Source organism: Phoenix dactylifera, chromosome 8 (genome assembly GCF_051530095.1).
Source record: "Phoenix dactylifera cultivar Ajwa chromosome 8, Ajwa_hap1_PhDact_Kaust_v1.1, whole genome shotgun sequence".
Lineage (NCBI taxonomy): Eukaryota > Viridiplantae > Streptophyta > Magnoliopsida > Arecales > Arecaceae > Phoenix > Phoenix dactylifera.
Window position 1 is genome coordinate 7,343,880 of NC_143197.1, and position 285,454 is coordinate 7,629,333.

General features: G+C 40.2%; 19 protein-coding genes, 1 non-coding gene and 3 pseudogenes across 38 annotated transcripts in view; 10 read left to right on the top strand and 13 right to left on the bottom strand.

Annotated features, from left to right (window-relative positions):
• Positions 1-4,548, bottom strand: part of LOC120107900 (ATP-citrate synthase beta chain protein 1-like) — a 13,723-nt gene extending 9,175 nt beyond the window's left edge. The window contains exons 1-3 of the mRNA XM_039121416.3: positions 3,805-4,548; positions 465-589; positions 242-344 (exon numbers count right to left, since the gene is read on the bottom strand). Coding sequence (XP_038977344.2) covers positions 242-344; positions 465-564 — 203 coding nt within the window. The 5' untranslated portion in view covers positions 565-589; positions 3,805-4,548. The remainder of the gene's footprint in view (positions 1-241; positions 345-464; positions 590-3,804) is intronic.
• Positions 4,549-9,533: 4,985 nt separating this feature from the next.
• On the bottom strand, positions 9,534-10,293 carry LOC120110337 (dirigent protein 11 pseudogene; annotated as a pseudogene).
• Positions 10,294-11,375: 1,082 nt separating this feature from the next.
• On the bottom strand, positions 11,376-41,859 carry LOC120107896 (Carbohydrate-binding-like fold). 4 transcript variants are annotated; one of them, XR_005509500.3, is made up of 28 exons: positions 41,529-41,859; positions 41,294-41,359; positions 39,651-39,737; positions 37,913-37,969; positions 37,733-37,797; positions 37,450-37,619; positions 36,599-36,660; positions 36,438-36,521; positions 35,787-35,946; positions 33,519-33,634; positions 30,001-30,129; positions 27,497-27,568; positions 27,277-27,372; positions 27,107-27,184; positions 24,811-24,939; positions 24,444-24,620; positions 24,000-24,203; positions 23,777-23,887; positions 23,401-23,651; positions 20,962-21,007; positions 20,626-20,874; positions 18,720-18,950; positions 16,871-16,962; positions 14,403-14,631; positions 13,008-13,364; positions 12,255-12,328; positions 11,976-12,176; positions 11,376-11,754 (listed from the first exon to the last, which is right to left on the bottom strand). XR_005509500.3 is itself a non-coding variant. In XM_088702636.2 (27 exons), the coding sequence occupies exons 1-27, from the start codon at positions 41,622-41,624 to the stop codon at positions 12,068-12,070; spliced, it is 3,597 nt and encodes a 1,198-aa protein (XP_088558762.2). In that variant the 5' UTR covers positions 41,625-41,859; the 3' UTR covers positions 11,894-12,067. The 4 variants fall into 4 exon arrangements, 2 of the variants coding, with proteins under 2 accessions (XP_088558762.2, XP_038977337.3); XR_005509499.3 differs by having other exon boundaries at positions 23,774-23,887; XM_088702636.2 differs by lacking the exon at positions 11,376-11,754 and having other exon boundaries at positions 11,894-12,176.
• A 9,014-nt stretch (positions 41,860-50,873) lies between these two features.
• LOC103700995 (uncharacterized) lies at positions 50,874-57,401 on the top strand. 5 transcript variants are annotated; one of them, XM_008782919.6, is made up of 10 exons: positions 51,427-52,067; positions 53,356-53,460; positions 53,617-54,144; positions 55,212-55,277; positions 55,370-55,536; positions 55,635-55,788; positions 55,883-55,970; positions 56,048-56,433; positions 56,590-56,694; positions 56,794-57,401. In XM_008782919.6, the coding sequence occupies exons 1-10, from the start codon at positions 51,933-51,935 to the stop codon at positions 57,070-57,072; spliced, it is 2,013 nt and encodes a 670-aa protein (XP_008781141.4). In that variant the 5' UTR covers positions 51,427-51,932; the 3' UTR covers positions 57,073-57,401. The 5 variants fall into 5 exon arrangements, with proteins under 5 accessions (XP_008781143.4, XP_088558763.2, XP_008781141.4 ...); XM_008782920.6 differs by having other exon boundaries at positions 51,523-52,067; positions 56,866-57,401; XM_088702638.2 differs by having other exon boundaries at positions 51,602-52,067; positions 53,351-53,460.
• A 1,530-nt stretch (positions 57,402-58,931) lies between these two features.
• Positions 58,932-59,005, top strand: TRNAV-UAC (transfer RNA valine (anticodon UAC)). The gene has a single exon. It is a non-coding gene; the product is annotated as a tRNA-Val (tRNA).
• Positions 59,006-62,548: 3,543 nt separating this feature from the next.
• On the bottom strand, positions 62,549-65,335 carry LOC120109813 (receptor-like protein kinase ANXUR2 pseudogene; annotated as a pseudogene).
• A 3,596-nt stretch (positions 65,336-68,931) lies between these two features.
• LOC103700994 (heme binding protein) lies at positions 68,932-89,957 on the top strand. Its single transcript, XM_088702639.2, has 8 exons — positions 68,932-69,479; positions 84,618-84,685; positions 85,560-85,626; positions 85,775-85,929; positions 86,023-86,090; positions 86,555-86,623; positions 88,967-89,067; positions 89,181-89,957. Exons 1-8 carry the CDS (start codon positions 69,213-69,215, stop codon positions 89,475-89,477), a joined length of 1,092 nt encoding a protein of 363 aa, XP_088558765.2. The 5' UTR covers positions 68,932-69,212; the 3' UTR covers positions 89,478-89,957.
• A 16,317-nt stretch (positions 89,958-106,274) lies between these two features.
• Positions 106,275-125,885, top strand: LOC103700993 (uncharacterized). The gene is made up of 9 exons (XM_008782917.6): positions 106,275-107,154; positions 110,403-110,572; positions 110,849-110,975; positions 111,059-111,127; positions 111,278-111,400; positions 111,526-111,627; positions 111,709-111,827; positions 113,947-115,834; positions 124,975-125,885. The coding sequence occupies exons 1-9, from the start codon at positions 106,597-106,599 to the stop codon at positions 125,611-125,613; spliced, it is 3,795 nt and encodes a 1,264-aa protein (XP_008781139.4). The 5' UTR covers positions 106,275-106,596; the 3' UTR covers positions 125,614-125,885.
• A 2,897-nt stretch (positions 125,886-128,782) lies between these two features.
• On the top strand, positions 128,783-139,395 carry HCF107 (high chlorophyll fluorescent 107). 3 transcript variants are annotated; one of them, XM_008782913.5, is made up of 8 exons: positions 128,798-129,400; positions 130,478-130,621; positions 131,645-131,950; positions 132,067-132,126; positions 133,627-133,872; positions 134,484-134,594; positions 137,173-137,349; positions 138,763-139,395. In XM_008782913.5, the coding sequence occupies exons 1-8, from the start codon at positions 128,810-128,812 to the stop codon at positions 139,144-139,146; spliced, it is 2,019 nt and encodes a 672-aa protein (XP_008781135.4). In that variant the 5' UTR covers positions 128,798-128,809; the 3' UTR covers positions 139,147-139,395. The 3 variants fall into 3 exon arrangements, with proteins under 3 accessions (XP_008781137.4, XP_038980463.2, XP_008781135.4); XM_039124535.3 differs by lacking the exon at positions 137,173-137,349 and having other exon boundaries at positions 128,797-129,400; XM_008782915.4 differs by lacking the exons at positions 131,645-131,950; positions 132,067-132,126 and having other exon boundaries at positions 128,783-129,400.
• A 766-nt stretch (positions 139,396-140,161) lies between these two features.
• Positions 140,162-141,420, bottom strand: LOC103700991 (uncharacterized). The gene is made up of 3 exons (XM_088702640.2): positions 141,299-141,420; positions 141,104-141,148; positions 140,162-141,005 (listed from the first exon to the last, which is right to left on the bottom strand). The coding sequence occupies exons 1-3, from the start codon at positions 141,389-141,391 to the stop codon at positions 140,517-140,519; spliced, it is 627 nt and encodes a 208-aa protein (XP_088558766.1). The 5' UTR covers positions 141,392-141,420; the 3' UTR covers positions 140,162-140,516.
• A 714-nt stretch (positions 141,421-142,134) lies between these two features.
• Positions 142,135-145,070, bottom strand: LOC148702638 (uncharacterized). Its single transcript, XM_088702641.2, has 3 exons — positions 142,652-145,070; positions 142,495-142,539; positions 142,135-142,389 (listed from the first exon to the last, which is right to left on the bottom strand). Exons 1-3 carry the CDS (start codon positions 142,745-142,747, stop codon positions 142,135-142,137), a joined length of 396 nt encoding a protein of 131 aa, XP_088558767.1. The 5' UTR covers positions 142,748-145,070.
• Positions 145,071-145,204: 134 nt separating this feature from the next.
• LOC103700989 (pentatricopeptide repeat-containing protein At4g01990, mitochondrial-like) lies at positions 145,205-150,736 on the bottom strand. Its single transcript, XM_008782909.5, has 2 exons — positions 150,301-150,736; positions 145,205-146,799 (listed from the first exon to the last, which is right to left on the bottom strand). The coding sequence occupies exons 1-2, from the start codon at positions 150,607-150,609 to the stop codon at positions 145,564-145,566; spliced, it is 1,545 nt and encodes a 514-aa protein (XP_008781131.1). The 5' UTR covers positions 150,610-150,736; the 3' UTR covers positions 145,205-145,563.
• Positions 150,737-153,673: 2,937 nt separating this feature from the next.
• On the bottom strand, positions 153,674-155,951 carry LOC103700988 (uncharacterized). Its single transcript, XM_008782908.6, has 3 exons — positions 155,794-155,951; positions 154,112-154,296; positions 153,674-153,964 (listed from the first exon to the last, which is right to left on the bottom strand). Exons 2-3 carry the CDS (start codon positions 154,280-154,282, stop codon positions 153,890-153,892), a joined length of 246 nt encoding a protein of 81 aa, XP_008781130.1. The 5' UTR covers positions 154,283-154,296; positions 155,794-155,951; the 3' UTR covers positions 153,674-153,889.
• Positions 155,952-157,648: 1,697 nt separating this feature from the next.
• Positions 157,649-161,814, bottom strand: LOC103700987 (uncharacterized). Of its 2 annotated transcripts, XM_039124533.3 has the most exons (3): positions 161,329-161,738; positions 161,139-161,210; positions 157,649-159,561 (listed from the first exon to the last, which is right to left on the bottom strand). In XM_039124533.3, exons 1-3 carry the CDS (start codon positions 161,617-161,619, stop codon positions 158,398-158,400), a joined length of 1,527 nt encoding a protein of 508 aa, XP_038980461.3. In that variant the 5' UTR covers positions 161,620-161,738; the 3' UTR covers positions 157,649-158,397. The 2 variants fall into 2 exon arrangements, with proteins under 2 accessions (XP_038980461.3, XP_008781129.4); XM_008782907.6 differs by lacking the exon at positions 161,139-161,210 and having other exon boundaries at positions 161,329-161,814.
• A 2,533-nt stretch (positions 161,815-164,347) lies between these two features.
• On the top strand, positions 164,348-174,458 carry LOC103700985 (beta-carotene isomerase D27). Its single transcript, XM_008782905.5, has 8 exons — positions 164,348-164,548; positions 164,633-164,713; positions 166,837-166,941; positions 169,892-169,991; positions 170,215-170,306; positions 170,416-170,496; positions 172,635-172,703; positions 174,130-174,458. The coding sequence occupies exons 1-8, from the start codon at positions 164,420-164,422 to the stop codon at positions 174,265-174,267; spliced, it is 795 nt and encodes a 264-aa protein (XP_008781127.1). The 5' UTR covers positions 164,348-164,419; the 3' UTR covers positions 174,268-174,458.
• Positions 174,459-175,871: 1,413 nt separating this feature from the next.
• LOC103700986 (DEAD-box ATP-dependent RNA helicase 24-like) lies at positions 175,872-183,929 on the bottom strand (annotated as a pseudogene). Its single transcript, XR_016396137.1, has 6 exons — positions 183,308-183,929; positions 179,284-180,512; positions 178,807-178,843; positions 178,285-178,672; positions 178,037-178,100; positions 175,872-176,911 (listed from the first exon to the last, which is right to left on the bottom strand). The product of XR_016396137.1 is annotated as a DEAD-box ATP-dependent RNA helicase 24-like (transcript).
• A 3,302-nt stretch (positions 183,930-187,231) lies between these two features.
• On the bottom strand, positions 187,232-198,773 carry LOC103700984 (aldehyde dehydrogenase 22A1-like). Of its 2 annotated transcripts, XM_008782900.6 has the most exons (14): positions 198,323-198,773; positions 198,170-198,213; positions 197,545-197,646; positions 196,001-196,128; positions 195,483-195,605; positions 193,576-193,729; positions 191,683-191,786; positions 191,515-191,593; positions 190,737-190,832; positions 190,440-190,577; positions 189,498-189,713; positions 189,223-189,414; positions 187,565-187,708; positions 187,232-187,489 (listed from the first exon to the last, which is right to left on the bottom strand). In XM_008782900.6, exons 1-14 carry the CDS (start codon positions 198,432-198,434, stop codon positions 187,346-187,348), a joined length of 1,776 nt encoding a protein of 591 aa, XP_008781122.4. In that variant the 5' UTR covers positions 198,435-198,773; the 3' UTR covers positions 187,232-187,345. The 2 variants fall into 2 exon arrangements, with proteins under 2 accessions (XP_008781122.4, XP_088558773.2); XM_088702647.2 differs by lacking the exons at positions 198,170-198,213; positions 198,323-198,773 and adding an exon at positions 197,814-198,050.
• A 682-nt stretch (positions 198,774-199,455) lies between these two features.
• LOC103700983 (Protein kinase superfamily protein) lies at positions 199,456-212,852 on the bottom strand. 2 transcript variants are annotated; one of them, XR_016396138.1, is made up of 9 exons: positions 212,425-212,852; positions 211,225-211,707; positions 210,061-210,435; positions 208,428-208,640; positions 203,008-203,379; positions 202,646-202,889; positions 202,389-202,536; positions 201,349-201,976; positions 199,456-199,524 (listed from the first exon to the last, which is right to left on the bottom strand). XR_016396138.1 is itself a non-coding variant. In XM_008782899.6 (8 exons), the coding sequence occupies exons 1-8, from the start codon at positions 212,465-212,467 to the stop codon at positions 201,602-201,604; spliced, it is 2,253 nt and encodes a 750-aa protein (XP_008781121.3). In that variant the 5' UTR covers positions 212,468-212,852; the 3' UTR covers positions 201,245-201,601. The 2 variants fall into 2 exon arrangements, 1 of the variants encoding a protein (XP_008781121.3); XM_008782899.6 differs by lacking the exon at positions 199,456-199,524 and having other exon boundaries at positions 201,245-201,976.
• An 8,380-nt stretch (positions 212,853-221,232) lies between these two features.
• Positions 221,233-221,802, top strand: LOC103701135 (uncharacterized). Its single transcript, XM_008783110.5, has one exon. It carries the CDS (start codon positions 221,233-221,235, stop codon positions 221,800-221,802), a length of 570 nt encoding a protein of 189 aa, XP_008781332.4.
• A 3,069-nt stretch (positions 221,803-224,871) lies between these two features.
• LOC103700982 (uncharacterized) lies at positions 224,872-231,334 on the top strand. Of its 2 annotated transcripts, none has more exons than XM_008782898.6 (8): positions 224,872-225,376; positions 226,040-226,800; positions 227,040-227,709; positions 227,803-227,903; positions 227,998-228,087; positions 228,172-228,299; positions 228,525-228,711; positions 230,836-231,334. In XM_008782898.6, exons 2-7 carry the CDS (start codon positions 226,099-226,101, stop codon positions 228,667-228,669), a joined length of 1,836 nt encoding a protein of 611 aa, XP_008781120.3. In that variant the 5' UTR covers positions 224,872-225,376; positions 226,040-226,098; the 3' UTR covers positions 228,670-228,711; positions 230,836-231,334. The 2 variants fall into 2 exon arrangements, with proteins under 2 accessions (XP_008781120.3, XP_088558777.1); XM_088702651.2 differs by having other exon boundaries at positions 224,880-225,376; positions 225,774-226,800.
• A 2,219-nt stretch (positions 231,335-233,553) lies between these two features.
• On the bottom strand, positions 233,554-237,992 carry LOC103701134 (cysteine-rich receptor-like protein kinase 2). Its single transcript, XM_008783109.6, has 7 exons — positions 237,072-237,992; positions 236,284-236,388; positions 236,049-236,188; positions 235,712-235,922; positions 235,374-235,608; positions 234,213-234,366; positions 233,554-234,114 (listed from the first exon to the last, which is right to left on the bottom strand). The coding sequence occupies exons 1-7, from the start codon at positions 237,841-237,843 to the stop codon at positions 233,782-233,784; spliced, it is 1,950 nt and encodes a 649-aa protein (XP_008781331.5). The 5' UTR covers positions 237,844-237,992; the 3' UTR covers positions 233,554-233,781.
• A 10,040-nt stretch (positions 237,993-248,032) lies between these two features.
• On the top strand, positions 248,033-271,115 carry TPR5 (Tetratricopeptide repeat (TPR)-like superfamily protein). 3 transcript variants are annotated; one of them, XR_603106.6, is made up of 11 exons: positions 248,033-248,253; positions 248,537-248,635; positions 250,542-250,763; positions 250,864-250,988; positions 251,585-251,706; positions 251,813-251,895; positions 253,002-253,160; positions 269,212-269,397; positions 269,493-269,587; positions 269,720-269,785; positions 270,734-271,115. XR_603106.6 is itself a non-coding variant. In XM_008782894.6 (11 exons), the coding sequence occupies exons 1-11, from the start codon at positions 248,212-248,214 to the stop codon at positions 270,835-270,837; spliced, it is 1,335 nt and encodes a 444-aa protein (XP_008781116.3). In that variant the 5' UTR covers positions 248,033-248,211; the 3' UTR covers positions 270,838-271,115. The 3 variants fall into 3 exon arrangements, 2 of the variants coding, with proteins under 2 accessions (XP_008781116.3, XP_088558778.2); XM_008782894.6 differs by having other exon boundaries at positions 269,688-269,785; XM_088702652.2 differs by having other exon boundaries at positions 269,260-269,397; positions 269,688-269,785.
• A 4,205-nt stretch (positions 271,116-275,320) lies between these two features.
• LOC103698675 (protein SEMI-ROLLED LEAF 2-like) overlaps positions 275,321-285,454 on the top strand; it is a 29,157-nt gene continuing 19,023 nt past the window's right edge. Inside the window, exons 1-9 of one of the 3 annotated variants that reach the window (XM_039122334.3) lie at positions 275,321-275,526; positions 275,698-275,905; positions 277,028-277,102; positions 277,171-277,286; positions 278,236-278,350; positions 279,139-279,264; positions 279,371-279,418; positions 280,117-280,319; positions 281,144-281,340. In XM_039122334.3, coding sequence (XP_038978262.1) covers positions 275,771-275,905; positions 277,028-277,102; positions 277,171-277,286; positions 278,236-278,350; positions 279,139-279,264; positions 279,371-279,418; positions 280,117-280,319; positions 281,144-281,340 — 1,015 coding nt within the window. In that variant the 5' untranslated portion in view covers positions 275,321-275,526; positions 275,698-275,770. Of the gene's footprint in view, positions 275,581-275,697; positions 275,906-277,027; positions 277,103-277,170; positions 277,287-278,235; positions 278,351-279,138; positions 279,265-279,370; positions 279,419-280,116; positions 280,320-281,143; positions 281,341-285,454 lie in introns of all 3 variants that reach the window. The other 2 variants (XM_088702654.2, XM_088702653.2) reach the window with 2 other exon arrangements.

Here is a 285,454-nt window from a genome sequence, read left to right on the forward strand (position 1 = left end):
GGTGATGCTAGACCTTAATCTGCATCAAATCTTATGATAAAGATGCAAAGTCTGTCATCAAGGTGGGGAATCGCACATAAATTAGAATAAGGTAATATACAAATTGGCATTTATAGGAATCAGATCAATTTTCCCAGCCAAAATTCACAACATTAAGCCTAAGGGGCTTGACTTCTAAGCTACTTGTAGCAATAGATTTTAAATTCAGTTTAGGATGATTAATGTAAAAAGTTGTTTTCACCTTGAATGAACTGGAATGGCAATTTCCTCCTGACCAAAAAATAGTTTCTGAAACCCTTCAGAACCAGGATTAATAATTCCAGCAACAGAAGGTGTCTCCCTCCCTGTGTAGATGAAAATCACAGCCAATTTTTAGTCTAATGAATCATACACCCATCAATATAGTAATTACATCCTACATTTACTCCATATAAGTTAAAAAATTAAAAAAAAACTGTACAAACCACAAAGGAAGTCAAAATCAAGCATCCTTTGGATGGGAAGTTGCTTATAATTGTAGAATAATGCTTGGGTTTGCCGCGAGAAAAGTTGTCCTGTGGCCATGATGTAACAAGGAAATCAAGGCAACCTGCACAAAAATGTGAATAGTCTCCATTAATGGAAGATATAAACCTTGATTTCATAGTGTAAGATAAAATTAGAAACAAGCAAAAGAATTAAGAGTGCAGAGTGGAGACTGTTATCCAACTACAAAAAATTAACATTAAAAGTTTTAGCAAAGAGATTGTTGCTTTGCTTTTAAAGGTAGAAACAAAATGAAGAAGATGGGTGTGATGATATATGAATTGTCGGATCAAAGGAAATGAACTTCTTCTGTAACTTTAGTTCTTTTCTTCAATACCACAAGGTTGATGTCCTGACGATACTAATAAATTGACGGAATAATGGCTTTATTGTGTGGTATGGCTCTATCTAACAAACCAAGAATGATGGGACAAGTACATGTAAACATACGTGGCACTTGCTTTCTCAAAAACCATTTAAGATGCAGAGAGAAAGTGTTTGCTGTTTTCAAATGCCACCAGAATTCGGGAAAATGTCACAAGCTGACATTATCAATGAAAGTAGCTCGATGTTAGGAAAGAACCTACTAATCAAAACTTTTGATCACTATCACACATATAAATAGTCATAGCAATCGAGAATCAGTTACATCGATGCTCCCTAAGATAGTGACATGCATCTCCTTTCGAAGAAGTTCTATTTAGCTGCAAGACAAAATGAGATATAACATTAAACTACTATTTTGGGCTTGATTTCGGTGCCATTACAAGAAGTAATGAACTCCAGAATTCGGATATTATTAGTGAAATTATTACGGTGTCAGTCTCAAGCAACTCATTGACTTAATTCTAGATAATTTGACTCTATAATCTATCTGCCCATCTTTCTTCCTCTGCTTAATTTCCAGATAGTTTTCTGTTCCCATCAGGATGCAGATCTAATCTCCAGCTACTTCATGGATTTTGGTGTCTTAACATTGGAGCACAATCTTACAAACAAAACACTGGAGTACACTATTACAAATAAAAAGTAGAAGGATAAACATCAATTTTAATGGCAGACAAAAAAGGTCTAAGTAAAATGCCCAAAATGGTGAGAGCAAAAAGAGGAAGCTCCACTAAAACTTGTCATCAAGAAATACAACAACAATATTTTTGCCATCTAGATCTATTATGTACAATATAAAGAGAGGAGAATAGTTATCAACAGGCAGAAAGTTATAGCATGCCCTGAATGTGATCGTCAGATTGACACATACAATTAATGCTTACGAGAAAAAGTTCGTAAGATAGAAGTAATGCCTGCAGATTTATATGGAACTCAGGTTTGGCAAAAAAAATTGGCTCAAGTTGAGTGGTGGCCTTGCCACCATTTTGCTCCAAAAGATAATAAATTAATAAATAAAAATGGCACAAGAAAATAAGGAGCAACATCAAAAGAATAATGTCAAGATGGATTTAGGGTGCATTAAAGACAAATTTAGAAATTGTACTAGGTGTGGATAAAATTTTGACCTGACTTTGATGGTAAAAGCATGTACTTTAAGCCTTAAGGGAAAATCGATACAAAATGGATGGCCAAAATGTCAAAGGGCAACCTCATATAAGTGGAGGTTAAGAAAAATAATTTGGAAAAAAAGATTATTGAGTCAGTACATAACTTTTAACGGGAATTAATAAATCAAAGATGTACATGAGGCCAACACCCAATGGTTGGGATAACAACTGTTGATATTAATAAAATATAGTTGAGAATTTTGCCTCTTGATAGGAATAAAGAGCAAATAACTCATAATGCACATGTCATTGACTTAGCTGACATGTAGTTGAAGCAATATATGTCAAAAACTGATCAAAGGAATAAAGGGATTCGACATTGGGTTCGGATCTAAGTCAGTTCTAAAAGGCTACTATAGATTAAGAAATAATCCTGGAGATCTAATTAAATAAGACTGGTATCAATAAAACCTAGACAAATTTAGAAGCATCTAATATCAAGATGAGTCAAATATTTTTTTTCTAACTAAACTACGTCAAGATGAATCAGAGAACTTATCTAATCAAGAGGTATATTATAGAGAACATTCTTTTTTCTCTTATATGTAAAACCTTTTACCTTTTCAACAAAAAACGAATATAGACATATTTGTGGGGGTAGGTTTAAGAGTCATACAGCTATAAATAGGAGTGTCCATACATTACAAAGAGCATCTTGAATTGAATAAAATTTCTAGTTCTATTCTCTATCATTCTTTATAGTTCTTTATTGCTGCTTTTTTCTCCTATCTTGCTCCTCCATTATTGGGCAAATCTTTTTCCTCCAGGAGGAAAATCACCATTTCAACTACTCATATGATTGAGACAAGACTAATCAATTATGGTAATGGAATAAGACTTCTCTTAGTAGGAATAAGGGCAAGTAAGCATTCATAGTGCCAATCCCGAATGGTAGGGGCTATTTTTATCATAATATAGATAGAATAGGTTCCACATGGAAGAAAATTCTTTAGTAGTTTGAAGGCAATCGGTTACCAGATTTACAATACAATAATGCCACTGAGAAGCCACCTAAAAAGACCTACGACATAACCACTGTAAGTGAGACCAGCAGATCTGTAACTTATCATAATCACCCTTGTAACTTAATATTCAGATAGAAATATCTGTCATCAGAACTGACGGGATCCTAACAACATAGACTGGAAGCAATGTTGCACACTTGCAACAATAACAAGCTACGCTCGATTATCAAAACAGAATAAAAATAGCTCACTGAAGATTCTTGGCGTCTAAAAATTCCAACAACTTGTGATAGCAGAACATTCAGCCACCGCATGACAACCTAGTCACTAAAAAATCGATTTTTCCCAAAAAAAAAAAAGGTTGAACAATGACAACCCAAGAAAACTTTAGGGAAAAAGCGTCAGATCTATCGATTGTCGCCAGAAAAGAGAATAAATTCTCAGACTTGGAAACCGAAAAACCTTCCCAGTGCCAAAAATGGGACTGAATCATAGATCCCACGAAGCACTGCAAGAGGGGAGAAACCACTATCAAGCACAAGACATCCAATCAGATCCACGCAATCCACGGAGCAAACATAGATCAAGACCCCTCGGTTTCCACTACAACCGCGTCGATCCAACAAAAAGAATCACAGATCTCACTACCAGATTCAAGCAGAGCCCAAAATTCAAACTCCAGAGCAAAATCCGACAACCATTCGACAAAATTCCAGCAAGAAAAGCACGAACCGACGGCCAAAGAGAACGAGACGTACCTAAAAAAAGAGATCAAGAGCTTCTCCCCCTTGGGGAGCTAGAAGGAACGGATCGAGAGAGCCGGCGAGGGTGGGGGAGATACGGCGATCTCGGGAGTAGCGGTGTCGGGCTATATATAGAGGAAGCACTCCATCTACCCCCAGCCAGAGAGAAGCGGGGGGTGCAGCTCCGAATCGCAAGCACGTGTGGAGTTAGTTAGCTCACGACTGTCAGATCATGGACGCGGCCTGAGGCGGGCGCACTTCCGAACAGGAGTCGGGGGGTTATGTTACCGGCGAGTGACCAGATGTCAAACGGGAGGTTCGGTCTCGGTGGCGAGTAGGTGGGGAGCGTCTCATGGCCGCAATGGAAGACTGCCTAAATCCAGGAAAAATAACCTACAAAAGTTTTATCTCATTGTTTGGGGCGCCACTCCATCCCCCACTCCAGCTATATTATCCTCTCTATTCTCTGTTACACACATGAAATTATCATATCCCCCAGCTCAAAGACGGAGAAAAAAAAAATTCAATACAGGCGTGCATGTTAATTTATCGCTGAGTTGATCGATTTGATAAAATCAAAAAAAATTTATTACATATAGAGGTCAAGATTTCATGAATCATATAACTAATCATCAATTTTCACATGAGACTAATGGTACATAGGGTGCAAGTTGTGATAGTTTTTATCAAAAGATTCACTTTTTTAAGAATTTCGTATAATTTTATCAACTACACAAGTCACTCCATATTCTCTTATTTATTATTAATGTTCTGCAAGTCAATATTTCAGATGCACCAAAAGAGCCCTCTAAGCATTACCATTTCACCTAACATATCTGTCCTCAAGCGCTTCCACTTAATAGCCTAGGGCCACAAGGAATTCCAGCTACGATGAGAAGCGCTTTGGTACCTGGGCTGGGCTCCGAAGCACTTCTGACTCTGCGTGGTAGGTTTGGCTGGAGTTGGACCCGACGGTATACCAACATTTCGTGGTACTTATTGCGATAAGGACAAGGGCGGGATGTTCTGGTAATTTCCGTGTCCGTTGGAACATGCAACATCCAGATGGGCGAGTCATCAACTGCCACGAATGAATGTAAGTGTGACCATCGGTTTATAATATTTCGTGGACCGGAAAATCTAGCAGCAGCGATCCTCACGTTGCACCACCGCTGCAGATGTCTCGAATCGGACAAACAATGCGACAACATTACGTGACTTGCATAACGGAATCTTTGGGTATCCGAGACGAGGGATGTAACGTTTCAAACGTGGAAGACAAAAGAGAAAAAGAAAAAATATTGAAATACAAATCTTGATGCGCTTCAAGAAAGATACGCTCGCCGTTTGAGATTCCTTTGGTTTTCCAATGGTTTGGCGAGCAAATTTGGTTGGGAGCTTATTGACGCTGCCGTCAACTTAAGATGATGGCATTCTCGTTGTTTAGTGGGGAAGGATTGGCTTTTTTTTTTTTTTTTTTTTTTTTTTTTTTTTTTTTTTTTTTTTTTTTTTTTTTTTTTTTTTTTTTTTTTTTTTTTTGGTACACTGGCTCCTCACATAGCAAATGTATGTGAGTACAGTAAAAAAAAATAAAATAAAAAAGCTAGCTAAGCGTTTAGTAAATATTCGCCTAATTTTTTCAAAAAAAAATTTTCAAGTGGTACGCCGCATAGAAGGCCACCCAGTCAGCAGTTGTGTTAGCCTTTCGATACATATGCAAGATCCTGAAAGAGCTATAGTCCTCTACTATCCGTCGTATGTCAAGGAGCAAGGACTGTCCATCCAACTCGGAGAGTCGTCTGTAGATCTTCTCGATCACAGAGACCGAATCGCCCTCCAGATGAATGTACTCTGCATCTAGAATGTGTCTCGCATGGAAGATGCTCTCCCATGCTGCTCATAGCTTTGCTCGAATAATAGGAGTGATGAAGAAGTGGCATTTGAAATCCTCTGAGCCTCCTTCCTTAAGGTCCATTACCCATCTTAGAGCCTGGCTGCGGTTGGTTGAAATTATAAGTTTATTTCCATTATTACCCCTACTATTTTGTGGTATTAACGGATAACCCTTCTTGCAGTAGGGGCTCTCTTACAGGGGACGAAGAGTACCCTAACTTGGACGGCCGTGATTTACTGCTGATTCGGGGTGGGACCTACAGTAGTTGGGCGGGACCACGGGTTGGCGCCCTTTATCCGTTAAAACGTACACTGTTCAGTGTTCGGTGAAGATTTTCCACTGAAAGCAAGGTTTGATTATGACTTATGCTAAGTCTAAAGCCACATGATGGGTCCATTTTACATTCCATTGGTTTTTAATTAAAATAGGAGAAGGCACCTTTTGGTTAGTTCAAGCTTTGTCAAAACCAAATAAGGCATAATTGGACATGAAAGTGTCTATAGGTAAACAAATGAAATTGTAAACTGGGTAGCCTCGCAGATTATACTGGTTGTACTTTATAGACGACCTATGCAAGTATTTCTATTCAGTTTAGAAAAATTTTATTTTCTGATTTTGTTAGATATATTCATACTAGATGGGTACGAGCCATTTATTAAAAAAATACATGCAAGTTGCTTTTTGCCAATGTTATCAAAGTTATGTGTTGCTTCCGAAGTGAATTATGTCCGCATGAATTTGACGAGGATGTAAAACATGTATTGTTTAGGTTTTGCTGATGAAGTTTAATTGTTCAAAGACTTTGATAGAAATATTAAATTGTTACTTTGATACTATGCCTACATAATGTGCATGCAACAAGTCATGGGCCAACTTGACTTGTGCCTAATTTAAGAAATTTTAGGAGCTTTGCATGAGTTGTTTATATGTCATGACAGGATCTAGAGCAAAAGCAACACAACACGATCGCTTTTCTTCTAAACAAACCCCGCCACGCCTAACTTGCCCTCCTACTCAATACTTCTGGCAAGAATGTTCGCTTTTATGCTTTGTCGCAATTGATTGACGTAGTCAAGAAGTTAAGATAGTGGTAGGGTCACTAGCTTTGTCCCAAGCCAAATGTCGTACCATTAAATTCTTTTTTTTTAGAACGATGAATTTTACCTTTTCATACTTCATCTTTCAAAAGTAAGCCCACATATGTTGGGATGAGAATGTGAAAAAAAAAAAAAAAAAAAAAAAAATCTGATGAAGCAAAAAGGTGAAATCCAAACTTAACAAGAGAGGGTCATATTTTTAGAGCAATTTTTCAAAAGGGTCTAAGCCCCTATATCAAGGCCTGATATCTATGACAGGCATTCTTTTCTGTCGGGTGAAAGGTATAAACATCCTTAGCTGGATGTGTAACTACACAAGCATGCTATCAATGTTAAAAATCCAAAAATGATAAAAGATGATAGCATGAGTTCAGATGCCTTAAGCTTCAACGACTTAAAGCAACCATTAAAGCTACCGTTTTTTATTTACCTTATAGATTGTCTTATAATTAACCAATGCAAAGAAAGTGGAGGCTAAAGAAAGTTCATTTTGATCTTAATATTTCCTGCAATCGGTCAAGATGGAGGGAGGAGAGATGGACAAAATAATAAAGCGGCAAAGAAGAGGATAGCATAATTAAGAGGGTGGTTGCCAATCTGCTGGAGACGGTTTGAGAGTTGGCCGTATGGTTGAGAATTAATTCCCACAAGTTTGGTTCCTTTATTGCTATCAAGCCAGATGCTGACAGTCGTGCTTTTAGAAAAATAAACTTTAGACTGGAGTTAAAAACCCAAGAGGATGAATTGAAAGATTAGATTTTAATTTTTTTTGTTTAACAAAGAGGGGGAGGAGGAGAATTAACTCCACCTGTATAGCAGTCTCCACTGAGCCTCCTTCCACCAGAGAATGTCCCACGCGAGTAGAAAGACTCATACCCTCTCTACCAGCACGGATGAACCCGCGTGTGAATAAGTCACCCCAGCACCATCTTAGTACCGGCAGACCTGATAGCGATTTCACCGGATAAATCAGGCGAGGGGCATTCGGTCCCCATATTTAATCGATTACACCATTCCAAGACCCTTTTCAAAATCTAATATGCAATCAACATGCTGTTTTTTTTTATTCCAATGGTAGAAGGATATGACTTCAATGAACACTAGAAGACAGCAATCTAGTAAAGTGAGGTGCCTTAAACCTCTGGCATTAGTGCTTGTTCAATTAATCGAGGCAAAAAAGCATTAACCGATTAGTCAGAACTTTGGGGAACTATTAAATGGACTTGCAGCCTGAAAGCTGCACCATTTGACCTAATGGAGAATACTTTTCTTAGATGTTTGCCGGTAGTTAGCTTCATTAGTAGTTGTAGAAACGCATCGCTATCCATCAAAATCGAATTAAAACACGAAATGACTACGTGCACGTAACCGGTTACATGTAGCATATCACTAGGAAAGCGTAGATCGAGATTTGGCCGCCATGCTTTCACAAATCCTCTACAAGAAGTCGTTGTCTATTCCTGGCAAAAGAAGGAAAGCCCCTTCCCCTAGAAATTTTGCAGGCTCTTGCAGGTAAAGAACTACATTCTGTTGCTGTAACTGAGAAAGAACTGTCTGTCCGCCTCTTAAATTTTAAGAAAACATTTGATGGAGGTTTGAAGCCAAAGTATGCAATTGTTTGTAGATCAACAGGATAGCAAGCTCTGTCTTCTTCTTTTTCTTTTTCTTTTTTTTTTTAAGAAGAAGGATAGCAGGCTCTATCACACCTTTAAAAAGAAGAAGAAAAAAGGAAAGTGTTGAACCTCACTTCGGACTGTGAAATATTTGCGCAAGGACCAATCTCCAATTGGGTATCCGTCTGCTGTCTTGTTTTTTCTACCAGTTCACTAAGGCCGGATATTCCGTTATTTGCACTTAGTATCCTTGCAGTTAGTTTCTAAGGGGTGGAACTGGACTCCCATCAGGAGTAATCTTCTTTACATTTTCTCCGGTGGTCCGATGCCGATAGGGACTCAGGTGCTTCCCTCCGGCTCTAATTAGAGGGATGAAGCTTTCCTCAACCTTCCATAGAAGATCAAGGCTTTGAGTTGGAGATTCGCCGGTTCTCGGTCTCCTCCTCGAACGTCGGCTGCCACCAGCACTGTGGCCATGGCTAAACATCGTTGGAAGCTAGGTAAGAACCCGGCATCCCTTAGTTGATCCTTCCCTTCTTTTAGAGTCTTTAGAGCCTTAATTCCAGCCGGTGACCGCCGGATTTTTGCCTAAGAAAGAGGTGCCCTGCTTTTTCTTGTTTTGGATTTATCAGCTTTATTCTACCTCTTCCGACCACTTCACTGCACTTGTAGCCGAAGCCGTCGGCGTGGCCATGGCCGGAGCTAGTTGTTGACAAAATAAATTGAATATATTGAAAGAAATGAAATTCGTAAAGAAAATTTAAAGAAAAATTTAATTCGTAAAAATATACTGCATATCTGAATTTAGTTTGAAGCTGATAGAATTTTCTCTGCCTACTTTCTGTAAAAATATTATTTATTTATATACTTGATTTATTTAATTAAAGAGTTTGTTGCTTATTGGGTTGTTTAACTTATTATATATATATATATAATAAGTTATATATATTACATATTCGAAAAACTAGCTTGCTCCGGAATTTCGTGATAGAAGAACCACTAGAAAATTTTAACAAATATTATTGTAGATTAGAGTTTATTAAAATTGATGCAATATCGTAAATATTGTTGAAATTGTGAGAATTTAAATTTTAAAATTTTGAAATGTCCCACATACTTATGGGAAAAGTTTCTTGTACAAGTATACGGTGGTTGACACGCGAGCTCACTAACTCGGATCGGAGGCATGGCATTATCGAGAATTATAATATAGAAACTAAAACAGCGTCAGAAACACTATTCATGCCTGATGGTCAAGTTGAGTTTGATTATTGCTCTCAAGGTAGCCACGTCCAAGTGCTGCGTCTCCATGATACCATATCCCTTGGCAAACCGAAAGAACCCAGTCCCAGATACAACTCCAAACTCGCGCTCCTTGAGCTTAAACGGGTCGGCTCCTTGGATCTCCAGCGTGCTTCCCTTGAACTGCCCCTCGGTGAACGTCACCGAGAAGACCATGTACAATGCCATCCCATCCAAAGCCGAGTTTATATACAAGCCCTGAGCTCGGCCTATTACCTTGGAGTCCACTTCAGGCCTCTCGGTGACCACATCGTCGACCACCGCAACGGTGCCGAACTGCAGGATGTTGGAGGCTGCACCGAGTTTGCCTGCGACCGTGACGGCGGAGGCGTCGTCGCCGCTGAAGTAGTCGTGGACGTAAAGGACGAGGTTGGTTTGCTTGGGCTTTCGCCTGTGAAAGGCATAGGCCACAAAGAGGAGCGTGGCAGTGGGTAGAAGGAAGAAGAGGATGGGCATGTTTGAGGAGTTGGGCATGGTTTCTGCTATTGTTTTGGGAGGAGAGGAAGATGGAGATGTTTTGTGTGTTCGCTTGTTGGGTTGTCGATGGTTGTGCACTGGAGTTTTATATCATGAATGGAGACTTATATCGCGGACTCTAGCGTGAAAGAATCGTGTTGGCCATTGGAGATCAGGTGGTTTATTGGGATGCCTTTTTGGCGTTTCCTTTGGATTCTTTTATACTATGAATGGACAGACTACCGCGAAAGAATCGTGTTGGCCATTCGAGATCAGGTGGTTTATTGGGATGCCTTTTTGGCGTTTCCTTTTGATTCCCTGGTGAGCCGTTTCTTTTACTCTTGGTGGCATTTCCATACAAACAAAGCTGGGTAGAACTACCAAAGTAGGCCTAAGTTCAAAATTCGCATGCGTCGATTAAATGCAAGGACATAATGCCCCCCATCTGATTTGTTCGGTGGAGTTGCCATCTAGTTTGCCGGTATTTAGGTGGTGCTGGTGTGACGTACTCACACGTAGAAGAGATTGCTGCATTAGTAGAGCTACCCCGCCGATGGAAAGGATATGAGTAAAATTTATCTACCCATATCAAACATTCTTCAGTGAAAAGAAGATCCAGTGTAAGTTGCTACGTGGGTGAGGTCCTCCTCACCCCCCTCTTTTCTTTTCCTAGGGAAAAAAAAAAAGCTGTGCAGCGGGCACATTCACTCAACAATTTTTATTTTATTTTTTTCTTCTTATTGCTTTGGCAGGCAACTCATAATTAATATATCCAAAAAAATTAGAAAACAAAAACTACCTCAAGACTCTGGGCACTGTGCCTCAACGATCTTTCATCAGCTACGATAAACTACAAAATGAAGTCCCGAACGAAGACGGTCTTAAGAGATTTAGAAAAAGACAAATAAAGAGCTTTTGGGTATTGCGTTTGAAGATCTTAGCATTTATGATTTCCGGCTAGGTTATGTTTTTTTGGGTTGATGAACAATGCTGTCAAGCCACGAAAAGTAATTTACTTTTTTGAGATACGTGAAAAGTAAAATCTGGCGCATTGTTAATCATAAATGCCAATGGAAAACGGCATAACTTGAGGATTGAATTACTGGTGAACTATTTTTCTTTAAGATGCAGAAAATGGTCCAAAATGGCTGACTTCAATCTATTTCACCGGACCAAACCCCCATAATTATTAACCATACTAGTTGGCATCCTCTACTCAAGTGAGAATCAAAGTAAATACCGGCTTATTTTGAACAAGTCAATTTAACTTACAAATGGAAAATGCTGCTAATCCATGAATTATTCCTAATGCACAGATGAAAAAGCAGATTGCAGTGATATCTGCTAAAACGAACCGTGTGAGTTGAATCCCACAAGTCAATCATGGGTTCCAAACTAAGAAATTATATACATATATAAGAAACTCCGAACAGATCAAATCTGCACGTTGAGTTCCACCTAAGGGACCAGCTACACGTCTGAAAGTGGTCCAACTTTCAAGCCTAATCCATGAATTGCAGATAGACTAGGCTCTGCATCATAGACCTGAGGCCAGATTCATGTTAGATTTGGCCAAGCCGGAGCCACACGTACCCGGTCCCACCTACGGGCAAAGAGAAACGGATGGTTAGAGCATCTTAAACCTATGATAATTCTCTTAACTGCAAACATTGTTGTGCAGATGATGGGTTGCATGGGAATTTTCTAAACCGTTGCCTTCATCAAAACCAGAAAACAATAAATGTTTAACTGAACTATATCATTAGATTGTATATTTTCCTGATTTTTTTTAAAGAAAAATTTACAAGTTGAATTCAGACCAACCTTGATCAACAATGAAACGTCAAAATAACTAATGATCAACTAAGTTTCTAATAGTCACTTGTAACTCAAAATTATCTGGCCGTTGCTTTCCACTAATACACTCTCTTTCTCAAAAGTGGCTTTCGGGCTTCCTTCTTACTGGATACCGTACCAGATCCTGTTGGAGTCGTTCCTACAGCCATCTGGTATAAATCCTTCAACCTGTGGAAAAATGATAAGAATTACGTCTTAATTTATTAATTTATAGAAAAATAAAAATTAACTTCAAAATTCAATCACCTTGGCATACTGATAAAGAGGGCAATGACAGATAATCCAACTATAAGTGGAAAGACCGGAGCTGGAGTTAGTTCCTGTGCAATATACGAAAGTTTCAGTTTCTCTAAGACAAAAAAAAAACATCCCTTTTTTTGGTTCCATCCAGATAGACACAAAAACATGTGCTATGGAAACATCAGTATGTTTGCATTTGTGATTGCAGAAATTCTAATTTTCATATTTTTATTTGTTAGTTTTGAACCATGACACGTGCATTATTGCATGGAAACTTCTTTTTCTTTGAAGTGAGAAGGTAAAAATCAAGTAGGCAAATGATCTGGTGTGCAACTCAGTAGATGACAGCTGCTACAATTGAATAATGAATATATACGACTAAGCTCAAAGTAAATCCGCACAAAAGCACATGCATGCAGGCATGCACCCATGGGAGAGATCTATCAAGAAAAAAGGAAGTAAAAAAGAAATCAATAATTTATTGTCCATCAAGGCTTTAAACATTGCCAAATGGGATGGTACAAACAGTACCGCACCATTCGACTAGAAAACAGGCACCAGTAGGCAATGTCAGCATGGGATACATTCTTGTACCGTGTCATTACCCGATACTGCATCGGTTTTTTCAAAAAAATGGGCATGCCCTCCAGTACCGGTTTTAAAACCTTGAAGGCAAACAAAATAGAAATAAAAATGAAAAATAAAATATTTCAGCAAGCAACTTTTGCAGGGAAATCATATAAATCAGATGGGAACTACCTGTTTGTGATGATATTCCTCAACTTTAAATCTGAGAGGACCCACATGAATTTGAGGTTGCTTTTCCAAATCAACTTCAAATACATCAGATTCAAATTTGTGAGTGCTTGATGGAAGCCCTGACCGAAGCTGCACAAGGTGCTTGCCCTTGGGCAAATCACGTATTTGGAAGAAGTATGAGAGTGGCAGAGGAAAGACCGTCTCAATTTTTGATGGATCAGCAGCCAATCTGACTTCCACAGAGAGATGGGGCTGTAATACTTCAAGGTCACTTCCTTCCACATGACCACTTAAAATGGTTATCTCCGGTTGTTCAAACACCACAAAATCCAAGCCTCTGATGTCCTCAGATGCCACCTGACAATGAGAAGGGCATTATAGCACAAAATTGTTATTTTCAAAAGCATAACACTTTATGTTAGTAGGTTCAATGAACCCCAGATGAATAAAATATAAATTACAATAATGCAAATAACTGTTTGTACAAAGCAGTAACTGACTTTTAGAGGCACAAAGCTTAACGATATGATAACTCAGCATTTGCCTACAAGAAAAAAAGAATCCATGAATTTCCCAAAACACCTAATTGACAGATACTTCTGTTCTATGGATAAACAAGGCTAACAAGGGATTGAAGATGCCAACTTACCAAGCTGGTAAAGCTATTGGCAGTTATACCTATGACCTGGGATCCAATCTCACCCTCAGCAGGATTTGGGAGTTAAAGATCTTTTGGTGTGTGTGTTGTTGTTGGGGGGGGGGGGACCCTACAGGCCCTTTCTATAAAGAAAAGGAAAAAGAAAAATAAATAAAATGACTAGAATAACTTATCTTAATCTCTTGCAAAGCAATACAGCATCCAGTAACATGAGACTGAGAAGCAAAGGTGAATATGTTGAGCATTACTTACTATGGCGCAAGCTCACAAAAAAATAAAAGTGAACACTTTGCATTGAAGTGGCCATCACCATGGTATAACTAACATCTAACATCCATAAATCTTTCATCTGGATTCCTTATTTCCGTATTAACTTCAACTTTAAACTGGCAATTATTTATTAACCACCGATATCAGAATATTCATTGTAAGTATTTTCTTTCTTTCATCTACCTCACTATGAGTATTCACTGATGGTCTTCTATTTTCCTCCAAACTACTGCCAAAAAATTAAGTATGCCCCTTACTGATCAATTACTCCTTTCTAGGATGGATCACTAGGACTAGTTTCACTTGTATATTCATTACCCACTGTGCATTCTTGAGTCACACATTTTCAATGAAACTGTTATTTGACCTTGATGATCAAGAAATTTACGCGCTCTCTTGAGCCTATCATCAGATGCAAAAAAATGCAAACAGCAAAAAAAGTGATCAGTCACTTCCACAAAGCTTACCTTTATAACAACAGAATCAGGAGAAGCTCGTTCAACTACCGTGACTCCAAGGTAATCCTTCGCCACTACTTTTACTAAATAAGTTGTATCAGGGAGGAGTCCCCTAAGGCGAAAATTTCCCAGACTATCAGTTGTTGCTTCCTCATAGTAGCCTTTGGATTCTGATCGTGCTTCAACATAAACACCTTCCTTCGGCTGACCAGAAAGTAATGATACACTGCCCATAGCACTATAAGGAAAAAGCTGGTTAAGATTAGAGAATTGCACATTCGCAATAAGCTTTTGACATTGCCTCAGAAAAATGATAAAGATATGGATTATTTCATGGCACATAAAAGAACAATCTAAAAATTTTTAAAGATATAGTTAAACTAGTTCTAATATCATATTGAAGAACAATCACAAAGAAGCACAACATACACAAGATTTGAAACAACATCAAAGTTACAAATCAAGGTAGTTATTAATTAAACTTAATATTCTAATCTACACATGATTATAAAAACTGGACTCGGTATAATGAAAAAGTTGACCAATGACTAGGAATTGGACCTGCAACCTTAGCATTGGAAACTGGAATATAGTTGAAAAGCATCCGCATAAATTCTATGTGCAAATTGGCTGTTGTCTAAAATACATGGTATATCAGTAAAAATACCGATCTTTCGATAGTATCACCTACACAGGAAGTGCTCGATCAAATAAATTTTCAGGTATTCCTAGTTTCACTACTTACTCTCAACATATCATTCATAGGAATAGTCCAAAACATATGCAAGTTTATATCCTTCCCAATATGAAACTTTTTCCTTCCAGTTCTTTTGTTCCTTTAAAAAAAAGGCTTGTCATTCACAGAGCAAAATGAGCAAATACAAAAAATCAAGAAGTCTTAAAATTTTGAGGACTACTTTGCACCAACAAATGCTATTAGGAAACAATCTAGTCATCTCTTTACATACTATAACTCATTTCACCAGCTGTTGTTATACACGCTATTGATATGTATCATAATGAAGAAGCAGCAGATTTCTGTGATAAATTGTAGCCTAGAATATATGGCAATATTTATCAGGGTTCGCAGTTGTATATTAGTTTCACTGTTTTAAGTGCGTAAAATGTATACGACATTTGCAGCATAAGACTGAAAAGAAGTGGATGTATAAATATCCAGGAAATCCTACATGTTAGAGATTCATTCTAGATCCTGTAATGTAGGAAAGAATGTGTGCATATCATTTTGGAAACAGCTAGAGTGGCCACTCAACATGCCTAACCAGAAAACCACATCAATGGTGATTGGCTTATTTATGGGAAATCATCATATCTACCTACTAAATATCCATTTTATCTCATTGTCAACTAAGGAGCTCCTGCAGCCCTAAATCTACATCAGAAGCCAAAGAAAGAGAGCAGAGCAACCTTAAACCACACAAAAGAAATGAAAGAGGCTAGGGATGTGGCAAACTCAAACGGCTGGAGGAACTTGTTGAAGCTTCTTCCCAAGAGATCTTGATCATGTTCTAGACGTCAAGGGCGAACAACACAGGCAAGAGCTCAAACTTGAAAATCAAAAAGTGGGACTGAAAGGGAGGCAACTTGTGAAAATACCACAAGATTTAAAGGATACACTAGGGAAGGCAACTTGCAAAAAGGTATCACCATTAAGAGGGACTTGCCCTATAACATGTCATTGGAAGCAAACAATCTAGAACCTTGCATGCGCATCATTTAGCATGACCTCCTAACATTTACTAAGAACAGCAAGAGAAAATTCTTAGTTGAAGCCAACAATAAGCTCTCTGCATGATGTACCTCATAATCAACAACTCATTCACAGCAAACTGAGAGACACATGTCAACCAGACTGTCTACATGAATCAGAATACTTAGATTTAATAATTAATTGAAAGACAAGCTGGCTTTCTCTTAAATTTTGAGCTAATACAAGTTGCTTTGGTCAACTAGGATTCTCTCCTTGTCCAAGCAAAAAAAATTCAGTAGTAAAGCTCCTTGACTCATCCTAAATAATTTTTAGCACGAAATCAGTCGACTATCTAGGAACAGATTTTTTTTGAGATTTTCCATATCTTACTTTCAACATGTCTGACAAGAATCAATGTTGTTATAGCTCTTATCCTCCAATATTTTACATCATAATGTCGATTAAACATTCACCAGAATTAATGTCTCATTAAATAAAACCCGAGGCATATGCTCTTAGAAGTAGCTGTTAGTGATCAATGATGAACACAAATAGGTTGAAGGTTTGTTCAAGGACAGACTAGTCTGGGCATAATTCTCGTCAGACCACCTATAATTTTTATCACATTTTCTTAATATTGTTACATCTATGACAAACTATTTTAGAATTCGGTATTCTAAATATATGTAACTGAAACAACAATATGAATAACATAGATTATGAGACTCTGAGAATGCAACTATAATACAAGATCAAATCCACAAACCTGTAAGCAACACGTGTTGCATAAAACTTGATCACTTTAGACTCTCCAGAATCCAATTCTATTGCCACTGCAGCAGGAGAAAAGGCATACTCCTACAAAAGCAGGGAAGGGAAATGGATACAACTGAGCAATCAAGAATTTAAGGCATACGCTAAACAATAATACTATTCAAAGAAGTAGTGTACCTTTAGTCAAATCAAAATTTGGAATTTAAAGAACTAAAGATCATAATTTGTCCTTGGCAAACATGTAATGTTGATAAATCATTCAGAAGTTATACATGATTATGTATGATATAAACTGGAGTGACCATGGAGGTATTATGCTTCAACTAGCAACTTTAGATGACCCTTATTGAGGTTGCAATCATGCCTAGGCAGTTAAAAATTTTCATCAACAATAACAACTTTTTTACATTGAGGTGGCATATAAATACTAAGCATTACACAAAAATGAATCCTTATTAAATGAACTGCCACAAATCTAACTACAAAGCAAGGGCGACACAGAGAAAAATGAATGAATTAATCAGCGACAAAACCTAAAAAATCTGCTTAGTAATATGCGTTAAAAAATTTAATGCCAAAGCATCTGCATTTTTTTCAGAATTCTGAATCCTGTCCCTCCAAATTGTTCACAAATGCTGAATAAGTGCCTATATCACACCATTTATAAAATATTTTAAAGACAAGAAACCAAGGAATAATTTAGCTGACTATAGAAATTTGGTCGCTCAACCAAGTCCTTCAAAGAAGATGTTTCAAGAATTCAAACCATGTAAGGATGCTTTAAAAATTAAATTATGGAAAGAAGATCAAAAGGAAGGACCTTTTGTATGGTTAAAAGAACCGATTTAAAGCATGGGTTTCAACAAACAGACTCATGTACTTGGGATTATTAAATATGGCACAAAAATCCTTCTTGCCACGAAATCCACGCAGTGCAAGTATGTTTGCTTGCTAGTCAAACACATCATGGGAGATTTCTTTTGTTTGTGATTTTTAGAGTAAACAGGGTCAAGTTAGGCAACCTCTTTTGGGCTCCCAAAGGCATCCCTTAATGGTCCAATGGTCTCATCACCCAGAGTGATAAGGGTCCCTCTAGAGTCCTTTTTAATCTTTTTTCTTCATGTTATTTCAGATAATTTATTCTTATGTTTTAATTGGCATTAAATTAAATTTAGGAGTTCCACAAGCTTCCTTTTAGTATTTGTGTGCAACAAAGAAATAATAAGCTGGCAACTAATACAAAGCACATCTTCACCTCGGCATCCAATGTGAGATGGCATGTGTAAAAAATCTAAAAAGGACCTTCATAGAATGGTAGAGATTCTAGGTGTGCCAATTCTCAGGTTGAGGGATGGCTAATGCAAAGGGGATGAGCCTCTAGCAGTGCCCTAATCAAACTTGCAGCTACGAAAGAAAGAGAGAATAAGATCCTGAAAAGGAGAAATCTCCAGAAGTGCCTGAGGATGGCTCACCTTTCTACAAAAGGAATGCGGATATTTATCATGGATAGCAGAAGCACGATAAATCTCAAACTTTTTTGAATCAAGATTTTTATGCAGAACACTTCTGAGAATCCCAATTTATGATGTTGTTCAGAAGACGTATATTAGGAAAATATTATATCGAATCAGCTAATGTCTTAATTTAAGTTCAACACATAAAAGGATTCTTGTGCAGGTCTATGAAAAAGAAAAAATGGTACCCAGCTAAAAGATATATAATATAAAAATCAACATGCCGCAAAGAATCTGTAAAATACAGAGGTCAAAAGCAATTGCAAAATCCTAAAACATAAGCAGACATATGATGGATAGTTGATGAATAAGAATTTGTTAAAGCACCTTCAGCAGTGGACGCAGATAGAAACTTCCAGGAAATAAGTTATCAAAGACAAAAGTTCCACCAGCACCGCTAACCGAGTTGTTCCTGTAACCATCCTCACCACTTAATGATAACAGAACTGAAGGAAGCAACTCTCCAGCTCCTGCTCCATCATAAATATTAACAACAATCTGACCAAGTTTCTGACAGGTAAAAGAATTGCTTCCCACTTTTCTAACATGATAACCAGGCTGTATCAAGGTCAAAGGAAACACATATCAGAAAGTAGACAATATAGACCATCTGAGACATGAACACATCTTGTGTAAACATATTTCAATTTTTTCTGCAACATCAGAACAAAGAATTTTTAAAGAAGTTAATCTATCACCTATAGAGAAGTCCAGAAATAAGGTAATTAACAGTTATTCACAGATGTAAGAAAAATACTCTTCCAACTAAGTCCAATATTCAACTAAATTCTTGTCAAGAGTTAAATGCAACAGTTCTGAAAAAGAAGGTGATGAGCTGCCTTATATGGCCATACCCTAATCTAGAATATGTAAGGATCCTGCTACTGAAGATATTACTTTTTCTGATGCACAAGTAGGCCTATGAATGAGTCAAGTTCAGATCAGCTCAGGTTAGGGCTCCCCCATCCAACAAATATTTAAATAGTAGACTAGAATCAATCCAAGTAACCACCAAGTCAGCAAAACCATGCCCTGAACCCATATCGGACAACATTTGGGTGCCTGATCTGGCCCAGCTTAGTTGGGTTAAGCATTTATTTTTCCTTTCTGGAGAAAGATATTCAGCTTTATTTCAGGGTTCGGTCAGTGGACAATGGTTGGTATTTTGTTTTGGTGTTTTTAATTTATCAACAAAAACAAATATTTCTTTCTGATTTGTTCTAGTTCAATGTTTTGACGGGGTCGTGCAGTGTAAATCAATTGATTTTTTTTATTTTGACCATATTTACATATATATCCTATTTATTTTATTTTCGGGTTGCCAACTCAACGGAGCCCGCAAAAGAGTTGTAGATACTGTTGTATGAACATCAAATGCCGGATAACTCATGTGTAGACTTATTGAAGTAGTTCAACACATTATTGTGCGTAGAACGGATTGTGGTACTATCCAAGGTATTTCCATGAGTCCTCGAAATGGGATGACGGAAAAAAATTTTGTCCAAACACTAATTGGTCGTGTATATAGGATGGAAAGTTAGAGGGTGAGCCACAGGGAGGAGGTGAGCTAGTGAAAGAGAGCAGTGGCAGCAGATGGGCTACAAAACTACGAGGAGGTGGGATGACAAGGGTAAGGGTTGGATTAAGGGGGGGAAGGGGTGGGTGGCAGCTTGGGGGCGGTGGACGTGAAGCAGTCGTGGAGGTAGGGAGCGACTACGATGTGGTGGTTCCAAGGGCATATGTGCAGCAACAGCGACCAGGGCAGGGTTACAAAGGGATACAGATGAAATGAAGAGAGTGATATGAAGGGAGTGAGTTAAAGAAAAGAAAAGGGAGAAGGAAAAGTTGGGGGGGGGGGGGGGGGGTGTTCAGCTGGGTTAATGGTCGCCATTGTCGACTGTTTCAGAGAGAGGATGGGGAATGGGATGGGACCATCACCGAAAGTAGAAGAAATAAGGAATTTGGGGATAACTTGCTTTAAAAGTAATCCCTACAATTTATACCATATTTCAAGAATATATGTTTATTATATTCACAAACCGAGTTAGGTTAGCTTATAATCGGATAAGGTTGACCAAAAACTGGCTTAACCCAAATACTTGGCCATATATTCAGGTCAAAAGTTCAATACAAACCTGGGTTAATTAGGACTCAAGAACCCACCCAGTTTTATAAACATTGATAACTGATCAATCAACGGCAGGTTAGAGATTTAAATGGATTTGTTGCTAACCTTCGAGGCTTCAATGTTGTAAGTTGTATCATTGTATAAGGGGCCAGCAGTAAAAGAACCATCCGGTCCTGTCTCTGTTTCAAAAGCCAAATCCCCTTTCTGTAAAGGAGCATAGCTGCTCTCACCTGCTGCTAGAATTCGTACATTAACACCAGATAGAGCTGGAGACACCGATCCTACAAGGTATAGCCCAACCTGACCAACAACTGGAGGAATAGGAGCTTGGCATCCATCAATGGCAACTGACACCTGTTAATTTTAACCGGTAAATATGACTAATATGCAAAATTTAATACCAGAATGTAGAGATGAATTAAGATATAGCAAACCACTTACCGGGCGCTGTCTTGGGTAGAAAAGGATCTTCTTGTCTATGCTAGTTCTGCATACAGTAGAGAAGATTCAGGTCAGAGCAACCAAAGGTCACCACAACTGAACGTTGTAGCCATCAAATGAAGTACAAGGATTATAATGTCAAGGTTTCATGTACCAGTTTTGGTACCCATACTGGTAACCGACCAACACACTGTAAGTACAGTACAATTTTTGATTCCAATGCTTAATATATTGTGGGGGGGGGAAGGGGGGGGGGGAGGGGGGGGGGGTGTACTGGGTGTTGGATCCCTACTGTTGCAGTACAGTGAGTCTGGTAGGGACCTATACAGTCTAATACTCAAAACCATGCTGCGTACAGCTGATCAGGACAAAGATCCAAAATAGAGAATTTCACGAGCATTGTGCTAATTAAACCCAATCCAGGAATGTTATTTTCAATATTGGTTTCAAGCTCTATCATCCAAATGTCATCTCATCAACCTTGAAGATTCATTTTAATGCCAAGAGTAACATAGCCTTTTGACCCAAATTTCAATGTGCATCTGCGCTCATGATTTTCAAAATGACAAGTTGCAGTTGCATCATTGTTGAAATATTCTTCACATTTCCAACATATGTCTAGCGATCATGAGTTGCATGGAAGAATCAACAAACAATAAAGCAGGAATAGCATAGAAAGTTTAAAAGACCAAGGAGGAAATGTAAAGGCAAAGAAATGGCTAAAAGAATCTGTGAAAGAAAAAATAGCTTGCAAAGCCAAGTTCATCGCTAATGAGAAGCTTTATGGAAAGTCAGGCTCAAAGGGGGAAAAGGAAATCAAGTACCAACTTGGAGCATTGGCGACAATAAAATAGAGATATAATCAGAAATTAATGCATTAAAAAGCTCGAAGTCAGGTGCCAGTCAACATATCATCATGCTGAGTAACTACTGTTATGATACAATAGGTGTAAACCATGCACAACCATATTGGCAAGAATTAGCCTAAATTGGCCTTATATCACATCAGATCCACGAAAACAGGTCAGCATGTCCACTCTCAGATCTATGTTAACATTGAAAAATCTCATTTATATAGCCACAGATTCCATGTTTTCTCCCATAAACTAGTCTCTCTCAATTCTGAAAGCCATCATACATCGTCGAAAATGTTACTTATTAAAGGATATGAGAACAGCATGGCCAGTAATTAATCCATGAATTGTGTACAATTAAGAAGGTGATGACCCAAAGAAGCCCTTTATTGGAACTTGTTATGGGATACTGAGAAATCTTACAAACCAAACTTCTATGAAGGAGGTCAAGTGTATACACTACATGAAACAAGATGACACATCATATGATAACTTTTCTTGGAAAGGTAGAATTACGTGCATGGAATTTAAAAGGAACATGGCAACTTTAAAGGAAACATCAAGGTGGAATGTTGAGGAAGCATATGTAACAATGGCAAATAAACATGCTTCAAGTGCTAGCAAGACAACTAATAGTGCGAAATCTCGGTGATAAACTGTAAAAACTGCTTTAAGATACACAAGAAATGAAAGGCTAAATTAGCAGTGAATCACAATTTATAAAGTTGATTATGAGCTGTGCTAAAAGAAAAAACCTACAAGGCGTGTTAAGAGTAACATAAACTTGATCTGGTTAATTATAATCACATAAAAAAAGGCATAAAGAATACTTTCTTGAATTTTCTAAATGAGAAAATGAGTGGTAGGTGGTTCTGGGAAACATAGGCAGGTAAATATTAGCAAAGTGAAAGTTGCAGAAATGATGCAACGTGTAAAGCAATAGGATTTTATAGCATTCAGTTAGAAATGTGAAATAATTTAGAGAAAAAATAGCACTAGATTTCCTAACAATTTTTCCAGAAAGATAATGGAAACAAGGAATGTTCCTAGTAAAGGCATTTCGATTGTAAGGATAAGGTTAATGAACAAGTTGCACAAAAATATCAGGAAACAAAACTGGAGGCCATACGATGTGATTACCATAGGTGGTGGTAGAGCAATAGGTAAAATAGGTGACAAGAATATCAATGAACCAACATGGTTTCATGCCTGGGGGATTCAGCTGTAAACAGTGTGTTATATCTTGTGCCAGAGATATGGCTAACAAAAAGCCCTAAGCCATCATATCTGACTATTGTGTATAAACTATATACCATGCATGGCACAAGTTTCATAATACCTAAGGATCATGATATCATCTTGCTATTTGATCTTATCAGGCCCACTCAAGCTCACTAAAATCAAATGCACATAGAGACCAGGCACTTCTTCCGAATGCTTTAATGTATTTGATTAAAGATGCAATTTTTCTATTAATTCAAATTGTCCCATATACCAGTGTTAAGAATTTTTTTAAAAAAAATAGACTTGTGTGGCAAGAAAAGATGTACTTGCAAAAATATTACGGTATAATTATACCATATACCTTGAGTCCCGAGGAACAAAGATGAATTCCTCTCCAAGATCTGACCAGATTGAGTATTCATATACAGCAACGGTCCTTTGGTCATTTATATCAGAAGCAAATTTAGTAGAGATGGTATCAAGAAAAACTCCATCTCTATTAAGTATGTCAACAACTATGTGCTCAGATAAGTCAACTGCATCTGGATTCAAGGCCAGGTCCATGTGAATATCACCTTTAAGGAGGTACTTCTTTCCAGTAAGATATATACGCTGACAGAGGGAGAGTTTGAGGCAGTAAATGAGTAAACAACTCACCAAAATAAAAGGGCATCTAAACACAAATTGGAAACACAAAAAAAAAAAGACTAGAAGCACTAAAAAGAGGACATCACCACAGGATTCAAGGTATCAAATGTCAATGATGAGCTCCCAAAGAATATGCACGAGTTAACAAAATGAAGTTCATGCTGCCCGGGAGACTCTACGCATATTTTTTGTGACCCTCTCTGCATATCACGAATGAAGACATTAAGCTGCCTAAATCGGTTCTATATATTTGAAAACTCGCAATAAATCATATATATTTCCATTATGGAACTTTTATAGCAAACAAGCTACCCTTATCGACAAATCAACACGAGAAGAATCAGATCGCTGGATGTACGCATCTGTATCATGAGTTGAAATTATGCTGATCCAGTAACCTTTCTGGACAAAGACAATTCCAGTTACATCCTCAGTACCCACATCCAAATCAATAGCACTTCGATCCCAGCACCAATTATCCTCTTCAGGCATTGATGATGATGAAATATGTTTGACCTAAACAAAGATTAGGTAACATGATCAATCATCAAGCATTACAAACAGCAGCCTAAGATGAATATATGAGGCTAAGCACAAGAGTCAATATTTACACCAATGAAAAATAATAGATAGTTCATCCAAAAAAATTAATAGATAAGCTGCATGATTTTATTATTCCAGATTTTTGGAGTGCTAACTCATGATTGCCTGACATCGAAAGATTTAAAAAATGAATTTAGATGATAAAAGTGGTACCTCAAGTTGATATCTTCCAGGAAAGACTTTTTGAAACATAAAATCACCACTCTCGTGAGTTAAGGCAATTGTCCTTCTTTCCTGCATGCCTGCATCCACTAATCTTACAAGAGAAATGGATACATTCTGGTTGCAGTTCTCCTTGCAGAGTACGGTACCATGAATATCAACTAGTGCCTGGATATTAAAAAACATAATAGTTTCAGAAAGGTAACTTACTTTATGAACTCCTACATTGCAAAGAGAGCCATGTAGCTACACGAGTAAAGGAAGCTAAATCGCTATATGAGTAAATGAAGCTAAATCATCATAGGTTCTAGCCTTGAATATAGCAAGGTTAAAAAATTCTATCTTCTAACTTATTTACCTGAACAAATTCTACATTAAGCAATGGGCTGTTAACCTTGACATCAACATATGGTGGTGAAAACATTAGGCCAGAAGAACTAGCAGAATCTACTCCAAAAGCAGATAACCGGTAATCACCAGCTGGAACCTATAAACAACATAATTAATAAAGATACCTAAACACAGAGAAAAGCAGAATGAATATAATATTGACATAAATGTTAATAATAAGGAAAATAGCACCAATGAATTGATCAACAGAGTGAACGCACATAGTAAAACCAAATAACACTAATAATCAAGAAAGTTTAAACAGAGAAAACAGGAGCTCAAATAAAAGAGAAGTCATACCCACCACTGTACAGATCTCAGAATAATGTATAAAAATAATGACATCAATGTATAAAAATAATGACAAGTGCAAAGAGAATGTGTGATAACTAATCCCAAAACTTGGTGCATGGTTCATAACCAATAGCATATAGAAAGAAGATTCAAACAGCTATACATAATTTCCGTTGTATTATTTTATCATAAGCTCCCTTAATAATTGCTTTATCGACATACAACATATATGCATATGATCTCATTATTTATGTCAGCATATAAGCAAAACTTTATACAGTAAAATGGAATTTTCAAAGAAAATGAGACCATCCCAGGGAGCAAGCTAATTTTCTAATTTACTTAAGTCAGGAGTGGTTAGAAAAGATCTGCAATCATGCAAGACATTAAGTTGCGAGATGCAAGGGACAAGGCAATACAGGGTTTTGTTGGGACCTATAGATGGTAAAGCCAGGAGGATGAGAGAAGGAAGAAGTTGGAAAAGGAGCAGTGGAGGAGAGGAACAGAGGATTTAGGATAAGGGAGAAGTTTTGATTAGCATGTACGCACGCATGCATGTGTGTGTGTGGTTTTTCTTTGCAAGGGGAGGTTGGGCCACAGAAAGTCATGATCATATCTAGCTCAATCTAGTTAAGGCCTACATCATAGAAATTTGAACCAAGTTTGAGTTGATGCTGAAAATAGATGCTTATAGAATAAAAGAAGCAAGCATTATGCTGCCTCATCATCTAGGATCCAAATCTACAACTATAACATGACTATGGATTGCCGAACAGATCCGAACAGGAGGGTTTTTGCTGAAGCTTTCTGTAAAAAAAGGGGCAATCCAGTAAGTCAATGCAGTCAAGCCAGTGAGTAGGGAGGTCAAGCTTTGCAGTCTAGCGAGTCAAGGAATGACCATACCGAAGCTGGCCCGAGACTATTCAGCCTCTCGGGTCAGTTCAGGCCCAGTTTAATTAAAAACCCTCCCTCATCCCTCTATTCATCTTCAAAATGCTCCCAACTTTTTCGCTCTTCACTCACCCATTCCTTCACTCGTCTCTCCCTCGCCAACCGCCCCATCACTTCCAAGAGGTAAGTTCCCCCATCTCCTCCCCTCACTCTCTCCCACTCCCTTCTCCTCCTTCCCTCCCTCCCTCTCTACCCCTCCCTCTCGAAGGGTTCAGCCATCCTGATTAGGGTTTCCCTCTCTCTCCTTCTCCCTCTCCCTCCATCTCTCTCTCTATATTCCTCTCTCCTTCCTCACCCCCTCCCTCTTCTCTTTTTTGGTTCGCCCCAGAATATTACGGTGGACCCCTACCATACCGAATCGGACGCCGGCCAGTATGGTCGTTGGTTCCGATTTAGCAGACCTTGATCATGACAAATAACCAAGTAATAAATAACCCAAACTCTGAGACCAATAAAAATTACCAAAAATGGATGAGCATAAGCTACATGCTATATATATTAATTCTAAGACAGCCCTAAATTTATAATTACATTCTCAAAAAGGATTTAGCATCCAAATAAGACGACTTGTTTTCATATTTTACAAAAAACTAATGATACCTCTCAAACAACATGACAATACACATAGTTGTGTACAATGCCTGGATATTTTAATTTGCTCAATGGATAATGAACAATGCAAGTCGGATACATCATGTTCATATTAAGTATAGACGCATCATGTTCATACTAAGGATAGACGCATCATGTTCATACTAAGTATAGACGCATCATGTTCATACTAAGTTTAGACGCATCATGTTCATACTAAGTTTAGCGCATCATGTTCACACCAAGTTTAGACGCATCATGATCATACTAAGTATAGATGCATCATGTTCTTACTAAGTATAGACACATCATGTTCTTATTAAGCATGTAGCAACAAGGAGAATCACCATGAAACCAAGCCATTTGAGAAACAGAGAAGCACCAAGGAAAGAAAAAGAAAATTAGTACCACTAAAAAGTCAAACATACCTCAAAACAGAAATTTCCATTCTCGTCTATGAGTTTCTTTTGAGGCTTGCCATTATCAGGCCCATGTGTCAGTGTCACCTAGTCATAGCAATCAATTATGTAGTGGTTAAGGAAACTAAAAATTGTACAATCATCTACATTGCCCAAAAATTTATCCAATAATAGAATACCATAGCCTTTGAATTTGCAGTGATCATTTGAACAGCACCACAGATATCATAGCGGACAGCTTTTATGTCATCAATGGAAACCATGTTTGGCATAACCTGATATCAATATTAACAATGTTAATTGCTTATTGTTATTAATAAAATAGTAGAAGAGTAAAGGTACATAAACCAAAGAAATTAAATGGTTTCGCATGAAAAATATATCAGAATACTAACTTACCAAGAAATTCTCCAGTGTGTTAAACTTGTAGTGGGCCTTCTCTGCCCCTATGGAGTAATGCTTTGATGTAACCTGGAAAAAAGGCTCTTGCTTCAACAAAAACATTAAAATAAATAAATAAAACCATACTTGCATCCTTTTCAACACCAATGTCCCATTTAGATTTAAATTTATAAAAAAAGAAAGGAATGGGAACAAATGTCCCTCCGATCATTTCATTAGGAATCAACACATTTCTTACTGAAAAACTAAAATGTGATACGTTAGAAGTCAACTAAAAAGAAAACCAGAAGGGGTTCTTTTGGTGGGCAAAACCCAGAAAGGCTAAAGTAAGAAGAGCTGTTCCATCCTGGATGAATATGATAAATCAATCAAATAAATCGTAATATTATATTCTTTAGTCTATACCAGCAGAAAAAGCCCATTTAGGGCTTGAAACAGATTCTACCAATTTAGTGAAGTACCAATACCTCTGTAAGACAAGCTAATATGAAGAGATAACTAGATATACTAATAATTAGACAAATAAAATAATCATTAATAGTAATAACTAAGGTTGGTTAAGGCAGTCTTACCAGAAGTTGTTCCCAGCCAGAACTTTTAAAGTAGAGCATTTCTTTAAAGAAAACTACACACGGCATCCATCTAAGCATCATAGTTCATCCCTATTTCCTCCCAACCCTTCAACCCCCATTTTTAGATCCTCTCCTCATCAGGGTTGTTAATGCTTTTAAATTTTACTTCATTGCTTTCTACTGGTACCACTCCTAACTTTCCTATGATTTGTACTCATTTCCAACTCTACCATTCCAATATTACAATACATTTTTTCCTTGGCATGAGCACCTTCGCTACACTCTATCCTTTAGCAATGTAGCATCCTCAATGCCCAACATTCTAGTCTACATGATGAAATTGCTACCAAAACATCATCACATAATAATTTGTCAAATCTATCCATAAGTCCAAATAGCATCCAGTTGCTGCATTACAGTCGAGATGCTTCAACTAGCCTACTTTGAACCTATTGTACAACCATTTCAAGGTAGAAAGTCATTCAGGAAAACTTCATCTGTAAATTTACACTGCCCAAACTCCCACTAAAGCTGAAATGCACAACAGTCTAAACAAATTTTAAATATTTAGTCCGTTAAAAATTTTATCATGATAAACAATCAGCATTAACATTGTTTGATCACGAAACACTGTATTTTATATAAATAATGTGTGGCAAGGAGCCTTTTCCTGGACAATATGAGTCAAGCATATGAACGGGAAGAAAATTGTAGTCACCTAAAGTTAGTTTAGAAGAACAAAAACTATCAAAATCACCGGCTCTCTCCAAAAATAATTCATACAGTTCAAAACATAAACCTTTTGGGGCCTCTTCCTCATTTCTTTGGGCCTTTTCCATCAGTTGCATAAGAAATTTACCACAGTGTGTGATCTTCTTGGGACAATAGAGATGTAACTTATAACAACTGTTATGCCATAAATAAAGGGTAAGCCTATAAGGCCGGCATAAATAGAATGAGACTTTCAAGGTAGGTGGATGGTAAAACTAAAAGGACAAGAAGGTTATTGGGTATAATAAATCAATTCTCGAGGCTGCAGGAATAAGGACAGAATCAAAGAGAACTTATACGGACGACGTAAATACGTACGTCAGATAACAAAAAAGGCCTTGGCACAAAAGTACCTCAAGTATAGGGCTCTAGAACAGAAGGGAAGAAATCTCGAAGATCCTATATCAAGTGAAGAAGAATTTAAAGGCATGAATTGATGAAGATTGCAGCCTCAAGGTAGAAACAAACAGCAAAACATGGTTCTAAAAATTACAAAAATGAATAGGAGAAGATTTGCTTAAAGGTGAATTCTTGTTTATTTGCAATATGTTGGAGCAGCAGGTTCAAAAGTGCTTGGGTTAACAAGAAACTTTTATATGCATTCCAGCAATTCAAAAAAAAGTCTGTTGCACCAAACATACCAACCGTACCGAGATTCAATTCACTATGTAAGCCAAAACCTATCCACACTGATATGAACCGAGTTGAACCACCTCGTACCGCCTAGTACCAAGGTTCGCCATACCGGCACATACCATCCTATACTAGGCATACCGTACTGGTACCGAACTGAGACTTGGTACGGGGGGCATACCGAGCCTTGTATACCAACCATACCCCATACCAGGCATACCGACATTGTGCCGGCATGATATGGTATAGTATCCGGTATTGAGATAGCGAACCTTACTTCGTACCAATCTCTATCGCTCGATTTTGGGCGGTACAATGGTCAAGAGTGAGAAAAAAGTGTTGGAAGCCTGCACCTATATGGGAATCATAACATATCGACCATATCATACCGAATCGGTAACATACTGGTACAGTTCCTAATACCGGATATGCAAACCTTGATTCAAAGTAGAGAAAAATAATATGGAATAATCATGTATAAACAAAGAGCACAAATGGATTGGAATAATTTGACTAGAAGCATACTTGATCAAGCATGTAGTATCCTTGACTATCTGTAATAGCCCTCAACTTCCCGTCCACTATGACTGTCGCATTATCCACTCCAGCACCATAACCATCAACAACACGGCCTCCAACAGAAAACCCAGTGACCTTATCAAAATTATGTGAAACAATGTTAACTGCTGTAAAGGAAACATAAAACAGTAGGGCATTTGTCAAGTAAGTCAAAAGAAAACAGAAATTTAAACATCATCAAAGATTTTACCAGCTACAAACTATTCAATAGTCTAAAAATAACTGTATAGTCCATATTGTGATATTTTAACTCGCATTGGTAGTAGCTCCAAGTTAAACAACATAGGCACAATCATATCCACAAAAGTATTTCAATAGCAAATGCATTTACTGTTTAACAAAATTGAAGCAAATGAAGAGTAGTGTCTGTATCTGGATAAACTCAATTCCACAAAGCTCTAGATGCACATCAAATTATCTATCTATGTTTTAGATATTCCTCAGAAGTTTAGAGCACAAATCAAACTATCAGAAGTATAACTCAATTTGCACATTTCTAACTGCTTCAACAACAATGCTAGACTTAAACCAACAAATGAATGCTTGCCATTCTTCTTGCTATACAGGTTCAGAACTCCTGAAGCTCAAAAACAGGACAATTTAACAAACCAGGACACCATATTTATGTTCATAGATTATTTGGTTTTTCCTTCGCAAAATTATACAGAGAAATAGATATATCTTCAGAGTGAATGTACGAAAAAAAATGATTTTATCTATTTCAGCCACATGCCAAACATCATCAATATAATAAATCAAAATGGTGCACCTTTAGTTTAACCTACATATTCATACAAACAGCACCTGCTGTTTTCAAACAAACTCAGTAAGGATGTCTTCAAGATTCATCAGAATTTTTGAGTTCAGACTGATGGAATGTAAATCGCCATAAGATCCTGACGCAGAAAATTTTACTTACTATCTCATAGGGTTTTTTCGTGTTCTAATTTTCATTAGAATGGTGGTAATGTCTGGGTAGCAAGTGTAACTGCATGTCAACCACAGTAGCAAGGCTATTTGGGCCATTAGCAAACTCTTTATGTGACCCTTTCGAGTCACTAGTAATTAGGTGAGAAATTTAAAATTATAAACTCATTATTTATTAGTATATTTATAAGTTTTTAAATACCCAACAGATGAATTACGAGATTGGACTATTGTAGTTATCATATTACAAGTTACGACCCACATGATTAGAACAGAAAAAAGTTTTCATTCTTTATTTGATATATGTGTTTTAACTTTTTAAGTAATAGTCACTTATACTATAAAGCACCCAAGGACCAAGCAATGGTTAATTGCAAGAAATTAATCTGATTTTAAGAGGAAGTGGTTGACACCTTCCTCCTCCTGGTCATGAAACCAAATCCTACCTAGGTGTTCAATTGCACCATAGCAAAGTGGAAAAATCAAGCAATTGATCACTAGTTCCTGAAAGATCACAAAATATCATGAAATACACCAGAACTTCTAGACTACTAGGCTCCTACTACCACTCTTGGAAAATATCCGCACAAATATGGCCACATGATGAAACCAAAGGATGCTTCCTAGTATGTTAAGCTCGAAAGTGATCAGCAAGCCCTTGAGAAAATGGCAGATTGTTAAGGATTGCCAAGATACTGCACTTTGACCAAGGAATTGGATTATTTTCTAGCCAGTTGAAGAGCTTGATACAGTAGGGCGACTCCCTATTGCACAGCAAGCAGACCTTGTACCTGCTCAAGGATACCTAGTAGCATGAAGATGGTCTGACTACATTTGTTTCTTCGAATTCTGATGGACTGTTGTTTCTAGGGTTCCACCCCTTCCTGTTTACCCATCAAAGGCTGGATGCAACTATACAGACTTTTTTCCAGGCTGTCTTGGATTTGACTTTTATTTGAATAAAATCCATGGTGAAACCAAGCACTTAAGAACATAAAAATGGTAACAGTTCATTTCTTGCAACACTAAAAGTATCTATCTCATGAAATTATATTTATCCAACAGCCATAATAGGCTATTATGACCAACTTCAACACCCTCTCCTTGCTCAAACTAGTTAATTCTGTGGCTAATAAAAAGCACTAGATAGAATACAAAACATTCATGTAAATGGCCTTTTTTTATGAGATCAGTCTTCGCCCATCATCAATTCTGATCTTGCATTATCAGAGGATGCAAGCTGAATCTGCATCATTGCTTGGTTCATGATATAATCAACCTAACAACTGCCAATATTCTGGCAACAACTTCTTCCACTTAAAGATTACATTAGCTTTCTTCTCCAAAAAACAAGAGGTTCTGACCAATTGGCTCTAGCAGTTATCAAGATGTTCATGGAGTAAGCAACATGAAGAGAAAGGGGACTATGATGGTCACTGGTGGAAGTATAAGAGAGTTATATTACCTCCATATCCAATTCCGCTTTAATCTATATGCAGATTTATGTGCCATTCAGTCACAATAAGATTGAGCCAATAATTTGCAATTAGCCCCAATGTTTTTACACACTTATGGATGACCATGCCACTAATATTTCGGAAGATACACCTAGATGTCTGTTATTGGCAGATAGTATGGTGCTAATTGATGAGGAGAAACAAAACAACATTAAATGCTAAATTGGATTTATGGACGTTCTAGAGGATAAGGGCCTACTGATTAGCAGACAAGAGAGTAATATGAAATGAAATTTAGTGCAAATAGAAATAAAGACGAGATTCCAATTAAGATTGATGGCCAAAAGATTCCACAGAGCGATCACTTTTGTTAACCAGGATCTATTATACAAATAATGGAGAAATAATGAAGATAAATGTAATAGAATTGGTTGGATGAAGTGGAGAGGTGTTTCTGAGATATGCAATTGATGCATATCTTAGCATCTTAATTTTTAAAGGAAAATTTATAGAACAACAATAATGCGTACAATGTTGCATAGCTTAAAATGTTGGGCAATAAGTAGCCCAAGAAATCAAGTTGAGTGTAAGTACATGTGTAATTTTCTAGTATTTGGTACGATGAAGGATGGTTATGGTTACAATTAGGTGAAAGATTTATGGGGACTTTGTCAATATGTTCGAGTATGTGCACCATTGATTGTAGCCACTCAAAAAGAAATGTTTGCCATAACTTTTGTTAGAAAAAAAAATCAAATCTCACTTTGTCAGAACTGAATTCCATAAAGATGCTTTCCTACAAAAAAACAAATCTGATAAACACAAAACTTCCGCACGTTATCTCTTGGACATGCATTCCTTCCAATTCTTGTTATTCAATAAAAGCTACGGGTACACCAGAAGAAAATAACAAATGGATCAAAGTGCCAAGTATTAAAATTTTCAAAAGCCTAACATAGACGGCAGAAAGCTATTCTTATCCTAACAACTATGTACTAGGAAGAATGAGTCTTAGCATGAATATAACATTTATCCAAAATTCTCTAAATAGATCTCACCTACACCGAGAACTAGCCATACCTGAAATTTTTGGGGGATTGTTACGTGATGATGCTCAATAGATACACTCATTGAAGGTGGTGAAACATCAAAAGTTGTGTTCTCCCCCTTGTAGTAAGGTAGAAGCTCGTATATCCCTATAGACAAATCAGAGAGAAAATAGAAAACGACAGCCACAGTGAATAGGCTTTCTCTGCTATAACAGAAAAGGCACCAATAGAAAAAACAATTACAAACTCTTGATCATGATCAAGTTTAGAAACATCTGAATTCAGGAACTCTGATTATTAAAAATAACTATAAAATTTAGTTTAAAATAAAATATAGGTCAGAAAAAACATTCACCAACTAGCAGATCATTAGACTCAACATCACAATCACAAAGTTATCTATAACTATTATTGAAGCATAGTAAGATTGTCTTGCCGATTAAGAGCTACAACCACTTCTCCCTATAAAGACAGTGTAGAATCAGTAGCAGTTTCAGGACAAGTTCATGTATAGCATGCTTTGTGTTTAATATGCTACTGTAGAAGGCCTTTCTGTAAAGCTGTTACAAGGAAGTGCTTCACGAAGAAGAGGAGGAAAAAAAAAAGAGCAACTTTTGACTTGCTCTGCATTTAGCAAAGACATTCCATTAGCAATTTTTGGTAAGACACATGGAAATAATAGCACAAGTGGATGCAGTCAAGTTTAGGTCAAGCTTGAGCTGGACCTTGCCTCCAATGAATTAGGCACACATCGTCAGCTCTAAATTCTCGGCCTACATGCTATCTTGATTTTAGTTAGATTTTGGTCAGCTTAAAATTTATTTGATTTACGAGAAACCCAAACAATTAAACAACTTCATGTTGGTTTTAGCTGGATTGGGTGGCTTTTGGTGCCAGGCTTGATATCGTGCTTTCAAAGGGGAACCCAACTTGCTGGTTTAGGTAAAACACAGTTCTCTCATTCTAAATTGAATGGGCCTGGTTTAAATCTCGATCTACCTAACCCACCTGCACCTGTAATGGAAGTTTGAACTGGATCAGCATTTGCTCTTAAATTGAGCAAGCAAATTGAACAGGTGTCAGATCTTAAGGAGGCAAATGAACTGAAGAGTTAGCTCTTAACCAGGCAAACTAGCCACTTTCAATGAACAAAAGTAGCAGTTTTTGCAATCTATCATAAACTCAATATTTTTCACATCATCATTATCATATATCTTACATTATCATCATCATTATCACCATTGCCCATTTATGCTTCCAGTAATCCGAGGTCCTTGGAGGGGCCAACTATGGATAGACCTAATGCTTGGCATTTTTTATACAAAGTGGTCGCCCTAGGACTCAAAACCCACATCGTTGTATGCATCACGATCTTCTAAAATATTTTAATTTTGATCATATTCTGTTTATACCCAATTAATTTAGTGGATAATGCCTCATCATCATTATCCACTAAAATAATTGGATAAACAGAATTTGATAAAAATTAAAATGTTTTAGAAGACCAAGTTGCATAAAATTTGATCATATAAATCTTAATAAGACATTTGGTCAGACAATATTAAATTTTAAGTTATCCCTATTTCTCAACTTAACAATATATTATGAAACATTGGCAGATAGTGAATTCTCAAAGTGCCCTAATCAAAACTTATTAAACAATAACATTTTAACTACAGCTTTCAAAAGACAAAGTGTAAAGCAGGCATCAGCAAACAAAAGCCTCTAAGATGATATTTATATAGATGTAATTATGGACTGTATGCATTCCTTAAATACATGAAACACGTATCCAATCTAACGTAACACAAGATACCTTCATGCATTATATGGAACGCAAGTTAGTGACTAGCAAAATAAGGCTATCTAAGAAATATGAAAATAAGATAACTTCTAATCTTACAACATGTAGCTAAAAAAAAATATTCCAAAAAAAAACTGAACCCTGAAAGCTAGCACAGAAGGTTAAACCAAAATGCACCTAAATTGGGCTCATGCAATAATTTTCACATAGACACAGATTAGTCGCACTGGTTTACTGAGTTGTGAAGCATGGCAGGGAATTCCAAGCATCAGAAAGGATATAATATTGATCATAGCATACCGCTAAGCATAGGCGTATAACAGTACTCAACTGATTAATAAAAAGAACAAATGGTGAAATTTTAGAACAGCCATTTGCAATGTAGAAAAAGATAAGAATATATATTCGAGCAAACCCTACAAATAACAACAACAACAATAATAACAATATAAAGAAACAAAATTATGACCACTTCGAAATGCAAAAAAAAGTTACCACAAGGTATCGATCTAAATGTAAACTTCCCATCCGCATCAGAAATGGCATGGCAAAGGGCATTTTTTTCCCTTGGGGCAGTACCAACTCCTTGGGGACAATGCACCGTTAACACATCATCTGAATATAAGTATAAATGAACTCCTAAAATTGGATTACCCTGCCACAACAGTGAAGTGATTCCAGCGTTTAAAAATACAGGTGAATCCATTAGGTATATAAACAAGCATCATATTGATTTGTTCTAGGAATAAGCAGAATTAGCATTTAAGTTATGATCATCATTCCTGACATCAAGCTGTTGTAAATTGCATTTAAACATTAATGAAAAAGAAAAGATTGCAACACTCCAAAAATACAATTGTTGTACCAAATTGCAGTAATTGTATTTAAAGATTAAGAATACTCTCCTTTGTAGTTTAAAGTAATTTTAAAGCAAATTCAAATAGCTTGACCATGGAAATGGGAGTCCAGATGCTTTTATAAAAATATTAATAAAACCTTTTGTTTATTATGTTCACCTTATGTGTTCATAATCTTAATAACCATGCATTAGCATCAACTACAAGTCTAATTATCAAAATCATCAATCAATCTCCATGAGAAGAAATTGTCAAATGCAACTTCATAAATGTGCAGTAGCTACAGTACCTGTGCAACTACAAATCCATCAAGATCGTATCCCAATACAAAGAAGATATCATCCACCACAATATTGCCGAAGCCCAAATTGACCTACCACAATAAATAACAAGAGCTAAAGTAACACTTCATGTTTTTCCAAGACTAAAAAGGCATAATAGATTTCAAACCTCTGGTGAACCTCTAACTTCAATTTCTAAATTTGGGTGCGAAGCATGTAACTTGTATTTTCCTGTATCAGAAAAAAAGGAACAAATAACTTGGAAGACTCGTAAACCATTCATTATAGCAGAGGGGAAAAACAATCTTTACAAGATTGAAACAAGAAGTTAGAGTAGGATATAAAAAGACACACCAGTAACATTAGCCTTTAATCCTCCAATGTACAAATAAATAAAATATTGCTAGTGCATTTGACATATTAAAACGTTTATTGAAATATCAAGTCTCAAAGCAAATAACTTCACACATACAGTATTGTAATCATCGCCCAAACTTTTTTCGATAGACATGGTCAGTGAAGGAGAAATCTAAATGAAGACTCCACAAACAGATTGCATAAGTTCTTATAACCGCGGCCACACCGACATCAAGTTATCAACCCTTTAAGTATGGTGCTAAATTCTTGGCCCAGGCAAGTTTAGTGCCTACCATGGAAGAGAGAGAGAGAGAGAGAGAGAGAGAGTATGTTTCCACAATTTAAGAAAGACTGAAACTGCACTTGACATTCAAAGGTTCAAGCTAAAGATCCAGCAAAATTTTAGGTCTCTGCAAATTACTGGAAGACTTAAAAATAAACTACAATAATCCGATGAGAAACCCGATATTATCAAAATTTCAGAATGGTTCGGAAGGTGAGGATAGAATATAAATTTAGCAATTTTTTTAAAAATAATAAATGACTTTTTAAAATATCTCAAATGATAATAAAAGAAGGCAAACTCGCATCTCAATCTAACCCTGGAATGCATAGATATTACTTTAAGGTAAACAAGGGGAAAGAAAAGAAAGCAAGTCAAACCTGGAATGATGTTTGTGAAAGAATAATCCCCTGTTGCCGATGTCAGAACAGATGCAATGACATCATCTGACAGTGACAATAGCTCAACTGCTACACCAGAAGGTCCTCCATCCTTTAAGGAACAGCTCTCACCACCAACAGCACCCTTAACCCTTCCTGATATCATGAATCTACAGAAATAAAATCCCCAGTAAGTAAGATACATCCAGAAGTTATAACTCCAACAAAAATCATCTGTTTAAACAAATAATGGATAACAAAAAAATGTCCAAAGGTCACAGACCCTGTAAACCGAAAATTGATATCTGCATTTGCATTACAGCCGTTTTGGTCAATAATAACAGGAACCTGAAAAGTTTGCCAAACCGCATAATTTTTTTAAAAAAGAAATCAAGTAGACAAGGCAATTTCCTGTATATGTTAATGAAAAGTGCTTGGGATACTGGTCCAGCCATCAACTCACAGTATCAGGTTCAAATGACCACCCATCAGGCCCCTTCACTCTGACAATAAATGAACCCTGTGATTTCAGATAGCAGTAACCAATATCAGAATCAGAGGCTTCAAATGATAGACCATAATCATGACACAGGTGAAAATACTTATTTATCTTATCAGCATGGGCACATACGGATGAGAAGGTGAGTGAAGAAACAGCAGATGACTAGATCTGCCAACCATGCTGTCCCTCATAGTATCTCATTCACTTCCCATCCAACACAAGGGTTGAGTTTATTTTGAAAAACTCAAGGAGCAAAGTCCTTTTCTATTTCTCCTTTACAATCAATTCTGAGTTCAAAAATATCATGTTTAAACATTCTGTTAGGATGATGGGCAACTATGTTATCCATTGCCTATCCCACAACACTTGAAATCGGTTTACTGGATAAGCAGCTTGTAGAGTTAGTTGGAGTCTCCAACCACACATCCATGTAAGGCATCACATCCATTAAGAAGATGAAGGACAAAAACAGATTACTTGAAAGTATGAGGTGTAAATCAAACTCTATTAAATTTGCAAGTTCAGAATAAAAAAGATGGAGACACCAACTAAATCACTTGAATGTCAGAAGTAATAAATGTATAGTTATAATGTATAAATCACCATTTCTCCATAATCAACAGAAAGTATAAACACTAGTCAGATATAATAATCTTTTTTTGAGGAAAAAAAAAAGACAAGAATATAAGGAACATATTTTACCACCCAACTACAGATTTTTCTTGAAAAGTGGGGAACACACGTTCCACCACCACAATCAATAGTCATGTTACTGAATACTGATTATGACATTATGGTCTGAAAATATCTAAAAGTCTAGTGATGCCATAAAGCATTCCCACTCAATCATTAAATACACTAATTAAACTTGGTCTTCCTACTACCAAGCCTAGACCAAGTCCATCAAAAGTCCTAAGCAAGGTGACCCCAGTCCAGATATCCTCCTTATATAACTTGGCTATGCTTGACATTACTCTTTGGAATCAGATTTAATGGTACAATACTTAGTCGGCACATCTCATCATGCTTGAGATGCTGTACACATTCCATCTCTTGAAAAACCCAACTTCCATTTCCATTATTCCATGCATATAACAGAATCAGCATATATATTAATATATGGCTCCTTCTCTTCGTTGTTACCAGAAACCTACAGTGACTCACTAAAATGAAGCCTTCCTTTTTTTTTTCATTTTCCTAACAACCATGGGTCCTTATCTTCTTCTTCATACATATCGCGACATGACATGATGAATTTTTTCCTCGCATCATCCCATTCCACACATCCTACCATTACAAAGAAACTTCTATCAGTTCTACAGTTCTACATGTGCTAGTTGGATGATAGTTCCAAAAAACCTGGTAATTTTTCCCTTTCAGTCGTATTGAGATGATCTTGTACATCTCCAACCTAGCCCCAAGTATCAATAAAAAACAAGTGCTAAGTTTCATTTCAGATCAGTGAATAAACTGAAAGAAGAGTGAAGTATTCTTCTTCCTCATATTCCAAAATGGCAGAAGCATGCAATTTAGACATCAAAACATCATTGACATATAGGCGGGCAGCAGTACCCCAGCAGTGCTAAATCTATATTAAACGTTTACAAATACATTTAGAAATTAATCAACCATATCTTTTGAAAATGTAAACAGTCATTAGTAAGAGGAGAGATTATTTTATCATAGAAGAAGACAGTACCTTGTCATAAACTGGGATAAAGTAGTAACCATTTGGAGCACACAGTGTCCTGTCCTTGACCAACCCATCAACTGTGCAAAGCTCAACCTGAATAAATATGTGCCACATCATTTAGAAACAAAAAGGAAGTAGGAAACTCATAAAATGGTTTAAGAAAGAATTATATGTACTGATAATAAGAATTTTCTTAACAGTAAGTCAGCTATAACAATAAGTTATACAAACACAAGCAGTAGATAGACAGGTTAATTGCGACAATAGTTGGGTGACAAGATTCTAATATTGATACCAGGTTTAGCTTTTGTACTTTAAGGCTCTAAGGGTCATCGCATCACAAGCACATGCATGCATGCTGCTTTGAAGTTGAAAATTTTCACATGGCCATAAGCATGCAGCTTTTGTACTCTGTTGCAATTGGCAAATACCCCTTAGACCATCATGTTTCCTATCCTACCACAACAATTTGTACATGGATCCAAAATGTCTAAGCATAGAAGCTTTCCAGCAGTCTCAAATAAACTAAGCACATGCCCGTTTTGCAAACAAACCCATATGCAAACGAAAAGAGACAACAAAGATATCAATATCTATGACAATGAGCAAATGAGTGTTCCACCCACTTAGGAAGATAAAGGGAGGAGACTTGAGGTAGCATGGATGGAAGTTGTAAGAAAGTAAGTTACAAAAAAAAAAAAAAAATCGTAATGTTAAAGGTAGCCCTATATAGGAATGTTTGGTGAATGAGGACAAAAAGGCTGGTCCCCAGTAGCTGGTACAAGACCTGAAGATTATGGTTGATAACAGCGCCACCATGCTCCACTTGTTGCACTACCATGACATTTGGCACCTTATATGTCAAGCATCCAAAATTTTACAGATATATGAGTTTTGATGCCTAGCGAGTGACCATTGAACTAACAAGTCTAATACATGAAGCTGCATCACGTCTATATGTATTCTGTGTTAGACCATCATGCTATGAAAGCTGCTGTCTATAGCTACTTGATCCCGTGCCGGACTTGACAAAGCATGGAATTCTAACCAGTATCAATGCTAACCAATATTGTGTGTGATCCAACCATCCATTACCAGTTACAGCTAATGGATACATCACCAGAATTCCTCTCTGCCTCTTCTCCTCAAAGGATTTACCTCCCTGACCTTGAAGAGAATTTCAATATCAGTTGTAAGCTAATCGGTGAAGTCATTGCAACCGTCCGAGAAATCTTAAACCCCTAAGTTTTATAAATTTCTAACTTTACAATACCAAAAAAATCTCTCCAAACTTTTAGCAAATTCTCCAACCTCTTTCTTATGCTCAATTTCTAACCTCCATCAGAATTTTCCAAAATGACAACTTGTAATCTGGTGTACAAGCCTTATCAAACTCTAACTCCTTGATTTGAAAGACGAACATTAGGGCAATTTTCTACTTAAAGTGATAATTCAATCAATAAATTGCTTCTTGTTTTCTGAATTCACTACCTTCCGGGGGAGAAAAGTTTCTGCTAAGTTGATTATTCTTTTCAATTCAACAACATTATACCGCCACGAGGTCAATCAAAATTTTCGCAGTTTTGCTATTCATCTACTCAACGGTCAGTTATTCAAACAAAACCTACACATGTGGAGGGGGAACTTACCGTGATATGTGAGTAATCCAATTTCGTATCAGAAGCCTTTCTTGATTTGATCAAAGACGAGCTCGCCTGACAAAACCACTCGGATTTCAGAAAAAACTAAAAGAAACAACAGCACACATCGAAACAAGAAAGCAATTCAACAGCTCAAGAACACGGAACCAAGTAAATAAATAGTGATAGCGGGTCTAATTCACAAAAACTAGGGTTCTTGGGCGATATAAGTGTGGAATCTCACCTCGACGAACCCACCACAGCCATGGATCCCATCCGCGGCTGTTGAGGAGGCGAAAAGCGCGATCAGAAGGAAGAAAAAGAGATCCGAGATCGCCATTGCTATCGATCTGGCTGTTGGCGATCAGATCTCCATGAGATTGAGAAGTCGAGGGAGTTAGGAAGGATCTGTTCTTCTCTCTCTCACGTGTACGAATTCCTCCCCTCGTAAAACCCTAACCCTCTCGCAGGCGTTTAGAACAAGGCTTTCCGACGGCGGGTCCCCGTGCGCTTATATAGAGCCCGAGATCCCGGCAAAAGACCAGACGAGGAGATTAAATATTTATATGAGAGCTAAAGCATCTGCGGCGATCTTGAGCTATGGTTACTCGAGTCATCGGACACGGGCGCATAAATATTTATATGAGAGCGCATCATCTGCCGTCCATGTTTAACAGACCGAGACCATCCGGTCCGCTTGCACGAACCGCCGGCTCGAGCAACACGTAAAGGCTACGAACGGCACGGATGAAGCGGGTTTGGCCCGATGGGTGGTGACACGGACCGTGGATCAGTTGTTCGCACGGAAATTTACCTCGTTGAGTCGGTGAAAATTTGAATGAAGAATCCGAAATGGTTCTTTTGACATGGCGATCGGGCCAGTCGAGAACGATCCAAGACAAATCCTAACCTAATCCAACTTTTAGATCTCCCAATCCTGGTTTACCCAAAAAAAAAATTCTCTCAATCCTGACCAACTCAACCGGGTAGGAATCTCTTCAATTCAATCCAACCTAACACACCTTGTACTAAATTTGAGTTGCATTAGATTGGTTGGGTCAGATAGGGTCAATTTGGTTGAGTTAGAATATGTCATGTCAATTAAATTAAATCCGGTTGAATAGAACTTTTAAGACAGGAAGAAGGTTTGAAACATTTTTACTGAATTAATATTATTGAATTGAAGCATCTTTGTACAATTTCGAATGGCATACGCAAATTGACAATATTAAAGATATAATTATATAAACATATAATCAATAATATATATATATATATATGCATGTATGTGTGTATATGTGTATGTGTGTATATGTGTATGTGTGTATGTGTTTATTGGTGTGTGTATGTATGCATGTGTGTATAATCAATTAGGTTAAATTAGGTTGGATTGGTCAAGTTTGGATTGGTTAAAAGGTCAACTTTACCCAACACTACTTGAGGTCATGTAGAAATTTTTGAATCCAATGCCAACTTAGATTTATAAAACCTTAATCCAACTCTACCTCATAAGTAGTTTTGGCAATTGAATTCAGGTTAAAAGCAGTATGTGTTGTAGTCCTGCATAAGAATGGTGATGTTGGTTTGGCTATCAAGGGTTAAAGTCTCTCTTTACACTTCTAAATATTTTGATTTTTTTTGCGCACATATGTGAGTAATGAAAAAGGGCCATTCTCCGTCAATTACTCGCACCATACCATGATACCATCCAAATTGAAGCCCAAGCCATGGGCAAACCTAGCCACTACTTGTATAACTATGGCTTGATATAACTAGGGATTTTAATGTGGCCAGAGGTTGTACCATTTGAACCATTACTGATGCTCTCGGCTAATATGGTCCGGCATATCTAATATAATGATATTAATATTGAAAACAACTTTGATATTTCTTGGTAAAAAGAGAATAGTATACTTTAAATAAATCGTCGATGAATAAAAATAGTTTCTAAAACTCCAAAATTTGTGCAAGTTTTATGTGAAGGATCAATAAATTACGTACGTATCAAGCATAGAAATAATGCATATTCCTTCTTTAGATTTTTTATCAAAACCTTTGACTTGCTCGAGACCCTCATAATTCTTTTTTTAAAAAAATAAAGAAAAAAAGTCAGTTAAATCCATGCTTAGATTAGGATTCGCTGTTAAGGGAATTTAAAAGTATTTTCATTTTCTTAATTAAATAATATCCTTATACTCCATCAATATGTTGTTTAAATGGACATGCCCCAATCTACTTTCTCAGGAGGAATTAAATTATAGATACACATCATGTATATATAAATAAATAAGAGAACAAATGACACAATCTCGGTGTAAATAATTCATAGTAGTTTATATGTAAACCATAGTTTCTCATACAACCATCATTTGAAGATCGAGTGCTAAATACCTCACTTTATTTTTGTTAATGGCGCAATTTGAGTTACGACCATCAAAATATCTAACTACTAGTGGTGGCTTAAAGACGAGTTTAAGTGAATGCAGATAAAAGCAATCTTCGATTTCACACAAACAAGTGTTGAAATTATTGTTTTCCCACTTGATTTTCTCATGAGAAGAAAATAATTTAAAATCGATTGGGATGGATCCCCAACCAAGTGCCATTTTTTAAATGATTCCTTGTGTACACCATGAACTAAATCCCAAGCTCAAAATGCACTACTCTTCTAACACGTGGAGAATCATGCTGTTCTTGCATGTTTTCTCCCCTCATTTTCCAAGTTCAAGACATGCTCCACTTATGGCGCGGGGGCGCAATGCTGGGCCGACCGTTGGCCCACTTAAAATACCTTATTTCCGGTGAGTTTCCCAATGGATACAATCGGTAAGGGTTCTCATGGGCATGGACCATGTGTTGGTTTCACCAACGTGGATCCGAACCCATAAATTATCGTCCACCTCCTAATTTGATCCTGGTCAAGTGTGGACCCCGGTTCGGCCGACCTTGGCATAAGTTCAAATGTCTGGCCATATGCATTGCCTTAAACCAAAGACATACCTCCATTCAAGCGAGATGCATAATGAAAGGTGTATTTGGATACCGAAAGATCATTTTAGTTCTATAAAATTCTTGCAGGTAATTTTTGTGGTAAGACATTTTTTTCAGATGAGGTGGGACTTCAACTCAAGCAAATCAAGAAAAAGAAAAAACAAGATACAATCGAGCTCTATATATATTATTATTTCTTTCTTAGTTTAAGTTTTTCTAATCCATTGATTGGTCATTATGAAATTAAAACCCAAGATTACTTTTATCCTTCAATACCTCAATGCCTCAAAGTTCCAAGATCCTCATAGTATTTAGGTATTTATAGATTCATCCTTCTATCATTTTAAGCCGAGCATTATTATACTATCCCTAAAAACTAAATATGTAATAGCCCTTGGCACCATATTCATTTGAAATCCATTAGTGATGCTGTAGACGATGAAAGAGGCAACCTAGGTTACCGCTTGACTGCTTTATGTTTCCAATAACTAATCATTCTTTTGAAGCAATTTATCTAATTTGCATAGGCTATTGATTAGTTGCTCTTCAAATCTTCATCACTATTCTCAGCCATTTCATTTTTTATCTAATGAGTTTTTTACATGAATACCCTCATAAATATCAGATTTTACATGAATACCCTTTCAAAATTGATATTTGCATATATACCCTCTTAAAACACTTGTTTTGCCATTTTATCCTTTTTTTATTTTTGTTTTTGCATATGAACCCATACTATCTAACGACGTTAAAAAATTAACGATTTCAAATTAAAATGACTAAAATATTTTTAATGGGTAGGCTTGCAAATAGATCGCGATCCCAATAGCAAAAAAAAAAAAAGACAGGGACAATAGCATAATTTTAAATTTTTATTTTATTTTTAATTAATATAAATATGATTTTTTTAACACTGTTAGAACTATCATTATATTACGGGCATTTGTACAGTAACAGAATTTTATGAGGATATATATGCAAATATCAATTTTAAAAGAATATTTATGTAAAATTTGATATTTAGAAAAGTATCCATGTAAAAAAATTTTATCAAATTTGTCCCACCACAACATCCTATTGGGATAAAATCAAGGTCTTCTTCATCCTACACTTGAATGGTGCGCTTCAACCAGGACTAGAATTACCTGTTTTAGGCTGTGCTTTTGCTTGGTCTGTCATATTTTTTCTTTGGTTTTAATTCTCTCCAGGTTATCCAATCAAGACTTTATGTAACCAAAATAGTTAAAAAACCCGAGATTCCGTGGTTACCAAACCCGTTCCATCGATGTCACCCCACGCTTCCAACTACTGTCCAATCCTACAACTGCTCAGCGTCCTTTCAATCACTCAACCATCACTTTCTCAGGGAAGTTCCACGTGACAACTCCTCCTCCCCAATCCCCTCTCGACAGCGAGCGTGCACCCTCGGAGTTACACCTACCAGGGGTAGCACCACACCACCTCCTTCCCCACCCTTTCTGGCTTTATATCAATCAATCCGTCGTCCGTCAACTCCGTCCGCCACCAAGTACTCCTCTGACCCCCCCGGCGCTGGCAACGACGTCCAGCGTCCGTCAAATCCAGGTGTCAATCCGTCAGGTCGCGGCCGCGTCCTTTATAGCAAAATCAAAGTACTAGATTCGGTTCAAAGGTTTCTAAAAGAAGTAAAGAGAACCAAGCCGAGTCGAGCAGAGATGAGCCGATGGCTCGGCTGATAGAATGGCGAAATGGAGATGGATAGAGGGGCGGTGATCTCGATTTGGGGCCGTTGGATTGGTGGGGCCAGTTGTGCCCAGTGGAAGTCGCCGGTCCTCGGTCTGGGGGTGGAGCGAACGGACGGGCAAAGGTGGAGGTCCCACGGCTTGGTGGGCGTACGACATGACAGGTCGATTTCTCTGCGGGTAGACCGTAGAGCCGTTGAGAATGGATCGGCTAGGATCAATTGAAGGAGCGAAAAAAGGAGCGAATGCTTCGGCGGCAGGCCATAGCAATCATACTTAAAAATAATTTAGCTAGAGTGACCGACTAGATTAAAAAAACATCAACAATATGTATAGATGCCATACTTTGCTTCGAGACATGCAGATCATAGTTAGTGGTTGTATGGTATTTTACGCCATGCATGCTTATGGAGAGGCTAATGGGATTGCAGGCTGATGGTCTTATATGTAGCCAATCACTCTAATAGTGCCTTATGGGTTTGAGAGAGGGAGCTGCTTAGAGCGCCCGTGATGTACTATTTTTTGACTTGTTGGATGTGTCCGTATTAGAACTGAATGAATTATCCGTTTTAGCGCAAAAAAAAAGTTAATGCTATATGGGGCCTATTTCGAATATTTAAAAAAGTTATAAAGTTGTGTTTTCTTTTGCAGGAATCTTCTATATCATTTGGGTAATAATCCATAAATAGTCAACCAAAACAAATTCAAAAAGCCTCGGAACTTAATAAATTTGGATGATTCCGGTGATCTAAAACTGGCACCCAAGTCTCCCCTTTCATCAAGGAAAAATAGAAAAAACTCTCGAAACTTAAATTATTCTAGAGATTAGTTACCCTAATCCATATATATATATATATGTCAATCAAATTTTTGTAAAATCAATGTTGCCAATATCGTTGTGAGAGGAAAATATTATTGCTACTTATTCAATTTAAAATGATTCAACATGCATGAGAGCCTTTTGTATTTTTACATATCTTGATAGATTATTCAGTGCTTTTAAATTCTTAAATTTTTCTCATATAAGAACTACTTATATAAGCAAGTTGTTTTAGTACCTTATAAATGGATCGGTTTCTATGTCATGTCTTGGCCCTTGTTTGAAACCATATCTTGGTCCTTGTAAATTTTTTTTGCCATGGTGGAATCCTTTCCTACTTCACGAAAGTTATATAGAAACTTCCCCTGCTAGAGAGAGTAAAAATATTCAACTGGCTCTCATTCCAACTCCTCCAGTTTGCATCCTATGCGGAGAAGATGAGCACACAGATTGCTTGTTTCCGAAATGCTCAAACATAAAAATCTTTTAGGAGGACGTCAATGGTGAGAAAAAATCCCAAAAAAACACCCAAAGAAGGCATGGGGCTGTCTATTATTCACTGCATGCTTGAGCATCTAGAAAGAGAGGAACAGGCGAATTTTCGAACGCGAAGCCAACTCCCCAACAAGACTGCTCCAAAAATGTTTAAGGATGCTTGAAAGTTGGACACAAAGTGGGGAAAAAAAAAACACATCCAACTCTGTGAAATGATTAGTGTTAGTTTTGAAATTCATTAGTCGATTGCAGATTTAATTTCGTTTTCAAGTTGTGGTGTCATCTATTGAATCTAGCACCTGGTTTTAGGATTCATCCAACAAAGGAGATAGCATGGCTTTACTAAAAGTCTGCCCTCTCCCTCTCATGCAGTTCTTTTTTTTCCACTCATTTTAGCATAGGAATATGGCACGGTATCATCCATGAAAAAACAAATGTTTCGGAATGACAAATATCCTGTCGAAAAACAAAAAGAAAAAAAAAATACATTAATGGGGAAGGTTAGAAAAAAAGTTTAATGAACTCCCGAGTATATTTCAAGAGAGCATAAGCTGGGTCATTCAATCGTAGCATCCTGTGTAAAAATTAATCTTTCTCCCATGACTTTTACTGCTATTTTTTTTTTTCACAATGCAGCAGCTCACACATGTCGAATATGGATACAGTCAATAGAATCAGTAACAAAAAGGTAATACAAATCGTGAGGCACCGCCACGTAATTGGTCCAAATAAAGTCTCCAGCATGGTAGGCTGCGAATGAAGCCACCTAGTCGGTCGCTATTAGACAGCACCAGCATTTTTTTAAAAACAATCTTCAATTTTTTAATAACTTAGTTTATATTGCTATTGGTCAACTGAAAGTGAATAGATTGACCATCAACATACAAAACAAAAAGGCGTGCACATGGTAAAATTCCAAGCACTCAAAGTAACTTGCTTGAGGGCTTTCTAAAATTTTGAACAATAAACTAGTTTCGACCTAGGTAAGCAAACCTCAAAAAAAAAAAAAAAAAATTCAAGGTGACTCGAAGTAATATTTACTTAAAAGCGCTCATCATTCGGGACGCGGCTGCTGACCTCCTAAGAGTCTCTGCGATCTTTCCGGATTAGAAGGAGGCTCTGCTTTCTCATTGTTTTCAATTTAATCGGACGGCCTTTATTTACGCGCTATCTTGGGCCATCAGGTTCCCATCGCCATCAGCAATATATATATATATATCACAGTAAATAAAAAAACACGGGACTCCGATCTTCAGCTGACGTGAGGAAGAGAATCCCGAGAGATGGTGCCAAGATTATCTATCGGATATCGTCATCTCTCTCCGCGTCGGGTGGGGAAAAAAACAAAGCAAAAGAAAGAGAGGAGTGACGCGGTGGTTGTATTATACTTTGCTCTGATTTGCTTTGAAAGCAATCAGATGTCTTTGAGCTTTCCAAGTTACGATGTAATCCCGGAAAGCGATGCGCTACCGCCTTTATCCAAAGTCCAAACATCCACTCGATCGTAGCGATTGCGAGATGGGATGCGTCTCCCCGTGAGTTACGCTGCCGCTGCCTCAAACGCCCCGCCCCTCGCTCTCGCTCGGCTCGGCAGCGTAGCCACGACGTACCGCCATTAGATTCCGTGCTCCTCACGAGACTGCCTTCTTTATCTCTCTTTCTCTCTCGCTGTGGGGAAAGCCGCAATGCTCGGGTCCGACTGTTTACCCAAGAGCAGTTACCAAGCACGTGAGACTCACGTGGGGGGATCGAATTGTCCTGCCGGCTCCCAACTTTATCCCGCTTGCATGCTAGGATTTTGGATCATGGCGTGTAAGGGTGATTAATAACATGAGCCGCGTACTGCTCATGCACGGTCGATCTCAATGGGCAAGAGGATCTGGTGGATGATTGTGATTTGACGGAAGGGCGGGGCGTATCCAAACTCTATGATGCTAGCCCTTGTCCTGCTCGAATAATCTTAGGTGTTGCACGTTGTCATTTTAGGCCTTAACCCATCCAAAAGGGGGGCAGGTGATTGAGGGGAGCAGGTTTTGATGTGTCAGGAGTTGGAATTGTCTCAACTAACCAGAGATAATAGGTGGGCTCCAGGTTTCACCTACTGTATTTATGATATATCCCCTTCAGTTTTCCCTCTGGACCTTGAAATAAGAGCCTAATTATTTCTTCCTCTTTTCTTTTTGTAAAAGGAATGATTCAAATAATTTTAACAAAATATAAAAAACAACAATTTAAGAAGTGCTATAAGCAACTCTCCCTTTCCAATCTATAGGACCTTTCTAGAGTGATTAATCACATACGGGACTACCTAGTATCCTCCCACGCCGCTAGTGCCACCCTAGATCCAGTCAAGTATAGCTACTCTGGCCTGCAACACACGCCAAACATGACCCAGATTGGCCCATCCTGCCTTCAACTCAGTCTCCAAAACTGAGGTGTTGAAGATTTTGCAACCACCAGTAACAACTATCTTGGAATCCAGATTTCTAATGACGAAGCCAGTATCTCTTCTTCTGCCACTATTTAGCATGCATCAATCGAAGTTGATCTCGAGAAAATTTAAAGGTGGGGGCTCCCAAATAAAAAAATACTATTCGAGGTACTACATGAGTAAAGATAGAGCTCTAGTTGTCCCGAGCTATCAAAGGCTTATACAATGGGTTTGCATGGATAATTTCTGCCGTCTATATCTGAGCGCGCTCCGCAACAAGCCTCGATGAAGAATTGCTATCGCCAACAAAAATCCAAGCATTTCTGGCAAAACAGATCTAAGAGACTAGTTTAGTAGCCTGATAAGAATGAACAAAATTAGAGGGCTTGTGTGATATCTCTCCGTGCGAAGCAAACTTCTCCGGATGGGTTTCATGCATCTTCATTTCTTATTTAACCTTCAGCTCAGATTAATTGACCTTCAACTTAAATGTGTTTTAGCATGTTCAACCTATCATATAATATACCCAATTTTTCCAAAAAGTCCCTCAAGCTTGTATTGTAAATAATCTGTCGCGAATCTGTTCAATTCCACATCGCTCGTACGTTCCAATGAAAGGGAAAACATTTTAAATGGAAAAAGCATTTGCAAAAGATAGAGAATGATGAAAGAGATAAAAATTCTAGTGCGACGCTAAGAAAATTGAAATATGATTGCAACCTGACAAGTGGTTTATAGGTGGTTAGCATTATCCATATCTTCAATGAATGAGTTTAAGGTCTGCAAGCTTTTCAAGATTTGAGGATGGATCTTAGTTGCTCCATTGCAATCAATGTTGTTTTAAATCAATGATTAAGATGATAAGGATCATAAAATGATGATCCTAGAAAGCGAACGAGCATGAAAAATTTGGCCACATTCTTAGTACAATTTCCCGCGCCATGACGTTGAGCCAATCGAAGCACGGAATTCACCTTGCAAATTGGCGCCATTTGCAGCCTCACTAGCGGTCCCACTATCTAACAGGCCACGTGTCGCTATTTTTTTCGCCTATTTCCTGGTTGGGCCCAAATCTCTGGTCCACTCTTCCCCAATGCATGAATAGCTCCAGAAATCCACTTGGTAAGATCGAAACCGTGAGTACGAGAATTTGCGCGACCCTGCTCGCTCTCCTCTATCGAGACAGAAGGCAAAAGCTTCTCAGTTTCCAAAGCCCCGAATCTAAACCCAAGTTGGGAAGCAAAGCTAAGCTCGCTAGGCCACCTCGAGAAGGGACATCTCTAGTTCCATATCAATAATGAAAGAAATACCCTCCCTATGACACCAAGGCTATTCCCCCTTTCTGATCCCCATCCAAGGGAAGGACCCTCTAAATACACTCTCCTTGGGTACAGCAAGTGCTCATTTTTCACTGATATAGAAACAAGTGCATCTAAACAAGCAGAAAAGTTTGTTATCAAGTTCCTAGAATAAATGGAAGCAAGGAAAGGAAGCACCAAAGACACCAATTTCGTCTCTGTGGCTCTCACTATTGAAAACCCACCCCACCAAACCCCAAGACACACTTCCCATCACTTCCCACACCCCAATGCTCCCACCTCCCATCATTTTCAGTTAGACAGGTTTGAAGGAAGGGAAAGGAGGGGAGATACATAAACCAAAGAGTGAGACATTGAAAGGTTCTGTGACACCTCACACATTCCCATGCACACACTACCCCACACTTCCCTTTCCATCTCCCCATACTCTCCCTCTGGCCACCATGCCTATGCTCTATGTTATGTGCGGTAATGGTCGCTCTCCGATGATATTATACCAGTCCGCAGCTATAAACATTCCTCAGAGGCCTACCCGAGCTTAGCCTTATTTCGTACCCTTCTAGGCTATCTGTTATCTTTCGAAAGGTGGTTTCTTGGGTCTTCTCTCTTTCTTACTTCCTCCGTGATGTTTTTCACACCACCATCTGTGTCTTGTTGGTTGACACAGTAGTTTGGAGATGATAGCGCCCATCTTTTCTTGTCCATCGGACGGTGATATCTTGTATCTCACTAGCCTTGCTCATGCCCTCTTGAACCTTCCTCCCTCTCTCTTTCTTTCCTGCCAATCTTATCAACAGCAAGGTGGTGTTGAGAACTGCTGTTAGGAGGGTTCGGAGTGCTTTCTTTTTCATTATTGGTATTGCTCGGGGTGATGGGATCGCTGTGTATGGACGTGATGAAGAGGAGGAAGGCGATGTGGCTCTACCCAAAGGTGGTGGGCTTCAACCCTCCCGAGAGATGGGGGCACTCAGCCTGCTTCTTTGAAGGGGTTGTTTATTTTTTTGGGGTAAGTATGAAGTGAACACCTTGGTTGCTGCCTGTTCGTCTTCTTTTTCTATTGATGTTTGATATGGTATTTCTTGCTAGATCGAGGTCCTTTCTATTAGCTTCCACATTTTATCCCTAGTATTTTAAGGAAAGAAAAATTCATGATCATCAAAAGTTTCAGGCTTTACTTTGCTTATACTCTGAACATTTAGAATAGTTATTGGCAACTTAATCAGGCTATGCTTCCCCTACCCCTGGTTTTGATTTAACTTTCTCTTGCTCCTTACCTTTATAATGTTATTTTTGAAGTTTTTACCTTTTTCTAGTTTTTATTTTGGTGCTTTTTGTGTCTGCGGATTGAGTTTAATGCACTTAATTTAGCAAGTTAAGCCAGGGATGCTTTACATCCCAGTCTATTGAACTTTGTCTTGCTACCTATTTTTATAGTGTTATTTCTTAGAGCTCGTACCGCTTTAGTCAGATATTCTGCACTGTATATAGGGAAGTTGAGTTTAATATACTTATTTTTTCAAGTTATTCGAGGTAGACACCTTTTCGGTTCTTAGCCTGATTCTTTTTATTTTTTTCTTGAAGGAAGAGATGGGATTTTTACATGTTTCGTAAATTTAAAAAAAACTTTTTTTCCCCAGTTCCATCCTTCATCTTATTATCATATAATTAATACAAGAACTTTCTGGTGAGAACAAAGCTTTTGACATATGTTAAAAACTCTGTTTTTTCTTTCTGCTAGATCTGTTTATATATATATATATATATATATATATATATATATATATATATATATATATATATATATATATATATATATATGTTTTTTTATGTTTTTTGGTGGAATGATGTCCTGTATTTGCTATCATAAAACAAAATTAATTTATGTTAGCAGAGAGCGTTATTTGTGCCATTACTTTTGTCTTCCCTCTTCTCGTCATCTGTTCAATATTCATACTGGCCATCGAGATCGATTGAGTTCACGTGCATTCTGATACATAAGCTCAGTAAAAATCAGTTTAGCCTCTCAAATTTGGATTATTTGCTATCTTGTAAAAAGTAGCTAAAGTCCAAGTTAATGCAAACCGGTTGGTGAATAGGTCTTGCTATATGTCTACTAAGTAGCTGGAAGCCCTGTTTCCTTATCTTTCTTTTCCTTCTTCTTCTTCTTCTTTTAAAAATCAGTGTTTTTTGTTACTAAATTAAATACTTCATTGAGCTAGGACAGTTGAAAGTTCTAGGTGGAGAAGAAATTTGTGTTTGATTGGTGACTTTTTTTCTTTTTCTCTTAAGTGTAGAAAAAGGTGAGGGAAGAGGAGGAATCAGAGGTCTTTCTAGGTGTTAGATCAGGGTTGGCACACAAAGTTAGAGAAAGAGAAAGAGAAAGAGAGATAAGAACCATGGTGAGAGGGAGTATGATACCTTTGTTCGTGCAACTTCTTTAAATAACATGGCTTCTCTATACATTTTCCTAAATCTGCTATCAGAGATACACAAGCAGATATAATTAAGTTTCTATTCTGTACAAGTATGAACACTTTTATCTCTTCTTCCTGCAGGGCTGTTGTGGTGGATTACATTTTAGTGATGTCGTCACTCTCGATCTAGATACCATGTCCTGGAGCTCCCTTGTTACAACAGGTCAAAAACCTGGAAACCGAGACAGCCACAGCACCGCGCTCGTAGGGCACAAGATGGTGGTATTAGGAGGTACAAATGGTTCGAGGAAGGTAAATGATCTTCATATATTAGATTTGCGGACAAAAGAATGGAGCAAACCCAATTGCAGAGGCACCCCACCTTCACCACGTGAAAGCCACACTGCCACAGTGGTAGGCGATGATAAACTGGTTATATTTGGGGGAAGCGGAGAAGGGGAAGCAAATTACTTGAATGATGTTCATATACTAGACTTGAAGAGCATGACATGGACTTCTCCGGAAGTGAAAGGTGATCCCCCTGCACCAAGAGATAGCCACACTGCAGTTGAGATCGGCAATAAGCTTCTTATCTATGGCGGTGATTGTGGCGATCGTTATCATGGGGAAGTTGATATATTTGATTTGGACACAATGACTTGGTCAAGGGTAAGGATTATTCATCTTTTTCTCATCTTAACATCCTTTGTACCATATTTATGTTTTTTTCCATTGGATCCATTGGATGGATAACCAAAACGATTACAAATAAAAACACCTCTCACTGGCACATCATGTGTATCATATGGGATTGTAATTATCTCTTTATTAACTCATGCCTTATTATGCGAGTTTCTTTGCCTAGCAGTATATAGTTTGATTAGTAATGTCAACAATTGCTAAGTTTAGCATGTATCTCAATACAAAGCGAGTGAGAGTGGGAAGGATGGATGGATGGAGGTAATATGTTGAAGTGATCATTAAAAGGATAACCAAAATCAACCTCTGAATATTGATTACCATTTATATAACTTCATAATATAAATTCTTTCACCAGTGTCCAAATTGATTTCAATACTAGCTTGACAGAAACTGAATCCTTCTATGGGAGTGCAATTGTTGAATTTTCATATTTCTAGCATGGTGCTGGATTTGGCATTCCAGTTATTTATATTGGCATTTTGAATAAGACATTTTGCTGTCATGCTCGTGTAAAGCAGCATAAACTTTGTTAGAAGATTTATAGTCAGCTGCCTGATTTGAACTTTATCATCAGCCATCACATATGGTTACTTGAGCTGCAGGGCAATCCCGTCTGAGGTTGTCGCACTACTCTTCAGAAAAAGGCACCTAAGATATCACTATATTTTCATTCTATCTGGTCAAGAAATTACTGAATCTTCATTCTGTTGGATGATCGTAGCGAGACTATGTTGCTCTAGAGATTCATGTGATGTCTTCGCTGATTCATATTATCATTCTAAGTGCCTTCTTATGCCTGCATTGCTGTCCTATCCTCCAACAGATAGCCTAATGAATCACATAGGAAAGCACTATAGTTGCATTGTAGAAGTATGCTTAAAAAGGAACATTTTTTCTAGCTGGCCAAGTGGCAAAGCTTGTTCACTTGGCTACGACGCTGGTCATGCTCTCTGTTTTAGGCTATTCTGCTAAAAATAGAGCCGGAACAAGTGAATTTTGCTCTAGAATCTCATGATAATTATATTTTGTTACAGTTGGCAGTTCAAGGATCTTCACCTGGAGTCCGAGCAGGTCATGCGGCAGTCAATATTGGGACTAAGGCTAGTATCCAGTGAATTATGAGAAGTCAGCAAGTTTTGTTTGGTGGTTTCTGAAAGAAAAAGCTCATCAATTTTTTCCCCTTGTAATGTAGGTTTACATTATCGGTGGAGTAGGTGATAAACAATATTATAATGATGTTTGGGTTTTCGACTTGGGCACCTTTTTATGGGCACAACTTGATATTCGTGGCCAACAACCACAAGGGCGGTTTTCTCATACTGCTGTAGTCATGGGCAACGATATTGCTATATATGGAGGGTAAGTCTCTTGATGCAATACCTATACATTATAGTTTGAAGAGGTCAATATGATTTTGGTGTCTCAATGCTTCATATAATTATGCTTTGCATTAACAGATGCGGAGAGGATGAACGCCCTCTCAATGAGTTGCTGATCTTGCAGTTAGGGTCTGAGCACCCTAATGGTCGTTACAACATTTCCATGTGCAAAATTTTTGGTAACCACTGGAATCAACAAAAACGGAATTTTTGTAGAGGAATGGAAGATTTGGTAAGATTTCAAGTGTCGAAACCTAATAACATGAAGTGACTCTGTTTCATCATTTTACTCGCAAACTTAGCTATTGTATTTAACTGTACTGCAGAAAAATGTGGTTCTGAAAAATGGAGAGCTTTGTCAGCGATCTCGCGAAGTGGAATCAGAACCAAGGAACTCTCTTTTACGTGGTTTGGGTAAGCCTTGTTCTACATTGAAATGAGTACATTGTTCAGGTGCAGAGTTTCATATGCAAGATTTGTTTTCACCTCAGATAATATGAAAGCAAAAAGGAGGAAAACTGGAGATGCTAGAGTGTGGGAGATTGAATCAGAACAAGAAGAACATTCTCTCTCGCTTTCTCAGCACTCATCTCCTTCACAATCTGATCAAGAGCAAAATACTGTCAGGAAATTGTCGACTTCTGCCAACGACTCGATTTTGGCCTCTCAACAATTTGTTCACTTCAAGCAACATCCTCAGAGGGAGCCATTAAATGGTGTTCAAAGGACTATTTTGGATGGACATATCTCGGGTGGAGAACCCCCGAGACAGCCAAAGACAACACAATTTCTTCGTGCTGCTCCCAAAGCAAAGCAAGAAGTTCCATTTCTAGCTGTAGATCAAAAGCCACAGCCAAGGCCTGCTGTTCCTCCATTGGTAGGCCACCGTTGCAACAATTCAACCTCTTCAACAAAATCTCTCTCTCTCTCTCTCTCTCTCTCTCTCTCTCTCTATATATATATATATATATATATATATATATATATATATGTATGTGTGTGCGTGCGGCAATTCTGATCTGTTTATTTACAGATTGGAGCCGAGGTTCATGGCATGGTGGATGGAGCATTTGACTCTGGGTACCTCATGACTGCTTATGTTAATGGCCAGATTCTCAGAGGCGTCTTGTTTTCTCCAGTAAGATATATTCTCCCTGTCTACCAAATATAAAATAAAACTAAGTCATGGTGCAGCCATTCCTAATATCTGTTGTTCTTGCGGAACTGCAATGATCAGGGAATAGGTGTTGCAGCTCCAAGGTCTGCACTACATTCTCAAGGTCTAACAGGCTCTGCTGCTGTTTCACAGCATTGTTCAGCTGCTGCTGCTCATGCCATTCCGATCCAAATCAGGCCACATCCACAACCGACGACCTTTGTGCTGCCTGAGTGTGGGCATCATGGGCGGCAGGCTCACCGAGACCAAGTTGCCAAAGCCCAACCAGCAAAGCTTAATAGTGATCTACAAGGTGTTGTCCTGACGTTGGGAGGACCTGGGGGAGGCAGTGCACCTTAGAGTTGAACTACAAAACTCTTAGAAGTCTTTCTGAATTGACTTGTATTGTAAATTCTAATATCAGGAATAAGAATAGAAGCTTTTGAGCTGTTTAGCTTCAGGATTTGTTGTTACAGTTGGTTTTGTTCCTTTGCCTTTGTTCCCATATGGTAGGGCATCCTTAGTGTTTTATTGTTAATCTTACCTATAAATATTGATTTTGATGTAGTTTGCTTGCAAGCAATCCGCTGGTGTTTGGTCAATTTGTTTGTACCCATTTTCTGATGGCCAACCTAATAAGTTGTACCTGACTGATGGTTATAAGCTTTCATATTTGAGTGCTACTGATAGCTGCAGTTGTTACTCTCCTTCCCACTCCAATACTGGTGGTTTTTTTTTTTTTTTTGAAGTAATGTTACAAGTGGCTGTTATTTTGTAAATTGACTCAGTTTATGTCAGTATTTTTAAGTTGGTGGTGCAGCCTGAACAGAAGATGGGGAGGGTGGGTTTCTATTTGGGTATGGGTGGCTTCTTTCAGCTTATTAAAGCAGCATCAGTGATCCCATTGCTTTTCTACAAGAACTTGGATGGAAGTAGGGCAGTTAATTCGGGTTTTTCTGTTGCTAGGTGCATTTTGTAACCTGACATCAGCTCTTTTCTCAACCAAGAGCTCAAAAAAGAAAGAAGCATCAATGGAGAAATTTGAAGATATCCATTTCCCTCTTGGCTTTGCCCTTTTTTTTTAAGTAGTCACTTCTTTCTCAGTTGTCATGTTTAAAACTAAACATTTGATGGTTCCTCTGCAATCTGTATGTTGTCTCTTTGAAAATTTTGTTCACCAATAACATATAGTAACTTGCCTGGAAAAGTTGGAAAAGGGAGGATTAAATTTTGATTGAGGGGAAAAATGACTCCTGAATTGTTATCTTAAATAAGCAGATTTGCCTTTTATTATTGTTTGATCAATTTTTTAGCATTTGAGACTCATCTTGCTTAGTATTATGAAGTAACAGTTACATTATCTGGAGCTATCATTGAAAATGTAAATCAAGGGATTGTAACCAAGTTATTCTCATTTTCTGTTGGTTTGTGGCTCATCAAGGTTTGCTTCTTGCTCTTAAATTCAAGTTGTGACTACTTTCTACCAATTGAGAAATCCCGCAGACACTGGGCTAAGCCCTGTTGGTGAATCAGATCTCGAGGTTAAAATGGAAATCAAGGGCGATCATTGCTGATATCAAGACCTAAGAGAAATAAACCTCAGTAAGATTAGGCTAAAAGGAAAGCCTCCATTAATGGATAACCATTACTCTAAGCCGGTTTTTATTGTGCAATTATATAAGATTACTTGATTAATCTCTTCAGACTTTTCATCAGAAATACGTTTCGTGGAGAAGTGAATTAAACACAAGCTGTGGTGGGAGTGAGGCATGAGCCAAAACTATGGAGTTGCAACTGCTCAAAGAAAGTGGAGATTGAATGGAAGTATAGCAAGACCTTTTTCATATATAGACTGAGAAAATAAGGTCCGAGGCAATCAATAGAGAGAAATTACATAGAAATATAAGAAACATTAATTATTTTAACCATAGATTTGAATATGATTAATTGAAAATGAAATGCTTCAGGTCCTAACACTTACCATGGACCCATCTTTGGGATGGTTAAAGGTCCCCTGTATACACCGTTACCATATATTTGAACATTGAACTTGTAAAAGCCAAGTAAATAAACTATGTTACTGCACAACCTCTGGATATTATGAACTTGGTAAAATCTTAAAATATCATTCTAACATATAGGTGATCGCAATTCTATTGCAATATGTTGACCAATAGATTAACATATTTTTTTAATAAACTAAATACAATAAAATATCTGGTGCTGTGGTGTAGTCGGTTATCACGTCAGTCTTACACACTGAAGGTCCCCAGTTCGAACCTGGGCAGCACCATTTGAACTTTTTTTTTTAATTTTATATTTTATTTTCATTCACCATTATTTACCTTCCTTTTCTGATCTTTATTTTTTTTTTAATTTTCACTCAATTTTAATTTTCTTTATTTTTTTTCATCTTTGTTCTTTTGGCCTGGATGTCCCTAATCTATCAATTATAGAATGCTATTGGAGATCGTTAACACAGTACTTTAATGATGATGAAGATATATTATGTTCTGAAGCAGAAGAATATCCAAAGTACTCAATTATTTAAGCACAACAAGACCACTTTCCTTTTTTCTTCATATAAAGTCCAGCACGTCAAAATCTACAAATTAAAATTAGATATGGATCCAATTGTAGCTGCTTATCCTTTGGAATTGATGATTAAAACATGTTATAAAAGAATGATGCAGATCACTTGTGTAAATAATTGTCAAGTCTAAATTCTTTATCTATCAGATCTTTTGGGTAAAAGGTACTCAATTATTATGATCTTATGTTTACTTTTATTTTTTATTTTCACTCAATTGTAATTTTCATCAGATTTATTTTTTTATTTCTTTACTTCTCAAATTCAAAAGGTAGCTTGGATGTCCTTAATCCATAGTTTATAAAATATTATTGGGGATCCTCAACCCAGTATTTTAATGACCGTTAAGATATACTATATTCTAAAGCAGAAGAATCCCCAGAGTAGTCATATATGTTCAAGCAAATAAGGCCTCTATTCTTTTTTCTGCAAATAACGTCCAACATGTCAAAATCCACAAATTTAAAATTAGATATGGATCCAACTACAGCTGCTTATCTGTTGAATTGATGATTAAAACTGCTTGTAAAAAAATGATGCACACTTAATTATATAGACTTAGTGCAAGTGGGCATAATCTCCATGGTTTATTAAATTGTATCGAATTATATGTCGCTTGTCTAATACTGGGATTAAGATTGATGGGGTGGATGAACCTTTAGTATCATCCTCTCTATCCATTTTAATCGAACATGCAATCACTATCTTATTTCATGGCATGGAGTTATTTGAGATGCAGGGTTAGCAGTACAATCTAGCTATTTTATGAAATGGAAGGGGAGAGCTGAACATTCAGGATCACAGGGCAAAATTTCAATGGCTAAGGGGAGGGTAAAGGGAGACAATTCTTAAAAAGAAAATAATCAACTCATTTAGTGAAAATTGATATTATAATGGAAGAAAGAAACAGACTAAGAGTCCATTTTATTTGCTTATTTAACTTATATTATATATGGAGGAATAGAAGGCAACAGATCCTCAACATAGAAGTGCAGGAGAGCCAAATCTCAGAATCAAATGAAACAAAAAACCAACTGACAACTTATTTGCCTATGGAGACATGGAAAAGCAAGAAGGACATCTTTTTTCCAGATTTAAACTTCTGGTACTTCATTTTGCACATTCTTAGTTCTTCATTACCATAATAAATCTTCTAGTTATCTCATTTTTGTTTTCTACATGCGGATATCCATCTTTCATTGTGTCAAACAAGGTTTGAAAAAGAAAAAAAAGACATCAATGCTGTTTCATATATCAAAAGTTGCCTTGCAGTGGTCCCACCAATCCCCCTTCTTCCTTCAGTACAAAGCCTTGAGAATGCCGAGGTGGTAAATTTGTGGATCATATTATGCAACAAGAGCTAAGTTATAGTTTTAGAGTATGAAAATTCGTGCAGGCGTGTGTTTAGTCCCACATTGATTATTCGCTTGGTAGGTTTTGAATATTCATATCAAATAGTATCAGAATGGATTCGATCTATAACTTATATGAACTAGGGGATACTATATAGCACGAATCTATTGGGGACGAGGATGTCAAAGCTTAAACGGGAGGGGAGAGAATATGAGGATCCATATGGGCATGTATTTAGTCTCATAGTGGTTATTCACTGGGTAGATCTTAGATATTTATACAAGACTAAGGAATCCAAAAAATAGCTTCCAGCTAGCCAACTCTCGCCAAGTATTCCTAAATAGGATTGCCAATTCACATTACTATTTAATGTTTATAGTGGATCTGGTAAATTACTTATAGATAAAAAAAATGAGAATCATGGTGCATGAGGTACTTATGGTGTTGGTTCAGATAAAGATAAAAAGGTAGCCACAAAATCGTGGATGCTTAAATGAAATCTGTTATTTATCTTAGAAACCATCATTTTTAGAAGAGGTAAAACTACTGATAATGTTAAACTAAGCCTGTCATTTTTCAAAATGAAGAAAACAAATGTAAAATATAAGCATTTAATTCTGCTCAATATAAAATTTCTTGCAGATAATAAATAAAAGAATGGCCGGCAGGGGGTGTTTTCCTTCATCCACAAGTAGAATAAGCAATTATTTCTCAGAAAAAAAAATATAATAAGAAGTACGGTATGATGTACATTGTGAATGTTTCAAACAACCTAAACCGGAAAGAGGAAACATAATTCCTTCTTTCAACATCATGATACCATCATTCTAACTTTGCCTTTTGCAAGTCTATCATCTTTCATATTAATAGCCCAAACTTGTATTTTCCTTTGGTTTCCCTTTAACAAAAAAAAAAAAATCATTACTACTTCAAAAGCCAATAAAAGCTGAAATGTTACACTGCTCGTAGGGGATGCTCTAATAGTTTGTCCTAGTCATCATGCTGAATGAGGATAATGAGTCTGAGAAGTGTTATTCTATATGATTACCATGAACATATTGCATAATTTAAGACTAAATGACATAAAACTATAAAGTTCCATCAAATATTTTCTCAGAAAGAGTTATGCTACACTGCTCGTAGGGGATGCTCTAATAGTTTGTCCTAGTCATCATGCTGAATGAGGATAATGAGTCTAAGAAGTGTTGTTAGATATGATTACCATGAACATATTGCATAATTTAAGACTAAATGACAAAAAACTAAAAGTTTCCATCAAATATTTTCTCAGAAAGAGTTATGTTACACTGCTCGTAGGGGATGCTCTAATAGTTTGTCCTAGTCATCATGCTGAATGAGGATAATGAGTCTAAAAAGTCTTGTTAGATATGATTACCATGAACATATTGCATAATTTAAGACTAAATGACAAAAAACTATAAGTTTCCATCAAATATTTTCTCAGAAAGAGTTATGCTACACTGCTCATAGGGGATGCTCTAATAGTTTGTCCTAGTCGTTATGCTGAATGAGGATAATAAGTCTAAGAAGTCTTGTTAGATATGATTACCACGAACATATTGCATAATTTAAGAATAAATGATATAAAACTATAAGTTTCCATCAAATATTTTCGCAAAAAGAGTTAGCAACAATTAGAAAAACATAAATGTCGCAGACCTATGATCAAGAGATGAGCATTTGCCAATTGCTATCGGTTTAAAGAGCCTGCCTTTATACATAAAATAGATCATTAGAAGGAAAATATAACGGTCAACAAACCAACCAAACCGAGGAAGACCCTTCAAAGAACCATAAGGCAGAAGTGGTTTTATTGTTAATCCCTTCGCAATCACCAACCTAAATGCCGGTCCCTCGCCAAGTAGTATTTTCTAGAGCTATTCATCCATGCGGCAGCTAGAGATTTTTCTTATCACCCCTTCGGATTGACGAGCTGGGAAAACACCACGCTATCACTTTGGCAATCCGAGTCCACACTCACCTCACTTCCACCACCAATGGCCGCTGGGCTGTGGCTCCCGAAGTCACCATCGCTAGTAGCTGACTCTGAGCTACTAGGAGCTTCAGCTGTCACTGGCTTCCCTGTTTCAAAATTCTCCTGCAACTGGAGAGCAAACTCGAGATTCCACAGCACGTCGCCCATAGAAGGATTGTCGACTCCCTGGTCAGACAGACACTTCTCCGCAGTCCCTGCAAACTTCTTCAAGCACTCAGGACCGATCTTCCCTTCGACATTCGGATCGACGATGTTGCCGAGAGCTCCCCTCCTCTGGCAATTCAAGGCCCAGTCTGCAAGACTGACTTGCTCCCTCGGGAGAGTTGGATTCAGTGCTGGCCTTGCGCACAGGACCTCAAAGAGAACCACTGAAGGAGTAGACATCAAACTTTTCAGTCAGTTGCTGCCTCCTGAAGTACTCAGGATCCAAATAACCGAAGCTTCCCTTCACCATTATGCTGACATGGGTCCGATTCATCATCGGGCCGGTCTTCGACAACCCGAAATCTGAAACCGTTGCAACCCATTTCTCATCCAGGAGAATGTTGGTGGTCTTCACATCTCTATGAATTATAGTGTACTTAGCACCAGTGTGAAGGTAATGAAGTCCCCTTGCTGCTCCGATGCAAATTTCCAGCCGCTGCTTCCACGGCAGAGGAGGCTTGCTGCTCTTATATAGATGCTCCCTTAGAGTGCCATGAGCCATGTAATTGTAAACCAAGATCATCTCACCGTTCTCTTCGCAGAAATCAATCAAGGAGACCAGATGCCGGTGCTGGAGCTTCGAAAGCATCTCGATCTCGGTCTGGAACTCGTGGATGCCCTGCTCTGAAGAAGGGTTCGATCTCTTGACAGCCACCTTGATCCCTGAATCCACGGTTCCTCGGTAGACCTTCCCGAAGCCGCGAACTCCAATCACAAGGGACTCATCAAAGTTCCTGGTTGCATGTTTGATCTCAGCAAATGAGAAGTGCCTGCAAAGGTTTGAAGCCAAGGCTGATCCATTACCACTTGCTGTGCTCTTTCCAGACCTGCTCGCCGACGTATGCGAATTCCCTCCATAGACTGGTAGCCATCTTGACCCGCCACTGGACTCTATCCCAACCTCCTCCTTCTTGCGCTGATACACCGCGATGCAGATGACGAAGACTAATCCCACCGCAGCGGCTCCGCCGGCTGCCCCGCCGATCATTTGTGCCTTATCGCTTGATCTGGAGGAAAATCCCTTCTGTTCCGGGTCCAATTCAGCTGCAGTGAGCATCGCAGTGGGGTCAGGATTTGGTTCTGCTAGGTTTCCATTGGTTTCATTCACTTTGAAGACCTCCAAGCCATTCAGGATGGAATCATAGTACTCAGGCTGCGCCGATGCCGAGGGGTGCAAAGCCACCCATAGCTGCTTGTCGCCGGGGTCGTCCGTCATGTACACCGCATAGTCCTTGTACACGGGCACGCGCTTCCCAGAGGTCCATGCAATGATGTCAGCAGAGGCCTCCGCCGTCTGATTGTCGACAAAGATGTCGAACACCCTCTAATTGACCTTGCTCATCCGGAGCTCGCAAAAATGGAGCCTCACCATGTAAGTGAAGTTGCCATCAACTTGGAGGATCCAAGTGAGGTTGTAGTTCATGTTAACTGAGTTGTCCGGGCCAATCGATCTCGCGGTCCGGTAGACATCTGCCGGAGCCATATACTCCGGCGTGCTATCCGAATATCGGATCTTGAGCTTGTCATCAGCCGAGAAGGGGACGCCAAACCCAAAGCCGTAGATGTAGGGGGAGTCATCGTACCAAGTTCGGCTGAGGCCCGAGTCATTGGTCGCCGGAATATACCCCCCCGCCGATTGAGACGATACACAGTCTGCAGTGCCGAGTTTCCAATGTCGGTGGTCTGATCAGAGTATCCGACCATTTTCGCTGGCTGCCTGAAGATTTCAGGCATGGAAATGATCTCGCCGCCATTGACGAAAGCATAGGAGCCATCATGCTTGCCCGACGGCGTGAAGGTGAGGCTTATCGAGCCATCGGAGGACGGCATGATGGAGAATTCCTTAACAAGGTAGGCCTGCGTCAATGCCTTGGTGGCGATGTAGGCGCTGAAGTTGCGGAGGAGGGTGACGCCGCCCGAAGCGGAGACCGCAAAGTAGGAATTCTCAAGGGCGAGGCCGTTGTAGGTGGAGGGATAGAAATGGAGGCGGATCCAATGGCAGGCTGTCTTAGTGACGGAGAATTTGTAGGTGGACTCCGACGTGAAGACCCTCGCCGTCATGTACGGGACCGCCGAGGGGACCGACGGGTCTTGCGAGGCGGCGGTCGCCGCGGCCGAATCCTTCATGGAGACGCCAAACTTGGAGGTGTCGTCTGCCGACCATTTCCGACCGTCTGCATCAGCGGCGTCGGACGACGAGCCGCAGTCTACGAGGAACGAATTGAAAGGGGTGTAGCCCCCTGAGTCGGCGACAGAGGCGATGGTGGCGAGGAGAAGACAGGGGGAGAGGAGGCTGGAATCAAGGTGAATCCTAATATACATGGCCTGGAGAGAAAGATTGGTAATTCTTTTGGCGAACAGGAAAACAGGAGAGAAAGAAGAGTAGAATTGGAAAGAGTCCTCCTGCACGTCTTGGAGAACAAGAGGAGTGGTTTTTTTGGGTATCAATCTGGTGTTATGTAGTTGGGTTAAGCCATGGCTGGAGGGATGGGGAAGAAGGATTGGTGAAGATTAGCAGAAGGAAGAAAGAGAAAAGAGGAAGTTATAGAACATTTTGGTTTTCTTTCCTTAGTTTTTTTGTTGATTTGCTTGATCTTTTTTTCTCTCCTTTTTGGTTGGGAGGAAGGAGGGCTGCATTGACTGAGGAGGCTGGCCGTTAGATGTGGAAGCATGGGAGCAGAAGACGGGCTAAATCGATTATTATTTTCCGGTGCGAAACGCTTCTGGTGGAGAATGAAGAGTTTCACATTTGAAACTCTGGCACAAATGAACAGTAACCGGCACGGTGAAATGCTGGTTACTGTACAAAGAAAACAGAGAGGAAAATAAAAGTGAAATGAGGAAGAAGAATGTATTGATTTCACTATTAACTATTGAGTTGTGATACAGTACTCATAGAGCAGAAATGAAGGTTCCAGAATTAGGTAAATGAGCTGGTAGATCTCAGCTGTATTTGTTACAAGGAACTAATTCAAAACTAATTCTGGTAAACAGTTCATAACAGTTCTGGGAGATAGTTTGAGAGAAGAATGATGTGGCATTCTAATAGAGAAGACGTTATCAGAATTGCTGGATTCGCGCCTTGGTGTGGCTTTAGAAGAGGGCGCGGTTCGTTCCTACGAAAGGTGGTGAGTGTGCCGTGCCTGAGCTGAGGTGTGTTGTGATTGTGAGAAGCCAGTTCGGAATCTAATATGTGACAACCGAACAGCCAAAGAAGGCTCCAAGGTGTTCTGCTGTTGAATGGGGAAAAAAAGATCAGCTCTGGAGTAACTGCCTATATGTATGAAGTGGAGATTATCGTATCAGTTTCAAGTAACTGTTGTAGTATAGGTGTCTGACCTTGTAAGGTAGCACAAGGGATTAATTACTTGAGGCTGTTTCTCAATTGCCTAGGTAATGTTAATGAAATGATTTCTGGATTGCTCACTTCTAACAAACATGTAAAATTTGCGAAAGAAAATTTTTTTAGTTTGTTGGCCAAATATAATACTCAGCTCAATAATATATTCTTCCTTGGTCCTTCTTAACCCAAAGCTTTTATATTATAATAGAGTCTTCCATAATTCCAACTTATGAGTAACTACGCCTATATTTTATATATAGCCGGTTCCAAACCTAGATAAAGAAGGGTCGGGATAGGTTGAATGCCAGTATAAACTTGTAGTTCCATCTTATGAACATAAATCTATTGGCTATGTTTAATCTTCAATCAATCTGGCTTTTCCATAAATGATGGGGATTAGGATTTGTGTTATTTTTTCCGAGAACATATGGCTTGCCGGTCCTATAGATGCTAAGACGATTTCAACTGCCCTGCTAACAATCCTTGAACTTATTTAATTATGATGTGTACTTGCAATAAGTTGAATGCTACAAGTTCAATTATGTTTCTAAGGCAATAATATGAGGGGCTCCTCAATCAGTAGCAAGCATAGAGTATCGAGACACGGCTTAAAATTCTGCGAGGCCTAGCTAGTCTCCTACCATCAATTCACCGGAATATTACCCAAAACTTAAATTTGAAAACATTAAACTTAAAATTCAATTACAATGTCGGTGTGTTTTTGAGGTAAAAGTAGCTTATGAGTCGCACATGTATAAAATATGATTGCATCATATAAAAAAAATAATTACAGACATCTGTAAATTAGCACAAGATGGCACAAACACCTGCCCTTTAGATATGTCGATCACCTTCTGAAATTCTTATATTTGTAAATTATTATTAGGTAGCACAATAGGGTCATATATTTATTTTTATTATGTCGATAACCTTATGCATTTCACCTTTAATTGGACGATCTGCACATTCTCTCCGCACCCAACAAGGCATGCTTGTTGATAAATCTACTAGCAATAGAGAGGATTCTGTTGGTGCATGGTGCACAATCCATGTCAGAGTACTGTGTAGGCTCTCAATTCCTGAACAAATACAAACTCAAAATCTTAGAAAGAATGGATTTTTTTGCCACCTGCTGCATATCAAATTTTGATGCTTCTGACAAAACACATAGGTCAGTCTTGTGGAGCTTTTAAAAAAAATTGTGGATAATGCAAAAAGTCAAATATATATTATTTGACTTCTCACAAAAAGCTTGTACCCCAAAAAAAGATTATTTAACTCATCAAACTCCAACAAGAAGTGTGAAATGAAGATCTCATAAGAAAATGAGCAATGCTACAGGTTAAATCACTCCATCACTCTAGTGCCTTGGCACAATCACTTTGCTTCATTTTCATGACACTAATTAATGCAAATTAAAGGAAGCAATGACAATACATCACACCAGCTAAGCGACTTTTTGAGTAACTCTTCTAAGCTATTGGAGCATTTTTTTTCTGAAAGAATAGTCATTACAGATTTACAGTATCCTTTTAAGAAAAATAAATATATTTTTATCTAATAAAAGAGCCATTACCAAATTGCACAAATAGATAAGGTACTATTGTCCAAATTTGGCGTTGCACTGTGTTCGTAGCTTTGTTAGCCAAAAGGCCATCTATTTGATCATCTTCTTGCTCGACATGTGTTGCTCTGAGATTTCTCGGAACTTTCTATGTACATGCTACTATGGCTAAAAGACAAGAGTATGACCTGGTTGCTGGTTTATCCACGAAATTGTGGTGGCGGAATTGCCTTTTAAACCCATATTGCTACTTCCCCATGCATGACCTGCCCATTCAAAGCCTTCCCAACAAAAATATAACAACAAGAATCTTATGCAAAAAATGTTATTTGAGTTTTTTAATTCTATATAAATATTCAAAAATTTTATTTCATCACCACGAGAAAAAACTTTATTTTCTCAGCAACCACTATTCATTTGGAGAAAATTACATCGGATTCATGAGGATCAAACCTCCTGCTGTAATGTTCACATGCTTATCAATAATGACCATAACAGCTATACAATTGAGTGGTTCTACCACAAGCAAACATCATTAGCACAGAAAAGATGGTGAATCTTAGACTTATTATTAACAAAAATTCTTTAGTAACTTAGATATGTAACCTAAAAAATTCACTCAACTAGTACATTGTACTTTGATTGCTCCTTTTGAATTGGCATTATGAGTCGTACTATGCGACGTAGCAAAGTTGGCAGGGCAAAATAGTCAAGTGACTTTTTAAAGTAATTTTGCTGAGTTACCGTGGCAGTGGCACTGCTCTATTATTAAGTATAAGATACCACGAATAGGGCCTAATCACATCTGCTGAGTCCACAATAAAAAATTATAATAGGAAATAAGGTTACTTTGCCTAATACCCCAACGGGTCTAAACCATCAAGCAGGATTACTGTTTCTAAGCAGAGAGAAACTAGTGGCAGTAATACAGCCCCGACCCAGTTAAATCATTTGGTTGGGAAATTTATATACACCAGAATTTTAAAATAGGCTTTATTATTTGTATACAAAAATAAGTTTATTATTATTATTATTTCTTTTTCACACTAAGCTTTAATTATATATGTAATATTTCAAATTAAAAAGGATATATTTTTTGGCTGAGATTTTTGGGTTACTAAATCATTATTGGGTGGGTGTTCGAATTTGCAAGCCATAATTTCGACCAATATCTTCAACGTCGGGTTTTAGATCTTCCACCGGTCAGAGAATCCTTATTACCATCCAAATATTGCAGGGCTAGAACCGTCCTTTTCCCTAGAGACAAAAAAAATTCCAACCCCTCCGGAGGCTTCCTTCGTGTCGCTGCAGCCCGTGAGGCGGTCCTCCATTCCGATGCACAGATTCCCCCAGCCCGCCCGCCGGCCTCCCCCCACACCAAAAACAAAATCCTGATCCTCCCTCTCTCGGCGACTCCTCGCCCGCCTCCATGCTCCGAATCGTGCTGTTCTCCGCGATCCTTGTCTCCTCGGCGATCCGGCTCGGGGACGCCCATGGGGACCACGGCGAGGAGGCGGGGGGGAGCTGCGAGATGAGCCCCAACGTGCGGGTCCTCGCCGAGTACCTCCCCGGAGTCGTCACCATCGACGGCCATGCCGACGACTGGGCCGACATCGACGGGTCCGAGTTCCCTCTGCTGCCCGCCCTCGATCCCGACAAGGATAAAGCCTATGCCGGCGGCCAGATGACCGTTAAGGTTTGAAATTTTCCTTTCTTCCGTCTATTATTTTTAACACGGTTTTTTCGGGGATAGTTTCATACGAGAATTTTTATTTTCCTTTGAAATCGTGTAGTGTTTGAATCCCAATCAAAAAAGGGTTTTTGATTGCTCTTACCAAGGGATTAGTTTATAAGATAGTTTTATAATTGTTGCTGGAAATTGGACCCGGGGGCGATCGTCGGTCGAGGAGGGGGAGCGGCAGGAGAGCGGCTGTCCGTCGGCAAGTGGCGTCCTCCGTTGGGGTGCCTGCAAAAAGCCGGTGGCCGGGTCTTCCGGCGCCGGCCCTCCGACGCTCAAGTCAGAAGGGGGGCAATCTATGTGAGAAGAAGAAAGTGTGTTTATTAGTTTTTTCGTCCCCCTCCTCTGAAAAGCGAAGGTTCCCTTTTATATGGGGGGTCGGTGTACCTGTGGTGTGATTGGACGAGGCCGCTTGTACGGCTCGATATGCCGCTCAGACTGGCGCACGATCAGGTGAATCATTGCATTGATGTTGGAGGCATGGCCGAGATCAGGGACTTATCATCGTTGATTGGACTCTGCTGGGCTGACTTGCCGTGGCGAGTTGCGGATCCGTAGATAACTGGAGCCATGCGCATTAATTGTTGAGTAAGCCGGCGGTATGCATTAATTGTTGAGTAGGCCGGAGACTTTCATCAATTGTTGAGTGATCCAGGGGTTTGCAGAGATCACGCGTAATAAATGCTGGGACAGCGGCAGGGTATGGCCTTTGGCCAGACCTCTGAGGGGTACGGCCGTAGTAGGTGGCTGACGTGGATAAACCTTTGAGGTCGGGAATTCTCCAGGTCGGAGGCTCTGAGGTCGGACGCCGACCTCAGTTGTCCGAGGTCGGCGATCATGCGGCCTTCTAGCGGCGGGGTTACTGTATTACCGGGGGAAAACCGTATTCCCCCAACACTACCCCCCGACTTCCGAGTCCGAGCAGCTTGCAGGCTCGGATGCGGGAAGTAGAAAATGTCCTTGCGGTTATCGAGGTCGGAGAGAATCGCGTCCGCGTCCTTACGTGTCCGGGAGCTTTTATGACGGAGTTTGCGTCCTTTGGTACCTCAAGGTCGCCTTTAGGTGGCGGACTTATGACGGGGTCTGTGCCCTTAGGCATCCCGAGGCGGCTACAACGAGGACAACGCCCCTTGGATCTCCGAAGTCGCTCCGTTCGGAGAACTCATGATGAGGATTCCTGAGCCCAATGAGGCGGCGCCTCGATCTCGTGGTCGAGGCTCCCCTCTTAAATAGGTACGTCGTTTCGTGCCTCAAAGTGAATACGTGGCACGATCCAAGGTCGGGTGTTTCTGTTCTCGTATTGGTGGGACAACGATCAGGGAAAGCGGGGGCTAGATCGACGCTCCACGTGTCCCTGAGGCCTATTAAACGGAGGAAGCGGGAGTGGCGTCCGCTCGTCTTTCAAGATGGTCCGGTTTTTCGGACCCATGATGAGGCCGCGAGATCCGACGGGACGACGCTTCGATTTCGTACTCGATTCATTGCTCTGGATTCAATACAGTGCTTCGACTTCTGAGGCCGACACATGGCGCAATCCGAGCGGGGGGCGGGAACCGAGCCCGCCGATCTGGGCCGTTAGGGGGGCCTATATAAACCCCACGAACCTGCCCTAAAGGTTCTATTTGGTTGCCTTTGTCTTTGCCGTCTCCTTCTTTGCTCCTCTCAACCCAATCTTGCCGACGGTGCCCGGAGCGATTTCCGGCGACTTCCCCGTAGGTCTCTACCCTGTACCAGTTAGGGTTCTTCCCCCTCCTCTTCATTTTCTTTTCCTCCGGCTTGTTCCACTTTCCTGTAGGATGGGTTCTGGTCCAGAGGATGTGGGGTCGAGTCTGTCGGGGGAGGAGTTGGAGTTGATCCGCTCCCGGTTCTTCTTCCAGCCCGGGTTTCGTCTCGAAACCGCAGGGCCGGAAGACAGGGTGACGCGGCCACCCCCAGGTCGGATCGCGATCTATCGCGAGACGCTCTGGGCCGGCTTGCGGTTCCCTGTTCACGAGTTCGTGAGCAACCTGCTGGTAGAGTACCAACTCGTTCCAGCACAGCTTGCTCCGAACTCGTGGAGGACCATAATCGGATTTCTGTCCTTGTGTCTTGGGCACGGGATCCCGATCTCGGTGAGCGATTTCCGCCGGTGTTTTTTATTGAAGAAAAACCCGGCGGATGCGGGGTGGCTATACTTTGCCTTTCGGGGCGGTATGTCACTCTTCCAGGGTGCCCCTTCCTCTATTCATGAGTGGAAGAGGAATTTTTTCTTTCTTGCGTCCGAGGCGCCGTGGGGGTTCGACCCGAGGTGGGGGCACCCGCGGCTGAAGGCCCTCAATAGGCTTTCCGATCCCTCGGGGAGGGAGTCGAGGGTTTTGGACTCTCTGCGGGCTCTCGGGAAGGGGTTCAACCTGACCGAGCTCCTACGAGAGGGCGCCTTGGCAAGCGTGGGCTTAAGTTCGGCGCGCTCCGAGGGTAAGAGTAGTCGCATCGCCTTGTTTTTACTTGTTCTCTCTTTTTCCCTAACGGTGGTCTGATACTTTGGAAAATTTTTGGTTTCAGACATCCCTCACATGCCGACCAGCAGCACGTCTCTTTTCTCCCGATTGAAGAGGCGGGAGGCCGAGGCCGGGGGGGGCAATTCCCCAGCCTCGGAAGAAGTCGAGGTCGGTCGGTGCTTCTACATCGGCCGGGGCGAGGGGCTCGGAGGCGGGGGCCTCTGTATCTGATCAGGGGCGGACGCAGGACGCTGGCGACGCAGGCACAACGGCCCCTCTCTGTCCCGCTCCTGTCGCCCAGCGGGGGAGGCCGACCCCTATTCACCTACGGCGCCCGGGACCGGCGCCGGCCAGAGGCTCTGAGGTCCCCAGCTCGGAGGAGCCGAGCTCTTCGAGGGCCCGGCGAGAGGAGTCGGGCGAGCCGGGATCCCCAATCCTCGAGGGGAGCTCGGCTATCCATGATGCCGACGTTGCACGAGCCGTGTTTCGGCGTGCAATGCTTCCAGCGGACCGGGCCGAGTTTGCCAACATTCCGTTGGAAGAGATCGTCGACGGTACTTACCGTAATACCGCTCGGGTAAGCTACTTTCCTGATTTCCCTTAGGCTGTCGGCGAGCATATTGTAGGTCTTTCAGCTCATAAGCGTTTTCCTCTTTTTCCCTTGCAGCACATTCATGAGGTTGACACCCTGGTATTCATCGCCCAAGGGTGTCAAGAAGAGACTCGGCGAGTTAGCCGGCAGCTGGAGCCGGCTAAGAAAAGAATCGCCGAGCTAGAGGCGGCACTATCCGAGGCCGAGGCGCAGAGGGAGGCCACTGAGGCCGGGCGCCTGGCTATGGTCGAGGTGCTCGAGGAGGAGAGGGCCGCCCATGCGCTGGCGAAGTCGGCCCTGCGCGCCTCTGAGGCGCGTCTGGGGGAGGCCCAGTCCGAGATCGCGGGCCTCAAGTACGAGGGCGGGGTCTTCCGCCTCAAGATCGAGCAGCTCGAGGCCCGTGAGAAGAAGGCGCTCGAGCGGGCCGAGAACGCCGTGGAGCTCTTCAAGGAGTCGGAAGAGTTCCGTGATATGTTGGAGGAGGAGACTGTGGACGGGTTCCTCCGGGTTTCGAAAACTTCCGGAGGCAGATGGCTCGGATCTGCCCCCAATTCGACCTCTCCACGATTCGTCCGAGGATGAGGTTGGGCTGCGGCTCCGACGACGACGTTCCCGATGCCCTCGCGGCCGAGGAGGAGTCCACCGAGGCTGAGGCGGACTCAGCCGCGCTGGCGGCGACGGAGGTTCCCCCTCGCGGAATTACCGAGGCGTCCGCCGAGGTTCCCGCTGCAGACCCCGGGCCCGTGCCTGCCGAAGGCCCCCAGGTCGTCACCATAGACGACCCTGAGGGTGACGCCGATGCTGCTGCCGCCTCTTAGGGCGTAGATTTTCTTTCTTCTTTTTTTTTTTGTAGATGAGGTCGGCCTTCAAGGCTATTGATTGGTCGACCTCTGATTTTGTACTTAGCTTTTTCGGCGTTTCATCATAAATGAAAAGATTTATTTTCACTTCTCCGCGTTTTTTTTTCTCCCTTTGTCTTTTTTGCTTGTAAACGAGGTCGGTACTTTTGCCGACTCTCGACTTTGTATCCGAGCCCTCGGGCTGCTTAATGAAGGCATGTTTTTTGGCCGTGCTTAGCCTTTCTTTCTTCTAACTTGTTTGAGTGTTCGAACTCCGATTACACTAACTAGGGGGGCTCCTAGCTCAAATTTTAGAAAATTTCACCAAGTCTTGTAGCTCGGACCCGAAGATCGCGAGGGTCGCGGAGCTTAGTTCTTAGATTCTAGAGGCGTTGGGTTTGGGCCTCTGACCGCCAAGTGGGGCCGTGCTAGGCCGCTTCTCGACCGTAGGTCTATAAAGAGGGGTTAGCGTCGTCCTCCGAAGGGGAGTATGAGCCACTAACCGAATCACCACTAGGGCTTTCACAGCTATCTCCCTCGGACCCTGCCGAGGTTTAAGTGCACGGGGTCGGAACCCACGGAGAACATTTCGGCCCTTTTGAGCCTGATCAATGCGCCCACGGTCGAGGTTATCTTCATAAATTTATGGGGGCCGAATTAGGCCCCCGTTCACCGACTCGCAAGAGCAATCCGACCTTGGCCAGATTTTAGTCGGAGTTCCGTCGATAATACGTAGATAAATATAACGAGGCAATCATAAAGCAGGATGTACCTCATGCAGCAGGAGTCAAGTGCTTCAGGTCGACTCAGTAGCCTTCTTTGGCTTGTGGTCGACTCAGCTACGTCGAGGCGACGCGACGGTTCTTCCGCGTCGCATTTCTCCCAGGCCGAAGTCGGTAGCTTTGCTTTTCGACTAATTTTTGTGAACGCTCTTTTGTTCAGGGTCCTCCTTCCGGGGACGCCGGTCACAATAGGAGAAATAGTTGCCATCGGAAATCTGTGTGAGCATTGTTTTGTTGTTTCCCACGAACATTTTGGAGATGCTTTGTTGTTAATCACGAGCGTTTCGGGGGGGGGGGGCTGCGAAGGTACTGCCTCGTCGTCCCAAGGTCGAGGGAGCTTGGGACCGGTTCTCGGGGCATTCTGTCTTCAGTCGGAGAGTCGAGCTCAACACCTGAAGCTCGAGCTTGCAGTTGATCCGGTGGTACATCCCGAGGTCGAGGGAGTTTGAGACTCTACGGTCGACTCACGGGGCATCCCGAGCTTTGTCGGGGTATTGTACGCGAGGTCGAGGGGTCTGGGAACGCACTATCGACCTGCGACGCTTTCCGAGGTCGAGGGAGTTTGAGACTCTACGGTCGAACCTCGGGGCATCCCGAACTTTGTCGAGGTGTCGTGCGCAAGGTCGAGGGGTCTGGGAACGCACTGTCGACCTGCGACGCTTCCCGAGGTCGAGGGAGTTTGGGACTCTACGGTCGAACCTCGGGGCATCCCGAACTTTGTCGAGGAATCGTGCGCAAGGTCGAGGGGTCTGGGAACGCACTGTCGACCTGCGACGCTTTCCGAGGTCGAGGGAGTTTGGGACTCTACGGTCGAACCTCGGGGCATCCCGAACTTTGTCGAGGTATTTTGCGTCAGGTCGATGCTCTGTCGTCCTGCGATACTTCCCGAGGTCGAGGGAGTTTGGGACTCTACGGCCGAACCTCGAGGCATCCCGAACTTTGTCGAGGAATCTGAGGATCACAAACGACCCAGCATCAGAGGAGTCATAATTATTGAAAAGAGACAAACCATTATAAGGAGGAGATTTGAATCCATGTTCCTGATTGCCCAGAACCCCTAGGGGTTTCATTGGTAATACATCCGTAGATTCTCGGAGTTCCAGCTTCGTGGAATTAGAGTCCCCTCTAGGGACTTCAATTTGTACGCTCCGGGTCATTGTACTCGGGCGATCTGGTACGGCCCTTCCCAATTTGGGGCGAGCTTTCCTTGCTCGGTCGGTTGAGAAGCCTCGGCTCTCCTGAGCACGAGGTCCCCTACTTTGAAGAGTTTGGGCTTGACTCTGGAGTTGTAGTATTGCGCCGTCTTCTGTTGATATCTTGCCATGCGGACCCGGGCGACCTCTCGGGTCTCTTCAACAAGGTCCAAGTTGTTCCCAAGCCGGGAAGAATTGGTGTCGGGGTCGTAATGCTCCACCCTTGAAGAAGGGAGGCCAATTTCCAGCGGGATGACAGCTTCAGTGCCGTATGCTAGGTTGAAGGGGGTCTCTCCCGTGGGCAGTCGGAACGTAGTCCGGTACGCCCAGAGGACGTTGTATAAGTCCTCGACCCACTGTCCTTTGGACCGATCAAGCCTAGCCTTGAGTCCCTGCAAAATAGTACGGTTAGTTACCTCAGTTTCTCCATTTGTCTGGGGATGGGCAACCGAGGTGAAGCGGTGGTCAATGCCGAGCTCAGAGCAAAATTTTCTGAAGTGGACATTGTCGAACTGCCGACCATTGTCGGATATAAGGATACGGGGTAGTCCGAATCTGCAAATTATGGACTTCCACACGAAGTCCCGCATCTTTTGCTCGGTGATCCGGGCTACAGGTTCGGCTTCGACCCATTTGGTGAAGTAATCGATGGAGACGACCAGGAACTTTCTTTGTCCGGTGGCCAGGGAAAAGGGCCCCAGAATGTCGATCCCCCATTGGGCAAACGGCCAGGGGGCGATGATGGAAGTCAGCAGGGCTGAAGGTCGGCGCTGGATATTAGCGTTCCGTTGACACCGGTCGTACTTCCGGACGAAATCCGTCGCATCTTTCTGGAGCGTGGGCCAGTAATATCCTTGCCGCAGGATCTTATGGGCTAATGCCCGACCCCCCAAGTGATTTCCGCAGATTCCTTCATGGACCTCTCGGAGGGCATAGTCCGCCTCAGAGGGGCGGAGGCATCTGAGAAGAGGAGAAGTAAATGATCGACGATAAAGTCTGTTTTCGTACAAGACATACCGGGGAGCTTGGCGCTTGATTCGACGAGCTTCTGTCTCGTCCTGGGGTAGGGTTCCGTCCTGAAGGTAGCAGACGAACCCGTCGATCCAGCTCGGTTCAAAGTCGATACACATGGTAGGTTCTGGTTCCTCCGTGCTAGGAGCCTGTAGGTACTCGAGCGTTGTCCCCTTGGGAAGCTCGCTCATGCGGGAGGTTGCCAGCTTGGACAGCTGGTCTGCCTTGAAATTCTCCGCTCTGGGAATGTGCTGAATATCAAAAGAGTTCAGAGTAGACGTAAATTCCCGCACCTTTTGGAGATATTTCTGCATGGATGGCTCTTTTGCTTCAAAGTCTCCCTGGATCTGGCTTACCACCAGCTGGGAATCGCTGAAGGCTCTCAGGTCTTCCACTTTCAGTTCTTTCGCCAGCTTGAGCCCGGCGATGAGAGCCTCATACTCAGCCTCGTTGTTCGAGGCCGGAAACTCGAGGCGCAAGGCTTGCTCGGCCACCACCCCGTCTGGACTAGTGAGGATGAGTCCGGCTCCGCTACCCCCCGAAGTTGAAGACCCGTCCGAGTGTAGGACCCATGGTGGCCTTGGTGCTTCCTCCATGGATACGGATGGCAGCTCGGGGTCGTCCGGCAGGGTACACTCTACGATGAAATCGGCGAGTATTTGAGCTTTGATAGCCGGCCTGGGCCGATATTCGAGGTCAAATTCCCCGAGCTCGACCGCCCATTTGGCGATCCTCCCCGCACGATCCGACCTTTGCAATATTTGCTTCATAGGCTGGTCGGTCAGTATAGCTATTGTGTGGGCTTGGAAGTAAGGCCTGAGTCTCCGAGCCGAAATGATGAGAGCGAAGATGGTCTTCTCAAGCTTGGAGTATCGGGTCTCAGCATCTCTGAGAACCCGACTGATGTAGTAGACTGGCTTTTGGAGCTTGTCCTCTTTCCGGACGAGGACTGAGCTCACTGCAACTGGAGAGACGGCCAGATACAAGTAAAGGACTTCATCCCTCTGCGGTTTGGTGAGCAGCGGGGGAGAGGCCAAAAGGCCTCTGAGCTTTTCGAAGGCCTGCTGGCATTCTTCTGACCATTGGAAATCCTTTGGCCGCTTGAGGATCTTGAAGAATGGGAGGCAGCGTTCGGCCGATCGGGAGACGAATCTTCCCAAGGCGGCAACCCGCCCGATAAGCCGCTGCACCTCCTTGACTGTCCTCGGGGGCGTCATTTCTTGCAGCGCTCGGATTTTCTCAGGGTTGGCTTCAATTCCGCGCTGGGTCACTATGAAACCCAGGAACTTGCCCGAGGTGACTCCGAACGCGCACTTCGCTGGGTTGAGCTTCATTCGGTATCTCCTGAGCTTGGAGAATGTTTCGTTGAGGTCAGCTACATGGTGCTCCGCCGCTCGGCTCTTTACCAGCATGTCGTCCACGTAAACTTCCATATTTCGGCCGATCTGGTCTTTAAAAATTTGGCTGACCAGCCTCTGATAGGTGGCTCCAGCGTTCTTTAGGCCGAAGGGCATCACCTTGTAGCAATAGGTGCCCTTGTCGGTGATGAAGGCCGTCTTCTCTTCGTCTTCTGGCGCCATTCGGATTTGATTGTACCCTGAAAAGGCATCCATAAAAGTCAGCAGTTGGTGTCCCGAGGTGGAATCGACGAGTTGGTCGATGCTCGGGAGGGGGAAGCTATCTTTTGGGCAGGCCTTGTTCAGGTCGGTGTAGTCCACGCACATGCGCCATTTTCCGTTGGCCTTCTTTACGAGGACTACGTTGGCGAGCCAGTCTGGGTAGGAGACCTCCCGGATAAAGTCGGCTCCGAGGAGCTTATCCACCTCCTCAGCCGCAGCTCGTTGTCGTTCCGGGGCGGAGCCTCTTTTCTTCTGCTTTACAGGTCTGCTGGTTGGCTTTACCTGGAGTCGGTGGACCATGACCTCAGGGTCAATTTCCGGTACGTCCGCAGGCGACCAGGCGAAGACATCAGCATTGTCCCGTAGGAAGCTAACGAGGTGATCCCTCTCGGAGGCGCCAAGGCCGGAGCCGACCTGCACAGTTAGCTCGGAAAAATTTTCTTGTAGCGGAACTTGAACAAGAAGCTCACCAGGCTCTATTTGCTTCTTCCAAAGGGTGTCCCTCGCATCCAGGGTTTCTATGGGTAGTGAGGGGCCTGTTGGCTGAATCGGCGCCTCGGTCGGTTGCCTTACTCTGTGGGCCGCCATGTAGCACTGCTTGGCAACCAACTGGTCCCCGCGAACCTCGCCTACTCCTCGGCCGGTGGGGAACCGCACGAGCAGATGGCGGGTTGAAACCACGGCCCGAAGGGTATTTAGCCCTGGCCGCCCAAGGATGGCGTTGTAGACTGAGGGCAGACGGACCACAAGGAAGTCCGTTCTCACAGTGCTCTCCTGGGGAGCGAGGCCAGCTGTAACAAGGAAGCTGGCCTCACCTTCGACCGGGACCGAATCTCCGGTGAACCCAACCAGTGGGGCATTAATCTTCCGGAGATGTCCTTCTGGCAACCCCATTTTTTGGTAGGCATGATAGTACAAAACGTTAGCTGAGCTTCCATTGTCAACTAGGACACGTTTTACATCAAACCTATTTACAACCATAGAGATGACCACAGCGTCATCGTGAGGGGTCTCGACCCCTTCCAAGTCCTCGTCCGAGAACGAGATGACTTCATCAGTACGCGGGCGCTTTAGGGGTGCTCCCTGGGCTGTTGCTCCTGCCGAGACCCCTCTGATCATATTGATGGTGCCGGCGATGGGCCCGTTGTCGTCCGGGTTTTCGGATGGCGTGGCGTTTTCCGCCGGCCTCTTTTCCTCGCGCCGGTTTCTCACGAACCGGTTGAGTATTCCCCGGCGAATGAGCGCCTCTATCTCGTCCCGGAGTTGGAAGCAATCCTCCGTGTCGTGCCCACGGTCTCGATGGAAGCGGCAATACTTCCTGGGATTGCAGGGAACTCCCGTATCCCTCATAGGAGGCGGGGGTCGGAAGAAATCCCGACCCTCGATTTCCATCAGGATCTCGGCCCGGGGGGCATTGACAGGTGTGTAGTTCTCGTACCTCCCTGGGTACGTCCGAGGCCGTGGTGGAGATCTTGGTCGAGGTGGGGTCCTCCGCCGAGCTCGCCCCTGCTGCCGAGGAGGGCTCCTCAGCCGAGGGAGGTTCTTCTCTCGACGGGGGGATCGGCTTCTTTGTCGGCCGCGCTCCTCGCGGCGTTTCTTCTGTTTCCTCGAGGCGGGCTCAATCGCGCCCCGCCTGGAGGCAACTGCCTCCTCGGCCTTGGCATACTTTCGGGCTCGGGCCAGCATTTCGGTGAAGTCGGCCGGAAAGCTCTTCTCAATGGAGAAGAGGAATCGGTAGGAGCGAACCCCGGTCTTCAGAGCCGACATGGCTATCGACTGGTCTAGCTCGCGAACTTCCCACGTGGCGGCGGTAAAGCGGTCCAGATACTCCTTGAGGGATTCCCCCTCCTTCTGTTTGATGTCCAGAAGGGAGTCTGACGTCCGTTGTTGGCGCCGGCTGGCGGCAAAATTGGTGGCGAACTGCCTGCCGAGTTGCTCAAAGGAGGATACCGTATTCGGCTTTAGTCCAGAAAACCAAAGCCGGGCGGTCCCTCGAAGAGTCGCTGGGAAGGCCTTGCAAAGTACAGCTTCCGAGGATCTTTGCAGAGCCATGAGGGCTCGGTAGCTCTCCAAATGGTCGAGAGGGTCGGTCATTCCGTTATAGGGCTCCACCTGAGGCATTTTGAACCTCGTTGGGACCGGCTCATCCTCGATCTGGCAGGAAAAGGGGGATTTGGTAGTGAACTCAAAGTCTCCCTCCTGCCTTGCCTTCCTACTGTGGAGCGCTGCGATCTGGCGCTCCAAATGCTCAACTTTTCTGTCGAGCTCCCCAACCCGTGGGATTGTCGTCGTGGTCTGCTCCGGCTCGCGGTGGTCTGGGGCTGACTCAGCCTCAGAGGGTTGGGGTCTTCTATTGAGATCTCCCCCCGGTAGCTCTCTCTGGGGGGAAGTCCGCTCCTCGTCGTTGGCTCTGGAAGAGCCGTGGAGATTCTGGCCTAGGGGAATTGGGCCGTTAGGAGGAAACTCCGGCAGGGCCTGGGCCTGCGGGGGGTGTGTTGGTAAAGCCTCCTCGCGCCGCAGGCCTTGAACGGCGGCGGCCAGGACCTGAACTTGCTGCATCAAAGCATTGAATTGCTCCGGCTGAACCTGGGGAACCGGGTCAGCCGGAGTAGGTGGATTCTGGACGGAATGTCCAGGACTCTGTGGGAGGCGCCGGGAGGTATTGGAGGCTTCCTTGCTTCTCAACTTCATGATCGCTACTCGGGCCCTTCCTCTAGCGCCAACTGTTGCTGGAAATTGGACCCGGGGGCGATCGTCGGTCGAGGAGGGGGAGCGGCAGGAGAGCGGCTGTCCGTCGGCGAGTGGCGTCCTCCGTTGGGGTGCCTGCAAAAAGCCGGTGGCCGGGTCTTCCGGCGCTGGCCCTCCGACGCTCAAGTCAGAAGGGGGGCAATCTATGTGAGAAGAAGAAAGTGTGTTTATTAGTTTTTTCGTCCCCCTCCTCTGAAAAGCGAAGGTTCCCTTTTATAGGGGGGGTCGGTGTACCTGTGGTGTGATTGGACGAGGCCGCTTGTACGGCTCGATATGCCGCTCAGACTGGCGCACGATCAGGTGAATCATTGCATTGATGTTGGAGGCATGGCCGAGATCAGGGACTTATCATCGTTGATTGGACTCTGCTGGGCTGATTTGCCGTGGCAAGTTGCGGGTCCGTAGATAACTGGAGCCATGCGCATTAATTGTTGAGTAAGCCGGCGGTATGCATTAATTGTTGTGTAGGCCGGAGACTTTCATCAATTGTTGAGTAATCCAGGGGTTTGCAGAGATCACGCGTAATAAATGCTGGGACAGCGGCAGGGTATGGCCTTTGGCCAGACCTCTGAGGGGTACGGCCGTAGTAGGTGGCTGACGTGGATAAACCTTTGAGGTCGGGAATTCTCCAGGTCGGAGGCTCTGAGGTTGGACGCCGACCTCAGTTGTCCGAGGTCGGCGATCATGCGGCCTTCTAGCGGCGGGGTTACTGTATTACCGGGGGAAAACCGTATTCCCCCAACAATAATATTTGTAGTTTTTCGAAATCACGGTTATCATCTGATCTATAAATAATAGGAAGTCCTTATGCACTGCCATTGTTTTCCCTAGATTAGGAGTGACTAAAATAATCTCATATATTTTTCCTTATTGTAGTTTGATAGTGAGATTTTCACAAATGGTTTCTTTAAGCATGCAGGCAGGTCTCATATGAAGCAAGTTAATCGACTTTTTCTCATAAAAATTCTAGTTATTTTTAGTAGTCAACTGTTTTGATATAAAATGGTAGAAAATAAATGTTTTGGAGGCATTTTTGGGTTTCTGTTATCTTTTCATTTGGATGCGTACAGGTTATGGGACTAAAGGAGTAGAAGAGACATACGTACTGACTATAAATATAATTGTGTGTAGCATGGTACTGACTATGTGGTTGTTAAACATAGAAAGGTTAAAAATTGGATGGAAGAAAAAGAATATGGCATTGATTAATCACAATGTAAAAATTACTTGACAATGAGATGTTGCTTCAGGAATATTATTGCAAGCATAAATAGTTGCAATTGTCAAAGTATGAATTTGTTAAGTTGTTGAATCCTTTGGATCCACTTGTAAAGTAGATCCACGAATTCCTTAATTGTTTATGTTGAGGACTTTGGGCTAGACTTGATTGTGAAAGAGAAAGAGCTATACAATACCAAATCTCTGGTGTCAACACGACCATTGCCCCCAATTTGAGAATTTTATGTCTTTTGCTTACACCGAGACGTGAGAAAGCTTTTGCTTACACCGAGACTTCTGAGAGTTTGCATTGATAGTACAGAAGGAGGGTAGGAGTGAGGGATAAGTATTAAAAAATCTAAACAAATTTTAAGTGATTTGACCATCTGGGACTAACCTAACTAATAATGATCCCTAACAAGGTTCACCAAACTGATATCGTGTCTTATACTAGTCGGCTACCGGTACGGTACTATACGGGTATGTGCCATGCCATGCTGGAGTGTATCGGACAAGGAGAAGGAGGGGGAGAGGGAGAAGGAGAGGTTGGGGGGAGAGAGAGCGGGGGAGGGAGAACCTTAATCCTAACCCTAGAAGGTTGGAGAGAAGAAGGGGAGAAAGAGGGATGGGGAGAGGGGGAAGATGGAGAGAGAGAGAGATAGAGAGTCGTATTTGGAAATCTCTGCCGGAAAAGTGCCAGCGACAACTAGAGATGGAAGCGGCGGATGAGGCCAACTGCGACTGTCAAGCCGTGGGAGATGGAATGAAGAAGGAGAGTCTTCCGATTGGAGACGAGGGTTTCAATGGGAATGAAGGAGGGCTAGCATGGGAGAGGAGTGGGCTTCTAATGCACGGGAGGAGGCATCCAAGAAGGAGGGAGAGCTAGAGGGAAATCAAGCGAGGTGTGATCGAGCGAGGGGACCGCTGGGGAGGGGAGGCTCAGGATTTTATTAAGCACTGAACCATTTGGATCGTTCGAACCTTTTGGACCGCTCGAACCTTTCTGGTTCTTGACCGGTTTGGTTCAGTATGGCCCGAAATGTTGATTCCTATTCTTTCACTTTGGAAAAGAAAAAAAAGCTGCTTTGCATAAAATCTAAAGGTAAAAAGACCCATCAATAACATGCAATGGAAATGCTATAGAAAATCCTGCCCTAGCTTTTGACAACCGAACTTCTGGTTTTTGACTCATAACCACATTAGATATGAGGGATTTCTCTTAAGCGTCCTTAGGTCTCATTAAATTTGGAGGACATGCTTCTACAACAAATAATTGGATTAACACTGAACTATTTATGGTGATCTTTTGTGGGATGACAATAGCAAAAAATATATATATATATTGTCGTCTTGTACAAGAAAACATGCTAAATCCTGGCGACCTGGCCCTTGTAATGATATATGGGGAAAATGATGGATTGTGGAACTCTTCCTCTCATGTCTGATTGTTTGATGTTTTTTTTTTTCTCAATCTATTTGGTGTAGAATAGGAGTTTCATGTGAAAATGAACTTTTCTTGTGTTATACCAAGTGGAATAGACTTGGATCATTTGATTAAATATTTTGACAAAGTATTTTTTAGGGAATATAAGGAGAATAATAGCATTGAATAGTTGACAATTAATGATTTTGATTGCTTAGTAACTAATGCAGTTGTTGAATTTCATCCTTTTTTAGGGTGTTACAATGTTTGAGTTTCCTTCTGATGTCCAACACCATGCTTTGACTTGTTGAATCCTAAGTAGTTGTTTCTAGATGCTTTTTGAGTTTCTAATTTCTAATCTAGCAGGTTACATTTTTTTTTTTTTGTGTTTTTGAATTGAGTTAGTATTTGTCTGATCAAGACTTTGCATGAATTATTTGTTAATTCTGTTAACCTTAAACTAGTAAACTAAGGTTCACAATCTCTGTGCCGGATCCTGTATTGGTACCGTGTTAGTACAATATCGGTATTTTCTATACAATCTCGCAGAGATCTCCATTCATATCCAGTCAGGTCTAGGTCGGATAATTGGGGTCCTACATCGATGATCTGAGTTGCTGAATATGATCTATTACATCTAAACTGCTCACATATATAAAATTATGTGATTTGAAGACTCCTGGTCTGTGCATCGAATTGTCAGAAAAATATGTTGTTATTTCATATTATTTAATCTATCCAATTTTTTGACCACTTGATGCTAAGGGTCTCCATTTCATTTGATTTTTAATGTATAAGCATAGTAGATTACATCCAATAACTCAGATCATTGGTATGAGACCCCATCATGTGATCTAGACCAGACTAGACCTGAGTGGAGATCCACTCAAGGTGCAGCCAAGTCTCTCTCTCTCTCTCTCTCTCTCTCTCTCTCTCTCTCTCTCTTATATATATATATATATATATATATATGGTTTATTTATGCGAAGTGTCCAAAACTTCAAATCACTAGTAATGCTTCTATGAGGACCCATTTAGTCTTTTAAGTTCATTGTAAAATGGCATTCATGTGCTTCCATATTGGTATGTATTTATATATTTGCATGTTTCCCCATGTTTTGGTGGTGGATATGAATTAATTATAGATGACTCTTCTTTTGGAATTGATGTTGTTGCTTATCAATGGATTTGCAGGCTGTGCATGATGGTAGTAATGTTTTTTTCATGCTACAAGTTGATGGGGAGTTTGCATACTCAAAGGGGTAAGCATTTGTTTTTTTTTTTGTATATCTATTTTTTAATTTCTAGCATATAAGTTCATTTTCCAATTTAGTTGAGATTTAGTGTAATTTATTTAAAATTCATAATGTAAGATTTGTTTGCTTCCCATTCTTCTTTTCTTCTGTGATTTTCTTGTCATTCCGTTCAGCAAAAAAGTTGTGTACTGTTTGTCTTTAATGTAATCAGGCTCAAATTTGTTATCTGTCAATATACTTCCCTTGTGTGCCTATTATGATCTTGGTTTTAATTCTTATTCTTTCTTTTTCAACATTATTCAATTCAGGTAGGCATGTTTTATTTTATTGCTATATTTTCAATTTATTGTGCTTTTTGGTCGACATTCATCCATAACCTAACCAATGAATTGTGTCCCTTCTATTGTACTCTGCTTTACAAATCCTGCCTCTCAGTTCATTTCAAATGAAGAGACATATCCTTATCCATGGTAATCTATCATAGTTACCTTTCCACTAAAGTCTTCTTGCTCTTCCTTCTTAACTTTGAATTGCTCAAGATCTCTTTTGCTAGGCCCCACTTATTGGTTTATTTATCTTATTTGATTTCCCTTCACTATATCCTGTATAAGTACTACTCTAAGCTTCATTTCTTTTATCCAGTTCTAGATTTGTTGTGTTACCTGTTATGTTATAGCCTGAATTTGTATTACATAATTGTGCATACTCTAATCCATGGAACAAAACTGGCCTTGTCGTTATCACGCGCAGTTACTTGCTAAGTCCAATGGGCATACAATGAAATCTGAGAAGTGCAGCTCCTTTTTGTCCATCCAATATATGGGAAGTTAGGCCTGCTTTATTGTGCTCATATCTTACTGTTTTTTCTGGTAAAATACAGTGAAAACACAAAATGTCCCTCCGTTGCTCTCATGTTTCAAGTTGGGGAGAACGCCTCATATCATAATGTAAGTGTTTCTGGTTCCCCTTGCTTATTTATTCATATGTGCTTACACATATTTTAGGTACTTGTGTTAGATATCTCTTGCTAAGTCTAATTCCTGTATGGTCCTACTTTAACTGTCACCCATTAATGAAAACATTCTTTTTTTCTAGATGGGAGGGTGTGTAGACATGCCTGGTACATGCACCAATAAAAGCTGCCGCGGCCATGAAGTGGACATTATGCATTTTTCAATTGGAAATGCCATTCCTGGACGGTTATATGGCGGCAATCTTATAGACAATAATGATGGAAATGGAAATGATAGGTATATCGCTGTTCTTTCTTGTTGTAGTTTAGCTGACTCCTTTGACTCTTCAATATCGGTTTAAAGTTTTGAGCCCCTAAATGTTTTTGACAGGTTTGGTCATCTGGTTGATGTATATGCATGGAACCCACATTGTCGATACCTTGATGGAAAGGGTCCAGGTAATCCTACATTTTAGAATGGGGATACATATTTAAGAAAGCTAGTCAGCACATGGTCACATATTGTCGATTCATTTGTTTAAAATTGTTGTACTTTCATGTTGATTCCCATGATATCATGTCTTTTATGCATTTTAAGATGATGAGCTGCCAAGATAACATTCTTTTCTTTTTGTATCCATCTAGAAAGGATATTTAAGTAGCTTGCCGTGTCTCTTTCTTGTGCTTGCTCTTTTTGTGTCTTCTCTTTATTTTGTCTATTATATGTTTCTGATTTGCTCTTATCTTTATCTTTAGTAGCTCTGTTTGTTGGAGTTACTTTCTTGGGACTGTAGTGTATTTCGCCTTGCTTGTTTTTTAAGAAATTTGTTTTTACTCACTTACCCATGCTTCCTTTCCAATCAATTTGAACATTCCATTGAAATATGCGGAAAAATTGGGTAATTTGTCCTCACAATTCTCAGGAAATGGCTCAAATGCTCAAAACGATTGGCACGGCGCTTGGTGGCACAGTAGCCTAACATTTCATTCAGGTGTGCTTCCTCTACTAATTAACGACTTTCTTTTATCTGGTAATGTTAGAATAAGATTACACATATAACACTTTCCATTGAAGTATCCTGGTGATATATCAGTTCCTGCAGTGATGCAACTTTCTATCTTGATTTATTGTTCTGTTATCTGGTGATAGCAATTAAATTTCATTTTTTGACGCAATTCATGAATAGTATAAAATTGAAAATGCAAACGTTGGATTATGAGAGGTTACTATTAAGGATCACCTAGGCTATACTTAAGATATCCATGTTCTTATGCAACTTTTGTGTTATTATCTTTTTTTCCAGAAGTTTTCACCTAGAAATAGCAAGGGATTTATTTCCTCTATTTATAGGCAGTAAAAGGGGTGTGTTTCTAAACCACAGAAGAACAAATGCAGTAAAAGATAAAAGGCGATGGAGAAGTCACATTGCTCTTTTTAATTATAAAAGAAACCTTGAAGGATCGTATGTTGGAGTCACATCATTAAGTTGGTTTGGGTTCGCATTAACCCATCTAGTGCAGTCTTCTTTATGTAGGATGAAGTAAAAGAAATCTTTTAGGAAGCATGCTATTTATTTGAAGTACAAAAAATAAATAAATAAATTCCTTTCAGAGCTGAGACCTTGGAATTTGTAGAGTCTCAAAGAGTTAAACCAAAAACTTTCTAATCATTCATTTGAACACATTTTTTTCCTAATCTAATCAACCGTCTAAATCTTATCCTTTAGAGGAAAGGACAATATCATACTAATTGTGATCACATATTTAAGGCCAACAGTCACTAACAAAATTGTCCAGTCTATATGGGTTAAGGCACTGGGCTTTATGGCTTAATGTAAGCCTTGAAACCAAAAGCTAACTACTGCACGTCTTTGATTGATTTATATTCTGAAAGTTGCATCCTTATAGAGTCAAGTTTTTTGCCGTGGAAATTTGGAACCATATTTTAAATTAATGAAGCCCTGGCAACTCATAGATATAAGGACTTTATTTCTTTTTAACTCAAACTAAAATGAGAGAAAACAACTAAAAAAAATGCACGCTATTGTTGCAAATATGTGAGCTTGATACCTGCAATAAAAAATTCTGAAAACCATTTAAGACTAGCGCATGTATCAGTCTCTTTATGATATATAAAGTAAACCAGATGGAAGGCCGTATATATTCTCTCCATTTTCTATTGAATCAGGTAATTTGAATAATAGGTTTTGAAAATGCTATTAAGAAAACATAAATATGAAGGGTGAAATTCTAAAGATCTGTGTGATAGAATATTGAATGCTTCCCAGAAAAGAAAGCGAAATCTAACTTACATATCAATAGATGATTTTCATTTGTGAAGATTCGCATGGAGTTACTATTTTTTCTGCCAAATGATTTCTAGTGCTTTTACACTGCAAACAAATAATCAAAATGCAAGTTTCGGAAACTTTAGGTTAGAGGGAAGGATGCCATAGTTTCAGTGAGGATTCTGGTGGATGGAGTGAGAAAGGATGCTGTAGTTTCAGTGAGGATCAAACTACATGTTTTCTGCCATAGAGTATCGCTATTGGATTTTTTTGAAAATCCCTTAGGTTTACTTTGCCCAAAGAGATAGGACTTAATCCATTATTAATAGTTCGTCAGTGGAAACCAATTGATGACATATGCATTTGTTAATGTCCAGTTTTGTTGTATATGAAAGCTGGGTTTGATTGCATACCATCCAAAATTGCTCATATCCTCCCAGCTAATTGTTCTGTGGGAGGTTACCCAAGGCACAGTTGCTTTGTCCTCTTGTTGCATCTAGAATATCTTTCTTTAGGATATTATTTTATAATTGTATTTCATCAGTTTATTGTGTAGAAATATGACAACCATTTACAAGTACAAATACCACCTTATCAAGATGAGAAAGCAGAATGGATGTCTTGAAAGTTTCTCTTTATGGAGCAAAATTGGCACCTGCGACTGACTATCAATTACTGTGTAATATTTTAAGATCTAACTCAGGTTTCATCTTATTGTTTCTCTATAACCAATGCTTAAATAGCGATTTCTTTCCCCTTGCTCTCAAATTCTTAGTTCATAGCTGCTAAAGCATAAATTTTGTCCATAGAAGTTTGGAGAAATCCTTCTCAACAACTCAGACATCTAACCCGTACAGCATTTTTCTAAGAGGGTGGACTTGATGCAATAGTCTTTGTCACTTTTGTAATTTGTATTACTATTCACATATTATCTTCTTGTACCTTTAAACTTGGTACTAATTTTTTTCCAGAATTACTGTTACACTAATTCTTATATTATATTGGCTGCTCTATCTTTATCCTTTCTTTATGACTTCCCCCTGACAGGCTATTTGGAAGAAGACAGCCCTTATGCAAGAAGTGATCAGAAGGGCACCTACATTTTTGAGTTCTCAAGACCGTTGAGGACAATGGATCGTTTCCAACAGGTATACCTCTATACTTTTGATTCACTTTCCTTTATTGCTTGATATTTTGGGCTGATACAAATTGCTGCCTATGAACAAAACATTATAATACGTCCACCGACCTTGAAATGCAGGATGTTCAGTTTACAATCAGTCAGGCCAGCAAGATGGCTGTTGCTTTCTGGTACCCAACACCTGGGAATCCATGGAGTGGGTCACAACACTATTCAGCTAGTTGCAACTGGCTGCCTGTAGATATTGCATCACCTAATGGACCATCTGTTTCCCGGGTAAGATCGAGCAGCTCATGGGATGCTGCCACTGCCTTCGCATTGCTCCTCTCTGTGGTCTCCTTCTGCATGTCTGTTTTCATTGGATACTGGGTTTCCAAAACCAAGGCTGTTCCTTTCACACCAATTGATCATCTTTAATGAGCATCATGCAATGGATTATTTGTTTCTGGGGTAAGATCAAGGAGCTCAACGAATGCTGCATATGCCTTCAACTTGCTCCTCACTGTGGTCTCCTGCCTCTGTTTTCATGGGATACTGGGTTTCTAAAAACAAGGCTGAGCGACAACAATCCATCATCTATACTGAGTGTGAAGAACCACATGCTTCTGCTGTATGCCTGTATCTTTTTATGTTCTAGTATTTAATGAGAGTTTCAATGCTGATCTGGAGGTGAATTAATTTACTGAGTCACACATTCTTTCATTTATTTTCTTGTTGACATTGCCATAAGAACTTTTTCCAGTGACGTTGTGTTGTGTGGTTTGCTTTCTCTTTTTAAATGATGTCTAGATTTGAAAAACTCGACCTTGGAGTATAGAGACTGATGGGGCAGTTGTCCTTGTGTGGTTAGTTGACTTATGATTAGAGATATGAATGGATAATGCTATTTTGAATTGATAGGGCAGATGAAAATAGAATGTGAATTTGTATGGTTTTTATAAATTGAAGTTCTGAGTCTGCAATATATATGTGCAGATGAATGGAATAAATCCACTGAAAAGTATAGATTTAGCATTTCTCGTCATAGTAAAATGATTCAAATTTTACAGGCTCTCTTCTGTGCACATAATATCTGTCTTGACTTTACTGATTAAAATATTGGTTTGGGATGGAGATTTGCTAGATACTTTCCTACCTTTTGGCCCCAGACTGACATGTCTAGTTAGAGCTGGATGTTGGGAGATTTCACATCTCCTTAGATTAAATTTGTGTATGCTTTACTATTGTTGATGCTTGGTTTGTTGTCGGCAGGTAGGAATTTCCATGTGGTTCTTGTAACTCAGTTTTGCAATTATGTCCAGGTTCTCTGGTTATATAAGGACGTACCGAACAAAGTTTTCAAAACTGAAAAGATGAAGTTAATGTAGACCAGGATTTGACTTTTCTATCTGATTTTTCGGCAAACGCTACAGGGGATCTGAAACTTTCAGTGTCATTAGTTATATTGTTGGAAATGTTAAAAATGGTCATAAGATGTGTTGCTGGGATACTTGCATCCAGCTCCTAGAATCCATAGCTAACATGTGTCCGAGCTGAATAGGGGGTGCTCATCAAAATTGATTAGTTTCGGTGTTTAAAAATTGTTAAAAGGGTTCACTTTTCCAATAATTAGTTTGATTTGTTATAATAGTATTCAAAATGATATTTTGTTTTTTTTTGGAGATTGGATAAGAATGCATATATTAAAATAAAATTTTATAAATTATTTTTTTAAAAAAATTTAAACTAATTTAGAAGTTTGGATGAAAAATGGGTATGTTGAAAGATAATAATTAATATTTTTAATAATTTGTTGTATATGTATACACGTAACTTGATTTTTTACGTCTCTGTATCTCTTTTTTCTTTGCTTGTCAGGTTAAATACTTGGACACATGTTTGAGTTTGATTTTCATGTCTGTGTATATACAACTTTGGTCATAATTTATTAGTATGTAAATTTAAATCTCGTCAATCTGAGAAGCAAGTTAGCAAATATATGAAAAAAATATCCGGCAAGAAATGACTCTTTAAAATTCTTACACTCTTTATGGCCATGGCTTGTAAATAATTTGTCCAGTTTATTACTTTGAGGGGTGGCAATTTACTCTGCATCATCGAGTATCCTACCCGACGGGTTGCAGCGGATTAGAGTTCAGTGTGAGTAATGGTAGAATCTACCCAAAATCTAACCTTGGTATATATCTCTTTTCAAATTTCTTCCTTGCCCTCTTTCCCGGTCGTTTCACTCATGAGAAAGATTGAACATGTAAAACCTTACATCCCATGGTGATTATTTTTTTTAATTAATTACTTTTTTTAATTTAAGAAATATTTGATTTTTAAAACATAATATTTTATTTGTTATATTTTTTGTTTTGTTGAAAATTTGGTTCGTTATATTCTACATCTTTCATTCTTATTTTGTTTAATATTATGTGAAGCATTAGTATTTATTTTTATATTCATTTTGATTTGTTTGATTTGTATATAAAAAAATAATTTTTATGGCTTTACTTGATCCGATCCATCCAACTTCTTCATCAAACTCTACTCATTTTGCTTTGCCTCGAGATAAGTATGAGATGGTACAGATAATGACCTATCTGATCTATATTCTATACTCTATTTGTTGCCCTTCCAATTTACTTCTACCATCAGCTAGGAAAAAAGTGAGCAGATACCAATCATATTTATATAGTTAAGAGTTTATGCGAGATGGTACGGGTAATGGCCTACATGGCTTATACTCGATTTGTTGCTATTTCCAATTACTTCTACCATCAACTGGGGGAAAAGTAAACAGATACCAATTATACTTATGTAGTTAAGAGTCTGTGCGTAAACTAACTATTCTTTAGGTTCCTAATGCATGCAAAGCATTGACCACTCAATTTGCGGGGCACAATGCTACTCTAAAAGGAGGAGAGAAAAAAAAGAGAAAGGTTTTGCTCCCCTAAGATTGTAAACATTATAATATTTCTTTTTCTTTTAGAATTTTGAAGGAAGAAATTGCATCACATCCCTAATTTCATAACTTGATGATGATTGCAAGAACTATTGGGTAATACGTTATTCAAGAATGTTCTTAGTAAAATGTACTGGCATTCCCTTATATTATCCTGTTGCTGGAAATTGGACCCGGGGGCAATCTTCGGTCGAGGAGAGGAAACGACTGTTTGTTCTCACGGCGGGGCGGCGGTCTGTCGGCGGGCGGTGTCCTCCGTCCGGGGCGGTCGGAGAGAAGGAACAGCAGGTCCTCGCAGCGGGGCGGCGATCCGTTGGCTGGCGGCGTCCTCCGTCCGGATGCCTGCACACGAACCGGTGGCCGGGTTCTCCGGCGCCGGCCCTCCGACGCTCAAGTCAGGGAGGGGGCAAATAGTGGGGAGAAGGAGATAAACAGTGATTTTTGGGTGTATGAATGTTCCGATCCCCTCTTGGGAGGCCAAGGCTCCCTTTTATATGCGGGGGTCGGTTTACCTGTGATGTAACAGGGCGAGGCCGTAGTACGGCTTGGCATGTTGTTCAGGTCGGCGCTCGGTTAGGCGAATCATTGCACTGATGTCGGCGGTATGGCCGAGATCAGAGACTTATCATAGTCGACTAGACCCTGCTGGGTCGATTTGCCGTGGAGAGCCGGGGATCCGTAGATGTCAGGAGCCATGCGCATTTATTATGGAGTAAGCCGGAAGATTACAGCGGCCATGCGCAATAAATGCCGGAGGGGTGTTAGAGTACGGTCCTCGGACATCGGGGTTTCTCTTAGGTCGGAGGTTTCGGGGTCGGTCGTCTTGTGGCCGAGCGTTCCGAGGTCGGACGCTGACTTCGGCTGTCCGGGGTCGGAGGTTGTACGGCTTCTTAGGGGTATTTATGTCATTTGGGGGGAAACTTTATTCCCCCCAACACTACCCCCCGACTTCCGAGTTCGAGCGGCTTGTGGAGCTCGGACGTGGGAAGTAAAGTCTGTCACTAAGGTTGGGGGGAAGGTCTCGCCCGCCCCCTTGTGCTTTTCGGAGCTTTTATGGTGAGATATGCGCCCTTTGGCGTCTCGAGGCTGCTTTATTCGGTGAGCTAACGATGGAGCTCGTATCATCATGCTTCTTGAATTGCCAGGATCATTTTACGACGGATTAATAATGGGGGACCTCGAGCTCGTCGAGGCGGTGTCTCGATTCCGTAATCGATGTTTCTGGCTCATTAATGAGTGTGTCGTTACGGGGTTTGAGACGGACACGCGGCGCGACCCGAGGTCGGACGCTTTCGATTTCATGTTACTGGATCATAATTCCGAAGAAGTGGAGGCCTCATCGGGGCTCCACGTGTCCCAGATCTTATTAAACGAGGGGAGCGGGGGTTACGTCCGCTCGTTCCTCAGGACGATTTGATTCTGTGGGCCCATGATGAGGCCCCGAGATCCGATGGGACAACGCTTCGATTTCGTATCCGATTTATTAAACCGGAGTGAATACGGTGCCTCGGCTTCCGAGGTCGACACGTGGCGCAACCCGGGGGGATGGGAACTGACCCCGTCGATCTGGGCCGTCAGGGGGGTCTATATAAACCCCACGAGTCTGCCCTAAAGGTCTTGTTTGGCTGCCTCTTATTTTCGTCGTCTTTCCCCCCTGCTTTCTCCCTCAGCTGAGCCTTGCTGGTGGTGCCCGGAGCGATTTCCGGCAATGTCCAGTAGGTTTTCTTCCCGTTTTCACTAGGGTTTCCTCTTTTCTCCTCCTCGTCAACCTCCATTTTCTACTCTTAACTTTTGCTCCACTCTTCCGTGAGAATGGGTTCCGGTCCCGAAGAGGTTGGGTCGAGTCTGTCGGAAGAGGAGCTGGAGTTAATCCGCTCCCGTTTCTTCTTCCAGCCCGGGTTTCGCCTTGAAACCGCAGGGCCGGAAGACAGGGTGACGCAGCCGCCCCCAGGTCGGATCGCGGTTTACCGCGAGACACTTTGGGCGGGCCTGCGTTTTCCCGCCCATGAGTTCGTGAGCAACTTGCTGGCCGAGTACCAACTCGTCCCGGCGCAGTTGGCTCCGAACTCATGGAGGACCATAATTGGGTTTTTATCCCTGTGCCTCGGGCACGGAATCCCGATTTCGGTAGGCCTTTTTCGCCGGTGTTTTCTGTTAAAGAAAAATCCGGCGGACGTAGGGTGGTTATATTTCGCCTTTCGGGGCGGTATGTCACTCTTCCGGGGCGCCCCTTCCTCGATTCACGAGTGGAAGAGGAAGTTTTTCTTTCTGACGTCTGCAGCGCCTTGGGGGTTCGAGCCAAGGTGGGGACACCCTCGGCTGAAGGCCCTCAACAAACTCTCCGAGCCCACGGGGAGGGAGCTGAGGACCCTGGACTCTTTGCGAGCCCTCGGGAGGGGCAACGACCTGACCGAGCTCCTGCGGGAGGACGCCCTGGCGAGCGTGGGTCTGAGCTCGGCGCGCCCCGAGGGTAAGGGCGGTTGCATTATTCTATTTATTTATTTCTTGTTCTCCGTCTTTACGGTCACTGGTCTGACTCTTAACAAAATTTTTGATTTCAGATATTCCACGCATGCCGACCAGCAACACATCACTTTTCTCTCGCCTGAGGAGGCGAGAGGCCGAGGTCGGGGGTGCAGTGCCCCAGCCCCGGAAGAGGGCGAGGACGGACGGCGCTTCTTCGTCGGCCGGGACGAGTGGCCCCGAGGCGGGGGCCCCTGCAGCCGACCCGAGGCGGGAGCGGGTTGTTGGTGATACGGGCCCGTCGGCCCCTCCTTGCCCTACCCCCCTTTCCCAGCGGGGGGAGCCGTCCGTGGTCTGGCCGCAGCAGCCAGGACCCGGGCTTACCCGAGGCACCGAGGCGAGCGGCTCCGGGACCTCGGGTTCGATCGTGCCGAGCTCTTCTCGGGCTTTCCGAGAAGAGTCGGCCGAGCCGGACTCTCCTATTCCCGAGGGGCGCTCGGCCTTTCAAGATGCCGAGGTCGCACGCTCCATGTTGCGGCGTGCGGTGCTTCCAGCGGACCGGGCCGTGTTCCGGGATATTTCGCTGGAGGAGGTCGTCGGCAGTGCTTACTGCAACACTGCCCGGGTAAGCTTTCTTCTTAATTTCCCCGAGTTTTTAGCGTACATATGTGCTTTTCAACTCACAATACCCTCGTTTCTTCCTTTTCAGCATATTCTCGAGCTCGACACCATGGCGTTCATCGCCCATGGGTATCGGGAAGAGGTTCAACAGCTCGGCCAGCAACTGGAGCCGGCCAAGAAAAGAGTCGCCGAGCTGGAGGCGGCGTTGGCCGCGGCCGAGGCTCGGTGGACAGCCACCGAGGCTGAGCGCCTTGCCATGGTGGGGGCGCTCGAGGAGGAGAAGGCGGCTCATGCCCTGACCAGGGCAACCATGCGCGGCACGGAGGCGCGCTTAGGGGAGGTCCAGGCCAGGGTCGCGGCCCTCGAGTATGAGGAGGGGGTCTTGCGCCTCCGACTCGGGCAACTTGAGGCCCGGGAGAGGAGGGCCCTCGAACGAGCCGAGCATGCTGTGGAACTCTTCAAAGAGTCGCAAGAGTTCCGCGACATGTTGGAGGAGGAGACGGTCGACGGTTTCCTTCGAGGCTTCGAGAACTTCCGGGACCAGGTGCGCCGGTACTGCCCTCAGTACGACTTCTCGACGGTCTGTCCGAGGGAGGACCGGGGCTGGGGGTCCGACGTGCAAGCCCTTCCTGCCATCCTGACGTCCGAGGCGGGAATATACGAGCAGGACCCCGCCGAGCCTTCGACGGGGGTAGCCGAGGCGGACGGTGTCATGGAGGCGGCTCCGGCGGCCGAGGTCGATGCTGTCCCGGAGGCGGCGCCCGAAGCTCCTGCTCCCGGCCCCGAGCCTGTTCCGGAGGAAGATCATGAGGTCATCAATGTGCCGGATGACCCCCCGGATGTGGCCCCTGCCGCTTAGGACTTAAGCATATTTTTCTTTTCTTTTTCATTGTATCCGGGGTCGGCCCTTGAGTGGCCGACTTCCAATTTTGTAATTGGCCTTCCGGCCCTTTGTTAATGAAGAAATGTTTGTCATTCTGTGTTCATCTTTCCCTCTGTTGTCGTGGATGAGGCTAGAGCCTTGGCTAACCGCCTTGACGACCTCTAACTTCGCATTTTAATCTTTGGGCTGCTTAACAAAGCTGCCCTTTTCCCTGGCTATATCTTAGCCTTCTCGGATTCCAGTCGTCTCGACCAAACGGAGCTCCGAGCTTAGGTTTCTAGAAAATTTCTCTAAGTCCTATAACTCGGATCTTAGAGTCGTGGGAGTTGCCACGTTTGGCCTTTAGGAAAATCTTAAGGCACCGAGGTCGGGCCTTAGCCCTTCAAGTGGGACCGGAATAGGTCTATTCGTGCCGCTATTCGGGGAGTTTAGTCGGGTTTCCGAACTCAACTCCGAACCTTTCATAGGGAGCGCGGGCTAATAAACAAGTTATTGCCGAAGGTTTTCATAGTTATCGTCCTCGGACCCTGCCGAGATTTCGGTGAACAAGGCTGGGATTCCCAAAGATCGCCTTGGTACCTGTGCTTGGCTGGTACATTCGTGGCCGGGACCACTTTTCCAGCTGGACGTCGGAGTTTACTTAGAAGAGCCGAGTTGGGCCCTACTTTATAAAGCCTTAGTACGGATTACGGAGACTTGACGAACAGAGCAGGCATAATGAGGTTGGGAGGTCGGTATTAAGCCGACCCAGCGAAGAAACCCGGCTTTGGGGCAAAATAAGACTCCAACATTGGACGAGATCCCGCTTGGCAATATGTAGATAAAATTTGACAGGGAAGGCGTCTAGTTGGGTGTACCTCTTGCATTCTCGGGGTCATGCTTCGCATGGTGGAGTAGGTCGCTTCCCTTCCTCGTCGACCTCCGGAGTCATTTTTGACTGGTAAAAGGGGCCCGGGCTTCCCATGGACCCGGCGACTCTTGCCGGAGTTGAGAGGATCTGGGGAGGCTCTGTTAATTTGTAGCCCTTTTTGAGATCGAGGGGGCTTAAGACCCTATGGTCGGACCTCGGAGCGCCTCAGCCTTGGTCGAGGGATCTCACATCAGGTCGGCGGGTTTGTGGACGCCTTGCTGACCTGTGATACCTCCCGAGGTCGAGGGAGTCTGGTTCTCTACGGTCGACTCTCGGGGCATCCCGACCTTAGTCGAGGGATCGCTCGCTTTGGGGGTCGGGGATCGTCGACCGCTCCCGGGGGTCCACTTTGTGGCGCCCCGGGTGGAGCCACCCTTTCCACCCCTCACGGCGCCTTCCCGAGGTCGAGGGAGTCTGGTTCTCTACGGTCGACCCTCGGGGCATCCCGACCTTAGTCGAGGGATCGTTCGTCAGGTCGGCTGGTCTCGGCACGCTCTACCGACCGGCGACGCTTCCCGAGGTCGAGGGAGTCTGGTTCTCTACGGTCGACCCTCGGGGCATCCCGACCTTAGTCGAGGGATCGCTCGCTTCGGGGATCGGGGATCGTCGACCGCTCCCGGGGGTCCACTTTGTGGCGCCCCGGGTGGAGCCACCCTTTCCACCCCTCACGGCGCCTTCCCGAGGTCGAGGGAGTCTGGTTCTCTACGGTCGACCCTCGGGGCATCCCGACCTTAGTCGAGGGATCGTTCGTCAGGTCGGCTGGTCTGGGCACGCTCTACCGACCGGCGACGCTTCCCGAGGTCGAGGGAGTCTGGTTCTCTACGGTCGACCCTCGGGGCATCCTGACCTTAGTCGAGGGATCGCTCGCTTCGGGGATCGGAGATCGTCGACCGCTCCCGGGGGTCCACTTTGTGGCGCCCCGGGTGGAGCCACCCTTTCCACCCCTCACGGCGCCTTCCCGAGGTCGAGGGAGTCTGGTTCTCTACGGTCGACCCTCGGGGCATCCCGACCTTAGTCGAGGGATCGCTCGCTTCGGGGATCGGGGATCGTCGACCGCTCCCGGGGGTCCACTTTGTGGCGCCCCGGGTGGAGCCACCCTTTCCACCCCTCACGGCGCCTTCCCGAGGTCGAGGGAGTCTGGTTCTCTACGGTCGACCCTCGGGGCATCCCGACCTTAGTCGAGGGATCGCTACGGGGGGCCGCGAAGGTACTACCCCGTTGTTGGTGTCGAGCGCCACGGGGGACTGCGAAGGTACTACCCCGTCTTCCCGAAGTGTCGAGGGGTCTGGGCACGCACTGTCGACACTCGGGGCATCTCGACCTTAGTCGAGGAATCTCGCTCCAGTCGACGTTTCACCGTCCTGCGATTCTTCCCGAGGTCGAGGGAGTTTGGGACTCTACGGTCGAGCCTCGAGGCATCCCGATTTTGGCCGGGGGATCTGAGGATCACAGACGACCCAATATTAGAAGAGGATTACAGTCATCAAAATGAGAGAAATATTTGCAGAAAAAGGAGCTGAGTCCATTATCCTGATTATCTTGAACCCCTTGGGGTTTCACTGGTAGTACATTCGTAAATTCTCGGAGTTCCAGCTTCGTGGGATCAGAGTCCCTTCCAGGGACTTCAATTTGTACGCCCCTGGCCGTTGTACCCGGGCGATTTGATACGGTCCTTCCCAGTTTGGGGCGAGCTTTCCTTGCTCGGTTGGTTGAGAAGCCTCGGTTTTCCTGAGGACGAGATCCCCTACTTTGAAGAGCTTGGGCTTAACTCTGGAGTTGTAGTATTGGGCCGTTCGCTGTTGATATCTTGCCATGCGCACCCGGGCGACCTCTCTTGTCTCTTCGATGAGGTCCAAATTGCTCCTGAGATGGGAGGAATTGGTATCGGGGTCGTAATGCTCCACCCTCAGAGAAGGCAAGCCGATCTCCAATGGGATGACGGCCTCAGTGCCGTATGCTAGGTTGAAGGGGGTCTCTCCCGTGGGCAATCGGAACGTGGTCCGGTACGCCCAAAGGACATTGTACAAGTTCTCGACCCACTGTCCTTTGGACCAATCAAGCCTAGCTTTGAGTCCCTGCAAAATAGTTCGGTTAGTTACCTCAGTTTCTCCGTTTGTCTGGGGATGGGCAACCGAGGTGAAGCGATGATCAATGCCGAGCTCAGAGCAAAACTCCCTGAAATGAACATTGTCAAATTGTCGACCATTGTCAGATATAAGGATACGGGGTAGTCCGAATCGGCAGATTATAGACTTCCACACGAAGTCCCGCATCTTTTGCTCGGTGATCCGGGCGACAGGTTCGGCCTCGACCCATTTGGTGAAGTAGTCGATGGAGACGACCAGGAACTTTCTCTGTCCGGTGGCCAGGGGAAAGGGCCCCAGGATGTCGATCCCCCATTGGGCAAACGGCCAGGGGGCGATGATGGAGGTCAGCAGAGCTGAAGGTCGGCGCTGGATATTGGCGTTTCGTTGGCACCGATCGCACTTGCGGACGAAATCCGTTGCGTCCTTCTGGAGTGTGGGCCAGTAGTATCCCTGCCGCAGGATCTTGTGGGCCAAGGCTCGACCCCCCAGGTGATTTCCGCAGATCCCTTCATGGACCTCTCGGAGGGCGTAATCCGCCTCGGAGGGGCGGAGGCATTTGAGAAGGGGAGAAGTAAATGATTGTCGATAGAGTTTATTCTCGTACAAGACATACCGGGGAGCCTGGCGCTTGATTCGACGAGTCTCCGTCTCGTCATGAGGTAGAGTTCCGTCCTGAAGATAGCAGACGAGCCCGTCGATCCAGCTTGGCTCGGAGTCGATGCACATAGTGGGCGTTCCTCCGTGCTGGGGACCCGAAGATACTCGAGCGCTGTTCCCTTGGGAAGCTCGCTCATGCGGGAGGTGGCCAGTTTGGATAGCTGGTCTGCCCTGAGGTTTTCCGCTCTGGGAATATACTGAATATTGAAAGAATTCAGGGCAGATGTGAGTTCCCGCACCTTTTGGAGATACTTTTGCATGGATGGCTCTTTAGCTTCAAAATCTCCTTGGACCTGGTTCACCACCAGCTGGGAGTCGCTAAAGGCCGTCAGGTCTCTCACTTTTAGTTCTTTCGCCAGCTTGAGCCCGGCGATGAGAGCCTCATACTCGGCCTCATTGTTTGAGGCCGGGAACTCGAGGCGCAGAGCTTGCTCGGCCACCACTCCATCTGGACTGGTGAGGATAAGTCTGGCCCCGCTGCCCCCCGGGGTCGAAGACCCATCTGAGTGCAGGACCCATGGCTGTTTCGGGGTCTCCTCCACGGACTCAGATGGCGGCTCGGGGTCGTCCGGAAGGGTGCACTCCACGATGAAGTCGGCGAGTATCTGAGCTTTGATAGCCGGCCTGGGCCGATATTCTAGGTCGAATTCCCCGAGCTCGACCGCCCATTTGGCGATCCTCCCCGCACGATCCGACCTCTGCAATATCTGCTTCATAGGCTGGTCGGTTAATATAGCTATCGTGTGGGCTTGGAAGTAAGGCCTGAGCCTCCGAGCCGAGTTGATGAGAGCGAAGATGGTCTTCTCAAGTTTAGAATATCGGGTCTCAGCATCCCTGAGAACCCGGCTGGTGTAATAGACCGGCTTTTGGAGCTTGTCTTCTTTCCGGACGAGGACCGAGCTTACTGCAGCTGGGGAGACGGCCAGATATAAGTAAAGAATTTCGCCCTTCTGGGGCTTGGTGAGCAGCGGGGGAGAGGCCAGGAGGCTCCGAAGCTCTTCGAAGGCTTGCTGGCATTCTTCTGTCCACCGGAAGTCTTTCGGCCGTTTGAGGCTCTTGAAGAAGGGGAGGCAACGCTCGGCTGATCGAGAAACAAACCTTCCCAGGGCGGCTACCCGCCCCGCGAGCCGCTGCACCTCCTTAACTGTCTTTGGAGGCGACATCTCTTGCAGTGCCCGGATTTTCTCCGGGTTGGCTTCAATTCCGCGTTGGGTCACTATGAAACCCAGGAACTTGCCCGAGGTGACTCCAAACGCGCACTTCGCCGGATTGAGTTTCATTTGGTATTTTCTGAGCTTGGCGAATGCCTCGCTGAGATCGGCTATGTGGTGTTCCGCCGCTTGGCTCTTTACCAGCATGTCGTCCACATAGACTTCCATGTTCCGGCCGATCTGGTCTTTAAAGATTTGGCTGACCAGTCTCTGATAGGTGGCCCCAGCGTTTTTCAGGCCAAAGGGCATCACCTTGTAGCAGTAGGTGCCCTTGTCGGTGATGAAGGCCGTCTTCTCCTCGTCTTCTGGCGCCATTCGGATTTGGTTATATCCTGAAAAGGCGTCCATAAAAGTTAGCAGTTGGTGTCCTGAAGTGGAGTCGACGAGCTGGTCGATGCTCGGAAGAGGGAAGCTGTCTTTTGGGCAGGCCTTGTTCAGGTCGGTGTAGTCCACGCACATACGCCATTTTCCGTTGGCCTTCTTTACGAGGACTACATTGGCGAGCCAATCCGGGTAGGAGACCTCCCGGATAAAGCCAGCTCTGAGGAGTTTGTCTACCTCCTCGGCCGCAGCTCGTTGTCGCTCAGGGGCGGAGCCTCTTTTCTTCTGCTTTACAGGCCTGCTGGTTGGCCTCACCTGGAGTCGATGGACCATGACCTCGGGGTCAACTCCTGGCACGTCCGCGGGCGACCAGGCGAAGACGTCAGCGTTGTCCCGCAGGAAGCTGACGAGGCGATTCCTCTCATGGGCGCCGAGGCCGGAGCCAACCTGCACGGTTAGCTCGGGAAAATTTTCTTGTAGTGGGATTTGAATAAGGAGCTCACCGGGCTCTACTTGCTTCTTCCAGAGGGTGTCCCTCGCATCGAGGGTTTCTATGGGCAGTGAAGGGCCCATCGGGCGGTCTGGTGCCTCGGCTGGTTGCTTTACTGTGTGGGCCGCCATGTAGCATTGCTTGGCGACCAGTTGGTCTCCGCGGACCCCGCCCACTCCTTGGCCGGTGGGGAACCGCATGAGCAAATGGCGAGTTGAAACCACGGCTCGAAGGGCGTTTAACCCTGGGCACCCAAGGATGGCGTTGTAGACCGAGGGCAGACGGACCACCAGGAAGTCCGTCCTCACAGTGCTCTCCCGGGGGGCGAGGCCAACTGTGACAAGGAAGCTAGCCTCACCTTCAACCGGGACCGCATCTCCGGTAAACCCGACCAGCGGGGCATTGATTTTCCAGAGGCGTCCTTCTGTCAACCCCATTTTTTGGTAGGCATGGTAGTACAAAATGTTGGCTGAGCTTCCATTGTCAACTAGGACACGCTTTACATCAAACCTATTTACAATCATTGAGATGACCACAGCGTCATCGTGAGGGGTCTCAACCCCTTCTAAGTCCTCGTCCGAGAACGAGATGACTTCATCAGTGCGTGGGCGCTTCGGGAGTGCTCCCTGGGCGGCTGTTCCTGCCGAGGTCCGCCCAATCATGTTGATGGTGCCGGCGATAGGCCTGTTGCCGCCAGGATTTTCGGTTGGTGCGTCATTCTCCGCCGGCCTCCTTTCCTCATGTCGGTTCCTCACGAACCGGTTGAGTACTCCCCGTCTGATGAGCGCTTCTATCTCGTCCCGGAGTTGGAAGCAGTCCTCCGTGTCGTGCCCGCGATCTCGGTGGAAGCGGCAGTACTTCCTGGAATTTTGGGGAAATCCCGTGTCTCGCATAGGAGGCGGGGGTCGGAAGAAGTCCCGACCCTCAATTTCCATCAGGATCTCGGCCCGAGGAGCATTGACGGGTGTATAGTTCTCGTACCTCGCCTGGTACGTCCGGGGCCGTGGTGGAGACCTCGGGCGAGGAGGTGTCCTCTGCTGAGGTCGCCCCTGTTGACGGGGCGGGCTCCTCAGTCTGGGGAGATTCTTCTCTCGGCGGGGAGACCGGCTTCTTTGTCGACCGCGCTCCTCGCGGCGCTTCTTCCGCTTCTTCGAGGCGGGCTCGATTGCCCCCCGTCTGGAGGCGACTGCCTCCTCGGCCTTGGCGTACTTCCGGGCTCGGGCAAGCATTTCGGTGAAGTCGGCCGGGAAGCTCTTCTCGATGGAGAAGAGGAATCGATAGGAGCGGACCCCAGTCTTCAGAGCCGACATGGCTATCGATTGGTCTAGCTCGCGAACCTCCCATGTGGCGGCGGTAAAGCGGTCCAGGTACTCTTTGAGGGACTCCCCCTCCTTCTGCTTGATGTCCAGGAGGGAGTCTGATGTTCGTCGCTGGCGCCGGCTGGCAGCAAAGTTGGTGGCGAACTGCCTGCCGAGCTGCTCAAAAGAGGACACCGTGTTCGGCTTCAGACCAGAGAACCAAAGCCGAGCGGTCCCTCGGAGGGTTGCTGGGAAGGCCTTGCAGAGTATGGCCTCCGAGGACCCTTGTAGGGCCATGAGGGCCCGATAACTCTCCAAGTGGTCGAGGGGGTCGGTGATTCCGCTGTAGGGCTCCACCTGAGGCATTTTGAACCTCGCGGGAACTGGCTCGTCCTCGATCTGGCGGGAGAAGGGGGACTTGGTAGTGAACTCGAAGTCCCCTTCCTGTCTTGCCTTCTTGCTGTGGAGTGCCGCAATCTGGCGCTCCAGATGCTCGACTTTTCGGTCGAGCTCCCCCACCCGTGGGATTGTCGCTGTGGTTTGCGCCAGCTCACGGTGATCCGGGGCTGACTCCGCCTCAGAAAGTTGGGGTCTCCGGTCAAAACCTTCTCCCGGTAACTCTCTCCGGGGAGAAGCTCGTTCTCCATCGTTGGCTCTGGAGGAGCCATGCAAATTTTGGCTGGGGAGAACCGGGCCGTTGGGGAGACACTACGGCGGGGCTTGGGCCTGCGGGGGAAGTGCCGGTAAAGCCTCCACGCGCCGCAGGCCCTGAACGGCGGCGGCCAGGGCCTGGACTTGCTGTGCCAGGGCATTGAACTGTTCCGGCTGGACCTGAGGAGCTGGGTCAGCCGGAGTTGGAGAATTCTGGACGGAGTGTCCAGGACTTTGCGGGGGACGCCGGGAGACGTTAGAGGTTCCCTTACTTCTCAACTTCATGACTGCTACTCGGGCCCTTCCTCTAGCGCCAACTGTTGCTGGAAATTGGACCCGGGGGCAATCTTCGGTCGAGGAGAGGAAACGACTGTTTGTTCTCACGGCGGGGCGGCGGTCTGTCGGCGGGCGGCGTCCTCCGTCCGGGGCGGTCGGAGAGAAGGAACAGCAGGTCCTCGCAGCGGGGCGGCGATCCGTTGGCTGGCGGCGTCCTCCGTCCGGATGCCTGCACACGAACCGGTGGCCGGGTTCTCCGGCGCCGGCCCTCCGACGCTCAAGTCAGGGAGGGGGCAAATAGTGGGGAGAAGGAGATAAACAGTGATTTTTGGGTGTATGAATGTTCCGATCCCCTCTTGGGAGGCCAAGGCTCTCTTTTATATGCGGGGGTCGGTTTACCTATGATGTAACAGGGCGAGGCCGTAGTACGGCTTGGCATGTTGTTCAGGTCGGCGCTCGGTCAGGCGAATCATTGCACTGATGTCGGCGGTATGGCCGAGATCAGAGACTTATCATAGTCGACTAGACCCTGCTGGGTCGATTTGCCGTGGAGAGCCGGGGATCCGTAGATGTCAGGAGCCATGCGCATTTATTATGGAGTAAGTCGGAAGATTACAGCGGCCATGCGCAATAAATGCCGGAGGGGTGTTAGAGTACGGTCCTCGGACATCGGGGTTTCTCTTAGGTCGGAGGTTTCGGGGTCGGTCGTCTTGTGGCCGAGCGTTCCGAGGTCGGACGCTGACTTCGGCTGTCCGGGGTCGGAGGTTGTACGGCTTCTTAGGGGTATTTATGTCATTTGGGGGGAAACTTTATTCCCCCCAACATATCCCATTTATTTCTTCATGCCATCATGTTAAAAGAGATTGGGGATACAAAGATGATGATTGCGAGGAAAGTTTGAATCATTTGCCTCTAACTTCTTGGCGCATGAGAGTTAATTTTTCATTTTAAACTTACCATAATATTTATTGGTGATTTTGTGATAGATCCTTTTTTAGCCAATGAAAATGAATTGAACACATTTTGGAAATGCTTGACAACTAGTAAAAAACCATATATTAAAGTTTTTTTTGCGTACATATCCTCCTAAATATTAAAAATTACGTAAATACCCTTCTAAAGTTAATATTTACATGTAAACCCTTATAAAATACTTATTTTGTTTGGATACCCTTCATTTTTTTCTTGCATATATGCCTATACCATCTAATGCTGTCAAAAAATTAACAATTTAAAAATAAAAATAACTGAAATATCCTTAATAGGTAGATCTATAAAAGAAAACATTTATAAAGATTTATATGTAGATAATACTTTTGCGAGAGTATTCATGCAATTTCACATATTTATGAGGGTTTACATAAAAAAAAAATTTATTTTATTTTTTTCTATTTCAGCTTGTTTTAACACTCTAATTTGTGTAGGGTGACCTTCTACTATATGGTCGTAGAGGTTGTTAATAAGTCTAAAGAGTTTGACGTCTTTTAATAATTTTGCTTGGGGATGATTGATGTTGTTCTTGTACCCATGAGCATAGCAGTAGTAAAGAAGTTTGATTACTGCAATCTATCATGTGCTTTTAAAAGATTCTAATTCTTTTTTATATTCTAATGTATGTCCTTGTATATATATCAATAATAATAAATATTATAAGCTATGTTTTGATAAAATAAAATATAGAGGTTGTTATAAATGAAGAGGAATAAAATATATACCTTTATAAATCTTAGTGTTAAAATAAGTTGAAATAGAAAAAAATAAAAATATATTTTTTTTGCATGTAAACCCTCATAAATATATAAAATTGCATGAATACCATCGCAAAATATTATTTACATGTTTATCCTTATAAATATTTTATTTTGCATTTCTATCCATTAAGGATATTTCAGTTATTTTTAATTTTAAACCTCTAATTTTTTGACGGCGTTAGATTGTGTGGGCACATATGCAATGCAAAACAAGTATTTTATAAGAACATATATATAAATATCAATTTTAAAAGGGTATTCATGTAAATTCTAATATTCAGAAGGATATGTACGAAAAAAAATCATATATTAAATGCGTACAGTGTAATTTAAAAAATAATTAGTATGATGCACGGAAATAAATATCTAATTAATCAATTGTGAGCTTAAAGCATTGTATTTTGAACATGAAATTTAAATATGATTCCTTACAATAAAATATATAACTTTTAGAGTATATTCATGGAGATCCTAGCAATGCATTAAAACCAAGTTAGTTTCAATTCATAATTATTTTCATCTTTGTCCTCACGGACAATCTAACCAAATGACAAAAAAAATTTAATATCATTACAAATCAAGCAGGGTAAAATGGTCATTGTGTTATTGTCCGAAAAACCCTAAGCCCTGTATAAATAGCAAATATCCAGGCGTATGCCGCCCACCGGTACCGCTCGGACGCGAGCTCTATTATGCCGACGAGTGTACCCTTCTCTCGTCATCTGAACGAGGAGCGAGAGAGAGACGGGGAGAAAGCGGCGGGCGAGCGCTGGCGAGCTAGGGTTAGGGTTCTTGGGCGGCCAATGGAGTTGCCTGAATCCTTGAACCTACTCTCGGCTCACCGATCCGATGGTAACCGATCCCTAGCCGCCTGAGTTCAAGCTCGCACTCTCTGCCGCCGGTTTGTTTCTTCTTGACTAGGGTTAGGGTTCCAGATTCTTCGTCACATTAGGTCTCTCTTCTTGGTTTGATGGGGGAGCCAAGGATGGATGATGATATGGATGATTTCGGCGATCTCTACGGCGACCTCGAGGATCGCGTAAATGCCGGCATCTTCCGCGTCCAAGAAAATCAGTATTCCTCCTCGGCTGAGAGAAATATGAGCAGCCCGAAGCCTGGGGAATTCGATTCGATCAGCGAGGAGCTCAGCGAGGAGCACAGCTCGGATGATCGGATTGGTGAAGCCAATGAGAGGGCGGTGTCTTCCAATGGGGGTAACGAAAGCCTGGCTTTTGGAGCGCAGGAGAGTGGCAACAGCAGTGACAGTGAAGATGATCTCCATATAGTTTTGAATGAAGATGATCGTCTGAAGTCGGCACCTTCACAAAGAGAGAATCTTGGGAGTGGGGGCGCGGCGGTGGGAGAGGGCGAGGGAGAGAAAGAGGATGAGGATTTGGTGATTCTTTATGGTCCTGATGGTCTGCAGAAAACTCACAAGTGGGGAGACCAGCTGTTGTCGCCCACTGATGTGATGGTGCAGGGTAGCACAGAAAGAGGAGGAGCAGAAAAGGGTAGCTACTATAGCTGGGTATGTTCTTAATTCTTACTTCATTGTATTGCTGCTTAAATGCGTGTTTTATTTTTTTGCTGCAAATGCTGTTTAGTTGCTACTCTGCTTTCTTTGTTTTTTCCTCCTGTTCTTCAGTTACCTCATAGATTGCTCAAATTAAATTGTAACGAGAAAGAAGTCAGAATGAGTTATATGAATCAAAAGCATACTAAAATATTTATTTTGTTTATTTTTTTAAGATAAGGGGAACAGAAAAGAAAGCTGTTAACAAGCAGGTAAACGGATATATGTAAGATAATACGGAGAATGAACCAACTAAGCAGTACACTCCCCTGAACGAACAAAGAAGCTCTCAAAGACCAAAAGCAAGCTTGTTTTTAGAGAAACTTCTATTTATTTGTCTCTTTACTTCCACAACTCTTCCCGAGTTGAATGTGGAATTCCTTGTTGAGCAACACCTTTAAGAAGGATTGCTCCTGTCAATCTGTTCAACTTGTGAGCTGGAAGCCTGTATGGGTCGAGTCAATCCTAGACATTCAAATCCCAGAAATAAGTGCCACCTATTGACCGGTTAGGCCAACTACATTGCTTGCATGGTCAACTCAATTTTGACCATCTGTGTCGGCCACTCTAAAGGTGCTGGAAATAATTAAAATAAAAATGGGAAGCTTCTTGTTTACTACCTTACTCTTTTAGGATTAGGGTTCGAACTTGGCTCTAGTAAAGACTTGTCATCCCAACTCTCAGCACCATTCATTGTCATTTTTTGCCATTGCCTTCTCAAATTACTTTTACGGCGTATGTTTGTTAGGAGATGTCCCATATTTGGAAAAAAGTAAATTTGGAGATTTCATCATTTTTATAAGATAGATATTACACGTTTAATGAAATTATTATATCTTTCCATCTTTGGTCATATCATTTTAGATTTTCTAAATATTGTACTATTTTTAAGCACTTGTTTTATGTATTTTTGATGCTGACTGTTGTTGAACTAGTGATTTGTGATGTACTTCAAAAGGTGTGGGTGGTCAGTCTGTGTTGTAGAACAATGGTTATCTTCTTATCCGCATAAGTAGTCTTAGAAGCCGTGAGCTAAGTATTCAACTCATCTGTTACCATGAACGAGGTTTGCGTTTAGGAGACAATGTTTGATATCAAATGGTTGAGAAAATTTAAAGAGCAAAAAAAAAAAAACATTGTATGCCTCCTACTTGTTCTCCACTAATTAAATAAAATTCATTCACCACCTTGTACACCATTTTTAGCTAGGTAGTCAATAGTTAAAAAACTTCTTAAATAGGTACTAATGAATTCTTGGATGCTATAACACATAATCATGTCCATACCACTATGCAAGTAAGATCCCCTAAAGTAGAGAAACCCATAGAATGAACTGCGTAAATCGCTTCCTTTGCATTCCATCTCCGTTATTTTGAATCATCAAAAATTATTAAAGATTGTCCTGGAAATCAAAAAGGGAAAATAAGCATCTTTTTTCCCCTTTCTTTGTTCAAATTTTTTTTCTCAAGAAATTGCCTATCATAAAAGCAACCTTATCGCAGCAACAATGTAACAATGTATTTTTGATTGGAGGTAATACTTAAGGATTTGAAGGTTAATGCCTCAATCATCAATCTGCTAAATTCTCAAGATTATGTCCACGCTTAGAGTCATGTGTTCCCCCTAAAACCTTCCACCTTTTGAAACTTAATTCAAGAAACTATGGATAATGCAAATATCAATTGCAATAGGTTTGTTCCTACATTGATTCAAACCTAGATCCAAATCTAGATTTGAACTCAGTTTGGGAGGCAAGGTCAATACTCAAAAATAAATGCAGTAGTGATCAACATTGGACATAGGTGGCTATCATATGGGAGGGATGTACGTTGAAGGTCAAGAGGGACAGAGGGCTCCTGAGGCGTGGATGGCAATGTTGCTTGAACACTCCAAATTTTGTTTTTTTTTGGACATGTTTGACATTTGGGCACTTGGACAGTTTGGACATTTTATGACACTCCTTCACATTTCTAAGTTCATACCATTGATTTATGATGTAGTTGTCTATGTGCCTAGTTTTGACACTCCCATATGGAAGTTTTTGTTTCTAACATAATATCACCAACTGTTTATCGGTTTTTTTTTTTGAACTCGAGGAGCATAGGTTTAATTCATTATCCACCATAAGCATACATAAGTACATATTGGAAAATACATATATGATATGTAAACTTGTCCATGTGTTGATTTTTAGAAGATTCTCTTGTCGGATTCATTTGGACACTTGGACACTAGGCACCCATTTCACGTGTTGAGGTAACATTGGTGGAGGAAAAGTTTGGTGGTGGAGGAAGTAGGAGATGAGAGTGAGGGGATTGGGGATAGCAGGGTGATTTAGAGGAGAGGGGTTGAGGGTGGATCAAGGTTGGTGGAGGAGGGAATTTTAAAGATAGAGTAGGGGGCATGGGTCTAATGGTTGAGGATGGGGCTTTTAAGGGTAGAAAAAGTACTTGCTTGGGGGGCTGGGGATTGGGAGTGGAGGATTTTTGGAGTGCTTGGAATGGAGGATCGAGGTGGGCGGAGGACCAGGGAGGGGAGTGAAGGTGGAGGAATGGAGGGAAAGTAGGGTGGAGGATGGTAGATGCCTTGAGGAAAGAAGGTGAGGGCTAGGACTTGAGGAAGAGAGACATGCAACTCTTATTGCCTATGGTAGCTGCTGTATTCTGGTGCATCCCATCTATTGCCAACTGGCCATGGCTGCCACTCATTAAATTTTGGCTATGAGATTTAGGTCTGGTATCCGTATAACACTACACATGTGACCTAGTGAACTTGTAGACATACACATTTGAGAGGTTATCAGGTTTGAGTCCACCTATAATTGAAACCAGATCTGATAAGCTTTTAGATTTCATGCCGGATTTGCTGTAACCAAATTTGAATGCCATTGAAGCTCTTTTTTTTTTAAATTGTTGTTGTAGGGTATTGGTTTATTTTAATCCCTTAAACTTTCATTAAGTACCATTTGTTGTCTTGTTGGTGGAACATATTCTTTGTTTGCTAGTTTCATTTTCTAATTACTTGCTTTTCAAAATTTTATGTGACATCATTAACTCCAATTCATCAAAATATGCTCAATTTTCTTTTACCTTTTGTTTATGTTTAAATAATTGCTGCCATGGTATGTTAATCATTAAAGCTTGCAAATCTTCTAAAAGTTTACCCTCTAAAACCATTGTTTTCTGACCATTAATGTTTTATAGTATGTAGGATCTGATCAAGGACGAATCTCCTATAATGGAAAAAATTCAATATCTGCAAGAGGTGTATGGGATCAGCTGATGATGCCATCTTCAGGGGGTCCTGCATCCTGCAGTTTAAGCATTCCTGCATCAGCTCAAAATGGATATGGTTTCACTTTGCCTCGAAATAGGTATTTTCTTCACTATGGATTGGAAAAGCATTTAGCTCTTATCTTTCTGTAACAAATATCCTAGAAGTATAGAAAAACTTGTATTGGTTTTATGATGTATTCACTGATTGGAAATTGATGAAGTGATCTACATCTTCCCCAAACCAATCGATCACTGTCTCATCTCCTGAATGGAGGTGTCATATCTTGGTTCTCTATTATATCTTTTCCATTAGACTTGCATTGTGCATTGTTACTATTGTGTTGTCTTTATGACAATTGAGTGGCTTCATGCAGGACCATTTTTGATATAAGTGTTGAAGCATTTGAGCAGAAACCCTGGAGGCGACCAGGAGCGGATATAACAGACTACTTTAACTTTGGCTTGGATGAGGATAGCTGGAAAACTTACTTCCAACAGTTGGTACTTGTTGATAACATTATGCAGACGTTCTTTTAGTACATTATGTCTTAAACTTTGTGACATTTTTAATTTGAATTTTTCAGGACCAGTGTAGGCAACAAGCGACAATGTTTACCCAATTCCCATTCTATAAGTTATCAAGGCAGAATCAGGTAAATAAAATTTGTCTCCTAAGTGAGGCATCCGTACCGATTGGTTCTGGCCCCCTTTGGGGCCGGAATGGTTTTCCACTGCCGTACCTGGCCGATCAGCATACCATGGTATACTGTGACTAAGATTTTTATAAATAAACCTTCAAATAGGTTCTTGAATCTGATCTGGGATCACCTAAAGCTATGTTAACTAAGGCTGCTCAATGGGAACAAAGGAAAAAAAGTTTCTTACATATGGAGAACGTAGAAAGGAGATTAATGGGGCTTCAGATGGTATGTTGAAAACGAACACATTATTACCATCAATTTCATCTAATTGCATTGAAATTCTGTTCAGTCATCTAATATTAATACCATCTATGTGCTATATAATTCTAATACAATCAATTTACGTCCAGCCAAAGGGTAGAGCAATTCAAGTTGAAAGTGGAGTTGGAGAACGCATACCATCGGCAGACATAAGGCGACCAAGACACCGTGATTCTGATGTAGTGATACAGGTATTTATTTCTGTTTGATGTATTGTAGAGCTGCCTTATCTTTTTTTCTTTTTGACATCACTGATGGCTTGAATTTTTCAGATTGCTATGGGTGGTTCTATGGAGAATGTGTCAGTTCCATGTGAGGGAGAACTTAAACATGCGGAGCAAGGACATCGTGATTGCTCAATGTTGGAATATGAGAATGAGCCAAATGAAGGGTGAGTGTAGTAGTTCTTTTGGTTGCTTGTTTATATTATCGGCCAGTCCAGTTTTAATAATGCTGTTTGTGAAATCCAGCATAACTTGCTTTTATGTCTTCAATTGTTATTTGTTGTAAATGTATCAAACTAATGAAAGCTACCCATCACTTGTTTACCCCTGTGATGCTTGTCTACCACTCATTGCATGCCCAATGGCCAGAAGACTGTAGGAAATAGTGGTTGAGATGGATGTTCATGAGCTGAAGAGGATGGAATGAGATATTTATTCTGTTGGAACCCATAGAGCTGAATGTTCACAGGCTTTTGATCTAGAAGGCCCTAAGTTGGATTCTCTGAAACTGCAAATACAGGATCTTTGGCACGACTATGTCTGTTTAAATGTGACATGGCATACATATGCACAATTTAAGTTTATATCATTAGTGAAAAAAAATATATGCTGGTATGCTTCTTAACAATTAACATAAAGGAGAATCCATGTAAGTTTGTGACTTATCTATTGTTGATTATGCCAAAAAGTGACTTATTTAATCCATAAAGAAAGAAATTCTTATCGAAGTATAGTCAATGTACAATCTATTCAAATCCTTGATGGTCAAGCCAACTCAAATAGTTGGAGACCAAATTTGATGGTTGTTTTTTTTATGGTAATAAAATTCCAGAATTAAAGTTAACAAGAATAATCACATATAAATATCGTATTTTTTGTGGCTTGGTATGTAGGTTTCTGGGATTCTTTCTTTAATATCATAATTCTTCATTTAGAAGAATTAAGAAGAATTATCCAAGCACTTGTTTTGGTTTATGTTTGAGGTCTGCATATGGATTCAACCTTGGTAGCTCAGCCATGTTGGAGAATTGTGTAATACAGTCTTTATCTTTAAAATGATTCTTTTTTAATTGCTGATTCACAATTGAATGACAAGGCTACTATAAATTCTTGTTTTTCAAAATTCATTACTCCATACTTTTATTGGCGGAGGCATGCAAGTATGCAACTCCAATCTATTTTCTTTAATGAATCTACGTCTTTTAAGTCATATTTGCATGCATGAGAAAAACCCAGAAAAAGAGAAAGTTCTTGAGACATTATATGGATGAGTATCTAGATAGCAGTGTGGGAGGCGACAAAACCTACTAGTTCTTCTCTTCTTTTTCTGGGGATGGGAAAGGAAGGGCCAAACCCCACCAGAATTTGTTTTACCAAGGAATGACACAAAATGAAGGGCCTACAAAGTTGGGATACATGAGAAATCAACAGGAGAATTGCTTTAATCTGTTCAAAATTAAAACTTCCTAGCTGTTAGGTGCCTTATTCACCCAAGCTCCTCACCTGGAGAAGCTGTGACAAGAGAGGCTAAAATCTGCTTTCTGACATTGGTCTTGGAAGAACAACAGAACCTACTCAGTCATCTGAATATGCTGAATTCTGATGCCAAAATTTTGCTCTCTGTGCTACTAAGCAATTGAACCTTGTCCTGCAGTTTTAATCTGTTTTTTTTTGCTTCTAATAGTGATTTATGGAATAATTTTTTTAAATATTAAAAAACTGAAGATGCCCTCCTAATAAAGCCCCTAGTTCCACTGCAGTAAATTATCATATTATATGGACAGAAACTTGTATTATTTCACATGCACGTTATTTTTAAGCAATTGCTGCTGGTGCATTGGACTCATTTTTTTGGGAACATGGTATGGCTACTTGACAATCACTATATGACAGCATATATTTTCTCTTTTGCCTGCTTGTGGTTTTGGTTGGGATTTGGATGCTTGTGGTTGCAGACTGAGATTTTCATAAGTTGGTCACTCTGTTGTTTTCCATATAGCCAAGCTTTCATGTTTTCGCTTCTTTGAGCTTATTATTTTTTCTTATAAGCAGTGATACTTGTGATTTAACCTTTTTTTGTTATTATAACGGTTCCAATTAGATTAAATGCCCAACTTTAATCGCATTTAGTTGCTAGCAGGGTGCATTCATGTCATGCTGTGCACTTACTATTTATTAGTGTTTTGTGGCTTGTCTATTAGTACACTATTATGTGCATACTTTTAGCTTCTGTTTGTCATGTTTTCTATGCAATAACTGTCTCTCATCTGCCTGTTCTATGTGCAGAATGTGGTCTCTAGACTATGATGGTCAAGGATGTTGGGAAACTACCGATCCTCTTGTGCGTTTCTATCCTGAGGTGGCAGAAACTAATTTAAAGGGAGCTGCCGATGAAGTTAAAGACAAACTGGATTACTCAAAGGATGAAAGTGAGGATTCTTTGAGAGTGGATGACTCACTGATGGAAGTTGAAATTGCTTCTGGGGTTCAAGTTATGCATAGTCTCAGTTCGGGTGATCTTGATAGCCATTCTGGAGCATTCAAGGATGATGGCTGTTTGAAGAAAATTCATGCTGCCATCAGAAAGACATCTTTGGACTCAGGGACTGCAATGCAAGAATCAGTTAGATCTGATTGTTATCTTTCAAATGATTCCGGAATCAATGCAACTAAAACAGAGATAGAAGATATTAAACGTAACACTTGTGACTGTTGCCTCTCTCCAGAAGGTCACAATGGTTGCAGTAGAAGTGGACACAATGTCATCTCTGAATTGAATATACCTGCAGACAATGAACAAGCTTCTAGTCAGTTTCCTAGGAAGTCCCAGAATGATGTGGATCCTTTTGAGGTGAGCTATGGGATAGGGGAAAGTAAATGTGATCACAGCACTGATATAAGAGGACATTTGTCTTCTAATAAAGAAACAAAAATGTCAGTAAGTTACAAGAGTAGAAAGTATGCTGAAAAGCATGATAGTGAAAAATCTTCTTCTAAATCTTATCACAAGAAGGGAGATCATTATAATCATCCTAGGATAAACTGGGATAAGAGAGACTGTTTTGAGCAAAGTGCTGCTGGTGGGGATAGTGCAATAAAACACCGTGAACACTACTCTCGTGAATGGCATCATGATGATCGAAGGGAAAGAGTTGTTCGTCATGAGCATTCTGATGAATCAATTTCAGAATGTGGTTCCATTTTCTTGGGAAAGGATTCAAGTTTGAGGCATAAAAAGGACAGGGAGAATGAACATCTCATCCGGACAGATGCTGTAAATTATGAAAAAAGATGTAGAGAAAAACATGTACAAGAGATGCACAGAAGACATATAGCCAGATGCGATAGGGAAGAGGGGATCTTTGATCACAGGTTCCGTAGAGCTGCACCTTGCAGTGGCAGAGAAGAAAGAGCCCTTGAAAGAATAGACAACTATGATCGAAGTTCATGTTTTGACTTGTATGGATCAAATAAGTATAATGAATATGATGCCAAAAGGTTGAGACATATTGATGGGCGGCTGCTGGATTCTCAAACGTATGAACACCATTTTGAGGATGAAAGAGGTTGGCATGATGCCAGTCCACTAAGAAATCACTTATGTCGGTCTTGCAGGTCACATGAAAAATTCGTGGATCACAGGAAACATTTTGCTATTAGAGAGATAGAGTCCAGGTATGAGAAATATGAATGTTGTTTTGTTCCAAGCAGCAAGGATTGCCATCATTCATCTTATGAAAATAATGACAACAAATTTCATGATGATGAACACATCACTGAAGAAAGAGGTACATACGTTGATGGCATTGTTCGTGAGAAAAGATATGGTCGGCTTGCTAAGCCCAGACCTGATACTGATGACAAAGTCTCTTTTAAGCATGGAGATCCCAATTTGTCTTCTAGGGAGGAATCTTTTCTCTGTGAAAGGAGTTCAAGAAATGAGAAGAGTCTTGTTAAGCATCATTTAGTCGGTGGTAGAAAATTTTCTGATGACTGCCGATTAAGCAATGCTCGAAAGGAATTAGTTAATGAAAGAACTCAAAGAAATTCTGCTTCTGAGGCAAGGGAACATGGTAAGTTTGTTTTGCACAATTTTGATAAGGGAAGGCATGAGCTGGCAACTTTAGGTCGCAGCGAGGCTGTTAACATGCATCTGAATGGTTTGAAAAAAAAGGTAAAATTTGGGGAAACCAAGTCTAGTACCTTGTACCATTGTACCTATGTCATGTTCATGTTGAATATATATGTCTTTTTAAGTTGGTGTGGCTGGTCTTTTTTTTTCATCCTTTTCTTTTTGGAGAAAGAATGCAACACCAGCTGTGTCTTCTTTTGTTCAATCATTTCTATAGAATTTATTTACATGCCTGGAAAGCTTTCTGCTTTAAATGCTTGGGTCGTACTTGTCTCATGTGGTTTTCAATCTAAGGCAATTGAGGGTGCGGCTTTAGCCCTGTGCACAATTTGTTGAACTTGTAGAAGGATGCAAGAAGATGAGTGAACTTTCTTTTTGCCAGTTGCTTTACTGAAGTTATTTCAGGTATTTGCCTGATACATTTAAGACATGTACCGTTCAGTTATTTTGTAATGGCTAGGAAAACTGTATGGCTTTCTAATATTGTGCTTAAATTACTAAATTCAAGTAGAGCAAACAACTTTGTTCTTTTTGGTACCTTCTTTTCTTTGTCATGCTTTCTTTCAGAAGTCCTTGGGTAAGTTATTCTCTGCTTTTTCCCTTTTTTGTTTTTTTTTCTTTTTACATTTCAAAACATGTCGACGGCTTGATTTCCTTTTTGAGCTGATAATGTTCTGATTTTCTTATTATATAATTCATGGATTTTGTTTTTAAATTTCTTTTTCCTTACTAGGCATATGCCTTGTCCAGGACAATCCTTTCAATCTGAAATTATCTTGGTCTAGGTTATCCTAAGATAACAGGGGAAGAGTTCAACATTTTGCCAACTTGCTTGTTGTCTCACTGCCTATTTTCTTGTTTTATTAGGGTTTAAGATGGATTCTTTTCAACCTTTCTGTACTTAAGTGTTATATGTTTATGCCTATTTGTGCATTGGTGAGTTTCAACATAGCATCCTTGCAGCATAATGAACATTGTTTTGTTTCTGATCTTAATATGGTTTTGCCTAAAACATGTTTCTTTTTACAATCAAGCCTAAGTGCACATCTATTCACTATCTGCCTGACTGCCAAAACTTTTGCATACTGGTTGATGATAATATTCTCTAAAATGATGAATGACGGGCTTATGTCAATAAGCTGATTTGCCAACAACTTGCTCATGTTGTCACTTCATATTTCCATCACTTTCAATGTCAATGATTGCAGTAAGTTGCATTTGTTAGCCTACTTCCATGCCAAGAGACATAAAAGTATTTTTGAAGTGGAATGTCAAAAACAATTGGTCCTCGAAAATGGGGTGGATTACTTGTTGTGTCTGTTTATCTTTGCTAGATATGGGTTGTGGGACTAGGTGTTCTGGTTGTCTTCTGTTTGGAAGTATGGTGGACTTTTCTGGGAACTTGCTTCTACAACTTCCCTTCTCCAATAATGTTCTTTTTTGTCACTTTGTTTGAGCCGATAAAACATGGTCTGTCCTAGGCAGGTTTCTAGAGATACTTCAGCTCTATTCTGTTATTATAGATGTTAAAATGGTATGAGTAAACATAAAATGTGTTTGCTCACCTAGAGGCTATATCTATTCTCAAGTGAGATCCTTCATTGTAAATGATGATTTCTTTTATTTTGATTTTTATGATTGGTGTTTAATTGTTCTCTTTCTGCTATATGATTGTTCCAGCTTTAAATTTTGTCTCTCTAAGTTCTTAGTTCTTTTCCCATCTATATAGATTTCTGCGGAATAATTAATGGATGTCATGGAATGCTGTACCATCCTGAACCGCTTGGTTCGGGGTGTATCGAGCCGTACTAGGGGCACGGTTCCACCCCTCGATTTGAGAAACCAGCAAGGGAGGGGGAGAGGGAGAAGGAAAGAGAGGAAAAGAGGGAGGGAGGGAGGGAGGGAGAGGGAGGTGGAGGGAGCCTCTGGTTCCCTTATTTTGAACAAAACAGGGGCGGGGGCCCCTTTTTTTATTTCAGGGAATTGAAGTCAGCAGGTGCTGCTTTCTTGTACCATTTTCTGCTGGTGCTCCTGTTGTTACAGAAATATGTGCTATCTCATTATTCCTGGGACATCTTCTTATACCACTTTCTTGTCCCTGTAGTCTCTTATTTCATTGACTGCCTTCGTTTTGTTGGGTGCTTTTTATGCGGCAGTTTTTATCGGCTTCATCATGGCTCGTGTGATTGTGCTTCACATGAAGTTACTTTAGTAGCATCAAAATATTGCGTAATATTGTGCTGTCAAAATTGTTGGTGGTGGTGCTTTGACTGTTGGTCTGAAGGTACTTGTCTTGACAAGATTGTACTTACAGTTTCATTGGTATGCTAATGGTTGCATTGTTGATATTTCCATGAAGCTCAATTTGAGACATTGTTCTGCTGATGATAAACTAGTATGAATTGTCAGCTTCTGGGTAGTCTCATCTATCTGGCCATGCGCCTCTGAAAAGTTGTGCATGCTGTGCATGCGATGAGGCTGCTTGTTATTGCCACTTATTTATTTATTTTGGTGGTGGTGTGGGGGTTGTTTACTAATTTGATACATATGGTACATGGTCTCACTCAAGCTCTTAATACTAGTGGGATAACAGGTATGCCACCGTCCTAAGTGTTGAGACGGGATTACTCAAGAAATGGATGGGGACGGGATGGGACATCAACCATCCCAAGTGTTGGGATGATTGCCTGTTCCATAGTATTTAAAACCTTGGTCTCACTCCTTATTTTTCTTTTTTGCCTTTGCATTGGTGCTTGGCATTACTATTACCAGAGATTGTGTTCTTTATCGGAGATAGTCACCTCTAAGATGAGTGAGGAACCAATATTGCCTTTCGCTCCAATGTTGATGCAGAGTGTCATGTGAGAGCTTATATTTTTCCCATAGGTCGAGCTTTCTTGCCATCTCTGCTAGTATGGGTCTCATAATTAGGGCTAATCTCTCTCCTAGTAAACTTAAAGCTATTCAAAATTCTTGATTTCATGAAATTTAGAGCAGTTGTATTTTATCTGACATTATTTTGCAGATACCTTAACACTTCTTAACATTGGATCTGTTATGTAGCGTGCGAACTTCTTAATCCAAATGTATACTATCAGATACTTCTATATCTACCAAGCAAATTTCAGTTTCTATATATTGTGAGTTTGATAGGAGTGTTAAATATATTGATGCATGATATAGTATTATTGTGTTTTTTATGCTTCATTTGGAGTTAATTGTACTTATATTATATTTGTTGTATGTCTAACAATTTATGTATAATCCAGAAAATATACTATTAGACTGACAATGGCTGTTGTGAATCTCTCATTTCCTTCTGTGAAGAAAGGCAGGAGCATATCACTTGAAATCAGTTTGAAAGCTGGTGGAAAAGGAGTAAAGGAGCCATATTTTTAAATTTTAAGCCTTAATAAGATCACTGAAGGCCAAAATAAAATGATTGGATCTTCTATTCAGAAACTACTGCATCATTTGAAGCATGGAATGCCGTACCGGTCCGTACCGGCCGGTACGGGCCGGTACGTACCGGTCCGGCCGTGGACCGGTACCGGAACGGATAAAAAACCGGTATTTCCCGGTTTTTTATCCGAACCGGCCGGTACGGGTGCGTACCGGCCGGTTCGGGCCCGTACCGGCCGGTTCGGAGCCCGTACCGGCCGGTACGCACCTCGTACCGGTGCGAACCGGCCGGTTCGCACCGGTACGATTTTTTTTTTTTTTAGAACCACAGCGCCGCGCGCTGTGGTTTTTGAAACCACCGTGTACCGGCCGGTACGGGACCGGTACCAGCCGGTACGTACCGGACCGGACCGGTACCGTACCGGTCCGGCCGGCCACCGGTACGCCGACCGGTACCGGTACGGCGGACCTTGATTTGAAGTCTGTCAGGAAACTCAAAAAGAGATGATTTCCTTATCATCAACTACAAGTGACTTGTGAGACCCGTTTAGGCCTGTTCATCTCCTATTGTATTATGTCATGCTTTATAGATTAAAGTTACAACTCTTTATGGAAAACAATACGTAGAAGCCTGATTGTGATGCAAGATAAAGTGATGCAGCTGCATATTCTGTTATTGCATATACAACATGTGAGCCAAGTGGATGTCCCCGACTTGTCTTCATGTTGGAGCAAGGCATCGGCTTGTATGTGCCAAATTGGAGCACTAAAGGAGTACTTGAAAGGTTTGGCTGAACAATTGATTTCCTCATAAAACACGTGTTCGCACGTCCAAAGCCCTTTGTAGTAGTCTTGAACTTGTTAGGTTATGAAGCCTTTCCTATTGAATAGATTGAACAGATCTCTCCAACTCCCTGTACATATGTGCACAATGATTTCTGTGCTCTCTCTCATTGCTTTTAGTCTTTTCTTTCTCAAACCTGTTAGGCTAAATATGTTTATCTTCATTGTAGGCATAATATACCAAAGTCAACCATTCTTATATCATTAATTTAATCAGTGGTTTGTTTCTGAATCCTTATCCATTTATACCTACCAATAGCTTTATCCTCTGATAGGGATAGTTCAAGTTTGTCTTAAGTCCTTTTTGCAACTTGCATATATGGTTTTGGGCAGGTATTCTGTTTTATTTAGTCTGACCTTTCCATACAATATCAGGTGCTTCTTTTCTTTAGTGAATCCTCCTGTAATAGCTAATATTTCCATATCATGATGTTTTGATAAGGTACTTATGTTATTAAGTGAACATTTGAGGAGGGCTTGGCCAAACAAAACTTGAATCAGATGACCATTCACAGTCTGTAATGTTGCTGAGATACTGGTGTTTGTTATTGAGCGCCAGTTTCAGGTGTTAGTTTCTCAAATTCCAAAATTGTAAATACTACTATGTATATGTGGATATTATTGGTGCACCAGAATATATACAATTCTAGTTTCAGAAAAAAGCATCAAACTATGGAACCATTTAAATTGTTCGTAAGACTTACATATATATGGGCCCTAGGCCAAGGCCATTTCTATTAGGATTATGTTCTCTCTTTTTTTTTTTTTGGTACACTATTAGGACTATGTTCTTAGAGCTTCATAAGGATTGCATTTTATGTATCCTAAATATGCTCTTTTATGAATTAAGGGCTTAAGACTATTTGAGGGTATTCTTTCATGTGCAATCGTAGGATAAAGTGATAAACTTTCTTATATAATGGTGCTTTTACCTTTTTCAAGGATCCTACAAAATCTGAAATTTTATAAGGGTGTTTTGATATACATTTTGTACTAGCACCTTCACTAGGGTGAAGAATCTAGCTAATGTAGACAATCTATGTACCTACTAACAAATATTAACAAATTTCAGTGTGAACCTTGGAGACCTTTTTCCATGACCTAGATCTGTCACTGAAATTTTGTTTAGTCTTTTATGAAGTTGGGGGGGGGGGCACTTATTGTTTTCACCCAACTCCAATCTATTTGGTATTTGAGTGTTTATATGATTGTTTTTTGCTTCTAGCTAAGGTTAATTACTCAATCAAACCTTCTTTTTTGGAGCAGTCCGTTTTGCTGATCTCAGCTAAATCTCAATATCCTTTTTTGCTGTTTCATGCAAATTACAATCTTATATTAGGGTCGTACCCTGCTCTTTGTTAGAGATGACTGTTCCATCTCAATCTGTTCATTGCTTCTAGTTATCCATGCTATATTGCAGGCCTTACTACCCACCTTATAATTTTATCACTCAAGTTTCACATACATCTGGTGGTTATAGGACATTTGAAATGTTTTACTATCACTAGGAAATGTCACTATAAGTCTAACCTTTTTTCTGAAAATAGGTTTGTTTTACAAATAGAAGCACTTTAACATGCATTTGGTTATGGATCTTGTCTATAGATTATTTTAAGGTGACTTCTAACTGCCCTTATCTATCCAAACATATCTTTCTTTAAAAAAAATAATTCATGAAAAAATTGAAGGTCAGTTAGGCACAGAATTTTCTTTTTCTCCTTGAAGTTATGGATGATAAGATTGTCATTTGATGCCTTTTTTGGGCAGTGCTGGAAAATCAAGGACCTGCCAGAAAATATTATAGGGTTCAGGTCCTCTGATATAAATTGTAGATGTATTGGAGATTTCATTGTTCTAGTTTCTAAAGTGGCTTAAAGAAATGCTTTTATTGGTATTAAAGGATTCATGTGATGCATTTTAATAGTCCATTCATCTTGAAACATATCTTTGTGTAGTTCGATATGCATATGGAAGCAAACTGAAAATTGTTATTATTTCTGAAGGTTTGTTCTTATGTTGGAGAGAGTTCAATTTTTGCACCATGCAGTAGTATTTCTACCATTTAGAGGAGTTGGAGAGTAGGGACAAAATTTTTTGTATAGTTAATGCTGCTTGTACTTGATCTTGCAATTAGTTTCTTCTAGAGTGATTGGATTTGAGTGAATTACATTTAAGTGCAAACTGGAATTGTCATTTTGGCATGAAAGGAGGAGAATACCTGTGATGTGATCCTGATTTTCTGTTGTTTTACAAGCGAGATGATCAAGCATTATGTTTTATGACACTGCTGCTTGTTTCCAATTTCAGACTCCTCTTCTTAATGACTTCAGGGTTGTTATAATCATTTGGGTTGTGTTAAGGGTATGGAGCCATACTTCCTAAACCAAGTTTCGCTCTCTGTCTTAAATAAAATTTGCACAAAGATTGAAGGATATTCCTGATCTTCCTAATTCATGGAGTCCTCACATTAAGGCTATATTAGTTCAACTGAGACGGTGATGCTTTGGTGTCCTGACGACTCTTTGTTTCTTAAAGACTTACTTTGGTTGTATTTTTTAGCTTTCACCTGTCTTGGGGGTAGATATTTTAATATATTGGGTGCTAGATACTTGATTTTATTTGTTTGGTTTGTATAAGTCTAGGTAATAGTAACAAGCAATGTTTTGATATTCAATGTTTATTCATGGAATAGAGATGATGTAGAACCATGGAGACGCTATCCCAGAAAAAAAAAAAGATTAATTTGTTGGTTGCAGTAGTCCTTACTTTTCTATTCCATATTTGTGTAGACACTGTGGTGAATAAGCTATATAAAATTTGGTTGTTTGGGAGTATTTATTGGATGAATTTGCTAGATTCATCTCCAGAACTTGATTCAGATTTGGTTCAAATCATAGACAAAATTTGCCCAAGTATTAGAAGTAGACTAGGGGAGAGGATTAGAAGGAAGGCTAGATGATTCTAGAAGATTTTGGAGCACCCTAGGATTTTTTTGAACTGGTGGGAGGTTCCCAGGAAATCCAAGAAAAAAAGTTTTGATTTCTTTAGACCCTCTATTCTTAATGCTTCACATATACCTTGGAGGAAGCATCTAGATGTTTCTTCATCTTGATTCCAATTGATCATGTTTTCATTATTAGTAACAAAGTGTAATCTTGTTATTACATAATCTGATCCCATTGGTAGATTTTTTTTCCTAATTTGCCTATAATAGACAATTAGATTGTGAGTCTTCTGTTTGTTATCTAAATAATTTCTTTGTGCGATTGCACTACACTATTTTGTTTTCATGATAATAGATAATGACTAGTTGCACATTATTATCTCCACAACCTTTGAATTATCCTTGTTGGCTCCTATTATATATGCAAGCCATTGTGGTTGTGTTCCTTGGGCTACATGTTTGCTGATATTTCCTTCTAACATTTTGTGAGATTTTAATTTAGTTTCCTGAATGCTCAGGACCCTAGCTGCTGCAATTTAGCGTTCTTCATCTAATTATATGCCTTTGTTGGTTACCATTTGCTTATCATATATTTTTCATGCTATAATATTTTCACTAGTATATTAAGACTGCAGGGTACTACCGCCACTATTTTAAAAAAAATATAATCTAAGGTCATTGTTTCAAACACAGGTCAAGCCAGCCTAATGCTGCCTTAGCATGTGATCCCTTAGGCACCTTGTGTAGATCTCAAGTGCATTGCTTAGTTTATTGGGCTTGGGTGGGAGGAAAAGTCAGGATGTGACCCACCTAGGCAGGTGCCTGGGGTTGAGGCAGGTAGCACAGATTTCAAAGAAGAAATATGAGGAACAGATGATGAGTAAGAAGGTAAAAATAGTAAGAAGAGATGGGAAGACAAGATGAGAAGAAAGAGAAAAAATATATCTGAAAGAACTATAAAATAAAGTATTAATCTTCATCTTAAATTGATTTGATGATAAATGTTTAATTTTTTTTGGAAACATGTCTTTGTTATTATAATAGTGCATGCACGTACCTATTTATGTGCTTGTGCATGTTTTATGTTGGTGCACATGTGCTTCCTTCCTTCCTTCCTTGCATTTGTATAAATCTTCAAATGCACATGGTTCCGGGGTATGTTTGCATAGGGAACTTGGTGTTCCTCAACTCTGGGCCTATTGACTCCCAATCAACTTGCACCCACTTGGCATCTTCTAGAACATGCTTTAAGCGCTATTATTACTTAAATTTTCCATAATTTATTGATTATAAATTTGCACTTGTCAGTATATCTTTCATATGTTAGCTACCTGATGGAGTTTCCAGTGAGATGAATATACGATTTATGATAAGCACACTCCTTCTGTCTTTGGTTTCTCTGTTGAGGACGAAATTGCTTTGTGTTACTTACATGAGAAATTAAATTGCTTCATTTACATGTATGTCGTGTTATTCACAAGTTATAGTAGGGTTATACATTGGAAAATTTATCATTTTCTCTCTTTGGGACTGAGGTGCATCATCCCATGGTTGTCTCCTTCCTCATGCAAGGGCTTTAGCTAGATATAGCTAAGGTGTCTAAGCTGCCTTCTCTTTTTGAAAGAACATATTTCATTGACTTTACTATGTCTTACTGTGTCACTATGTAATGGTTGCATCAAATGCATATGCAAGAGCTAGAAGTAGTACCCAAATTTTTCTGAAGAAATTTGTAGCTTTTCAGTGCTTGAACTTGGCGTTTGCTTTTGGCCCGTACCTCTTCACTCTTGTTCTGCATCTGGTGAGGATATGGTGTCCATAATTGTTCTATCCAACCATGTGGTTCTTTGTGCTAGGGAAACAGTCCGCAGAGCAGTCTGATCGTTGTTCAGTATATTTACAGATAATTGCTGGGCAGCAAATTTATTTGTTAACTATTCTTGACATTTTGCATTGTATTTGTATTTCTTATTACTATATTATTTTGTTGCAGTTCCACAAAAGAGGTAATGAATTTACAGTTGCAAGTGAAGTCCACAGAGTTGTGACTGAGACAATAGATGAAAAACAGAAGGATTCCAGGCATATTGAAGAAGTTCGCTTGTTGGAGGTTCCTCTCCATGTCCCAAAATCCGAAGGAACCCATAGTCGCCCAGCTAGCTTGAAGGAGAGAGTGAAAGAGTTAAAGGAACACTCAGATGACCACTTTCTTAAGAACTGTGAAGACAAACATCTTATTTCACAAAGTAATGATGTTGATGATATTGAAGAGGGCCAACTGATAGAAGAATCTGATGATCAACATGTGGGTTTAACGACAGAATATTGGAATCCTGAGAAAAAAGTAGCATTCCCTGCTGTCGAAGCAAGGCGGTCAGCTCATTTAGAAGAGAAAAGCACACAAGCAAAAGAATCCACTCCAGATAATAAGATATATGGGGGATATGACAGCAATCGTATACTTGAGACACTGGCAAAGATGGAAAAGCGCAGGGAACGGTTCAAAGGGCCACTTGCTCTGAAGCAAGGACCTGAGAAGACTCTGAAGCCACAGCTGGAGCTTGCAACTGTAACTGATGAACTTAAACAACAGAGGCCTGCCAGAAAACGGCGGTGGGGGGGCATGCAGTGATCGGACCATTCATCTGAGTGGACCATTATGGTGGCTTTGTCCCCTGGAGTATCTGTGAGAACTGCTTATTGCATTTCCTGTGAAGTTGAATAATCTCCAATGAAGTTGATGAAAGACAAAGTGCTCCTGATGCTATACTGCTAAATTCTTTTTTTCTCTTTGATGTATATCATTATTTCTTTAATTTACTGCGTATTACAGTTCATTGAATGTATGTTGGATTGCTGTTTAATTTTATTAAAAAAGTTGTACAGCTTAAGGTTTTGCTTTAACTGTAGACTCTAAAGCATGGTAAACTCTACTTTGTTCAAATGATTAAGAGCTCATCTGGCTAATATCTCCTCCGTTCTCTTCAACTTGCTCTGCATTTAAATATCAAACTCTTTTCGTGGAGGGATAGGGGGATAGGTTTCATTTTAGTTTACTACAATCTGAAAAGTCAAAACAGCATATATCAGATAGTCTTTGATTTGCATACTGTTGCTTACGGATTATTTGTTTGGGGTCTATGTTCTGATCCCTTCACTATCATGTTGTCAGCAAGACTCTGAGTGGATCTCCATTGAACAATGGAAATTCTATATTGATGATTTAAGTTGTTTGATGTTATCTACTACTCCTAAATTTCTCATGCATCAAAAATCATGGGAATTGGATTTTCTTAGCATATGCATCAAGTGGTCAAAAATACATGCATTGTTCTAGATTATTTAAACCGTCTAATTTTTTGATCCCTTGATATATAGGTTAGGAATTTTCAAATTACATGATTTTTTGGTCCGTAAATAGTTTTATGGTAGTAGGTCACATCTAACAGGTTGGATCATCGATGTGGGATTCTCATCATCCAATTGAGATTTGACTGAATCTAAGTGGAGAACCATTCAAGCATAGCCAAGTCTCTTTCTTTCTCTCTAAGTGTGTGTGTGTGTGTGTGTGTATGTGTGTCACAGGTTATCTGATTCTCCTCTCAAGTTTGGATGGTTTGAAGATTACTCAAATTGCAAACTGAGTTGTTGCTGTATTCTTCTAGCATGATTTGCTGGAAAAAAATATTTTTTGAATGTTACAAAAATTATTTATATGTTGCTAGTTTTGATATAGGATTTTTTGCGTGCATACCCTCCTAAATATTAGAATTTGCGTGAATACCCTTTCAAAATTGATATTTGCATGTATACCCTCATCAAATACTTATTTTGTATGTATATCCATGCCATCTAATGTCGTTAAAAAGTTAGCGGTTTGAAATTAAAATAATAAAAAAATCATTAATGGGTAAACATATAAAAAGAAATCTTTATAAGGGTATACATGAAAATAAAAATTTTGGAGAGTATTTATGCAATTTCATATATTTAAGAGGGTATACACGCAAAATTTTTTTTAGATTTTTGTATAAATGCCTTTCTAAATATTAAAATTTGCACGAATGCTCTCCAAATTGATATATATTTGCTCGGCCTCACAAAACTCAATTTTTGTATGGATACTTTTGACATTACGATTCAATTAACGTAATTAGCCAAAAATATATTTATTTAAAATAAAAATTAATTAAAATTATAAAACTATATTTTTATTTCTAAATTGGGTAACAAGTTAACAGGTCTCACTGAAAACTAAAACAAGTTGAAATAGAAAAAATAAAATTAAATTTTTTTGCATGTAAACCCTTATAAATATGTGAAATTGCATAAATACCCTTACAAAGTATTATTTGCATATATACCGTCATGTCTACCTAAAGTGTATTTCAGTTATTTTCAATTTTAACCTACTAATTTCTTAATGGCGTTAGATGGGATGGGCATATATGCAAAAAAAAAAGAAAAATAAAGGGTATATATGGAAAATAAATATTTTATAAGGTATACATGCAAATATTAATTTTGGAAGGGTATTCATGCAATTTTAATATTTAGAAGGATATGTATACTAAAAAAATCTTTTGATATATGGATCATGGCTTCCTAGAGTTCCTGAGTGTTTGATGCGTAACTAGGTGAGCATGCAACACTAACTTTTCATTGGGATTACTTGTGGCCCACTTATCCACAAACAATTGCGTGACAAATCATCTAACGTAAATGCTACATTAGAGGATATGGTCATTCGAGGGACCTAAATAAAAATGCTTATACTAAGTTTGGTTCCATAATATCAAAATGAACATGGTATAGGTTACTTTTATTTTTATTTTGGCCAATCTTTAAACTTCTGATTACAGGTATTTTGGTTAAAAGAAAAAGGAAAAAAAAAAAAAGGAGGCAAGCACGAATGACAATTTTATACCATTCCGATAGTTTTTTTCTTGGAATATATATGCTTGGGATGAAGAGGTTTGGTTGATATAACTTTTACTCGCCCATGCCTATTTTTTCAATGACAGTTTGGCATGCTTATGACTTTATTCCAAGCTTTATGCTTGTTTGGTAACTAAACCGAATGCTTATTTGTTATAAATTAATATAACAGTTTTGACAGGCATAAGGCTTATTATTTTTTTTTTTTTTTGCCAAAAAAAAGAGATAAGAGGGAAGAAAGGACAAGCCCACCTCCGCGTAGCGGCCCTCATTGGGCTCCCGCCCTGCTAGAAGAGTGTTTGATAGAAATGACCGTGTGTTGGGCATTTCGATCGATTTTATTGTACCTTTTTACTTATGGGCCGTTTTTTCTTGTTGCCTCTTCTTCTTCTTCTTCTTCTTCTTCTTCTTCTTTTTTTTTTTTTTTTTTTTTTTTTTTTTTTTTTTTTTTGGGCTAAAAGGCATAAGGCTTATCCTGCCTAACCGTGCTTAGTTCTTAAAAGAAGGGAGAGGAGAGGGGGTGATCGAAAGTGCCACGTGTCAAAAGGTACACTCTGAAGTCGGAATCGTGGTTTGCTATGTGCCTCGAGAAGCAGCGCCAGCTGATCCATCCAGCCAAGAGCGACCGACGTGGCGCATTATCCACCACATCCAGAAATTCCCGGATTTTTTGACCAAATGACCAAACTACCCTTATAGGATACAAAATTCCTTTGTACCATCTACCGCCACTTGTCCATTGGATTCAATTTGAGAAATACTTCGGCCGTCCAATTGGCGGATTTACCCATTGAAGGATTAGCCCTGGGATGTAAGTGAAAGGGTTTAAAAGTAATTGGGGTCCGCCACTCCATAATCAAAAGCCCGCGGAGGGTCTCCCGTGCCGTTTTATGAAGCGGAGAGCATCGAGAGACGTGGGAGAAGGAATGCAGCTCTTCTCCTTCCCCAAATCCCAATTCCCTCGCTTTCCCCCATCCTCTCCAAATCCTAACCCTAACCCTAATCTCCCAATTTCTATTACCAAGATCTCGATCAGGGCCTTCTCCTCCCTTCTCTTCCTCAAGAACCCTCCTTCCTCCTCCAAGGCCTCCTCTCCGCCCCCTGTCCAAGAACACCTCCGCTGCTCTGAATCCGATGAAGAGAACGAAATAGAGGATGAGGAGGAAAGAGAAGGGGATCAGAAAGCTTCGGAGCAATTTCTTGCGGTAAGACGGCCGGTGAAGGAGGTATCGGAGGAGACCGTTGGTTCTCTGACGGAAGCTTATGCGAAGAGTGAGGGTGAGGAGAAGTTTTGGTCTTCTTCTAAGATTGATGAGGGCCTTACGGAGTTTGCTAAGAAGATTCCTATTTTTGAGCCGGAGAGGGTTGGTGTTGCGCCGAAGGAGAGACCGCTTGCGATCAACTTGGAGCTGGGGCTTTATCGAGCGAAGGTGCTCACCAGGAATTTTCGGTTCAAAGAAGCTGAGGAGATTCTCCTCAAGGTAATCTTCATTTCTGGATGGTTATTGGATCCGTTATTAGGCAAACAAACTATTGAGCAGTAATTGTAGCAAATTATTATTCTGACTTCTGAGGATGTGAATTGATGAGAAGCTGAAACTGGCTTCCTCAATTTATGTAGAACACTAAGCACACTGATGATGAGAACTTCTATCCTGTTGTTACCTTGTTGCGTTACCGTCCTAAAGACATACAACATCTGCCTTACAGTTGTGGACTTGTTCAAAAATAACATACTCCTCATCATCTATCCTTAATTCATTGTTATTGGCAAATCTTGAATGTCCACTCTATTTTCTGAGTATTTTCATGTTGAAAATATACTTTCTCCCATTAATGTTATGCACCTCTTGATTGAAAAAAATGTTTATTTTAAAAAATACGTATGTTTTGTCATTTCGTTAATACATGCCTCGTGGTGTTTTTCTATTCCTCCTCATATTTCTTTTTTTCATTAATTTTATCTTTATTTTCTCCAAAAAAATTGATTATCAGAATTTTCTGACTTGTGAAGTTAGTCTGAATATCAACTACAACAGGTCCTGCAGCCTAAGGAAATTTATCATGAGTGTGAAAGATAATAAAGAAACAATTTATTGCCTAGAAAAACTGAACAAGATTAGTGTGCGACTATGTGATGAGATCTTGGTATTATCCAATCTTCCATGGTTGAACATCTTGTTTACTCTGGATGTTATACATTGTTAGTGGCTATTGCTGACATGAAAACAATGGGAAAGATTCTCAAATTAGCTTATAAACAAATGGCAAGCCCATGGATGTATGCCTATGTTAAATTTTTGGTTCTTTTCCTTGCAAATATTTTCTGGATATGGTGCAAATTGTTTTGTATTTCTGTTGCATTTTTACGGTTACTGTATATCATTCTACATCTTCAGGCTACATGGTACACTTGTCATTGAGGTTGACATGTAACTCTTATTAGAATATTTTTAATCTTTGAGTTAGCTGCAATGTTGTGCATCAGTAAATTTCAACCTATACATGAAAAACAATAGAACTCAGCTAGAATCACTGCTGTGTTTATCTATCTCCAGTGTATCTCGTTTTGGCCTGAAGATGGACGGCCATATGTGGCCCTTGGGAAGCTTTTAATTAAACAATCAAAATTTTCTGAAGCTAGAGCCGTGTATGAAAGAGGCTGCCAAGCAACACAAAGCGAAAACTCATATATCTGGCAGGTTTGTGAGTGTTATTTTTAGTCTCAATATATTAATTGATTGTCATGTAGCATATCAGCATCTATATTTGCCTCATCAAGTTTGGCTTAGAAATTGCAATTGATGCAAAGAACTCTGCTTACAATAGAGCCGTCATAATGATACCTGGACTTCCTATTACAGTTATTTCCCTCTTGACACTTCTAATTGCATTAGCATGTAGTTGTTTTGTAGTTTTCACCATGAATTTAAATTCCTTTTTTATCTGGGCAGATACAACATATGAGATAGGATAGATAACCGTAACTCCCAATAAGGTAAAGTTGAATTCATAGAAAACAGAAAGAAAATAATAAACGATAATGCATTTCATATTTTCATGGTAAAATGTGCTATTTGAGAAAGTTGGATGGAGCTCATCTTCATTTCCTTTATTGGGTAAATGTTTCTAGGTAAAATTTTGCCAAGCAGTAAAGTTACGTAGTGTTTAAATTGTATCGATGATGGCTGCCAGAACCAGTTGAATATCAAATAACATTGTTTGCCATTGTCTGTCTTTATTTCTCTGGTGGGAGACATTTTTCTAACAAATGCCTTTTTAAGAGTTACTAGAAATAGATTTTAAAGGTGGCAATGCTCTACGAGAGAATCCTGAACCTCAGATTTATACAGTGATGTTTGACTTGTAAACAGTCATAATGACTTCCCAAAAACTCCAAACTACTAGAATAAGTGGCTCTGATATTTTACGACATTTACAATCAGATGTTTATGGTAATTTATTAGTAGTAATTCTCAGAGATATGTCGTTTGAATACTTTTCAGAAAGTATGCTGCAGTTTTTGTCTTAGGTTATTATAAGAAAGTAAGAAACCTGTATGCAATCTAAAAGTCTTTATTTTATATGTCATGGCAACAGCTGATTCTTTTTTTTACATTCAGTATCTCACTGAAGTTTGTTGATTGCATTTAATTTCTATTATTTTCCCCCTCTCAAGCTTCTAAAACAGTCAGATTGGTGTACTTTCACCTTTAAACAAACAGTGCTGGGCTGTCCTGGAAAATAAGGTTGGAAATATCCGAAGGGCAAGAGAACTCTTTGATGCTGCTACTGTAGCTGATAAGAGACATATTGCTGCTTGGCATGGATGGGCAGTTCTGGAGATAGAGCAAGGAAATATTAAGAAGGCTAGGAATCTTCTTGCAAAAGGACTTAAATATTGTGGTGGAAATGAGTACGTATACCAAACACTTGCTTTACTTGAAGCTAGAGGAAAGCGTTTCAAGCAGGCTCGCTACTTGTTCCGACAAGCGACTAAATGCAACCCAAAAAGCTGTGCTAGTTGGCTTGTGAGTGTTGTCTTTTCTTAATATTGCCTTGCAATAAGGGTGCCTATATTTGTGGAAGAGTATGAATCCATACTTTATCAGAACCTTTAATTCACAAGGCATGTCTCATGAAATAGGCATGGGCGCAAGTAGAAATGCAACAACAGAACAACCGCATAGCTAGGCAGCTTTTTGAGGTGACAAATTTCTTTCCAGGTTATCCTTTATTTCCTTCATGTGCTTTTAGCTTAATTTTGTTATGTTGATTACTTTTCTTCTTTTAGCACATATATACCTCCATGTGTGTATTGAAGGAGCAAGAGATATGTACATGCCCTTTTTTTTGGGGACAAAACCAAGGATATGCACTAGAAGGGAAGTGAAGTAAGATACTGCATTAGGGGCTGCATGGATAAAAACCAAGTACAAATGTATAGAGAAATGATAAGGTAGAATTATGGGCCTATTTGTAATGGTTGTCCAACAACGTGCGAAAATAATGCTCCTTGGGTAATTGCCTAATGTTGCATTATTTTGAGGAAATGGATTACCTTAGCTGGTAGTCAACCCACTAAATGATGATTTGTGTTGCCTTTAGGGTATACAGGAGCCTAACAAGTTGCTTAGATAACCAATAAGTTGCCCTAGAAACATAGTGTTCTCACTAAACATTGATGATTTGTTTGTGGCAAGTCATGTAACATGGATACACAGCAACATGGTTTAGTGAAAGTTATAAGACAGAAAGTTTTGTGATTATCCAATCTAATTATAGGATCTTTCAGAAATATTCAGATCTCAGATAGTGCATAATTGAAGCTATCATAAAGTTGTCTGAACTCTGAACAACTAGGGACAATGAAATTAGGTGTTGCTGACCCAAAAAACTATCCATGCTGGATTATGAGCAAAATCCAACTAGCAATAAAAGGCTATTGTACATAATTACGAGGAGCTGACACCCAATGAATAATATGTCAGATAAAGGGTTCATGAGTTCAACCGCATACAAACTCTATAATATTCAACTTATATAAAGTTTTGTAAAAATGCAGAAAGATAACCAAAGTGAATAGCATTCTGAACATGTTAATATGTAAAATAGTTATGTTAATATATAAAATAGTATTGTTAGCTATCTCCAACACTTCACTTGTCATTTTTCCTTGTTTTGATCTTATTAGTTATTTCTCTTGCTAATTATCATTCCTTGGTGATTTTTGGATAAAGATAGTAGTGCTCAAACTTAGCTCTGTGCAATGCTGAGATCATATAATTAGATCATCTAGCAAGAACTTGAGAAACAGGTCCTTTTCTTCAAGTTATCCGCTTAACTGTTTATTTGTTCTGTTCTTTGTGTTCACATATTAACTTTCCAGACATGCTGTCACAATGCAATGAACTGACACCCATTTCTACCTAGTTATTAGCATCATGGGATGAAAATAATACCTTTTAATATATCCAAATTGAATATGTTCTAATGTTGATCCTATTATCTGCTTTAGAAAAATAGGAACAGGTATCAATCTCATTTTCTCCTAGTACAAGTTTTTAAAATACTACAGATAAATCTTCGGGCTTCTACTGAATTTCTTCATTTGATTTGGACTTTGTACTGCTGCATATTCATATTTAGTAAAATATATTTGCATGGTGAAAAATCTACAATTTGGTGTCATCCTTTTCCTGTGCAGAGAGCAGTCCAGGCTAGTCCAAAAAACAGATTTGCCTGGCATATCTGGGCATTATTTGAGGCTAGTCAGGGTGACATTAACAAAGGAAGGAAACTTCTTAAGATTGGCCATGCAGTAAATCCTAGGGATCCTGTCATCCTTCAGTCTCTTGCCTTGCTGGAATACAAGCATTCATCTGCAAATGTTGCTCGTGTATTGTTTAGAAGAGCATCTGAGTTAGACCCAGGACACCAACCAGTATGGGTTGTAAGTAGTTTTCCTCTTCTATATATCCATATCTTTATCTAGTTGTTCAATTCATGTGATTTTACCATTATCTTGAGCTTCTCTTCAGAATTTGCTTTTATGAAAGCCATTTAATCACTCATGTGTATATACTGAGGGATAGACATTAATTTGACAGCATAAGCTCTTTGTATCTTTTGAGCTTCTTTGAAGCTCTGCTCCAGTGTGACCATATGTCTTAATTGTTACAATGATTATTTATGCGTCCTAATGGCGTTATTAGCTACATGATAGGCCCCTATCTTGCCTAAATTGCCTTAACAAATATTTGGCACCCATCTTTTTGTGATGATAGAGCTCTCCTTTTAAATTGTAAGGTTTCACATATTTGCAACCAATAAGGTAATAATCATTTGATTGACAAACATCTTTGTTACCGTCAAGGACATGTTCCATATTTGTACCTTAATGCAATTCTTGACATGTAAGAATCAAACCATAGACAAAATTCCCAGTGATTCTTTTATGCAGGTATTTCTAGTCAACATCAACTACCATATTCCCTTTGGATTTGGTGATAAAGTGCTTCTTTGAAGTCTACTGAATTTAATTTTGGTATGAAATTATTATAGGCTTGGGGATGGATGGAGTGGAAGGAAGGAAACATAAACACTGCACGGGAACTCTACCGAAGGGCTCTATCAATTGATTCAACAAGTGAAAGTGCTGCTCGTTGCCTTCAGGTATAAAATAGTTGGAGAAATCTGTAGCTGCCAATCATTTTTAAGTGAAGCATCTGGAGTCGTGGTCTTGGTGTTTTTTCTATTTTACTTTAATCAAATTGTAACCCTTTTCCAGACCTGATTTTAAATTTTTTTTTTTGAGAAACATAATGGATTGGCATGTAATCTATAAATTAGGCAATTCCTGAAGAAAACATATTTTATCAGCAATAAAAAAGATTATCAGGAGTTTAGTGTAATTGCCCCTAGCAGGGTGTATCACATTCTTGTCTACGATGTTGTCCTTGGCATATCTTAAGGTTGTAGTGTATACACACATGGTTGGAATTCTTCTAAACTCATATTTTATTTTTATATATGTAATTATCTTATACCAATTAGCAACAAGAAATTCCAAGGAACAGAGTGCTAAATCACTTTTGACTTTGAGTACTAGAATGAAGGCCAAGTGATAGACGAACAAGGGTCAGAGTCAGCTTTTCTCAAATGAAGCTGCAATAAATTGCACTATCTGAAGAAAATGGAGTTCCGCCGAATCTCTCCATCGGAACAGGAGTACTTAGTTGAATTTTTTTTCAAACAATGCCAATATGGAATGTAGGCTACATATGAAGTATGGTATGATGGTAGAAAAGAATACCATACAAGAACCATTGGTGAGATATATAAAGATTATGTCTAAGTTATATTTTTTGACTTTAAAGAAATTCTGCTTTTAAGTAGTACTGGAGCAGGTCTGATAACAAAATACATCAACCCTTTTAAGAAGCTTCAAATATGAAAGCTCTATTGATTTGATTTAAACCACCAATTTTTTTATGATCAATTACATGGCATATGCAATAGGGAGCATTTTTATAATCAATGCACAAGATCCATAGTTAAGTTAAACCACAATAATAGCTGTTAGTTCTGTAAGCTCATCATGGCTAGTTTGATTACCACAATAAATGTCCTGGGAGGTTTAGATTTACGAAGAAGAATGATTGTGTAGCTTTTCTGCACATGAAATAGAAGGACAATATTTATCAAACAAGAGGAAAAAATGAAGTACTCCAGCCATACTTTTCTAACAGAAAAAATTATATTAATCAGCTGCCAATAAATCCATTCAAGCTTAATATACATATACTCACTTTTAGATGCATATTTTAGTGATCCTTTTTTAATAAAAAATTCATTGCTAGATCTTAGGGCATGTTACTCAATATTTTAGATTTTAAGAGGTGATACCTGGAGTTTGGTGTCTCAGGAAATCTAAAACTTTCAATTACTGTAGTCAAGTAAGAATATATAAATGCTACAGAGTCAGATTTATGGTTCATCATTTGATTTGCTTCATTTTTCATTCAGTGAGCTTATTTATGCTAAAGAGAGATAAAGAGAAAATAAATTATTTGAATTGCTCAACTTTCTGTTTTTAATATTATATCGCGACACAAAAAGTCAGGGAATCCTCCTTGAGTATGTATTATTTGCCTCAAACAATCAAGTAACCCCCTTCATTGTTTCAAGTGATTCTTTAAGTTGCAATACTGTTTTATTATATTGCCGCTAGTTTGCCTATGATTTACCATCTTTTGCTTGGCAACTTAAAAGATATCAATAATGCCGTGCAGTCTTACATTGAAAATTTCAGTATCTAAAGATCATATGGCAAGTAATAGCAATCTTAATCATAATAACAATCAGACATTCCAGCGCTTATCTTTTAATTGATTCCAAGGTCTGCGGAACTGAGCCCTACCGCCCGGTTTAGGTAGTATCGAACCGACCCGGTGCAAAATTGGATCAGTTCCCTCTCTAAAAACGGTCTCGGTGCAAAATTGGATCGGTTCACTTTCTAAAAACGGTTATGGCCTCCTATGGGCCAGAACCTCAATGGGACCGGCCGGAATTAGTCATTTTTGAGCCGGAATCGGCTGAAACCAGTCATTTTTGGGCCAGAATCGGTCGGTTCTATCCAGTTCGATGCTGACTCAGTGGTAACCAGTTGGTTCGCACCGAGTCAAGGAACACTGTGCCACAGTGCAGGCACTATGGCAATAATGCCTCAGCGTGGGTTGATGTGCATCCAAATCAGGATGGTTGGGTTGATGTGCCTTTTAATTATGCTGATGATCCAGATATCTACGAAAGGCATCGCCACTTGACCTGATTTTAGATATCAATATGTATGTTGGATTTTAAAAGTATATAATTGATTGTATCTTGATTTGAGGATATTTTTTGCTATTCATTTTATGATTTCTATCATTTTAAAGCAATAAGATGCATCATTTAGGTTAAATCGGAATCATAAAAACATCAAAAACCATTAAAAACAAATCAAGAAAACATCAAAAAAATATTAAATTAGACTTAAATTCATAGAAAATTTTCAAAAAGAGTGAGAACTCTAAAAAAAGAAAATTAGGGTGTGCCGGTCCGTTAATCGGCACGCCCTACCGGTTCGGTCGGTTCGGTTCGGCCTGAACCGGTACCGAACTGTACCGGGCGCCGACCGGTATGGGTGTTAGTACTGGTTCGACGGACCTTGATTGATTCATTTTTAATTTTGGTTAATGTTATGCTGCAGGCTTGGGGGGTCCTAGAGCAGAGGATGGGTAATCTATCAGTTGCTAAAAGATTGTTCAGATCTTCACTGAACATAAATTCTCAAAGTTATATCACATGGATGACTTGGGCATCATTAGAGGAGGAGCAAGGTAATCCTGTTCGAGCGGAAGAAATTCGGAACCTTTATTTTCAGCAGGTTAGTTACTTGATGATTTCCATTCGCTGTCTCTGTTGCTACCCGTGCGTTAGATAATTTTGAAACTTGGAATGGAATGGCATCTTCTATTTCATGTGAAAGTTTTCTTTTCTTTTTCTTGAAATCATCAATGTTGTTTCATTACATTGACCTGGTTTAATTTAAATAGATGATTAAATATGAGTTGCATTGGTAGCTGAGACCGAATAACTGGGGAAGAAGGTGTCCGTGTCTTAAGCAGGTTTTGCAAACTTGTGGGGATTGAGTTTCAATTTTGGGGGATTGAAACCTGTCTGAATGAAGAATGCAGTTTTATATTCTTGACTGCCTTACAAATTTCATTCTAGCCCCTTTCTTTTTCGAAAAATGCAATTTCAACTTCAGATGATAGAGATCTGGGTTTAGGCTTCGAACCAGTACGCAAACATTTGTATGGCTGACCCCACACTGAGGGGATAAGACCTGCTGTTTGATGTCCTGAAATTTATAATCAGAGAAGGTCAGGAAATAGGAAATGTTTCTAGGAAACTAAATGGTACAATCTTTAGTTTGGACCAAGCAAATTGACAAAACTGCTGGCAATTTTTAGTACAGAATTATGCCCTAGGTCTAGTATACAAGTTAATATTGCAATGTGGCAGGCTCAACAGAAATCCTGCTTTAACTTTTCCAGTTGGGTTTACATTATGCACCACCTGGGTTAGTGCAAATTAGCCATCTTATATTTATAAGTTTAACAAAGTTCTTACTAGTAAATGTGCTTGCTCTGTATATATATATGACCCTATATACCAAAAATTAATGTATGGAAATAATTGATCAATTCACAAACAAATTAAGCCATAAGCAAAGATGGCTTTTTTTTTTGACCGGCAGGAAAGATGATATTTAGTCCATGTTAAATTTCATGTCTCTCTTTTTCTTGGTTGATGTGCCCATTTAGGTATCCATAAGTGGCACATAAAATTGAACCTAACATGCCTTCTTTCACTTTTATGTTTTGTTTTTTTATAGCAACATACAGTTCTAATGTGTCCTTGTGTTACCATGCATGTGTTTATATTATTAACGATGCTACGTAATAGCTATCAGCAACTACAATCTTGTATAGTTGTTAAGTTATATATTTTAGAATTATCAACTATTCTCATGAATATAGTTATATTTAATTTGTTGTTCTTCAAAAAAAAATTCATTTAGTCAAATGATCTTTGTTTTTCTTTGTTCTTGATAGGAGAAATAAAATGATAGTTTTCGCTGGAAAGCCAGCTTACATGGTTTGCTAGCTTTCTTTCCTAAGCCTGAAGATAGTAAAAATACTCTATTCCTGTCATTTTAGCCATTCAAAGTTTAGCCACAAATAATAGAGCCTTCAACACAAGGTAAAATTAACTATTCCTTTCATATTGACAGCGTACAGAAGTGGTGGATGATGCTTCATGGGTTATGGGTTTTCTTGACGTCATAGATCCTGCTCTCAATAGCATAAAGCGACTCTTAAACTTATATCAGACCTCCAATTTAAAGGGGCAGGAGATCTTGAGAACCCTGGAAGAAACAAATAACAGCACCACTGAAGCTTCGGATGCTACCGTCGTTAATGGTAATGATGAGGGAAGTGAAGATAATGCCAGTCTTCGGGCAAGCGACTTTGATTTGGATGCTTTCATCAGAGATAAATTGTCTCTTGATGTATCAGCACTGGATGAACTCTTGGAAAATTTTCAACCCAGAAGAAATAAGTCTTCGAGAAGAATATGGAGATCAGGACAGAAAAATGTTTTGACTCAGCCTTGATCCTTAGCTTCCAGGTTATATACTTCTGTAGGGAGAAATATTGGCTACTGACAATTGCTTGAGCGCACATATTTCTATCCAGTGTCTCAGCTATTTTCAAGATGACAACGGTAGGCATATTCTGGTGGAATTACAATCTATTGGATTATATAGCAGATGTGTTATGTATTATAGTCGTGATGTTTGGATAGTTTTGTCGCACTGGTGCAATTATTTATCAGAGGTATTATAGTCATGATTGGTAGATAATTTTATGCGCATTGACGGTCTGAGTGGATTCCATCCATTTGGCTATTCAGCATGTTTTTCGTGCATTCTTTTCCAACTCATCATACTTTATTGAGGACAGCATTATTGACCGTTTCTTCATGTAAAGAAACATTATAGAAGTGTAGCATCTTAAAACTGTCAAATTATTCCTTTACCAGTTTTTATGCCATCAAATTAAGCTGATCCGTTATGAAGAGTGCAAGATTGATGCATCTTTTTTTTGTTTGTTTGTTTGTTTCTTTAGGAAGTTGTATTGAAAAATGATTTGATGAATCTAATGAAAAACAAGAAGTTGCATAGATATCTATTTTGAGATAAAATTGTTTTTGATTTTATTCTGTTATCAAATATATTATCTAGCCTGCAAGTAGTTGCATTGTTCGGATGGCTGAGTTTTATTAGAACAGAGAGTGAGAAAATATGATTCTGTCAAACAGGTGTCCAATAAAGAGAAGTCTGCAATTCTAGAAATTATTTTTAAGATTCTATGATCCGTCAGCTTTTTCAGATCAGGTTTATTTAAGCAACTGACTGTGTTCCCATAGATACATCTATGCAATATTCTACATTAAAGTGTTTGATTAAAACATAAGAGCGAATGAAAGTTTTAATTTGCCAGGTAATTTTCAGCGGTGCAAGGACCATCCATCTTGAATCGATTAGGGTCTATGGATGATATGTCAGTCTCAAAAATCATGTATAGCAGAAGACATATTTGTTACATTAAAAGTAAAAGACAGATCCATGAAGTCCGAAAATAAAAGAATTAGTATATTAGCAAAAGCGCCCGTACCACACATCATCGATCCTTGAAGTCTCAGAAAAGAAAACAAAAGGTGTCATCGTAATCACACTCCAACCAAAGGTGCAGCAAAAGTAAGGAAGCGTACGAACAAACATTAACCAGGTCCCGTCCGCCACCTCATGGAGTCCGCTCACTGCCAAAAAGGAAAGGAAAAAGGAAAAAATTCTCTCCCGAGAGAAGGGCAAAAGGGATGGCTCGAACCGTATTGGACGGTCAAGATGGCATCGGTTTTGGTGTTGAGCAATCCTCCACACCCCACAGCCCGCACCGTACGACTGCTACCAGAGAGGCGGCGTCATCGGTGGCGTGGACGACGGTGTGAACGGAGGCCCGGTGGAGGCGTCGACGGCGGCGGAGGAAACGAGGACGCGGTGGACGGGGAGGAGGTAGCGAACAGGTCGGCGGCGGTGACGGCGTTGATGGAGACGCGCTTCCGCTTGGACCTCGGCCGCCTGCCCATTATCACGAAGCCGGCTGGGGGAGCTCTGAAGCGTTCGCGTAGGCGGCGGCGACGGGGGCAGGGTTGGGGACGGGGAAGTTGGTCGGCGGTGGATGAGGCGGCGATGAAGGGGAGATCCGACTCGGCGGCCGTGAAGTGCTCGAGGTCCGCCGCGGGCTTGAGGGTCCAAAGGGAGCGGACGGCGCACTCATTCCAGCCGAGGGCGGCGAGGTCCTCCGCCACCTCCGCCATCGTCAGGAGCGCGCCGGACGAGATATCCTCATCCAGAGTCGACCTCGTCGGCGGGATCAGCTCGATGGAACCCAAGGATTCCTGCATAAGAACCTGGACGCAAGAAAAAACGGAGGGAGTACGAAAACCCAAACCAAAACGAATACTAGCGTATTGAATAGGAAAAGAAACATAGAGAGGGAAGTGCTTACCTTGGGAACGTTGTGGAGTTTGATGAAGCCATGCATGACAATGATCTTAAAGAAGAAGAAGAAGAAGAGGAGAGGAATTAGCTAGAAATGCTTCTTGAAATGGAAGTTCTTGAGAAAGAGGCATTAGGAAAGAGAAAGAGAAGGTGAATCACGAAAGATTGGGGAAAAGGAAAGAACCAAGAAGAGAGAAAGAACCTGATTGAGATGCGCGCGTATGAGGTTGGACCGCCATGGATCCTCGTAGAAATGGAGGTACTGCTCCGGCGTAATCCTCGTTTCACTCTTCATCTCTCTCTCTCTCTCTCTCCCCTGGATACTTTTTGGCTCTTCTTGGCGTACATTATATTATACATTCGTAGAGCGCGGGGGCGTTTTTGTTTCCATATGACAAGATGGCCCCAAAGCTGGTAACACGTTGATCAGACGGTTCCGAGCTTATGCTTGAAACTACTTGATCCTTTGTTACAGGTCTTAGCGTGTGCGTTCAGGATGGGTGGGTAGGTGTGCGTGTGGTACGACGTTACAGGCTCTGTGCCATCGCTCGGTTTCAGGCGTCCGCATGGCCTCTTCTTTTCCGTTTTATTTTTACAGCCATTCATCAAAGACCTCCGAAGCATAAAACATCATATCACGATTCTCGCATGCAAGTAATGGACTTCTACGGAGTTTTGCACATGTACACGTGTCGCACGTGGTGGAATGCCGTTGCCGTGACTTTGCACAAATTCAAAACCATTTTTTTTCACAAAATTGAATAGGCAAAAAATTACGTGGCAGGCCATACCAATGGATCGACGGACGGAAATAACAGTGGATGGCATGGGTCGAAATCGAATAAAGGACCCATCCATATACAAAACGGTAGGACAAAAAGTACTCACCGGTAACAGAAAAGGAAACGGAAAACGGGAACCAAAACGTGGGTCATACCGCTATACCAGTCTCCTTCCTCCGCCCTAGCTCGATATAAAGGACGAGAGAGAAGCATCGATCGAGATCCGCTTCCTCTTCCTTTCGGCATTTCGTCTCGTCTACTTCTCGTGGTCCGTGGCGGGGGTGGAGCGGATGAGATCGCCGGAGGACGAGATCGGCACGGCCTCCACCGCCGCTGCCTCACCCACTCTCAACACCGAACCCACGGGGCACTCCTGCCAACCGAGGGACTCAATGTCCCGCTTCACATCGTCCAGCGACAGCGCCGCGCCGGCGACCGGCAGGCGGTGCCGGAGTGTCGATCGGTCCGGCTGCATCAGCTCCAGCGAGCTCAGGGCCATCAGGATGTGCGCCTGATAAAAATAGATCAATGTATGACCAAACAAAAGAAGGGGTATAGGAGTAGTTCTAGGGTTTGAGATGGATCGATTAGAAGGATTTGATTTTGGAGATCTGACCTTTTGGCACCGGTACAGCTTGATGAATCCGTGCATGAGGACGATCTGATTCAAATTATCCAAGATAAACCGGAGAGATTAAGATCTAAAAATTCTTTGGAAGAACGAAGCAAGAATCTCCGAGATCTCTTTGTTGCTATTGAAGAAGATTGCTAACCTGGTTGAGTTGAGCGATGGTGAGATTTCTCCCCCCATGCTCGTTGAAGAAACCGACGTAGTCTTCGAGGCTAAGCTTCGGCCTCGCCCCTTTCATCTCTCCCTCCACGGTACCTATTTCGCAGCACTCTTGCCTCTTGGGCTCATTTTGCCGACGGCAACTTAATTATAAAGAGAAGAAGTGGCGGCGAGCGCGGCGAAACGGAGGCCGCGACGTGCTTAACCCCTGCTCTTTCGAAGAAATTTCGAAAAAAATCCTTTCCCAGAATAGTCGTACGCTCAGCTGCGGACGCGTGTATATAGCAATCATGCAGAAGATAATCCGTATAGAAATAAGTATAGGAACAGCAGCACTCAACGTCTCAACGGTATAAAAGTTCATATAAATGGGCAGATGAACCCATAAAATTAATGTGCGGAAGTAAATCCGCATAAAATCTACATGTAGACAGGTTCTGCACGACAAAGGTTGGATGGCGAAAAGAAAACCATCAACAATGATAGGCCACGTACAGATCGAAAGAATATCACGGTACCTTAACTATCTATATGTTCGCAGACTATAGGAGAGTTTGTTTTCTTCCGAGCCACTTATATTTATCGAAAGAAAAATAATACTAACTGAGTTGCCTACACACTATTTAGAAGGGTTATTTTGAAAAATCTCAAGTTTGTTCTTTTCTCTTACCGTTAACTTCTTCTTCCTGTTCTATGCTGCACACTATTTAGAAGAGTTATTTTAGAAAAGTCTCAAGTTTGTTCCTTTCTCTTACCGTTAACTTCTTCTTCCTGTTCTTTTTCCATGTAATCATGCGCATCTTGTGTGAGTCACCAGAAAAAAAAAATATATATTTTAATAATAATTCTGATAATATGGTCATGCCATCGAACAGCTTTTGGCTGCCTAACTTGTGACATACTCCTAGTTAATTATTGTATTAATAAAGAATGCACAAGAACTGTGAATGAAGACAGCATTCTTCCTTGAAAATCAGTATTGGAATATATCTGATTGAGGCCATTCGGACGTGGCCCACACTTGTTTTAATTATTTTAATTTAATATGAACTCTGATTCAACATAAACCTCTAGGATGAAATATATTTTATGATGATTGCGATAAAGTTAAATTTTACAATCAGAGCAGAGATAACTCTCTTTCCAGTAGGATAATGGCCCAGCTATAGGTAACCACCGTGGGAGAGAAGTGTGCGTATTGGTGCTGCTAAAGTGGGTTCATTAGTCACTGTTTGTTCCGGATCAGTTTGTGTATGAGTTCTTGAACTGTAATTTCTTCTCTTCAATAGAAGCAGTCGAGCCAGGACACCCATTCCCTAAGTTTATTAACGTGCAACAATCTGTGTGTTCGAACACCCAAGCCCAAACACGGCGCATGGCTTCAAGAACATAGATAGGTACCTTAAAAATGGTCGTGTTAACTTGATATTTCTTTCTTCTGCTAAAATGTTCGCCAGGTGAATGTCTTCAATCTGGGAAGGATGAGCTTAGGATTATGTTGCCTGGACAAGGCATTGGTCGGTGGCCATAATGCTGCAACTTACACGATGACCATCCTAACTCTTCGGCAACCGGCAACAACCGGACCCGGCAGATTGGCATGGAACTTCTGAACAAAATTGGAGCTGCTTCTGGTGAAATGAACAATTCTGAGAGGACGAAGTTTCGGAGTCCCCTTATCAGGCAATGTCAGATGGAGGCCTCAGCAGCGGTGAGATGTATTACTTGGAAAAGATGGTCGTCAGGGTATAGAGAACGATGCACAAATCCAGAATGCAGTAAGGTGGTGGGCTGGGAAGAACATCAAATCATTTGTAGTGAACTTTGCCAATGGACCTCCGAGTTTTTTCAGTACCATATACAAATATGATATCAGATTTCCACGTCCTTTTTCCTCAGCATCTTTCACCGGTCTCAAGCAATTTAGTGTTTTAAATCTGCCAAAGCCCTACTTCTGTAGATATTCCCCCACTAGACTCTTTGATCTACAATTGCTATTATTATTATTATTATTTCTTTCATAATTTCAGTATAAATGTGTTGTTTTCCTTTTCTTCATGTTATTTTTTAATAGGTTCTTAAAATACATTGATCAAAGAAGTATACCTTTAATAGGTAAGATTATCACCATGATTGGAATGGGCACCTTCTCAAGGTCAAATATGATGGTTCCTACTAAATGCAATTGACAGGATTAAAGAGCTGAGCACCATATGAACACAAATATATGCTCATGTCCTGTAGACGTCAAATAACTGGTTTGCTTGAGCTGGAGAAGGTGGGCTACAAAGAAAGCCAAAAGAATGCATTGTGCCTCTTGGTATCATATTCCCAATTTAATGATTCTCTTAGAACATTTCAGTGCAAGAGGCTCCCCCTATTACTAAATCTAGGAAGAGTCAAATATATGCAGCCTTGGACCCGTAGGTGGTGAAACTGTTTCTGATCGTTGCGTCAATGCCCGCCCTCCAATTTAATGAATCCCATAGAATCTCAATTTGGATATTTAGGATCATGCACACTTGCTTCAAAAAGATATGGCAACTATGCAAATTAATATTAACATCACCAACGCAGGAAGTGGAGCATCGTACATTGTCTTGCTAATTCAAGAGGTGCAAGCGACAAGGATTAAGGGTTTAGCCTCTAATAGACTAGGCCGAAGAGCCCCTTACATTTCAAAAAAGCCAAAACCAATATAGGATATTTATGTACTCTCCAGAAATTTACAATGAATGGCGTAGAACTCAACCTTTTCTAATCATATGGCCTTTCAATCAACTTTGTTCAAGTTCATTCTGACCTAATCCCATCATTTCTAGAAGTTGATCATGAATAACATAGAAGTCAATTTCCTCTTGAATAAGTTGCCCAAAATAATCAACTGAATACTTATTATTTAGAGACCCTTTTGAGCAACTTTTTAGTTTGGGAGCTCAGTTCGATCTTATCATCCTTGATCCTTTGACGAAGTGAAGGCTCTCCCCTACCAGCCAGAAAGTGAGTACGGAGCAGTGATTCATATGCTCTGGTATCGAGACAGTTGAGCACCTTCAAACTCTTACTGAACCTCTCTGCACCCTCCACATCCTTTGCTTCCTCTAGATATTTCAAGAAGGTGTTAACTTTCTCTTGATCTAACTTCCACTCATCCTGTTTCACCATTGAAACCGCATTCTCCAACCATTTTAGAGCCAAACCCATCTCACGGTTCTTCAAGTAGTAATCTAAGAACAACTCACACGTCCTGAAGTCAAATCCTGCACCCTTCTCTGAAGTCCTCGCCCAAAGTGATTCAGCTTCTTTAACCATGCCCTTCGTCAAGTAAGCTCCTATCATCAAATTTGTCAATTTTAGGTCATAGGTTACATAAAATGACTCCCACTCCTCATAGCACTGTGTCAAGCCATCAATATCATCCAGTTTATTAAGAGCCTGAAGCATGGTGAGAAAGCTCATGTTGGTGGGCTTCGGAAAGGCAGTTTTCAGAGACTTCCACACCCTATTGACCTCTGCTAAATTGCCAGTCCCTGCATACAAGCTTATTAAAAAATGAAAAGGCTCCCGGTCATGGCTGTCTACAAGTTCCTCCAGCTTCTTGAGAGCAGATTCCGCTTTTGTAATAAGGCCAGCTGAGCTATAAATGGCAGCCAGGGTACTGTATGCAGACCAGTTTAGTGTAACTTCATCTTCCTCTTCCATTTCCTTTATAACTCCTTCAACAGAGTCTATGTCACCAAGTGAAGCATAGCTGTTCATCAGGATGCAGCATGTAAGATTATCTGGGGCAATATTCTTTACCTTCATCTCTTGTAGATGGGTGGGGACCTTTTCAGGCTGGCCTAACTTCATGTAAAGAGACATTAGGTTGTTGTGGACCAGAGTACTGGAAGCCATGTTCAATTCATTCATCTTCTCATAGAGAGCAATGGCTTTGTCTAGCATTTTCTCTGAACAGTAACAGTTCAAGAGGGCTCCATAAGTTCGCTCATTCTTGGCAGGTTCTGGGAGCTTGGAGAAATACTCCTCTGCTGATTCAATACCCCTGACTTTTGCTATAAGATCTAAGCGTATTGCATGGTTGGTGTAGGACATGTTCATTCCTCTTGTGTTAACCATCCAATCCATCAGCTGTTAGGAGATCGACGAGTGTCAAAATGACTATTGAAGGAGGGTATAGGAAAAATATCTGCACAAGTATAAGGATTTATTTGTTGATTGTTTCCATTGGATGAAGTCTATCATTTTTCCTTATTTCTTCTATGGTTTGCTTTTTCCCCCCTCTTTTAACCTACAAAGATGAATCAGGAGATAGTTCAAAGAGGGAAAAAAGACTAGAAAAGAATATAGAGCAAAAATGTTCGACCAAAATTAGGGGTGGCAATTTTAGCCAACTCATCATGTACCTGACCCGACCCGACCTGTTTATACTCAAGGGTGGGTATGGGGTTTAGATATAATACCCTAAGCAGGTTCAGGATGGGTATGGGTAAAGGTATGCCCCACCTGAACTCGATCTGATATTATACAATCTTAATCCACCCCCCCCCCTCCCCTCTCTAGTTCACTTAATAGATGATAGTTGTCACAGCCTTGTTCGCCTCAGTCGTCCCTCCCCCCTACTTATTATTGAAACCTAGAAAACATATATATTCTGTGAAAATCACAACAATTGATTATTTTTGTTTGTTTTGTTTCTAAACCTTCAATTACTTTGACTTATGTATGAATTCTTTCTTATTAGAATATGTTGTAGTTATTTATGTACGTTAGGATTCTCTCCATTTGAATCAAAAATTGAGCCATAAGAGAATTAAGCTATAAGCTTCTCTCATTTATTTAGCAGTTTAATCTCATTAATTATACCTATAAGCTATAGGCGTCGAACCCAACCCGACCTGACCCGCCATAACTTATCCCATCTACTTTACCCAACCTGACCTGACCTAAGATGGGTATGAGGTGAGTATGGGTACAAGGTTTTCAATCGCAGGGCAGGTATAGGTATTGGCCGACTTGACCCGACCCGACACAACCCATACCCGACCCATTGCCATCTCTAACCAAAATAGATCATTATAGATTATTAATAAAGATATAATTTTCCATCAAGTTACTATATGATTCTACATAAACTGATTCCATATGAATATATGCACATGGAAGATTTCAGATTGCCTTGCCATACAAACCAATTCCACAACCACATTTTTGTCATCGTAGTGCTTTCTAAAGTCATATCATAATAGTTACTTTCATAGAGAGCATATGGAGGCTAATGCATACCAAATATTTGTCTAAATATTTTGCAACACATCCAGAGGTTCACTCAGTGTGTAAATAAAGATTCATAGGGAAAAAAAACATAATGTACAATAGTCAAGAGACAATGAAGTGATTCAAAGCAATAGCTGGAATAAAAGCCATTAAAACAATAGCTGGAATAAAAGCCATTAAAAACACACGATGACTATATCAAAACAGGTTTGGAAAAGGTACAGAAATAAAGGTGTATTACATATATTGACATAGATATGCATGCACTGTATGTCTATAATAATATTCTTATATCGGCAAATACTCATTCATTTATATATCTACATGGATGAGTTAAGTTACTTAAGTGGATTGATTAGAAGGATGTCATATTCTACTTTTTTGCTTCTGAGAAGCGATAGAGGATGCATTGAATCAAAGGTAAAGATTTAAAAGGTGCTCCATATGACATACAATTTTCACTTTTACACCTAATCAGTAGATCCTTTGGAATTAAAAAAGGAGATTTTTTGATCATTATCAGTGTGCTAATCTCTTGATTTCTTCTAGTAATAACAGAAAAAAGTTACATAAACAATCTAGGCGATTATTTCTATCATATAAATTAACAAGGTGGAAATCTTTGTATCTTTCTTGGCATTTTGCACTTATCATTTCATTGTTTTCTTCTTAATATGATTCTGCATTTTCAAGTTTTCTCTTATTACATTGGTTCCACAAACAGTCCCAAGTAAGCCCCCTCTTCTAGGCCAATGTATGTCTGCTTTCTATAACCTATGACATTTAAACTATGGTCACTTCATTTTGTCACTTCTAGCTTTAACAAATTCGTTATCACATTGCATCCATGTTATTAAAAGTGTTTTCTATTTTTTCTTAAGCCTATGCAAACTTTTGTGCCTCTTCTTACCACGAAGATCTTTATTGAACATGCCCATAAAACCTGGATCAGCATTCCATCGTGTTATCCTTAATTGGTGCAAGTCCTTTTCTTTCGTTATTGTTGTTGCAACTCCTATTTTTCATTAGTATACTCAGCTGAATATATTTTTTGCTGCTTTACCACATCATAACCTCAATATTCCCATGTTGGCCATGTTTACCTTATGTACCTAGACCCTAATTAATGGCCAGCATTCTAATACATATAAAGTAATTAGGGCCTTAAAGTTGCATTGCCAAATTTTCCTCGTTATTCAATGGCCAAATACAGTGACTACATAACACCATAAAAGCAGATTCTTAGAAACTAAAGGCCAACAGCTGAAGTCAAAACAAAATTGTATAGAACAAGCAAATAAACTGATAAGCCTCTCATAATGGGGAACAGTGCTAAGAGTTAGCAACCCTCAAACAGGGGAGTAGTTTTAAAAGTAAGACCTGCTTATATGAAATGCCTTATGTAGGCTATTCAAATATAACTATGAACCATCATCTATGGTTGTATATAATGTTTTTGGTCATGTAAGGATTCTGGATACATTAAATTCTGGTATAACAGCAAAGATGAAACCAAGTTAAGTCGAAAAAATTACAGAAAAGGAAGAAGGAGTACATAGAAAAGAAGATAAAGAGATCGGTTTAATTTTCATGTGGGGTAGCAGATACATAAAGGAAATGAAAAAATCATGATGCCAACAGATAGCTTATAATATAATCAAGAAATTCACAAATATGAAGATCATTATTCTTAAAATTGACAAGTTTTTTATCAGATCTATAATTCTTCAGATAATTTCATGATTACATTCTTTTCTAAAAAAAAAGGTTTGGTCTCAGATTTTCATCTTATAGCCAAAAACATGTTCAGTTTGCAACAATTTTGCTAATTAACATCATCAGTCTCATTGTCTCTATCATTAAGGTTGTCTTTATACAAGCTGTGCTTTGCAAATAAATTTTAAAAGATCCCCTCTTCTTTTCCTCTTTTTTATCAATTGTCAAGCACAGGCTGACGTTTTCTTCATCTTAATAACCTTAACCAACCATCCGCATCCCAATTATAAGGAGTCAGCTTCATCGATCCTTCTTCTCAATTGACTCCAATAAAGGATCACATCCTCAGCCACGAGCAACTTCTCCATAGACTTTTTAAAAAATTTATCCATGTTAACTGGTCATCTCCTTCCAATTCCAATGAAACTACCACCAATTCTTTCAGCAAAGCATCAATACTCGATCAGTGAAACCCGATAAAAGACAGGATATAATTTTTCATCCATACCTGAAGTCGAACAGGACTCGCGCATACAGTACCATCAATAAAGATTGAAACTTTAATTCAAGTGAAAAGAGATAGGAGCATTTCCGCAAAGAAGAGGTAAAATAAGAATGGAGGAGAGAAAGGGAGGTGACCTCAAGAGCGTGCTTGTAGCGCCGGTACTTGCGGAGCTCCTTAACGTACTTCATGAGCTCGACCGCCCTCGCTGGCCTCCCCTCCCTCACCCACTTGTTTAGGGTCTTCGTTACGCTTCCTTCCGGCGCTCCGCCCAGAGCCGAGAGCCGGCGATAGAGGGGCTTCCATTCCTTCGTCCCTCCTTTCTCCTCCGCCACTGCCGACGACAACGACGACAACGGCATCTCTCCGGCCGCTACCGACGCTGTGGATAGCCTTCTGGCCACTGCTATCACCAGCGATAGTGGCCGGACTGGGTTCTTCGCCATGGTCTCCTCCGATTTTGGTTGGAGAAACAGCGCGAGATTTTGAGGGCGATCGCGACGCGGGCGGCGGAGAGAGGGTTTTTGCGAGAGCCGGTCCTATCGGACCCGTTTTACAGTAAAGTCGGCGAATACTGCCGTCTTCTGTTTAAAAATTGACAGAAAAAGGGGTTCCAAGCAGAGGGATCAGGATCACGATCCTACTCGGGCTCCAGCCGTTGGATCACTCACAATGGCCATCGAGATTGCGGATTGGTGCGAACCATCCAACTTATCCACTTCGAAACACCTTTCTGTCAATAATGTTTGACCTTTTATTTTATTAAAAATAAATTAAAAAAAAATTTCTAAATTTATTGATGAATTATACTAACCTCTAATATTTTGAAAAAACTATGCTCGCTTCACTAAAGTTAATTTCTATTCAACACTTTAATTTATAATTTAATAAAATATGAGTCAAATCATTAATCTTAAATGGCACCTAAATATTATATCAGAAAAAATTTCAAAAATAATTAAAATAATTTTAAGTGACACAACAACCACTCAACAACATAAGAAAATGTGTATATCCTTATTTCTACTCAAGAATCGATAAGTAATAGGCATAAGTATAGGTTTTACAAACTATTAGGCATAAGTATAATAAAGGCAAATCATAGAAAATTTTTGTAATTTACTCTTTCATTAAATGTAGAAAAGTAATTGATGGCAACAAATACTAGATTTTGCCTCTTCAAATGGATTATTGATTGAAAACCAAAAAAGCAAACTCCATATCAATTAGAGGACTGATTGGTTTACTGGTATTCTCATTTTTGAATAGCATAGTGATTCCCATTTAGTTGTTTTTCCCATCAATTGATAACATTTCTGGACTCATCAGCTGTGCAAATTTTTTTACTAGATCGTCTCTGACCTGTACATGGTCTGTAATTCTGTATCAGTTGGCACTCTGCATGATATATGTTTTCTTTGTGCTAAACCTTGCATGCAAGTACATAGGCAGACCCACAGCCATGTTAATGGATATTCTAGCTGTAGGAATTTGCTAGGGAAACCTTTTTTTCTTTCTAATCTAGAGTATCTAGAATACCTATGTGTTGATGAAATATGCATTTAAGAAGCTTCATGTGCAGGTTTGATCCATATAATCACATCATATAGAATCTTCTAAATCTCATTTTGATAACTTTTATCGGAACAAACAGCATCATCTTAATAACTCAACATCACAAACTGATATCTAAATATAAGTATGAAGAAATGCAATTCTACAAAAATTTTGCATTTTAAAAATTTTGAAGCCTGATAAATGTAAAAAATTTAGTGTCTGAAGTGGTATTTGCTGGTTAATCAACACTTACTGATGCATGACCTATTAAGATATGCAGATAGGTCATGCCAGTGAGACTACTGCATCATTTTTGTTTTACCAATTCTAAGGCATGGCATACACCTTTTTATAAATATTGATTTTCAAGCCATGCAGCAAAGTATGCATCCAGAAAATAACCATATCCAGCAAATTCATGTTCGCTCCATGAATGCAAATACCTCATCAATGGCTACTCTCCATCATCTAAGAGACATAAGTTGAAACCAAGCATTGTGAAGGAAAGAGGGGGAAAAATGCAAAAAACTAAATTTTGTGACTAGATAAGAAGAAGAATAATTGCTTTGAGCAAGACTTGTTTATTTGATGTTTCCAAAACATTGTATTCAGGCAATTATTTTTGAAAGGGTGTGAGCTGATCTAGTTGGATTTGATTGTTATATTTTGAAGTTGTGGCCCCTCATTTCAGATTCTGCAAAACTTTAGTTTCATTAGGTTGTCTTGCTGTTGGTAGGTTCTTTCATTGTCACATTTAGTCCAGAAGAAAAGCTTTGCCTACCATGATCATAACCGGACGCCACTTTAAATTTCTTAGATTTTTTTTAAAATCAAATATTTGAAATTGATCTCCTAGGGGCATTGTTGAGCTTAATTTATTGAAAAGATATAACATTTGAGAAGAATGAAAGGGCGTCGTAAAGCTCTAAACCAGTTCTATGGCAATAGGGATTGTTAAAGATGCTTTTCATCAGAAAGGGACGCTAGCAGAAACTTTAGTCAACATCATTATTTATTGAACATAACGTAACCAAGGGAGTATCACAAAAAGCATATTTACTTGTTTTTGTCCCCTTGTTTTACTTGCGATGGCATTTTTTCAGTTTGATTTTGAGCTAGGTCTATAAAATTTTCTTCAACTGTTCTAGATATTGCAAAATGGTGTTAAAATGAGTTGCTATATGATATATAACAGCAGCCACTATTTCTTGTTTTCTAACTTCTATTTCCCTGGGTTCTTTCCTTGTTCTCTGCGATGTTCTTTTTTTTTTTTTTGTTATGCCATTGCATACTCTTGCTGGTAAATTGAGGTCATGCGGCTTTTTTTCTTTTGCCTTGCCTCCGAAAATAAATGATGTTCTTATAACATGTTCATGTTCTAAAAGTAGTAGGAAGTTGGATGGGATTAGCAATTCATCTTATGCTGCAATCAGCGGTATTTCAGAAAACCTCTCTTTCCTCCTCTATCTGTGCATCATACATGTGTATATGCATGCACACATGTTCATGTAACATGCATCCATCCATCTATCAAACAATAAAATCAGTGTCTCGAACAATATTTTTCTATTACATTGGCTAGTAGAAATGATATCTTTGTTGTCAAATGGTCAAGCATCAAATACTCTGGTGATTTTAGAACTTTAGTCTTCGAACATGGTATCAGAAACCTACTAAAGATATTGATGTCTCAAATTTAAAAACCTCAGTTGCATGTCATTGAACATGTGTAGTTACACTTGAACGTCATGGAGTCCTTTTAACTCCTGTTTACCTCCAGAAGGCCACATGCATATTATAGTCTGTATCCAAAGAGAAACATTAATCCAGCATAAATACCAATGAAGCAACAAACCATCTCACAAACACAATGATAATGTCTCATTGTGGAATGTATACTGGACAGTGGATACCTTGATAGGAACCAGCTCGTCTCCTGATCAGATGATTGCATTAGCTAGAAAATCAAGTTTATAATTTTATTGGGATAATACTTTCACCGATAACCAAAAGCACTGACTTAGAGAACCAGATCTACTTCAAGTATTTGCTTTCTCTCAACTGATCAGAATTAAATAAGTACACAATCAAACAATTAAGACATCCACATCTGAAACTGGCGCCTGCAAATGCTCGCTTATGTTAAGAATGTAACACACTTTAAATCAACTATAAGAACTTGTCTCTGCCAAGACGCTGCAAATGGTAATTGATGGTCCTTGCTGGATTTTTCGGCTTTCCTTTCTGCAATAAGGATCAAAGAATTATGAAAGGCAGAGAAGTATGCTTGTTAAAATAAAATTGCATTTTGATGGGAAAAAATGCAAAATAAAAGTGACGCAATAGTAAAGCTAGCCACAATAATTGCTGGCAAAAAAAAGAAAGATAAACCTGAGCTTCGGCACAAGCAAGCAAGAGATCTTTCTGCCGGACACATTTATCATCATTGTTCTTGTTCAGAGATAAGCAACCAAGGAATGACAGCATCTCCTTCATGCAAGGCTTCCCAACACCTCCAAACTTTTTGGTGTTTATGTACAAACGATCAGCCTTCCGGCCCATGCTGCTGGTTTAACCTACTCAATAGAGAACAAGAAAGCCTTAGCACATTTAATTAATTCAGAAGAAACCAGCAAACATTTCGAGTAGCTTCTCAAATGCTGCATGAATTTCTTGTTTTCAAAGGATTATGAACAATTCCAAACAAATGCATTGAGAAGAAGCACATTCAAAGAGCATCCATCCAGTCAAATAATTCAGAAGTCTCATCAGAAACTTAGCTCAGTCTATGTAGAATAATCCATTGACTTGTAGACATATATTACAAAATTTCCTACTCTGATTCTTCTCATAACACTTAAAACAAACAATAAAAACCCACAATAGTCTTGTTTGATACTACACTCAAAACACAAGTTACTAAAAGTTTGAACAGAAACAAGACAACATAAACTCAAAAATCCCACCTATATGCAAAAAGAGTAAATGAGTAATATATATTTTTCTCATCTATTCAACTTTCAAGAACTTGCAGCCCAATGTGCAAAGCATCGCAGAGATAATAAACTTCAATGGCAAAGATCCATTCTAGTCAAACCATTTTGCATATCAATCAGGCATTTTAAGTACAGAAGAAACTAAGGACCAGGATCACCCTAAACCCTAAACCCTAAAGCCTAAACCCTAGATCCTAAACCTTAAACCCTAAACCTTAAACTCTAAACTCTAAACCCTAAACCCTAAACCCTATCATAATTTGAAATTAGTCAATTTAGGCTGGTCAGACTAACGGATAAACAAATGTAATTTAACCTGTTCCTACGAAAAGAAAAAGATCAAGCCTGCAATGCTTGGTTTTTTATTCATTTTCCCTTTTCCTTGTTCTATTTATTGCCATAGACTTTTTTCCGTCTTTTCTAGTTACATATTTACTAGCTATCAAAGCATCTAACAAATATGAACCATACATAAAAAATCCCCTCTTAAAGTTTATTTTTTGATTCCCTTAACTTTTCTTTGGGCCCTTTTTCATAATTACAATTCTTCATCTCACCTTTTCTTTTTTATTTTTTGCCGGTCGTTTGCTATGATTCATTCATCAAGGGCGCACTAGACAAAGGACTAGGGCATTGCCTATTCAATTCTCTTATTTCATTTTCAGAGACCATGTTTACTAGGATCAACTCATAAATCTGACCAGCAAAATACTGAAATACCCAAACTCCAAACACTATATAAGCTTCGATTGCCAGCCATTATCCATAGAGAGGGAAACCGAGAAAGATCTCCATAGCAAATATATATTAAAATACAAACACAATAAAAACTAAGAGAATCACCGGTGATACTTTGACCATGGACTAAACGATATCAATAAGAAACATGAACGAGTTATTACTCCACTAAAATATAAAATCAATAGTTCCTTTAAGAATACCAAATGATTCATAAAGCCATCATAAGCCATTTCCAGTGAGGGAGATAGAAGGAAGGGAGGGTTAAGATTTTGGTTGGGGAAGGAGATAAATCAGGGCTAGGGTTTTCTGTCTGGAGGAAAGGTAAGATGATCATACTCGATTGCGGAGAGGAAAGGAGATCGGAGGCGGAGGCCGCGGGTTGAACGCGCCGTCGGGATCTCGATGGAGAAAGGGGCTCCTCGCGGCAGCGGCACGAGAGAATGGGTTGGAGCGACCGCCACGAGAGAAGAAGGGACTAGGGTGTTCGATCACGGTATTAAATAACGGCCGTTACTAACGGTCTTTAATAATTAATATTACATTATAATGATAACGGAATCAAGATAACAGCTTTTTTTCTTTTTCTTTCTTTCTTATTGCAATATTCGATTGTTGACTCAATCAAATATATTTTCCTACTTACAATTTTATGGCAAGTATATAATAATATTTTATTTGGTCAACAATGAAAAATAATTTATGTGATTAATAATGATTTAGGCAAATGACGATATTTTTTTGGTACTACATTATTTTTTGTGCAATAATAGTAACAAGCTATTTAAATGATTATTATTTTAAAATGAAAAATTTCAATCTTTATATATTTAAAAGAATAATGGCGTTATTGAAAATCTTGGTCTTGATTCCAGTGTTGTTCTTCTCTAGTTTGTGAGTAATCCAGCATGATCTGGTCATGGCTTTGCTTGGCCTGATCAATTTGCTCTATACATATGTGTTCCTTAGTTGGTGAGTTCATGTTAAAAAAATTAATCTTTTTAATGGAAAATAGAAACTCTGGCTACTACATAATACAAGAGCTATTTAGGAAAAAAAGAGACTCACGTATTAGTTTCTATATCAATTAATAGAAGATCTGTGTAAGCTTAGATCCTTACTTGCTAAACTTGGTTGATTTCTATCTGAATCTTTCTAAGATCTGTATAAGCTTTGTGAAATAATCAAATAACACACCATCTGCAAACCACTATAGGAGCTTCTATGCCAGAGTTCAGGAAACCCCCATGGAAGCTTCTATGCCAATATTCACAAGAAGACCAAATTCACTTCTTTTTTTTTTCTTTTTTTGTTATAACGGCTGCTTACACTACTCTAGTTTGAGTACAGTCAGCAAAATCAGAAAATAATAAATGACAAAATAAAAAAGAGGAAACCCCCTCGTTTGTCCAAAGAATCTTGCCAGAATACTGTGCAACAAAGGAGGCGACCCAAAAAAGAGCTTTCACCTTTTATTTTAGTACAGGAACAAGAGCTTTGGTGTTAGAGTCAAATCATTTTTAAAAGATTTAGTTTTGTTCAACCACCCACCAAAAAGATTAATTAAAATTTTAAAAGATTTACATATATATATTTAGTTGCTGTTCAACCACCCACCAAAAAAGATTAATTAAAATTTTAAGATAGTGGCTATGCATCACATTTGGTTGGGTTGGATCTAGAAGAATGTTGGACAGCCCTCTTTACTTGGTGAATTTGTGTATTTTGAGTCAGCTCCAATAAACAGTAATTATGTTATTAATTTGCCATGTATAAGATCTGCTAATGGAAGCTATATGATATTCACAGCAACCCCATGACTTCAATTTCCTCAGCAGAACATCATGTACTGACAGGATGATATACTTAGTAGGTGGCTTGATCTTGAATTGCTTAGTAATGCTGACTAGAGGAGAAATGCAAACTGATAAATGTAAAAGTAGAGGCTATGCTGTTGGTTAATCAAAAATAGACTGCAGAATTAAGTATAACTCTTAGCAATTGCTAATCCAGAAATTATATTGAAGGATAGATGTTGCAGCAATCCTTTTTATGCATATTTGCTCGAGGAAACCAAAGAGTAAGCCTCCAGGTTTCCTATATTTCCTGTACTACTTTAGAATTTTAAGAAAAGCTGAAGAGAAATTCAAAATGTACAGACTATTCCAGTAAGTTTCTTTTCAGACAAAGAAAGTCATAAAACAAACCAAATTAACGATTGAGGCTTGTCCCAATAATCATACCCCTATGCTCTGCAAGTAGAGGTTCGGGGTACAAATCTTAGATATTGTATCCCAAGCATTTGGTACAGGGTAATTAAAGAACCAGCAGATCTCCTCCATTTCCCTTTCTCCACTTAAAAAAAATAAAAGTAAAAAATAAAAATAAACAACAACAACTAGACCTTAATGATCATGGCATCGAAGGGTGAAACAGTAGAAACCTTCAAAATGCAAGCTGGCTTCCCAGGGTTACTTCATCCTTTCAGAGTCAATCTGCAACCTTGCGTGGAAACACTTTACTTCTGGACTTACCATCAACAGAAACAGGGTCTAAGTCATCCACTAAAGAGGATGCGTCCAGTAGCTTCAATTCCTAGATCCCAAGCACTGGTATTCTGATTGGGGTAAAGAAAATGAGCTATCATCTTAAATGTATGACCTTCGGCTACCAGTCACTAGTCACACTGCCATCAACAACAGAGTAATTCTAATGGTGAATACAATAGCATATCGCTTTTGTTTTAGTAAGACCAACAAGAAGGATCTGTATTTTCTTGCTATTCAATAGGTGAGAGGAAAACAAAAAACTGAAAATGAGATAGAGTTCAACTCCTTTGTCTTTTCATACGGCTGCTAGGTAGAAAGCTCACTAATCAGTCACAGTGACCCTTCAAGGTAACTTTTCGGTTCCAGATCTCACTTCAATCCCATTATCCTTGATCTACTGATGAAGAGAAGGCTCTGTTTTACTGGAAGCCAAGGATGTCCTGAGCAAAGATTCATAAGCTTCTGCATCTGGATAGGCAAGCTGCTTTAAGATCTTACAAAATGACTCCATTCCATCCACATCTTTTACTTCCTCAAAATACTTCAGAAATTCATTCACCAGTTTTTTCTTTGGTTTCCACCCATTTTTTTTTGCCAAATTTGTGGCAGCCTCCAAACACTTTAAAGCCAAATCCATTTCTTGGCTCTTCAAGTAGTAACTAATAAACAACTCAGAAGTCCGGAAGTCAGATTGAGCATTCTTCTGCATAGCCTTTTCCCAAAGAGTCAAAGCTTCTTTGACCATATCCTTCCTTAGGTAAGCCCCTATCAAGACATTCACCAACCTCAAGTCATAAGTCACACAAGCAGATTCCCACTCTTCAAAGCATTGCTTCAGTTCATCAATATTATCTAGTTTATTTAGAGCCTGAAGCATGATGAGATAGCTCATATTGGTGGTCCTTGCGAAGGCTGCCTTTAGAGATTTCCACACCCTACTGACCTCTGCTAAATTACCCGCACCTGCATACAAGCTTATAAGACAATGGAAAGCTGTACGGTCCCGCTTGTCAATAACCTCCTCAAGCTTCTTCAGAGCAGATTCGGCTTTCTGAAATAGGCCTGCTGAATTATAATGGGCAGCCAGATTACTATATATTGTCCAATCTAAGGTGATTCCTCCCTCTTTCATCTCTTCTATGACTCTCTCGACTGAGTTAATATCATTCATTGCAGCATAGCTGCTCATCAACATACAGTATGTAAAATTATCTGGAGATATATCATTTGCCTTCATTTCTTGGAATAGCTCTATAACCTTCTTGGGCTGGCCTAACTTTATGTGCAGGGTCATTAGATTGTTTTGGACCAGAGTGGTGGAAACCAAGTTCAGTTCTTTCATCTTCTCATAGAGAGCAATAGCCTTATCTGCTATTTTTTCCTGGATATAGCTGTTTAGCAGAGCTCCATAGGTCTGCTGGTTCTTGGCCAAGTCTGGAAGACTGGAAAAATACTCCTCTGCCATATCTATCCCCTTTACTTTTGATATAAGATTCAGGCGTACTGCATGGTCTCCAAAAGAAAACATCATTCCTCTCCTTTCCATCCAATCCATCAGCTGTGAATATAAGAAATTTAGTGATAGGAATGGTTGTCCAAGCAGATGAACTTTGCTGAATTATAATCACGAAGCAAGAGGAAATGATACATTATAACCTTCCATATGATTTTTGTCCATTTTACTTTTGTCTTTAAATAAAATATTGTTATTTGAATTTGAATGCCAGAATGGAGGAAATAAAAACATGAATTGATAGGACCATTTTATTTGAAGAACACTGATTATCAAATTCAGTCATGTAAAGTGAGCACCGGTTGAATCAACTATTGGCATGCATTAAGAAAGACAAGCCTATTTATATGGCTTGGGTTAAAGGAGCATAATATACTCCTCTAAAGGCTCAACATGTTTTACAACAAGCTCTTAACCCAACACCAACAATCCATAAATTCGTATAATCCAAGCTATAGAAGTCTAACATCAGCATATAGCACAAAAATTGAACAGTCACCAATATATGTTGATATAGATCATTAGAGGAAAAATCTAAGCCTTTGGCTAACTATATAAACAGTTTTAATTTTTTAACTCAAACTATGCATGCGTGCAGACTAGAAAATGCTATTGAAATCCACAAATATAGATGAGTTGTTCAAATTTTTGAAGTCATAATGTTAAGGACAACACTTTTAAACTAAAGAATATGAACAAAGAAAAATGTTAATTTTGCCATCAAATATCAAATTTATATGGTATAAAATCGCGGGACACATTTGTCAGTTTAAAAACAAATTTTAAGGTATCAATATGAGATACTAATTTTACCGCTTTAGCAAGATTGCGAATATTGAAAAAATGTTAATTGAAGAATACTACGACGATGAAATCTGTATAAGCAAAAGTTACACAAAAAAATGGAACAATTAAGATGAAATCAAAGTCACGAGTCATCCTGGAGCTACGGGAGAAAATGTCTAAACAAGATTAAGAAAAGTATGAAGGATTTCAGTTTAACCCACTGGACTATATGCTAGGTTGATCGGCCAACCTGTGCTATTTTTATATAAAAGGAAGCCTGCCACAAAAAAATAGATGATTGATTTTGGAATAGCTTTTAAATGAAATCAAGAAAGACTATATATGCATATGAGAAAGAAGGGTATGAACATATACGATATGGTATAGGAACTGTACGCAGAACCAATGGCATTTTGAGCAATCTACCAGCAGACAGTAAGAGGAGTTTCCAAATGCAAGAGGCTTGTGCCAGGTGATAATTTTCGATATGCGAACTCTGGATATTTACAAGGATGACTATTGGCGCGTGTTATTTACAAATGATATGCCGCGGTTTGATATGAAGGATAGACACATATAGAAGGACTCCAGGAAGAAGCTCCCGCTAACAAAAAGTTTCAAGATTAGTCAATTTAAAGAAAAGCACAAGGAAACAATGCTAATGGACATTTGCTGGAGGATGTTAAGAGACACCAACCCAGAGTATGTATATTGGAATACTTCTCTATTAAACAAAATAATGGATATTCGCCGTTGGAATTACCAACATGGCCAAAATAAGTCAAGGTTTACCCATGGCAATTTGATAACTCGGTATTAATTAACAAGCATCATACATGCGAGTGGTTCCATGCACCAAGGACAAGTTTTGGCTTGTTTGGACTCGGATTTGTCTGGAAATTTTGTTCCTATATCATCAACAATTATGATATGAGACGAAGATTTTGGCGAGACCATTTACGATTATCGAATAAGAAAAGAAGGAACTTTTGGTCTGGAGACGATGATACGGTGGGTGGAGCTCACCTCGAGGGCGTGCCTGTGGCGGTTGTACTTACGGAGCTCCTTGACGAATCTCTTGATCTCCACTTCCGTCACCACCCTTCCCTCCTTCAGCCATCCGTTCATCGTCTCCGTCACGCTGCCTCCCTGAGCTCCGCCCAGCGCCGACAGCCGCCGATACAACGGCCTCCACATCGGCGACCCTCCCGCCTCCGTCCCGGTCGTCGCCGCCGCCTTAGCCGGCGCCGGGGCCGTGCATAGCCTTCTCGCCACCACTATACCCCACGATAGCACCCGGATCGATTGCTTCGCCATGATCGATCAATCTCTAGTTCTAGGGTTTAGAGAGGGTTATGAAAACCCGTAAAATGGTGGAGCGGGGTTTTCCGTTCTCATCCGGGATAGCTCCTCGCTTGTTTTAGCTATCGTGGACGGGTACTCTTATCAATCAGGACCGTTGATTAATTTATAACTTTGAGTAAGGCCTGACTCGATCCCGAAGGAATCTGGGGGCTGAGAGACGGGTTGGTCAGGCTCAGCCCATATCAAATCTAAGAGGAAGCGGCAATACTCCTGCAAAGTTAATCTATCTTTTTATTTTTGATTCTTTTTTTTTTTGTGCATTAAAAGAAACTTAATGAATTAATGTTAACCGTAGTTTCAAATAAATGTGATATGATCTACATACTTTGTGATCTACATACTTTGTATTTCAATATATATATGTGTGTGTGTGTGTGTGTGTGGAGGGAATTTGATTCTAGCATACGAATAGAAATGAGTAACTCTCATTCTATCTGTTTGGTTCGAAGGAGTTTATTTTTATTTCGATTTTAGAGAGAATGAAAATGTTCCAATCCTCTAAAATCTAATTTCTATTTTCTCCAAATATTCAAATTTCATTCCGATTTTGACTTCAATTTCATTAATGAATCAGACACATCGAAGGATATGATCATTCTGATTTTCATTTCAATTCATTCCGATTTCAATTTTGATTCTGGTTGCAAACCAAACACTTCCTCAATTTATAAATTCTCTTATTTATTTATTTTGTTATTGAACTAAAATTTGAATTACCAATTTTTGCACCTTTGACTTTTTAGTTATTATATATTTAGAGTTGTTGCTTGCACCTCATTCAGTTATCATCGATCTAATCCAGTGAACTGACTATAAGATTTGAAAAGTTGCACTTTATCTTTCTTTTCACCTTATAACTCTCTACATAAAGCACATGTGCTGGGTTCTATTATAGGTAAATATTCCTTGTCATGTATCACATATAGGAGAAAACATAGATAACCGTGATCGGCATATAATTAAAAATTTTATTTATTATTTAAAATTTGATAACCATAATTTCACTTCCACGCAATGTGTTAGTGGACTCATGTCGAATCTATTTTTTGGTGAGGAGTTAATGTTATTGTGGAGGCTAGTGGAGAATTTCATGTTTGTATCTATTTCTAACGGCAAGTTAACTTATCACAAAACAATTCTATGTTGTAACTTAACAAAATAACTCAACTTATCGTTGAATTTGAGTTACAGGTATCCAAACAAGTAATCTAGCTACACCTGCAACTTGAGTTGTATGCGACTCTATTTATACAACTCTAAGCGCCCCTATATTGTACCAGAGGAGCAGGAGTTTTTTGGATGAACATCCCGAGGAAGCTACAGTAACTTAAAATCCTGAGGGGGCTCTAGTAATTGAATGACCCTTTCAATTTTCTCTGGTTCTCTATATCTCTGTGCATGTAATTCTCATCTTTTAAGTTGACATAATTTTTCACCTAACACTTCTACTAATAGTTATATGTTTTATATGACATAGGTTTGTGACTATCCACAGGATCTTGAACTCAAAATTCCTAGACATGCAATTATTTAGATGTCACCATCTATTGAAGTTTCGTCAATTACTCGTCTCTTTACTTTTCATGTTTAACTCTTTCACACGATCCCTGAAGTTCCGTCAATTATTTTTTGTTGGACTTAAGTTGAGTTTAACTATTTGATTCAATTCAACTTTTTTCCTTAAATATATGTTCTCAACTTGAACTAGATTTCTTACATTTTCAAGAATTTTGCTTAATTTTTTAACTCGAACCTATGTTACGTGGGAACCTAATTTGGGAGCGACAGAGATAAGCCTTACTTATTTATAGGGGTATGAACCGAGATGTTTAAGTTTGATGGATTAAGTCAAATGAGATTGGATTAGATTGAGTCCGATGCATCAAAATCCATACCTTATTTGACTTACCACCGACCGAAAGGAGTAAAATAACACATCATAGCTGAGTAAAACAACATTTAATGCAAACAGGGCCAATTTGTGAGGATCCATTAGGGTTTTTAAATGTATCATAAAATCATGAGATCTTATACTTCTGAAATTACTCGTCGCCATCACGAGGGCTTGACTTAAGTATGATCGTATAACAATTGGATTTGCATTGGATTAAGCATAGTAAGGAATAGAATCAAATTCAGGGGTATGATCAAAACAAGATCAAGGTCTTGAGTAGGTGCCATTATTTTCGATCTAGTCTCAAACTTGTTAAATCACAATTTAGCCTCAACACATAATTAATAAGATTTCTAATGAATATGAGAAAAATACTAGGTAAATCATCAGATTCGGGCTTTGTGAGGTCAGGTTAGTGACATATGACCAAAATAGGCTGTTAAAAGTATTTTGTATGCAATTTATCTATGACATTATGTTATCCTACAAATTTCTTATTCAATTACTCAATAAATTGATTTTTAAAATTTTATTATCTTCGAGCACATCTTATAGATATTATATTTATTTTTTATTATTTAGTTTATCATATTTTTTAAAAAATAATGATAATTTTTATATTTTATTATATTTTTTAACAAGCATTGCACGTCCTAATTTGCTGGTATCCATGAAAATTGCCAATATTATTTCAAACTTAATATAAATCACTTTGTAAATAACCCCTTGTCCAAAACCAATATCGCCACATTTAAGCACGTGACGTGCACCTGAATATTTTGGGTTACAATGAAGCGATATTTTGACCGAAAAAATGATCATATTTCCCTCCGCCATCCGTTGTGAAAGGCGGCTTTAATGGAGACCCTCGCTATCCTTCGCGCTCCCTCACTCCTCGTTTCCTCCCGCTCGCCTCTCGGACGCCATTACCGCTCCGGTGGAAACCCTATGTTTCGGGTTGCCTGCTCTCCAGTTAGATCTCAAGCGGTTCGTTTCTTTTCTCCCTCCTTTCACCCCATAGCGTGATTTCTTGATGGAAATTCTCATCGTTTTCTCTCCTTTGCCTTTCAGATTGATACGCCGAAATCCGAATACAAGCCTGGTATCTTTGATGGTCTGCTTCTGAAGGTTTTTAGGAAGAAAATGGTGGAGGTGAGCTCGATTCTCTTGCAGGAGATGTCGGATAAGAATTCCTTAAATTTTTGAATTAGATCTGGAACTTTTTTATGATAATTCAATAGATTATGCTTCAATAACTGTCTCTGTATGGTTGGATTTCGGATGTGAAATTTTGAATTTTTGAAATCTTTTTTGTTTAAAATTTCTATTCACTGACTATGGAACTCCGAGTATTCTCTTCTACGGTGAAATTAAAGTCCGAGTTCGGTAACTTTCTCGCAGTAATGTTTGTCTTCTTGTTTTATTAGATGTAAAAAAGTAATAGACGGTAACAAGTACAAGATTTTGCTCCTTCAAATGGATGATTTGTTGAAAACCAAATAAGCAAACACCGCATCAATTAGAAGACTAATTGGTTTACTGGTATTCTCATTTTTGGATAGCGAAGTGGTTCCCAGACAACATGTCCGTTTAGTTGTTTTCCCCATCAATTGATAGCATTTCTAGACTCATCAGCTGTGCGCACTTTTTTTTACAAGATTGTCTCTGACCTCTACATGGTCTGTATCAGTTGGCACTCTGCATGATATATGTTTTCTTTGTGCTAAAACCTTGCATGCAAGTACATGGGCAGACACACAGCCATGTTAAATGGATATTCTAGCTGTAGGAATTTGCTAGGGAAACCTTTTTTTCTTTCTAATCTAGAGTGTCTAGAATACCTATGTGTTGATGAAATATGCATTTAAGAAGCTTCATGTACCGGTTTGACCCATATAATCACATCATATTGAATCTGTGAATCTCATTTTGATAACTTTTACTGAAACAAACAGCATCATTTTAATAAATGAAGATCACAAACTGATATCTAAATATAAGTTTGAAGAAATGCAATTCTACAAAAAAAGTATGCATTTTAAAAATTTCAATAAATTTAAAAAAATTAGTGACTGGAGCAGTATTTGCGAATTAATTAATACTTGCTGATGCATGACCTCCTATGATATGCAGATAGGTCATGCCAGTAAGACTACTACCGCATCATTTTTGTGCTACTATTTCTAAGGAATGGCATACACCTTTATGTTAATATTGATTTTCATGCCACGCAGCAAACTATGCATCTAGACTTTATTTCAGACTCTGTATAACCATACCCAGCAAATTCATATGCCCTCCGTGAATGCCAATACTCATCAATGGCTTCTCTCCATCACCTAAGAAACATATGTTGAAATCAATCGTTGTGAGGAAAAGAGCAAAAAAATATGAAAAACTAAATTTTGTGACTAGATAAGAAGAATAATAATTGCTTTAAGCAAGACTTGTTTATTTGATGTTTTCAAAACATTGTATCCAGGAAATTATTTTGGAAAGGTTGTGAGCTGATCTAGTTGGATTTGATTGTTATACTTTGAAGTTGTCACTGCTCTTTTCACATTCTGCAAAACTTTAGTTTCATTAGGTTGTCTTGCTGTTGGTAGGTTCTTGCATTGTCACATTTAGTCTAGAAGAAAAGCTTTGCCTACCATGATCATAACCGGATGCCACTTTAAATTTCTTAGAATTTTTTAAAATCAAATATTTGAAATTGATCTCGTTGGGGGCATTGCTGAGCTTAATTTATTGAAAGGATATAACATTTGAGAAGAATGAAAGGGCGTCATAAAGCTCTGGACCTGCTATATAGCAATAGGGATTGTTAACGATGCTTTTCATCAGAGAGGGACACTAACAGAAACTTTATGTCGTCATCTCTTATTGAACATAACGTAGCCAAAAGAGGATCACAAAAAGCATATTTATTTGTTTTTGCCCCCTTCTTTTACTTGGGATGGCATTTTTTAGTTTGATTTTGAGCTAGGTGTATAAAGTTTTCTTCAACTGTTCTAGATATTGCAAAAAGGTGTTATATATTCATTATGTTAGGAACACAAGAAATAAGTTGCTATATAATATATAACAGCAACCACCATTTCTTGTTTTCAACTTCTATCTCTCTGGGTTCTTTCCTTGTTCTCTGCAATGTTGTTCTTTGTTATGCCATTGCATACTCTTGCTGGTAAATTGAGGGCATGCAACTTTTTTTCTTTTGCCTTACCTCAGAAAATAAATGATGTTCTTGCAACATGTTCATGTTTTAAAAGCTGTAGGAGGTTGGATGGGATTCTGAGAAGCCTGGATATGGTGGGCTGATTGAAGTTGCAAATCGTCTTATGATGAAGGGGAAAAGCAATTTGGAGACTGAGCAATCTGCGGTATTTCAAAAAACTTCTATATCTCCTTCTATATGTGTGCATATACATGTGTATATGCATGCCCACATGTTCATGTAACATGTATCCATCCCATCCATCTATGAATCTATCAATACTATAAGCACGTTTATATCAATCTATATGCATGTGCATGAGCATTCACGTGCATATGCGAGCGCATGTATGAAATGAAAATATGTGGTTTGTGCATGTGATATTTATATAGGTCTTTACTCAAACTTTTGAATGCATTTATGATTAGATATTTCTGTTTTAACACAACAAAAGACCAATAACTTCCCATGCACTCTTACAACTCGTGCATAAATTGGGGCATTTGCATGCATACAGACATGAAATCATGCACACTGCCATGCATGGATATGCACTCTCTGTTTCAATGAATGATACACTATTCATGCTTATGTTTTTCTGTGTAGTGTATGCCCTTCAATGGTTCTATAAATTTATATTATATATCAGGCACGTCTTTACATATATCACATAAAGTTTATTATATATCAAGCAATATTAAATGATAGTCAACTTAATGTTCACTTTGTCTTGATGGGTTATATAATTTTTTGTTTTGTCATGGTTTCTCCAACAAGTTTATAAGCTGGTCTCACGTTTTCAGATGATGATGAGTTGCTTTCCTTTCTCAGGTACTTTAGGGTTTTTATCAGCAGTTTTAGGTTTTTGAGATAACAACTGGATCTTGGCACTTTTGAGATGCCAAGAAATCCATAAATCATTTTGCAGTGCACATATTTGATTTAGAATATAGAAATTTAACCAATATGCAGACATGGATTAGGAGGATGTCAGAGGATAACTTCAGAAAACCTTTCAAATTTCCTTGTATATTTGCTTTTCATCTCAGCAACAGCCTTAGTGAAGAAGATGTCTTTAATTTCAGGTTGCAGGATTAGAAAAAAATAAGGAAAATACTTAAGAATATCTGGGTCTTTAGTAACAAAAAATGATTTGGACATTTTAGCAATTTGAACAGCCTGGCATTAAACAGGAAGCATTAACTTGGTCAGTATCCAGTAAAGCTAAACCCAGCTTAATCGTTAGGGCTTTTTCTTTGCATTGATATGTTATAGGCTAGATGCTTAGAACATAATGGTAAAATATTAAAATATAGCATACAGACCTGTACATTGGTAGTAGCATGGTAAAGTAAAATAGTCCAAAGAGCAAGGAAGAAAAAAGAAAACTGAATTAGCTATCTTGTACCTTGTATTGAAATTCCATGTCATCATAGATTCTGACCATTAAGACCCAATGTTTATATAGACGATAGCTCAAAATCCAGCTTGGAAAAGCTTTTGAAGGATAAAATCAATTTCATGTATGTCAAACATTCCAGAAAGCAGGTTATGTGGACATTCATTAAAAGAAGTTCAAACAAACATGGAAAATGTTGATTTACCATATGTATCAATAGAAGAAGGCATCTGTAATTTAGAAAAAATGGGGGGAAAGAAGGAAAAGAAAGAGAATAATTTGAAGAATTAGGTGCATGATATGTTGACCATTCGCTACGATGAATGGGTAGAGTTGGGGGGTACCCTCCCATTACCAACTAAAGGCTACACCAGACAACAAGGTCGAGAACCAGCAAAATGACTGACGCTCGTTATGAGCGGTTCTCCACAACTAGTCTCAAATGAGCAATTTGCTCAACCGGGTCTTTGGTCCCATCATGTATACGTCTGGGGCATAACAACATCCAAAGGAAAATGGACTGATGCAGTGGTAGCGGGTCAGGTTTATGATAACTTTGGTTACAGCCTAACATGTCTCATTCTCTTGAAATAATCTTCTGGATTTTCTGCTTTCTTAGTTGAGTCTTTGGAGGCCAAGGCTCATCCAGCTGTTCCATGTCACACTTGCCCCCCCACCTGGGACCTAAGGGAAGAGGGGCGTATCAACTCTCTCTCTCTCTCTCTCTCTCTGTCTCTCTCTTGTGCCTTTTGTTAGCTTGGTTCTTCCTATTCATCCATTCGGGAGAGGGCAGGCATCCCACAAACGAGGAACATCCTTCTTCTCTTCATGTATGTGCAGTATATTCTTTTACTGGTACGTACAGCTTCCTGTAGAGCTTTGTCAGCTTGTATTCTTAAGGAGGTTTAAAAGTAGGATTCTTCTATATCAACTTTGAAATGATCTTCTGTCTTTGCTCTCTGAATTTCGCACGGAGCCTAGCCTCCCTTCCATTTATCTTAACACCCAAATCATCTTAAATTGATAGTGGTTATGGAGACCTTTCATTCTCCAGTGGACTGTCAACAAACTCTAGTGCCTTCAGCTTCTGGTTTATCTCAGGAAGCTGAATGTTCAACTTGATTTCTGGATCAAGAAAAGTTTCAGGTTGACCATAATTCATCAATGGCAGATTATTGAGGCTTAATAACAATATAAGGTTCAAGATCTTCACAATATGAAGATTATCCTATTTTTTGTTTCTTCTTTGACCTTATATTTGAAAAAAAGGGAACAAACCAAACAAACCCCTCCCTCAAAAAAAAGAAAAAAAGGAAAAAGGAAGAAGAAAGAAAAGGAATAAACAACAGCAAACAAAAAAATAGAAAAGAAGTACATGCACATAACAGACATGATTTCAATTATTAGTTTACATGTACTATGGCCGCTGCACTATATTTCTCAAAGTTTGATAAACTTTCTACCTTTTCCTGCATAGACATGTGATCTTTATCTGCTTATTATATTTAATATGGCCTACCTTCAAAGAGCATATTTATTGTTAACCTTACTCTAGTACTTTGTGTCTATGTTATCTTTTTTTTTCTTTTCCGTGTGTGCGCATGCGCGTGCATGTGTGTGTGCATGTGCTTTTGTGGTTTATTTATCTTTCCTTTGTTAAGCATCTGACTTTATTACTTGAAAATCTTTCTCTGCCTATGGGTATTCTGGATGACAGGTCCGCATACTACAATCATTGTTTCCTCCATTCTTACTCATTCTTTTTAAGATGTTCATAGCACCTATAGGTGGTGGCAGAATAGCGTCCATGATGGTTGGTGAGTTATTGTAAATTCAATTTATCAATGATTACTGGTTTTCAATTTCAATATCTTATGTTCTTTGCTTTTCCCGTTCAATACTGTGCTATATAGAAACATTTAGTACACTAGCTGATCTTAAAACCTGAAATTAAGTAGCATAGTTTCCTATTTGAGCTTGATATGCATCTTCAATATTCCATTTTGTGGTGGTTACTTAAGGTTACTTTGTGTTCTGAAGCAAGAGCAACTGCACTTTCTTGTCAGTGGCTGATGGGCCCATGCTCAGTCAATTTAGTTGATCTGCCTGATGGGTCCTCTTGCACCAGTGGGGTACTGTATTTATCTGAAATTTGCAGTTTTTATACATTCATCCAATCCCTCTCTTGATTTATTGTGTCTACTTTTTTTGGTTGGTTACACTGGTACTCCATTCATGTAGGTGTTTGTAGACAGGTGCAAGTATCTGGAAGAAAGTAAATGCATTGGAATTTGTATTAACACATGTAAACTGCCAACACAGGTTAGTGCTGATTTACATATTTTCACTTTAAGATTTATGTTAATTTACTATGTCTTTTATACCATAAAATGACATGAAATTGCTTATTTCCCTGTATCTCTAGCAAATTATGATTGTTTCTTCCAGAAAAGGTGGTGCCTCTATCTAAGAACTATGATTTTCCACAGCTTCTTGTAGATAGGAGAGTGTTTCCCAAGTAAGGAGGCATTGCTACCTAGGAACTTTCGTTTACATAGTTTCTTGTAGACATATAGACATTTGAGGACCCTAATAGGAAATTTGAGAAGGAAGCAACGTGAAAAGGTAGAGAAGAAAAAACTTTTAAGAGCATTAGATTATATTTGGAGATTTACTAATTTGAATCCTCCTTCCGGGACTTCAGAATAAATATTTCAATTTTCTTATACTGCTGGAAGTTGATCGTATTACTAATATAAAATTTCATGATCTGATGAGAGGGTCGATAATCGAGGTTGCTATTCTTTATTATTCGTTCTTGCCGAACCCCTCACCACCATCATCAGGTGATTGAAGGACATATTGAGTTGTCAAGGATAAGTATTTTTACTGCCATTTTAATAGCACATAGTGTAGCATTGTAAAGCTGTTTTGTGTTTATAGTTATCAAGACAAACAAGATTCTTGGTGATAAGTTGCTAGGCCACAGGGGCAGTGACCCAGATGTTAATATTCTTCCCGATAGAAGGAAGGTTCCACAATCAAATCACTGTGGTGTAGCGCAATCCAGTGATTGGTCCCCAGTGTGCAAATGCTTGGTCTGGTCCAATTGATAGTGGTTTATGGTTTATGGGTTAGCATGGTAGTTCAGTTACGAGCATTGTCAATTGCTTGGTTCAGAGGGTGGAGATTGGCGTGATTCTGCATGATTTGACACAATTCAGAAGCAATCTGACATGGTTCATCATGGTAACATGGTTCAAGTGCAGGTTAGTACTGAATCAGGCACAAGTATGGATATCAAGCGACAACTTGCTGCCAGATGACAGACTGGTTATGTTGCTCTATATGCATTTGCAGGGGCATGCTAGCAGAAGAAGAATGGATATTATCCACCTAAAAGACAATTCAATTTATATAGCCATTGGCATGCCTTTTCACATATTAGGAACCATTTCATAGTTTGAGATGCCTTTTGCAACTAGCTATGGACCTAATGGCAATCCTCCATTTTTCCATCTAGGCTTAGAAGCAGCATTGGCAGTGTTATTGATTTGCATCTAATATTAAATGCTTCTCGCTGGCTCCAAATACTGAAACATGTTACAGCTGGACTCAAGCATGTATGTAAACATGGCATCGGCAACACCAAGTGACATTCTTTAAGGAGATACTGTAGTTCAGTTAACTCCAAGACGCCGATAGTTATGCGCTTAAGTACAGCAGTGGTAACCTCGTCCATTCCAAGTTTTATTGTTCGGACTGTAACTGTGGGCTGCGTAATTGTCATGGAGAGAGGAAAAAAAAATTGAAGTGCTATACCTTTGCATGTCAGATATCATCGAAGATCTGCTTGGCAATAAGAATTTGTTAAGCGTTCCAAGAGACAGAAGAGATGTCAATCTGATGTAAGGAATTTAGGTTTAATATGATTAAAGACTTAAATTATGTGTATCTGATTTTTTGCCTCCTTTTTTTTGGGAGGTAGGGGGCATTAGGAACCTTTAGGGCTTCTCTCTCTCTCTATCCTCCTAGAACACTCATTTTCTTGGCTATATGATACTTGGTTTATCTTTGATTGCCCATTAAGAGACCAGAGGAGTTGGCAGCCTTCCAAACGTAGTGGTTTGTGCATCGCTAGAACTTGGATGATTTTTATGGTAGGTTAACTACATGAAAAGGGCATGGTATCAATGCTCAAGATATTTGTGAATGGTAGAAATATAACATTTTACTAAATACTGCAGTATGATGTGAAAAAATAACAGCTTTCTCATTTGTCAAAAGAAGAAGAATTTTCTTCCTTTGGGCAAGATGTATGAAGAATGAATTTCAATCTTTGATGTCCCAGGAATGTCAATACCGTGAATTTCAGCATATTAGAATATATAATATATGTTACTTAAAATTTTTTTCTTTGATTAGTATTTATTTAATAATTATGAGATATCTGCTTTCAGACTTTCTTCAAGGAATGCATGGGAGTCCCACTACATATGGAGCCAAACTTCAGTGACCATAGCTGCCAGGTAAATTGATTTACATTGTTGTCTATAATGCCGTGCTGCTAATCTAGTTTTACCTCATCAGTAACTAGCTTTCCTTGTGTCGGAACACTTCTAGAGCTATCCGATACTGCATCTTTTAAGAGCCATTGACTATAGTCCCATTCGATTGTTATAGGTGGTAAAGCTTTTGTCTGTAAGGCCTTTAAACAATACAGTTAATAAAGCTCTTAACAAAAAGTTGCTTGATGTTTAGTAACTACGTTTATGAAATGTTGTGGAACTTTAACCGGTAACCAAACTGAAAAAATGCTTTTAGTATCAGAAAATGATAATAAAGAATATTATACAGTGATTTCAATTTTCTAAATATTCGTATTATGAAAAATTGTTACTAAAAATATTCTTAATCTATAAATTATTTATTTTGATATTTAATCTAAATGATATAATAAGTAATATTTTTTTACTCATTTAAAATATAAAAATATTTTTATAATGTTATAATATTATAATATAATTATAATATATAATAATATTGATAATAATAAATATAATATGTATATTGTTATTATGTTGTACTATCCAAAATTGTTATTATAAAGTATAATTAACTTATAATTTAGTTTTTATTTTATTTTAAATAATATAATAAACATATTTTTTTTTTATAGGTGATTACCCAGTAAAATAGAATATCATGATAGCAAATTGAATAATTCTTGATTTTAATAGAAACATAAATGTTTGACTTTATTCTATATTTCTTTCTTTATGTAATTCATCAATCGCTAAATAATTAAGTGGCATAATCTTGAAACTCAAAATCCTTAATTACATGACTACAACATTAAAAATGTACCAACTTAAATGATTATGGCAATAAAGGGTATTACATTAATCTTTTTAAAAAAAATTGTTGTGGAGATAAGAATCCAAATCTCTCGAGTGAGCCACCAGAAAAAGCTTCCCAACATATTTCAAAAGGCTTTTGCCCAACAGCTTAAAATTAGAGCTGTTCCTTCATCAATATTTTTCAACTTTAAAAGTAGCTAGAAAACTATTTCAAAATTTGGACCACACATCTTAAAATCATCCAAAAAAGCATCTAATCTTTTAGGAAGAGCTTTTTGACTCTTCAAAAACAATGCCAAACAGGGCCTATGTGACATGCCTTCGTAGAAAAGCAATACTTTTTCACCTCATTTATTTGTGAATGGGATAGTCTGGATAATTTATCTAAATATACCTCCTTGCAAACATGTTGAGCCCCATCAAAATAGCCATGTTGTACAAACCCATTTTCGTGTCATCAGAGTGAGCCACAAACGCAGATATGCTCCATCTCTCTCTGTCTCTCTCTCTCTCTCTCTTCCTTTGGGAAGTGAGGTGCTTAAGAGGACGTGGAAGCTATCACCACCAGTTACTAATTCGGGTTTCCGTTTGGCAGTTCAACTTTGGAATTCTGCCTCCACCACCGGCCACTGACAAAGCCCTCCAAGAGCCTTGCCTGGCCATATGCCCGAATGCCAGCCGTCGCAGAGACCTTGGCAGAAGTGGTGACATTGACCTATGCCCAAAGCTATAAAAAAACATTCAGAAACCTGTTATTGTTTTCGTTATTCACATGTACCACCGTGATTCTGTAAGCGTAAGATTATAACTGCAAGCCGATTGCACCATAAATCACGAAAGATGTGCGCAGATCTTTTCAAATCCGTCATCAGGCCATCACATTGTCCTGTCAATAATGGATAAGCTTTTCGGTTTAAACTTTAATGGCTGTATGCGTGCTAGTTCATTGCCCGTATCGGGCATCTACGGTGAGATTTATATTCCTGTTTTGATGGCCGCATAAACTAGTCCGTGGATATAATCCACATCAGAAGACAGCAGCTGTAGACAAAAGACGGACGGTAACGCCAAAAAATGGTAAGCTTTATCCCTGAAAATTAGGATGTTAGAATCTTTCTCAGAGATGATTCCCGCCATCTTAATATTTTTGGAATCACACAAGCCAGAGATTCTTTGGTCAGAAACAATTTTTCACTCTCCCACCGTTTGTTCTCTAGATAGCTCATCCAGGCATCCAAACAGCCAAGCAAATTGTTCGTTTATCGTTGCCGCCAAAAAAGCGCTTCGCCCATCCTCCGGAAAGGAGAAAATTCTGGTGGCAATGAAGAGCAAATCAGAAGTCTAGGTTTTGGGCTATACTGATCATGCGTTGTTTATTCCAACAAAATAACGAACCTGCCATGTTCAAAAGCAGACATGTTCCGCGTGCAAATGAATCAGGTACAACATAAATTCAATCGTCTCTTAAAATACTCCAGCCAAACTTCCTGAAGCCTCTATCTAAAATATAATGTCAATAGAGCTGGATTCAAATCAGGAGCAAATGAACCGAAGACACGCCGAACAAATAAAATATACTTCACCATAAAGAAGCCTCATGAAAAGCACTTTCGGATATGTATCTGCAATTTACGAACATTTGTTACTACTAAATCCGTCACAGCTCTCCCACTGCTCAATTAAAATTCAAATGTACCGGGCAACAGCAGAACATGGGGAATAGTAGGTGCCAAGTTCATCAACTACACCATTTTGAACATGCCTTTTGAGCAAGAAAGTAGGATTACCATTTTGAACATGTTAACTTGCTGGTTTCCCATATATACTCATATCTAATTGAGCTCCTGTGCGTGCATATCCAGCTGACTCAATTATCAGCTTAATTAGACTGAGCCTTGTGTCTGATTTTTGAGACTTCGCATGCTAATAGACACCTCAATGACATTTTAATTATTCTGCAAACCGAGTAATCATAACAGATCTCTTCGCAAATCTCTGTTATTCATAAACAACTGAGTGCTACTAGGAAATAAAAGAAACAATGAGCCAGTCTGCTCATCTACCACTTCGGTGCACGGAAGGAAGTCACCTAGTCTGATAGCAGCCAGACGTCATCATCTTATGCTGTATTTCTACCTGGACATTGACACCTACATATCATCATCACTGCATCTGAGTTTCAGCCCTTGTTTCCTGCTGTTTAGAACTTAAACCATCACATTTTCCCATTCTATGATTAATGTTGGTCCCTTAGACAGACAAAAAAAATACTGCAAGCAGCTCTAATTACAGCAATACTCTGTTTTCAAGTTACCATGGGCTACAAGAAAATAATGATTAAATCCTGATTAAAATGCATCAAAATTACCTTTTCCTTAAAAAAAGATTACAATGCCAATGTAGACAAGCAGCAGAGAACAACAGTAAAATACCAAGGACAGGTAACAAAGAACTATATTCGGAAGTATTTTATAGCTACTAGGATAGCTCAAGAAGAGTCAAATACATATCTAACATGCATGGTTAAAGAGAGGCAACTGACCTTTTTAATTTCTAAAAGATAATTTTTGCCCTTAACAGTAATATCCAGCACCTTGCAGTCTTGAAGGATTTTATCTTTCTTTCAAGAGCTCCCTCAAACTAGAACTCTGTTACCTGGTGCATTATCACAAGGAAGTTTGGATATGCAGCGGCAAACCATGCCTCACAGGTTCGAGAATAGATATGAAAGTAACAGAATGAATTCACTCTATGCAAGGGAAAAAGTTTCGGAAGAATTTGCAAATCATGCTTCGCATTAGCTCTTAATTGTTTAAATACATTAATCAAATTAGAGGATACCCACTCATTTTTCATGGTGTCAACAATCCTGTAATTCTATTGTCTCTGACTATCAAAAGATAGCATTTACTACTACAACCAATGAAAAAGGAAATGCTGCTACAGCAAGAAATTTGCTGCATGTTAGAGAGAAAGAGGGGGGATTGATATCAGAAATTGAAACAATTAATGCATTTACCAAGTAAAACATAAATCAAAACGTTTTAACTGCATATTAACTGCATACCCATTGCCTTTCACTTTGAAAAAGTTAAAGCGCAAATATCCTGTCAGGTCTTTATGCACGCACGCACTAGTAAATGCTGATTAAAGATGCAAAACTTAAGGAATTATATTTCTACCACAATCACATGAAGCTATATGTGAATATGATGAATGCAAATAATGAATCTAAAAGATTTAACAAATAAATTATCCTTAGCATTAAGCAAGAACTGACCATGAATTCAAAAGAAAGAAACTCTTATTTTATCTTTCAGTGAACGTAAAAGCTGATAATCGTAAAAGCTTCCTCATGGCGTAAATATCCACTTGCCCTATTGGATAAAAAGCAAAACAAAAAAAGGGATCTTTAAAAGCTAAGCCACAAGTTCCTGAGGTGCGATAAACACTCTAATGATCACATGACCGGCGAGGTATGTGGTGATTAATTTCGTCAGACCTCTTTTAATCAATCAGTAAATCATACCCTCTCATACAGGTGGAAGAACACCAATTGGCTTTTTGCCTATGCTCCAGGAAAACTCTGCTATGAAAGCAATGTCCACAAATAAACAGAAGACAAGCATTACCTTTTTACCTGTTTGCATCAGCGAAGCTAAAGAGGTGTAAAAATACTGATATAATATTTGGAACTCATATGTTAATAATATTGCAGCTTTTCAATGAAAACCCTTTACAGCATGCATATTGTTAAGTTGTGACTCGATCTAGTCAGAATCTAAAAATGTTGGCAAACAGCAAAACAATAAATGGCAGGATATGTTTTTCTTTGTTTCAAAGTTAAACAGATTGGTGCAGCAACAGATTGCTATGTATGTTAGTCAACATGCCCGTTAGGAAACAAAAGCATTGTACCAGATGGTGCAATGATTTTTTATGATGAAACTTTAATCACTTTATCATTGAATTTCTGCAAGGGATGCATGCATAGGCTTTTGGTTTGATGATGGGACCGGCATAGCAAGGAGGGCAAAGCTATAGAGATGGCATAGAGGTGCCGAGTTGCGGAGCACTCTTGGGAAGAAGAGTCTATACTATAGCATGGAGGTGCGCATGAGCATTGCGGTTGACCCAAGGGGTCAGGTTGCTTGCAGGCACTCGAGAGTGTCACATGTGTTCAATTCGACAGAGATGCCAGGCAGGGGCATAGAGGTGCATACTTGGCTACGGGGCTGGACTGCTGCTTGTTTATATCATTATATGTATGTCCATAGGAAAGACCTAGGAGGGCTGGCCTTGGTGTGTGGTATGTCAGGGAGCTGCCCAAGTGTTTATGAGTCAGAAAACACTCACCTCGTGACAGGGGGAAAGATAGGGATGAAAATCAACCGCTATTGAGCAATAGACAAAAGCAAAGACTTCACCAAGACATGATGAAATTAAGCATAAATGCAAGTCTTGATCTATCAAAAAAGGAAAACAAAAAAGCGTAATCATACATTGGAGTAAGGTTAACGATCCCATCCAGATGGTCGCTTTCTTTCCCGAGGCCTATCTCTAGAACTGCAATGATGAAAATATATAATCAGCAACAACAACAAGCATAATAAAATAAACAAATTTTTTAGTGATTTGTGAATAGTTATATTGCTAGAGCTACATTTTCGAACCATAATGATGGCCAGCTAAAAACCATTAAAAAAGGAAGCAATGAGGAAATCGTGAAAATTGACTTCAGATGGCTAACCTTTCAGGGTTCTTCTGATTTCCATTTTCACTTGTGTTTCCTCCTGACTTAGAGGCAGGAGTAAAAGAAGTAGCTGGCTGTGATTTATATGCCTCTCCACTAATTAAACCACCAGACACAAAACCGCGTAGAACTGGTTTCCCACTGGAAGATATACTACATTGGTTTCTACCGTCACACTGAGGACTCGATGTGGCAGCAACAAAATTGCTTTTATACTGTGTCATCATCCCTGTCCTCAGGGAATTAACAGTAGCTGATCGACTTGGAACAACTTGTGATGTTGCATTTGCGGACTCAGGATTATAACCAATGCCGAGACCGTAATCAACACCACGTACACCTCGCCCACTTGCACCTTTTCCTCAGCTTCCCCCTTTCTTTCCACCTGAGAAAAGTTCTCATCATGTTACTAAACAGTACAAGAAAGCTGAAAATTTAAAGTTACACAATATACAAATCACCTCAACAGTTAAATTTGCAGACTGACATACATCAACAGTATACACTCACTACACTCACCTTTTCTTGCATCACGTTTGGCCCTGAACCTCCCATCCTGAAATTTTAAAGAATTTTGATTCAGTCTTCAAGCAAAATAAAAAAAAAAAAGAGCATTGCAACCTGTTATTTCAACTATTTGTTTCTAGAAAACCAAAAGCTTCATGTTTATTCTAAAGAAGAACCTAAGAGTCCAACTAGCATAGCACTAGTATGAAGGAAAAGAAAAAAATGAGACATTAACACAGAACCGTGTTCAAAGTTCAAAGGAGCAGCATTGAGATGGAGTGTGCATCTAAAAGTTCAGAATATGGAAGAAAAGAAAGAGAAGGATCATTCATGCAGATTTTGAATGCATCAATAGAAGAAGAAAGCGAACTTGTGTAAGATGCAGACAGAAAAGATGGCTCTGTAACAGAACAAAGGAGAAACAGACCTACAAGCTCTTACTCGACACTTGGTGCAGAAATAATAAATACTGAGTTTGCAAAACCTTACCTTCATAGCAAGATTCATCAGTTCAGGAGACACATTTTGACCAGCAGCAACTAAACTGTTGACCAACTCACCAGCAAAGCATGCCTCTTTCTGTGTGATAAGAGTGTATGCAATCCCATCTTTATCTCCAGCACGGCCTGTTCTTCCAATACGATGGACATGCATATCCATGTCTCTGGCAATATCAAAATTAACAACTGACTTGATTGATTTTATGTCAAGTCCACGCGCAGCAACATCAGTTGCCACTAGGACATGGTATGTACCAGATTTGAACTTCTGTAAAATGTCCATTCGAGAAGCCTGGTCTTTGTCCCCATGAAGGGCTCCAACTTTGCACCCTTTTTGAATCAACTGGCTTTCAATCTCATCTACTGTAGTCTTTTTAGATGCAAATACGAGAACATCTCCTTCATCAATCATTTCAGGTAATTTTTCAAGAAGCCATGGCATTTTCTCATCATCAGAAGGAATTACATTAACAACTTGGGTAATGTCCTCATTGGCCATCCCAACCTCCCCAACTGTAACTCTTACAGGATCAGTGAGAATCTCTCTGGCCAATCGTTCAACTTTGTAGGGCATGGTTGCAGAAAAAAGTAGTGTCTGCCGATCAGGTCTTATCTGACCAACAATAGATCGTACCTGTGGTTCAAAGCCAAGATCAAACATCCGGTCGGCTTCATCAAGTACTAGGTAAGTTGCCCTTAACATTGTCAGTGCCTTCATTTTCAGCAAGTCGATCAGTCTTCCTGGAGCGGCAATAACTATCTCACATCCTGCCTTGAGTTCTTTGAATTGATCAAGTTTGGACATTCCACCATAGACAGCAGCAACCCGTATTCCATAAGGTTTTGCAAACTTCTTTGCTTCTAGATATATTTGATGTGCTAATTCTCTTGTGGGAGCACATATTACACCTATTGGGCCCTCTTCTTTTTGCCGTTCAGGCTGATCCATAATATGAACAATCATAGGAAGTACAAAAGCAGCAGTTTTCCCTGAACCAGTTTTTGCAATGCCAATAATATCTCTCCCAGAAAGCACGATTGGTAGAGCCTGGCATTGTATTGGTGTAGGTTTTTCATAACCTTGCTTCGCAATAGCATTCATTAATGCAGTAGAAAACCCACAATCCTCAAAGGCTTTAACGGGGCTTGGTGCATCAAAACCTGAAGTACGTATAGCTAAGCTTTTCCGATATTCAGTAACATCCTGCTCACTCATCCCTGGAGGTAGAGAAGAAAAGAACACAGTCAATGGCAGTTCACCCCATATCGAATTCACATTAATCTCCACATAAATCCAAAAGAAACTGAAATTCACAGCCAAGAAATTATGTTCACAGCAAGAATATCACTAAACAAGCAGATCTCTGAATGCAAAGTTACTGCACATTAGATTGAATCAAAAGGTCATTTACGAGAAAACCAACAGATAGATATAAAGAATATTTATAGAGAATAAGCAATGGTAAGTACCTTATTTTGTTCATGGAAAGCACATAAACTAAAGTTATCTATGATGGTCCCCCTTACGAACCCATCTCTGCAAGTGCCTTTGCATGATTACAATCTAAAAGTAAATACTATCATCAAGGTCATGACTTGCTCTCACATATATCTACAGCTCTGAATAATCATAGACACTTATACAAAAGAAAATTATAAACCATATGTACAAATCATAATAGGAAAGGCAAAGGCTACAAATATAACTCAGCCGAGGCAAAAGCAACAAAAATAACTCAACTGGAAATTTTCAGAAATCTTCAGAAATCCTTTAACAATATATAACTACCACAACCCATAAAGTGTCGAACCAACCAACCATACCATTTGGCGTACCTTTATACAGTGTGTGCCAACCAATATTGATAAATATCACCTCCAAACACACAAGCCTATATGTAACAATGCGGAGTTATACCCTACTTCTCTGGTTCAAACCTATACCCGGCCATCTTGAACAACCTTTCTTTTTACTTTACACTGTCTTGAACTCCTAATTGTTCTCCTATTCTCTATGAGGCTTTTGAAAGCCAATATTCAAAAAGAACATGGTATTTATAAAATATCTTCATATCATATCTCTCGAAGCTTAGAAACCATTGTATAACATAGTGTCAAAGCTTGTTTCAAAACTCTTACTATGTGAGCTACCCATAGTATCCACTGCACCAGTACGACATGTAAAATTCCTTTAGATGTGCAAACAGGGTTACATGTTCCTCTGTAGTTCATAATAAATGAATAGATATTTATGTAATGTATGTATGTACGTATGATGAATTTTGAGATTATGTTTTTAATGTGTAAAACAATCATGAAATTTAAGTTTTCATGGCATAATACATGAGTAGATATGTATGTCAATACATGAATAGTTATGTATGATAATTTGAGATTCTATATTCTTTGGATAACTATATACCATGCCTATACCGTTCTAATCTCTAGAAGACATGGGTACATCACACGATACTTTCATCCTTGATCATTACATTAACAAGGAAAGAATAAAAATAACTCAACCTCATAATCTCAATATGTCAACTTTCAGTAGGTAATGAAATATTGCTGAAGTTGATATACTTCAAGGTTACATTATTTGCAGTTGAATAATATGCTACCTAACATGATATGCACATGCATGTCAATTGCAGATTGTGCCTGATATTTATTTCCTGAAACAGTCTAGAAACAAGCATCAGAATTACTTAAGAATTCTTCCTAAGTTGCATATCTTGGTGGATGCTATTGTTCAAGGTAGCCCAAACAACTACAGTCCAACAGCTCCAAAAATATAAAGCTTCTCGTTACAATTTAAAGTTCTTGAGAGAGAAACCAACAAGAAAGCTTAACCACACAAATGTGAAAAATAAGTCCAATCAAGAAGGCTTAACCAAGCATTAGGAATTCTACAACTGGCTGTCAGCCTATGTGAACCCTCCCAAAAGTTGTGTCACCACTTCACATATATCCAATTAAAATGGGGAAAAAAAAGATAAAGAAATTAAAAAGCAGCATTTTACAAAATATGGGAAGCTCAGCATGTGATAAGGATCAACTCATCATTAATGTCATTATTGTGATTGAAATGGCAGAAAGAGCATTCATATGCTTCATCATTTAAACACTTCGCAACTCCACCATCTTGTAGCAAGGTCCATACTGCTTTGTCCTGGATTGGAATGATATCAAGACAAGACCATCCAGGCTCGCCCCGTACTTTTTTGTCCTGAATCAGGATGGTAGCAATACACTAACATCCCGTCTAGCATTGTGGTACCGTACCACCATGCCCTTTTCTTTTCTTTTGTTCTTTTGGTTTGTTCAATTTCTTTTTAACCTTTTTCTGGTCCTAAATGAATATTGATATGTTTTTTAGTCAATGACTGGTGTGTCGTGCCAATATTGGTACCAATATCCTTGGAGGAGGCCGGATCACTGAGAGGCTAGCCAGATCTCCTCTCCTTTCTCTTCTCCCTTTCCTTGGTACCAATATCCTTTCTCTCCTAAACCTGAGCTGCATGTGAGCAGCTAGGATCATATCCAAGATGCCACTTTTTTTTCATTGATTATCTTTTTTCTTATAGCTATAAACCAAGATTCTTAAGAGGTATATATGGTTGAAGAAAATTATAGAAGCACAATATAACATAAAGGAGAGTAAAATCATGACTTGTCCACAATCTACTCAACCCAGAACAAAGAAAATTTTTAGTGTTATTATAACACGCCAAAACACATATGAAGGCTAATAATTTATATGGCAACATTTCCAGAAATGGTAAGCAAGCATGTCTTTAGGTGTTGAGCACGAAAACATGTTTCGCTGTGTTCAAGTTAAACTCCTATAGAAGTCATCAAGTACTCTCATAGGAAAAGAACCCACCAGCACACAAGCAAAGAGAAAACAAGTTCGGACTGGCCAAAAAAAAAAAAAACACGCAGCAGTATAAGCAAGAATATAGACAAATAGGAACCCAACAATCAAACAGTAGAAAATGGCACCAACTTACCTGAAATTGAAGGCTTTTCTTCTTAAAAATCCTTGTTGAACAGCTCGTACTCTATAGCGCTATGATCCAACGCTGGAATCGGCTCAATCTTCTTCTTATCCACAACAATCGGGTTATCATCCGAATCATATTCAATCATCCCGGCATCCACCGCCTTCGCCACAGCATACACCTCCTCGTCCGAATCATACCCGGCGCGAAGTGCCTCCGATGCCAGCGTCAGGCCAACGTCCTTCTTGGCCCTCAAGAAGCTCTCCACGGGGTCGTCCTCCTCGTCGTCCGGGTAGTTGTCCTCTTTGTCCTTTGGCTTCGCGGAGGGCGGCGGCGGCGCGCGGATCTCCTCCTGTATGCCCTCCATGAAGGCGTCGAGGGGGTCGATCTCGCCGTCGCCGTCACCGGCGTCGGGCCGGCGGTCGGTTGCGTCGGACTGGTCGTAGTCGATGTTGTCGAGGTCGTGGTCCTCATAGCTGTCGAGCCCCCCGCCGCGGCGAGAGGAAGGTGGGACGTAGAGGCGCTGCGGCGCTTGGGATCGCTCGAAGCTGTAGGTCGCCGGCCGGTTGATGCCGAAGCCTTCGAACCCGAATTTCGATCTCGAGCTCGCTCGCGAAGAACAACAGCAGGATTAGGGCTTGGAGTTGGGGGAGAGGACGAGGTTGGAGAAAACCTAGCTCTGGATCGTTTCTAGGAGACTGGAGAGGGGATCAAGAGGAGCAGCCCTAGAAAGGCCTTCTATTTTGTGGGATTTCATTGGAGAGACCCCGGAGGGAAGAGCGAGAGGAGCCGGAGTTCGGGTTGGCGCTTCGCTGACCGACCATGCGTCAATATCGTTGCCTGCCTCCAGGCGAGGATGATTGAAGCGGGCCGACCGGCCTTGTTTTAATAAAAATGGACCGGTGGTATCGGGTCAGCCGGAGCGGCCAGACCGGGCCAAAAGGAGGTCGGATCGGAGCTTCATATATATATATATATATATATATATATATATATATATATATATATATATATATATATATATATATATATATATATATATATATATATATATATATATATATATATATATATATATATATATATATATATAGCTACAATGGGTGATTTATACCGTTTCAGCACAGGTATATCCAACAAGAATAAAAAATAATAAATTTTGGAGCGCTCTAAGTAACTTTTTTTTTTTTTTCCAACACACATATAAGACCACTTAGGCCGCGACACTGTTAGCTTATCTGAATACGTGCTTAGCTTGGAAGGCCACACCGCCGCTGATTATAGATTCGAAACAAAAGGTAGCATCCTTCACCGCCGCTATTGCCATCCTGAATTCAACTAATTATCATGGCCGAATCATCCTTAAGTATGATTGAATTAGTCCATAACATATGCCGAGCACGTCTCACGCGGCCCTCAGCGTGTTTTGCCTTTTCAAATCACCGTCCAAGCCCTTGTAGCAGCGGCACTAGAATTTGAACTCAAAACCTCGTCCCCTGTGGAGGAGATAAATTTGTGCAGAGCACCAACCGTGACAATCCCTTTGGCAGCAGTGATCCCTTCGATTCGTGCATCATGAAGGGCCAACATTTAGCTTGGCCACCTCTTTCGAAGGATGCTTTGGATAGAAGAAAGAGTAGAGAAAGAGGAGGAACGGGAGGAGAAAAATACTATGCAATATTTGTAAAACGAAATCTTTTATTGTTTTTTACTTAATTGAATAAGCGAATGAATATAAGTATCATCTTTTGGGTTTTAAAATACTGCCATAAATTACCTTATTAAAAGGGATATGATAGTGAGATTATTAATTTATCAATTTTGTGGGCGAAAACTTTTGCAATGGTGCACTGCAGGAGAATGGGAAGGGCCAGAGACCCAATGGAACCAAATGAGCGAAGTGGAAGGGAATTTTAACGGCATTATTGGGGATGCTTTTGTACCAAAAAAAGAAAAAACAGAGAATCCTTGGGGTATTTGTAAAAAACCTGACTAAATGGTGGTTTCATTAATTGAAATTGGATTGTTGGGGGGGGGGGGGGGGGGGGGGAGTGGGGGGGTGGCCTGTTTTCTTTTGCCACTAATGTTACTCATTTCCCAATTTTTTTGCCACTGATGTTACTCATTTCCCAAATTTGTAGAATGTAAGGCTAAAAATGAATCGAATATAGATAAAATAATAATATATCCATATTTATATCTATATTTTAATAAATATAAATATAAAGTATAAATATTAAATAAATACCAAAATCTATATCTATATTTGTTCTAAAATAGTACGGTACAAATTGGATATTAAGCATATCAATATTTGCTTTAAACAAATATGAATATAAATTGGATATTAGTTTATCCATATTTTCTTCCTTTAAATATAAATATAAGTTAAATGTTATTTAAATATAAATTAAATTTTCAATGAAATACAACAATAAAAACAAATATAAATAATATAATCATAAAGGATTGCAATAAAACCCATCATCAACATCACATACGATGAATAATAATCAGGTAATCACCTATGGTGTTATTATTAAACTTGGACAAAGATTGTTTAGATATGGCTGGTATTACTCCTTGTGTATGATTCTTATTTATGTGAGCCACCTTTTGTATAATTTTTATTCATACGAGCTAATTAATGTAATAAGAGTATGAGATTCTGATCAGACTGGAGGATAGTTCAGACATTTATCCAAGACCATCAAAACCTGAACTACTTGCATTTAGAAGTATTATAGATTTAAATCTCGATTATAATGAATTCAAGGAAAAAATGGAACCTGTCAAGTGCCCGCTCATAGTTCCTCGTGCCTGCGTGTCCTGTCTTGCAAACTTAACAATCAACCATAAAAAATGGGGCATCCTGCAGATTTTTTACCGATTTGAAGGGAATCATACGGTATATAACTTTACAGTCTTTACCCCCATCATCCCCACAGTGGACCAACCTTAACATTTCTCCGAGGCTCCTCCACTACCAACCACCTCATATACATCACACCAATTCAGACCAAGATTGGAGCTAATTGGCGTGGTTGTGGGTGCTTCATACGAGATGCTTCAATGTAGTCTTTTGAGAAACAAGGTAATTTTATATAAATCCACGCATCCGAATTTTTAACTCCACAAGTCGTGGACAGGACCGAAATTGTCAACTTAGAACTGCAGTTCTGTTGTTATTAGCACTAAACACAACAGTTATCATACGATTCAATGAAGTACAAAGCCAAAGATTTTCAGAATCTTAATTATTTTTAGTTAAACTTATTTAAGAATTTGCTCTCCCATATTATCCATTACATGCTGTCAACCTTTCATAACAGGGCATGCCAGCTTATAACAGCAATAAATTCTAAAGAACACAACATTTTTTCATCTAAACATTATTATCTAGAAATTGTAGTAAAAAATTAGAGGTATTAAAAACCTTGAAATATTGCAAATATCAGATAGTGATTGTTTCCATCACTATTCAGTGCCACTCTAACAATGATATATATTTATGCAGCATTCCTAATGCTTGGAGTATGATGCCATGCTCTGCATCAACAGCACAGAACAATGCAAACTGACCAATGTGTATGTCAGTCATAGATGAGTTAGATTTTCCTTTTCACCCAAACCAGATGACCAAATTATCTAACTTTGGAGAATGATGTTCACCTTAACCAGAGATGCAAGTAAATGCAGATTAATCTTACAAAATAACAAATACTCTAATAAGGTTAAGGCTGTCAAGTGTCTGTGGAAGAACGGTATCTCAAATTAGGCATCTCTTTCCCATTCGGTTCAAGATGATGAACCTATACAACATCCATGTACCAAAAAAACCCTCTATGAGATCTAGGTGTAAGTAGAAACATGACAGATTCTCGCATATAGGTGTGAGTCAATCACATCTACATCAAAACAGGTCAAAAAAGATGTTCAAAGCTGGGCAAAGGCAGTGTATTTAAGGATTAAAAGATCTTTTGTATAATTGCACATAATACGTAGAAGCAAATCATACAAATTTCATATACCTTCTCAGTGCCCTTTCTAAAGAGTCCTAGAAGCGGAGTTCTGCTCTAAAAGGATCTTCAACACATCGACCAGTGCCCGCAGCCTGTCCCATACATTCAAGCCATAAAGAGCTTCAACAAGTGATTCCTGAAACTCGAAGCCATTCTCCGCAACAGGGTACTAGTAAACAAGTAAAAAGTGCATTAGTAAAATAGACACCACACTTTATTTGGGGCAAGTTTTCTAATAGCAGACCTGGATGGGCTTCGGGATCTTTGTTTTAATGTACGGCCACCATTTGTCCTCAACTACTGACTTAACAAGACAGCAAGCTCGCAACCCTTCCACACCCGCAAATCTTCCAAAACCGCTGTGCTTTACACCACCAAAAGGCAAAGACTACATTGAAGAGGGAAAATAAGTAAGCAGCCAGTGGTGTTGACTGCTAGATATTCCTGAGTGTAATGGAGGGAAATTAAACTAGATTTTACAGCCATGTAAGATCATTAACTGGCCTAGAGCTACAGGTGAAGAACAATACGTCACTTCCATGTTAAAACTATGGAGAGAACACTTGCACAGGGGAAACCAAATATGATACCCTTACGCCTGTTCTAAGTCCAAATCATTTGCCATATTGATCAACCACTTGCCATTGGCACATTTATAGAGGAATTTTTGGTATGCAATGCATCAATAGTAACAGAGGACTGTCCAATAAGAATGAGCACTTCTGTTAAGGGCAAATATAGAAATTAAAAAATTTTATTTTATTTGCGAATTAGAAAATTTTATTTTTATGTAGACTCTAGGACTAGAATTTTGTGGATTCTAGAATTAGAATTTTATGAGGACTCTAGTATTTTAATTTTCTGCAGGCTGTCATTAGGGTTTTGAGCTGTCCATATAAATCCATTACTATATTAATTGATAATACAGCTTATATTATTGAGATTACATAATATTGAAAATTCGTCTTTTCTCTCTCCCTCTGCCTTCTTCTCTCTTCTACTTTTCCTCCTACTTCTTCTTCTCCCTCTGCCTTCTTCTCTCTTCTTCTACTTTTCCTCCTACTTCTTCTCCCTCTGCCCTACGTCATACAAAGCTTTTCAATGGAAACCATACAAAGAGTCTCATGGTTAAATCAGATGTCCAACAGATGAATTTTCTGGGGCCAACAGCACACATCTACATTAACAACCCAGGATTGCCACAGCTATAAACCAACAACCTACTGATTTGCATGAACAGTTCACGTGACTTGATAAAATAGATACAACGTAGACAGCAGAAAAAATATTTGGATTCCAAAAATCTGATGGAAGCTGAAATCCCTGTATCTAAGCAATGGCATATCCAGACTAACATTAAAGCAAGTGTAACCAATAATGCTACCTTCTGATAGCATGACATATTTCGAGTAAGAGTGGAAAAACAAAGTTTATAATGGGTTCTTATATCACAAAATCACTGAGTCTTAAAAGAAATATTTGAAATGAGGAACATCCTGCAGAATAACATACTTAAAATAAAATACCACGTATGTAACTTTAATTTGTTCTGTTTTGCACAATTTTTTTAACTTGTTGATAAACCACAACTTATACTACTAAACTTTGATAGCAGAAAGACAAGCGTAACCACATTGAATGGAGTAAAAGCATGCAAAAAAGCTAATTCTACCAAAAAAAAAAAAAAAGCAATACATCAGAGGTAACACTTAACAGAAATAATTGGTGAATAAGGACCATATTGCTGAACCCAAATTGTAATGACAAGGCATAATTTATTAGAAGAAAATTTTACTGTGCTTAGTTATAGATGAATATAGCATTGTGAATGGATCACGAGATTCAGAATTGTATCTAGCCCAGGAAACAAGGCCAACATAACAGACTGCATCTTTCAGTTACCTGGCATATATATGTTGATGCAAAATCATTGATTGCTGCAACTCCACAATGCAACTGGGAAGCTATTTCAATGGCACGCTTCTGGTTGCCAGAAAACACGGCACAACCAAGTCCGTATTTCGAGTCATTTGCAAGTTTAACAGCCTCTTCATCAGAACTGAATTTCATGATTGGGATGATTGGTCCAAAAGCCTACAGATCAATCAAATATGACTTTACGAAGAACATTGCATGGAAAAACTAATTTTTTAAAAGCTTTACAATTTCTCAGCTACCTCCTCTTGCATCAATTTCATGGAGTGATCAACATTCACCAGAACAGTTGGAGGAAAGAACTGATCAACTGCATCTTCTCCCAAATTGCCAAAGCTTCCCCTACAAACAATTTCCGCCCCTTTCTCCAGCGCATCATTCATCAGATTTTGAAGTTTTTCAGCATGCTCTTGCATACATATTGCGCCCATATCATATCTGCCAGCTAGTGGTGGACCCTACACAAACAAGATGGTCAATTAAGGATGAAATTCAATTTTATTTTAAATTCAACATTTCAATCAACAAACAAGCACAAGCTTAATTCAACCATCCGCAGATTTAATATGGTCTAGAAAATGTAGACACTGACTATATTACATGAAGAAGCATTGACTCGCAGGAATCTTATGTGCCTGTGGTGATGAAGACAGGTAAATCCAAGAAAATGATGAACAAATCCAATTTTCAAAACACAAAAAATGGTTAGCATCTTGTTATCGCAGGAGTAATGACATAAAGTTATTTAGTAGCAATTTTTGTCTTTCTAACTCATTATCTACGAGTACAAAGACCTGCAAAAAATGGAAAAACAAAAGAAAATAAAGATAATTCAAATTGAAGTTCACTGAAATCAAGATAACTAAATCAAGTAGCTGGAAACATTCTTCCAATCTCCTCATATCATTAACTTCTTCAGAAACCACTTCAGAAGCAAACCAACGTACAATATTTTTGTGGTAAACTACTGTTGCAGGAAGGCTGGTGTTATTAGAAAGTATGAATAGGGCATATACTGCCTGACAGTCATCTCTCTCAAGAATATTGTGAATAAATATATTGATGGCTTCAATTATTGACTTACATTTCACGTTAGTATAAGTGGTTTAATTTGCAGTCGGGCATCTTTAGAACATATGATGTAGAACAATTTAACATCAGCTAAGCTAGACGGATCCACTTACAACGGAAATGGATTTAACAAGTTTGACTATTTGAGCAACAAAAGTAGAATAGATGTCTTTGTGGACATAGAATCTTTCAGCACCAGCACAGTTTTGTCCGCTAGATTGGAGAGCACCTCTAGTTGCAACTTGCACCACCTACAAATGGAAAAAATATGTCAAGCAACAGATCAGTGGCACTCTTCAAAGGTTGCTTCACATAACAAAACATAATACAGATTTTATTTTAAAAGAGAAAATACAATAGAATACAGCCAATACAAATAGTACAATTTAACAAGAAGGAAACATCAATACATGAGGCACATCTACATCCTCGCACACAATAAATGCATCTTTTCCACCAAGCTCCAGGGTGACAGGTATCAAGGTCTCTGAAGCCTTTTGCATGATCTGTAATATATGAAAAAATAAATATGAAAATCCAGCAAATAAAGACATGAATAGGAAAAGTAAACAAATCAACAGTTCATAATCATGACCACTCAGGTGTTCCACAGCCCTTAGCCTATTGAGCCCAAACAACTCTGTGAGGGTTACATTAATGAGATTAACTTTTTCTTTTTTTAAAAAAAAACTACATTCTTTGCTGTTAAATATCTTATAACCCTTCTCTGAGGGATCGCGAAACATGAGATACGGCTAAAACTAGGTTTTTGTACCCTTGAAGCTCTTCCCCTCCTTTATCCAGCCCAGAACTACATAAATTAAGTGGTTCTGAAACTAAGAGGAAAAAGAAATGGAATCAAATACTTGTAAAGATGTAGTGAGATACCCTCAACTTAAACTCCACTGGTTTTCAATTAGCATAACATGCAAATGTTTGGCTACAGAAAACATATTTTCCACCTTCATAGAACTCTGAAGTCAGTTATTTTTGAGAACTGCAGCAGCATGATGAGAATGCCATTTCTTTATTATCAAAATTAATGATCACAAATGAACAAATTGAAACTGTGGGCATCAAAAGTAATTTTTAAGGAAGCTTTGGCTAACTCAATGGTTCAGAAGAACATCAGATAATTAAAAACCATTAACAACCAGGAAACTAGCCAGGACATCCTGTAGGCAATACCATCTTGCCCACTCCAGGTGATCCAACAAAAATGATTTTGTCAACTGAAGATACAAGAGCCTGTCCTGTTTCTGCAAATCTGCAAAGGAAAAGTAAAACTATATTATCAAACAATTTCCTAATAATTCAACTGCAGCACAAACTTGAATTCTGAAAGTCCATGTATACCCTGTTAATATATGAACCAAATTATCCGGCGCTCCTACAGCAGCAAGAGCTGCTTGAATGATTCGAAAATAAAAGCACCCAGACCAACTTGCATGCTCTGAAACCTATTAAAAGAATGCAATTCAATCGGATATGAGGTCATGAACAAAAATTACTAAGGAATGATACTTAGGGGTGATAAAACTCCAACTAGGAATATCATTAAACATATTTCTGCAGTGGAGAACATCCATGTTGGTGCTAGTAATGTTCCAGATTTGAATGCCTACTTTTTTGGAAATGCATTAATAAATGAAATTTACGATAAAGATATTTTAGATCGCCACTCCAGCATAGTCATGTAAATAGAGACAATAAAACTAGCAATGAATATGCCATCTGCATTTTAGTTTCTGCATGAGCAAGGACTGGATGATCTGAAAATATGCAATTCTGACCAACAATATCAGGTTTCTGGCTCAAATGTAAAACAGCAGTAATAGGCCTAGATATGTAGAACTAACCAAACAAATGAGAAACTGAAATTAAACACAAATTTGTCTATATCCAATACAAAGATCAATCAGAGCACTGCAGGTAGAGTTTTTTTCACCCCTATCTCAATCTCATCAAAAGTAAGAAGAATTGTTGAGTGGACAAGGTCATCATCATCAGCAGGCAGCGAATCATGCAAAAGCCTGGCCAAACTGATCTCTTAATCTGAAAAAAAGGCCCAAACCAAGCCAATTTTCTCTGCTGTGCACATTATTAGCTATCCCCGGTTCAGCATGATGATAAATACTCTCAAATAAGTATCTCAGCAGCTCCAGCACTGTAATAAAAAATATCTATTTAAATAGGTATATTTCCCACTAAAAAATTGGTACTAGACAATGTTCAATGTCACCAGTACCATGCCGAACGGCCCAGTTCGGGCGCACTGAGCCATACTGGAGGCTGATCGGGACAGTTCTAGCCTTCAAATCAAGAACTTGGTGAAGAGAGGGAGGGAGGGAGGGAGGGGCGGAGAGCGAGGAAGGCGAGGGGGGGGGGTGAGGGCTTTCGAAGCCCTCTCTTCTCTGCGGTGCCAAAATAGGGGCAGAGACTGTTCTAAAATGAAATAGGGGCTTCGCCCCTTTATTTTTATTTTTTTGAATTTTTTTAAGTGAAGTTGTTTCATTTCAAAATAGGATCTCTGCCCCTATTCTGGCACTGCAGAGAAGAGAGGGCTTCGAAAGCCCTCTATCCCTCCTCCCTCCGCCTCTCTCGCTCTCCGCCGCACTCCCCCTCCCTTTCTCTCCCTCTCCCTCCCTCCATCTCTCTCTCTTTCTTTTCCCCTCTTTTCTATTCCCTCTCCCCCTCCCTCCGCCTCTCTTCCCATCCGTCACCCTCTCTCGCTCTCCCTCTTATCCTCCCTCTCACTCTTTCCTCTTTCTCCTTCTCCCTCTCCTCCTCCCTTGTCGGTTCCCACCAGAACCGCATGGCATGGTACCATACCATACCACCAGCCTACCAGCATGCGCGTCGGTTCCAATACTGCGGACCTTTATATTCACCTTTGGTGCTTGCTTCCTAAATTTAGAATTCATAGATAGGTTATTTTTTAACACATCTTCCAGCAAGATGGTCCGATATTAGAGATAAGCTGGTTTTGAATTTCCACATGCCACATACTCCTTCAAGAACAAATCAATCCGAGATCTTGCATAGAAAATTTTATTCATAAGTCCAGCAGCAGAATAATCGTTCAAAACAGATAAAAGTAGGCTAATATCCCAAGGTAAAGAATGCTTCCATCATAAGTGCATAATGAGAAATGAGACAATACCTAGGAATTTCCTTTATTATGCAGAAGTTTCATGAGAAACTAGCTTAAATCAGGGGCAGAAATAAATCCTAATTGACGTAAGATACCTTTATAACTGCAGCATTTCCTGAAAAGACTGCAGCTAGCATTGGGTTGAAAACATTGTGAAAGGGATAATTCCAGGAAACAATTGCCCCTATCACTCCTAGAGGATAAAATTCCACCTTTGCTCTCTTGTGTAACATCGATCTTCCAGAAGATCTGGACACCAGTGAAGTTTGAAACAAAACTTAAAATATTAAGATTCAAATACATTTACTTATTCCACTAATTCAAGAGCTCATTTTACTTCTTAGAATGGAGAAAACAACTATAATTATCTCGGCATCTGGAATACTATTTTCATGACCCTTGATGAATTGTATGCGACACTACATACATGAAACAAACAAAAGTGTGATGTGTGTGCACGTATGCAGATGTGGATACAAAACACAAGCAAATGTATTTTTTCCTTTCCTTCATTTGCCTGTATGTATATGTGTTCATGTCATTTTGTCGGTCTAGCATTTTTCAAGAAACCAAGCAGACACTAAGCAAATAGAAGCACAAACTCAAAGATGACCAATTGCATGAATATGTTTAATATATTATGCAATGTATGATCTTTCCTGTAGGTAGAATTGCAAGAAAATGTGCATTTACTTTGAATACAGGGGTTGATGGTCAATATCCAAAATCAAAGACGTGAAATAATGTTCATAAATAGATATGAACTGCCATCAGGAGTATTATATGGTTGTAACACTAAAAGTTCGGAAAATGGTTCTACTACTTGCATGGGAGATGGCATCTATAATATATAAATCTAGTACATCCCGATAAGTATCAGCGACGGATGCAGTCCTAGTGGTGGACAGGCAGAACTACTGTTAGCACTAGTGTATCTATATCAAATATATCATAGATATCCACAATAGTTAGCAGGACATAGTCATACCATTATCACACATACTGCCATCTTTTTTTCATTGTCCCAGAAAACATATATATGGTAGTAAAGAATGTATAATCTTTACTCCACCTGAAGGTTGGTACAATTGTAAAGAAATGTGCTAGTCCGATGTTAATTTTGAGACAACAAATATTTCTCCATTTGAATAAAACTGCAAGGACAAGTGAGTGCCTATGTGTTCTATGTTTATGTCTATACAAGTGCAGATTTATTCAATGCAAGCACCAAACTTAGGTTTCCTTCTAATGCAACAATAGCCTGTAACATGTAGGGACAAGGGCAGGTCGCCACCAGATCTAATCATAAATCAATTTATTTAGGAGTTCAGATTTACCTATATCCTTCCTTTTATTCCCTTTTCATTTGACCTTTGTCTTTTACCAGTTTATCTACTGCGAAGCATGGCGGACAATTTGAGGAGAAAGAAACAGCAGAATCCTAGAGATGCAGAAAATAAGGGAACCATCTTAGAAGACATAAAATGGATCGTGGTTTCATAGTCTTCTCAGCAGGAGATGGGGCATTTCTCAAGTAAGTTCACAACACATAGATAAGTATGCTTCCAGTCCCCTCCATGCAACCTTGTTAAAAAACAGAATGCAACTCACTCTTTAGTATTCTCTGAGCAAATCTTCATGATGCCAAAATGAAAGATTATATGGATTAGGCTGTCTTCATGTGGTCTCTAATCCCCAAGAATTTTAAAATATTGTGCTGGCTTTGAGCCTATAGCCACTTTTGAATAATTACTCAATATGGGGACATATGGCTTATAATTTAATTTCAAGCCAGCAATTTAGTGGAAAAGAAGAAAAATCGCAACTATGAAGTCACAGAAACAGGTTTTTTACTTAGTGCAAACCTCAATTCAATGATGTTAATTGTCATGTGAACTGATGTAAACAACGCATCAAATAGGTGGTAAGACTGGAAGCAGATAATTACCAACAAAACTTCTACATATGCATTTTTGAATTGGAACCAGATTTTACACTGAACCTGTATTCAGGCTTTAGCCACTTCTCACCCTCTGCTAGAAGCCAAGTGATCTTCTCACATGTTGTCATAATCTCTCCTAATGAAGCATCCACCATTGTTTTTCCCGTATCCCGAGAAGATATTCTATGTAACATAAACAAAAATCAAATTTCTGCATCTTTGATATAGATACCTTGGCATTGACATAAAAACACACACACACACACATACAGATAGATAGAGAATAAATAAAGGTTTTTAATGCATTAATTTGTAAATAAAGAAGGCATTCATAACCCAAATTGAATATCCAAGAAGGTTACGTTTATCAACAAGAGAACAGCTGACACAGAGATCCAAAGAATTATTTGAACACATGCGAATGGAAAGGTCTTCCTGCAGTCTCAATTATTTTGGGAAACAATCAAGGGTTGAAGCCCCTGAACATCTATAGTTCTATTTCAAGAAGAGACACTTGAGCTACACATTCAAAATCAAACCACGACAAGAAGAGTTCTAAATGTAATTATAGTCCTTACTCGCATATAAGCTCCTGATGCTCAATGATGTATTTCAGAAGGATTCGCAGAAACTGACGTCTTTGCTTAAAGCTACTCTGTGCCCATATCTTTTGTGCTTTTCTGGCTTGTGCCACATGCTCCTTAACCTATTCAAATGGATTTTAACCACACTTGGCACTTTTGAACAATAAAATTTGGAAAAAAAATTCAAAAATCAAGGAAAAGGGTGACTGCAAAGACAAAAGAAATAATATTTTAAGGAAACAGATAAAGAACTAAGATATGATATTCATGAGATACAGAGGAAGATATTAGCTTATGTAGATGTCAATGACTATTTTGGTTGCAACATTAGGCTCGTCCATTTTTGCATCTGAATAACCAGCTACATATAGGATGATTATCACATATCCATATTATATATGTTATTGGCATCACCATATCAGGCCAATAGACATTTCCTAAACACTTTCAATTAAAAACATATACAGTTGTCCAAAACATGAGATTTACTAAAAGAACCAAAAAAAAAAAATGCCAGCAAAAGATAGAGCTAGTAATGAAAGTTTTAGCTAATGTGGCTGGAAAAAAAGTGATAACCATCACAATGCAACACCAGTTTGGTGGGTTGTACCTATGCTGAAGATAATACTGCATGACTAATGTTCAGCTCTTAATTAATTTACTGATGTGTCTCCACTGAAGACAACCTTGATTATCATCAAATCCAAACATGCTTTCTCTGATGGAGAATAAACAGAAATGACAAGCCTAATCCCATCTTATATGTCAGGCATTATTAAAGTAAAAGGTCTTAATAACATTGCTGCACAACTGCACAAGAAACAAACAATACAGCAATCATTAATTCCCTTTTTCCATATATCCCCCAACAAGGGAAACATGTTCCAAGTCACCCTAATGTAACTAGATGAGCGTAAGAAGGGCAACTTCGTATAGACATCAAGAATCTTCTCTTCCTATGTATCCTCCTGCAACACTTATATAATGTCTCTTGCCCCTTTATCAGTTACCCTACCATGGCAATGAAACATTCGATAAGAATAGTTACAAATAATCTGTGCCGTAGTGTTGCTTTTTGATTAATAAAAAATCATGAAATTGATGAACTGATTGGGCACCTAAAAGAAAAAATGGAAACAGCAAAAACCCAAATACATGGCCCATAAAAAGTGGAATACTCATAGTTGAAGAAGGTAATGGTGCCCTCCATTTTATTCTCAATTGAAAACTGTTACAAGATAAAACAGAATATATTTCTAAATGAGAAATCAAGAAAAAAATATTAGGATTTTTCTTTAAAAAAAAGGGGTTGGGTCCAGTCCAAGCAATGTATGGGCAGCTTTTCTGTTAAATCCATCTACGAGTTTAAATGAGGATTAGATCTGTTCTACAGTTGATTTTCTTGTGACAGAAATTTTGCAAAGTTATTCTGATTCTCTTTCCAAACGTCCATCAAAACTACAAGCATAACTTAGAAAGTAAAGCTCATTAAATCAAGTTATGAATATCAAGAGATGAAAAAAATCACTATCAACAACCTCATCAGGTGTCAGTGCCGGAAAATACCCCAGGTACATCATCGTTGCTGGCTCATAGCACTGAACCTTGTCAGTCTGCGCCATTTTTCCCTTTCGTGGTATCTACAACAGGTCAAACAAACAAATTCAAAAAAATAGACATTCAGGTAACCCATTTTGATGCATTAACACTTCCAAATAGAGACTCAATACAACCAAGAACATTCAGAAGAAATGAACATTAGGAGACCAAAAACATTAAATTTGCATCAAACAATAAATTCACATACTGAGCAACTGCTAAATTCCAGTAATATCAAAGCGACCAAAATCCTAAAGATGCAAAAGGTATCAACCCCGGTCAACAACAATCTTATACTCCCGATCATAAATTTCCGGCAAGGAACCAGCTAACAGCCACATTGTCACTTTTACTAGTTTAATCTCGTTTCCTCCTTTGGTGAGAGCTCAACTCAGTTCAGATCCTCATCTCTTTGTTATCCGATGTTTCTATTTCCGTCAAAGAGCACAGAATCTTCGAAACTACAAGAAATGCTATAAGATCATCCGAATCAACCAAACAGAACGCGATCAAAACAAGAAACCCTAGAAACAACACAATCAAGCAGCACCAGGGGCTACTCACATAAATGTAGCTGTTCTCCTTGGTCTGGCTCCCATCTTCCAACACTGCCACGAATTCGAGCTCATTAACCCTCAAAAATTCCCCAAGAGGACCAAGAAATCAACAAAAAGACACAAAAAGAGCAGAGCAGCGACAAGATCAGTTTCGGAGTACCATCGTAGGCGTCGACTTCGATGGATGGGACGTTGGGGGGGATAAGCATGAGCAAGAACCGGCAGACCGCGAAGGCGATCCCGAGGACGAGTAATGGCCACCAGAACGCCATTGCCGTAGCTCGGATGAGACCAACGGAGCTCTGGAATCCGGCTAGAAGGTTTTACGGGAAAAAAAAAACTAGGGTTTGGATTTTGGGTTGCCGGGAAATCGAGGCAAGGATATTAAAAAGAGGAGGGTTAGAAAAGCGCCTATATGCGTTGTTATCTTCCTTTGTTCCAGTCTTTTTCTAGTCCCTGCTCTGAAAGCCACTCTCCAAGAGAGGAGGGTTAGAAAGGAGTGGAAGCAGTGGCAGAAATGGTAAACTGGAGAGACATATGAGCAATTTCGATCACCTACCAAGGTTTTTGTTTTTTTCCCATATACTTCAGTAGCAGTAGACCGTAAGAGTGAGCAGAAACCAAAGAAGCGAAAAGTATTTATATTTTCTTTTCTTTAAATCTTTTGTCGTAGAAACGAGCCAATAGTAGATTTTTTTTGTTGAATTACTGCAGTACCCCTCGGGCCTGCGGGCTGACCCGTTGGCGGTCAGAGCGCAGCAAAGACAGCCCGACGCCGGCAGATTGCAGGCAGATTTCTAGCCTAGGACTTGCGGCAGGTGGCAAATTTTATATATATATATATATTTAGAATGGCAGCACGCACCAAGAAATAAGCTATTTAAAATTAAAATAATTAAAATATTTTTAATTTAATAAAAAATATTTGTCAAAAAAATAATTTATAATATATATATAGTAAATTTGAGAGGATATATATATAATTTTAGATATTTATAAGGATACGCATATAAAAAATATAACATCAAAGCTAGACGTGTGATAAGAATAATTTATAAAAATATATATGCGAATAGTGAATTTATAAGAATGTACATATTTATAAAAATATACACATAAAAATTATAAAAAATATATAATTTTATTTAATTAAATTTTATCCTGCACATCCCCTTATCTCATTGTTTTGCTTTTTTTGCCACGTCAGATTAATACAGCACTATTTTCGGTGTATTTTGGGTACTAAACCCTTTCTTGCTCTGCTGGTACTGTCTCAGTCAAAATTCAGTCTCATTCAAAAGTAGGAACAAAAATTCATATTAATAAAAACAAACGTAAAAAAAAGATACGCCCATTTAGGTCCTGTTTGGGGGAGCTTTTGGAGGGCCAGAAAGCACTTTCTGACCCTCCAAAAGTACTTTTAGATGAAAAACTTTGTTTGGTAAATTTTTCAAAAAGCTGTTTCAGCTTTTGCGGGAAGCTGAAAACAGTTTTTGGAAGGAAGCTCCAATTTGAAGCTTTTGGGAGGAAGCTGTTTCAGCTTTTTCGGAAAGCTGTATTTTTGACAAAAATGTCCATATTAAAATAACATAATTTTATAGTTTGTCCCTTTATAAACCTAAAAATCTGCTGGAGCCAAGAACCCTAACCATCAGACTCCCTTCCGTAAGAAAAGGTATTTTTCTTTTCAATTTTTGTATGCATTTCTTGAACCACATTTTAGAAGAAAAAAAATTTTAATCCTTTTCCACACCTTCCAAAATCAATCTATTGTTTTTTTTTTTTATCATCAACCTCGTGGCCCACGCTGAGGTCCTCCTCGAGCGTGGACCACGAAGAAGAGCCCCTGGACCGTGAAAAATTATTTTATGAAAAATTATGAAAAATTATTTTATACTAATAATTACAATAGTTTATACCTTTATTTTTGTATTATACTATAAATATAATATCATATTATATTATATCATAATACATTAATATGTTATGTTAAATAATTTAATATTATGTTATATTATGAAAAATTATTTTATACTAATAATCATAATCTTTTATACCTTTATTTATGTATTATACTATAAATATAATATCATATTATATTATATCATAATACATTAATATGTTATGTTAAATAATTTAATATTACGTTACATTATGAAAAATTAATTTATACTAATAATTATAATATTTTGTACCTGTATTATTGTATTATACTATAAAAATTATATTATATTACATTACATTATAATACATTAATATGTTATTTGAAATAATTTAATATTATGTTATATTATGAAAAATTAATTTATAATAATAATTATAATATTTTATACCTTTATTATTGTATTATACTATAAATATTATATTATATTACATTACATTATAATACATTAATATGTTATTTTAAATAATTTAATATTATGTTATATTATGAGAAATTAATTTATACTAATAATTATAATATTTTATACCTTTATTATTGTATTATACTATAAAAATTATATTATATTACATTACATTATAATACATTAATATGTTATTTGAAATAATTTAATATTATGTTATATTATGAAAAATTAATTTATAATAATAATTATAATATTTTATACCTTTATTATTGTATTATACTATAAATATTATATTATATTACATTACATTATAATACATTAATATGTTATTTTAAATAATTTAATATTATGTTATATTATGAGAAATTAATTTATACTAATAATTATAATATTTTATACTTTTATTATTGTATTATACTATAAATATAATATATATTATATTATATCATAATACATTAATATGTTATGTTAAATAATTTAATATTATGCTATATTTCTAAATATTAATTTACTCTAATAATTATATTACTATTATGCTATATTAACATAATATTATTTTATATTACAATAATATTATACTATATCGTATATTTATGTATTAATTTATGTTATGTTTTATTATGTTCTGTTGTATAATACTATGCAATGTCCTTTATGGTAATTTTGTCATACAAAAGTACTTTCTCAGTTTGTTTACCAAACACAAAACAAAGTACCACAACACTTTACGAATGTAGTTACCAAATAGCAAACAGTTTTTTATAACAGCTCTACTTCAGACAGCTCTACTTCCAACAGCTCTACTGCCAGCAGCTCCCCCAAACAGGACCTTAATCACATACTTCAAAACATAGCCACAGAAAAAGGGGAAAAAACAATATTTTTAATTTTTATAGGGATAAACCCCACAGCTACCTGGGTGTATGAAAAATTGAAATATACAACCGACAATCTACCAAACAACCTCTGTCAATCTCAAGCCATCAATCCAAGACCTTGCCTTCTTCCCATAGCAGCACCTGATTCTTATATCGCCATATTGGCTCTCGAGTTTTTAACGGCCAGAAATATTGTTCTCTGACTCTCGAGCCTCAGCGGCCTTCATGAAGATCTTCCGAGAACACTGCTGTTCTGGAGATGTTGTCATTGTCAAAAAGGCTTAGACCTGAGAAAGGTCCAGAAGAGAACATGGAGGAAGTGCCATCGGACTCGTAGGTCGTCGAAGACTGCCTGATATTGGGGCGGGCAGATGGAGTTGGCATGGTATCCTGATACTCTGTGACACGCTGCACCATTTTAAGGGACTGAACCACTTCACCCATTGTAGGCCTCTGGTCCGCCTCAGGTGCAACACAGGCTGCTGCAATTGTGCACACTCGCACGAAGTCATCCTTTGGATACTTACCTGCAAGCCTTGGATCCGCAAGCTCTTCTAACCTATCCTTGTCTCGAAGAATTGGCCGAGCCTGCAGGTTATAGGACCAAGTAAACTGGCTGTCCTTATCCAGTCAAAGTAACTAAATAAGCGGAATGAAGTAATACAATCGCATATTGTTTGGCATTATAAGATGATGATAACAGAAAATCAGATGTGAAACTATGCAAAAAGAAAACTCAACAGGGAACATTCAAGCAAATGAAAAACTTGATGCATGTGTGCACCTTCCCTTTGCGTTTAACTTAATATGCATCCTCCTGGGTGCCCATGCATCATTTTATTCCAGTGCATGCCTTAAACCAATGTCCAAGAGTGCAATTCTGGATTTATGTATTGGCATGTAAAGATAGAGATAGATAACTCTGATCTTAGAAATGATCAAGATAGTTAATGGGTATAATTTTTGAAATATTAAAAAAGAGAGGAAATATAGGTCTCACCCAAGTTACGAGGTTTTCCTGGCCAGATGGTTGCGACATATCTACAGGCTTCCTCCCTGTCAGCAGTTCAAGTAGAACTACTCCATAACTGTATACATCGCTCTTTACCAAAAGATGTCCTGTCATGGCATATTCTGGTGCTACATACCTGAAAAACCACAAGGTGAAGTTTGGCAACACCAGTAACAGGGTACAAGAAAAGAAACCAATTTAAAAGAAAGGAAACAAATTTAAAAGAAAAGAAACAGACAACTAACCCAAATGTTCCCATCACACGAGTTGAAAGATAATTTGTCCGACCTTCAGGTGCCTGTTTGGCAAGACCAAAATCAGAGACCTTGGCATGAAAATTGTTCTCAAGCAATATATTCGATGCTTTGAAATCTCTGTGGATCACACAGGGTTGGGAGTCCTCATGAAGGTAGGCTAACCCTCTAGCAGCATCAAGAGCAATTTTCATTCTAGTGTCCCAATCCAAAGGGCAGCTAGCTCCCAAGGGACCTGAAGAGAATGCAGTCCATGTCAGCATCATATTAGAACTTTTATTGGCCCCCAATGAAAAGGTCAAATGGGACCTCATCAGCATATGGAATTTCCAGGGTTGGCCATAAGTAAATACCATGAAGCCAGGACTCCAAGCTTCCATTTGGAACAAGTTCATAACAGAGAAGATTCTGCGACGAGTCCCGGCTGCTGTAGTAACCAACTAGTTTCACAAGATTTCGGTGATGCAGCCTGCTCAGCATCTCCACCTCAACCAAGAATTCTTTATCTCCCTGGTGTCCTCCAGTGCTAAGCTTTTTGATGGCAACAGCAGTGCCATCACTTAAAGCACCCTTGAAGACACGGCCGAATCCACCCTCTCCAAGCACACTTGCAGGCTCAAAGTTATTCGTTGCTTCTTTGAGCTCTTCATATGTGAGGAATCGTGTGCTGGTGGGATGTGGAAGAGACCCTTCTAAAGAAACAGCGTCTGCAGTTCTTGGCCTCGCTGCGTAATTATGATGCAGTGAAAGCATTAGTCAGTGGATAAAAATCATGTCAAAGCATGAGAAAAATCAGAATCCAGTTACTGACTAGGTTCATTAGTAATTGTAAAAGGAGGGTTCCTTGGAGTCTTACTAAAAGCACAAGGGTCGGATGCTAAAATAAATGGCTACCATTATCCCTTTTTCCATATGACAGCATACCATTCTCTGTTAATAAGTGTCCAACAGATTGCATTACATTAGGGTGTGTTGTTACTTTGAACTGATCACAATCACGATACTCCATATATTGCATCACAGCATACTCTGTTAGTCCATAACCATCTGAGATGTTGCTTCTTTGTCACGACTCCTTAAAAATCTTTCCTCCATCCTTCTAGTTATCCTGGGTTATTCCTCTATTGACACACCAAACCGAAGAAGTATGTTCATTTTCCCATAGTAGCCCATTAATTATTATAAGGCATAGGTGGAAGGAGAAAATACTTCACAACTGATGCTTTTTCCCTCAAACTGAAATGAGAGCACTATCAGGTGACTTGATTTGACACTAGCCTCCTAATGTGGGCCATGTGTTGGATTCCTGTGAGGTGAGTCCAAACTCCAAAGGATATCCAAACACCTTAAGGCATGATATTAGCAATGGATTTTGACATGATAGTCCCTTATTTCAGGTTTAATCCCAACTAATCCCTTTGTTTATAATAAAAACATCTAGCCTTGCAATTTCAGAATAGTGGATGAAATAGCCCCACGTATCCATTAAATTGATCACACTGGCAGCTTTTTTCTTCAAATGACCATAGCATGCTTAATGATTTTTCTACCTTGGGATGTTTGTATTTTTTCTCATTCACCTTCCTCTCTTTGGACCATCTGCTCCACTCATTCCCCTTCTTGCTGCCAGCCAACCAAAAGGTTGTAAACCTCTATCATCTGACTCAAGGATCAGCTGCTCCTTTGCCATTAAAGTGAAAAGATTTGTTTGAGGTGAACTTTTAATACAAAGTAACATGCTTCGATCCCAATATGGTATCCATCCATCATCCAAACTAATTGAACTTCTTGAGAAAGCAATTTATATGAGCTGGTGGGATGTTCTATTCTATTATGAGCATTTTGTTGTAAGAGCACCTGATGTTGTGCGGTTAGATCCCTGGTTTGCTGCATGCTCATGAAGAGGAAATATTGGCATAGAAAACAACGCAAATTAGGCCACTCTTGGGAAGGTCTAAGGCTCTATCAAGAGAACCAAGACACACATGTGAAGGTATTTATTCAATGAACGAATACAGAAATGGAACTCCTTGACCTTAGAATCCTTTGAAGAAGACTTTTATGTTAGGGAGATCCCTTCCTACTACTTAAAAAGCAAGGTTCGCCGTACTGGTACCGAACCGGTGCCGCACTAGTATAGGCGTACTGAGTGTCGGTACGGTACCGTACGCTCGATACCGACCGTACCGACATTGGTGTACCGATACCGGTACCCATCGGTATGGGTACGGTACGCTCGGTACCGACCGGTACAGCGAACCTTGTATAAAAAGTGAATCTTACACAATACTTTTTTTCTTAGAAAAATAAGTTCTCTCACATCTCCACCATCATTCCCATCTTATTCTTTCTCAACTCTGACTGAGCTAGATCCTCAATAAGGATTTCACAACCAGGATTCCCGCATCAAATCTAACCCATGTTGCTAATTCTTTTACTCTTTCTTCATAAGACTATACAAGATTCCCCAGTAAGAGTTGGAGCAGAACATGCCTGTGCCTTGTTTGAGATCATGAAGTTTATTTGCTTGTGGGCTGGTGAAGATGCAATCTAACTCCACTAGCATGATTGGACAGGATGAGGGTGTGAAAATTAGGTTGGGTAGATTGGAAGTGGGCTTTATTAGGTGATCCGGTTGAAGAATGTATGCCCTTAAAAGGGTGTAAAGTCATTTGATAAACTTAATGGTGTGAAACATGGTTTGCTGAACCCAACCGAACCAGACCAGCCGATTACCGGCATGTTCCTTATGTCCAAGGAATGCCGTACCGGTCCGTACCGGCCGGTACGGGCCGGTACGTACCGGTCCGGTCCCTGACCGGTACCGGACACAGATGAAAACCGGTATTTCCGGTTTTCTTCTATGAACCGGCCGGTACGGTGTTTTTTTTTTTTTGATGGGAAAGAAAGTGGTCCGGACCGGTACGGTATCGGTCCAGCCGGCCACCGGTACGCCGATCCGGACCGGTACGGCGGACCTTGCTTATGTCGATTTGAAATAAAGGGAGAGGGAGAAGGAGAGAGAAGAAAAGATAGATAGGGAGGGAGGAAGGAAGGGAGAGGGAGGGCTCGAAAGCCCCCCCTATTTCGTCTCAAAACAAGAGGAGCTTTTTATTATTTGCCAATTTTGTATTGAAGTTGGCAAATAATTTGCCGACTTCGCTATAGTGAAGTTGCAAACAATTTGCCAACTTTAGTTCAAAAAAATCAAAAAAAAATAATAGTTAACTCCGGCATAGTACGATATAAATCCGTACTGCACTGTGCCAGTCGCCAACCGGTATGGGTCCTAATATTGGTTGGAAGAACCTTGGACTATAAGTTGTTTGGTGGATGGAGAAGACTACTTGGTCCATTTCGCTAACACAGGAGTCCTATTTGTATTTATTGTAGAAAAAGGGGCTAACATGGGATTAGACCAAAAACAAAGGATCATTATGTCAAATTCCCAAGGAGCAATACATAGTGCAATCAACAAATGTTTCAAAATCATGATCAGATATGGAAGCAATATAGTGGGCACAATTATGAATACTTGGGGCCTATGAGGTGCTCGTATAGTAAGACTCAAATAGACACATGGGTATATATACATACATGAAGAGTGAGCGAGCGAGCGAGAGAGAGAGAGAGAGAAAGGAGGGAGGGAGGGAATACTTCATAGGATTTGGCAACCCATGATCCCTTGAAACTGGTAAGAAGCATTCAACTATGATGTGATGAATGAGGAAAAATGTGAAGATTTAGTTTGCTGAAGCTTAATGAGAAAACGAAGTTCTAAGGAGATTTTGTACTGTTATGTGGGTCCAAGGCTTGTGTTGATTAAGGCAGCGCCGCCAACTTAAGACAAGAGTTACAAAAATGAAAATGTTGAGATGTACGCGGTGAAACCATACAAGAACTCATTAGAAATATTTATACTGAGAAAGCTTATGAGTTGCATTCGTATATAATACAGTGATGGCTAGCTAACTTCAAGGTACAGGCATGTGTGTTAAAGACAGCAGGAGGTTCACACAAGAGCATAGTTTTATTCTGGGCGGTACTAGCTATCAAGCACATGCAAAGCACATTAGAGGGAAGAGAGAAGAGGTGATCGAATTCAATCTGTTTAGCAGTCGAATCAAAGAGTCCAGACTATATGGGAGTCCAATTAGAGAAAAAGATGGAGTCCAATTTGTCTAGGAATTTTATCAAGGAGGCCTGATTTGAATGGAGGAGAGAGAATGTTATGGTAGTTAAACATGGGCGAAGTTAGTGGGATAATGAACATATTTTTAAGATAAATGGGAGGGATATTCTCAGTACGAAAAGTGACAGACAAGAGTCACGAAGGAATATTTCCTGATTCCAAAACTGTCTTTTTTATATATAGTATAGATAAAGAGATGAGAAAATGATCAAAAAAGAGAGAAGGGAAAGAAATTGTGACAGAATATATGTAAAACTTGCCTAAACAAGGAAGCAACCCTTGATAGAAGTTGGCTACAAATTCATGTATTATGGACCATCATGTTCAAGGGTTGGCACAATATGCATACTGTAAGTTTCATGCTTGGAAAGATGATGGCATTGTCAATATATAGTCAAGTGTGCATGAATACATGAAGCAAGCATGACATTCTTGTATTACCTATTATTGTTTGTTTTTTGGTGGGAGGTAGATATGTTTGGAACACTCAATCCAGAATTCCAAAAATTCAATGCGTCATCTTAAGTCAAACTACTTATGCTGTTTCTGATGAATATAGTCTAACTTGCATATCGCATTGTTTAACAAATTCTAACAGAAAACAAACAGAGATGTGGAACAACAATAAGCTACCCTAGTTCACACTGATTCTTTTTGAAAGGCAATTCTGATATTAAATTCTTTATGTGAAATGTGTAATATATTAAGAGGAGGGACAGATAATCCATCAACATAAATTCACTGTAATTGCATATTAACCTGTATGATAATGAATTACAGTGAAACACTATGATACAGGCTGATACAGATAAATACTAACTGCTACATGGTACATACCCATGCATCATGCCAGTAACCTTGCAGCATAGTATATATTGTGTGGCCAGGTGTGATGTGTACTAACTTAAATATGTGTGTGTAAGCACAAACATGCAAGTTTTTCCCATCAAACTTTTTGGCACAAGTTCCTGATCATTTTTTGTTCAAAAATTTCAAGTTTGTAATCTTAGATTGCTGATATTGTAAGAGTCCTCTTCATGGTACGCCGTACCGGCCCGAATCGGGCAATATAGGACGTACATACCATATCGGTTTGGTACCGGTACGCAGTACAGATGGCGTACCGACACTCGGTACACCAAAAAAATTCTGTATCGTACCGTACCGACACTGTCTAGTATGGCATCGGTATGGGATCCGGTACCGAGACGGCGAACCTTGGTCCTCTTTTTTTCTTTTGTCTCTTAAAGTAAAAAAGTATTGTTCAATATCATAAATGTCAAGTCCTAAAAACATCAAAGGAAATGCACAAGGACCATTGATCAATGCCTTCCTGCAGCATCACTAGTTATATAAAGCCTCGGCCAAAGTTTATGAGGCATAAATTTATGCAAAAAGTGGAAAAATCTATAGGTAATAGAGATACATTTTGACAAACAACTGGAACTTGGAACACAAAATTGACCTGCTGATGCTTCATAACTATATGAAAAAAGATGAAATAGCTATAGGTGATAGAGAGGTTTAAACAACAAACTGAAGCCTGCTTTAAACAACATAACTAAAACTTGAAGCGCATACCTGTTTCTTTGACTGGTATCCTTTTCCTCCCTTTGCCAGACATGCATGAACAGATTATAAGCACACTTATGAAAACAATGATCACAACACCAACACATATTCCAATCACTATAATTAGACTTGAATGTTTCTCATCTCCAGTATCACTATTTGGCCTAGGCCAATAGGACCTTGCAGGTGGTGAAGCACCAGGTGACACAGTCAGTGCTGGAGCTGGAAAATACAAGTGATAGAGAAGCAACCATTTTAGTAAAAAGTTGGTTATTATTAGTAACACTGATAATATAACAAACACAAGTAACCACCAGAAAGCCAATCCTAGACTTTGAACAGGAAAAAACAGGCAGGGTGGATGGAGATAAGCATAGAAAACATCTACCAAGGTAATAAAGATTCATTTCATATAGTCTGATCATGCCCAGTGTTATCTAGTAACCATAGTTCTGCCTCTAATAAATCATTTCTGAAGACTGAAATTATTTTAATCCACTATAGGGGATTAAAAGCAGACAGAACCCTAATATACCCTAAGTTGGATTTGTAATGTACAGCGCTAGTCTAGCTTCGTTTAATCCCCTTGAACCTAACAAAGCTACCTACCATAATTTTTTTTTTTTTTTTTTGCATGTAGCTTGTTTTAACCACTAAAGAGAGTAAATGTACACAAGAAAACCAACTTTTGCCTCTTTCAAATTAGAAATAACATAGATATGTGAAGAATGACAGGCTTGAGCTTATATTCTTGCATGTTTTCTTATATATGTTCATAAATAAGCAAGATAAAATTGATTATAGGTTGATTTTCATAACGTTAAATAAAGAGAATTCTCAGATCTATTGATTACCAAAATATATAGAAAAACATCAATTTGGTGTGCTCTGAGCTCAAATCATTAAATATCCTTTTTGTGCATTCCAACAATTTACCTGCTTCCAAGCTAAAATTATTTCTTAACCTGAGTTTTGACATTTGAATAGACTTCTTTTAGCAATAGTGTGATATGGTTGGGAAAATGTTCAAGGGAGAAAAAAAAAACTAACCTACAATACCTGAGTTGATGTTTTTCTCTTATATTTAATAACAGGAATGTGACAACACAACCATAAGGATATCATGAGAAAAATGACAAAAAGATTACAACAACCTTTTTCTAAGTTAACAATGGATTGATTCAGGGATAATATTGTACAAAAAAGTGCGGCATAATTGCCCGCAGGATACATTTGTGTTTTTACAATAGATTAGATTCGAGTAAATCAACTTATATTAAGGCATATAACTTATAGTGGGGTTCATACGGTTTATTATGTTCAAAATTTATACTTTCTGATGATTTTCTTGTTTGCCACTAAATTTCTGTTTTCTTCTTATTCGTAATATACTTGTTTGAACAAAAATATATCTGTTATGTAGTTGCATATTTTGTTAAGACTTAGAGAAAATGAAGTACATGTAGCAAGAAAATGATGTCAAAAAGTGCGGTTAATCATCAATCAGATTCTAAAATAAGTTCATATCTGGCTGCAAGTAGACAAACTCAAATAATGACCATGATTTTGCCCCAAATAACTCATATCATGAGTTAAATATTTTCCAACACAATGACATGAAGCGAATGTAAAACAAGATTACCAGGAGAAGGAGCAAGTGGCCTGAACCAAGTTAAATTAAGAAGCTTGTAGTTTCCAACCAGTGCAGGGCTAATACGAACCCTATGCAAGGCAAGCGAAGAATTCATTGCATCAACTTCATCCTTGGAGAAACTTATCCCAGTAAGTGGGGCTATATTCATTGTGATATTTAGCCCCGATGCACCAACAACATAGAAGTTATCAGTCTCAAATTGAGTAGCTTGCAAATTGAGCTGCAACGCCAGTTCTTCAAGAAATTCATTACTCCAATTTGAACTCAGAGAAACATTCAGGAGAAACAACTCAACTTTTACTGGGTACACACAATGACAATCTCGGGTACCTCGTCTTTGCACCCTGTTCGGTCCACAACATCCTGCTCCAACAAAAAAGACCATTACACATGCTTAAAGTTAAGGTAAACAAACCCAAAGCTAAAAGATTGGTATTTGAACAGCATTACTCGTGGATGAGAAGTAACCAGGATGATTAAATGAGATTCAATAGTTAAATATCTGACTCGTACCAAAACTTATCAACCACCCAATCAGCCAGCAGTGACCAGGAAACCTCCCCCAAAACCAATATGTATTTCAGGGTTAAAAAAAACATACAATAAGGAGTAGTGTTATTAAATACAAAATTTGTTTCAAAAATAGCAATCTGCAGCAAAAACATGACCTAATATAAACTTTTATTGGAAGTGAATTCACTAAATTTTATAACAAATTGGAAGAGGGGTTGGAAATATAAATATATGATGCAGCCTTGGTGAATCCAAAAATATTTTTTTCAGAAACATGAAAATAAGGATATATCAAATTCTTCTATAAATATGTTTCACATTTCATTTCCATGTTTGCTATATGTTTGTTATATTAATCACCTACAATCAATCATTTCCACTGTGAAGATGCTAAAGTGATCTGTACTTAGATATAAGGTCGTGCATATGGCTTACAAGTTACAACAGAGAGAGAAGTAGTATTACTGCAAGACTTAAAAAAAAAAATCAGGAGATCACTCATCTTATAGTCTTAAAGCTTTAACTGCCTAAACATCAATCTTAGTAATTGACGAAATAGTATTCGGCAAGAATGGAAATCGCTAGAGCTTTCAGAATAGAATGTTAGACTAATATCAACTCATTGTGATTTCAACTTACCAGAGTGAGAAGATGGAGGTTCTGCCGGACCAGAAGGAACTGAGCTAGAACTGGAATGTCCAGGAGCAGAATCCCCAACAGGTGAAGGTACAAGGGCCAATCCCAGTGCAGGATGCTCGTTGTGTTGCACTGAAGGATCTGATAGGCATGATGAATTCAATAAGGGGTGATCCTTAGTTGTTAGTGAGCCATGATCTGGAGGAGGAGCCGAGGCCAGCACTGGTGAGGGAAAAAATTGTGATGAAGAATGCTTCCTGTGTCTTTTATCAACCATAGGAAGACTTGCTGGCAAAGAGATTTCGAGCTTGGCGGGTGCAATCCTGGAATGAACTGGATTCCATCCACCTAACGGAGAAGCAGCTGGAGCTACCACTGTTACTTCTTTTTTATGGCTGCTCAGTTTTGCCTCAGCAATGAGTTCCAAATACAATACAATCACCAAGTAATTCAGCACTGAAATTCTTGAGAGGCTTTTCAGCAACCCTGTAATTTCACAATTAACGACAATATTTAACAGCAATCAGTATAATGAGAACAAAGGAAAAGCCAATCTCTCAACAAGAAATCTACTACTTGTTTATTGTGTGATATGAAACCGTGCAGCACAGAATGAATTGGACAAAGGAAAACCTAATCTCTCTCTTATCCTTCATAGCTAGAAGCAGAGCTAAGTGTCACCTTTCTTTGGTCGGAACCAAAAGGAAAGGAAAACTTCAATAGCCTACCTAAATCTATGAAACAATATGTCTAGAACTTTTAATAATTTTCTCTTCCGTGACCAACCAGGAGATGTGGCAGTTGGGCTTGGAACCACTTGTGTTAAATTCTGTCCTTAAAAGTGATATCGGAAACAGTGAAATTTTTGAGTAAGTTATTGAGAATTTCCATATACTATCAGTTCAAACACAACTCAGAGAGATGGCATTGCAAGGCACACCCCCAATCAGCAAGAACAGAGCTCACCTAGGGGTTAAATCTCCACAAAGACTGCTTCTTTCTGATCTCTCAAAGAAAGAACAAAGCCCTAAGCAAGAAATATAAGTTAAATCCCGAAACCCTAGCTCAAGAAACTGGATTAATTCATCAAGAACCGCCAGTGTTCGCATTCAAAGATTTGCAACACTCTAAAAATGGAAATTTTGATCAAGAAAACAGCCGAGATCAAATGAAATCTTTCCGCGAAAGAAGCTTGAACAGTACCTCTACACCGATAAATCCGGAACACACCCCCGAAACTCCTCATTCCCGATCCCGTCCGAGGACGAACGACACGGATCCACCGAGCCTGGAGAGATCGATTTGGCGAAGGGCGGGAGAGGGCATGGGGTGCGGTGCAGCTCCTAAGGAGGCTAGGAGCGGGGGCGAGCGATGTCGGCGAGCGGGGAGGGGTCGAGAGGAGGCGAGATCACGCGAAGCAGAGCTCGAAACAGTGGATTCGGCGATGCGGAACGCGATGATCCGAGAGGAAACAGAGATCTCCAGTCCATGGGAGCGAATTTTGAAGCGGAAATGGTGAGCGTTTTGGAGCCTTTGGCCTCGAGCTCCGTCGCTTTTTGCGCCTGCGCTTTTCTTTTAGCTCTCTCTGTTTTTTATCTTTTTTTTCCTTTTTTTTATTGATTTGGGTCGGCAAAACTAACGGGCGAAAGAATAGATCCTATAGAGTGGAAAGGGAAAGGTAGTGGTCGATACCAACCGTTCCTAATCTTTCTTTTATCTCTCATTAATTATTACCTTACCACATAGAATGGACTGTGATTAAGCAGCATCCATGTTTGATGTTGCCAGGGAAAAGTTTTTGTCTAAAAGTCCACCAAGTATATACTCTTTTAAATCAAATGAGTTGAATACTTAGTGATTATGATATGCAAAAATTAAATAGTCATAAAATTTACTAACAGCTCGCGTAGGACATCTAATTATATCTCTGATTTGGACAGTTTTCTGTAACAGTATCATGGCCAAGTATGGATCTAGTCGAAAACGACTAATTTTTTTGATGCCCTCTGAACCACTTGTGTGTCTCCAATCCACTACATTGATAAAGGTACATTCTACTCTATCGGACATCCATGTGCATTTTAGACAAGCCTCTTCTCAAGCTTTTGCATCCCTAGCCATATCATGCTTCTTCCTTCTCCCCTTCCTCTATCAGATGCGGATGAAAGAGCTGCTTAGGACATTCATTCATTTCTTTCTTCCCCGTCGACATTTGACAGCCTCTAACATGTTCAAAGTTTTTTTAGAAATCTTTTGTTGAGAGACTAACACGTGCCCTACCCTCAATTCACCAACTTTAAGTACCTATTGGGGTAGCAATATAAGTTATTTGACGAATTAAATCCTTTTGACACCAATTCTAAGAGAAAGACTAGAGATTTGGAAAGAAGAAACTCACCCATCCAAGTGCTCCTGATTATAACATATTTAGAGAAATTATAGATTTGTTTGAAAAGGTGATTTAACGTGGCCCTACTTTCAATATGATTTGGTTAATCTTATAGATAACTTCAACAACAGTGTCTAATGGAATGGGCTGCCGTGCAACTACTTTCTCACCACGACAAAGTGAATCAACTTGAGTTTTGGTTATTTTTTCCCAAAAAGTAAAGCATGAATCAAGTCATAAGCCCTTAAATATTATGTGATCATCAATTTAAAGATATTTTACAAGTAGTCAATGCATGCCAGCCGTTTAAACCTTTAAGTTTCTTGCCGAACAATGGTTGGCAGAGTAGTAGCGTAATATTACTTACTTTTAGATCGCTCGTACTTTGGATCATAGATAGCATTTGTCAAGGTGACCACAAAAAATATCGACACCTAAGTGCCGTATCCTTTAATTCTTCTCACCATGATTAGAGTATTTAAAAATATATATTAAAAAAATGATATTTTAATTATTCTCACCATAATTAGGATATTTACAAATATATATATATTAAAAATTATGATATTTTTAACAACTCAAAATTTTAGTAAAAAGACTTCTGATGAATCTAATCATAAATAGCACGACTAGTTAGTGGCCTGCTTTAATAAGCCCGTACTATAGTAGCTTCTAGTTTATATAGGTCATGGGTCGAATCCGCTCTGAATCATTTGTAACAATTCAAAATTTTAAAGAAAAATTAAAAAATATTATTTTAATTTTTTTAATTTGGTTAGTACTCAAATTTTTTGGACGAATATTCTATATAAAATTAAATATATATTAGAACAGATCTAAGTTTTTTTTTATGGTATCTCGGAAGTTGGACCCTTTCTCACGCAACATATTAATATATAATACGGCACACGCAATGAGAGCCAAGCGCGGCCTTGGTTTTCGTTTGCCACTACTGCAATTATAATGATACCTAGCTTTTGGCACGTGAGGTGACCGATGATGTCAATAGAATGGTTGGGACTTGAGAGTGGAGCCCGCGCAGGGACAACAGGGCACTGCGTACAGGATAAATTATTGTTTAATTTCAAGCAAGTGTCCACTGAAAAAAGATTAAATCTGATGCGGAGAATTTTTGTCAATTTGACCTCAGGCATACCAAAGTTTCTAACTTCAGAATTTTCAAAAATGTCTTAGCTCGGCAATAGCTGAAGCAAGCAATATTACATAGCCGTTGGGAAGCAATGAGAGTCTATTAACTGCACACCCATGATTTTAACAGCGATTATAGCGCAATGAGCTGTTACTGAGTAGTTATTACACACCTTGCCAATTTTGGTAATAGATCAGTAACAAATATTGGCCCTGTCTTATATATAGGAGAAGTTGTGAGACCTGTAGGAAAGTTATTTTCTATCTTAACCAATATTTAGAAAATCTGATCGTCGGAGGATCCTTTGCTGGAAATTTTTCAACAAATAAATTTTATTTCAAGTTGGCTTTATACCCTCAGGGGTCGTTTGGTTCGCAAGAAAAGGAGGGGGGAAAGTGTGGTCAACGGGAAAGTAATGAAATGCCTCTTGTTTGGTTGGAGTTTTCAAAAGAGAGAGATGGGAAAGTTGTATTCCCATGGGAATATGATTCCCACATTTCATGGGAAAGTCTTTCCCATGAGAAACATGGGAAAGTTACTTTCCCATGAGGTGGGAATCACTCCTTTTTTATTTTTTCCCAAAAAGACCCTTCAGCATTAAAGAAGCATTAAAGAGGCATTAAAGACCTAATTTTTATTAGGGGCATAATAGGAATTATACATCCACTTTCCTAGGAAAGTGGATGGTCAACCAAACATAAGCACTTTGGAAATTTGTCACTTTCCCATGGTTAACCAAACATGCCAAAAGTACTTTCCTAGGTATCCTCTTCCTAGAAATCTGATTCCCAGGAATCATATTCCTAGGAGGGAAAATATTTTCCGCGAACCAAACGAGCCCTCAAGGTACTACTGGCAGATTCACCGACCACTCATGACGCAAGTTTTTGCACCTCATAGCAGAACCGATCTCAATTGTATCTTGGGACAATATTGATCTTCATTGACCTTGGATTCTAGCGGCAACAAAATCCTTCCACAGCTGACTATATTACAAGGGCAGCTTAAATCTCTCCATGCCATGGATTAGAATCAGATTAATTCATGTTGCATGCAAATCACGGCGGATGCAGCTCATGGGACTGGAATGTGTCATCTCACCATAATGTGAGAACTTACGAGCTAAACCACATCCCTCTAGCAATTGGGTACAAACTTAAATAAGCCTTGCATGTCAATGAGACGATAAAGATTATTGGATTTGACATAAATTGGTGGCTTGGGCACTCCTCTTGATCCCATCATGAAAATAAAAAAGAGACCAAGAGAACACAAAATAGCCACCCCAACGAATTGGACCGTGACCTCTGGTTAATAATTAGATCAATTAATGCGCTTCTTTTAAGTAGTGGTGTTCCTTGTGTGCAACTAGGTCAACCATTGGCCAAGTTAATTTATCTTTGGCACATGCTACTCGAGCCTTCATCAAGCAATATTATCCAATGGGTCAAGTTGGCTCTACACACAAATAGGACTACTTTATTGCCATGAAAGGGCAATTTTGATATACAAGATTATAGAGTTGGTGTATGGAACATGAGACACTTTCTAAGCATTCCATGGAAGGACTGAATAAGTCATGAAAAATCTTATTGACATAATGTTGCGAACACTGATCTCGATGTCGTATGGCATGCTCCTACAATAGAACACCATGTCTGTTATGAAATAAATTTAAATTGCATTCTTTTATTAGCAATCGTTATGAAGAGGCTACGAAATTAATTGATAGATATAACAAAAATTGACTCGATCAAATTCTACTTTATTTCGGCCGGATTTGGTTAAGAGTTTTTCTGTTAGAATAGGATATTGGTTAGATTTTTAAATCAAAATTTTAAATGAATCGTGTGCGGAACAAAGTCGCAACGTTCTATTTGGATCAAAATAATTTAAATTTTGTTGAGTTATGATGTTAGATAAGTTGGGATAGAACTGTGATCTTAAAAAATCTTCAATATGGTTGTCTTTTTTTAATATTAATTATTTAACTATTTTAAAAATTATTTTATAAGAACTATAATATTGATGGACTAAGTTAAATGGGTATGATTTGAGAGATTTTGATCTGATAGTCGGCCACATCACGTATGGGTCAAAGTTTTATATATTGTTGGCTTTACTTGAACCCCGTGCATTACCACCAAGTACGTGTGTGTGTATATATAACCGGAAGCTCTTTCATTTATATTTTATTTTATCCTTCTCGAGAGTCGATGTTACAACTGATTAAATAATAAATCTGTAGGTCTTGTCGCAGTAGCAGGGAACAATCATGACCGCTGATTGGGCCCCATCAATCACATCTGACATGACTACATGTGGATTGCGGTGTCTCGCTGCTTGCAAACAGTCCCATGCAACAAATCTTAAATAAAAAGATGGAGCAGAAAAACCAAAAGCATTTCATTGGGAGTATAAAAGGAATTGTGTTTATTTTTGTCAGGAACAGACACAACATGAATAAGAATTGTTGGCTCAAAAGGTCTTGCCTGAGGACAAACACAGCAGGACGAGATCTAAAAGTAAAAAACTCTGATAAATTAAACGAAGGCAAGGCAACTTTTTTGGTGAAATATATTAATTCTAAAATGTTTCAGATGACTCAGTGGGATCCATCTTGCTTGTCAAATTAATTTTTGATTGTTCAGCCTCTCACCAAGAAGGGCATTAAGGAAGTAGTTTTTTGAATTAAATTAGTAGATAAAGTAAGATCAAAGAAGCCAGCCACGAAACGAAGGAGAAGATACAGAGTAAAATTGTCCAAAAATTTTTATTTTGAGATTCGATAATCTGCTGTAATGCTTTTTGTTTTGGAGTACATCGGCAGTTCACATACAACATGTGTGAGTACAACCTAAAGAGTCAGACAGTAAAAAATAATGCATGAGAGATAAAACAGAAGCATGATGTAGTAGAAAGTTACCCAAATATCCAAAAATAATGATAACAAGATAGAACCATTCAGTAAAAAGTTGCCTAAATAATATATTATTATTCCTAAATAAAGCAATTTTGCCTCTTATATGAGTGCGATGGTCAATCATTTTAATATCTTAATTCTTTTAGTTTCAACATTCTTTGAGTTTTTTTAGAAATCTTTTGTTGAGAGATCAGTAACAAATATTACACACCTCGCCAATTTTAGTTATTACACACCTCGCCAATTTTGGTAATAGATCAGTAACAAATATTGACCCTGTCTTATATATAGGAGAAGTTATGAGACCTATAGAAAAGTTATTTTCTATCTTAACCAATATTTAGAAAATCTGATCGTCGGAGGATCCTTTGCAGGAAATTTTTCAACAAATAAATTTTATTTCAAGTTGGCTTTATACCCTCAAGGTACTACTGGTAGATTCACCGACCACTCACGACGTAAGTTTTTGCACCTCATAGCAGAACCGATCTCAATTGTATCTTGGGACAATATTGATCTTCATTGACCTTGGATTCTAGTGGCAACAAAATCCTTCCACAGCTGACTATATTACAAGGGCAGCTTAAATCTCTCCATGCCATGGATTAGAATCAGATTAATTCATGTTGCATGCAAATCACGGCGGATGCAGCTCATGGGACTGGAATGTGTCATCTCACCATAATGTGAGAACTTACGAGCTAAACCACATCCCTCTAGCAATTGGGTACAAACTTAAATAAGCCTTGCATGTCAATGAGACGATAAAGATTATTGGATTTGACATAAATTGGTGGCTTGGGCACTCCTCTTGATCCCATCATGAAAATAAAAAAGAGACCAAGAGAACACAAAATAGCCACCCCAACGAATTGGACCGTGACCTCTGGTTAATAATTAGATCAATTAATGCGCTTCTTTTAAGTAGTGGTGTTCCTTGTGTGCAACTAGGTCAACCATTGGCCAAGTTAACTTATCTTTGGCACATGCTACTCGAGCCTTCATCAAGCAATATTATCCAATGGGTCAAGTTGGCTCTACACACAAATAGGACTACTTTATTGCCATGAAAGGGCAATTTTGATATCCAAGATTATAGAGTTGGTGTATGGAATATGAGACACTTTCTAAGCATTCCATGGAAGGACTGAATAAGTCATGAAAAATTTTATTGACATAATGTTGCGAACACTGATCTCGATGTCGTATGGCATGCTCCTACAATAGAACACCATGTCTGTTATGAAATAAATTTAAATTGCATTCTTTTATTAGCAATCGTTATGAAGAGGCTACGAAATTAATTGATAGAAATGACAAAAATTGACTCAATCAAATTCTACTCTATTTCGGCTGGGTTTGGCTAAGAGTTTTTCTGTTAGAATAGGTTATTGGTTAGATTTCTAAATCAAAATTTTAAATGAATCGTGTGCGGAACAAAGTCGCAACGTTCTATTTGGATCAAAATAATTTAAATTTTGTTGAGTTATGATGTTAGATAAGTTGGGATAGAACTGTGATCTTAAAAAATCTTCAATATGGTTGTCTTTTTTTAATATTAATTATTTAACTATTTTAAAAATTAATTTATAAGAACTATAATATTGATGGACTAAGTTAAATGGGTATGATTTGAGAGATTTTGATCTGATAGTCGGCCACATCACGTATGGGTCAAAGTTTTATATATTGTTGGCTTTACTTGAACCCCGTGCATTACCACCAAGTACGTGTGTGTATATATATAACCGGAAGCTCTTTCATTTATATTTTATTTTATCCTTCTCGAGAGTCGATGTTACAACTGATTAAATAATAAATCTGTAGGTCTTGTCGCAGTAGCAGGGAACAATCATGACCGCTGATTGGGCCCCATCAATCACATCTGACATGACTACATGTGGATTGCGGTGTCTCGCTGCTTGCAAACAGTCCCATGCAACAAATCTTAAATAAAAAGATGGAGCAGAAAAACCAAAAGCATTTCATTCGGAGTATAAAAGGAATTGTGTTTATTTTTGTCAGGAACAGACACAACATGAATAAGAATTGTTGGCTCAAAAGGTCTTGCCTGAGGACAAACACAGCAGGACGAGATCTAAAAGTAAAAAACTCTGATAAATTAAACGAAGGCAAGGCAACTTTTTTGGTGAAATATATTAATTCTAAAATGTTTCAGATGACTCAGTGGGATCCATCTTGCTTGTCAAATTAATTTTTGATTGTTCAGCCTCTCACCAAGAAGGGCATTAAGGAAGTAGTTTTTTGAATTAAATTAGTAGATAAAGTAAGATCAAAGAAGCCAGCCACGAAACGAAGGAGAAGATACAGAGTAAAATTGTCCAAAAATTTTTATTTTGAGATTCGATAATCTGCTGTAATGCTTTTTTTTTTTTGGAGTACATCGGCAGTTCACATACAACATGTGTGAGTACAACCTAAAGAGTCAGACAGTAAAAAATAATGCATGAGAGATAAAACAGAAGCATGATGTAGTAGAAAGTTACCCAAATATCCAAAAATAATGATAACAAGATAGAACCATTCAGTAAAAAGTTGCCTAAATAATATATTATTATTCCTAAATAAAGCAATTTTGCCTCTTATATGAGTGCGATGGTCAATCATTTTAATATCTTAATTCTTTTAGTTTTAACATTCTTTGAGTTTTTTTTATTCTCTATTTTGTTTGGATCAATTATGTTGCTATAAGGTTTCTGAAAACATCTTGCCGTTGCAACTCATAGATGAATTTTCATAACAAATTTGCATTCAATAACAATGGAACTTATATCTATATGTTGAAGAAGATGCATTAACGAGCCTTTCTGTTTTTTCTCCTTATATTACTTTCTAATCTTCTTGAATAACAAAAATTGTGTTGGACACTTGGAATCGGTTTAACCACAAATTTAGCTACACCTAACATCCGTACGAGTCTATTATAGCTCCTTTCTCAAAATCCAATTGTTTCGTGTATTACATGAGGCTCTATCTACCGCTCCTCCATCCTTTCTTAGAGATATTATTCGCGTTATGGTAAAACAATTTATAAATAAGACTAGATCCTTATTTTTTTTCAATGTATTATGACTAGAAGCATTGTCTATGCTTGCTAACTAATGTAATTAATTAATCAATGACTATCCATGCATCTACGAAGAGTGATTAATCTATACACCAAAATTATCAAGGACCTTCTGCTCTAATATGTTCCTAATAGTTTATAGTTGATGTTACATTTGCCATTGCTTCCTTAATTTCATCATCCAACCTTAATATGAAGAATTGTTCAAACCCAAAATTTAAGGTGCAAAAGATGAATGGTTGTTACATGTCGGAGAGTGCATTTATTTGTAGCAGTAGAGAGCAGCGCGGGCATTAATATAGTTTCAAACATGAGGCCTTCCAACTACTTCGCCATCCAAAACTCCCTCCACCTCTCATGTCCTCCTTTCTCTTCTCTCCCTTCTTATATCCTCCCCTCTCCCCACTCTTCCCACTTCCTTCCCTTCCTCATCTGGCCTCACTTACCCTCTATCGGCAACCATGAGGCCAGGAAACACCCTCCTCCTCCTCCTTGCCATCTCTTCTTCCCTTCTTCCCCTTGCCTCCACCGCCAGCGTCCTCGATCTCCGCCCCCTTCCCCCTCGCAAGCCTCTTCCCCCTGTCGACCCACAAGTCATCCCCTTCTGCAACAAGGCCGACCACCCCAAAGTATGCATCAACTCCGCCCGCTACTACACCCATGAGTTCCCGTCCATCGACGCCACCAACATGTTCAATGTCATGGCCTACGCGCTTAAAAACCGCATCAGATTCGTCCAAGAGAAGGCCGTCGCCATGTCCAAAAGCCAGAAGGTTAGCGACGCGGCGCGGGTCAGCATCAACGAGTGCGTCAGTTTGTATAGCGAAGCTCTCGATAGCTTGAGCACAGCGATGGTGGGATTCGTGACACGCGACAGGGGGGCGTTCGAGGCCAAGCTCAACTCGGTGATCTCGATACTCAAGGCTTGCGACGGAGCCTTCAAAGGGAATCCCAACCCGCTGTTGAAGGAGGATGAGCGGCTGATGAAGATGACGAGCAACAGCATCGCCATGGGCAATTTGTCCTTATAAAGAAGAGAAAGGTGGCCAGGGAACCGGTTTCTATCTGTGTGCTTTAATTCTTCCACACTATATATGTGTGTGTGTGTGTGTGATTAAAGAGATGGAAGGAAATGGTTGGAGTTTATAGGATTGAGTTGAAGAAGTGGATCATGGGTGGGTTTCCAGCTCCTTTGCTTAAATTGCAATGGTTATGGGTGTTCTCGGATTATGGGAAGGCAATTACGTCCCATAACCATAAGTTTTCTCCTGCATCAATCAATATATAAGTCCATATATATGTATAAGTATCGATAATTTTTATTAGCCTTATGATTCTCCAAATGACACTGCGTTGATCGGATTATCATGAACAATGCAGTGAATTTACCATGTTTTATTAGCCTTATGTTATAATCTAATGCAAGATAATTTTTAATAGTTTCCTTACTGCTGTAGAATGAATAGTTCTGATTGCTCTCATGGTGACCACCTATAGCTCCTAGAAGGTCCAAGTATGCATGGCAAAGTATCATAATTTGGACAAAATCCAGTGGTCATAATTGATACCATATCTATGGTAAGTATTATAATTTGATCAATATTCAAACGCCATAATTGATTCATTCAGTAGTTTAATCTATCCTAGATTGTTCAAAAGTCGGGCAGCCACCCAAGCCTGGTTTTTAAGTTTGGCGAGCCGGCCCAGGCCGAGCTGAAAATTCAAGCTCGACCATTGAACGAGTCGAGCTTAGATTTCCATAAACCAAGCTCAAGCCCGGCCCAGAACTAATTAGTTATATAACATAGAGTATATTACAAAACCCCCCTGAGGTTTACGTTTATACACTTACATCCAATAGTTTGTAAAATCTACATCTACAGCTGGTTAAATTAACAATGTCAGTGAATCCATTTACCTCATGTGAAAAGTCAAAATTGTCCCAAAATGAGGAGGAGGATACATACATTTTTTTATATTCTTAAGTGGTTGCTGTATCACCTAAGATTATTTTGGTCATTTTTTAAAATTTTTTTCTAATTTGATATTAGGGTCTCATTAAAAGTTAGCAGTTTGACTAACATTCTGTTAAATTATGAATTAAAATATTGAATAAAAATAAATTTTGAAGAGTAAACATAAGTTTTCCATATTATGGGATGTAAATATAATTTGGGGGTAATCTATCCCGTTGGTAATCAGCAGTAAAACCAGAAGACGGAGCTAAGGGGAGATTGATCGAGATAGAGAGATGCGTTTAGGGCGATAAGCTAGAGAGGAAGTTGAGAGAGTGAGACAAGAGAGGTTGAAGGAGAGGGAGAATAAAAAGGGAGATGGAGGGCTTGGTAAGGCTAGGCACAAGCTGAGCTAGTGATAAAAAATATTTTATAAAATGTGCGGCTATATGAGGTGGGCAAACTAACCGACCAAAATGCTCCTCCAAAATGGATTCAGGACATGTAGAATAAAACAATCCAAGGTATCTGGTCCAAGTACCAACATTATGGGCTACCAATAAAAAAAAATATTGTTGTCGGAGCTTCCTTGGTCATATAAAGTGAGATCTAATGGGTGCGATTATCCAAGAATCTCGTTTCCTATTTTGTAGTCATTCTTTTTAGATCCACGAGGACGCACAGGGGTCAACTCCAGGGAGGTCAACCCTATCCTCTAAACCTAACACCTTCGAACTATATAGAATGATGACCTTGTCGAGCCATCCTGAGGAGAGGCTGATATACGACTCACGTTGCTTGTTGCTACTCCATTTGGAGCATATTGTTAGCTAAAAAAAATAATTTCTTCGTGGTTCCCTCAAATTTGAAAGTTCCATTGCATATTTTTGGACCATTTGAGGGTTTTTTTTTGTGCGGACAAAGCAAAGCCAATTTTCATCCCATAGCGAGGAAATTTATACCTCGATCGGAAGAACTGCTTCACCGCCGAAAATTAGTAAGATATTGATTGCAAAAAAAATAGAATTTTGCTTTTAGTGCTTTGACATCATCTCCATCTAACATAGAAAAATTTACAATTTAGGACAGCTCTCTAAAATACTGGAACTCCAACTCTTTAAACTAACAAAAGATAGCGGAGCACGGAAATTCTTCTTCTTTATCGAATATCTAATTGATTGAGAGACAAACGAGATAGATTCTATTAAGCACAAGCGCTTACCTTTCATTATTAGTGTTGTGCTTCTTTCTCATGAGTTGCACTAATCAAGTTGTAACATGTGGCAAAAGAAAATTTTCGTCTCCATAAAACAAATATCCTATAGCATCAATTTTTACATATAAAATTTGCCCACTTGATCAAATTTCTCTATGACCACTCAAATCTATATCTTTGCCTTCTCCCTCCCTTCGATTCCTCCCTCTCTTTGCGGTCCTAGTCCAAGGTGGAGCCTTCCTCGATCCCCCTATTGGATAGAGACGAGTCCTTACCGCTTGTGGTTCTTTCTAGGTCATGCTTGCCAACAATTTAGCAATCTCATTACAAGAAGAAATTATGGTGGTAGGATCGGGAGAGACTATAGGAAGGACAGGAAGATTGTAGCTTCACCGCAACAGGTTCATCGAGCCTCTAATGAAAATCTCCTCCACCGCCACTACCTCTGGATTTCCCTTAGCTTCGTTGCGGAGAAAGAAGAAGAAGAGGAAGATAGGTGAAGAAAGGAAGGGGGAGGGAAAGAGAAGAAACATAAATTTTGATTTAATTATTAAGTAGACCCGGTCCTGGTCCTGTGTAATATCATGATCCTTTATTTTTGAATTTACAGTAAATGTCATGAACCTATAGGAAACTTAAAAGCAACTCAAATAACTCATAATTATTTTTTGGGCAAATAATGATTAACTTTTTTGCTAGATCTAAGGGCTCCTTTTCCTCTTCCATGTCCCACTAAACTCCTTGCTTGCCACGCCGTGCAAACTCTTTCGATTCTTTAATTGCGAGGAAGAAGAATATAAAACCATAGAAAGTCGTCAAATTTCGCCAACTTCAAATGAAACTTGTTAACAGATAATTAAACTCCCGTTTAAGAATACTAACCTACAGTTACCAAAAAATAAAAGGTATACTAACCTTAGCCTACGACTACTCCCATAGAAAAGGGAAAAAAACACCATCTGGTTTTGTATGCGAGGAGAGAAGAGAAGAGAGGAGCGAGAGGGGAGAGAGAGAGAGAGGGTCCAAAGAAGGAAAGGAAAGGTCGAGATGGGGGCGTACGACGACTCCAACTCCACAACGTCCGCAGTAGGTTTGGATTGGGGTTGGGGTGGGAATAACAAAGGACATGGCCGAATTTACCAATCATCATCGCCCCCATCATCACCATCACCATCGCCGCCTTTCTCGATCCAAGGCAGAGGAGGAGACGCGAGCAATCTCCCTTTGACGCTAACCATAACCCTAGTTGATCGTTTTTATCCCAATTCCGCTCCTTCGAGGCCAGAGACGTTGCTCCAGAAGAAAATCCCCCTTGACTCCAGCGTTCCTGTTAACTTTTGCTTCCAAAGCCGTCGGCTTTATCTCTCTCCTCCCCGTTCTGTTGTCGCGCCGCTGGAGAGAAGGTGACCTGAAGTTTTTGGTCGCGCCGCCGAGGTAAGGTTTCTGGGTGAGAGGTTTTCTTGATTTCATTGGGATTCTTGTTCTTAGATGATCGTTTCTTGATTCGATTGTTTTTGGTTTTGTTTTTCGATCAGAGTTTCTTGATATTTGGTTCTTTTGATCTGAATTGTGTTCGTCTCTGTTGGATTGTGATGCGTATGTTATGAGATTTGACGGGGTTTTCTTCTGGAGATGTTGATTTTACCTGGATTTAGCAAAAGGTTTCGATTTTTATGAGTTCTTGACGTAGTTTTTCTCAATATCTGTGGTTGTGAGCCTGAAAATTTAGATTTCCCCCTCCATATTCCGGTGGATTTCTAAGTTCTATTGGTTTTGGGGTTTCACTTTCGATTTCCATGAGTTCTTCATTTTTTTCTTTATTTTTTGTCAGCCTTTATTTGGTGGGCCTTCGTGTAAGCTGGGTGTCATGCGTTCGAAACATGAAAACAGCCTCAGCCTCAGCCTGACCCTCCCTAAACCTCATACTGATGGGAGCCCCGTGCACTAGGAAACCCTTTTCGTTTTTTAATCAACATTTATTGTGGGGAAGCAATTGCTGTATATGTGGCTCTTGGTACTTGTGTCTTTACTGCATTCTCTGTTTTTTATTACACTTGTTGATTAGTTGTTTTTGTTGGAATTTTCTTCAATTTACAGTCAAGAGTGGGAGTAAGTGTTGATATTTTGATTGCGATTGTGAAGTTGAAATCCTCTCAATGGAAGGATTTGGGGTTTCGGGAAATGCTTTTGCAAGGAAACGGAGGAGTGCAACGGCAAGGCGGCCTCGGCCAGAGTCACAATTCATATTGGAGGGTCGTGATGCCTCACCTCCCTCATCCACACCTTCTTCAGATAATGCTAGGAAGCTCTCTCCTGATGATAGTGGTGGCCATGATGTCTCTTTCCGGAGGAAAGAATTTAACCTGAACAGCTCTGCCCCAAAGATTGCATCAATTAATAAGATTGAAGGCTTGGCTGCCTCAAAAGAGTTAAAGAAAGATGATAAGAAATTTGGAGATCTTGAAGGGTTCTATAGAGATAGTAGTTCGAGAGGTGGGCTGTCCGGAAATACCGATCACAGGAGAACTGGGTCTGAGCCGAAGCGATGCAGCGAAGGTGCCCTTGCTCCAGCTAACTGGAAGGGTGCGAGCAAGGTTAAAGAGAACTTGGAAATTCCATCAAGGTCCCCTGATAGCTATGCTGGCAAGAGTGCTGATGGAAATAATGTGCATGGATCTGTTGGAACTCCTGACAGATCAGCTGACAGCAAACTGAAAAAAGTCAAGCTCAAGGTTGGTGGAGTCACCCGCACCATTCATGCAAAATCAAATTCGGTGAACGAGAAGAATGGTTCATCAACTGCAAAGCCTTCACGTTCTTCAGATGCTTCTCGGCATCGACAGAAGCTGATTCTTCAGGTACCACACTGATTTATTCTGTTGAATAATTTTGGTTAGGATAGTTTTGGTTTAAGAAGATGAATCAGAAGTGTATTCAACTTTATTTTGAGCAGCATTCTGATGTTAAGTTGACTGGAAGAATATACTCCTGTTCCTGCTTAAAGCAATAGCACAGATATCTTGAACTGGTTGGTTTCCACTTACTTAAAGATAATGCCTTATGTATAACATCAACATGGTTTCTTTTTCTTCTGCAGGATACTTCAGACGACGACTATCCTCCACCTGAGAATCAAAATGGATTGCAAGGAGCTCCACAGAAGGATTTTGGTGGAGGCAGCTTTTCTCATGGGGCAAAGGATAATCCACGGGCCAAAACAGGAGAAGAAAGCCTGTCTGGAAAGCAAACAGATACACCACATCGTATACCCTTCTCCGAGTCTGTTCGTAAAAGTAAGAGGGTGCCCAAGCGACGGGTGTTAGATGGCGAGTTTGATGATGGTATTGAAGATGATGAGCTACGCTATCTCGGGAGACTCAAAACCTGTAAGTCCAGCTCAGATTACAGTGGTGAGCAGGAAGATGATGGAGAGGGCAGTGTCAAGAAAAAGAAGGTTTCTAAGGTAACTAAAAGTAGGAAAAGCTCATATGATGCAGACGAGGACTTTGGTTTGTCACGATCAAATAAGGATAGCAAAAGAAAGTCGAGGGAATCTGATGACACAGATTATGCTGAAGAGGAAGAACCTGGTTCCGATGATGGGCCAGATGCCAAGAGCAAGAAATGCAAGAAGGAACCTGTAGATTCATCAACAGATGCCAGATCTGAACCTCTTACGACTCGTCAGCGAGCCCTTCAATCAGGCAAAGGTGCTCGCGAGAGTTTGATTGAGTTTCCAAATGGGCTACCTCCTGCACCTCCAAGAAGTAAGGACTTGGTTCATAATCTGCAATTTATTTATCAACAAAAATTTCGATGTTGGAGATGATATTGTGTCTACATCTACATTATGATTACAGAACAAAAAGAGAAGCTCTCGGAAGTGGAGCTGCAGGCAAGGAAAGCTGAGGCTGCTCAGAGGCGTAGAATGCAAGTTGAGAAGGCAGCTAGGGAATCCGAGGTTCATTTGTTGTTTCCTGTTTTAAGAGTTTCTTGCTATTTATGAGCTTGCATCCTTTTGTATGGAAGTGACCTCATTACTTTTAATATTACAGGCTGAGGCAATAAGGAAAATACTGGGCCTGGATTCCAACAGGAAGAAAAAAGAAGAGAAGATTCGTAAGGAGCGTGATGAAATGGCACAGGTAAATACTGTACTAGTGCTCTCAATTTGCTGCCAGTTTATTCATTCGCCTATACTTACCCCTTAACCCTGTTGCTTTACTCAGAAGAGGGCTGCTGAATCTTTAATATTAGCACCAAACACTGTCAGATGGGTTATGGGACCAACTGGCACGGTGGTTACATTTGCTGATGATGTAGGTCTCCCAAGTATATTCAGCTCCAAGCAATGCAGGTTAGGACTGATCTTCTGCTGAAGCCTCTAAATCTTGTTTCATCTTGTGCCAATTTTCTGATTTAAATTTGCATACTTCTATTTATCAGTCTACTATGTTGCTAGTCATCCATGTACAGGAAGTGATAATTTTATTAATGCCTTCAGTCATATTCTACCATGGTTATTCGTTGAGACATGTAGTTGTTAGCTAATTATTTTCTTGGTGCATTGCTCTGGACTCAGTTATCCACCCCCACGAGAGAAATGTGCTGGCCCATCATGTACAAATGCGTATAAATACCGAGATTCCAAATCAAATCTTCCACTGTGCAGTCTACAATGCTACAAAGCAGTGAAAGAACTTGCTCAGTCTGTATCAACATGTTGATGCCTGCTTCATTCATCCATTTTCTGGTCTACGCAGAAGCAGGTAATCCTGCTGTTACACTGATGGTTGTATAATCCAATGTTGGTGGAAGAATGTCATTTATATTATTATTTTAAGTGTATTAAGTTGGATGAATTATCAATGTATCTAATCAAACATAGAGATAGAGGTGTGTGTATATAACTTTGGCCTTATGAAAATGAACAAGTGGTGCTAATTTTGCACCCTACTACCTTATCTTATTGAGTCAAATGAACATGTGCTATCATTTTGCTCTATTTGTCTCCATGATGTTTGACTGGTGGTGCAAGTGATAATCAAATTTATTCATTTTATCGATTTACTAAGTTGAAGGTTGTGTAGGAAACAACTCCTACTCCAATCCATGGTCATCTCCTTTTGTTAATATTTGTGCAATTAGTGTTATGTGTCTTGTTGGAATCTACATAGAGGAATAGGCTTATGGAGCATCAATTTCAGTTATATTGATCATACCTTGTCTTTTGTAGGGTTAAAGATCATAAAAAATGGTTGTAGAACTTTCTTTTTTCAGTTATTGCTTTGATCAGGGTTGTCATTTTTGTATATCAGGTTCATGCTATTGTTATCGCATGCCACTTATAAATTTGAAAGCAAATAAATTTGATTCCAGCATCAGCCTGATATGTTATAAGATAATTGTTAAGTGAAATTAAGTGAAATTGAGTGAAATTGTTAAGCAAATAAAAGTGTAATACTGCAATTCATTATGTGCTAATTGCTAAGTGAAATTGTTATCACTGCTTTCTTAGTTACAGGTGTATTAAGACTTGGTTTCACCTTTGTAATTCTTACATATCAGTCCTCCAATCTTGTTTAAAAGAGAGAACGTGTATAGTTATCTCACCCATCTTACTAGGTTAGGGGCAAAAACTTCATCCAGTTTATTCATTCAATCCTCGGAACATTTATTAGAAGTAGATAATTTATCAAACTTGCACTTCGGTTTGCTGTTATAAACAGTGTATAGGGCAATATTAGATTGAATTGAGTCACAGCTGTGGTTGCATGTTTCTATAATTTTCTTTGAGAATACACTGACTATTTGTGTGTTTGAGTTGTCAACCAACCCAACATGCACAATGGTGTTTGGCTAATGGTGGATTATCAGTGCAAGCTTCATAGTACCCATTCATTTATTGCTTCAAGTTGTATTATTTGTTACTGTAAACCTTAATTTTTGACCAATAATAGAATTAATTGTGGTCCCTCAATTTCTATGAGCAACTGATGGGTCTCTAAGACATTACATGATGTTAAACAAATGATTTTTTTGTCCTATGTTGAAAATAATGGACCTTCCATTGTTCTATTTATTCTTGAAAGAATCTACATCAAAGCATATCAGGCCATGCTTCAATTCACATTCTAAGAAAACCATGGGAAAATTTAGTTTCTGAGCTTTGCAGGCTAAGTTGTCATTGCAGAAGCTAATATTATTGAACTCGTTTGATTGTTTTAAGTTATGTGATGGGATATTTTGATAGAACTCCATTTCAAGTATATCTTCAACTGATAATTTTAGAATTTGGTTACCAGAAAACCCGAGTTGCATGATGTGTTCAGGTAAAAGCTTGTGAGTGGAGATTTTTGAATGATTATTTTTTAAAGCAAAAAATGGTATTCGTCAATTTCCATGAACTTACATATGTATGTTGTCTGGTAGATGGTATTATTTACCTGTGTCCTGTTCAATCTTGAAAATATCTGTGGAAAATTATTTCTAAAACCCACTTCTATGTGACATGTTAAAAATTGTTTCTTACCTGCCACTGAGTAAAAGTTTATTATGAACGATTATGTCAGGCTTAGGAATTTCCAGGTCCATCAAAAATCCAATCATGGTTTAGACTTGGATCACATTTAATCTTTATTTTAAATGTCTTGGCTAGTTCGTGTATGTTGGCAGGTTTATTTGTGCCCTGGGCTGGCAGTGGGCAGACCCCGATCGAACCTTTGTTTTGCCTGCTGACAACCCAAAGGGTCTAAGTGATGCTAAATTTAGTTGTGGAATTAGCTCTTGCAATAATTATTCATTTACAATCTACAGTGCCAGTTAATATTATTCCCAAAATTTTGACTACACATCACTTACATAGGCCAATCACACTTGGTTTGGTTTGGCAGATACCTGTTTGCTAGAGAATTCAGGCCATGCTTCTGATTTCATCCTTTAGAAATAATGCAATTTGACGAGGATCATCATTCAGCAGTTGAAATGGAGGAAGAACTTGCTGGAGCCTGTTAATATATATGCGTAATCCTATTGTGATTCTACAACTACTGTGGAGATTGTGATCAATGGGCTAAGAGGGGTTTCCTCCAAGAATATTCAATGTCCTGCAGGATTAATATTTAGTGGCTATTTATAGATTCCTTTGGTCATTGCACCCAGCCACAAACAACGCCTGGAGGAAGGGCCTGTCCTCATCCTGAAGAGGTGGCATCCCTTGCTTTTGCTAGTTGTATCCATGCTGTTGGTTTTCTAGACAGCTTGAACCGCTCAACGAATAATGATGTTTAGCAGATATGTCAAATTTGTAAATTCCATCTACTCAAAGAAGTTGCGCGTTCGTTCTTGGCAGTTCTTTAAATTTGATTGACGGTAGTGAATCATTTCCAACAATTCATTGGTTATGCCAGTTGTTGAAATTTTTTTGATTACTGAATGAAAGCAAACTGTTTTAGCGCATCCGTAAAAGTTCTTTACTTGATTTCTTATGTAAATTAGCACTGATTCTTTTAAACATGTTTGTGACCTTCAAAAGACTAGATTTTTCTGAATATTTTATGATTATTAACAACTTTTCTTTTTCTATTTTCAATTCCGAGATACTGGTCAAGTTGTTTCTGTTATTCTTATGCTCAAGTTTCTGTTTTTACTGTTTCTAGTTCTTCTCCCTAATTTTGGGAAAGACCCAATCTGTGTCCTTGATTATAGTCTTGAATACCGAATTTGTAACTACGATTCTTTCAATGCAAAACTGTATATTTTATGTGGAATGGCAATGATGAAATCAATCGATAACAAGATCATTATGTAAAATAATCAATTTGAACTGAAATTACTTTTGGAGCAAGAAAATTTGTGGTTTTGTGCTATGCATTATCATGTTGCAATTATTTAAGATGCACACAAGCAATACTTTCATGGATGATTTGCATGGCTTCAGAATTTTGCGAACAGCATGCGTTCCCTTGAAATGCTGGAAAATTCCAGGATAGAGGCACATGCTAGACTCATTGGCAGAGTACTTTTTGGGTCAAAACAAACATTGCGTGGATGCTGCGGGCAGGCATTCTGTGGTACATGTTGCATGTATGTGTTCTCAGCTAATATTCACATTGTACAGGCAGTTGGTTTTCACTGAGGAAAACTTTAGACATATTTGAGAAGAAGCTATTCAAGTTGCAGATGCTGAGCTGCATGGGAACATCTAGGTCGGCAACTTGGGCGGGTTGGGTTGAGTTGAGGGCTATTCCTAACCCGTAAACCGACCGAATATGACCTTGGGATTTCTCCAATCTGAGCCAACCCAAACTCTTCTTCGTAAACTAGGTTTGGGTTATGTTGGGTTGGCTTGGGTTGTGTTGGATTAATCAGGTTAGGTCAAGTTGTATGGGTAACGGGAGATGGGGGAAGAATTTTGGGCATTTTTGTTAAGTCGGTACTCTGTTGGTTGATCCTGTTGGGGTGAATTTAGCAATTATACAACTTAACAAGGTTGAAGATATAGCTAAAGCATTTTATATGAAATATAACCATAGTTTATATATTTTACTGATTAGATCAGTTTAGATTGGGTTTGGGTCGAGTTATGATCAAGTTTAGGTCGGGCTTTAACTCAACCCTAACCAACCTGTTGGTATCTTACTGTAGAAGGTTCATAACTTGTTTATGGACATGCTTCTAGCAGCTCCACTGCTAAAATCTGCAAAGGAATTAAGTGGTTTTCAAAGATACATGCAGCGATTTGCTCTGTACGGGTTTTGACATCTGATCCTCTGATTCCATGGGCTCCAGTCCATTATTTTCAGTCAATTATTCTGCTTTAATTTCTAAGTTATTTAAGGACAGGAGCTGGAACCGACCATATTGACCTAGGTTGTTTATGATGAGATCTTGATATAAAGTGTCATTGTTACTGTTGGAATTCAATGATAGCCAACATCAGTTTAGCTGTCTTAGGCGACTATCAAAGTGGTGGAGCACCTACCTGAAGATCTACAAGGAAAATATGAGACCAGTAATCACATAACTATGCTGACAGAGCCTAGCACAGAGTCTAATTATTTAGTGATTGTTGAATTTAAACAAGTTGTAAGACCTACTTTAAAACAACGATTTGATTGTTTGACTACATTCATACGTTAGCACATCTCTGAGCGGTTCGTTGAGGTGAATCATGATTCTAGATAGTAGACTCAAATTCAGAGGGAGCATGATAGGGTTACAACTGATTGCCAATGGACTTTTCAGAAGAATCGAATATTTTCAGCACAGATGTCGGCACTAGTACAATTTCAGCATAGGTTAACCATGAGAGCCCGATCAGTATAGCCACTGCTTTCATGCCAGTGCTATGCTGCAGTTGGGTGGAAATTCTGTTGCTATTGTTCCTTCTTCGTTTCAGTTCCTGCTAATTACCCTAAACTCATCTGGCATTAGCAGAAGCAGTACCAACCATGAATCTGATTACCTTTCAGTACCTGCTAATTAGCCTAAACTCATCTGGTGTTAGCAGAAGCAGTACCAACCATAAGTCTTCTTGGAATATTGGAAGTTGTCACAAGAATTTGAGCAGAAATGTAGGCCTTCTGTAGTTTTTGAGAACAGGTGGGGTGTAACGTGTAATCTAATTTTTTTTGTATATTGACAAGATATGTGTTGTATGCAATATAACAACCCGTATGGCTTATTTATAACAAAACCCGTAAACAAATGAAAGAATCTCTAACTTGGCCAAATTTTGAATCGCATTGCTTCAGTGAAACTGCATGATGATTTATTTTCTATCCAAATTATAAGCAAAACTGCTGTGACTTTCTTCTTCAAAGATAACTGGATGTATGTTATCTCCCTTGCACAGCACTCACTGACATCTGATTCACTGAATTGGGGGACCTCAATGAGGATGTTAAGAGAGAGGAAGTTTCGGACCCCTCGTTTTTAAAACTTGCACCCTTGATGCCAATGAAAGGAGGTCGTGTGGGAAGAGGAAGGTCCTTTGAGTTACTTCTCAACATCTCCACCACCTTCCACATTGGTGGCCTGAGACTAGGAGAAGCTTGTGTGCATAGAAGACCCACATGAAACACCTTTATAGCTTGCTCCTCGGAGCACTGGTCTTGAAGATTAGGATCCAGCAGCTCAGTTAATCTCTCTGAATTGAAATTTTGCCATATCTACCAAGAAGCACAAAAATTTGTCCACAAGAATGCAAGTTAGAGCATGGGAATGGAAGTTTCTGATCAAATAAATATTGGAACAGGGATTTAATTACCAAGGACACGAGGGAATGGCCTTCTGCTGATTCTGCTATGGAACTGTGGTTCTTTCGGCCTGTAACAATTTCAAGAACTAGTACACCATAGCTGTAAATGTCGGCCTTCTCTGTCAGCTGCCCATGGACGATATATTCAGGAGCCATATAGCCACTGAAAGCAGTAAGGATTCAGTTCTCACTTTGAAAATGTTTGTTGAGATCCATTAGTGTTCTATGATTGGAGAATAATTTTTGGTAGAAAAAGAAGCGTTTAAGAACATGCAACCTTTATCCTTGTAAAGAGAGCAAATAGATCAACAAGTCAATCAGGGATATGGATTGGCAAGAAAACTAGGGATCTAAACACCTTTTTAGGCTGTCACTCAAACTTTTCTTCTCAGTTTTTCATCGAAAAAAGAAAAAAAAAGAACTTTTTCTTCTTGGTTGACCTTTCTCCTTAGATGTTAGGTAGTTTCTCAAATAAATGACTGTCTCTGTGTACAGGCTGAATTCCCTATATACAAGGTTCAACAGGCAAAGGAGTAGAGCTTAATAGTTTCACTTGATGAGTTATTTTTCGATCATTGCTATAAAGAGCTACATCCCGTGCCATAGCTCTTCCAGATTGATTTTGTTACCTTTCTCATATATAGGTTGTAGCTCTTAGTAGTTTCTCTTTATGAGTTATTTTTCAATTACTCCTATAAAGGGCTACATCCTCTGCCATAGCTCTTCCAGATCGAACTTCTATACATATCGTCACCTTTCTCATACATTTTGCAACATGCCATGCTAATTTTCATGTACTTCCCTGCTTGGTTCCCCATTAAGGTCCAGCTTCCTGAGCCACACAACTCCTCGTCTTCTACTTTATCCTCAGTTTTGGAGGATCGCATGATATCTCAAAACCTCCTAGCTCTAATTTCTTAGACATCACTCTTTTGTTTTTTTTCGTATGAGGACAAGTCTACAACTTAGATTTATTTGATCAGTTTGAATAACCATCTGTAACATATTCATTTAAGCAGTGTTTACAAGAGATGGTGATTTGAAGCATTAAATATCTCTTATAAAGGCCATGCCTATAACTTCCTTTAATTTGAATTTGAATGCTAAAAACTCCATGTCTGTTAAGAAGTTTGATAGCATTAGTAAACAGGGGAAAAAAGTTCGACTTACAAAGTTCCAGCTAGGCCAGTGCTGAGATGACTCTGATCCCCTGCAAAACACCTCGCCAGTCCAAAATCTGATATTTTGGGCTTAAAGCTTTCATCCAACAATATGTTGCTGGCTTTTATATCTCTGTGTATAATCCTGACTTCGCAAGAAGTATGGAGATACGCCAGCCCCTCCGCCGTTCCAATGATAATATCGAATCTTCTTTCCCAATCCAATGCGTTCTTGTTGAATGAGTCTGCAAGCAAATCAGAGGAGAGCTACTCATGCATGTTCATTGTTTATATCTAAAGCAGGGTACTCTGCAGTAAATAATTACATTAAGATTAAAAATACTGTACCAAATAAGAAGTGATCCAAACTAGTATTGCATAAATACTCATAAACCAGAAGGCTTTCGGGTCCTTCAACACTGCAACCCAGAAGCTTCGCGAGGTTTTTGTGCTGAACTCGGTTAATAAGACTAACTTCATTGACGAACTGATCGATCCATTGTCTTGCATCGGAGAACAGCCTTTTAACAGCAATTTCCGTGCCATCTGGTAGAACTCCCTAGTGATGAAGAGAACAATCCAATCTATTTTTGTTCTTATGCTAAGGATAATTCTGATGGACAGTATCATATAGCAACTAAGGTAGAATCAAGCAACTTGAATAATATACATGGCTTTCGGTTACCTTGTAAACTGAGCCAAACCCCCCCTGGCCGAGCTTATTCATCTGACTGAAGTTGTCGGTTGCTCTTCTCAAATCTTCATATTTGAAACTAAGATTGGATGATGAAATTGATCTTATAATTTCTTGTGAACCATCTATATCTGCAGCAGGCATCCAAATAGCAAGTTAGTCTCTCAATGTATCAAACTTGTCTCCATTGAACTTAGACATTTGATTGTCTATTAGATTTTTTTACCATCATTTGAATCAGTGGGCCTTAATTTCATCCAGAGGATAGCTATTCCTATGACTGCTAATGCAGCAATGATTGATCCGAGGGCAACGATCAGTCGACGCCGGGCTGCCATAATCAATCAAGACCCAAAGTGATTATTATGAAAAGAAAAAAGAACTGTCCACACTTATCCAGATACTTCAGTTAGGTGGCATTACACAGTGTGACTCCCATTCAGTCTTTAAAACGTAGCAGAAGAAAGCAACAAGAGACCCATGAATTCAACATTGCAAAGAGTAATTGACTAGACTTAATCTAATCTTCTCAAAAACAAAAGGCAAAAATCAATGATGAACAGCTGAATCATAAGGAAATAGAAGAAAATTTAGAACAGAAGGCTTCTTCTCATGGACTACAATCCAAAACTCAGGAGGAACATCGTTTTTATGAATTGATTAAGCCATCTTCTCTCCTCAATAAAGCTACCAAAATTAACAAAAGAAAGGAGAAAAGTTGACCATGAACAAAAATCAATGTGATTGCCTGTGCTACCCTAGGTCTCCATAAATGAAACATGAATCTGACAACCGATTTTTTATTTTCTGAACTACCTCTAGATCCAATCGATATAAAATATGACCAATATCATCATTGAAACAATAAAACACAAATAAATCAAACATTAAGCATTCTGCTGATAATGAAAACTCCCCAGAAAAGCTGAATAAGGCAAACCAAAAAAAAAAAAAAGAAGTTAATTAATGCATGTAACAGAATATAGCAAGCATAACAGGACTCGATTGAATTACCAGAAGAAGAGCCACCACTTTCCACTGTCTTCGCCAAGTAGAACGGCTCCGTCGAGTACCTCAAGTAACACCCTGCATTCAGGGCCTTCCCATCTGCAGCCGGTAAGCACCGAGCCACACTATCTTTTGCACTCTTCAAACAATCCCTGCATCCACTCACATTCAGAGACCTCCAACACTGTGCCATCCCATAGACCGTCACACCTGATGACCCAGCTGAGCTCCCTGCCTTGTAGTACTCCTTACTGCTATATGCTTCTGATGCCAAACTCCTCACCAACCTGATTGCTGTGTCCTCAAATTCTGTGGAATTCGATGCCGATGAATTCCCACAAACAAATGCGTCGAACTCGTCGACCGCGTCGCTAGATACGTTGTAGTCTGCATACCTCAGGAAGCAACCATCAAGATAGATACGGGCAGTGGTGGCAGGGAGACAGTGAGGGAGTTTGACTCTACTCTCTGCGTAGCAGAGCTGACAAGCAGTGGGGGAAAGGTAATTGAAGCACTGGCCAAGGCCATGCACGATGTTGGAGGTGCCCGAGACTGCGGTGCCAAAACCAGCTCTGGTAACATTCTGGAATACCATCTCCATGGTGTTCACAAAGTTGACATCGAAGGCTTCGGGATTTTTCGACTGGTTTCGGCCGCAGATGGTGCGAATTATGGGAAGGGAGTCATCAGCTTTGGCGAAGAAAGCACCAGAGATTAGGAGGAGGAGGAGGAGGTGGTGGTGGTGTTGGATCAATGAAAACAAGGTGAATACCATCATCTGAGGAGTTGGAGGAAGGAAGCTTAGTTTGTTCCTGCAGCCATGTTTGGATGGAGAGATCTTTTCTAGTATGCTTTAAAGTTTTCTTTTCATGGGGTTAAATGAATGTCTTGGAGTTGGAGATGATGGGAGTTGGTGGGTAGAGGGCTTGCCATTGGTGTTATCTAGAAGTACTTGACTTTTCAGCTGCCATTAAAAGAGGAGATTCTTCCAGGTCCCTTGATGCACTCTTGCTTGCCTGTGAAGTTGGGGTGGGTGGGTGGGTATTAGTTGGTAATTTCTAGTAGTTTTGTCGTTGGAAGAGAGAGATCTCCCCTGGAACATGACACCTACTGGAATTGTCAAGAATTATGAAAAAACTTCTTTTATTTGGCAAAGAAATTGGATGTGCACTTTGGAAACATAATATTTGAAAGAAAGAAGGTCCTACAAGAAATATTATCTAAAACTTAAATGTTAAAAAAAAAAGACCATTCCTAGTAGTTAGGAATCATTGACTTTGTAGCCAAACAACCGTCATCGCATGTGCCAGTTATTTTCTTTTTTAAAATTTTCCACACCGAAAAAGTTGATTCCAAGACCGGCATTTTCCAACATCAAATCCAGAGTGGAGCCCACGCCATGTAGAAATTAAAGAAGCACGCCAGCGTTTCTAGCCTTATCTTTTGTTCTGATGTTATGTTTTTTTTTTTTTGTCCGTTACTTCAAGCACCGTTCCACGAAAGGACAGTTAGGGGGCCTGTTTGGTAATTAAATGTAGGATTGCTGCTCGTTGAAAGATTTTCTATGGACCAGCAGACTTTTCCACTAGTGTTCTTGTTAGTGGTGCAGCTGGATATGCTTATACCAAAACTGTATAAATAGCTGATTTACTAAAAAAAATATATAGCATTAGTGGGGTGGCCCAGCACAAAGAGACAAATATGAAGCTTGCTTGCCGGTTCAATCAAAAACTTATAACAATACTTATTTACGAGACAAGTTTTAAAAAAACATTCAACAAAATAAAAAATCTCTCTGAGCTAGCTTGGTCATTTGGATTGAAAATATTATTTTACTTAGATGAATCAGGATATCAAATAAACCATTGATCTTGTTATTTGATTCTATCTAAAAGAAAAGCAACTATTATTTGAATTCATATTGTCAAGTAATGGGAGGTCTCTAAAACTACATCCTTTAACTATCACATTTCAAACCTTTAGCCCCTCCAGTATTTTTTGTATAAAATAATAGCTACTAATAGCTGCCATTAGCTGATGAAAAATAATACAAGGTGATGAAGAGATAATGCTATGATTGATTGTCATTTTTCATCAAAAAATATTAAAGTTTTATCTCTAGATATCCTTATTTTAATAAGATGCATGGATAGTGAATAAGCCAAATTCCATTTAATTGTATAATTGCTAAAATATAGCTAATATCCAAATATCTATTGTACATAGGCATAAATTATTAGACAATGAATTTTGCTCCTACACCCTATCCAATCCTAGTCATAGTGGCCAAAGTAGTCCACATCACGTCTGAAGATTTTTTTAGATCAATATATACATCTATGAGAACCAACATACAAACTTTCCACAAGAAGAGAAGGAAGATGAGGATGGAATGATACCCCAATGTAATCCCAGCATGATTGATCGCATAAGATAGCAGGTGTTTGATGACTTCAAAATCATTATATTGTCCTAATGATATTCATTGTTCAAAATTTTCTAGACGTGGCCCAAAAAAGATTTGGACATAAAATTCCAGTTGTGGGTAAAGTAATTTCTGTTGTGGATGTGTGTAGTCCCGAACATCTGAATATATGAAGTTTTTCCTTAATATATATCTTAACCTTGAAAATTTTGTCTAGTTCATAAGTATTTATCTTAATAATATTTAGCCAACGATAATGTATTTTCTACATGGTTGAAATGCTTGTCTAAATTAAGAAAATAATTACGACTTATGTTCTTTCCTTTTTTTTTAATGACGTGCTTTAGTTTATCATTATGGTGCTGTTTTTCATATGTCATCACATGTATGTGCATCATCAACCTATCTTGCCTTCACATCTAACGTATGGCTGATCGCATTATCGTGCCACCTCGCTGCATGCATGTCTGCCAACTCGCTACATGCATGCCAGCCGAGAGAATTGAACAGTAACAAGCAATGGACTTGTTCCTTAGCTAATGTGTGAGTATACACCTAAAACTTGGCTACAATCTCCAGTAGAAATAACCTTTAGCTTACACTCTTCTATCGGACCAAGTAACAAGGGGCACATATAAATTGGTGCGCTTTTATTTCAACGAAATCAATGGTAGCTTCTCTTGGGAGCCCAGAGTTGCAAGGTTCACATGTATTTCCTAGAACCAAGTTTAATTTTAAAGCATTCCCAATAAATGCATGAGGATAAGGCCAGTTACAACTATGGTGCGACTAAGCCAAGCGAAATTGAATAGTTAGAGGCTCCCACACAACTCGATTCTAGACATCGGAGCTTGAAATTTGACTCAAAATTGATTAAATCTTAATATCCAAACTCAAATATGATCCTATCAAAATAATAATAATAATAATAATGCCTGAGGTCGATTTGATTCGACTCAAATATCGACTAATCCATACTCACGCAGGTGTTCGAGACTTCAAGCCTTAGTTATAATTAAAAAAAATATAGTTAAAAGTTAGAAGTTAAATCAAATTAATTAAAAATATACAAAATATTATAATTTTTAAATATTAAATTAATAATATATTATAAATATAATATTATATTATTAAAAATATATATTCAACGAGATTCTAGAATTTTTGAATAAAATATTTTATTCAAATTCGACTTAAGCACGATAATAATTAAATCGCGACCATGAGCAACTCATAAACTACTCGGCCTATTCACTTTTTCTTTTTTGATACAATGACGGCTCACACCCGACAGGTGTGAGTGCAGCCAACAAAATAAAAAAAAAGGAGATTGCATAAGGGATCAAGCACACACACATGGTTCTCCTAGATAAAGCCTTCGGAGTGGTGAGCTGCATAGAAGGCAACTTAGTCAGCAGTACCGTTTGCCTACTTATAGACATGTGTGGCCTGATAGGAACCACACTCTTCCAAAAGTCTAAGAATGTCGTGGATGAGCGGTTTTCTGCCAGTAGCGCATTTTCGACCTCGAACCCACTCGATCATTGTGACCGAGTCTTCTTCGAGGAGAATGTAGTCCGCATCCAGCACAATTCTCGCATAGATGATATCCTCTCATATCGTTCTGAGCTTGACACTGATGATAGACATATTGAAAATTCATCGACTCCGGCCGCCACTAGCCTGGCATCATAGTCTATGATAATAAATTTTATATCTTTATTATTATTATTTTTTTTTTGAGAACACTGCCGTCCAAGCTCGCCGCGCCTATTCACATTTGCTAGTCACGCCCAGTCCTTTAGAGTCTGCGTGCACGACACAGTCTTAGGGTCGGCGAGACCAGGCATTTAACGATCTGCCCCAAGGCAAGTGAGAACGCTGGGAATTTTCTATATCCGTCCTTTCAAATCATTTGAGTGCATTACCATATAACGGCACGTCGGTATGAAGACAGTGGGATGCTTGTGGGCATGGGAAATCTCATAATACGAGCATGGTGAAGGAACCCACTCTCGATCTCCTCCGCCACGGAAGGCTCGTTCGGTTCGCACAAAAAAATACTAAAATATTTTTTTAAAAAAATAATTTTTAAATATATAATATTTTAAAAATAATTTTAGTATATTTGATTAATCATTAAAAAACATATTTTAGAGTAACCTATGCTGAGCATATAATTTTTTTTAAAAAAATTATATAAAGTACTTATTATATCTTTAATAAAGAGGAATGCATTATCTACATATTTTGATAGATTAAGAATATTTTTGAAAAAAAAAAACCCTAATTCCTAAGAAGTGGGAAAGTAGCTTTTTATATCTCTTATGGATTTTTCTTTTTCTTAAAACATGAAAATTTTATTTTCATGAAAATGCTCTACATCTTAAACCTTCTTGGGCCTGACCCATAATCTGATAGCCCAGCTCTACAGGCCCTACTTCCAAGTTCTAACCCTAGGTACACACTGAACACTATATCATATATTATCAGCATACCAACTAGAGATGAAAGTGGACCAAATAATATCTATCCGAATTAGTTTTTAAATCCGAATCTATCTGGATATAGATAAAAATTCGAGCATCCAATCAATATCCGCATCTATATCTATATCTATAAACAAAATAGATATAGATATAGATAGACAATTATCTGATCCGTATCTGAATATCTGATTATATTTGTAACTTTATTGAATTTTATATAGTAGTTATGAATTTTTTACCATATTAACGTACTATTAACTTAATTTATTATCAACTTAGTAATATCCTTAATTATGTAGTCATAAAGTTTAATTATCGGACTTATATATGTATTTATATCCATATTTTTGGTATCCATTTTTTATCCATATATATTTAAGATAAATATAGATTTAAAATTTTAAATTTCAATAATACCTATATCCATATATATATTCATCAAATAAACTAAATATAAATATAGATATCCATATTCAATCCCATTTAAGTTCTAGAACCAACAAACCATGTTTAAAAAAACATTCATCGTTTTGTAACATGATGGGGAAGAAGACACTAAAGATATATTTTTTTAAAAAATACATCTTTATAAATCTTTCACTTTTATTTTGCACAAGCGTGCCTTTTACTGTTAAAAAACAGAAAAAGTATAAAAAGAAAAAAAAAATGATGCTCCATTGGCGTTGCACCAAAGAGACGCTTTGCACCTGCACACCCTAGAAGACCGTCACTCCCAGCCTTTGAGACGCTTTGCACCATCGAAGCCTTTGTGCCATCCAACGCTGTCATGGAGGCGAGATGGATCCTGCTTCTCTCTTTAATAATTTCGGATCCGGACCCACGACTGAAGCCAAAGAGAGCAACCAACCTTTGAAACCAAAAAAAAATAAAAAAGCATTGCCATAACTGAACGACAAAACTAAAGGCACTCGTAAATTTTCAGCAAGTTGACTGAACCATAAATTCTGGATCATTTATTAATTAAAAAAAGATTCTGGATATCAATTACCTGGTATGTCTCTGTGGGTTGACAAGCTCCATTTGAGGCCACTGGATCACAGGCTTTTAGAGGTTTTGCATCCCATCATGGCGGACTTGAGGAGGGAGAAGTTGGTGAGGCCACTTCTCCTCGAGGGAAGTGGAAGCAGCCTTTCTAATTGAGCCTCACCAATAACTTGGTGTTTGATATTGGAACTACAGCATTCCAGGACCTCAGCTGTGTCCATGGCCAAGCCCCCCCTTCCATCTCCGCACCTGAATCCGGAACGAGTTTGTGTTTTAGTAATTTGGATGGTGGTTGTTGATGGAAAGGATTTTATAGAGCTAGGCAAACCTCATTAATTGGAGTGAATCTGACTGGAGATTTGGATATCAAATCTGAAAGATTGCATCAGGATATGAAAGGCAAGTTCATGGTCGCATTCCTTGGCAGATGAAACGAAGGCAAGTATATGTATAAATACTTTCTTTTGTTGATGTAAATTGGAGGAAGTGGAAAACTTTCCTAAATTTAAGTGTACATTTACGTTGCTGAAACGGTAGAGGAGGTTTATGAACGAAATCTTTCAGGATTTGGTCGGATCGGTAGAATCTTATGGGTGGGATGCAGGGAGTGAGTTCATCGAAACCTTCTCGAAACATTTGCTGTCGTAGAGGCCAGTAAACACGAAAAAAGGGCTGATCCATAATTGCGGTCCTGAAACAAAGTTTCTATGATCTTTTGGTTAGATTGACAGAATCCCATCATAATTGAAAGGAATCTATGGTCCCTTACTACATTCAGTGCATGGTCCAGATATACCATTGTGCAAATTTACAATGTACCAATTTGTTACTATTATTTTCAGAGATTCCAAGTGCAAATTTGATGCTCCTCAAGAGTGGGTGAGAAGATTCTAGGCCATTAATCCAGGACACCACTGTCACAGAGTCCTATTCCAATATAATCCTCTCAGCTTGAAATTAAGTTGTCAGTGTTACAACCCTCCGGTTTGTCACCAGCCTCACATATGCACTCATCCAAATCAACCTCTGCTGCACAGCAAGCATCACACCTTCTAGCATCTTCCTCACATGGGAATTCAACAACTGAATCAGTTTTCCTTAACAAACTGTAACAGATCTTCCTTCCAGAAGATTCATCTTTCAGTCTATATAAGCATCTCCCCTGTATTCCATTCTGTACTACTGAAATGAAATAAAATTCTTTTCCTCCTCTTCTTCTCTTTCTGCTACTGTTCTAGAGGAGTATCAGTAACTGGCACCATGCCGTGCTAGTTACTGTTCACTAATGTTTCAGCTGTGAATTTCTCAGTTCCCTTATTCTATCATGGTATCAGAGCAGGTTCCTGAACCTGTGACGGTCAAGTTCCTTCCCTTCTTCCTTGCAGAGAGTTCATGACCTCAGAATCAATTGAGCTTGAAGTAGTTCTTCCCACCCTTCTTGACGACGAAATGGCGTCTCCAGGATCCATAAATAGATCCGACGAAGCAGCCCAAAGCTTTTCCAACCCAGCCATCTCCCCAAATCTTAAGTTTCTCATTACCAGGATTCAATCACTGGTTCCAACCCAGCTAGCAGCTGACAACTACCTCACATGGCGTTCCCAGATCATTCGAATCTTCAAGGCAAGTGGATTTCTTGGGTTTTTGCTTGAAACATCAATTCTGTCTCCTTTCAACTCGGCGGAATATGATGTTTGGTCATTTACAGACCAATTCCTGTCTAGTGCGCTAAATTCTACCATTTCCTCGCCATTACTACCTTTTGTGATCAACCTTGATCACTGTCATCAAATATGGTCCACTCTAGACAATAGGTTGAATTCAGCTACCAGAACTCATATAATTCAATTGAAAAACGAACTTCACAACATCAGGAAAAACAACTTGTCAATGCAACAATTCTTGAATGAAGTTCGCTCTAAAGTTGATGCACCGGCAGCGGCTGGATCCAATCCTGAGGTAGAAGATATCATTCTTCACATCCTCAATGGTTTACCTCCCTCTTACGACTCATTTGCTACTGCAATTCGAGTCCGGTCCTCGTCCATTTCACTGGATGAGCTATATGCTCTCCTGTGCAGTGAAGAAACCATCATGAATACAAAGGAGAAACAAACCTCTGCAGTTGATTCCTCCTTCGCCTTAATGGCTATCAGAGGACTAGGTAGTGGACGGTTCTCTTATGCAAATCGGGGACGCGGTCGGGCTCGACAAGAAGGATGGGTCAATTCTGGACAGGCTAAAGAATACAGAACTCCTGTTGAATGTCAGATCTGCCATAAGAGGGGACATTCTGCAGTTCGATGCTGGTTTCGACTGGATACCAGCTATCAGAGTCTTCCACAGCCAAATTCTCGTCCTCAGGCCAATTTAGCTCAATCATCCTCCAGATCGTCCCCTGGTGAATGGATCATGGACAGTGGCGCCTCCATACATATGACACCGGACTCCTCCCTGGTTCATCACTCGACTCCATACTCCGGTTCAGAATCTGTCACTCTGGGCGATGGCTCCTCCACCTCTATCAGTCATACAGGTTCTGGTACTCTTCACTCTCCCTCTCACACATTTCATCTTTCCACATTGCTACATACTCCCACATCTCTCATAACCTGCTCTCTGTTCATAAGTTAGTCTCTGATAACAACTGTATTCTTACATTTGACTCCCATGGTTGTGTTATCAAGGACAAGACAACCTATCAGATTCTCTTTCAAGGACGATGCTCTGAGGGACTATACAAAATCCCTTTCGTTCAGCCGTGTTCTTCCCCTCAAGCCTACTCAGCATTAACTACTACCTCTCGCACTCTATGGCATCATCGCTTGGGACACCCAGCTGACGCATTGCTCACTTATTTGTCAAGACATCTTACAATTTCCAAGCCTTCCACCTCTTTCAGTCTCTGCGAATCATGCTGCAGAGCCAAGAGTCACCGTCTTCCTTTCAGTTCCCACTCTGTATCCACAAACCATCCACTGGAACTTGTTCATGCTGACGTTTGGGGACCTCTCAGCAATGATAATAGTTTTCGTTTTTATGTTCTGTTTGTGGATGATTTCACACGCTTCTCCTGGGTTTATCCTATTGCTTTTAAATCAGATGTATATAATACCTTTCTTACATTCAAGACTCTTGTAGAAAAACAACTCCCTCATTCAATTAAACTGTTTAGGTCTGATGGAGGAGGTGAGTTTGCAAACAGCAAATTCAGATCCTTTTTCTCTTCACTTGGGATCATTCATCAATTTTAAGCTCCTTATACTCCTGAGCAGAACGGGTTAGCTGAAAGAAAACATAGACATCTTCTTGAAACTCTTCGATGTCTTCTCCTTCACTCATCTCTACCTGATAAATTTTGGGTAGATGCCTTACTCACTGCAACCTTCCTTATAAACAGGCTACCTACACCATCTCTTGGACATATATCACCTTTTGAAGCTCTTTACCATCGTTCCCCAGACTACAACTCCCTTAAAATTTTTGGTTGCCGCTGTTTTCCCTGGCTCCGCCCTCAAGCTTCCAGCAAACTCTCCCCTCGGTCAGCTCCTTGCGTCTTTGTGGGCTATTCCTCTCAACATAAAGCGTACCGGTGTTACAACCCGCAACATTATCATCTCTAGACATGTACGCTTTGATGAGAGCTGTTTTCCTTTTTCCTTAGCCAAATCTAACACCTCAACTCAGCCTCCACTGCTACCCATTCCCTGCTTAGTTCCTCCATCTTTGTCTCCTACTCTTACCTTCTCTCATTCCACACAATCGGCCACTCCAGTCAGTCCATCTCCAGTCAATTCTCCCCCATTACTACCCCCTTATTCTATCAGTCAGTACACCGAATCCATGCCACGCAGCTATTAATTTTGCACTCGGAACAGAGTTCGTGAATAAAGGAATAGCAGCAGCATGCAAAGCCTTCCCTTTCCCCTGCAGTGTGAGAGTGAAGCGATCCATTAAAATTTATTTTAATAAACCCCAGTTGAGGGGATTGCCAAGGAACAAGGGTTTGAAACAAGCCTGCAAAGGATTGCAGAATGTGGCAGCCCCATATAACAGAGCCATGAAGCTAAGGCAAGTCATTAGTCTTAACATACTCCTTATCATTTGAAGTAGCAATAATCCTCCAACAAAATACACCTTTTTCTTGATAATTAGCAAACAAAATACACCTTTGATGCATGGCAAACACTAGGGCCATCTATGGACGCATGCCTCCAACAGGCTTAACAGAATATAACTTGGGAAAGCAGGAATGAACCATGGATAAGGTTTGGGGAGTTCAAATCTAGAACCATAAATTAAGTTCCAACGATTTTTTTTTTTCATAATAAACAAAAGAGGTATAAGTATATAGAGAGAAAAATGCTATGAAGGCACTAATTCTCTATGCAAAAAAGCTCCATTTTCTAAACTGATGCTAACTTGGTGTTTTTTTATTTTAATTAATCATTCTGCACTGCACCAACTTCATATACTATTTTAATGAATCTTCATCTACAGCAATTGGATGGATTCAGAGATAGTCTAGGATGGCAGATCAACAATGGTGAGGAATTATCGCCTTGTGTGCCAGACATATCTACTGGCAGGCAAATAGGACTGCGGACTGGATGGTCTTCTACATGGCGGAGCACTCTAGTAAATTTTCAGTTAGGGACCGCTTCTTAAGAGTATAAAGGAGTGAATGTCGTCAAGTAATAAAAAGCTGCTTTTCGAGTCTCAGACGGAGAAGAGAAGAGGGAAGCATAATATTTAATACAAAGCGGTTGGAAGGTTGGGAATATTGTAGGCCAATTTTGCATCCGCTTCGGTTTCCCTCCGTGATATTTTATTTTCTAATTTTGCTGAATTTATTCATACTAGATCAGTGTAACTTGTCCGTCCTAAAAAAAAAAAAAAACTTTCCAGAGTCCTTGGCAGTTCAAACTGGAACTAAATCACAGGCCATCCGTGTAAATTAAATACTCCATAAGTAAATGGGCCCATTGTTTTGGAATTGTTACAGTGGGCCTCCATTTTTTATGGCTCGGCTTCTATTGCCCTACTCTGCGGCCCAAGACTCACTGTCCTGTGAGGCGGTGCCACCGTGTGAAGAAATCCCGGCTCGGCGTCACCCGGCGCCACCAAAAAAAGCCCCTCTTCGTGGAAGAATCGAGAGAGCGCTCGACTGGAACTCGTTTTACCTTCTTCTCGTCTTCCCTCTTCATATGCTTTCTGGGTGGAATCCATGGCGGGGGTTTCTGGAAAGCCCGACCGGGATCGCTCTCTGGTAAACCCTACTCCCCTACCCTATATCTTCTTCATATGGATGATTGCGTTCTTCTTCTACTCCGGGTTTCGCGCATGGTTTCCTGTTAGTTTGGATAACTCTTGCATTTTTGATGACAAATATCATGGTTTTTTGGTTAAAAAAGAAAGAAAGATTGCATTGAGATTGTGATTGAGGTTTAGCGAGCACAGCAAACATTGAAATATCATGTAGTGGATTATGGAATTAAAGAACGGTTTCCAAAAAGATTTCTTTTTTGATTTTTTTTTTTAATAATGAGCAGGAGTTTCAAGGATTCCTGAATGACCTAGAAGGGTGGGATTACTTGCTTAAGGATAAAGGTGGGAAAATGAAGGGTCAATCCCATGAAAGCAACAAACCGGTAAGTTGATTACGATGTCTTTTATTTTTCCTTTGATTCTTCTTATGCTTTGATTTCAATTACAATGTGCAGCTAGCAACTGTTTCTTCTGCTGTATCATGTTTAATTGAAACTACCAAACCGAGGAGAGTTATCACGATTGTTACGACGTTCTTACTAAAATTGAAGCTACACTATATATGTGATTATTTATTTATTTATTTATTTTAACTATACATCAAGAAATGGTGATGCATCGGCTTAAATATGTCAAATAAAAAATAAGTTTCTTTTATTGAAATCGTTTTCAGGACGACCTTGATTTTTTGAGATTGATACCTATAACTGGGAGATAAGAATGCACATTTTCATAGCATCTTGTAAGAAAATTAGTGTCCCGACAGAACAACCAAATTATGCCATGCATAGGATTTGATTGTGCTGCACTATGGTTTGCCTGGTTGGGCATCAAATTTAAGGCCAAACCATAGCTTGGGCAATGCCTGGTTAATTGATCCACAAGAAACCATTTTCTGGGTTTGTTTTATTAACACTCCAAATCTTAGCTACCTTCCTTCATAAAGAAGAGATTGACTGTAAATACTTTTTCCTTTTGTTAGATCAAAAGATACTTTACATATATTTTATGGAGACATGAATCATAGCAGTGGTGAGCACATGCATCTAATACCAGCTAAGGTCTAGATAAGAGATAAGAAGTCTGCATTGCTGCTGGGATTCTTTCATGCCTATGTATCTTAGAAGCAAGAGTAGCTTTTATTTCTCTTGCTGATGGTTAAGTTCCTCTGAACACTGCATGGTGTAATTGACCACCATTTTTTGGTTGGTTTCCCCCCAGAAGGAGGTGACCCAAGGTAGCATTCTCTAAACGTTTTTGCTACACAAACAACTCTATCTAGTTTTTCTTTATTTGTCTCCTCATTTGCCCCTATTGCAATGATAGAAACTTGTCAACATCAATATATCCTCGAACTACTAAGACCAATGTAAAACACTGAACATGTGTGGTTCCTGAAAAATGCCTATGACATGTTTAGTTTCTTTGTAAAATTAATTACTTTCAAAAGCAGCAAGGTATGTGGTGCTTATTAAGCTTATGGATCTATATTGCCATTAGTTGGCATTGATTACCAATCATCCTAAACTTTATTTTCATTGAATACTATCGTTTTATTTACATCCATTATTTTGATCTTATCCTCATCTCTTCTAACCGATGAACCAAAATCAGCAGCTTCACCATAGACATATCTTTTTTCACATCATAAGTAATTTATAGTGGTAAAAGTAGTGTTGAATATTAAAAATGTTCGTGTTTTAATGCATTGACATATTGACCTAGTATAGTACTATCGATTCAAGAGGTCATAATTTGATAGCATGATAAGTTATGTATGAGTCCTCAGACTCAGCTTTACACATACTGGCTTGAAGTTTCCTTTTTGCAGAGAACTCTGGAATGTAACTGCAAATGATGGCATGTCCACTTGTTTTACTATGTTATTCTTGTTTTGTTCTTTTATGCTGAAATGAATATATTTTATATAATATTATTTTTATCTGATATTGCATTCTTACATTTGTAAGTATAATTGAGTAGTTGATACTTGAGGGCTTTCAATCTTTTTTGTGTTCTCAAGAATACAATCTTGTTGAGCTGTGCTGCTTGTATGTTGTCTGTGCATGTTGTTTGAATTAGGAAAAAGAAAAACTTTGACTTTGTTCTGATAAAAAAGCTGAACTAATTTGAATATAGTACTGTTTATACAAAATAGATTCAATTTCTTTGAGCATTACATCTTCCAAAATTTTAAATGGGAGACTGTCATTATACTATCTGAATAATATAATGTGCGGTATCTGGTTTAAGTTTATGTTTGAAATAATGCAATGCTTCTTTTTGAAGGGATCCTTGAGGAATGCTGGAAAGGTCAATGAAGATAAGGGACCTTTGAAAAAGGTTCCTGCAGTTGAAGTTAAAAGTAAAACTAATGTTGTTTCAGAAGGTTCTTCTAGAAAAATTGATGAACGATACAACTATTTGAAATACTCAGATGCAATGAGCCGTATGCGTAGCAGCTTCTACAGCGAGGAAAAATTGCCTGATGCGGCTTCAGAAAAAGAGCTTGTAGGCATAAAAACTCTGATTATCTCTTGTTATATTCTCCATTCTATGATATAGCTACATTATCTGAATCAAAACTGATTACTTCTATTCCTGCTTGCAGGGCAATGAGTATTTTAAGCAAAAAAAGTTCCCTGAAGCAATTGAGTGTTACTCAAGAAGCATTGCTTTATCCCCCACATCAGTTGCTTTTGCAAATAGAGCTATGGCATATCTCAAACTGAAAAGGCAAGTTTTTGTTTGAGCCTGATGTTTAGAACTGGCATATTACCTTTTGGCTCTGGAATCATGATGTACTTGATCCTTGTCTCTATAGGGGGGGAGTTCTTGTATATTGAGAAAAAATATTTTCCTTTCCATACAAAAAAATTTCCTCTGTTTCCTAGTAACTACTCATTGATAAAGCATTTCATTTCGGAACTTTTTCTTGAGGCAATTATCATATTGGCTTTTTAGTTATCTGTGTTGACCAGAACATACAGCTTATCTCAGGGTTTCTGGAATTTTTTGTGGCATGATGAGCTGGCTTTTTCGTGTTCTTTGAGAAGTTAGGCTGATAATAATTTGTTTTCTTACAGTGGATAATGGCCATCTTACTGTGAATAGACATGAGTTACAACTCCTTGGGTAATGATCAGGACTAAATAATCCAAGGAACAGGATTGTGACTTATCATCATGTATATATGACTGTATAATTCCTCGGGGAAGATACATTCAGCTGGGTTTTATTTAAGTTCCTCCTGCCAATGAGAATATAGATCTAATTATGTCCTTGTGGTTTGGTTTCTGACTGCCTTTGAATCCTTTAAATGTGTCAATTAGATTTGAAGAGGCTGAGAACGACTGCACTGAGGCCTTAAATTTAGATGATCGCTATGTTAAAGCATACTCACGTCGAGCTACAGCCAGGAAGGAACTTGGAAAACTTAAAGCATCCATGGAAGGTATCATGGATTCACACTTAATCTCTCAATATGTGAAGCCCAATTTATGCAAATAAAATTCCATCATCTTGCTTGGTGGCAAATGACATCCAAATTTTGATCACAGATTCTGAGTTTGCTATGAGACTAGAGCCTAATAATCAAGAGCTCAAGAAGCAGTATACTGAGACAAAGGCATTGTATGAGAAGGTGAGTGTTTTTTGTTTAATTGTAACTCTACAATTTTGATATTTTTCTTCAAGACCTGTTGAATCATGCTGAACTAGCCAATCTGGGGCATACCAAGCCAGACCGGTCAATTACTTGCCCGGTTCTTTCCATCAGTTCGTAACGGAAGCTCTGCCGCACTTCATGCTCCTATGGAGGGAGAAGGGAGAAGGAGAGAGAGGAAAAGAGAGAGAGAAGAAGGGAGAGGGAGAGGGAGAGGGAGGATGGGAGGGAGAGAGAGGGAGAGGGATATGGAGAGAGAGGTAGAGAGAGGGCTCGAAAGCCCTCATTGATGAGTTGCCATTGTTTTGTTTCGAAATAGGGAGTCCCTATTCTTTTTTTGCCGATTTCGAATTGAAATCGGCAAATGGTTAACTGACTTTGAGTCCTCTCTCTCTCGGCCTCTCCCTCCCTCCCTCCCTCTCTTTCTTTTCCTCTCTCTCCTTCTACCTCCCCCCTCCCTCGTCGGCTCTCACTGTGTTGGTACATCCTGAAATGGCGAGGTATGGATTTGTACTGTGCCGAACCAATTGCCGGCTGGTCCCCCCTCCGTTATCGGTTCGGTGAACCTAATTTTCTTATTTGGTATATGGAACTATATCCATGAAATGTTTTATGCACTTGTATCTCCCTGAATAATTTAACCATGATAAGTCTTTCTGTCATGTGGCATGTGTTCCTTTTTTAGCAGCATCTAATGCATATATGAAAAATACGGGGTGGTCTTGCCCGAGTTCTTAAATATTTAGGTGCTAGATATTTAGATTTAAATCAAATTGAGTTGTAACAAGCTTGTAAGATCGGTTGATCTCTTTAGCAAAGTACAATTTGTAGTCAATCTAGAGATAAGAAGACCTTGTCATTTGTTTATAATTGGGCTTCCAATGCACACTTGCTTGCACACGTCCTGCACTCTTAGCATCACATTTGCATGCAAGCACACAAACACACACATTCACATGGATACATGCATATTTACATAACTAAAGAGGTTTCTCCCAATTGTATCCATATGCCTTGTTTATTTATCTTCTAGGAATTTGCAAAGTTTTTTTCTTGGCATGACCAATTTAAGTTTACTGAAACAGGAAATTGATAAGAAAATTTCTGGACCCTTAAAAAAATCTTTTCAAGGAATTGAAGGAGTGAGTAATTCAGAGATGGGAACAAAAAATGCTCGTGGTGATCATTTAGTCTCGAGTAATTCTCAAAATGCAGCAGCGACTGCGCATGGAGCGCAAAGTAAGGTACAAAGAACATAATCTGGATTTTTCTTTTAATGATTGTTTGATGCTGATGGCTTTATCATCTGTAAATGGAGAAATGCAATTCATGAACTGCATGTAGTATTGCCAATGTATCAAATGGGAGTTACGTGGTTAAAGTATATGTATTAGTGGTGCCTTCTCACCCTCATAGATCAAGTTTACATGCAAGTAAGGTGTCCTGCTACCGGTATATCTTACTGATGTAGGACAGCCTTTATTAGGGAAAATTCAGGGATGCTTAATGGGTTATTTTGGACTAAAAGGGTAGGAAAATCGTGTAAAAAGCTAAGGTTTATGTTGGGACATGGATATGGAGCGATTTGGGTGCAAAATACAGGCAAAGAGATGAAGTTTTGGGGGCTTATATGAGCTGGTAGAAAAACAGGAATGAAAATTTGTTTGTTTTGTCAAATCGAAGGCTAATTGATGGATGAGTGGCTACTGGTTTTGTTGCTTTTGGTTGGTAGGGTTTTGTGGGGATGGAATCAAAATCTGAATTTGAGATTTTAGGATGCTGTAATTAAAGGAAAAGAAGAAGAAAAGAGAGATTTTTTAGGCATCACACCTAGAATCTTGTAGGCATCACACCTAGGGTTAAAATTGCATCACACAACTCCAAAATAAAGCATAATTGCTTAAAATAAATCTGAAATTTTAACTGCCTTCTGATAATGAGAGATTACATCCCTATTTACAAAGTTCTAATACTCCTATTAGGACTTGGACTCCAAATAACAAATCTGTAATTTTGACTAATAAAACCTGTTGGGGGAAGAACCCCAAGCCATACATTCACGGAGGCGCTCGGCCGAAGAGCACCAGCCGGAAAGTTGCTCGGCGAAAGAGTGCCGAATGGAGAGCTGCTCGGCCAAAGATCGCCGACCAGAAAGCTGCTCGGTCAAAGGATGCCGACCAGGAAGGCGCTCGACTAGAAGGCGCCGACCGGAGTGCGCGCCAAGAGGTGCCCAACCAAAATAAGCTGCTCGGTTAGAAAGTGCCGACCAGAGACAGCGCCGAGGCGCTCTGCTAGAAGGTGCTCGCCTAAAGGGCGCCGACCAGGAGTACTCGAAGCAGCCCCGCCACAGGGCGCCCCATTGGGCGACCAGCTCGGCTCGGCACCCTTGCCGAGTCGATGCCTTAACCAAATGTTCAACCCCTGCCTAAAGTCCAAGGGATTTGACAACTCCTACGGCTTGCGACCCGCCACTATCTCCAAGCCATCAAGGCATAAGATCTCCGCAGGCGTTCGGCACGACCCGCCATTATTGCATGAGACTCCCTCAAGTCTCCGATGCACTCAGGCATTTAATGAACACGGCCCAAGACGATCTCCGGATCACTGAACCATCAGAGCGTATGGCTCTACCTGGCCACCGGTTCATTCGGTAATAAATGCACTTACCATCTACAGACCCCAGGCCCGCTACGGCCGGCGGTTCAACCACTCCAACATGTCCGATCGACCGTGACAACTCCCTGATTCCGGTCTGATCCGGTCCCGTTCTCCATTACGCCATTAATGGGCTAAATCGTGCCCAATTATTACAAAACAGGACAAACCTCCTGTCACCTCCCAGGTAACCAAAATTCTCCTATAAAAGGAAACCTGGGGGGAAAAGGGAGGAAGGGGAACAAAAAACGAAAACAGATCCCCGGGACTGAACCCGCCGGGAAGCACAGACACAATTGAGGACATCATCCTCTTCGTCTTCTTTATCTTATCCAAATGTTCCTGCTGTCTTCTCCATATACTCTCTTCCCTGCTCTCTCCATATACTTGGCCCCTCTGACTTAGGCATCGGAGGGCCGGCGCCGGGGAGCCCGGCCACCGGTTTTCCTTGCAGGACTTGCACACCCCCCGCGGCGGAGGACGCAGTCAGCCGGCGCACCGCCGTCCGCCTCCCGCAGCAGCGGAGCTCCTCCTTCCCCGGCTTCACAGCGGCCCCCGGGTCCAATTTCCAGCAACAGTTAGCGCTAGAGGAAGGGCCCGAGTTCGCTACCATGAAGCTAAGAAGCAAAGGGGCTTCCAACGCCTCTCGACGTCCTCCACCAAGCCCAGAATGTTCCGTTCGAAACTCACCACCTCCGGTTGAGCCAGCACCTCAAGTTCAACCGGAACAATTTGATGCCCTGGTGCAGCAAGTGCAGGCGTTGGCTACCGCCGTCCAAAGCTTGCAACCCAGGGGCATCCCAGCAGCACCGCCTCCCCCGGCTCCAGTTCAACCGGAGCCCCCTACAAGCGGGCTTCCTCTTCGAGGTCAGGACCCTCAAGTCCAGGCCTCCCTCTGGAGAGAGCATCCAGTCAGAGATCACGGAGGCTGGCCACAGCCTTCAGAAGCTGAGTCGGTTCCAGGGCAACCTGCACCCGGAGGAACCGCTGTAGCGATCCTCCAGAATGATGAACTCGACAAGAAGGTCGAGAAGTTGGAGCGCCAAATTCAGGCACTCCACGGGAGAAAATCAGGACGTGATAACGACTTCGAGTTCACTACGAAGTCTCCCTTCTCCCCGGAGATCGAAGATGAACCGGTCCCACCACGGTTCAAGATGCCCCAGGTGGAGCCCTACAACGGCAAGGCTGATCCCCTGGACCACCTGGAGAGTTACCGGGTCTTAATGGCCCTACAAGGAGCCTCGGAGGCCATGATGTGCAAAGCTTTCCCGGCGACACTCCGAGGGCCAGCCCGGCTTTGGTTTACCGGGCTGAAGCCGAGTACTGTCTCTTCCTTTGAGCAACTCGGCAGACAATTTGCTGGCAACTTCGCCGCTAGCCAGCCCCAACGGCGGACATCCGACTCCCTCCTTGACATCAAACAAAAGGAGGGAGAATCCTTCAAGGAGTACTTGGACCGGTTCACCGCCGCAACATGGGAGGTCCGGGAGCTTGACCAGTCAATCGCCATGTCAGCATTGAAGACTGGAGCCCGGTCCTACAGATTCCTCTTCTCGATCGAGAAGAATTTCCCCACGGACCTCACCGAAATGTTCGCTCGGGCGCGGAAGTATGCCAAGGCAGAAGAGGCCGTGGCAGTTAGGCGGGGCGGAACTGAGCAGAACCCCAAGAAAAGACGCCGCGAGGTGCGCGGCCGATCCAGAAGCCCGTCTCCACGACGAGCTAAGAATCCGCCCCGCCCGAAGAGTCCACCCCGGTTGAGAGGACCGCCGCAGCAGAGGTCACTCCGCCCGAGGTTCCCACTGCAGGCCCGTGCACCTGAAGGGAGGTATGAAAAGTATACTCCCCTCAATGCTCCTCGGGCTGAAATCCTCATGGAGATTGAGAATCGGGATTGCATCCGGCTCCCCCCTCCAAAGCCAGACACCAGAATCCGGCGTGATCTCCGGAAGTATTGCCGTTTTCACCGGGATCACGGCCATGATACCGAGGATTGTTATCAGCTCCGAAATGAGATCGAAGCACTCATTCGCCGAGGGGTGCTCGATCGGTTTGTGCAAGGCCGGCGTGAAGGGAAGAAGCCAGCCGAAGGAGCAGCACAGCCTGAAGGTTCCAATGCCAACAGGCCCATCGCCGGCGTCATCAACACTATCCGAGGAGGGACCTCGGCTGGGGAAGCCTCAGGGGAAGAAGCCTCCTCGAAGCGCCCGCGCACCTCTGAAGCTATCTCCTTCTCAGATGACGATCTAGAAGGAGTCGAAACTCCCCATGATGATGCCATGGTCATCTCCATGATCATAAATAAATTTGATGTAAAACGCATCCTGGTTGATAATGGAAGCTCGGCGAATGTTTTGTATTTTGATGCTTATTGTAAAATGGGGATGACAAAAGAACAGCTACGGAGGATGAATGCTCCGTTAGTTGGATTCACTGGGGATTCAGTCCCAGTAGAGGGCGAGATCGACCTTCTGGTCACAGCCGGGCTCGCCCTCGGTTTACAACGCCATTCTTGGAAGGCCAGGACTTAACGCCCTCCGAGCAGCGGTCTCAACTCACCACCTGCTGATGCGATTCCCCACCAGCCAGGGAATCGGTGAAGTCCGAGGGGACCAAATGGTGGCAAGACGATGCTACCTGGCGACCCACGAGGCAACGCGACCCTCCGAAGTGCCTGCCCCGCGACCGACCAGCCCTCAGCCGAGGTTCTGGAGGCACGGGTCGACCCTCAGAAAGAGCGGGTAGAGCCCGGTGAGTTATTAACTCAGGTTCCTCTACGTGAGAACTCTCCTGAGCTAACCGTGCAGGTCGGCTCCGGCCTTGACGAGCACGCGAGGGGTCGCCTCGTCAACTTCCTGCGAGACAACATGGATGTTTTCGCATGGTCGCCTGCAGACATGCCGGAGATTGATCCAGAGATCATGGTCCACCGGCTCCAAGTAAAGCCCACCAGCAAGCCCGTGCGGCAGAAGAAACGAGGCGCCGCCCCTGAACGACAGCAAGCAGCAGCCGAGGAGGTCAGCAAACTCCTTGAAGCTGGATTCATCCGGGAGATAGCTTACCCGGAGTGGCTCGCCAATGCGGTCCTCGTCAAGAAGGCCAACGGGAAGTGGCGTATGTGCGTGGACTACACCGATCTGAATAAAGCCTGTCCAAAGGACAGTTTTCCACTTCCCAGCATCGACCAGCTCGTGGACTCCACTTCGGGTCACGAGCTACTGGCATTCATGGACGCCTTCTCCGGATACAACCAGATCCGCATGGCGCCAGAAGATGAGGAGAAGACAGCCTTCATCACCAATGGGGGAACCTACTGCTACAAAGTGATGCCATTCGGTCTAAAAGATGCCGGGGCGACTTATCAAAGGCTGGTCAGCCGGATCTTCAAAGACCAAATAGGCCGAAACATGGAGGTCTACGTGGATGACATGCTGGTGAAAAGCAAGGCGGCGCAAGACCACATAGCCGACCTCAACGAAGCATTCTCCATACTCCGAAAGTACCAGATGAAACTCAATCCAGCTAAATGTGCATTCGGGGTCACCTCCGGCAAATTCCTCGGCTTCGTCATTACACAACGAGGAATCGAGGCCAATCCAGAGAAGATCCGAGCCCTCCAAAGGATGACGCCTCCCAGGACGGTCAAGGAGGTACAGCGGCTCGCGGGCCGAGTGGCAGCCCTCGGGAGGTTTATCTCCCGCTCAGCCGAGCGCTGCCTTCCATTCTTTGCAGCCCTCAAGAAGCCGAAGAACTTTTTGTGGTCGGACGAGTGCCAGCAATCTTTTGAAGAGCTTAAGCACCTGCTGGCTTCCCCTCCCCTACTCACGAAGCCTCAACAGGGTGAGCTCCTCTACTTGTATTTAGCTATCTCCCCTGTAGCAGTAAGCTCGGTCCTGGTCCGAGAGGAGGGGAAACTTCAGAAACCGGTGTATTACACCAGCCGGGTCTTAAGGGATGCTGAGACCCGATACTCCAAGCTTGAGAAGACCGCCTATGCTTTGGTCATCTCAGCTCGGAGGCTCCGACCCTACTTCCAAGCTCACACAGTGGCTGTGCTGACTGACCAGCCGATCAAGCAGATCCTGCAGAGATCAGATCGTGCGGGTCGGATCACTAAATGGGCCATTGAGCTCGGGAAATTCGACATTGAATACCGGCCCAGACAGGCGATCAAAGCACAAGCACTCGCAGACTTTATAGCCGAGTGCACCATACCAGATGAGGTCGAGCCTGAACCCGAGCCACCGCTGGAGCGGACCCCGAGTTTTACATGGGCTCTACATGTCGATGGCTCTTCAAACTCGGGGGGTAGTGGAGCAGGATTTATTCTTACCAGCCCGGAGGGGGTGGTCGCCGAGCAGGCCCTGCGCCTCGAGTTTCCTGCTTCCAATAACATGGCGGAGTATGAAGCGCTCGTCGCCGGGCTTAAGCTAGCCAAAGAGCTAGGAGTGAAGGACTTGAAGGCCTTCAGTGATTCTCAGCTCGTCGTCAACCAAATTGTGGGCGACTTCGGAGCCAGAGACCCGACCATGCAGAAGTATCTCCAGAAGGTACGGGATCTCGCCTCGACCTTGGACTCTTTCCACATTCAACATATTGCCAGGTCGGAGAATCTCAGGGCCGACCAGCTATCAAAGCTGGCGTCCTCTCGCATGAGCGAGCTTCCCAAAGAGGCAGTCCTGGAATATCTCCAAAAGCCCAGCACAGACGAGCCCGAGCAGACCCTCTGCACCGAGCTCGAGCCAAGCTGGATGGATGGACTCATCAGCTATCTGCAAGACGAAACCCTCCCTGCTGATGTACGAGAGGCTCGCCGAATCAAGCGCCTCGCCACCCGATACGTACTATACGAGGGAAAGCTCTATCGGAAATCATTCACCTCTCCCCTTCTCAGATGCCTTCGCCCAATGGAAGCTAATTATGCCCTGCGCGAAGTCCACGAAGGAATTTGTGGAAACCATCTGGGAGGACGAGCCTTGGCCCATAAAATTCTGCGCCAAGGATACTATTGGCCGACACTCCAGAAGGATGCTATGGATTTCGTCCAAAGATGCGACCGGTGCCAAAGGAACGCCAATATTCAGCGCCGGCCCTCGGCTCCTTTGACTTCTATCAGCTCCCCTTGGCCTTTTGCCCAGTGGGGAATTGACATCCTCGGGCCATTTCCTCTGGCCACCGGGCAAAGGAAGTTCCTGGTCGTCTCCATCGACTACTTCACTAAGTGGGTGGAAGCTGAGCCCCTCGCCCGGATCACCGAGCAGAAGATGCGGGATTTCGTTTGGAAGTCCATCATTTGCAGATTTGGGCTCCCCCGCATCCTTATCTCTGACAACGGTCGCCAGTTCGACAACATCCATTTCAGAGAGTTCTGCTCCGAGCTTGGCATTGACCACCGCTTCACCTCGGTCGCGCATCCTCAGACAAACGGAGAAACCGAGGTAACAAATCGTACTATTTTGCAGGGTCTCAAAACCAGGCTCGACAAATCCAAAGGACAATGGGTCGAAGACCTATACAATGTCCTGTGGGCTTACCGGACTACGTTCCGCGTCCCCACCGGCGAGACTCCCTTCAACCTGACATATGGGACGGAGGCCGTCATTCCACTAGAGATTGGGCTCCCCTCTCCAAGAGTCGAGCACCACGATGCTAGCTCCAACTCTTCGCAGCTCAGAGGCAACCTCGACCTGATCGAGGAAACAAGGGAGGTCGCCCGAGTGCGTATGGCGAGGTACCAACAAAAGACAGCTCAGTACTACAACGCCAGGGTCAAAGTCAAATCTTTCAGACCAGGGGACCTTGTCCTAAGAAGAGCTGAAACCTCCCGACCAACTGAGCGAGGGAAGCTGGCCCCGAATTGGGAGGGACCATACCGAGTCACGCGCATTCGCCGACCCGGAGCTTATCAATTGGAGTCTCTAGATGGGGCTCCCATTCCGCGGAGCTGGAGCTCTGAAAATCTCCGCGTGTACCACCAGTAGAACCCTAAGGGGTCCCTCATTATTCAACCATTAAATTTCATTCTATGAATTTCACTCTATGAATTTCATTTCACGATAAACTGATGGTTTGCGAACTTATTCCGAGCTCACCAATTTTCTTGATTATATCATGGCATCAGGTTTATTCTTCTTTCCTAACCGCGGTTGGGATGCCCTGATACCTCGGGATGATGGAGTACCTGCGTGGACTCCCTAAAGATGTCCATGAGTTTATGGTGCGCTCTCCATCAACGAGCTCGACTCATTCTCCTACCCTGGCCACGGTCAGGATGCCCCGAGACGTCGGGATGCCCCGGTTACCGGGAAGCTCGAGGCGTCGAGACATTAGCGGTCCTCTCTAATCGGTTATTGAGTAGCGGTCCTCTCTGACCGGACGAGCTCGGCTCGTGCTCCATCGACTGAGTAGCGGTCATCTCTGACCGGACGAGCTCGGCTCGTGCTCCATCGATTATTGAGTAGCGGTCCTCTCTGACCGGACGAGCTCGGCTCGTGCTCCATCAACTGAGTAGCGGTCCTCTCTGACCGGACGAGCTCGGCTCGTGCTCCATCGATTATTGAGTAGCGGTCCTCTCTGACCGGACGAGCTCGGCTCGTGCTCCTACCCCGACCTCGGCCGGGATGCCTCGAGACGACGAGATGCCCCGGTTCATCGGGATGCCCCGATACGTTGGGATGTTCTTTATTGGCCAAACGAGCTCGGCTCATTCTTTACCAGCTTCAACCAACGAGCTCGGCTCGTTCCTTCATCGATGGATTTCTCTGCCGACGCATACGGTACAAGGTACCCATTTACTTAATGTTTTTACATTATCTATTCTGGATTTCTCTGCTGACGTCCTCGAAGAACGGAGTCCGAGCAGAGAAGCGTCTTCAGTCGCCTCGGCGCAAGGACGCATACGGTACAAGGTACCCATTTACTTAATGTTTTTACATTATCTATTCTGGATTTCTCTGCCGACGTCCTCGAAGAACGGAGTCCGAGCAGAGAAGCGTCTTCAGTCGCCTCGGCGCAAGGACGCATACGGTACAAGGTACCCATTTTCTTAATGTTTTTACATTATCTATTCTGGATTTCTCTGCCGACGTCCTCGAAGAACGGAGTCCGAGCAGAGAAGCGTCTTCAGTCGCCTCGGCGCAAGGACGCATACGGTACAAGGTACCCATTTCCTTAATGTTTTTACATTATCTATTCTGGATTTCTCTGCCGACGTCCTCGAAGAACGGAGTCCGAGCAGAGAAGCGTCTTCAGTCGCCTCGGCGCAAGGACGCGTACGGTACAAGGTACCCATTTCCTTAATGTTTTTACATTATCTATTCTGGATTTCTCTGCCGACGTCCTCGAAGAACGGAGTCCGAGCAGAGAAGCGTCTTCAGTCGCCTCGGCGCAAGGACGCGTACGGTACAAGGTACCCATTTCCTTAATGTTTTTACATTATCTATTCTGGATTTCTCTGCCGACGTCCTCGAAGAACGGAGTCCGAGCAGAGAAGCGTCTTCAGTCGCCTCGGCGCAAGGACGCGTACGGTACAAGGTACCCATTTACTTAATGTTTTTACATTATCTATTCTGGATTTCTCTGCCGACGTCCTCGAAGAACGGAGTCCGAGCAGAGAAGCGTCTTCAGTCGCCTCGGCGCAAGGACGCATACGGTACAAGGTACCCATTTACTTAATGTTTTTACATTATCTATTCTGGATTTCTCTACCGACGTCCTCGAAGAACGGAGTCCGAGCAGAGAAGCATCTTCAGTCGCCTCGGCGCAAGGACGCATACGGTACAAGGTACCCATTTCCTTAATGTTTTTACATTATCTATTCTGGATTTCTCTGCCGACGTCCTCGAAGAACGGAGTCCGAGCAGAGAAGCGTCTTCAGTCGCCTCGGCGCAAGGACGCATACGGTACAAGGTACCCATTTACTTAATGTTTTTACATTATCTATTCTGGATTTCTCTGCCGACGTCCTCGAAGAACGGAGTCCGAGCAGAGAAGCGTCTTCAGTCGCCTCGGCGCAAGGACGCATACGGTACAAGGTACCCATTTTCTTAATGTTTTTACATTATCTATTCTGGATTTCTCTGCCGACGTCCTCGAAGAACGGAGTCCGAGCAGAGAAGCGTCTTCAGTCGCCTCGGCGCAAGGACGCGTACGGTACAAGGTACCCATTTACTTAATGTTTTTACATTATCTATTCTGGATTTCTCTGCCGACGTCCTCGAAGAACGGAGTCCGTGCAGAGAAGCGTCTTCAGTCGCCTCGGCGCAAGGACGCGTACGGTACAAGGTACCCATTTCCTTAATGTTTTTACATTATCTATTCTGGATTTCTCTGCCGACGTCCTCGAAGAACGGAGTCCGAGCAGAGAAGCGTCTTCAGTCGCTTCGGCGCAAGGACGCGTACGGTACAAGGTACCCATTTCCTTAATGTTTTTACATTATCTATTCTGGATTTCTCTGCCGACGTCCTCGAAGAACGGAGTCCGAGCAGAGAAGCGTCTTCAGTCGCCTCGGCGCAAGGACGCATACGGTACAAGGTACCCATTTACTTAATGTTTTTACATTATCTATTCTGGATTTCTCTGCCGACGTCCTCGAAGAACGGAGTCCGAGCAGAGAAGCGTCTTCAGTCGCCTCGGCGCAAGGACGCATACGGTACAAGGTACCCATTTTCTTAATGTTTTTACATTATCTATTCTGGATTTCTCTGCTGACGTCCTCGAAGAACGGAGTCCGAGCAGAGAAGCGTCTTCAGTCGCCTCGGCGCAAGGACGCATACGGTACAAGGTACCCATTTACTTAATGTTTTTACATTATCTATTCTGGATTTCTCTGCCGACGTCCTCGAAGAACGGAGTCCGAGCAGAGAAGCGTCTTCAGTCGCCTCGGCGCAAGGACGCATACGGTACAAGGTACCCATTTCCTTAATGTTTTTACATTATCTATTCTGGATTTCTCTGCCGACGTCCTCGAAGAACGGAGTCCGAGCAGAGAAGCGTCTTCAGTCGCCTCGGCGCAAGGACGCATACGGTACAAGGTACCCATTTCCTTAATATTTTTACATTATCTATTCTGGATTTCTCTGCCGACGTCCTCGAAAAACGGAGTCCGAGCAGAGAAGCGTCTTCAGTCGCCTCGGCGCAAGGACGCATACGGTACAAGGTACCCATTTACTTAATGTTTTTACATTAATGTTTTTACATTATCTATTCTGGATTTCTCTGCCGACGTCCTCGAAGAACGGAGTCCGAGCAGAGAAGCGTCTTCAGTCGCCTCGGCGCAAGGACGCATACGGTACAAGGTACCCATTTACTTAATGTTTTTTACATTATCTATTCCGCTTCTGGATTTCTCTGCCGACGTCCTCGAAGAACGGAGTCCGAGCAGAGAAGCGTCTTCAGTCGCCTCGGCGCAAGGACGCATATGGTACAAGGTACCCATTCATTTAATGCTTCTACATTGTCTTGGATTTTTCTCTGCCGATGTCCTCAAAGAACGGACGTCGAGCAGTGGAGCGTCTTCAATCGCCTCGGCGAAGGAGTGCTCATGACATCAGCATATCATTACACTAAGTCCGGTGAATTCCCGTCACGAGTTGACGAGCATTCGACCCATTCGTTGGAAACGAATCTGGTCCGCCCCGGCAATGCGAGGGTCGAAGTTCACTAATTACGCAAAAATTTGAGGTCCTAGAGACCGCCTTAGGGCTCGGTCGTATTCTGGACTGAGCTCGGAAAGACTTTCCGAGCCCAAATCCTTGGCATAAGCACAAGCGTTGCTATACCACTGGTTGAAGGACCGAGCAATGGAGCTCGGCAAGCCAAACTTAAACTCAAACCCTGTGGCGGGAAAAGCTGAGGCCCTAGAGCCCATATCCTCGGAACCTAAAGCGGATCCGAGTAGGAAAACTTGGACTACGACAGACGAGTTTCCAGAAAAGAAATGTATATTCATTTCAAAAAGGCCCGTAGGCTAAGTACAAAATTTGGGTTTGGCCCTTACAAGTACGGGAGGCCATCCCGACTTTACAAAACGAAACAAAAATTACATTAAGGCCCGGGCCCGACCACTTCGGCTTCGGCAGTATCGGGAGCGGCGGGCTCAACAGTCGGGACCTCCTCGGCCTCGGCAGCGATAGGAGTAGCCTCGGGGGCGGCTTCGGTCGCCTCGGCCTCCGGAGTCTCTGCCTCCGCATCCGGCCCTTCGACCCCTGCTCCCGGTTGGAGCAGGTTCACATCGAAATCCGGGAGAAGCCGCCGCAACTGGTTACGGAAGTCCCGGAAGCCTTGGATTAGCCCGTTCACGCCCTCCTCTTCTAGGAGGTCGCGGAACTCCGCCGATTCGCGGAAGAGCGCCACCGCGCTCTGAGCTTGCTCCCGAGCTTCGAGCTCCCGAGCCTCGTGGTAGGTGGCCTTCTTCTCGATGGTTTTTATTTCCCGCTCAAGCTCCGAATGTCGGAGGCGGGCACTCTCCACCTCCTGCTCGCGGGAGGCCAGCGCTTGCTCGACTCCGGCCAATCGAGCCTCAGCGGCGCGCAGCTCGGATCTCGCCAACGTATGCGCGCCCTTTTCCTCATCGAGCTCGGCGGTAAGAGCTCGAATTCTTCCCTCAGATGCTCCGACCTTTTCTTGGAGCACCTGTCGTTCGGCCTCGGAGGCCTGGTACTTCGCCTCGCTGGCCGTGTACCTCCTCTGGGCCTCGTCGTACCCACGCTGGCACCTCCGGGCCTTCTCCCGGTATTCTTGGACTAGGTGCATCAGCATCTCCGTCTCGTGCAAATGCTGTAAAAGAGACGAAAAGTATTAAGGCGCCACTGGTAGAAAATCTATACGGATTACACAAGTGGAAGATTTTACTTACCCGGACGGCGTTGCAGCGAGTGTAGTCCATGAAAGCATTATAGCTCATGGACTGCATCATTGCCCGGTCAGCTGGGAGCAGCGCGACCCGGAATACCTCCAGTGCTACTCGAGGGTTCTCGAGGGCTGAATCTCCCTCGAACACCGACCAGGTGGGTGCAAGGGGCACCCGTCCCCCCGAGCCCGATGGGCCCGAAAGGCCAGCATCGGCTGGCCTAGGTAGAGCCGACCCCGAAGCTCCCTGATTGCCCCCCGGTTCGGAGCTAGGGGGCTGGGGTCGGACGAGCGGCCGATCTGACCGCCGCACAACTATAGCGGGGCGTGCAAGCACGAGACCCGCTGAACTCCTCCCCTGGTCGGCAACTGGAGCGTCCTGCCGACCAGGGACCTGTGCCAAGGGCGTCGGGCATGGGGGCGCCATCGGGGCTCCTCTGGAGCCCGAGCCCCCGGAGCCCGCGCCCTCTCTCCGATCAGCCTCAGGGCACGCGGGCTGAGAAGGCCCCGCCTCGGAGTTGGCGGGGCGAGAAGGCCCCGCCTCGGGATGCGCGGGGCGGGAAGGACCCGCCTCGGCCACCACTGCAGCCGAGGGAGTCGAGGTTGCCGAGACCTTCTGCTTCTTCCTCGGCTCCGCAGGCTCCCCCGAGAGCTCAGCTGCCCTCTTCTGGAAGCGGGCGTAAAGGACTTCGCTCTTGGTCACCATTTTTGCGATGTCTGCAAAGATAAGCAAAATTAGAACATTAGAACAATAAGGAAATAAGAAGTTGCTGTAACTATCCTTACCCTGAGGACGTGCCGAGCTCAAGCCCACGTTCACCAGGGCGTCCTCGCTAATGAGGCCGTTCAGCAAAATCCCGTCCCCAAGGCTGCGGATGGTATCGAAGATCTCCTGCTCACGCGGAGAAAGCCGGGGGAGCCTGTTGATGGATTTAAGTTGGGCCGGCCTCCACCTGGGGTCAAACCCCCAGGACCGTTCAGAGCCCAGGAAGAAGAATTTCTCCTTCCAACCATGAATGGATGAGGGGGCACCATGAAAAAGTGGCCGACCCACCCGGAGGGCGATGTAGAGCCACTTCCCGTCTCCCGGGTTCGACTTGAAAATAAAAAGTCGCCGGAAGACGTTGACAGAGGTAGGAATTCCCTGTAGTAAACACAGTGACAGGAAACCCATCACTGTCCTCCAAGCGTTTGGAGTAAGTTGCGCCGGAACCAACTGGCATACCGCCAGCAACTCATTCACAAAGCTGTGGAGAGGAAATCGGAGGCCGGCCCAGAGTGACTCCGAGTGCACTCCGATCCGGCCTACCGGAGGATCGGTTACCCGATCCCTTCGCCTGGCGGGTTCCAAACGGAACCCGTGAAGAGGGAAAAACCACTCTTCGGTCATCTCGACCTCCAGGACACTCATGGTGGATACTACTTCGCTAGGCAAAGAACCCATTACAAGAGAGGGAAATCAAAAAGAAGGGGGACCTGGGAAAGATACCGGAGAAAAGGGACTTCGGTCTGAGGAAGGCTGGGAGAATAGGAAGCTGGAAGCAGAAAACAATAGAGAGAGAACAGGGGACCGGGGGAGAGTTTATATAGACCTCCCCAACGGCCTGGATCAGCAAAGAAAGCGCTGCATCTTGGTTAGATGATAACACGTGTCGGCCTAAAAGATAGAACGACGCATTTAATTAGGGCTAGCGCTTCGAACGTCGAAGCGCCCCATCGGATCGTGCGGAAAGGCGTCCGCCATCGAAGATCGTGCGGCCCCATCATGAGCCCACGACGCGAGGACGCTTCGCAAAAGGTGTCCCAATAATGAGGCTCTTCGGGAAAGAAGAGACGCCGCCTATTAAAGGCACCTCGAAGCGTTCGATAACTCAAAACGCGCAGTAAATCAAAATTTTCGGAATTCGTAATGACCCAATTAAAGCTACTTCCCGCGCTCCAGCTGATGGCCAACTGGAACTCGGAAGTCGGGGGGTAGTGTTGGGGGAAGAACCCCAAGCCATACATTCACGGAGGCGCTCGGCCGAAGAGCACCAGCCGGAAAGTTGCTCGGCGAAAGAGTGCCGAACGGAGAGCTGCTCGGCCAAAGATCGCCTACCAGAAAGCTGCTCGGCCAAAGGATGCCGACCAGGAAGGCGCTCGACTAGAAGGCGCCGACCGGAGTGCGCGCCAAGAGGTGCCCAACCAAAATAAGCTGCTCGGTTAGAAAGTGCCGACCAGAGACAGCGCCGAGGCGCTCTGCTAGAAGGTGCTCGCCTAAAGGGCGCCGACCAGGAGTACTCGAAGCAGCCCCGCCACAGGGCGCCCCATTGGGCGACCAGCTCGGCTCGGCACCCTTGCCAAGCCGATGCCTTAACCAAATGTTCAACCCCCGCCTAAAGTCCAAGGAACTTGACAACTCCTACGGCTTGCGACCCGCCACTATCTCCAAGCCATCAAGGCATAAGATCTCCGCAGGCGTTCGGCACGACCCGCCATTAATGCATGAGACTCCCTCAAGTCTCCGATGCACTCAGGCATTTAATGAACACGGCCCAAGACGATCTCCGGATCACTGAACCATCAGAGTGTATGGCTCTACCTGGCCACCGGTTCATTCGGTAATAAATGCACTTATCATCTACAGACCCCAGGCCCGCTACGGCCGGCGGTTCAACCACTCCAACATGTCCGATCGACCGTGACAACTCCCTGATTCCGGTCTGATCCGGTCCCGTTCTCCATTACGCCATTAATGGGCTAAATCGTGCCCAATTATTACAAAACAGGACAAACCTCCTGTCACCTCCCAGGTAACCAAAATCCTCCTATAAAAGGAAACCTGGGGGGAAAAGGGAGGAAGGGGAACAAAAAACGAAAACAGATCCCCGGGACTGAACCCGCCGGGAAGCACAGACACAATTGAGGACATCATCCTCTTCGTCTTCTTTATCTTATCCAAATGTTCCTGCTGTCTTCTCCATATACTCTCTTCCCTGCTCTCTCCATATACTTGGCCCCTCTGACTTAGGCATCGGAGGGCCGGCGCCGGGGAGCCCGGCCACCGGTTTTCCTTGCAGGACTTGCACACCCCCTGCGGCGGAGGACGCAGTCAGCCGGCGCACCGCCGTCCGCCTCCCGCAGCAGCGGAGCTCCTCCTTCCCCGGCTTCACGGCGGCCCCCGGGTCCAATTTCCAGCAACAAAACCTAATTAAAGACCATAAATAAAATTCCAAAACATAAATAGACCTAACATATGACCTATGAACCATATGGCAACCTATGTCCAGAAAATATGGAAAATTACAAAAATACCTCTGACTCTAAAAACTTAAGAAAATATTAACAAAATTGAACCAGCATTATAGTACTGCTGATTTTAAGATTCTATAATGACTAATTGACCCTAAGCAAGAACCCAAGGAGACTCTACATCATCCAACACATTCCAAATCAAGGCGTGAGCATTTGAACCAATGCTACCCAGCTTCTATGCCTCAAGTTCTCCAAGTGCATGGCATGAATATTAGTGATCTCCCCTGGTACTCCATTCTCTGCTACCTCCTATCTCTGTGCATACACCTGCTGCTAGCCTGATGTACTCCTTTCTCCTTTGTCTAATATGTTCTTACACCTTCCTCTGTAACCTCTCCACTTGCTTTACTCTATCTATCCCATTCCTCCTCACCCCCTACTTCTTTATCTCCTCGTCATTGGTTGCACTGTGATTTGCATGATTTTTATAAATTTCTCTTTAAAATAGTTCTGAACTTGTCTTATGTTCTGGTAACATTATACAACTCAAACAGAAAGATCAAGATGTTGGCCGCAAACATGTGCTGAAAGCATCAATGCAGGATCTTGCATCTCGCGCTGCTTCTCGAGTGATGGCCACTGCTGGAAAAAGTATTGCAGCACCAAAGACTGCTTATGAGTTTGAGGTTTCGTGGAGGGCACTTTCTGATGATTGTGCTCTGCAAACTCAGTTGCTGAAGGTTTATCTTTTTCCTATTTGCATTCCATTTAGGGACCTCATTTAAGATACTGATGTTTGTTTATGCTATTTCCTATTATTGATTTCTATGATTAGTCAATCCCACCACCGGCTCTACCACAGATATTTAAAAATGCACTATCTGTTCCAATTCTGATTGATATCATCAAGTGCACCACCACATTTTTCAAGTAAGTATATTCTTTCTTAATGTTTTTTTCCTTCTGCGGTGTTGTAAACATCTAATACTTGTCTATTCATTAATTATTAAATTTGTGTATATGATTCTAGGGAAGACACTGAATTGGCTGTTAACATTTTAGATAATTTGGCCAAAGTTCCTCGATTTGACATGATGGTCATGTGCCTTTCATCTGCGGATCGTTCTGGTAATTATCCCACCAGCCTCTTCCTTTCCAATGTTAGGTATCATGACATGTGTTAAACTTAATGATCCTAGCTTTATGTTGCCTCTCTTGATAATGTTTTAATTCTTCTACTGCCAAGAAACTAACATGCCAAGATAGCCTGAAACTCGAGTAATATTTGATTGCATGCTTATCTCAAGGCAATTTGTGCGTCCATGGAAATGGTTAAACTTAATAGTCATTACCTTTTATGTAGTGTGCTGTTGTTTCCTCTGTCCGCTATACTGTTGATGTCCGGTCATGATACTTCAGACTATGCAAATCATCCTAGAGATGGTTCAATTCATGCTTCAGACCTTATTCATTTTTTGGGATTGAGTCTTCAATGCTTTAGAACTTTTGATTATTCACAAAAAAAAGCCATTGATTCTTGATTCATGAAATAGATAAGCAGACTGTTCTCCGAGTGTTAATATAATGCTGACAAAAAGGTGTAGCTTTAGTTTAGGAGAACCATAGTTTGTTTTGAAACAAGCATTTTTGAGAGTCCTACTTAGAAATAAAACCCAATAGCCATCCACCAAGATGGTGGAGCTTATCACTGTTAGAGTTTGGCAAGTTTATAACTACCAGAACTTGCATCTGGTGAAGCTAACCCACAATTACAATCTTTATGCCTGGTGATTGCACTGTAACTCTTAAAAGAGCTAATAGACATAAAATCTAGACAGATGTATTTAGCACATTCTTGTAATTTATGAGAGTCATGGTGTGACCACTGCATTCTGTGATATTCAAAGTGAAAAAGTTAAGTATGTCTTATGTAGTTTCTATTGCTTTTTGATGATGTGATAGAAGCATCTTTCTCTGCCTGAAGCATAACCACAAATGAAAACTGAGCATATCTTAATGTTGGTGAGTTCCACATGAAAGACATTGAGGCTAACAGTTGCCTGTTGCTTCTGACAGAACTCCAGCAGATATGGGAGGAAGTATTCTCTAGCAAGGACATTGCAGCGAATTACATCGAAACACTCAGTCGACTTCGTTCGAGATACTGCAATGGAAAATGACAGGATGACATACTTGGATCAAATGTTTGGCCTGAAGAGAAGTGATTCTATGAGTTTGTGCCAATAGAATCCAATTCGAAAGGAAGAAATGGCATGCGGATACTTGTTAATGCTATATTGTTTTATTGAGAGGGTCAATGTTGTATTCTTCAATTTGCATGCGAAGTCTTTCTCTTGAATCAACAATGCTCCTTTGTTTAATCTATCATTCTTAACCATGTTGTATAGTATTCCTGTCATGTGCTGATATAATGAAAGACTTTATGCATGCAACCCTACATTACATCCAATATTATATCTACATTCCCGGCTTGTCTGATCCTTGCACACAAATCCCATAAAAAGATATTTTATTTCACCCACAAAATAAAAAAAAAGAAATTTTCCTTGTGTATAACCTCGGATGTGCAAGGTAATAGATAACTGTGTGGACGAAACGCGGGGTGAGAAAATTGCAGTCTGATTTATCTGGTTGCCTAAGGTTAAATCAATATTATGCAGATGGTTATCAGGCAGAATCTTCTTAGGTGACAATTCTCTTGCATGCTTCCAAATGACATGCCATGCTCTTATTGTGCATTATCCAGTCACGGCGCTTGCCAAATCTTTTTTCATTTACTTGTTGCCTAAATATCTTGCTAAGCTTTGGCCCTTGCACGTCTTATAACCTACTGCTGCTTGTCTGTTGCCGGAAGTGGATGTTACAGCAAGAATAATATGGAGGCTCCATTCGCTGGTTACTGTCATCTCTTGTAACGTTATAAATTTGTGTTTTCTACCCTCGATACTTTGTACTGGCTGTCATAAGCAGAGTATTTTTAAATTGGATATCTTCACTATACAAAACAAATCCAGCTTCTGTCGGAATCTGGATTTTCTGATGCTTAATTCTATTGGTTAACGTTCACCATCTTGTAACAAAAGGGTTGGTTTTGTGGCATTTTTTGCTACAGTATTTGTTTTCACCACGGTAATCTGTAAGCTGTCTGAGCCCATATTCTCTCATACTGCTCTTTTTGTTATGTTTGCTTTCATGGAGCTGATTTGTTGGATTAAAAAAAAAAAAAAAGCGCATGTGGATATTGTAGGGATAATACTAAATTACAATATATTCAGGGGGACTGTTGCAGAGAGTATGCTGGATTTTGTCGCAGCATTTGCAGATCTGCTGCTTTCTTCGTACCGTCGTAAATGTTCCCGTATTTTAGAGGCTGTCCTTTTGTATTTTATTCCTCACTCGTCCTTAGTTTTGAGTCGTGTCTTGCAAATGTATCTAATGTGTTATCCTTCTCCAAATCTCCTTATCTTTATTGCTGACAAATAACAAATGCTAGGTTGATGATAAATCTTTATAAACCATCAAGGTCGTTTTTAACTATCTCCAGTTTGAGTCAAGGTCCTTTTTCCCTTGCCGCTTAAACCGTAGAAGTCTACTCCACAGATGATAACCTCTCATGCGTTGCATGATAGTTTGTAAATGCATGGATCCTATAAGGTCCATGTCATGCGTAGATCCGGTAAAGTTGATGAACTAGGGAGATCTAGTCCACTGGTCGTAACGATCACCATAATTGCATAATCCATGCATGATGATTTGTAGTTCGATGCTCCAATGTGCTTCATGGGGCCGACACTATTGCGGTAGGCAACAGAAATATTGGATTAAGAAGAAAAAAAAACAAGTTTATACAATTGACTTATATCTATGAGCACAAACGGTGCAAATTTTCACTACTAAAAAGAAAAACTATAGAGTTCAAAATTATCTAACAAATTCTAGCCCCAGTACAAGCAATCTCTAAAACACCCAATTGCTCTAGGCCCATGAAATTACAAAATATATATATAATAGAGAAAATTGATTTAAATTCGAACAGATATCCTAAATAGTTTTGGATTTGATATTCTAGAACTTGTAAACTCAATATATAATCAACAACAAACGTATTCATGGACCATCATGCATCTCTATATTTGTAGAATTTTTTTTTCAAGCCCTTTGTTACAAATACTGTCACGAGGTTTGAGAAAATGGCATGAATCAAGAATATTATCTTTTTATCATTTTATGTTTGTTATAATCCTTATAATAGAGATATAAGGCTCGTCACACTGCCATGGCAAGTTTGGCATATAACTCGAAAAAGTCTAAACCCATAAATAAACATCCATCTATGCTTGTTTATCTACGGACATGGCTATACTTAATAAGGCAAACTATATTGTATAAAAAAAAATTAAATGAATCAAATTCACCGTGAATCTAAATCTAGAATAAACTTATCATATTATTATTATACATACAAAAATAAAGATGAAAAAAATAAAGTGGTTTCGATCCTTGTTCAACTTATAGTTTCTCTCGTTGGACCTTCCTCCAGACCTTGGTGGGTGTGCGATTTGCCTCGGATTCTACCAGTGAAACAGTCCACTGCCACACTGTAGCAACTCAAGCTGTTGCCGCTCCCGCTGGAACTTTCGATGGCTCGAGCATCTCGGAGTTCGCAGCCTGGGCTAGTTGATTTGTAGATTTAGCTGTTTGATGCTCGCAACCATACAGCTAACTGCCCCCGAGAAAGGTCTCGGTCTGAGAAAGCTGTGGTTCGGTACGTCACCACTCACCAACGTACAGTTTCATCATAGTGTTTCGTAGACACGTGGCGCGGATGTAATGGATAGCATGGTGCGACTAATTCAAAGGAGTGGTCCTACGCATTTGAGTTGCATCTTTTCATGTGTATCCTTTTGCGAAGCACTGCCATGGTCAAATTTTTAGATGTATGGCCACGGATGCTCTCGAGATTTGAACAAAAATGAGATCCAGTGAAGCAAACAAAACAAGTCAAAAGAGCATTTGTGTTACTATAAAATAATCCCATACTATTAACTAGATTCTCCAAAGGCAACTTGAGAGCAATCAATGGCAAACAAGTGAGTTTTAATATACATTCCTTCGAGTGAAGACATCCATCTAATTAAGTTCCTAGGTTGACGAGATAACATTATTGATGCTGGCGGGCACTCCAAAAATAGGGAGGTTGGTGTGGGTTGCTTGTGCGCATCTATTACAAAGTGGTGGGGTCAAATCAATTGGATTCATTTATTTGGACATAAATGATTTTAAGTCAAATAATTAGTGGTTCCACCTAATTTTTGTATGGGTAATTTTTAGGATTGCGATATTCGTCTTTTTTCAAGTCAGATTTCATAACCACCGAATTTGGCCTTTCTCGACTCTTTTCCTTCCGCTTCTAATTGTTTCAGAGATGTTTGATCTTTCGGAAACATCAAGGAGTGTTTATCTGATTTTTTTTAGATTTTTTGAAAATTTTATTATTTCTACGATTGCGCTCTCTCTTTCTCATCTCTGCCGTAACCAATTGAAATGTGTGTTTTCTTTTCAATTTTTTTATTTTTTTTTAGAGAGGAGGTGAGGAGCAAAAAATATGGTACTTTATCTTAATTTAACATCTTGGGTTCAAAAGAACACCTTAGCTAAAAGGAGTACATCGGCGCCTATGCTAGGCACCTATTGACTGAAACTTGTAGATATTGTTTCGTTCTAGGTTTTATGAGAACTATTTTTCATGATAATAATTTTGCAAAAACATGTTTTGCTAGAACATGATTTATTGGATTTGTTATTTGGGCGGGAAAAATTGATATTAAATAAGATTTGGAAAGCTTTGAGAGAATCCATCTAAATCTCGCTCAACAACGCTTAGAAGAGTGCTGTGGCTTACAAGTTACAAGTACTGGAAAATAAATATGCTATGAGAGCTGAGGCATTTTGCATTAATTTATCATTTATTCTATAACAAAACTTAGTAATATATATATGCACATATAGTTCAAAAAATAATTAGCTAAAGACCAGGCATCCACTTGTCAAGTTGAAAAACCCAACAAAGATCCTTCCATTAGTGGTTTGGAGTTTGTGAAACATACAATGACAGCCAATTCACAAGGTCTCTCATAGGCACTCAATTGGTGGACCCTCTTCTGGCCATCCCACGCTTTATTCTCAAGCATTAGAGATTTCTAAGGCTCATGCCATTATAAATCAAATTAGGTTGCCACTGACCATGACACGCAAACCAATGCAGTGTTAGCGGACCTTACATTACATTACCAACTAAAACGGCCAAACTATATCTTAATTAAACTATTAAGCAAGATTACATTAAAGCAACCAATGTAATAAAAGATTGCATAGATTACATTTGTATCAAAAAAAAAAAAGGGAAAAGAAGATGATATTAAAGTAATCACATCTAGTTGCGAAAATCTATTAGATAGTGTAATAAAAATCTTTAAGAAACTTCATCCTCATTTAATTTACCAGGTGTACTCAATGAGATAACCAATATTATTAGGTAAGGACAGGCACCAATGCACCCATTCGGTAATCATGTCTTGGGTCCAAGTTTGGAAGGCTGGGGTTGGGAGCGACTTTAATTTAAGTCTAAATCAATCGCCAATAGCGGGAAAGCCAGGGAGAGTACTACAGGCCGACAGTAGCCTGCTGTCATGAGGAAATCTGAGCTTCCTTCACGTGGTCTGTTCCTCCCTGTTCTCTCTCCTTCTCTCTGTCTCAGATCTTGCCTTTTGCGCCGAAACCCCTTCTTCGCTGCCTACTCTCCCATCTCTTTGGTGGAAGAGAGCAATGGATCTGCTCTCCGGAGCACTGTAAGGCATCTCCCGAGCTCTCGGCGGGCGTTCTCTTTTTGCGGTTTCGTTTTTGTTCGTTTTTCTTGGATTTTCCCGGGGTTTTCTGGTTGTTTTCGCTTCCTGAGCTGCTTCGGCTTCTTGAGTTGGTTCGGTGATCTCTTTTTTGGGTTTGTTTCGTCTTTTGAACAGGTAAGGTGGGATCTTGGTGGGTTCTTTCTTTCTTCTCTTGGGTTCTTTGTCGAGGGTGGTCTTGGTTCTTGAAATGGGTTTTATGTCGAGAAAGATTCTCCCCGCGTGTGGGAATATGTGTGTTTGCTGCCCGGCGCTGCGGCCGAGCTCCCGGCGACCCGTCAAGCGGTACAAGAAATTGCTCGCGGAGATCTTCCCCAAAAACCTTGTAAGCATTGCGTGCCTCTGCTCATTTTTCAGTCAATCGGATGCTTTTTTGGTTTGTGCTTGTTTAATTTTGTAGGAAGTTAATGGCATTGTTGTGTTTTGTCGGGGTTTCGCCGGTTATTCGTTATTTGTGTAGTTCAAGTTCTAATTGAAGAGCGTGTGGTTTTTTTGAGGGAGCTGTGTTCTAATTCTCGCTTCTGGATTGAAAGAGACTGGTATAATGATTCAAAAAATGCGGTAGTTTTCTGGGTCTTGAAAGAAAAAATAGATTCTTGGTTAAGGTTTATCTGCTCGTTCGGTCGATTTATTGAGTTACTCCATAATGAGTAGTTTCGTGTTGGATGATTCGATGTTCACTGAGTACCATAAAAGAGGAAACCTTTCCATAGCCTAGGCATGGGTTTAAGATTTCAAAATAAACTTCCCCAGTACTCAAGTGTAGTTTTGTCAGCCATGGAGGAGAGCTCAGGGCCTTCCATGCTATTGTTAATCCTATGATGGATACATTTATTTTCTCTTCAAACACGTAGAGTGTTGGTTTATATCTTCTAACATTGGATTTTCTATGTACGAAGATATGTAACTCATGCATCATGGAGCATTTTGAGTTTTGTTTTTTTTTCCTTTTTCTTTTTGTAGTTTTTAAACCCCAGGGATATATGTCTTTTCAGTTTTCTTTGCTCCTTGACTTTCTGACTTCTTGACATTTCTCATTCTGTTTGTACACTTTCAGATTTCTTGGCAGCATCCTCTTGTTGGTCACATTTATATCCATGTGAAGATGTTAGAGCTAATAAATACCGGAGACAACATCTGTTCTTTTAGAGAGAAATCTATCCTCTAGTTTCTGTTGTATCTCAGTCTTGGTTTATCTTTGACCTAGTAGATCACTTTTTGGCCAGTAATATAATAGAACATTCATTTGAGGAACCTGCAGGATTCAGTGTAAAGGGTAAATAATTCCATGTAAGGTAACATGCACCATCTTACATGAGGTATACAGTGAACAATTCTTTGACCTGCATCTTCATGTGTTCATTCCATTTCAACGATGTATGTGTTTTAGTTTTTATACTACCTGCATCTAGAAAACACTAGCATAATTATTTGTTTCCATTTGTAGGATGGTACCCCAAATGAAAGAAAAATTATGAAACTATGTGAATATGCTGCGAAGAATCCACTTCGCATCCCAAAGGTATGGTGTTCTGGCTTAAGTATGAAGAATTTGAATAGTTACTTTTTGTGACCTTTTTTCCTGAGTAGATTGCAAAGTTTCTGGAACAAAGGAGCTACAAAGAACTGCGGTCTGAGCATATCAACTTTGTTAAAATTATTACAGAAGCCTACAGTAAATTGCTCTACATTTGTAAAGAACAGATGTAAGTTGTGGATTATATTGATACTGCATTTGAATTACTAATTTTAACCTTCTTGATTATTGGTCTTAAGCATATCTCTTGTTTAAGCTGGTTCAGTAATTGGCTAATTGCTTTACCACAATTTAAACTACTTCTTGATGCCACTCTCCTCCATATCATTGAAGAATTTGCTCGTGCTTTCCTGATTGCCTCAATCTCATGTAAAAGAAGCTTCACTTGTCCCTTTTTTTTTCACAAAATCTTTTCCAATATCATCCTTTGACGTCTAAAAAAGACAAAGGTCCCTATATTTTCTTAGATTTTCCATCCCAAAAACACTATGTCGAACTATAAATTTCATAGTTATTTCCAGAATGGCTTAAATAATTGGATTATCATAAGATTTCACAAAGAGTGCAAGCATTCATGTGTAATAGTGCATATTAAAGATGCGACTATTGATGAAAAACAACAGAGGCTTGTCAACAGTCCTCAAACTGCAAATGCATCGAACACTCATTCGCCGCTCAATATATCTCATTCCTCTGAAAGCGCAATATAATTGCAACTAGTTATGCAAGCCGGATGCTAATCCTTGTGCAGCTCCAGTTGGCTGCTGTAATTCCCCAAAACATAACATTTGGTTATACTAAGGATTTGAAACTTCCGTTTATTTTCATAGTTATATGCATTTTACTACATTTAGGTGATGAGATGTACTTATCCTTAAAATATAGCCCTTTTTTCCTTATATATTTTGTGATGTGAAAAATTGTCATATGATCTTGAGATATTGGAATGGCACATGCATCAACACATTTAATAAATCCTAATGTTCTGCCCTCTCTGTGTATTATACTGCTGTTATCATAAAATTGTGGGGCTTTCATGTGCATGCATGATTAATGCAGAGCCATTTGGTTATAAATCTTCACAACCTTTTCTTTACTGTATACTTGTCTTGGCACAGGGCATATTTTGCTATCAGCCTGTTGAATGTCATTATTGAGCTTCTGGACAACAAGCAGCGAGACAGTGTCCAAATTCTTGGATGCCAAACTTTGACGAAATTCATTTGTAGTCAGGTGAATTTTGATACTTCTCAGATGCTAGTTTCTTATATTATTTTAGATTTTAAGATCTTGCAATAGCTGGCTGCCAGCATGTACTTCGCATGTCAAGAAATGTCTCTAACTTGCTTACAGAAAGTTCTAACCATTAGGCCCACTGCTTGACTGCTCTATGAATTCCATGGCTAAGACATTAATATAAAGTGGAGATTATGGTATTGGTTTCCTTCCAGTTAGCACCTGTTTCTACTGTAATGCAGCATACATTCTCTAACAAATACAATGAGACAAGTCATATTTCCAACTTATCAGACCTGAACTTCTAAATAAATGTTCTTTGCAATATTAATTTATTCGGTAGTGTTATGTTGATGTTATTTTGGGTTTTGTGTCATTGATATTGGTGGGGCATACATGTTCGGTAGTGTTTACGGACATCAAGAGCATTTATAGTATTATTCATCGTGCATGATATATTTATGTTAATATGGTGCTCACAAGATGGGATTATTTTGTTCTTAGCAGTAAAACTGGGCCTATATATCTTTTCATGCAAGTACCTAGCGCAATATAATCTGTTTACCATTGTGTATGGGAAGTTTTTTTTTCTGATGGCTACCAAAATTTGTCAATTTTATGCTCCTAATTTGAAACGCCTTTTTGATTTTGCTCCATTTCTTTGCTAATGCTAATAGTCTTCAGTTATCGTATCTCGGTTTGACCATTTTACCTGTGCAACACTTCTTGTGATTTCTTTTTATGTTTTTGGTTTCTCATGTAATTCTTGACTAATATATGAACAGGCAGATAGTACATATGCACGCAATATTGAATGCTTAGTTCGAAAAGTATGTGTGCTCGCTTATAGGCAAGGGGAAGAACAGAAAAGTCTCCTGCAGGCTGCAAGCTTGCAATGCCTCTCAGCAATGGTTAATTCTTTTCATTTGATGCATATTTAGTGACTTCGTATGTTTGTTCTTAATGCTGTTGAATACATTTTCGATATCTCAATTACAGTTGTTCCTTCTTTTGCAGATTTGGTTCATGACTGAGTATTCTTACATTTTTACTGATTTTGATGAGGTGGGTGTGTTCTTTTTTTGGTGTCAATTAATTTTTTTGAAGATTTGTATTGATATATGGTTTTAATTTCAAACTATCTTCTAGACAATTGTTTTGATTTATGATTCTTATTTCTTTATGCAAACTGTCATTGTATAATTACCTCAGAAAACCACCTTGCTCCACACATAGGCTTTTCATGAATCATCATTCAGAATTAAGTTTTTTTTTTCTTTTTTTGGTTTTCGAAGGGAAAAAAGAACAGACAAATATTTGGTTCCCTTTGCTTCAACTTCTTACCCAGAACATTTTTCTGGGGATGGCTACCTTTTCATTTCAGTCTGACACTCGTGCACCTGTTGCTTTACACTTAGTCTGTTCTGGTTGAGCAGCATTTGTTGCCACATTTATCTTCACTAGCATTTACTTGGTCAAACGTCTATTTTGTTGCATTTTCATTTTTAATCCCCTTCTGCAAAATAAAATAACAAAAAGATGATATAAGGTGTATGGGCAGAGTGTTCAGGATAACAACTGCTTCTGTGGAGGCTGTGGTCTGATGCCTTAAAACCCTTAAGAAGCCATTTTGACCATGTCAATCAATTCGTTGTAGAGTTGATTTAGGTTTTTTTATATTTTGTATAAATTCTGGTTTCTTGGTCTAAGCACAACAATAATACTGATGAATTCAGTTTTTTGATGCCTTGGCTCTGTTTCAGATCATCCATGCTATTCTTGAAAACTATCAAGCTGATGACCACATTGACATTGATAATGAAAGAAGTGACTCACACCATAACTGGGTTGATGAAGTAGTTAGATCTGAGGCAAGAGCTGGTGTAACTCTTGGGAAGGATGTCAACCTAAGCACTACAAGCTTAAGGCCACATTCAGTTCCTAGGGATTCTGCCATGCTAACGAGGTAATGAACTGCTAATAGATGTATTACCGTGGAACTCATCAATGTTCTATTAAAAAATTAAAGAGAGATTCTTCCATAACACATTTAGTTGCCTTTTTCTCATTTTTGTCCCATGCTGTTTTGTTCATTCTCATACCATTCGGCAGTTCTCTCCTTATATCTAATTGTAAGAAGAAATTACAAACAATCTCAGAATGAAATACTTGGGAGAAGGTACAAAAGGAACAACCCCCATGCAAGGGTGTATGTGTATGCGCGCCTGTGCAGGGGAAGAAAGTGGATTATCACCCTTTTTCCATTTACAAAGTGTAAAGAGAAACAAAAAACCATCGGCTGAACAGTGTTGGCATGCATCCTTACGGTTTTGATAGGAATTCATAGGTGAGCACTGTTGTGTGCATGCTCACAAATTCACTTGCTCCATTTTGATGACACATCAGAAAGAATCTTCTTGTACCAGCTTTCTAGACATATTTATCATAATATGGATAGATCTGTAAATGATCATCTCCTTCATGCTTGCCTTTAACTTGTAACAGGTTAATGGTGCAGTTTCCTCATAATAGCAATGCTTCCACTAGGGGGCACAAAGGGAATAAAATGTAAAAAAGCTTGAAAATATTTATCATTCCTGCATCATCTGTCCTTGCTATACCATTTTACCTTGGAATAGATCTTCAAGACATTTTGTGCACTAGATGGCCCTTATTATGTTTAGAATAATGTTATACGAAAATAATGATATTCTGTCATATCACTTTAAATATTTTTTTATTCTTTTACTCCTAAAATAAAGTAGTTTTTATTAATCACTGTTTATGTAGGGAGGAGCGTGAATCTCCAGAAGTGTGGTCACAGATTTGTGTACGGAAGCTTGCTGAAATGGCTAAAGAAAGCACCACAATGCGTTGTGTATTGGATCCAATGCTTGCTTACTTTGACACAGGAAAACATTGGGCTTCTCGACATGGATTGGCTTTGTTTGTTTTATCTGACATGACTTACTCAGAAAAGAGCTCAGGTAATTTTGCTCACATATTGTTTTTTACATTTTTTGGCAGGCGCTATATTCGTTAGAAAATTGAATGTGGTTTATTTTATAGAGTTGGCAAATTGATGCTTGTTGGAAACTATAGACTCCATTTATGAATCTTGATAATCTTCTTTGTGAAAAAAGATAATGTTGTTCCATTGAGCATTTTGAAGCTTGAAACTTTTTGAGCAATGCACGAATTGTCACGCCCCGAACCCGGGGCCCGGGGCGCGAGCAGACGCCGCGCACCTGCAGGGCGGACCCCGCAGGCACGCAAGGCAGATAGATCAGATCAACCATCAATTACTATTTAAAGATGAATTCCAGTTTTCATATCAAATGTCCATATATATACATAAGACAAAAGAAAATCCATATCTACTAGCTAACTACATCATGATCTCTCCATCCCGTAATCCCTACAATCATATGTCATCACCTGCAAAAATGTAAATAATAGGAGTGAGCTAACAGCTCAGTAGGCAACATCATGCAGTAAAGTCATCATATAACATGTCGTCATGCATATAAAAGCAACTAAACTCAGGAATCCAAAAATCCACACGATAATCCGTAAACCCGATCCGAGACTCAAAATAACTCAACCGCATGACTACGGCCACATCACCCAGTGGCATGGTTACACCGAAGTGCCAATACAACTCTCCGAAGAGCCGCTCCACTGAGCCAACGCACCACTGTGCCGCACCCCCTGGTGCCAAACTCACGCTCCACTGAGCCAACGCACCACTGTGCCGCACCCCCTGGTGCCAAACTCACGCTCCACTGAGCCGCTCCGAAGAGCAAAATGCACCCCTGTGCCGCCACTATTCTATCACCGGTGGTCGCGGTGTCGGAACTAGTTCCTCAGTACAAGTCGACAGGGCCAACGTATCATCCCATTGGCGGGGCCTAGACTATAGTCACGCGGATTTTAAAAATCATTAAATCAACTTTCTGTATCAAAGTCATAATCATACTCCCAACAGTAAAGCACATAACAATTTATGAAATTAAATATTTAATTCTAAATCTAACAATAATGCCAATAATAAATTAATAAATCAACATATGCAAGATACATGTTAAATTCTACTTTAAAGCAATAGGTCACCTACTTGGGTTCGCTTAAAAATTCCTGCCACAGATATCACGAACCCCTGATTAAACATAAATATTAATTATTTAATTAATTAAGAAACATAATTTAAACTAATTCCAACCCCTTAAACTCCTAAGTCCATAGATGCAAGAATGGGCCCCTAAGATCAAACATAGACCCTAAAATCAGAACCCTTTAAACCCAAGTCAATTGTGGCCCAACACAGATTAGGCCCAATTGAACCAAACCAGATAACAGGTTCAGATCAGATTTCGGGCCCAACCCAAACCAGCCCACAGATCCAATCAGGCCCAACTCAGCCCAAGAACAGTTCCCTAGCCCAAACCAGATCTGATCAGACCAGATCAGATCAAATCTTAATGAACCAGATTATCCTCACATCAGGCTAACCCAAATTCCTGACTCAGATTCAGACCCTAATCAAAACCCATTCACTCAAACCCAGATCGAACCCAATTCACGGAGTAGGTGGAACCGGTTCACAGTTTAAACCCGGTTCAAGGTCTGGTTCACAAGTGAGGCACGGATCTCAAAGCAAGAAAAAACCCAGGCCGAATAAAGAAGAAGAAGAAGAAAGAGAAGAAGAAGAAGGAAGAGAAGAAGAAGAAGAAGAAGAAGAGGAAAGGAAGAAGGGAGGGAGGGGGTGGCTGGTGGTTTCGGTCGGCCCTCGGCGGCGGTGCTCGGCCAGCCGCCGCCGGCTACCCCACCTTCACAGGTGGCGCCGGACGGGAAGAAGAAGAGAAGAAGGAGAAGAAGAAAAGGAAGAAAGAGAGGGAGGTCGGGGCTGGGAAGCCCGGCCCCCGTTCGCCACCTCCGGCCGAACTCATCTCGGCCGGATTGACCCCGGCCGCCGTCGGCCGGCCGAATCTCACAAAGAAAATTCCCCGAAACAGGGGAAGTAAAACCCACTGATTTCCCATCGTTTCTCTCCTTTAAATCCATAAAAAAATAGATCTATGTTGTCTTGCTCACCTCCGGTCTTCGACGAGTGGCGGCTCCGGTGGCGATGGCGGCTCCGGCGACGACGGTGGCTCCGGCGGAAGAGGGAAAAGCTTAAATTTTTAGAGGGGTGAGGAGGGATGGGGCTCCTCTGAGGGTTTCTCAACCCTTTTCACGAAGAGAGAGAGGAAGAGAGGGGGTTTGCGGGAGATTCGCGGGCCGTTCGGCCGGCGTGGTCGTCGTGGGGATGACCACGATGAACCAACTGAAGTCGGCACTCCTTGCCGACTTCAGTCGGATCTTCACACTCTAACCAACTAAAAAGAAATTTCGTCCTCGAAATTAAAACATACCTCAATTCGAGAACAAGGCAGGAAACTTCTCTCTCATCTCCTCTTCCAGCTTCCAGGTAGCTTCTCTCTCACTATGATTGCTCCACTGCACTTTTACATAAGGAATCGTGCGCCTCCTCAAAACTTGGTCCTTCCTATCCACTATACGGATAGGCTGCTCAACATAAGAAAGATCTGCACGGAGCTGTAAAGGTGCTACTTCAATCACATGACTTGGATCAGCAATATACCTTCTCAACATAGAGACATGGAAAACAGAATGGACCCCCGATAAAGCAGGTGGAAGTGCCAGCTTATAAGCAACAGCTCCAACTCTCTCGAGAATCTCGAATGGTCCCACATATCTCGGGCTGAGCTTACCCCGAACTCCAAATCGCATTACCCCTTTAGAAGGGGACACTCTGAGAAAAACATGATCTCCGATTTGGAATTCCAGATCCCGCCTCCTGATATCAGCATAACTCCACTGAACCTTCTCCACTGTCTGCTGTGAGCTGCCCGAAGTCGTTCTCTGATCAGCTGAACCTTCTCCACTGTCTGCTGAATAATCTCTGGACCCAGAATTTTCCTCTCCCCCACATCATCCCAACAGATAGGTGATCTACACTTCCTACCATACAACGCCTCATAAGGAGTCATCTGAATACTTGCCTGGTAGCTATTATTATAAGCAAACTCTACCAACGACAAATGATGATCCCAAGAACCCCTCATATCAATAGAACAGGCTCTCAGCATATCCTCTAGAATCTGAATGGTCCTCTCGGACTGCCCATCTGTCTGTGGATGAAAAGCTGTACTGAAGCTAAGAGTGGTTCCCAAAGCTTTGTGCAAACTGCCCCAGAAATGAGCCACAAATCGGGAGTCTCTGTCAGACACTATGGATACTGGAACTCCATGCAGCCGCACGATCTGCTCAATGTACAACTCTGCAAATCTCTCTAGTGTCATCCCAGTCTTAAATGCTAGGAAATGTGCTGATTTGGTCAATCTGTCTACAATCACCCAGACTGAATCATTACCTCTGAGGGTACGAGGTAACCCTGACACAAAATCCATAGTAATATGCTCCCACTTCCACTCTGGGATCGGTAGGGGCTGAAGCATACCAGCTGGTCTCTGATGCTCAATCTTAACTTGCTGACAAGTTAAGCATTGAGATACAAATTGGGCAATCTCTCTCTTCATATTGTTCCACCAGAACACAACTTTCAAATCCCTATACATTTTTGTACTACCAAGATGCACTGTATATCCCGTACTGTGAGCCTCCTCCAAAATTTCCTTCTTCAGTCTAGGATCATCTGGAACACAAACTCTGCCCATGAACCTCAATGAGCCATCCTCATGTATATGAAAATCAGGCTGAGATCCAGACTCAACATCTTTCTGGATCTTCTGAAGCCGAGAGTCATCCACTTGCGCTGCCTTAATTCTGTCAATGAGTGTAGGCTGGACTCGCAAGTTTGCCAACTTCAAGGTAGCATCCTGCAGATATACCTCTATTTCTGCCCTCCTCAGATCCTCCAGGATATTTCTCTGAGTAGTAATCAAGGCTGCAACATTTCCTGAAGATTTTCTACTTAGAGCATCTGCTACCACATTTGCCTTCCCAGGGTGATAATGTATAGATAAATCATAATCCTTCAGTAATTCCAGCCACCTTCTCTGTCTCATGTTCAGCTCC

Bases quoted from the DNA above. Each gene is read 5' to 3' on its own strand.
- LOC120107896 (XM_039121409.3), bottom strand. From the start codon at position 41,624: ATGGCGATCTCGGATCTCTTTTTCTTCCTTCTGATCGCGCTTTTCGCC. The intron at 23,888-23,999 runs GTAGCTTGTTTG...CGTGATATGCAG, and splicing joins GTGTTGATTTGTCGATAAGG to AGAGGGTCACAAAAAATATG. The intron at 20,875-20,961 runs GTAAGTGGTTTG...TAAAATTAACAG, and splicing joins TCTACCCAAGACAGCGCCCG to GTGTCAGTTGCCATTGATGG.
- LOC103700995 (XM_008782919.6), top strand. From the start codon at position 51,933: ATGGGATCGCTGTGTATGGACGTGATGAAGAGGAGGAAGGCGATGTGG. The intron at 54,145-55,211 runs GTAAGGATTATT...ATTTTGTTACAG, and splicing joins ACACAATGACTTGGTCAAGG to TTGGCAGTTCAAGGATCTTC. The intron at 56,434-56,589 runs GTAGGCCACCGT...GTTTATTTACAG, and splicing joins GGCCTGCTGTTCCTCCATTG to ATTGGAGCCGAGGTTCATGG.
- LOC103700994 (XM_088702639.2), top strand. From the start codon at position 69,213: ATGCTCCGAATCGTGCTGTTCTCCGCGATCCTTGTCTCCTCGGCGATC. The intron at 85,930-86,022 runs GTATATCGCTGT...TGTTTTTGACAG, and splicing joins GATGGAAATGGAAATGATAG to GTTTGGTCATCTGGTTGATG. The intron at 86,091-86,554 runs GTAATCCTACAT...CACAATTCTCAG, and splicing joins CCTTGATGGAAAGGGTCCAG to GAAATGGCTCAAATGCTCAA.
- LOC103700993 (XM_008782917.6), top strand. From the start codon at position 106,597: ATGGGGGAGCCAAGGATGGATGATGATATGGATGATTTCGGCGATCTC. The intron at 111,401-111,525 runs GTATGTTGAAAA...ATTTACGTCCAG, and splicing joins GATTAATGGGGCTTCAGATG to CCAAAGGGTAGAGCAATTCA. The intron at 115,835-124,974 runs GTAAAATTTGGG...ATTTTGTTGCAG, and splicing joins TGAATGGTTTGAAAAAAAAG to TTCCACAAAAGAGGTAATGA.
- HCF107 (XM_008782913.5), top strand. From the start codon at position 128,810: ATGAAGCGGAGAGCATCGAGAGACGTGGGAGAAGGAATGCAGCTCTTC. The intron at 129,401-130,477 runs GTAATCTTCATT...ATCTATCTCCAG, and splicing joins CTGAGGAGATTCTCCTCAAG to TGTATCTCGTTTTGGCCTGA. The intron at 133,873-134,483 runs GTAAGTAGTTTT...AAATTATTATAG, and splicing joins GACACCAACCAGTATGGGTT to GCTTGGGGATGGATGGAGTG.
- LOC103700991 (XM_088702640.2), bottom strand. From the start codon at position 141,391: ATGAAGAGTGAAACGAGGATTACGCCGGAGCAGTACCTCCATTTCTAC. The intron at 141,149-141,298 runs GTTCTTTCTCTC...TTCTTCTTTAAG, and splicing joins TACGCGCGCATCTCAATCAG to ATCATTGTCATGCATGGCTT. The intron at 141,006-141,103 runs GTAAGCACTTCC...TCTTGCGTCCAG, and splicing joins AACTCCACAACGTTCCCAAG to GTTCTTATGCAGGAATCCTT.
- LOC148702638 (XM_088702641.2), bottom strand. From the start codon at position 142,747: ATGAAAGGGGCGAGGCCGAAGCTTAGCCTCGAAGACTACGTCGGTTTC. The intron at 142,540-142,651 runs GTTAGCAATCTT...AATTTGAATCAG, and splicing joins CCATCGCTCAACTCAACCAG to ATCGTCCTCATGCACGGATT. The intron at 142,390-142,494 runs GTCAGATCTCCA...TATTTTTATCAG, and splicing joins AGCTGTACCGGTGCCAAAAG to GCGCACATCCTGATGGCCCT.
- LOC103700989 (XM_008782909.5), bottom strand. From the start codon at position 150,609: ATGGCGAAGAACCCAGTCCGGCCACTATCGCTGGTGATAGCAGTGGCC. The intron at 146,800-150,300 runs GTCACCTCCCTT...ATCTCCTAACAG, and splicing joins GCTACAAGCACGCTCTTGAG to CTGATGGATTGGATGGTTAA.
- LOC103700988 (XM_008782908.6), bottom strand. From the start codon at position 154,282: ATGGGCCGGAAGGCTGATCGTTTGTACATAAACACCAAAAAGTTTGGA. The intron at 153,965-154,111 runs GTTTATCTTTCT...TCCTTATTGCAG, and splicing joins TTGCTTGTGCCGAAGCTCAG to AAAGGAAAGCCGAAAAATCC.
- LOC103700987 (XM_039124533.3), bottom strand. From the start codon at position 161,619: ATGGCGAAGCAATCGATCCGGGTGCTATCGTGGGGTATAGTGGTGGCG. The intron at 161,211-161,328 runs GTGAGCTCCACC...TTGATGATATAG, and splicing joins GCCACAGGCACGCCCTCGAG to GAACAAAATTTCCAGACAAA. The intron at 159,562-161,138 runs GTATGATGCTTG...TTATATTCACAG, and splicing joins GTGCATGGAACCACTCGCAT to CTGATGGATTGGATGGAAAG.
- LOC103700985 (XM_008782905.5), top strand. From the start codon at position 164,420: ATGGAGACCCTCGCTATCCTTCGCGCTCCCTCACTCCTCGTTTCCTCC. The intron at 170,307-170,415 runs GTACTGTATTTA...CCATTCATGTAG, and splicing joins GGTCCTCTTGCACCAGTGGG to GTGTTTGTAGACAGGTGCAA. The intron at 170,497-172,634 runs GTTAGTGCTGAT...ATCTGCTTTCAG, and splicing joins CATGTAAACTGCCAACACAG to ACTTTCTTCAAGGAATGCAT.
- LOC103700984 (XM_008782900.6), bottom strand. From the start codon at position 198,434: ATGGCGTTCTGGTGGCCATTACTCGTCCTCGGGATCGCCTTCGCGGTC. The intron at 195,606-196,000 runs GTAAGGACTATA...TATGTTACATAG, and splicing joins CATCAGGAGCTTATATGCGA to AATATCTTCTCGGGATACGG. The intron at 191,787-193,575 runs GTATCTTACGTC...TTCTTTTAATAG, and splicing joins GAAATGCTGCAGTTATAAAG to GTTTCAGAGCATGCAAGTTG.
- LOC103700983 (XM_008782899.6), bottom strand. From the start codon at position 212,467: ATGAGGAGTTTCGGGGGTGTGTTCCGGATTTATCGGTGTAGAG. The intron at 208,641-210,060 runs GTAATCTTGTTT...TGTATTTTCCAG, and splicing joins GCCACTTGCTCCTTCTCCTG to CTCCAGCACTGACTGTGTCA. The intron at 203,380-208,427 runs GTATGCGCTTCA...ATAATTACGCAG, and splicing joins GATACCAGTCAAAGAAACAG to CGAGGCCAAGAACTGCAGAC.
- LOC103701135 (XM_008783110.5), top strand. From the start codon at position 221,233: ATGAGGCCAGGAAACACCCTCCTCCTCCTCCTTGCCATCTCTTCTTCC.
- LOC103700982 (XM_008782898.6), top strand. From the start codon at position 226,099: ATGGAAGGATTTGGGGTTTCGGGAAATGCTTTTGCAAGGAAACGGAGG. The intron at 226,801-227,039 runs GTACCACACTGA...TTTCTTCTGCAG, and splicing joins GACAGAAGCTGATTCTTCAG to GATACTTCAGACGACGACTA. The intron at 228,088-228,171 runs GTAAATACTGTA...TGCTTTACTCAG, and splicing joins AGCGTGATGAAATGGCACAG to AAGAGGGCTGCTGAATCTTT.
- LOC103701134 (XM_008783109.6), bottom strand. From the start codon at position 237,843: ATGATGGTATTCACCTTGTTTTCATTGATCCAACACCACCACCACCTC. The intron at 236,389-237,071 runs GTAATTCAATCG...TGATTATGGCAG, and splicing joins AAGTGGTGGCTCTTCTTCTG to CCCGGCGTCGACTGATCGTT. The intron at 235,609-235,711 runs GTACAGTATTTT...ATTTGCTTGCAG, and splicing joins TTTGGATCACTTCTTATTTG to ACTCATTCAACAAGAACGCA.
- TPR5 (XM_008782894.6), top strand. From the start codon at position 248,212: ATGGCGGGGGTTTCTGGAAAGCCCGACCGGGATCGCTCTCTG. The intron at 250,764-250,863 runs GTAGGCATAAAA...TCCTGCTTGCAG, and splicing joins CGGCTTCAGAAAAAGAGCTT to GGCAATGAGTATTTTAAGCA. The intron at 269,588-269,687 runs GTAAGTATATTC...ATATGATTCTAG, and splicing joins TGCACCACCACATTTTTCAA to GGAAGACACTGAATTGGCTG.